General features: G+C 44.8%; 4 protein-coding genes and 1 pseudogene across 7 annotated transcripts; 4 read left to right on the top strand and 1 right to left on the bottom strand.

The window, feature by feature from the left end:
* Window positions 1-12,562: 12,562 nt before the first annotated feature.
* Window positions 12,563-34,810, bottom strand: eci1 (enoyl-CoA delta isomerase 1). The gene is made up of 7 exons (XM_038820257.1): window positions 34,738-34,810; window positions 28,782-28,919; window positions 21,120-21,247; window positions 15,892-16,038; window positions 14,940-15,061; window positions 14,030-14,208; window positions 12,563-13,210 (listed from the first exon to the last, which is right to left on the bottom strand). Exons 1-7 carry the CDS (start codon window positions 34,775-34,777, stop codon window positions 13,044-13,046), a joined length of 921 nt encoding a protein of 306 aa, XP_038676185.1. The 5' UTR covers window positions 34,778-34,810; the 3' UTR covers window positions 12,563-13,043.
* A 15,634-nt stretch (window positions 34,811-50,444) lies between these two features.
* Window positions 50,445-58,700, top strand: LOC119978112 (pentraxin-4). Its single transcript, XM_038819509.1, has 3 exons — window positions 50,445-50,638; window positions 51,796-52,387; window positions 57,097-58,700. Exons 1-3 carry the CDS (start codon window positions 50,501-50,503, stop codon window positions 57,732-57,734), a joined length of 1,368 nt encoding a protein of 455 aa, XP_038675437.1. The 5' UTR covers window positions 50,445-50,500; the 3' UTR covers window positions 57,735-58,700.
* A 15,591-nt stretch (window positions 58,701-74,291) lies between these two features.
* LOC119979153 lies at window positions 74,292-74,385 on the top strand (annotated as a pseudogene).
* An 8,868-nt stretch (window positions 74,386-83,253) lies between these two features.
* Window positions 83,254-160,905, top strand: clcn7 (chloride channel 7). Its single transcript, XM_038819508.1, has 25 exons — window positions 83,254-83,460; window positions 92,111-92,185; window positions 92,809-92,880; window positions 94,649-94,714; window positions 96,603-96,735; window positions 97,352-97,461; window positions 101,294-101,374; window positions 105,561-105,623; window positions 108,435-108,518; window positions 109,543-109,636; window positions 110,373-110,437; window positions 113,338-113,454; window positions 114,370-114,424; window positions 116,755-116,815; window positions 121,343-121,487; window positions 126,005-126,098; window positions 136,663-136,832; window positions 138,080-138,131; window positions 140,212-140,339; window positions 144,668-144,753; window positions 146,693-146,816; window positions 148,524-148,598; window positions 149,368-149,544; window positions 152,010-152,090; window positions 159,643-160,905. Exons 1-25 carry the CDS (start codon window positions 83,338-83,340, stop codon window positions 159,727-159,729), a joined length of 2,418 nt encoding a protein of 805 aa, XP_038675436.1. The 5' UTR covers window positions 83,254-83,337; the 3' UTR covers window positions 159,730-160,905.
* Window positions 160,906-172,205: 11,300 nt separating this feature from the next.
* LOC119977997 (coiled-coil domain-containing protein 154-like) lies at window positions 172,206-272,296 on the top strand. 4 transcript variants are annotated; one of them, XM_038819280.1, is made up of 14 exons: window positions 172,206-172,254; window positions 176,345-176,863; window positions 183,848-184,040; window positions 188,131-188,213; window positions 192,091-192,186; window positions 193,253-193,370; window positions 207,717-207,818; window positions 210,375-210,500; window positions 211,858-211,979; window positions 216,260-216,383; window positions 226,218-226,294; window positions 232,829-232,943; window positions 266,787-266,953; window positions 272,011-272,296. In XM_038819280.1, the coding sequence occupies exons 1-14, from the start codon at window positions 172,241-172,243 to the stop codon at window positions 272,114-272,116; spliced, it is 1,962 nt and encodes a 653-aa protein (XP_038675208.1). In that variant the 5' UTR covers window positions 172,206-172,240; the 3' UTR covers window positions 272,117-272,296. The 4 variants fall into 4 exon arrangements, with proteins under 4 accessions (XP_038675208.1, XP_038675209.1, XP_038675207.1 ...); XM_038819281.1 differs by having other exon boundaries at window positions 183,830-184,019; XM_038819279.1 differs by having other exon boundaries at window positions 183,830-184,040.
* Window positions 272,297-281,927: the final 9,631 nt, after the last annotated feature.

The following is a 281,927-nucleotide window of genomic DNA, read 5'->3' as shown; positions in this document are numbered from 1 at the left end:
TGATTTGCCATACAAACTTTTGTAACAGTCACGGTTTTGAGACCAAACTTACAAAATACATGGGGTCAACTTATTGAAGAGTAATATTTTTGAGGGGTTGAAATCCATGCATGTTCTTGAGTAGAGTCACCATAGTCCCAGGTGACCATAGGCTGCTTTCCCTTTTGAGGGCGGAGAGCTGACTGGTGGTGGGTGATCTGAGCATCACCACACCTCAGACAAGGGACAAGGTTGAGAACCTCAGCCAGTAGAGAAATTGAACCCGAGCTGTTGGCCTCACTCTGTCCAGCCAACTGAGTTAAATCCATGTTCCATTTCCTTGTCATTCTGCATCCAAGGTTTTATTTTTGTATTACTATTCCAGTTCTGTACATTCCATTTCCATTGATGTACTTCAATCTGAATTCCCAAATCAACAGTTAGTTATATTATTACCAAATCATAATTAATCTCAATTTCAACCCCCTTCCATTTGCCCGCAGTTGTAATTTATCATTTTGATTCTCATCTTGACCACCAATCCCACAAATAGTTTCTATCTATAGACTTAATTTATCTCTAGTATCACTTAAAAGCTAGGGTCAACTCATACGCAAGATCGACTATTACTCGCTTATACATAGTTCGGAAAAGGGACTTCAATTCTAGGAATCCGGTAATTTTGAAGAACATCACTTTACGTGAATCTCATGGCTTTAATGCCTCGTTGATTATTTTAAAAGTATTGAAACAGTTTTTCACATATTTAATCAGCGTCAGATTTCTGTGATGGTGTAATCTTTCTTTTTCATTGTTAATTATTCATTTAAATGCGATTTTTAATGAACAAGCCATGTACCCACAATGAATTTCCAAATGGCCAATAAAATTTGAATCAAATTGAATGCGTTGCTGCTTGAAACTTGGCAGTGAAATCCTTCTCGAAATGGCAGATAATAGAAAGTAATTGCCATAACTCTGGTTAGAATAAGGATTTCCCCAGGGTTAGAGGTTGTTGCGCTTAAATGTAAAGCATAATTAACAATGCCTTTCTAGCCCATCTTTGTCCCAGACCACAAACAGTTTATCTGCTCATAAACAGTAGCTCATCTATTTTAATCTCCTGAAAAATTATTTAAGAATCCTTTGATCCAATCAGATAAGTAAACAAAACCCCAAGATATCCATCCATCTTTATTTCCCCGTTAATCAAAGCAGACTCCACAGGCATTCACCTCAACTCCAGCAGCAATGAGCCATTGTATTCCCTTAAGTATCTTATCATCTGAGCTTCAATGATCATTTATAATCTTTGATGACATTCTCCAAAAAGTTTATTCAGCTACCTTTTAAAGAAGCGAATTCATTATCGTACTAATTGGTGTTACCGGCAATGGGTTTTGGGTATTGAATACTCTGAAGAAAGTAATTCATCTGGTTTATTAACTTTTTTGAGCATTTGAAATCTGTGCCTCTAATTTTGGAAATACCAAATCAAATAGCTGGTTAACATGTATATAACAAGACCTGAATCATGCCATTTTTCGCTCAAATATCAGCTCCCCAAATTTGTGTCACTATTTATAGCCTTATACAGAATCATCCATGTCGCCCAATTCTGGTGTCCCTCAAACTCTTTACCGAGTATAGTCATCAAAACTGCATGATATTCTCAATGTGGTCCCTCCAGCAGTCAATGCAAGGCGAGATGCCTCAAATACCATTGAGATACATAAATTATTATATATCTGAGGGGATGCTGTAGTGTTATTGCCACTGGACCTGTAATCTAGAGACTCAGGTAATGCTCTTGGGGCCCAGGTTTGAATCCCACCATGGCAGATGGTGAAATTTGAAGTCCATAAAAATCTGGGCTTCAAACCCATCTGGTTCACTAATGTCCTTATGGGAATGACATTTGCCACACTTACCAGGCCTGGCTTATATGTGACTCCAAACCTATAGCAATGCAATTGAGTCTTAAATGGTCTAGCAAATCACTCAGTTAAATTAGGGATGATCAATAATTGCTGGCGCAGCCAATCCATGAATGATTTATTTAGCTTCGTCAGTTGAACTCTCAGCAAACAGTTGTGCACGGTGTTACTGGCTATTCTACCATCCTAAGCTCTCAAAACTTAATAAAGCACAAAAGCAAGGAAGTTATGACAAACCTTGGTTCAGCCTCAACTACGATATTGTGTTGAATTCTGGGCACCACACTCTGGGAAGAATGTGAAAGCATTTGAGAGGGTGTTGAAGATTTGTGAGAATAGTATCAGCAACTTCAGTTATGTGGAGAGATTGGAGAAGTTGGGTGCGTTCTCCTTAAAGAAGAATGGGAGGAGATGTGGTATAGGTTTTCAACATCGAGGGGGTCTGGACAGAGTAGATAAGGAGATACTGGTTCCATATGATGGAAGGGTCGAGAAACAGACGACATGGATTTAAAGTGATAAGAACCAAAAGTGACACGAGAGAAAAACTTTTTTTGAGCAGCAAGTGGCAAGGATCTGGACTGCATCACCTACGAGTATTTAGAGATGCAGATGCAATTGCTGATTTCAAAAGGGAATTAGATAATTATTTGAATTGTTAAAAAGTTTCTAAGTGGAAAAGGCAGGGGTTTCGGTGATTTGTTCTTGGGAGATTTGCCATCTGGGACGCAGTCCTCAATCCTTGAGGACAAGATCTTGGCCAACAATTTGCCGTCTACATTTAGTCGGGAGATCGGTCTGTAGGACCCGCATAACTCTGGGTCCTTATCCCGCTTCAGGATCAATGAAATAGTGGCCTGTGACATCGTCGGAGGGAGCCCCCCACTCTCCCTTGCCTCATTAAATGTCCTCATCACCAGTTGCCCCAGCATCCCAGAGAAATCTTTGTAAAACTCCACGGGGTACCCATCCGGTCCCGGGGCTTTACCCGACTGCATGGCCTTCAGCCCATCCACTATCTCTTCCAACCCGATCAGGGCCCCGAGCCCTTCTATCAAATCTTCATCAACCTTCGGGAACTTCAGCCCCCCTAAGAATTGCCTCATCCCCTCCGGCCCAGCTGGTGGTTCCGAATGATAGAGCCTGCCTTATTGACCCCAGCTGAATCTCCGGCCCGGTTCCCATCTCTGTCCCTTACTTTCCCAATCTCCCTGGCTGCCTCCCGCTTTCTAAGCTGCTGCGCAAGCCTTTGCCCCATATCTTAGATCGCCCCACTCGCCTTCCTCAGCTGCTCTACCGCCTTCCCTGTAGTTAACAAGCCAAACTCTGCCTGTAACCTCCGTTGTTCCCTTAGACGCCCTGCCTCTGGGATCTCCGCATACCTCCTGTCGACCTGTAGTATCTCCTTTATCAGTCGGTCCGTCTCTCCTCTATCTGTCTTCTCCCTGTGCGTCTGTATTGAGATCAGCTCCCCTCTAACCACCGTCTTCAGCGCCTCCCAGACCACCACAGCCGAAACTACCCGTGTCGTTGACTTCCAGACAGATACATTTCGTCAGCTGCCGACACACCTCCTCATCAATTAAAAGTCCCACGTCCAGCCTCCAGTGCGGGCGCTGGCTACTCTCCTTGCTCACCTGCAGGTCAACTCAGTGCGGGGCATGATCCGAGATCATGATCGCTGAGTACTCAGTGTCCACTACCCCCGTCAGTAAAGCCTGTTCAGAATAAAAAAGTCAATCCAGGAGTACACTTTATGCACATGTGAGTGTAAGGAAAGCTCCTTCACTCTCGGCCGCCCAAATCCCCATGGGTCCACCCCTCCCTGTCTGCTCCATAAACCCCTTTAGCTCCTTTGCCATTGTCGGCACCCTGCCTGTCTTTTAGCTAGATCGGTCTAGCCCTGGGTTAATGACTGTGTTGAAGTCTCCCCCCCCCCCCCCCCCCCCCCCCACATAACCAGCTTATGCAAATCCAGGTCTGGGATCTTCACCAACATCCACATCATCCCAATTAGGCACGTACACATTCACGAGTACCACCGGCAGCCCCTCCAGCTTTCCACTGACCATTATGTACCGGCCCCCCATGTTCGCAACTATTCTTCCCGCTTCAAATGACACTCGCTTATTAATCAGGAGCGCGACCCCTCTAGTCTTAAGAGTCCAGCCCCGAGTGAAAAACCTGTCCGACCCATCCCATCCTGAATCTAATCTGGTCAGTTACTCTGAGGTGCGTCTCCTGCAACATTGCCACACCCGCCTTCAGTCCCCTCAAATGTGCGAACATCGTGCCCTCTTAACCGGCCCATTTAGCCCTCTTACATTCCCTGTGATCAGCCTGGTTGGGGGGCTTCTTGCCCCCACCCCCTCCGCCGATCAGCCATCTCCTTTCTTGGGCCAGTCTCCAGCCCACTCCCCACGCATCCTCAGGCCCGCCCCTAGGCAGCCTCCGCCTCTGACCTCCCTACTGTCCCACAGCAAAAGTCCCTCCCCCATCAGCAGAACATTTCCCCCCCCTCCCCTCCCAGTAACAGCACCATACACACAGCCCCCTCCAACAAGCATACCATCTGCTCACACCCCACTATGCTTCCGTGAGCTAGCCCGCCCATGGTGCCAGATATTCTCCCACCTATTGTCCCCCCCCCCCCCTCTCTCGGACACACATATGCAAACGTGAACAATCCCAACCCAATTGCCCAAAGGAAACACGCAAAGAAAATCAAAAAGATCAAACATCTAACATTCACTCCTCCATCCCCCATCAAATGCAAATTTTAATTCTAGCAGCTCGTCCACAGACCCCAGCTCAATACAAAAGGCATTACAGCATTACAAGTAACATCCAAAGACAAAAGCTTTTCTTTTTTTATAAAAAATAACTGAAGAGAACAAAAAAAAACACATAAGCACTGCAGCAAAGTTCAGTCCAAACACCTCAGTCCAATACCAGCCCTTTCCTTCTTGCAAAGTCCATCACTTCCTCAGGTGACTCGAAATAGAAATGTTGCTCTTCATGCGTAACCCAACGGTAGGCCAGGTACAGTAGTCCAAACTTTACCTTCTTCTTAAAAAGGGTTGATTTTATCTGGTTGAACCCTGTTCTTCTCCTCGCCACATCCACACTCAGATCCTGATATATACACAGGACACTGTTCTCCCATTTGCAGCTCTGCGTTTGCCTGGCCCACTGTAGGATGCACTCCTTGACCAGGTACATGTGGAATCTCACCACCATTGCTCTCGGGGGGTCACCCACACGCGGCTTCCTTGCTAGCGCTCTGTGCACCCTGTCCACCTCCAAGGGTCAGGAGAACGTTTCCTCCCCCAGTTGCTTCTCAAACATAGCCGCTATGTATGCCCCTGCGTCCGTTGCTTCGGATCCCTCCGGGAGACCCACGATTCTCAGGTTCTGCCGGCAGGACCTTTTCCCTGGATCCACCCTTCCCCTGGAGCCTTTTCTGTGGGTCTCTCAACATTTTCACCAACTCCACTGCAGCTTGGTGCTCCTCCTGCTCAGTCAGTGCCTTCTTCACTCTCTGGATCACCTGATCTTGAGCATCCAGTCTGAGTTCCAGTCGTGCAATCGACTCCTTAATCGGGTCCAAGCATTCCTGTTTCTACTTGGCATAGCCCTCCTGTATAAACTGCATCAACTGCTCCGTCAACCACTGGGTCGTCAAGGCAGAACGCCGGTCCTCCACCATGCTTTCTCCTGTTGCAGCCTCAGCCCAAGCCTTCTCCGTTCATTTATTTCTTCCTTTGCGAGCACTCCTGGTCCACTTCTCCATGCACTGATGTAGGATTTCCCTTCATATTTGCATCCAACAACAATTGTCCACTTCAGATCCGCCAAACAATCGGGGAAAGCGGTCCAAAGTTGCGACCCGAGCGGGAGCCACCAACTGTACGACCTACTCCTTCATAGCTGCCACTGGAAGTTGGATGGAAAATATTTAAGCAACATATAAAATAGGGCAATCAAGGAGAAATATAAAAATTGGGAAAAATGAAGAAGTTGAAGATAAGCTAATTTTGATTGTTGATGTGTTTCGAGGTGTCCATGTTCTGCCTCTCCGTGATCACCCAACACCGCAGTGGATTTCCACTTTGTTACCATAGTAACTAGCCCATACAGTAAGCGAGTTCTCTTCTCAGTGGCATCTGTTCAACTGAAGAGTTTGAAGAGATTTATGGTTGGGGATGAGATTATTCTTGGAGCAGAGGAGGTTGGGGGGAAGATTTGATGGTGGTGTGTGAGATTGGATGTGGTGGACATAGGAAGATTCTTCCCATTGGCTAATGGTGCAGGGAGCAGGGACACACAGATTTGGAACTGTGGGCAGGAGAGTGTGAAGAAGACCACCACAAAGTTGGAGACAGTCAGTGCTTTCAGAGGGAGGTTGGATGGGCACTTGGGGGGAGGTGAACTTGCAGGGCTGTGACGGAGGGTGGCGGGCAGCATGGGTAAGACTGACATTCTGCTGGCTGCTGGTTTTGATTCTCCACTAGGTTGTGGACTTACCACTGGAATAAGGTTTGGAACAAATATCTGAAAAAAAAACTATGGTCAAACTAAGCCCTTGAATCCTCTGTATCTGAAAGTTTTGCAATCATGGATTCCAGTCTCCAATAGAATGTATGTAAGAAGGTTTGGTCCTGGATTACATGGTGCATTCCAGGTATATCGCTGTGAACCAAGGAAGCAAACTATAGCTTGCAACATACACCTGTACCAACTACTTCCAGAGAATTCTTACAACTCACGAAAAAACAGAATGTGGCAGGCTTTGGTGCTTGTAAATCATTGTAAAATCATGGCTGAAGAAACCTTTTTGGGGAGCGGAGGTGGGACAGGGGGCAGCACGATGGTTAGCAGGGCTGCCTCACAGCGCCAGAGACCCACGTTCAATTGCAACCTTGGGTGACTGTGTGTGGAGTTTACACTTCCTCTCTGTGTCTGCGTGGGTTTCCTCCGGGTGCTCCGGTTTCCTCCTACAGTCCAAAGATGTGCAGGTTAGGTGGATTGGCCATGATAAATTGCCCTTAGTGTCCAAAATTGCCTTTAGTGTTGGGTGGGGTTACTGCGTTATGGTGGAGGTGTTGACCTTGGGTAGGGTGCTCTTTCAAAGAGCCGGTGTAGACTCGATGGGCCGAATGGCCTCCTTCTGCACTGTAAATTCTATGAAAAGAGAACAGAGGGAATGAGAGATACATAACTGGTGGAAGTTAAATGCCATTGCTATAATTATAGAAGAAAAGTGAACAAAACGTTAAAACCTTAAAAAAACACAGCGGTACACAAAACTCAAACTAACATATATTCATGAAATACTTGGGATATTTAAGATGTACAGGTTAGGTGGGGTTATGGGAATTGGGCAGAGAGTCGGCCTAGGTAGAATGTTATTTCAGAGGACGGTGCAGACTCGATGGGCTGAATAGCCTCCTTCTACACTGTAGGAATTCTATGGTTCTAAAATATTTTTCGGATTACCAGGGAAGGGGGCTGAACTTCCATAAGGGCTCTTTAGTACTAACCTCATCAAGGAAATAACAGACAAACCCAAGAATTCCAAAAATCCTGCACAAAGCACACATCAGTCATATTTTCAACATTGTTTATTCTCATCAAAACGATCAAAACGGGAAATTTACATGAGCATGCTGATCCGCAAACATCCTTCACCAAGCACATTTAACCTTGAACTAAGTTGGCAATTTACACCAAGCAACATACCACATTAAACACAACTGCACCACAGAATCAGCATAATATTTTATTGATTACTTGAAATTAATTGCAGAGCCATCATAAAACAATGTACAATATTGAGATAATATTACAAGTGATGGCGCAGAAGATTTCAACAACTAGCCAATTTGGGACTAACACCATTGGTGTTGCTGTTTAATGTGTGTCTAATTCCATGATATTTGATATCTAATAAAGGCCAATATCTGGAACTTTATCGAATGCCTTCTGGAAATCCAAATAAATTATCAACTAGATTGCTTTATCCATTAGTTTAAACACTTTCCAACAATTTCTAATCAGTTACATGGCAGGGTTTATTTTAAATGCACTTTGCTACTCCGCATTGTGTCTGATGCCAGATGAGCATTGACAATAATTGCATTTAAACAGCAACTTTAACATAGTAAAACATCCCAACAGCATTTCACAACAGATTTATTATATCAAGGCATGTAAGGTGATATTGGAATAGGTGACCAAAATCTTGGTTAAAGAGGTAGGTTTTAGAGTATGTTAAATGATGCGTGGAGGAAAATAAGAGGTTTAGGGAGGGAATTTCAGAGCTTTATGATCTGAGTAGCTGTGGCCACAACCACAATCAAAACAGGGGATAGGCAAGAGATCAGAATTGCAGCATCGCAGATATTTGGGAGCCTTGTGGGGCTGGAGGAGATTCCTGAGACAGGGAAGAGTGAGACCATGGAGGAATTTAAAAACAAGGATAAGAATATTAAAATCGAAGTAAGGTCAGCAAGCACAGGGGTGATCGGGTGAACAGGGTTTCATATGAGTTAGGAGATGGGCAGCAACGTTTTGGATGAATTCAAGTTTATGGAGGGTGGAAGAGGCTGGCCAGGAGGGCAGTGGCATAGACAAGACGACAGGTAATATAGGCATAGGTGAGGCCTCATTTAACACTCAAACATTTCCACCACTAATTACCTCAAAATGAATCACACTACTTAACAATTCACCACAGGGTACAAGAATGGCAATAATGTTTGCAATACAATTTGCTCATATATTAATATTCTGGACTTTTAAAATGTCTTTCACTTTGTAGTGAAAGGGTTCTATAAGAGATAGCTGAGGAGATTGTGGCGGCATTGATGGTGATCTTTCAGGAATCACTGGAGGCAGGAAGAGTCCCAAAGGACTGGAGAGTGGCTAATGTAACACTGCTGTTTAAGAAGGGAGGGAGGCAGAAGATGGGAAATTATAGGCCGATTAGCCTGATTTTGGTCATTGGTAAAACTTTAGAGTCCATTCTTAAAGATGAGATTGTGGAGTACTTGAAACTGCATGATAAAATAGGACTTAGTCAGTAGGGCTTCGTCAAGGGGAGGTCATGTCTGAGAAATCTTGTTAGTTCTTTGAAGAAGTAACAAGGAAGTTAGACAAAGGAGAACCAGTGAACATGATTTATTTAGATTTCCAGAAGACCTTTGATAAGGTGCCACATAGGAGACTGTTAAATAAGTTAAGAGCACAGAAGATTGGCTGACTGGCAGAAGGCAGAGAGTGAGGATAAAGAGGTATTTTTCAGAATAGGAGCCGGTGACTAGTGGTGTGCCTCAAGGATTGGTGCTGGGACCAGAACCTTTCATAATATACATTAATGATCTGACTGAAGGCACTGTTGCTAAGTTTGCAGATGCTACACAGATCTGTAGAGGGACAGGTAGTATTGAGGAAGCAGGCGGGCTGCAGAAGGACCTGGACAGGCTAGGAGAGTGTGCAAATAAGTGGCAGATGGAATACAATGTGGAAAGGTGTGAGGTTATGCACTTTGGAAGGATAAATGGAGGCATAAACTACTTTCTAAATGGGAACATGCTTAGGAAATCAGAAGCACAAAGGGACTTGGGAGTCTTGTTCACGGTTCTCTTAAGGTTAACGTGCAGGTTCAGTCGGCAGTTAGGAAGGGAAATGCAATGTTAGCATTCATGTCAAGAGGGCTAGAATACAAGACCAGGGATGTACTTCGGAGGCTGTATAAGGGTCTGGCCAGACCCCATTTGTACTATTGTGAGCAATTTTGGGCCCTGTATCTAAGGAAGGATGTGCTGGCCTTGGAAAGGCTCCAGATGAGGTTCACAAGAATGATCCCGGGAATGAAGAGCTTATTGTATGAGAAACAGTTGAAGACTCTGGGTCTATACTCGTTGAAGTTTAGAAGGATGAGGGGGGATCTTATTGAAACTTCCAGGCTACTGAGATGCCTGGACAGAGTGGACGTGAAGAGGATGTTTCAACATGTAGGAAAAACTAGAAGCAGAGGACACAATCTCAGACTAAAGGGACGATCCGTTAAAACAGAGATGAGGTACAATTTCTTCAGCCAGAGGGTGGTGAATCTGTGGAACTCTTTGCCACAGAAGTCTGTGGAGGCAAAATCACTGAGTGCCTTTAAGACAGAGAAAGATAGGTTCTTGATTAATAAGTGGATCAGGGGTTATGGGAAGAAGGCAGGAAATGGGGATGAGAAAATTATCAGCCATGATTGAATGGTGGAGCAGACACGATGGGCCGAGTGGCCTAATTGTGCTCCTAAATCTTATGTATTGCACAAACGTCTACTCAGCAGATCTTTTTGGTTTGGTGAGCAGAATTTGGGCTGAATTAGGAAAATGGTTTAATTCTGTAAGAAGGTGGTTATTATTAGTAAAGATTGTGCATGGAGCCGGACACTAGAACTCCATTGGGATTGAGTTGTCTTTCCTGCGACACCCACATTCCATAAATTAATCTTTTTTTCCAAAAAAGGTCAGCTCGGCATCAAATAGAACCTCAAGGTTATGAATGATTCATGGAGAGGGATGAAATAGTTTGTGACAGTGGCTCAAGGCAGCAGCTTTGGTCATCCCAATGCTTAGTTGGCGGAAAGCAGCGAATCTGAGACAGTGGAGAGGCCAACGAAGGAGGCGATGGTGAGGCAGAGCTGGGTGTTGTCAATGTATATGGGCCTCACGGTAGCATGGTGGTTAGCATCAATGCTTCACAGCTCCAGGGTCCTAGGTTCGATTCCCGGCTGGGTCACTGTCTGTGTGGAGTCTGCACGTCCTCCCCGTGTGTGCGTGGGTTTCCTCCGGGTGCTCCGGTTTCCTCCCACAGTCCAAAGATGTGTTGGTTAGGTGGATTGGCCATGCTAAATTGCCAGTAGTGTCCTGAAAAGTAAGGTTAAGGGGGGGTTGTTGGGTTACGGGTATAGGGTGGGATACGTGGGTTTGAGTAGGGTGATCATTGCTCGGCACAACATCGAGGGCCGAAGGGCCTGTTCTGTACTGTACTGTTCTATGTTCTATGTTCTATGTTCTATATGCAAACGTGTTTTCGGTTGATGTTGCCAAAAAGAAGCATGTGGATGAGAAATGGAAAGTGGGTCAAGATCTGATCCCTGGGAGCAGGGGAGAGATTATTGCAAATGATTCTGAACATCTCTGTCTAGAATTGATCATGAATAAATATAGTAAACATTAACAGCCCAAACACAAATACCTTTGGAACACAATTTGTGATCAATTTTCAAGTAGATTCGAGCTCATATCCAACTACGATCTGAATCCAACATAGTAGATTACCACTAAAACCTGACACGTTGATCTTGTGTACTTGTTTATCAGGTTATATCCTTTATTTATATCGTGTGTGAGTGGTGCGCCTATCTCTGGGCCAGTAGCTCGAGACTCAAGCCCCACTGCAGGACTTAATGGCCTCAGAAAGTGCATTCATAATCTGATCAAACTGGTTAATTATCAGTCTGTAAATTTCCAATACGCCTGCTAGCAGGTGTTAAGAGTGGGAGAATTTCCTAGTCAGCTATACTGTAAAAGGCAATGGTAAACCACTGGAGTACTTTGCCAAACATAGCTATGGACCAATCCAATGGAAATCCATAGCCGCCAACTCCCCCTTAAGTGCATGATACCTGGAGGGGGGGGGGGGGGGGGAAGGAGAGGGAGAGAGAGAGAGAGAGAGAGAGAGAGAGAGGGGTTCTTAATATTGGTGTATTTCTCATGAGAAATTTTCTTTCCATGTTTATTAAAATTTTAACTTTGTCTTGCTTGCTACTACTTATTTTAAATGAACACACCTTACAGTTCTTTGCTTTAAAATTTCCCACCCTAAAGTTACCTTTCAGCCGAATGTGAAATTACACGTGGTCTCAACTCTTTGCTACCAGGTTAACATTTAACCTGAGCGTTACTGACTTGCTCGACGGAAGATTTAATCTTTTTCCTCGTGCTTCTCATTGTCCCTACTTATGTCATCACAGATTATCACATTATAAATTTCCTGTTTAAATAATTCATACCTACATAGTTTGGGTTGTTTAAATACTTCCATGGCTTCACCCAATCACTATTTTCATTACCTTTCATGGTATTCTTCATTCTTCTAACACTAGCATTGTGCATCCTCTGTTCCTTTTTCCCCATCATAAACGGTTGCATTTTCAGTCATCCAGCCCTCATGCTGTACAATTATCTCTTTAAAGCTCTTCACATCACCGCCACCCACCCCACCTTTTCTTTACAACCCCTCTCTTTTGACCAAAAGCATGGTTTCTTTGTCTGGGTGTTCCTCCATGTGTCCTTGCAAGTTAACTTGAGATTGCTTTTACATTGGAATTACAACATAAATGTAAATGAAAGCAATATCTGTGTATCATTTTGTCATTTTAGTCACTTCTACTCTAATGCTTCAGCAATCTCCGTTTCTGTTGTTAAATCCATTTACTGAACAGTTGCTATATCATCTGGTCAATCCACCATTTGATTAGCAGAACTCAAAAAGATAACTATTAGTATAAAAATTTTAAGTAGCCCGTATTATATTTCGTATTGTAGAATTGCTTCTGAATATAGGCCTAGATCACAGCCTGAAATGAATTAACCAATTTATTTGAAATACTTTCTTAAAAAACGTTCTCCATAAAATAGAAAGAAATGTAATCGATATTTAGCTTTTCAACAAAATAATAAAAGTGAACAGCCAAGTATATGAAACTCATGATCTAAATTCAACTAAAAAAGTACATTTTGAAGATGTGTTTACTTACTTTAAAAAAAAATCATACTCCCAACAAGCAATTTATTATCCCAGATTAAATTAAACAATCAACTCTGTCAAGACATTGACGGCAGAATTAGCAATGTCACAAATTGTTAGGATATAAATTGCATGCGCTTTGCAAAGTTATTTTGGAAAAGGATGAAAAAATTCAGTGAATTAAAGAAACAATACTCTCATTTTTTTTTTACACTATTCAACTGAAAGAAGAATTGTTCAAAGATTCCTAGGACCAATTGTCCATTATATCATGTGTATATTGTACTCTGGAACCCTGTTTAAGAGTACATTTACTCAGCTTTTTCTTTGCCTCAACATCTCCAAGTACAGCTGGAGTGACTTCTGAATGGAATCTTTACTGATGAAATTAACAAAATTTTGTATATCTGATTCCCTGTTGGTCAAAAGTCGATCAAGTGTGGGCTTCCTCATCATGGATTTGGTAATTTGCCGAGCATGATCTGTGAAATAAATTATATGGTAATAGAAATGGAAGACATAATCCTAACTACAATTAATATATTAATATAGTCATTTCTGTATTCAAAATTGGCAATTCAAAACAAAATTGCCATTCCAACTTGCTAAGTCATGTTGAGTCAAATATTACACCTTGGTATTTTTCTTTAAGAATTGTATTCGAGTTGGGTACATCCAGCGAATTGACCCCATTTTAAGCACAGAGTAGATCCTACTAACAACATGCTGCCTGACAATGAAACTGACAGCAGGTTACAAAGTTATACATAAAACAATTTAGTTATCAAACCGCCTGCCACTCATAAAAAGACAATAAAATTATAAAATTCAAGCCGCTATGTGGACTTATTGGAATACAAATTAATGATGGCACGGAAGTTACACAACTTAAATCTGTCATGTTGCTCAGTTGCTGATCTCGGGTGGCTTACTCTGGAGAGGTGTCAAGAAGCAAATTCAATTATTAATTGGGCATGCAAAATATATTTTATCCATAAAGAACATCGAGCCTGAATTACACGGTTATTATGACATGCTGGACATTTTAACAGGGCCATCGTTGTAAAGAGGAACCATTTACATGAAACCCATGATTAAATTTGCAAAAAGCTTCTGCTGTACTGTAATTCTACTTTATGTAAAACAGTTCCCAAGTACATTCAGCTGATTTTCATCAAAAATTATTATTTTATGGAAATACTTTAAAATTTATTTTTATTCAGGAATAACAAATAATTTCCCAAAAAGATTAATCAGAACTATTGTACATTTTACCACTTTCAAATTCAAAACAGCTTTACCTGGAATAGCCAACCATTCTGACATTACACTCAAAGCTGTTGGCATAATTTTATCTTGAACTACCAGTTGATCAACAAGTCCATTTTGCAAGGCCTCTGAAGCGCTGTACATGATACCAAGCTGGAGGGAACGCTCCGTGGCTCTCTTTCCAATGATATTCATCATGGTGTCCTTGAACCTTTGATGATGAGATAAAAAATAAGCAACAACTTGGAGCCAAAAGCAATAATAAAAGTTCAGCTACTTGATCAAACAGTTATTGAAAAGTAATTGTGTGAGAATATGACACAGAGGACATTAAGGCATAACCCAATCATCATCAGTTACTTTGAAAAAGTGTTTTTGCCTCCCACACAATTAGTTGGCATCCCACTCACCTTCTCTTTGCTCCCAGACCTAACCTCTTCCACTACCTTCCCAATGCAAGGTGCGATTGAGACCAGCAGTCGGAACATTAGTGATTGGAGTGCATCAATTTCCTGACCAGATTTGTCAGGGCAGCAAATCAGCTGGTGCAACTGAAACTGGTCCTGCAACTGAGCTTTTGCTCTCATGATTAAATGGTGCATAAATTGCACATGCTTTACAATGCCAGAAAGATGAATGAAGTGTTCGCCAGTCAAGGAAATATGCATACACAAAGACTGATCAAAAATACAGAGAAGTTAAAACACAAAGAGGGATATGGAGGAGACATCAAACTTACTGAGAAATGGAGACAGACGTTGTTAGAAATACTCAAGACAGATTTGGAGATGACAGCAAGAGAAAGAAGCAGAGAGAAAAATAATGAATTACAAATAAATGATTTACTGAGATAAACATTGTGATAAGAAATATATTTTTTTCTCTCATTGCAAATCAACTAATGCAAGTAAAATCCAACTGCTGCCGTTTATGAGGACATACCAGAATGGTGCCACAATTCCAAGCTTGGTCTCATTTAGGCCTATTGCATATTTTGGATTATCTGCCATAATTCGGTAGTCACATGCCATGGCCAAGAGGCACCCTCCAGCAGGGCTGGCTCCCTGGAATAATAATGGAACGGCAAATCTCAAAAGATGGACAGAAATCAACAGCATCAACTGTGTTACTTCAAAATCAAGATATCTAACCATGTTTTTCTTTAAAACAATTGTTGGAATAAAATGGCCATGATACGATAAGCATCTGTGACTAGGAAACACAGTGAAATAAATACACATACTGAAGAAGAACTGGTGTTGAAAGCAATGTGTGCCGGGCAGGTCATTTGTGCAAGGCACTCTATTGTTTCAAAGAACAGGAAGCTTTGCTTGAATCAAGTAAAGTGAAGAGGTAAAAGCACCTTCTGGAGATGCTGGAAATATGAACTAAAAACAGAAAATGCTGGAAAAGCCCAGCAGGTCTGGCAGCATCTGTAGAGGGGGAAAAACAGAGCTAACGTTTCAAGTCCATATGACTCTTCTTGGGAACTAAGAGGGGTAGGCAGCAACAGGGATACAGATACAGGCTATGGGTTTAAAAAAGACCTGCTACCTCATGTGACCTCTTCCAGTCTAAACTTTTATCTATTTTTTATTTTCTCTCATCTCTTTGTGCTTCAATTTTAAATATTTTTGCTGCAACAGCGAATGATAATCATTCATGATGTTTATTATTACTTCACAACGTTGGAAGTATTGTTGGGAGTCACACCTTCAAAAGGTTTTTTGATATCACGAATTGACATTGAAAATCAGTCTGAACTGACTGGATCAATATTTTTCCATGTTCCAGTTTACTATTGTTTTTAACAGGTATTTTGAATACAGTCTCAGTGCTAGGCAACAATCTACGCAATTTGAAAAACGTACAGACCATTTGTTGTGTCACTTACATTGATTGCAGCTATTGTCACCAGATTGGATCCGTATAATTTCAACCATATTTCCTGAACCGCTCTCCAGAACTCCCCAGTGTGCTCTGGTGTCTTCCCATACATCTCATTGATGTCCAAACCAGCAGAAAAGATCCGAGGAATAGACTAAAATTAAAGTATTATAATTAAATTTCTTCCTCACAAAACAAAAAAAAAATCTATATTGGGGATGAGCTAGGTTAATATTGTAAATTTTAGATTGTAGTCTTTTAAGATGAAATTTCTCATTCTACTTCATGCTCATTGCTGTTGGCACTTCAGTGAAGACACCTAGGGCGGGATTCTTCAGCTCCACCTGCCCAGTGACCGGAAATTCCCACCTGAGGTCAATGGACCTTTACATGGTTTGCGTTTCATCCATGGTGATTTTGCGGTGGCCGCAGCTGAAGAAGCCAGCTCCTAATGGTCACATGCAGCATTGTTTTAGTCGGTGACTGCATAAACAATGCTGTATAATTATGCAGAATCCTAATTTTGTCTGACAGTTACGGGCAAAACGCGGCATCAATAGATTTACACGGGCTTTCTCTTTTGCTTAACAAAATCACAATATTTCACTTGCACTTTTTCCTCTATTTTCCAATGGAAACAGTTTCTCTATTTACCTTTATTAAAACAAATTTAGAGTACTCAATTAATTTTTTCCAATTAAGGGGCCAATCCACCTACCCTGCCCACGAAACCCACGTAAACACGGGGAGAATATGCAATCTCCACACAGACAGTGACCCAGAGCCGGGATCGAACCTGGGACCTCGACGCCGTGAGGCAGCATTGTTAACCTTCTCTCTTAACTATTCCCATTAGTATCTTGAAAACACAGATCAAATCACCCCTTAGCTTCTAAATTCCAGGGAATACAACTCTGGTTTGTATTATCGCTCCTTGCAACTTAACCCTGGAGTTCAGGTATCATCCCGGTAGATCTACACTGCACTCCCTCCAAAGCTAATACATTCTTCCTATGTTTTGTCGTCTAAAATGTCTCACAGTACACCAGGTGTGGTCTAACTGGGGCTTTGCACAACTGCAGCATAACTTTTACTCTCTTGTAATGTAATCCTCTAGGTGTAAAGGACAGCATTCCCTGAGCCATTTTTGATTATTTTCAATACCGGTTCATGACATTTTTTTTAAATATAATTTTTATTGGAATTTTTTACAGAAAATATAAAACATAACGACAAACAATGAAATGCAACAAAATAACCCATAATAACTGTAACATCCCCAGACCGTATCGACGCATGTATCCCATCCCCCACCCCCCTAACCCCAATAAACAAAAGAACTTAAAAATAAATTTAAATTAAATAAACAAACATAGTCATCGTCCGCCCCCCCCTCACATTTTCCCTCCCCCTTCCCCCCCTCCCCCTTGGGTTGCTGCTGCTACTGTCCCCGTACCCTATCGTTGAGCCAGAAAGTCGAGAAAAGGTTGCCACCGCCTAAAGAACCCTTGTACCGACCCTCTCAGGGCGAATTTGATCTTCTCTAGCTTAATGAAACCCGCCATGTCATTGATCCAGGTCTCAACGCTTGGGGGTCTCGCATCCTTCCATTGTAGCAAGATCCTTCGCCGGGCTACTAGGGACGCAAAGGCCAGCACACCGGCCTCTTTTGCCTCCTGCACTCCCGGCTCCACCCCAACCCCAAAAATCGCGAGTCCCCATCCTGGCTTGACACTGGATCCCACCACCCTCGACACCGTCCTCGCCACCCCCTTCCAGAACTCCTCCAGTGCCGGGCATGCCCAGGACATATGGGCATGGTTCGCTGGATTCCCCGAGCACCTGACACACCTGTCTTCACCCCCAAAGAACCTACTCATCCTCGTCCCAGTCATGTGGGCCCGGTGCAGCACCTTGAATTGGATGAGGCTAAGCCGCGCACACGAGGAGGAAGAATTAACCCTCTCCAGGGCATCAGCCCATGTTCCGTCTTCGATCTGTTCTCCCAGTTCTCCCTCCCACTTAGCTTTCAGCTCCTCTACTGACGCCTCCTCCGCCTCCTGCATAACCTTGTAGATATCAGATATCTTCCCCTCCCCGAAAGCACCCTGTCACTCATCCCCCTCGTGGGAAGCGAAGGGAATCCCTCCACCAGCCGCCTAGCAAATGCCTTTACCTGCAGATACCTGAACATGTTCCCCGGGGGGAGACCAAATTTCTCCTCCAACTCCCCCAGGCTCGCAAACCTCCCATCAATAAACAGGTCCCTCAGCTGTCTGATGCCCGCTCTGTGCCAACCCTGAAATCCCCCATCAATGTTCCCGGGACGAACCTATGGTTCCCCCTTAACGGAGCCTCCATTGAGTCCCCCACTTCTCCCCTATGTCGCCTCCACTGCCCCCAAATCTTGAGGGTAGCCGCCACCACCGGACTCGTGGTATACCTCGTAGGAGGGAGCGGCCACGGCGCCGTTACCAGGGCCCCCAGGCTTGTATCTCCACAGGACGCCCTCTCCATCCATTTCCATGCTGCCCCCTCCCCCTCCATTACCCACTTGCGCACCATCGACACATTGGCCGCCCAATAATACCCCGAGAGATTGGGTAACGCCAGCCCCCCCCCATCTCTACCCCGCTCCAAGAAGACCCTCTTCACCCTCGGGGTCCCATGCGCCCAAACAAAGCTCATGATGCTGCTAGTCACCCTTCTAAAAAAGGCCCTAGGGATAAAGATGGGCAAACACTGAAAAAGGAACAAGAACCTCGGGAGAACTGTCATTTTGACGGACTGCACTCTACCCGCCAACGATAGCGGCACCATGTCCCACCTTTTAAATTCCTCCTCCATCTGTTCCACCAGCCTGGTCAAGTTAAGCTTATGGAGAGTCCCCCAACTCCTGGCCACCTGCACCCCCAGGTATCTGAAACTCTTCACTGCCCTCTTAAATGGGAGTCTCCCAATTCCCTCCTCCTGATCATCCGGGTTTACTACAAATACCTCACTCTTGCCTAAATTTAACTTATAGCCCGAGAAGCCCCCAAATTCCGCTAACAGCTCCATCACCCCCGGCATTCCCCCTTCTGGATCCGCCACATACAACAGCAGGTCGTCCGCATACAGCGATACGCGATGTTCCTCCCCACCCCGCACCAGACCCCTCCATCTCCCTGACTCCCTCAACGCCATAGCCAAAGGTTCAATCGCCAGTGCAAAGAGCAAGGGGGACAGGGGGCACCCCTGCCTGGTCCCACGGTAGAGCCTAAAGTACTCCGATCTCCTTCCTTTGGTAACTACACTTGCCATCGGAGCCGCATAGAGCAGCCTCACCCGTTTGATGAATCCCTCCCCGAACCATTTGATGAATCCCTCCCCGAACGGTTCATGACATTTTAATGGTCTATGTACCTGGACCTCCAAGTCTCTTTGGACCTTTACTGTTTCCAGCTTTTTACCTTTAGAAAGTAGCCGGTTCTAATATTTTTAGGTTCAAAGTGGATCTACTAACATTGAAAATCATTTGCTGCAGTTTTGCCCGTATCTCTATAATGTCATACTTTCATCTACACTCCTTCCATTGTGGTCTATCTTTGCATCAACAAATTTGGATACATGGTTTTCTTTCCTTCATCTAAGTTGTTAATAAATACCCGCCAGATCCTGCCAACTAGAGTACCTGGTGCACAGGGCAAATTTCAACATTTGTGAATGATGCAAAACTTGGAAGTATTGTGAGTAGGTTAGTGGGGAACTTCAAAAGGCACAAACAGCTTAGTGGACTGGGCAGACATGTAGCAGAAGAAATTTTGGTATGAAGAACATGGAAAGACGATATAAAATAAAGTGTACAATTCTACAAGTGTTGACTTTGAGCTTTGGCATAGAATCACCCAGACTCGAAATGCTAGCTACCTTCTCTCTCCACAGATGTTGTCAAACCTGCTGCGATTGTTCAGTATTTTCTGTTTTGTTACAATTCTGAGGTGGGTGCAGGAGCAGAGGGACCTGGGTGTATAGGGACATAAATCCGAAGGTGACAAGACCGGTTGAAAGAGCGGTCAATAAAGCATACAGTATCCTAGGCTTTACTAATAGGGATGTAGAGTACAAAAGCAAGGAAGTCATGTATAGAAACTAGTTCAGCCTCAGATGCAGAATTGCAACCAGTTCTGGCACCACATTTTAGGAAGGATGTGAGGGCATTAGGGAAAGTGCAAAATAGAATCACGCAAATGGTTTGAGGAACAAATTTAAGTTGCCTAGGTGGATTGAAGAGGTTGAGACTGCTTTGCCAGGAGAAGAGAAGGTCGAGAGGAGATTTGACGAAGGTATTCAAAATCATGAGTGATCTGAAGAGATGTTGATAGGGAATAACTGTTCCCATTGGCAGAAGGTTCGAGAACTAGATGGCAAAAGAAGCAATGGAGATATGAGGAAAAACATTTTGACACAGTGAGTGGTTAGGATCTGGAATTCATTGCCTGAGAGTATGGTGGGGGCAGGGTCAATTGAGGCATCCAAAAAGATTTGGGTTATTAGCTGAAAAATAAGAATGTGCAGGGCCAAGTGGAGAAGGCAGGGGGGTGGCACGAGGTGAATTATTTCTCTGGAAAGTCTGCACGGGCTGAATGGCCTCCTTCTATGCCATAACTATTTTGTGATTCTGCCAAAAGCAAGGAAGTTATGCTAAACCTTAATAACCCATTAGTGAGGCTTAAGCAGGAGTGTTATGTCCTATTCTGGGCAACACACATTTGCAAGGATTCAAAGACCTTGGAGAAGCTGCAGAAGAGATTTATTAGAATGGTACTAGGATTGAGGAATGTAATGTGGAGAGACTAAAGAAGGTGCAGTTCTCTTTAGAGTAGAGACAATTAAAGAGAAAATTTGATAGAGGTGTTCAAAATCATGAATGTTTATGAAAGAGTAAATAAGGAGAAACTGTTTCCAGTAGCAAAAGACTTGGTAACCAGAGGGCACAGACGTAAGGTCATTAGTAAAATAACACGAGTATTTTTCCAGGGAGTGGTTTTGATCTGGAATACACTGTCTGAAAGGATGATGGAGGCAGAGTCACAGTAACATTCAAAAGAGAATTGAATAAATACTTATAGGAAAGAAAACTACAAGCTGTGGGGGCTAATTAGACAGTTTACTGAAGAACAGGCACAGTCCTCCTTTATTGTATCATTCTATGATTCCACCAACCAGAACTATCGATCAGATTTCCATACATACAGAAGTGATAACTACACCCCGACACTCTCGGTCCATCTCAAGTTTCTCCATACTAATGGAAAATTCTGTGAGGAATTCCAGGCTTAGACTGTTAACTGGAGGCTTCTTCATCTGAATTACCGCAACACCTAATAAAAAGTTACAGAAAAGATTTTTGGTCACCAAAGCAAATAAAAGATTATTAGTCCTTTTAAATAATAAAAAGTGTAATATGACCACCGCAATATAATATTTCACAAACAAAAATGTCACAAGTCGAATTCAAAGTGATAAAATAGACACTGGAAGTACTGAATAATTTTGCTCAGAGGGAATGGATCCTTTGTACATTCAATTGTTAACATTTTTAATTGCACTGATGACTGATCCACTACTGCTCGAATAGTTCACTGCCCACTCTGGGACCACTATCAGCGGAGATGCTTCAAAATACGTTGTCAGCTTCACTCAGTTAGAAGCACTTTGCCCTCTGTGTGAGAAGATTTAAACCCCCATCCCAGAACTTTGGCATATAATCTAGCTTGCCATTTCAGTGCAGCACTTGGGGAGTGGTACATGATGCCAAATTGCTAGTTTGTCACATTTCGCTTTTAACATTCCAACACATAGTTGCAGAAACTGTTATAAATAATTCTTAAAATTCACATATTTTAGAACATTACAGCACAATTAAGGTAGCATTAATTTAAAATATCTGTCATTGTACAATTAATAATAATTCACACTCTCATACATGAAGTATGTAGTTACTGTGCAACCCAGTTACATAGCTGCCCGTCACTGAAAAGTATCAGTGACCAGCTTGCTTGCACTTGATGCAACGAAAATTTGCTTACCCCGGGTTCCCAAGATACTGATGTTATAGGACAACAGGGAGTGTCCTGTGGATTGAAGTGGTTGGGTTTGTGCTCCCGTGGCCAGTTGCTTCCTTAAAGGGTTACATTGTGCTGGGTGAGCTTTCACAAACGGGGCTCAGACTGGTGTTTCCCAGTTTCAGGTGGACACACACTTAATGAGCAGATATTCCACCTGTTTCAGCTACATTGGCTGTAGATGGGCCTGACTCCACCAGGGAAAGGTTGTGCATCCTCCTGCAACTGTTATCGAGTTGTACTACCTGTTGGTGATTGAGGGGTTTCCTTTCTCTCCAGGAGACAGACGGGAAAGTACTCTGCTAGGCCTTCTAGAATCATGAGATCTGTCTTATTTCTGATGATCTCCCAAAGTGCTGTTCAGAGTGGCCAGATGTGGCAAAATGACCAAAATATGGGTAGGGAGTTCCCCTCTGTCCAAATCCTTCTAGCAGTGATCTCTTGTGTGGAGGAGTGGAACTGTGGAGTATGTGCAACATACGGTAGATGCAGGGTTTCATTCTGAAATTAACTTTGTGAATTTTGCTGTACATGGTGGGAAGAGACTGACTGCATTTCCTTTGCCATTTTTCCTAACAGTCAACCTCGCTCATGATTCCAAGGAGTCCTTCAGGGTTTCAGTCCCGCCATTGATTATAGACGAGTTTGGAGTTGCTTTAGCAAGGGTATGTTGGGTAACTAGAGGAAGAGTTGCAAGGAGTTGGTTCACACTGACATTTGCAAACTTGTGTAGGTTCTGTAGGGGCTGGAGATAATGATACCGGTTATGTTGGGTGACATGAAATTTATCAAGAACTGGAGGAAGTGCATAGTCCGGTGAGCCCTTTCTCAGGTCAAACACTGCATTCAAAAAAGGCAATCTTTTCTGAGAATTACCCATTACTTTACATTGGGGAGAAGGCTGGCCTAGCCTCTATGATATTGAAGGAGGTAACAAATTTGTCTCCAAGTCTGAAGTAGCAATAGTAAGTTATTTCCAGCTCTCTACTGGTCTATTTTAAAGGCTTATGAACAATGTGCTGCATAAAGAAGTTCCGAATTCCATTCCCAACCACAGTGGTGTTCTGGGGTGGAGATTGGAAACCAGGTCACCAAAATAAGGCAAGTTGCCCAGCGATAAGGGAAAATTAGTCTTTCCTCTTGTTTTGGGAGCTAGGGGTATTTGAGAAGCATTCATGATCTTTTGTCCACCAAGAGGAACTTGGAAATACAACTATTTGGGTAGCTGGGTGAGTGCCTTGACAGGCAGCATTTGAAAAAAAGTAGAGCAAGTTGGAAGATTGCTGCATAAAGTAAAAAAACGACTTGACCCTTAAAAAATGTTTGTGATGGAGAAAGTTGAAAGATTACTACATAAAGTAAAGGCTTGTCCCTGCAAAAATGTTTGCAATGTTTGGTAGGCTCTATCCTGGTGATATTCATACATAATTTTGCATTATAAATTCGAAGAAAATGCAATAGTTGTGAAAAAAACAAGTATTTCCAATAAACTTTCCCTGATGAATTTCCTTTGACTGAGATAAGTTTAGCCATCCAAAGTCTCCATTCAGTTAGGGTCTCAACTTTGCCTTCAGCCCTTTTTCCATAAATTACTGCATTCATATTGGCTTTGGATCTGAACATTGTTCTTCCTTTTAATAATTGATAACCTGACTTCCTTCAGTTATCCTTCTGAATTGTGTGCTCACGGGTTGTGTGTGCCATTAATGCCAGCCACCCTACTGATTAAGAAACTGCAATGGTTATCAGGTATGACACTCGTATAATTTCTGAAGAGAGGACAACTCTTGTTCACCATACACAAAAGCAACATCCTGAATTACCCCCATAATGGCTTATTACCCAACCACTGACATGTACCATTCCTGAGCAATGGATGTGGACAACATAATGAGTGCATACAACTTTCTGCAAATTGAGCCACCTCATTGGGCTGTTTGAGTCTAAAGCTGTCAATTCAATTAGAAAATTTTAAAAATACAAAGGTTGGTTGTTGTTCTATGTCTAAGAGGGTGGTGTCCTATGGCTGTCCAGAGAGCAGATAACACTCGCAAGTTCAGCTGAGGCATCCAAGAGGGAATTGGATTATTATCTGAAAAGGAAGGATGTGCAGCACTACAGGAAGAGAATTGGGGGACTGAATTGCTGCTGCAGAACTGTAACATTCTATGTTTCTGCCCTGAAATAACCACTCCTTGAACCTTAATATGTACAGATGATTCTATGGTTCTATGAGGAGGATCATTCAGCCCAAATATCCCAGGGCTTACTTCCGTAGGTCTCTTTTGCAATTACTCCATGATAGAAAGGAAAGTATGAGAGTCTGAGCTTCAGTTTATGATATGCATGCGGATTGAACTGCTACATTCCATAGATATTATACATCTAGAATTCTATACTGGAAAATAAATGACATAATTGATGTTCCTGTGGTAAACCATGTTATTGTATTATATTCACTGTGCTGTATTGTACATGCCTGGGCTTGTCCAGGCTGGCTCCGCCTGTGGTCCTCCCCTCAGGCCTCTGTATAAAAGTGACAAGTCTCCGCCTCCGGACCCAGTTCGGGTCCAGAGGTAGGAGACTTGCTGTTTAGTGTATTAAAGCCTCAGTTATGGTTATCACTCGTCGTCTATTATTGATGGTGTATCAATTTAATACACTAAACTTCTAAAGATGGACTCTTCACTCAAAATGAACTCCTTACTCAAGCCTGATCGCTTGCAACTGGACCCACAAGCAGCTGACGCTACAGAGACTTTCGAACACTGGCTAAGCTGTTTCGAGTCGCTCGCGTCCTTCAACGAAGACTTCACAGACCTCCAGAAGAAGCAAGTCCTCCATGCACGGGTGAGCCCAAGAGTCTTTAACCTCATCAGGGACACCCCGTCGTACGCGGAGGCAATAACGCTGCTAAAAGGACATTACGTGAAATCCGTTAACCAGGTCACGAGACGCCAACGCCCTGGGGAATCACTCACGGAAGTCCTGTGCGCTTTGCGCATCTTCTGTCGGAACTGTGACTGCCTGGCGATATCGGCTACCCAGCATGTGGTGCTGCTGATCAGGGACGCCTATGTCGCGGGCATGCCCTCGAACTATGTACGTCAGCAATTATTAGAAGGGGGGACACTTGGCCTCCCAGAGACAGTACAACTCTCCAACTCACTGGAGGTAGCCTCCCAGAACATGGTGGGCTACACCTCCGACCGCGCGGCACCCTTGTGGGCGCAGCCATCAACCGACCCGGGTGCGACACAAGCCTGAGCCGCGCAGAAGCCCACCAACGCCGGAGTCCCGAAGTGCTACTTCTGTGGAGAGAGTAATCACCCCCGACAACCCTGCCAGGCACGGAACGCGACCTGTAACAGCTGTGGGAAGAAGGGCCACTTCGCAAAAGCCTGCCAGGCCCGATTCCCCCCCCCCCCCCACTAAATCTTCTAGGCCCAGCAGCGCTGCCTGTCGGGGCCACCCCCAGCTGCTGCGCTACCCGCCATGTGCGACCTGTGGGTGCTGCCATCTTGGACGCCGTCTTACACCTCACCCGCCACGTGCGACTCATGGGGGCCGCCATCTTGGGACCACTCCGCGGCCTCCTGGGAGCCCTGCTCACCTGACCGTACACTGGCCGCCGCCATTTCCAGCCGGCCTACCGACCGCCTTCCGACACTCGCCTCTGTCATGCTCGACCAGTCCCGGCCGCACCACCTCGCAAAGTCCACGATGAGCGTCCGGATCAGCGGGCACAAGACGGCCTGCCTTTTCGACTCAGAGACCACGGACAGCTTCATCCACCCAGACACGGTAAGGCACTGCTCCCTCCCCATCCTACCCGCGACCGGATCCCACGCAGTTGAAATCCGGGGGTACTGTGTTGCGACCCTCATTGTGCATGACGTAGAGTACACCAACTTTTGGCTCTACGTCCTACCCCACCTCTGAGCTGCCCTATTACTGGGGCTCGACTTCCAGTGCCATCTCCAGAGCCTTACTCTAAAGTTCAACGGACCCCTGCCCCCCCTCACCGTCTGTAGCCTCGTGACCCTTAAGGTCGCCCCACCCTCCCTCTTCGCAAACCTCACCCCGAGCTGTAAGCCCGTCGCTACCAGAAGCAGACGTTACAGGACAGGGCCTTCATCAGGTCATAGGTCCAGCGACTCCTGCGAGAAGAGATCATTGAGGTTAGTAACAACCCCTGGAGAGCCCATGTGGTTGTCGTCAAGACTGGGAGAAGCACCGGATGGTCATCGATTATAGCCAGACCATCAACCGGTACACGCAGCTCGATGCGTACCCCCCGTCCCCCGCATATCTGACATGGGTCAATCAGATTACGCAGTTTCGAGTCTTCTCTACAGTCGACTTGAAGTCTACGTACCACCAGCTCCCTATCCGCCCAGAGGACCGCCAAAACACTGCCTTCGAAGCAGACGGCCGCCTCCATCACTTCCTCAGGGTTCTCTTAGGCATCACCAACGGTGTATCGGTCTTCCAAAGGGAAATGGACCGAATGGTTGACAAGTACGGGCTGCGGGCCACGTTCCCGTACCTAGACAACATCACCATCTGCGGCCGTGACCAGCAGGACCATGACGAGAACCTCTGGCGCTTCCTCCACACTGAAAAACTCCTGAACCTAACTTATAATAGAGAAATGCGTCTTTCGCACAACCCGCCTGGCCATCCTCGGCTACGTCGTGCAACACGGAGCCCTAGGGCCCGACCCCGACCGCATGCGCCCCCTCCTGGAACTCCCCCTCCCCCACTGCCCCAAGGCCCTGAAGAGATGCCTGGGGTTCTTCTCTTACTATGCCCAATGAGTCCCCAACTATGCGGACAAGGTCTGCCCACTGATCAAGTCCACCACGTCTCCCCTGATGACTGAGGCCCGACTGGCCTTCGATCGCATCAAAGCAGACATCGCCAAAGCCGCGATGCACACTGTGGATGAGTCCATCCCTTTCCAAGTGGAGAGCGATGCGTCGGACTTTGCCCTGGCCGCTACACTCAACCAGGCGGGCAGGCCCGTGGCTCTTCTTCTTCTGTACCGCCATGCCTCCGAAATTCGACAGTCCTCCGTCGAAAAGGAGGCTCAGGCCATTGTAGAAGCTGTGAGACATTGGAGGCATTACCTGGCCGGCAGGCGATTCACTTCATGTTCAATAACACACAGCGGGGCAAGATTAAGAATGACAAGATTCTGAGGTGGAGGATCGAGCTCTCCACCTACAGCTATGATATCTTGTATCGACCCGGGAAGCTCAATGAGCCCCCAGATGCCCTATCCGGCGGTACATGTGCCAGCACACAAGTAGCCCACTCCGGGCCCTCCACAACTACCTCTGTCACCCGGGGGTCACCCGCTTTTTCCACTTTATCAAGGCTCGCAACCTGCCTACTCCATGGGACTGCCAGGTCTGCGCGGAGTGCAAACCGCACTTCTGTTGGCCAGACAGAGCACATCTGGTAAAGCTCCCGCCCTATTGAACGCCTCAGCATGGACTTCAAAGGGCCCTCCCCTCCACTGACCGTAAATTGTACTTCCTCAACATTGTTGGCGAGCACTCTAGATTCCCCTTCGCCACCCCCTGCTCTGACATGACCTCTGCCTCCGTTATCAAGGCCCTGCACAGCCTTTTCATCCTGTTCGGGTTCCTCGCCTACATCCACAGTGATCGGGGCTCCTCCTTTATGAGCGACGAGTTGCGTCAGTTCCTGCTCAGCAAAGGCATTGCCTCCAGCAGGACGACCAGCTATAACCCCTGGGGAAACGGACAGGTGGAGAGGGAGAACGCGAGGGTCTGGAAGGCCGTCTTCCTGGCCCTACGGTCGAAAAGTCTCCCAGTCTCCTGCTGGCAGGAGGTCCTCTCCAATGCGCTCCACTCCGTCCGGTCGCTTCTATGTACGGCCACTAACGAGGCTCCTCATGTTTGCCTTCCCAGGAAGTCCACTTCCTGGGTCTCGTTTCCGACCTGGCTGACAGTCCCGGGGCCCGTCCTTCTCCGCAAGCATGCAAGGAGCTGGAAAACTGACCCCCTCGTCGAGAAGGTCCTGCTGCTCCATGCAAACCCCCAATATGCCTATGTGACACACCAGGATGGTCGGCAGGGCACGGTCTCCTTTGTGATTTGGCTCCTGCAGGCTCCCCGGCGACCATCACCACCACACCCCACCCTACACCATCTTCCCCAACCTCCCTCACGAACTGACTCCCGCAGGCCCACCGAGGACAAGCACAACCACCTCTGCCCATTCACCACGCCCCCCCCCCCCCCTTCGCCAACTCAACATCTGGCTGAAGAAGTCAACACGGTCCCAGAGGCACAGGTCTCAACGCCGGCGCCCACACCACAGCCGGGACTGAGGCGGTCACAGCAGAAGGTCAAAGCCCCCAACAGACTTGACCTTTAAAACACTTCACCCCGCCGGACTATTTTTTTTAAACAGGGGGTGAATGTGGTAAACCACATTATTGTATTATATTTACTGTGCTGTATTGTACATGCCTGGGCTTGTCCAGGCTGGCTCCGCCTGTGGCTCCTCCCCTCAGGCTTCTGTATAAAAGTGGCAAGTCTCCGCCTCCGGACCCAGTTCAGGTCCAGAGGCAGGTTTGCTGTTTAGTGTATTACCTCAGTTACGTTTATCACTCGTCGTCTATTATTGATGGTGTATCAGTTCCCAAATGTAGAATGATCTCACAACTAACTGGATATCATGTACCATTTTTACACATTACCTGTTTTAAACTGCAACGCATTAGAGACATACATACATGTACTTCTGAAATTACCTGTGTTGCTGTCCAGTTCCACTGTCATATTCTTATTTGCGAACAGTCTTCTCTGGTATGATGAATTGCATGGCAACTGGGACAAAATCCTTGTTGGTTTACATTGTAAACTTTTAATACCATAATATGACAAGTGTCCTGAAACACAAAAAAAAATTCACAGCGACTAAACGATCAGGGAATAAGGGCATCTGATCCCAGTCGCTTCTCGTCATTGCAAATCAGTGTAGGTGTTTTCAACTCTCAGATAAAAGCAAATTACTGCAGATGCTGGAATCTGAAACAAAAAGAGAAAATGCTGGACAATCTCAGCAGGTCTGACAGCTTCTGTGGAGAGAGAAGCCGAAGGAGATAGAGCTAACGTTTTGAGTCGGGATGACTCTTGACCTGCTTTTTGTCCAGCATTTTGTCTTTTTTGTTTACAACGCTTATAAGGTTAAAATCTTGCAGTAGCAAGCCCAAAATCAGCTTCCAGATGAGAACAAGTGACAGACTGTGCTGACAGATACACCACAGAACTATTCCCAATTATAAACCAAATAACAGTTCCCACGAAACAAAAAACTCCATGTTAAATTCAAGAAGAAACCAGCAAAGAGAAAGTCCCCATGACTATCAATAACAAGTCTCAGAAACAAATCCTTGATAATAAACCCGAACAATAAATTCTAAAGTACCTGATCTCTCCTGGAAGCAATATACTGGTGAGAGGATAAATAGAACAGTAGGGTGGTTTTAAAATAGACTGGTCACGAGAAGAGCAAGAAACAAGGAGTATAGAGGTGTACCCAACAGCAGGCATACTGAAAGGCAGCACTTTGCAGCAGAATTAAAAAGGACGATAATAAGGAGTAAGAGTTTAAAGGTGGGCTGTACTCAGGAGTGGAAATAAGCATCTTAAAATAGAAACTCAAGAAACACTCAGAATAATCTAGGTGATCTACAGATCCAAAGTGGCAGAATTACATTACATTGTAAAACGTGTGCTTAAATAAGGACACAGGAGGGTGGCAATCTCACAGGGCATAAATTAGTGCTAAGGGACAGAGGCAACATTGCATGTTATATAAAACAATTGGAGGTAGGACGGCACGGTGGCGCAGAGGTTAGCACTGCTGTCTCATGGTGCCGAGGACCCGGGTTCGATCCCGGCCCTGGGTCAGTCCATGTGAAGTTTGCACATTTTCCCGAAGTCTGTGTGTGTGTCTCCCCCCCCCCCCCCCCAAACCCGAAGATGTGCAGGGTAGGTGTATAGGCCACGCTAAATTGCGCCTTAACTGGAAACATTTTTAAAAAACAAATGGAAGTAAGGTCAATCTTGTTGTAACGGTGTTGTGGACTGAGATAAGAGATGAAAAGACGTTAGCTGCTGGAATCCATGCCAGATCACCAAGTCATGTTGAGATTACAGATGTGAAACAATTCAAAAAGGATTCCGGAGGTCAGTTTGATCATCAATATGACTTTCTGGGATTTTAAACTAACAGAAATTAAGGAGCTGAATGGGGAGGGTAAGCAGAAACAAAAAGATTTATTTGGGGGAGGTTGGGAAGACATCCTGCATGAGGGAACTGTCAGAAAGCCTGATAATTTTAAGGGCAAGCTGTAGAAATACATGGAGGAGAAAGAAATAGAAGGTTTTCCCAATAGGGTTAGATGCAGGGGGTTGGGAGAACACTTGTGTCACACAGGAAGTCAGACTGAATGGCTGGTTCCAATGCTGTACATTCTGCGTATTTCTATGAGCCAACTGAGCTTGTGGATAAAGGGAATGGAGTAAACATTGGTTATTTAGATTTCAGTGAGGCTTTTGTTACAGGGCTGTTTGTGAAGTTGGTCTATAAAGTAGAAGCGGACTGGTAAAGATGCAATGAGTCGGGGAAACATGAATTGCAGGAAGTAATTAGAGCATCTGCTAGGATCCTTTAATATTCAGATTCTATATCAATTCCTTTAGACAGACGGGGCAAAACTTCAAACTTTACTGATGACACCAAAGTGGACATTGGTGGGGGTTAGACAAGAGCAAGTTGATTGTGTGAAAAGAACTTGAAGCAGATTGACAGACTGGCTGAGAAATGACAAAGAATTCAATGGTGATAAATGTATAGTGGAAGGGGTTAGTGAAGAAAACCCTAAAAAGGCTAAAAGCAGAGACTTACAGACACACTGTAAACACCAGCAGTAAATGAAGCTAACACAGGTCAGGCAATGTACCGACAGTGAATTATCACTATGTAGTGGTTGCAGTATTGGTAATGAGCAGTGACTGTGGTAGGGTGCTATGTGGTGTGCACTGGCAGTAAGTGAATTACATGGCTGGCAGTGAGCAGTGCACAGGCACCAGGCTGGGGCAGAGCAGGGTTAAGGCGCTGAAAGTGGCAGATTATGGGGTACAGACACGAGTGAGCAGGGTACAGGCCCTGGACTTGCCATAAACAGAGTGCAGAAACTGGACTGGCAATGAGCAGGGTACAGGTAAGACGGGTGTACAGGTGCTAGACTGACAAGACACAGATAGAGGAGCTGGACTAGTGATGAACAAGTACAGGCACTGGACCAGCTGTCAGTGGGATACAGGCGTCGGAATGGCTGTCAGTGGGGTACAGGTGCGATACATGGGAGTCAGTGGGATACAGGCGCTGGACTGTCAGTCAGCAGGGTACAGGAGCCAGACCAGATGTCAATGGGGTACAGGCACCGGAATGGTTGTTAATGGGGTACAGATGCTGGACTGGCTGTCAGCGGGGTATAGGTGCCAGACTGGCAGTCAGCGGAGTACAGGAGCCAGACTGACAGTTAGCAAGGTACAGGAGCAAGACCAGCAGTCAGCTGGTTACAGCCGGACTGGCTGTCAGCAGAGTGGAGGTGCCGGAATGACAGTCAGCAGAGTACAGGTGCCGGACTGGCAGTCAGTGAGGTACAAGCACTGGACTGGCAGAGTCGGATGCAGGTGCTGGACTGGCAATCAGCAGTGTACAGGTACTGGACTGCAGTAAGTGGGGTACAGATACTGGACTGGCAGAGTCGGATGCAGGTGCTGGACTGGCAATCAGCAGTGTACAGGTACTGGACTGCAGTAAGTGGGGTACAGACACTGGACTGGCAGAGTGAGGTACAGGAACTGGACTGCAGTAGGTGGGGTACAGGTGCTGGACTGGCAGAGTGAGGTACAGGTGCTGGACTGGCAGAGTGAGGTACAGGTGCTGGACTGGCAGAGTGAGGTACAGGCGCTAGACTGGCAGTAAGCAGGGTACAGGCACTGGACTTGCAGTAAGTCGGGTACAGGAGCTAGACTGGAAGTCGGTGGCGTACAGTTACTGGACTGGCGGACAGTGGGGTACAACCACTGCACATGGCAGTAAGTGCAGTACACGCACAGGACTGGCAGTTCATGGGGTAGTCACTAGACTGGCAGCCAGGTGCAGGCGCACGACACGGCAGTAAGTGGAGTACAGACACTTGACTGGCAGTGAGCAGGGTACAGACTCTGGACTGGCAGTGAGCAGGGTACAGACTCTGGACTGGCAGTCAGTGGGGCACAACTCTGGACTGACAGTGAGCAGGGTACAGACTCTGGACTGGCAGTGAGCAGGGTACAGACTCTGGACTGACAGTGAGTGGGGTTCAGGCACCAGACTGGCAGTCAGTGCGGCACAGACACGGGACTGACAATGAGCAGGACGCAGTCTCGGGATTGGCAGTGAGTGGAGTACAGGCACCAGACTAGAAGTCAGCAGGGTACAGGTGCCGGAACAGTTGTCAGCACCAGACCAGCTATCAGCGGGGTACATGTACCAGACTGGCTGTCAGTGGGGTACAGGCACCAAACTGGCAGTCAGTGGGGTACAGGCACCCAACTGGCAGTCAGTGGGGTACAGGCACCAGACTGGCAGTCAGCATGGTACAGGCACCGGACTGGCAGTCAGCGTGGTACAGGCACCGTACTGGCAGTCAGCAGGGTACAGAAGCCGTACTGACAGCCAGTAGAATAAAGAAGTCGGCCTGGCAGTCAGCGGGGCACAGGAGCCGGACTAACAGTCAGGGGTGACAGCACCGGACTGACAGGCAGCGGGGTACAGCACTGAACTGAGAGGCAGCGGGATATAGGCTCTGGGCTGACAGGCAGCAGGGTACAGGCGCACAACTGACAGTTAGCAGGTACAGGAGCTAGACCGGCAGTCAGCTGGTTACTGGAGTCGGACTGGCTGTCAGCAGAGTAGAGGTCCCAGAAAGGCAGTCAGCGAGGTACAGGCGCTGGACTGGCAGTCAATGAGGTACAGACGATAGACTGGCAGTCAGTGGGGTACAGGCGCTGGACTGGCAGTCAGTGAGGTACAGGCGCTGGACTGGCAGAGTTGGATACAGGTGCTGGACTGGCAGTCAGCAGGGTACAGGTACTGGACTAGCAGAGTAGGATACAGGCACTGGACTGGCAGTGAGCAGGGTACAGGCACTGGACTGGCAGTGAGCAGGGTACAGGCACTGGACTGGCAGTGAGCAGGGTACAGGCACTGGACTGGCAGTGAGCAGGGTACAGGCACTGGACTGGCAGTGAGCAGGGTACATGCACTGGACTGGCAGTGAGCAGGGTACAGGCACTGGACTGGCAGTGAGCAGGGTACAGGCACTGGACTGGCAGTCAGTAGAGTACAGTTACGTGACTGGCAGACAGTGGGGTACGATAGCACATGGTAGTAAGTCTAGGACAAGCACTGGACAGGCAGTTCATGGGATAGTCACTAGACTGGTAGGCAGGTCTGATGCTCGACATGGCAGTAAGTGGAGTACAGGCACTTGACTTGCAGTCCATGGAGCACAGACACCGGACTGGCAGTGAGTGGGGTTCAGGCACCAGACTGGCAGTCAGTGTGGCACAGACACTGGGCTGACAATGAGCAGGATACAGTCTCTGGATTAGCAGTGAGTAGGGTACAAGCACCAGACTAGAAGTCAGCAGGCTACATGTACCAGACTGGCTGTCAGTGGGGTACATGAGCGTGACTAGCAGTCAGTAGGGCACAGGCAGCAGACTGGCAGTCAGCAGGGCACTAGGCACTGGACTGACAAGCAGCTGGGTATAGGAGCCGGACTGACAGACAGTAGGGTACAGAAGCCAGACTGACAGTTAGCGAGTAACAGGCGCTGGACTGACAGGCAGCGGGGTACAGGCTCTACACTGACAGGCAGGCAGCGGGGTAGAGGCTCTGGACTGACAGGCAGGCAGCGGGCTACAGGCTCTGGACTGACAGGCAGGCAGCGGGGTAGAGGCTCTGGACTGACAGGCAGGCAGCGGGGTACAGGCTCTGGACTGACAGGCAAGCAGCGGGGTACAGGCTGTGGACTGACAGGCAGGCAGCGGGGTAGAGGCTCTGGACTGACAGGCAGGCAGCAGGGTACAGGCTCTGGACTGACAGGGAGGCAGCGGGGTACAGGCTCTGGACTGACAGGCAGGCTGCGGGGTACAGGCTCTGGACTGACAGGCAGGCTGCGGGGTACAGGCTCTGGACTGACAGGCAGGCTGCGGGGTACAGGCTCTGGACTGACAGGCAGGCTGCGGGGTACAGGCTGTGGACTGACAGGCAGGCAGCGGGGTACAGGCTCTGGACTGACAGGCAGGCAGCGGGGTACAGGCTCTGGACTGACAGGCAGGCAGCGGGGTACAGGCTGTGGACTGACAGGCAGGCAGCGGGGTACAGGCTGTGGACTGACAGGCAGGCAGCGGGGTACAGGCTCTGGACTGACAGGCAGGCAGCGGGGTACAGGCGCTCTGTGGGTGTAATGAATCTGAATTTCCAGATGATTTCCCTAATTCTCTGCGTTGAGTCTCCCAAACTCCGCCCTGGGGCCACATGTTTGCCCCGGGGTGTATAAACACCGTCTTATTCTATGCACTGAACTCCAAACCAGCAGCCGAAGTTCCCTCCTCCCCTTTGGGGTTTTTGCTGTGACACACCTGAGCAAAGCGTCTGCAACCCCTTGAGCAGAGCCGCCATTCTCCACCGGAAACCGGAAACCGGAAATAGAGAGCCGCCTTTAGCGCCACCAGCCGGGAATACCGGTATTGCAGCCAGGAGACCACAGGCAGTTTATTATAGTGCTGTCGTCTTGTACTGCCAATGGCTATGCAGTCCTGTACAATAGACTTTCACTGCTAATGGTAGTATTCTCCATATGCAATTCACATAATCACCCAGTGCCTCTAGAGAGTTCCTAGGGAATGCAAATCCGCAGCACTGCCTTTTTTCAAACATTATTTTACTGTTCATCTTTTGGTGAGATTAAGGGAAGGCAACGTCGCCATGGTCCCAGATTATCATAGGTTGCTTTCCCCTTTGAGGAGGAGAGCTGACTGGTGGTGATTTAACCTGAGGATCACCACACCGCAGGCAAGGGGTAAGGTTGAGAAGGCAGGGCCTTTATGGTTATAAAGAGCCTCACTGCTTTCTGATTGATTGATTAGCGACCAATTAAGTTACATATTTTGAGGAGAAAATTGCTCCCGTTTTGAGCAGGTGTAACAGACGATATTAGGGACGATGTTCATCTGGGATCTTGCAGCAGGACTAGGACAATCACCTGGTGTAAAGAAAATCTAAGTGAAAGGATAATGTTGATTATCCCAACATGCTTCAGATTACCAATAAACAGGACGTGAAGCAGCAAAAGTGGTTATCTCACAATATTAATTGTGATCTATTGTACTCATTACAGAGGAAAACAAAAAGGGGGAAAATGGAGAGAGTTCGGATGGGAGGGATCAAAGCTTTGGTTAAGAGCAACTTTGTGGAGACTTTCGAAAGCAGGGAAATTGGTTGTGCGTATAGCGGCAAAGACTTGAATTAGTGTTGCTTGAAGGTGATGTAAGAGGGAAGACTGGATAACAAACCATTCGAGACAATTGAGATGTTGATTGTGTAGTTTAGGGGGTTCATAGGTCAAGAGGTACTCCAGCCAATGTTATAGAAGTGGAAGAAAAAATGTGAGCGACAGACCAGATGTGATAAGAAAACTGAGCCGAGCAGTGGGCACATGACACAATTCCACTGCTATGACCCGCCACAACCGTCTCCCCTGCCCAAATTCTGTTTGTGACCACAAGGAAAGTCATGAAAAGGAAACAGAATATCAGTAAATGTACTGTAACAGCAACCAGCTGCCTCAGGGACAGTTAATTTAGTGTAGGTACATCCACAGTGCTGTTAGGGAGGATGTTCCAGAGTTTTAACCAGTCACAGTAAAGGAATGGCAATATTGTTCTAAGATGATCTGTAACTTGGAGGGGAACTGGTGGTGTTCCCATACTTCTTCTGACCTTGTCCTTTTAGGTGATAAATGTTGTGGGGTTGGAAAGTGCTGCCAAAGGAACCTTGGCAAGTTGCTGCAGTGCATCTTGTAAATGGTACACCCTGCTGCCACTGTGCTCATTTGGTGGAGGAAGTGAATGATTCATGTGATTGATGCATGCTAATCAAGCTTCTAGAGTGTGATTGGAACTGCTTTCATCCAGGCAAGTGCAGAGTATTCCATCACATACCTGATTTGTGCCTTGTGTTGATATTAGACAGGCCTTGGGGAACCAGGACTTAAATTTCTCACTGCAGAATTCCCAGCTTCTGACCGGCTCTTGTAGCCACAGTATTTATCTGGTTAGTCTAGGTACGTTTCTGACTAATGGTAACCCTCAGCACCAATATCAGTTCTTCAAACCTCTTAGAATGCACTCAAATTGGCTCAAATTGTTTCTGACCCCTGAACCACCAAACTATTTCCAGATGCCAAACCTTCAAAGCCGCCAGATCGCAGGGTCTCTCTTGTGAACCAGGGAGGTTCTCAGAGCCTCTATTTTCAGCATAACTGGATCTCAGTGTTTCCAAAGCTTGAGGCTCCTCTGAGTACTTCTGCATTTTGAACCCATCAGAGTACTGTCAGATCCCAGCACTCTCAAATCCTAGAGCCACCCCAATGTTGTTCAATCAGTGTGTCTGGTAATTCTCCTTCATTCTTAGAAAATACCTGAATCTTGGTAAACTAGATCACAAATAATATGCTGGGAATTAGTATTATGTTCTGTCATTCAGTTATTGGCCCGTTTGTAAATATGATGTAATTTATGTTGAAATGATTCTATACCTGTCAGAAAATATCACTGTTACTTGTGTGGAATTAATTGAGATAAAAATGTTTCATTGATCTTTTCTGCTGCTTGAAAAGCGGCTTGGACATGATAGGTCACCTTCTGCGCTGTTCTAACCATTCTGCAATCCCATCCTTCTAAACTTGGTAGTAACATGATTCAATAAAGTAAAGGTGACTCTTTCTAAGATTCCACACATTGCATAACCTTAGCTCAGTGGTAACACTCTTGCCTCTAAATCAGAAGGTTGTGGTTTTAATTGCCATCCAAGAAACTTGAGTATGTGCTCCCAGAAGTGCTGTCTATTGGATGAGGCACCTTTCATCACTTTTAGGGTGAGGGTAAAATTTTCCTTGGTCCTATTTGAAAAGAGATATCCTAGCCAACATTTATCACTCAACCAACAACTCTCAAACAGATTAGTTGGTATTGTTTATGAAAGTGCTGTTGCAAATTCATTGCTGCATTTTCCTGCATTAGTGATTGTAATTAAAAAGTACTTCATTAACTAGTCTGACAACGTGAAAGGCACCATATAAATGCGACTTCTGTCTTTCTTATACAGTCAGTTCTTTCAGAATGTTTGATTACGTTTTTACACTATTACACACAACAATGCAGTGACATATAATTTAAAGAACCTAGCTGATGTTTAATGCTAGGGTATTCCAAATCTCAGAAGGGAAGCTTGGAATGGCAATTTCTAACTATATATTTTGAATTTTGTCTTATGTGAGGAAAGATGTGAAGACCAGTGAGGAATGCTCCAGTCTTGTGGAATTAAAAAGTAAGATAAATGTTTATTAGACACAGAACAAGAAAGCTAACTAAAGAAAACAAACACTTAACTACATTAATGGCTAAACACAATATAATTAAATGGAGCCAGTTCCAAACCTTTCCATTTTCCTAAACTCAGAGCTGAGCCTCCCAAAACAACAACCCATAGGTTTTAACACAATAAGCAAACGCTAGCAATAGTTACCACAATCTATCATCAAGGAGGAAATAGCAAAACATCTGGATATAAATTGTCCCATTGGGCAGATGCAGCATGGGTTCATGAAAGGCAGATCATGTTTAACTAATTTATTGATTAATTTATTACGAGTACTGTGGACAACGGGTAACCGGTGGATGTGGTGTATCTGGATTCCAGAAGGCATTCGGCAAGGTGCTGCACAAAAGGATGTTGCATAAGATAAGGGTGCATGGAGTTACAGGTAATGTATTAGCAGATAGAGGATTGGTTAACTAATAGAAAGCAAAGAGTGAGGCTAAATGGCCATTTTTCTTGTTGGGGATCAGTGGCTAATGGTGTGCGTCAGAGATCAGCTTTGGGATCGCAATTATTTACAATTTACATAGATGATTTGGAGCTGGGGACCAAACATAATGCGTTGAAGTTTGCAAATGACACTCAGATGAATGGTAGAGGACATTGAAAGTCTGCACAAGGATCTAGATAGTTTAAGTGAGTGGATACGGGTCTTGCAGATGGAGAACAATGTTGGTAAATGTGAGGTCATCCATTTTGGTAGGAATAACAGCAAAATGGACTATTATTTAAATGGTAAAAAATTGCTGCATGCTGCTATGCAGAGGGACCTGGGTGTCCTTGTGCATAAATTGCAAAATGTTGGTTTGCAGGTGCAGCAGGTCATAAAGAAGATTTGTCCTTCATTGCTAGAGGGATGGAGTATAAAAACAGGGAAGGTATGTTGTCGCTGTATAGGCTACTGGTGAGGCCACACCTGGAGTACTGTGTACTGTTTTGGTCTCCTTACTTGAGAAAGGGTGTACTGCCACTGGAGGAGGTGCAGAGGAGATTCACTCGGTTGATTCTGGAGTTGAGATGATTAGCTTATGAGGAGAGACTGAGTAGACTGGACTATGCTTATGGGAATTTAGAAGAATGGGGAGCGATCTTATATAAAATTATGAAGGGAATAGTTAAGATAGAAGCAGGGAGGTTTCCACTGGTGGGTGAAACTAGAACTAGGGGGCATCGCCTCAAAACAAGGGGGAGCAGATTTAGGACCGAGTTGAGGAGGAACCTCTTCACCAAGAAGGTTGTAAATCTGTGGAATTCCCCGCTCAGTGAAGCAATTGAGGTTACCTCATTGAATGTTTATAAGGCAAAGATAGATAGATTTTTGAACAGTAAAGAAATTAAGGGTTATGGTGTGCGGGTGGGTAAGTGGAGCTGAGTCCACAAAAGATTCACCTGAGGAAGGAACAGTGCTCCGAAAGCTCGTGTTTGAAACAAACCTGTTGGACTTTAACCTGGTGTTGTAAGACTTCTTACTGTGCACAAAAAGATCAGCAATAATCTGACTGAATGGCGGAATAGGCTCAAGGCGCCAGATGGCCTACTCCTCCTAGTTCTTATGTTCTTAATAAGTGGGTAGAGATACTGAGAGAGAAATTAGTCAATGCAACTGCTTCTATGTTGATTCGCTGGTGATAATAAGCACCTGCATGGCAATCTTCAATGATAGTGTCAATCTACCAACTGCTTAAGTGCATCTATGTTATTGGTCTCAGCTACTCCTTGTGATAGCATATTCTGCATTCTTACCAAGTTTATGCAAATAAATTTCTACCAAATTCCCCATTGAATTTATTGTGACTATCCCATATTTAAATTTGGACTCCCTCAAATGTCCTTTCTGTCTGTCCTATCAAAAAAGCACTCTAAATATGAACAAAGAACGATACAAATGCAAAGTAACTTCAATGCTTTTCTGTTCTATTCCTTTTGATGTTAACCAAAGTGCTTACTTTTTATGCCCCTATTAGTCTGCATCAGTATCTTTTGTGTGTATTTGTACCTCTAGATACCTGTGTTTATCTAACCCAGTCAGACTCTTGTTATTCAAGCATATGTGATCTCAGCACCAATCCCTAGGAAACACTACTTCCCATATTTTGCCTTAGTAGTTACATTGAACCTTCACTCTCTGTTTCCTTTCTTGTAATCAGATTGCAGGGTGTCCCTTGACTCCACATACTGTGACCTTAGTTATGAGTCTAACATGCTAAAGGCCTTTTGAAAATCCAAATTTATTACATTTACTCCATTATACTTTTGTACATTTTTTTTCTTCTTCAAACTATTTAGTAAGATTGATTAAGCACAAATTTTCCCTTTGAAATCTGTGCTTACTACGCTTTATTTTATTTTCAGTTTCTAGATATTTTTCTATAAGGCCTTGGATGTTAAGCTAACTGACCTGAACTTTGGGCTTATTCTAGTTCCCTTTAGAAATTCAGTTGTAACATTAGATATTCATAGTCTTCCGATATTATTTCATTTTAGAATTATTTATTTTCTGTATATATGTCGTGTGCATAGAGTGCCTCTGCTTTCATTTTCCTAATATTGTTATTAAGCACGAATGTAATCCAACTGGAGTAGAGGTCTAATATTTTTAAAATTTAATTAGTTCATCAATTATTTCACCTCTTTTGTAGGAAATAGAGAAGGGTTCAAGTAAGTTATAATTGTATTTATGTGCATTGGGTATAATTTATAGCTTTAAGTTTAAGTTTAATTTGTATATTCATATTTTGTGTGTTAAAAAGGTGAAGGACTTCATTTTTAGTCTCACTTAAAAGGATGCCTGCATTTAATGAGGTGTTTGTGACTCTAAAACAAACACAGGGTATAAAAACTGGACAGTTGCCTAGTAATCAGGAGTCCAGAGATTGCAAAAGCAATATAGAGTGAGAATGAAAGATGAGTCATAGCCACAGAAACCCAGGGAAATGGGGTGCCAATAGCCACAGAAAGCAAGGGGAAAGAGTGCTAGAGGCAGTCCCCAGAGAGAAAAAAGGTGTGAAAGACCAAACTGCAGAGAAACAAACATCAAGAGGGTAAACTGTGACAGGTGGAGAAGTGGGGGGAGGGGAAGCAAAGGGGAGAAAGAGTAACAAAACGTGGATAAGATGGGAGCGTGAATATATATAAAGAAAGACAAGAGAGAAAGAAATGGTAAAAAACAGTTAAAATAAAATGGGATGAAAACAAATGGGTCGATTTGGGGTAGAGCTAATCATCTGAAATTGTTGAGACCGGAAGGCTGTGTAGCGTGCCTAACCAGAAGATGAGATGTTGTTCCTCCAGTTTGCGTTGACTTTCACTGGAACATTGTAGCAGGCCAAGGACTGACATGTGGCAAGCAACGGGAAGGTAAGGGTCCTGAATGCGCACAGACCGAAGGTGCTGATGTACCATCAATTGGACTCGAGTCGTGAAGAAGTTCCATATATCAGGCTTTAATCAACTAGCTGTGTGCCCGGCAGTCGACTTACAGAGAAAGGCCGACTGCCGGGTCCTACGGGTTCTTATACCCCGCCTCGTAGGCGGGACTACTTGCCTCTCGGCCAATGGATGAACAGTCACATGACTAGCCTCAACCAATCAGCAGAGAGACACATGACCGACCTGAGCCAATGGGCAGCGAGTGCTCTGCACCAATGGCAAATAGGTACCGTAAACCTAGTTATACCACCACAGGTGCTCAGCACAGTGATCACCCAGTCTGCGTTTGGTCTCTCCGATATAGAGGAGACCACATTGGGAGCAGCGAATGCAATAGACCAAATTGGAAGAGATGCAATTGAAACACTGCTTAACCTGGAATGTGTGTTTTGGGCCTGGGATGTTAAGCATGGAAGAGGTAAGGGGGCAGGTGTTACACCTTCTGCAATTGCATGGGAAGCTCCCCTGGGTGTTTCATAGAATTTACAATGCAGAAGGAGGCCATTCGGCCCATCGAGTCTGCACCGGCTCTTGGAAAGAGTACCCTACCCAAGCCCATACCTCCACCCTATCCCCATAACCCAGTAACCCCACCTAACACCAAGGGCAATTTGGACCCTGAGGGCAATTTAGCCTGGCCAATTCACCTAACCTGCACATCTTTGGACTGTGGGAGGAAACCCACGCACACACGGGGAGAACGTGCAGACTCCACACAGACAGTGACCCAAGCCGGGATTCGAACCTGGGACCCTGGAGCCGTGAAGCATTTTTGCTAACCACTATGCTACCGTGCTGCCCTAGAGAGGTGGGAGAGGTGTTGGGTATGGTGGAGGAGTGGACGAGATTATCCCGGAGGGAACGGTCTCTGCAGAATGCTGACATGAGGAGTGAAGGGAAGATGTGTTTATTGGCAGCATCACGCTGGAGTTGGCGAAAATGGTGGAGGATTATGCTTTGCATACGGAGGCTGGTGGGGTGAAATGTGAGAATGAGGGGGACTCTATCCTTGTTCTGGGAGGGAGGGGAGGGGGCGAGGGTAGTGCGCGGGGGATGGGCCGCACATTTTAAAAATAAATTTAGAGTACCCAATTTATTTTTTCCAATTAAGAGGCAATTTAGCGTGGCCAATCCACCTAACCTGCACAACATTGGGTTGTTGGGGCGAAAACACGCAAACGCTGGGAGAATGTGCAAACTCCACACGGACAGTGACCCAGACCCTGGATCAAACCTGGGACCTCAGCGCCGTGAGACAACAGGGCTAACCCACTGTGCCACCGTGCTGCCCCGGGCCACACACTGTTAAGGGCCCTGTCAACAATTGTAGGTGGGAAATCACTGTTGAGGAAGAAGGAACACATTCTCGAAGCACCATTTTGGAAAGTGGCATCATCGGAACAAACGCAACGGAGGCGAAGGAGCTGTGGGAAACGGGTGGAGTCTGTACAGGGTGTTTCTTTTTGGTTCCAGTATAACCAACTGGCTCAGCGTGACAAGTGCCTGGGGGCAATTTATTAGAAATCCATAGAGGTTGTTTGGGTGGTATCTGGTTTGAAAGAGTGGGGTGTCTGACCACAGGTCGTCTATTGGACAACATGGACTGTGTACTTACTGTGAACATTAGAATGTAAGATAGACTTTGTAAGGTGTGTTATCCTTACAAAGCTATACATATGTGGAAAGACATAGTTGGGGAAGGAATTGTGTAAAATAGTTCATCATATCTTGTTTAATAAATGTTTTTTTCTTTTGCTGACTCAGCTGACTCCTATGACTATGTTCAGAATTTGCCTTCCATATATCTAAACAAAAAATAAATGTTAGGATCTATCAGCCGGGCTCCACCCTGGGATCTGACTTCTGGTCGTGTGGTGACCAGAATTGTGCGCAATAGTCATAACATCAGCTGGGATCATAACAATTTGCATCTTAAATGTCTTTCCATCTTACTGATCCTTCTTTGTAATATGTGCCCACCTTGCTAAATTCATGTCTCCCTGCTAAATTTTGAAGCAATGCAATTATTCAATAATTGGATGATCAGCCATGATTGTGATGAATGGCGGAGCAGGCTCGAAGGGCTGAAAGACCTCCTCCTGCTCCTACTATATATCTATGTATGTATGTAATATTTCTGCTATTTACCATCATTACCTATGAGATTATCTCATGTCTCAGTTTGTATTCAGATTTTTGTTATTTATGTGGCTGTGAAATACGTTACCATTTAAAAACATATTTGTCCATAACTTGATGATAGTTCCTTTGTTGATTTCCGAAGAGCTTTGTATTTCCTTTTGTCATCCTGTCTTTAAATGTCCACATATTTAGTTTGTGCAATTTTTTTAGTTCCAATTTTATCCTCATCTCTTTATTAACTCGTGGTATTTCATTATTATCTCGTATGCTCTCAGTTCTAGTGGATTATATTTCTGCTGGACCCTATTAATGATAATTTTATATATTTCCCTCTGCAGTCCTATTTTTCTTCAAGACATCTATTTCCATTATCATCCCTTCAAAATGAACTGGTTCAAATCTATTAGTTTAGACTTGGCTAATCATTCTAACAAACTGTATTATGTTTTGACTACTATGGGCTCGATGTTTCCCTGTACTTTGATCATAGAATACAATCATAGAATCCTTACAGTAGAGAAGGAGGTCATTTGGCCCATCACGTCTGCACTGACCCTCTGAAGAAGCACTGTACCCAGGTCCACTTCCCGCTCACCCCACCCTATCTCTGTAACCCCACCTGCACACCCTTGGACACTAAGGGGCACTTTATCATGGCTACTCCCCCTAACTTGAACACCTTTGGACTGTGGGAGGAAACCAGAGCACCCAGAGGAAACCCACGGAGGCACGGGGAGAATGTGCAGACTCCACACAGTCACCCAAGGCCGGAATTGAACCCGCATCCCTGGCACAGTGAGGTCGCAGTGTTAACCATGGTTCCATTGTGCCGCCCTGGCTCTGGCTCATTTCCCATTGCTGGACTCAGCAGTGATTCCTCTCTTGTTGGGCTGTTCAACATACTGGGTCAGAAATGAATCCTGAACACAATGTAAGAACTCCTGTGGTGAATGTACTTCATGTAATTCACACTGTATAGTATTGTGTCCTTGTGGGCTCTGTCTGTGAGCAGTTGCGTGGCTCTGCCCACAGGGGGAGATGAGGAGCTTGTACAGGGCTCCACCCTCAGCTCCGCCCATGGCCCCTCCCACTACCGGAAGTATAAAGTGCTGCAGCCTTGTGAGCCTGCCCTCAGTTCTTCTGGTCGCAGGCAAGCTCAGTTGTAAGTCTATTAAAACCACAGTTTACTTCCAGTCGGGTCTCGAGTGAATTGATGGTCACATCAATTTAATAGACTTAAGAAAACTACTATGGAATCAGCCCTCAAACCTGATTGACTAGAACTCGACCCGCAGGCTGCAGAGGCAAAGGAAATCTTTCTACACTGGCTTTGGTGTTTCAAGGCCTACCTGGTTGCATCGACCACCTCCGAGACTACAGAGGCACACAAACACAGCCTATTGCACACACGGGTGAGCCATCGCATCCCTACGCAACTCAACTGTACCGACTCGTATATCGAGGCCCTCGCTATGCTCAACCGATTATACGTGCGGCCGGTAAACGGGGTCTACGCGCGGCACATTTTCGCTACCCGCCGCCAGCGCCCCGCAGAGTCGCTAGAGGACTTCCTGCGCAACTTAAAAGCTCTTGCTCGGGACTGCAACTTTCAGGCTGTAACTACCTCCCAGCATATGGAACTCGCTGTCCGTGATGTGTACGTTGCGGGGGTCCAGTCTAACTATGTACGCCAGCGACTACTCTTAAAAGGGGCCCAGAACTTGGAGGACACGGTAGCGCTAGCTACCACTATGGAGGTCGCGTTTCAAAGTCTCAACTCATTTCCCACAGACCAAGCGACCCCATCGTGGACCCCCGACCAGCGAAAGCCCCAGGCCTGCACCGCGCAGCCGCCCACCCACTATGGAGCACCGGCGTGCCATTTTTGTGGCCAGCCCCAACACCCATGGCAGCACTGCCCGGCCCGCAACGCAACCTGCAGCAGCTGTGGTCGAAAAGAACATTATGCCAAAGTATGCCTGTCGAAATCAAAACCCTCTAACTCCCCCACAGTCCAGAGCAATCACTCCCCCAACTCGCAGGCCCCGCAACGTTGCAGCGTGTCTGCCGACTCTGCCTCCGCCCGACATGTGCGACTCATGGGGGCTGCCATCTTGGCAATCCTCCCCCACGCGGCCGGCCATGTGCGAGTCATGGGGGCCGCGATCTTGGGCGCCATCTTCCTCGCCGTCCGCCACATGCGACCGATGGGGCCGGCCATCTTGGACACCATCTTCTTAATCGCCCGCCACATGCGATCAACGGGGGCCACCATCTTGGCCATCACCCGATGTTCACCTCAATGACTACAACCTCCACAGACAGTCATCACGGGGCCACTCCAGCAGTGCTGATCGAGCCGCCGACTACCCGCAACTCAACGCAGTCACGTTGGACCATTCGCGTCCGAAGCACCTCAGGAGCTCGATGATGTCCGTTCAAATCAACGGATACAAGACACCGTGCCTCTTCGACTCCAGGAGCACCGAGAGCTTCGTACATCCTGACCTGGTAAGATGCTGTTCGCTCCCTATCTTCCCTGCATGGCAAACTATCTCCCTCGCCTCGGGCTCGCACTCGGTCCAAATACAAGGGCGCACCATTGCGATCCTAACGATTCAGGGCGCCAGCTACTCTAATTTCCAGCTGTACTTACTCCCCGACCTCTGAGCCCCACTCTTACTCGGGCTCGACTTTCAATGCAACCTCAAGAGCCTCACACTCAGCTTCGGCGGACCCCTACCTCCTCTCACTATATGCAGCTTAGCGACTCTAAAAGTCGACCCCCCTCCACTCTTCGCTAACCTAACGGCTAATTGTAAACCTGTAGCCACTCGCAGCAGGCGGTACAGCCTGCAGGACAGAGTATTCGTCAGAGCCGAAGTCCAGCGGCTCCTACGTGAGGGAGTCATAGAGGCCAGTAACAGCCCCTGGAGAGCTCAGGTGGTGGTCGTCAAGACCGGAGAAAAGTTCCGGATGGTGGTTGATTACAGCCAAACCATTAACCGGTTCACGCACCTCGATGCGTACCCCCTCCCCAGAATTTCAGACATGGTCAACCAGATCGCCTACTACCGCATATTCTCCACGGTGGATCTGAAGTCTGCATACCACCAGCTCCCAATCCGCCCGGAGGACCGCCACTACACGGCGTTCGAGGCAGATGGCTGCCTCTTCCATTTCCTCCGGGTCCCCTTTGGCATCACGAATGGGGTCTCAGTGTTCCAACGAGCAATGGACCGAATGGTGGACCAGTACGGGCTGCGGGCCACGTTTCCGTACTTGGACAATGTCGCCATCTGCGGCCATGATCAGCAGGACCACGACGCCAACCTCCACTGATTTCTCCAAACCGCCCAGAAACTCAATCTCACCTACAAGAAGGAGAAATGCGTTTTCCACACTACCAGACTAGCCATCCTTGGCTATGTCGTGGAAAACGGAGTCCTGGGCCTGACCTGGACCGTATGCAGAGTACTCTTACAACTCCCTCTCCCTCATTGTCCCAGGGCCCTCAAGAGGTGCCTGGGATTTTTCTCTTATTATGCCCAGTGGGTCCCCCAGTATGCGGACAAAGCCCGCCCACTATTTAAGACCACACTCTTCCCACTGTCAGCAGAGGCCCTCCAGGCCTTCAACTACATCACGAAGGACATCGCCAAAGCCGCCATGCGGGCGGTGGATGAATCCATCCCCTTTCAGGTGGAGAGCGACGCCTCAGAGGTCGCTCTCGCGCCTCTCTGAATCAGGCAGGGAAACCAGTAACCTTCTTCTCCCGAACCCTCTCTGCTCCGGAACTTCGACTCTCTTCAGTCGAAAAAGAAGATCAAGCCATTGTGGAAGCCGTACGGCGCTGGATGCAGTACCTCGCAGGTAGGAGGTTTACCCTCTTCACCGACCAAAGATCGGTTGCCTTCATGTTCGACAACTCGCAAAGGGGCAAAATAAAAAACGATAAAATCTTGCAGTGGAGGATCGAACTCTCCACCTATAATTATGACATAATATATCGACCGGGGAAGCTCAATGAGCCCCCAGATGCCCTGTCCCGCGGCACATTCACCAGCGTGCAAGACGACTGCCTAAAGACTATCCACAACGACCTCTGCCACCCGGGGGTCACCCGGCTCGCCCCCTACGTCAAAGCCCGAAATCTGCCTTTCTCCACCGAGGAAGTAAAAGCCATCACCAGGGATTGCCCGATCTGCGCGGAGTGCAAACCGCACTTCTAAAGACCAGGCAAGGCCCACCTGGTAAGGGCTTCCCGGCCCTTTGAACGCCTGAGCATCGATTTCAAAGGGCCCCTCCCCTCGACCAATCGAAATGTGTACTTCCTCAACGTCATAGACGAATTCTCCCGCTTCCCCTTTGCCATCCCATGCCTCGATATGACCTCCCACACAGTCATCAGAGTCCTGCACAGTGTCTTCACCCTGTTAGGCTTCCCCAGATACGTACACAGCGACAGGGGTTCGTCCTTCATGAGCGACAAGCTGCGTCAGTATCTGCTCGACAAGGGCATCGCCTCGAGCAGGACTACCAGCTATAACCCCAGGGGGAACGGGCAGGTGGAGAGGGAGAACGCGACGGTCATCCTACTGACCCTCCAGTCCAGGAATCTCCCGACCTCCCACTGGCAGGAGGTCCTCCCCGACGCGCTCCATGCAATTAGGTCCCTCCTGTGCACTGCCACTAACCAGACCCCTCACGAGCGATTATTTGTTTTCCCTAGGGGCACTACCACGGGGGCTTCGCTCCCATCTTGGTTGAGGACACCGGGCCCGGTTCTCCTCCGGAAGCACGTCCGGACACACAAAACGGACCCACTAGTAGAGAGGGTACTACTGCTACACTCGAACCCACACTACGCCTTTATTGAATACCCCGACGGCCGTCAGGAGACCATTTCCCTCCGGGACCTGGTGCCTGCAGGATCCACCACGACCACCACCACCGCTGAGATACCCCTCACACTACACCCCACCCAACCCCCGACGCCCTGCGCCCCCGCGCCTATATGTTTCCTGCACCCCCCTTCGCCCGTTGCACCAGTCAGGAACGGAGCTCAAACCGAAACACCCCTGGAGTCCACCCTCATATCTACACCGACCGTCACCACCCAGCCACACGAAGAGGCTGCAACCCCGGTGCTCCGCCGATCCCAAAAGACGACTCGGCCACCGGACCGGCTCAACCTGTAGGCCCGTCACCCCCGCCGGACTTTATTTTTTTTACAGGGGGTGAATGTGGTGATTGTACTTCATGTAATTCACACTGTATAGTATTGTGTCCTTGTGGGCTCTTTCTATGAGCCGTTGCGCGGCTCCTCCCACAGGGGGAGATGAAGAGCTTGTACAGGGCTCCACCCTCGGCTCCGCCCATGGCTCCACCCATGGCCCCTCCCACTACCGTAAGTATAAAGTGCTGCAGCCTTGTGAGCTTGCCCTCAGTTCTTCTGGTCGCAGGCAGGCTCAGTTGTAAGTCTATTAAAACCACAGTTTACTTCCAATCGTGTCTCGAGTGAATTGATGGTCACATCAACTCCATGCCCTTTTCCTCTTTTCCAACCTTTCCTTGCAAGCTTATTTGGCGGTAGTCAATATCTTCCATGATTGTTAGACTATGTTTTTTACTCACTTCACAGAGGTACCTCTCTGCACCATAGGCAATGACAAGCTGCCATTGAAAAAGAAAACTACCAAGAAAACAGCTCAGGATGAAGCATCAGGAGACAATAGCCCAGAAGCTGCACATATAAATTAATAATGTGGTTATTAAGTGGTTTGTACCCTATCAATGATATCAATGATATCAACCCCTTTATACTTTCTCAATTCATATTTATTCTGCTATTTTAATGAGACATGCATTAGGAGCACTATTAGGCCCATATACCTCAACTCCACTTTCCCACCAGTTGATCATAACCCCTGTCTCTCCGACATTTCAAAAATCTGCTTATCTCAGCCTTGAATGCATTCAATGATTTCGCTTCTGCAACTCTCTGGACTGGAGAATTCCAAAGATCCACCACCTTCCAAGAGAAGAAATTCCTCCTTATTACCCTTTTAATTGGGCGATTGAGCTATGTTTGGGTTGTCACTGCTACATCTGGCTCCTCACTATGAATAACCTATTGCCTCTCGCCCCACTACTTTATTCAGATGTTGTCGAATTAATTTAATTTGAATTTCTTTAGGTTTAGTTATTTCATTCGACTCCCCACCACATGACTCATCCCCAGTTCTAACAACAACCCTATTTTATTCATTGGACCAGGACATTGGTAATGCTCGTAGTTATTGTTCTTGGCGAAAATGTGGGACATTGTAGGTGTAAGAGCAAAGACCTGGAGAGGAAGTCTGAGCATTGGAATAAGTACAGATAACAACTGTTCTATTCTATTCACAGAACCGGTTTAAGTGAATGTCTCGCCAAGCAGTTCATTGAACGAAAACTATCGTTTTTCCAGACTCGATATCCATCTGGAAAAGGCAATTGGATAGGATCAAGTGCAGGAGAGCTCAATTGCAAAAAGAAACTAGTTTTCCACGCGTTGACTTCCAGATGCTATAGGTTTCTAATGTGAAAATATTGTTTCAACAATTGCTCAGCTAGGGGTCTGTTTACAATATGTAAACAATTCAATATCATTCTGATTCAAATGAGCTGGAGAATGTAGAAACGAACAAAAACCTCAAAAATGCGGGAAGTCCCTGATCAGAACTGCCTCCCCTCAAAAAACGAATCCCACCCTGCTTTCCTCCTCACGGATACTGACCTCTGTGTATTTCCAGTTATGCTCTGGTTTTATTTTCCAACCTTCAACGGGTCCAACTGAGAAACACTGGAGGGACTGCAGAAGAAGCTGAAGAACTTCAAAAGACATCTGATCTCATGACCGGAATACGATGTAAACTGTTGGAAACTATTTCAACGCGCGTTTGGGGAAGAGAGTCTGCAAATCACATATTTTGAACTGACTGCCTTTATTTCCATTTCATCCCGTGTAACCGAACCCGGGGGAGATGGAAGCCTCATCAATCATGTAAACGATCTGGCTGCCAAATATAAAGCATCTCCCACATCAGCCACACGCGGCTCATTTTCAGGGTTGGTCACCAGCTTTCACTGACGGGACTGCAGAGAGAGCTGCTGTACGACTCGTGAGGAATGGCTTTCAGCAAAAAGTTCAATTGGATTTTCCTCACGTGGATTTGCAGCAACCTGTGTGTGAGCCGCTCACAGCATGCTGACAGTGTGAAGCAGAGGAAACCGTTTTTTGAACGGCTCAGGCGGCTGGAGGAGCAGGTGGGTCCAGCGAACATACCTGGCTGCAGCCTCTGCGGACATAGTAGGCTGTTCGGCCCCTCGAGCCTGTTCCGCCATTCAATAGAATCATGGCTGATCCCACGCTCCTCCAGTCCACTTTCCTGCCCTTTCCCGTAACTGCTGAACAATATATCAGCATTAAATATACACAAGGACTCTGCCCCCACAGCTCTCTCGTGGAGCTGGCTTTGGCCTCTGGTGGAGCTCCTTGGGTCTCTCTGGTGGAGCTGCTTTGGTCTCTCTGGTGGAGCTGGATTTGGTCTCTTGGGTGGAGCTGGCTTTGGTCTTTCTGGTGGAGCTGGATTTGGTCTCTCTGATGGAGCTGGATTTGGTCTCGGAGCTGGCTTTCGTCTCTTGGGTGGAGGTGGCTTTGGTCTCTCAGGTGGAGCAGGCTTTGGTCTCTCTGATGGAGCTGGCTTTGGTCTCTCTGGTGGAGCTTTAGTCTCTGATGGAGCTTTGGTCTCTCTGGTGGAGCTTTGGTCTCTCTGGTGGAGCATTGGTCTCTCTGGTGGAGCTGGCTTTGGTCTCTTCGGTGGAGCTCTGGTCTCTCTGGTGGATCAAGTTTTGGTTTCCCAGATGGAGCTGGCTTTGGTCTCTCTGGTGGAGCTAGTTTTGGTCTCCGTGGTGGAGCTGGCTTTGGTAGCGTGCTTGTAGAGAGAGTTCCTCTGGGGGAAGAATTGCTCAGGTCACTCTACAGGTGGGCAATGGTAAGCTATTTCAGATTTGCTGCTGTCTGTCAACTGCTAATTGCTGGGATGATATAGAAAGGAAATTACTTTCATATGGCCTGAGTTTAAAGGGATTTCAGCTGACACAGTGGTCAGCACTACTGCCTCCAGGGAGCCGGGTTCAATTCTGATCTTGGACGTCTGTGTGGTGTTTGCACATTCTCCCCATGCCGGTTAGGTGGGGTTGCAGAGAAGTGGGTCTGGGTGAGGTGGCTTTTCGGACCTGGGTGGGATGCCTTTTAGGAGGGTCATGCAGAAGCGTTGGGCCGAATGGCCTCCTCTGCACTGTAGGGATTATATGATGATACTTCTGATCAATAGGTCAAAAACAATATTTTCTGTGTTTTTAACGTGTATGTTGTGTGAAACATTATTTTAACGCTCATCCCTAAAATTCTATTACCACAGTTCCGTCGATTTCAAGAACTTAGCTTGACCCGGTTACAGGTCATTTCCGAGAACTTCAATATTTCTTCCAGTGTGGACACTCGACTGCAGTTGCTGACGGAGCAGTCCAGTAACATCACGGCCACAATAAACACCTTCCACGGCGTGGCAGAAAGTGACATCCGGAGCTTAAAATCCTGGATGAAGAAACTGCAGAAGAAAGTGAAGAAAATTGAGCTGAAGATGTCGACATTGGAGCAGGTCCTCAGCGAGCGTAGCAAACAACTGTCCAAAGACCAGACAGAGCAGAGGTCGATGGTGTCCAACCTGACCACGGTGGTCGGGAATCAGAGGAAGGAACTCAGCTTCCTGGCCGCGGGCAGGAGCAAACTGCAAAAGGAAATGGAGAGCATTCGCGACCAGGTTAAGGGCCAGGGCGTGAAGCTGGCCAGCTTTGAGGAGCAGGTGGCAAGCGCCTTGCAGAACGATGCTCTCTGGGCCAAGCCGAGCTCGGTGCTGACAACAGAGGCGACAGCACCCCGGGAGTACCGGGCAAAGCCCCTCAGACAGACGACCTCTCCCAAGCAGCCCGTCTCCAAAAAGGAAGGGTCAAGTATGTCTGTATTCCAACATCAATCTGACAGGGCTAGGGGAAGACGAGAAGGCAATTCCAAATGTACAAGGCACCAGTTGATTTAAGTAAAAGTTAACCACCCTGCATTAAAACTTCGGCCTCCCCGTTCCCTCTTCCATATCATTCCTGAGCATTTGTTCAAATGTACTTGTCCGCCTGGGATAGTTTAATATAGTTCCGTCCCCATAACTTCAAAAGGTAACAAGAAATCTAAATGTAATTTTGGCCCTGCTCGCTGGAACACTTAAAAAAAATTTACATCAGCATTTGAAAGAATGCAATGGGAAATGTGAACACAAAAATGAAGGACTTTAATTTTAGAAATACCAACATAATTCTCATTTGCAAAGGCAAAGTGATTTTGGACGGGAAGCATTGCATGTGCAGTGTGTATTCCGGGTATTTTGTATAGGCAGCATTCTAGTGATTGGGTGTTTCATTAAAACTCCTACTTTTTTGCTGACTCTTCGGTATTTCCTAATCCCAACAATAGACCCCAACCCAGAATAGCAGCTCTCTACAGAAACCAGAGCCTGCAGAAATGTCAGAGGTCCAGAGCATGTGGCTGCTTCCATGGAGAGTCGAAATTAACTTTCTCTAAATGCAGCTGAGGGATGTATATTCATATCATTCACCTATTTATGATCAATGTCAGCCGGCAGAGATGAGGAAAGTTCAGCGTGAGTTCCCGTACCAGCCTCCCCGGACATGCGCCGGAATGTGGCGACTAGGGGCTTTTCACAGTAACTTCATTGAAGCCTACTCGTGACAATAAGCTATTTTCATTTCATTCATTTCAATAAGTGTCTAGTCGTAGAATTTGACTTGCTTGTTAAATGAACAGGAAAGGACTGGAGATTTTGGTGAATGCGTTGTTAAATAAATCGCAACGTGCACAGGCGGTGAAAAACAAAGCGCATAAAATTTTGAAATATTTGAAGGTCTGTGACTTTTTAAAAATAACAATAATAATCGCTTATTGTCACGAGTAGGCTTCAATGAAGTTACTGTGAAACGCCCCTAGTCGTCACATTCCGGCGTCTGTTCGGGGAGGCCGGTACGGGAATTGAACCCGCACTGCTGGCCTTGTTCTGCATTACAAGCCAGCTGTTTAGTCCACTGTGCTCAATGTGGGCGCTGCTGGCTGGGCCAGCATTTATTGCCCATCCCCAAGAGCATTTAAGAGTCAACCACATTGCTGTCACATGTAGGCCAGACCAGGTAAAGATGACAAATTATTTTCCCTAAAGGACATTAGTGAACCAGATGGGTTTTTATGACAATCAACATGGTTTCATGGTTATTATTAGACTTTTAATTCCAGATTTTTTAATTGAATTCAAATTTCACCATCTGCCATGACAGGTTTCAAACCCCAGTCCCCAGAGCATGACCCTGGGTCTCTAGTTTGCTAGACCAATGTTAATATCACTATGCCACTGCCTCCTCATATGACTTATAAGTCAAAAGTGATGTGCAGCCTAGTGATGTCACATCTGTAAATGTGGTGCTCAATGCTATTCTCTATATGACAGATTATAGGTTTAACTCAGTTGGCTGGACAGGTGGTTCATGATGCAGAGTAAGGCCAGCAGCGTGGGTTCAATTCCCATACCAGTTAAGGTTATTCATGAAGGTCCCGCCTTCTCAACCTTGCCCCTCGCCTGAGATATGCTGATCCTCAGGTTAAATCACTGCCAGTCAGCCCTCTCCCTCAAAGGGGAAAAAAGCCTATGGTCATCTTGGATTTTAACAGACTATTGCAACGAGTCTAAACAAGGACTCCAAATGCAAATTCATGAATTCAGAGGGTGGAATGATGAGGGAAAAAGCAAACCGAGAGTTCTCTGGTTGAGATCAGTTAGAGTTTAAAAAGATCTGTAGAGTTTGGATTCACAGAACTTGGACGATCAGGGGACCATTTAAATAAAGTGTGCCAATGGAAAATGAATGCAAACTTTTTAGCAAGTGACTGGTGAGGTAGTTGAACAGAAAATGCTGGTGGGTTTTAAAAAAAAGGAATTATATAGAAATTATAACAAAGACATTTTTCACTTGATTCAATCAATATGCAATGATGTTGAGCGATCCTAATTCCATCTATTTGCTCTATTCTGACCGCTCTTTATTTCTCTTCAACCACCAATCAAAACTGTCCCCAGTCTATTAACATGGCTGCTGCTTAAGTTGTTAATTCCATTAGTGCAGTCCACAGCCTTAAAAGTTCAAACACTTGGCCATTAAGTTACTCAAAGGTCAGCACAAAGAAATACAGGTTTCTAATGGTGGGTGTAGAAGTCAAATGACTTGGAATGCACACCGCACAACAATGTATACAAAGAACTCTTGTTCCTAGAACCCTAGAGTGATTACAGCATAGATGGCGGCCATTCGACCTCTCCTGTCTAAGCCAGTTCTCTGAAAGAGTTAGCCAGCTGTTCCCACTCACCTGCCTTTACCCCGTAGCTCTGAAAATGTGTTTTCCTCCAGATGTTTGTCCAGTTCCCTGTATAATTTCATATCCATAATCGGCACACACATCTAGAGACGATGCTCTAAAAGAGTAGATGCAAGAATTTACACATATCTAACTCCTTTAGCACAGACAAAATGCCCCAAGGCACTTTATAAAAACTTCATAAATCTGCTAGTTTTTATTTCTTCAAAGGGAGTTTTTTTGGACTTTTTAACAGAAGTACAAGGCAGTTTTGGGTGTGCATTGATACTTCAATGGCACTACATCTTGCTGTCAAAGCCTGTTAGGAGGAAACTTTATACAAGTCTCAATTTTGTAGCTTTAGCCTGATGAAAAGCAAAGTAGACAATCCATAGTCCGGGAACGGTTGAATGTTTGTATGATTTTTTTCTGTTATGGGAGTTTGGATACTCCCACCATGTTTTACTAATGTTAGATATAAGCCACCCAGTAAACAGGGCTCTCTCTATGTGGCAAACTTGTGTGCATGTACAGTCCCTTTGCCCATGACAACCTAGACAGAAAATAAACTAGTACGAGAACTTGAATCAACTGACCATATATGACACCCTGCAAGATACTGGTCTGAGACTGGTAGCTTCAGCGCAGTTGTAGTGTAAGTTGAGTTCAGAATCTTCAGTGAAGTTATAGCACCTTATACTGAGTATCTTGTAGCAGATTATTGGATGATTAACATTTTACAATAGTGTAAACAGATAGGCACTGAAACTGAAATAAACAATTAAACCAAAATCTCATACATAATGAATACAGTTTACAAAGAAAAAAATTATATTGTTAAAAAAGCAAACAAAAATAGCCCACTTCCTTAACATTAGACTTTATTTCAAAAACACCAGTTTTTACAGGATGATGAATGCATATAGATGGGTTGGATTTAATTGATCTTTATTTCTAAGAGTGAATATAATAAAAGAGAAAATGAATGGTTGCATCTATACTGATGTAGATGATGTTTTTTCTAAATACAGATCTTTCAGGCAATTAAGAGTCTCTAAAATTGTTTACAAAATTAAGATTAAACAAGCTGGCTATATTGTGTAGGTATTCTGCTGATTTATTAGAAGACCATAAAAGCAAAACGTATGGTCCAATTTGGCTTCAGGCTATGACAGCTCTTCAGCCAGAGCTATCTATCCAAATCGCATTTCCCTGTCCTTTCCCCATATGTCTTTATATTCTTCCTCCTTAAACATTTATCCAGTCTTTCAAAAGTTATATTCTTGGGGCAGCATGGTGGCGCAGTGATTAGCATTGCTGCCTACGGCGCTGAGGACCCCGGGTCACTGTCCGTGTGGAGTTTGCACATTCTACCCGTGTCTGCGTGGGTTTCATCTCCACAAGCCAAAGATGTGCAGCAGAGGTGGATTGGCCACGCTAATTTGCCCCTTAATTGGAAAAAATAATTGGGTACTCTAAATGTATTTTTAAAAAAGTTATATTCTTGTCTCTGTGCCAAACATTCATTGTATAATAAACTTCTGTCTGAAACCTCAATGTGCCCATAAATTCTTAATTTATTTTTCCCTGCTCTATAGTGTACTCACAATATGGTAAAAGATCCTTTATTATTTATTAACATAGACAAGGCAGACTCTCCTTGAGCACCGAAACACTAATAAATAATGTCTTCACCTTTGATGGTTGTGATTGTGCTCTTAATTAATAAAGCCACCTTTTTTTCCTTCTGTATCGATTCTGCAAATATAAATGTCTATTTATATTAAATGTATGTTTAGTTTCAAGTTTGACCTATATTTGGCAGGATTCATGTGTAATTGATTAAGTTAAGGGATTCAATATGTACTGTTTCTGTATCTTTACAGAAAACAGGTTTTAGTTAACTTTATTCAAAAACTGTAAAATCTGCACACAAAACAAGGTAAAACTGTAAAATAATGCATGGAAATAAATTCATTAAATCTTTTTCTTTAAAAAAATCCTACAGAGGAAACGTGCATTCCACATCTGGTTTACACTTAAAATTTGCCTATATCATAGATTATATAAATACTTCCATTACATCACAATGGGTGATAATATTTGGTGTCATGTGCAACAAAAGCTGGCATACCTGATACCACAAAGGTGGTCTGAAAAGTAAGGACCAATTAATATTTAGCACTTAGGATGTGAAAATGCATTACTTTAATACTCACATATGATTATTCATGTGTTTCTCTTGTTGCAGTCTGCAATGTGAATTCAGTGATGCACTTTCCCAATTCTTCCACTGAGAATTATGCAACCTTCAGCAAAGGCTTTTCAACTGGGCTATTTGAAATGACCACCTGCACTTGGCTCAGAACCAAATCAAACTATTTGGGAACTATGTTGTCGTATGCAACTGAGGATAATGATAACAAATTGGTACTGTATGGTAGAAATACAAGCAAACAAACTACCATCCATTTTGTAATTGGAGATCCATCATTCAGGGAACTTCCTGTGATTCCACTCTTAGATGGTCGGTGGCATCATATTTGCATCATCTGGTCTTCCTTTGAGGGTAAGTACTGGTACTATATAGACAGACGTCTGGCAGCAGCTGGTTCCAAATTCCAAAAAGGCTATGAGATTCCAGCTGGTGGAACACTTATAATAGGCCAGGAACAGGATAATGTGGGAGGAGGATTTGATTATACTGAGTCCTTTGTAGGGCATTTGGCTGGATTCACAATTTGGAACCGTGCTTTGACTCCAGGAGAAATCTCAAGCATTACTACAGGAAAGTCATTACCTGGAGGCAGAGTTTTAACTTTCAGTGATGTTTCTACACTTAATGGTGCAGTTCAACATCGTAATTGTACATGCCTGGAATACTGTTAATAAAAAAACATATTGGAAAGGGAGGACACACATTAAACTCTAATTTGTACTGAGTATTCCGGTCACTTTTGCAATTGCTACATTTGCTTTATAGCAATTCAGAGCTGTCATATCCATGCCTCAACAATCTACTTTAAAACTCAAGCTCACTTTCATGCTTTGTGAAATCAACCAATAATATTTGGCAAATCATCTTGGTTATACCTAGATTTTAATCAAGTAATCGAAAGAAAATCTTTGGGGAGATTTAATGGTTACATCTGAATAAGGCCAAAGCATTTTGAATAAGCTTTACAGAATATAATACAGAAGTATTTACAAATCCAAGTACAGGATACTGCAATGTTAAAGACTCAAATAGCCTTGCAGAATCCATTTTTTTTATAACAAACTTAATTCACTCCCTTCACCAATGGCGCACCATGGATGCACTTTGTATCATCTACAAGATACAAGGCAGCAACTCACCAAGACTATTTCAAAAGAACTTCCAAACCCATGAACTTCACCACCTAAAAGGCCAAGGTAGCAAGTGAATAGGAACGCCACTAGTGGCAAATCACACAACATCCTGACCTGGAAATTAATCATCATTCCTTCTTTGTCGCTGTGTCAATATCTGGAACTCCTTAACTAACAGAACAGTGGATGTACCTATGGTGCATAGACTGCAGCGATTTAAGTTGGCACCTCACCACCACCTTCTCAAGCGCAATTAGGGATAGGTAATAAATGCTGGCCTTGTCAGTGACGCCTACATCCGGTAAACGATTTAAAAATAATAAACGTCAGTGTATCTTACGAATTTGAATACTGATAATAAAATTTACTTGTGTACTTTAGGGTTTTCATATTATGACCTATAGTTTCCTATGAAGCAAATTCTTACTGAAATGATGTATTAATCTTGTTTGTGCTTTCTATTTTTGTAGAATGGTTTACTCATAAAATGATTTGATATCAAACAACTGCTAATTGTGTCAAAGTTTATTATTAGTGGGAGTATTCTGACCAAGTTAAAATGCTTGATATTGGGTTGTGCCTCAATGGCAGCTGAGTCAAAGAGCCCCTAACAGTAATAGTCCAGGAATCACTGAAGGACGATGACTGCCATCCTGAGGCCATTTTAAAAGCACATGATGGATAAGATCCTTACCTTATGCAATGTCTTGGTCCAGCCACAGCCACAATATGGTTTCCGACTTTGGCCCATTCACAAGGTATCAAGGCCCTGGGAAAGGCTTGATTGAAGGCTGTTTTTGTTATCAGCACAGGCATCGATTGTTGGACATTTACTGTTAAAAGATTGTAAGTGTCAAGTGGTTATGATTTTGTTCTCTCAAATTGTGAAGGGATTAGATTTTATCCATGTGGATGGGTTATTCAAGCTATTTGGGCAGGAAAGAGTAAAGTGAAACAACAACAGAAAATGCTGGAAATAATCAGCAAATCTAATATCAGCTGTGGAGATGCATGCAGATTTAACATTTAAGGTCCATAAGACATAGGAGCAGAATTAGGACACTCGGCCCATCAAGTCTGCTCCGTCATTCAGTCATGGCTGATATTTTTCTCATCCCCATTCTCCTGCCTGCTCCCCATAACCCCTGATCCCCTTATTAATCAAGGTTAAGGTCGATGACCTTTCATCAGTTCTGGCAGAATGATGGAACATGCTTGAAGGGTTGAATGGCCCACTCCTGTTCCCATGTTCCAATTCCCTACCCACATTAGTACAAAAGTAGAAATTAGGAGCAAATGTTGACCATTTGGTTCTTCAAGCCTGCTTTGCAATTCAATACAATCATGCCTGATTTTCTACTTCAGTTCCACTTTCTGAAGCTATGGCCATATTCCTTAATTCCCTCACTATCCAACAATCTCTGTCTTGAATATAATATGTTCTGAATTCTCTAATTTTTCTTAAAATAATGTATGTTTTTGTTGAATGCCTCCAGGAAGGCTATATAAATAACATCCATTGACACTCCTTTATCTAGCACATTAGTTACCTCCTCAAAACATTCCAATAAGGCGATAGTTAATCAACCGACTGTTTCTGCTAGTTTGATTAATTTTTAGTATATCTACCTGCAAAGGTACAAACAAAACACCCATTGCTGAACCTTTGAAATATTTATATATAAGTTTTTAAAATTGTATATAAATTGTATAGAATACAAGAGTAGGAATGATTCTAAGGATGTATCAGGCTTTGGTCAGATCACATTTGGAGTATTATGAGCAGTTTTGCACCCCGTATCTAAGGAAGGATTTGCTAGCCTTGGAAAGGGTCCAGAGGAGGTTCACAAGAATGATCCCTGGAATGAAGAGCTTGTCATATGAGAAATGGTTGAGGACTCTGGGTCTGTACTCATTGGAGTTTAGAACAATGAGGGGTGATCATATTGAAACATACAGGATACTGCGAGGTCTGGATAGAGTGGATGTGGAGAGCATGTTTTCACTTGTCGGAAAAACTAGAAGCAGAGGACACAATCTCAGACTAAAGGGACGATCCTTTAAAACAGGGATGAAGACAAATTTCTTCAGCCAGAGGGTGGTGAATCTGTGAAACTCTTGGCAGCAGAAGGCTGTGGAGGCCAAATCACTGAGTGTCTTTAAGACAGAGATAGATAGGTTCTTGATTAATAAGGGGATCAGGGGTTATGGAGAGCAGGCAGGATAATGGGGATGAGAAAAATATCAGCCGTGATTAAATGGCGGAGCAGGACTAATTCTGCTCCTATATCTTATGGTTTTATGTGAGCAACCTATGAATAATCAGATCAATAAAAATATTAAATGTGATTCCGTTTGAATGAAAGAGAAACTAAATGAAAGTTGGTGAATAAATTACAATGCTGTAAAAAATAATAATAATCTTTATTAGTTTCACAAGTAGACTTACATTAACACTGCAAAAAAGTTACTGTGAAAATCCCCTGGTCACCACACTCCAGCGCCTGTTCGGGTACACTGAGGCAGCATTTAGAATGTTCAATTCACCTAACGAGCACATCATTCAGGACTTGTGAGAGGAAACTGGAGCACCCGGAGGAAATGCACGCAGACACAGGGAGAAATTGCACACTCCACACAGACACTGACCCAAGCTGGAAATTGAACCCAGGTCCCTGGCTCTGCGAAGCAACAGTGCTAACCACTGTGCTACCGTGCCACCCATATTGTGCTGACATGAGCCAAATTTGATTCAGACATTGAATACCAAACTTATTCTATTCACCAGTGATAAATGAGTTGCAGGCATATTGACAGAGGGAAAAGATGCAAGTTAGCGATGGATTTGCTGGAACCAGTTTACATTACCTGTATATCAAACAAAACATGACACTTATATTCCCTGGGACTGTATCAGAAATCTTCTCTGTATTGCCGGAAAAATGTACAAAACTGCTCAGAAACATTATTGGTACCTGATGTTTCTATTGCCAGTTATTGCACATATAAATACTATTTTCAATAGGATAAACAGGTCTGGCGTAACATTGAAGAAGTACTGCACCAAACGAGGTGGACAAAGCAATCTAACTCATAAGTCTTAGCAAAGCAGCTGGTGAAGTTATTGAATTGTTGTGTATGTTTATTTTTAACATAGAATAGATTTATTTTATTTTGACGGACCAGGCAGGGAATCTTATTTAGATATTTGCAGATGGTTCTAAAATTTCATCAGGGGCTGTAGAACTCTGGTACATGTGAAGAAAGAACAGCAGATATGGCTCAATTTTTCCACTTAAATGTTGTAATATGTTTTCTTCACTCGATTAATTGTCTTACATTTTAAAAATAAATTTAAGAGTACCAATTCTTTTTTTCCTATTAAGGGGCAATTTAGCGTGGCCAATCCACCTACCCTGTACATCTTTGGGTTGTGGGCGTGAGACCCATGTAGACACGGGGAGAACGTGCAAACTCCACACAGACGTGGTCGAACCCGGGTCCTCGATACTGTGAGCAGCAGTGCTAACCGTGCCACCCTTTAATTTTCTTACTTATGCCACAAAATAAACTTACATTTACTTTTAATATATCAAACATCCAACGTGCCTTCACTAAGGGATAATCGGACACAAATGGATGCCGAAGAACAGAAACAGGAGATGAGACCAAAATCTTGCTCAAAGAAGTAGGTTTTAATAATAAGAATAATAATAATCACTGATTGTCACAAGTAGGCTTCAATGAAGTTACTGTGAAAAGCCGCTAGGCGCCACATTCCGGCACCTGTTCAGGGAGGCCGGTGCGGGAATTGAACCCGCGCTGCTGGTCTTGTTTTACATTACAAACCAGCTGTTTTAGCCCACTGTGCTGAGGAGGATCTTAAAGGCTTAGAAAGGTGAATCAAGTTTAGAGGGTATTCCACATATTCAAAGGTATGGCTGCCAAAGACAAGCAGGGTGCGGTGAGAATGGGGTGAAGGCAGTGTCAGAGGAACAGAGAGTTGGTGGAAAGTTGTAGGGCTGCAGAACACTATGTAGGCCATGTAGGGAGGGGGTGAGATCATGAAACAATTTGAACATGAGGATTAACTGGGGCAGTTCTGTCATTGTGTTAATGACAGTAAGGATAGGGATAATGGGTGAGAAGCCTTGGTAGGAGATGGTTACTGAGAGCAGCGTTCTGGATGAGCTGACGTTTACATATAATGGAGATCGCAAGGTCAGCCAGAAAAAAAAACCATGGGAACTATTGAGTCTTTTGGTCATAAGAGGCATGGATTTAGGTTTCAGTGACAGGTGAGCTCAGTCAGGGCTGGAGGCAGGCAATCTTTCTGATGGAGAGGATGAGGTGTCAGAGGCTGATTTCATGTTTGAAGAAGATAAAGATTATTAACAGTATGATGAAGCAATGGTTAAGTAAGTACTGCACTGTCAGATACTGCCTATTGAACAAGACATCAAACTGAGGCTCCATATGCTGTATCAGATGAGCACTGAAGATACCATGTAAGAATTCAAGGAAGAACTAATATCAACCGATATCACTAAAACAGATTGGGGGCGATTCTCCGATATGGCGGCCAAGTGTTTGCGCTGTCGTGAACGCCATCGCGTTTCATGACGGCGCGAACAGTGTCCGGGCACGACCTATTCTGGCCCCCACGGTTCATGCCGCTCCAGCCTCTAACCTCAAAAACATTGAAACTTGATAACAGTAAGAGTCCTGCCCTAATCTTGAAAAAAATAGAATAATAAAGATTTCTTTATGTGACTATTTGTTCAGCTTGTCATACTGATATATTTCCCATGGACTATATGAAAAGACCTACCCCCTCGGCATTTTGTGGAAAACCTGCATATTTTCACACATTCTCAGAATTAGATTCAGTCTATGTGATTATATTTATGGTTAAATAATGTTAATTAATTTCAATCAAAGCGCACACCATTCACAATATATGATCAAATTAATGTTCATGTTCAATATGCTCACATTTATGTATTTGGCAAAGAATCTTTAATTAATTCTGTTCTTATACATTAGTAACACATATCTCAATGCAGTGTATAAAAGCTGCCATGGACAGAGCTTATGTGTTTATTATTGTCTGTGAGTAAAGCTTTTATACGTGAGGTTAATGTGTGTTCTTACCCGGAACGTGGGTCGTCCCTATTTAAATAATTTCCAGCAATAAGCTTTTGTGCATTTGATAATAAAGTAGGTTATTTATTATCACAATCTTGCTCTGGAGGATTAACGCGACATCTCATGTATTATCTTGCATGCACAAAAGCCTGCAACTTCACAGCTCTGGGGCATAATAACGAGAGATGCCCCAAAGGTGCACTGAGGAACCATTGCTTACCCTGCACCCCCCCCCCCCTTCCTTCCCGCAGAAGTCCCCAGGTTCAAACTTGTGTTGGGCAATAATTGTCTTGCAGTTGGAATCACCCGAAAGTACAATGTACAAACTTCAGATGGTTCCCACTGTCTTGTCAGAATAATTAGCAGGAGAGTTGAATCAAAACCACTCCTATCCGGGCAAACTATAGCACTGATGCCCTCTCTGACCGCCGACAGCAGTCCACCCTGACTACCCCCGACTCCACCGACCACTTCATGACTACAACCCCTGACCACCCCACGAGACCCCTTGACCATTTGACTCCCCAAAAGATCACTCACTAACTGACCGCATGACCCTTTGACACCCGATCATCACCCTCCCCCATTGACCACCCGTCTCCCACCCCTTAAAATATTGAATGCTCCCAACCCCCGAACACCTGCAGTGATCATTTGACCTCCACACCCCAACTGATCACCCAACACCCACCTTCGCTCTTGTTCTCCCAACCGTCCAATCCCCCTGATCAACAAACCCTTCCCAATCAATAGACCTCCATACCCCCAGCCCCAATTCTGCCCTAATATTTCATTCAGCTCGGCTGGCAAACTCACCTTCTTCCTGACTTTTCAAACTGGCTGGACATTTAAACTTATGCTGTAGAAAAAGGGGGCATGATGACCTTACCTTCAACTCTGCTGCCTTCGACACGCAGCCTTGGAACCTTCTGCACAGTTCTTGCCCAGCCTGAGTCGGAAAGTCAGGAGAGAAAGGAGTGGCTGGATTTTACTAGGAGGGGAGTGGCAATCTGACTCCAATTGCCACTCCATGGGAGTTCAGGGCCATAGAATAGACACAAATGTGGAAAAACACATCATTATTAGTTGAAATGATTTCAGTCTCTTTCATAGCAGGCCTATACTTTCTTGGCTGAACTAAAGCTGCAGATGGAATAGAAGTCAGGTAACAGCAAAAGGATTCTCAGTAAGCTGTATGGTTGCTTGCAGTTGAATTGGCAGGAGGACAGCTGTCAAGTGAACTTGTTGGTGAACAGATTGGCTAGATTAATTGTATACTCCTGTGAGAGCCCATTAGCTTGCTGAATCACCTGCACCCAGGGAAAAGATTGGTTGATTGCCAGGTCTGACTCTCTGGTCTGTGTTGTCAATTTCACAATGTTTATCTATACAATATAAAGTGTTTGCAAGTGCTTATAGTTTCTGCTATTGATACTTTAAATGGTCTGAGTGATTGACATTTCTATTGTCCTGTAGTAAAAGGTACTTTATTTTTAAGAAATTTGAAACGTATCAATGAATGACTTTTTAAAAGCAGTTTTCTTGAGAAGAGGAGTGCCATGACTTGGCATGGAGGGGATGAGGGACTACAGGATTTATTTTGTGGCTGTACCTTGGCACAGGGAAAGTGAGGCACCACAGGGGCTGTTTGGGGCCTATATTGTGGCATGAGATAGCATGGGGAGTATGTAGGGGCTGAGGGGGTGTGAGGAGTGAAAAGCTTTCTGTTTTTTCTAAAACTGGGATAAAGTCTAGCAGGACTGGCGTGGGCTATTTGAACAGTCTAGCTACGCTCTAGGCAGCCCTTATTACTGCCTCCATGCAATTTCCTAAGTTGTCTGACCCAACTGCAGCCCACGATGTCCCCCATGATGAAAATCTCATCTTTGGCAGCGCTTTCTTCCGACACGAGTGGACTGAGCCGGGAATTTTCTTGACTCTCAGTACCCGCCTTGAAGATGATAATCCAGTCCTTTGCACTTTTTTGGGTGCTGATCGCCTTCACCTCCCAGCCCTCCTGCTTGTAGCTCTCCTTTGTGTCTGCCTGTCACATGGTGTGTGCATCTTCACTTCCCATTGCACTGCTTCCAGGTCACGGGTCATCAGGTCACATGGACTAACATTTGTTATCCAAGCATATTAAATTACAATTGATCCCTATAGGATTGATACAAATGCTTAAAAGTCCTCTGAAACATATTTTAAAAAATAGATATTCACAGACTTTTAATGATTTTCCTCATCTTATTGTTTCTGTGTCAAAGGCCAACATACTTCCACCTTGGAAATAAGAAAGCTTTACCACAGTGCATGAATTACAGAAAGTTCTTTTCATCATAAACACTTTAGCAACTAACATATTATGTTACACAACTAACAACAAAGAAATATTACATTCGCAAAACAAGCTTCATTCCAAACTTGCAGTATTTTATAATCTTATAAAGCCCAATATGTTTACCTGTCTTGAAGATTGTTACCATCCCTTATTCCTTAAATCCTCAACAGGGCATTTGCAATCACATTATTTTGACTGGCAACATGCACAATTTTTAGTGTAAGCTCCATCAAAATAATCTTATAGGTTCTTGGTTTTGATTTTTCTGGAAACAATGACTGGAACCTTTTCTAACTCTTCATGTTGCTTTTTTGAAACCTTGTACAGCCAGGACCATGGATTGGCATTTGTGAGGGGACCAACGATTTTTCAGTTTGTTTAAGGTCTGGTTATCTTCGTCGAGAACAACATTGTCAGCAATCAACAATCTGGATATTGGCAGCTGTGAATAGAAATCCGAGGTTAAGTTCCCTTCATAAAACATCTTACTCCCTGTCAGACATTGAATAGTCATCAGCAAAGCTTTCTTTCCATTGTCCAGGTTTTGAAAAATAACTTTCAGCTAGCCAAACATCCCAATGGTTCTTTGCAACAATTGAATTCCTTCCATCCTGCTTAAATTCAGCATTATTTTTGACTTTAAGTTCTTCTCCGTGATCTAACTCTTCAACTTCCTTTTATCAGGAGACTAAACACAATCTCTTTTGTGCAAACTGTTTCAGTCGGGTAAAATCCTCTTTAGCTGCATTTAAAATTTTTTTTTTTTTTTTTTCACATTTTCATCAAATTTACACCCACCAACAAATAATCAACAGTAACAAGTACAATGGCAATCCCCTGGCCAACAATTCCTTTGTCCCACCCACCCCCAATCAACCCTCAACATTTTAAATACAAAATATCAAAGAAAAAGAATCAGGAATCCATCATCAACCCATACATAATCACCAATAACTTATACATTCCACCCCCCCCCCCCACCCCAATGTTCGATGTCATCCAATTCTTGAAAATGCATAATAAACAAGGCCCATGAGTTGTAGAACCCTTCCATCCTTCCCCTCAACTTGAACTTCACTTTCTCGAGTGTCAAGAACTCCAGCAGGTCTCCCCGCTACGCCGAGGTATAGGGCGGAGAAGGTGACCTCCACTCCAAAAGGATCTGCCTTTGGGCAATCAGCGAGGCGAACGCTAAGACATCTGCTTCCACACCCGCTTCCAACCTCGGTTGATCCGACACCCCGAAATGACTTCTAGGGGTTCTGGTTCAAGTCTCACGTGCACCACCTTCGAGATTATCCTGAAGACTTCCCTCCAGTACCCCTCCAGTTTGGACAGGACCAAAACATGTGAACATGATTTGCGCCCCCACCCCACAGCATTCACAGACATCCTCTACTATCCACCTCCTCAAAGAGTCAGCTCATCCTCACCCTTGTGAGGTGCGCCCTATACACATCAGTCCCAAACTCGCGCACAAATTGAAGCATCCAACCTCCGGAGCATCTCACACCACAACCCCTCCTCCATACCCTCCCCCAGCTCTTCCCCACTTTGCCTTATTCCCCTCCAGCGATACCTTATCTTCTGCCAGAACCACCCAATAAATCGCCGACACCACCTCCTTCTCCACTCCCCCTGTTGTCAGTGTGTCTTCCAACAGTGTGGGGGCCGCCGCCACCGGAAAGCTCTGTACCTCCTTCCTAGCGTAATCTCGCACCTGCATATATCTAAACATTTCCCCCTGTCCCAACCCATATCTCTCCTCCAGCCTCACAAACTGGTGCCTCAGAAACAAATTCTTTAATACCCTAACTCCCCTCTCCTCCCATCGTCGAAAACTCCCATTCCACTTCCCTGGCTCAAATCTATGATTCCCCCGAATCGGCATTTCCCTTGGCCCCGCCCACAACCTAAATTGCTGGCGCAACTGTCTCCAGATCTTCAATGTCGCCACTACCAGCGGACTTCTTGAATATTTCCCCGAGGCCATTAGGAGAGGTGCTGTTGCCAATCTCTTTTCAAGATTTTAAAAAACTGTTCCCATCAGCAGATTGTAAAAGGATTACGGGACACAGACTTAAGATTGTGAGCAAGATCTACAGGGGAGATAGGAGATAGTCATTTTATACAGATCTGGAACTCAATGCTTACACACAAAGGTTGATAATCTCCAGATCCTGGTAACTCAAACGGTGGTGTCAGAATTTCACGTGAGGATTGGTTGTGAGTTTGCTGTCTGCGAATCCCTTTCTAATCAAGTCAAAAGACTGGATGGAAGAAGAAAAATCTACTGACACCATCAGCAAACTACCCCCCTCCCCTCTCCCAACGCCCTTGAATACAACCACACCCAATTACAAATACAAATAGGAGTGAGGCAAAAAAAATCGTAAAATCGACAACTAACAACTTGATCCAAATAAAACAAGAATTCTAAGCTCGTTATCTAAAAAAAACTTTCAAAATCGCTCGGGTTAGCTAACTCTTAAATTCGCAGGTAGGCTCTGCACTGGAGATAAAGGAAAATAGTTATAAACTATGGCCATTTCAGTCATACACGATCCTTATTCCACTAATTCTGTGCATTTATGAGAGTAAACACTCTGTAGTACTAAGAAAAGGAGCAAACAATACAGTACTCCAGTGGGAACCACCTTGTGTGCGTCTTTCCCCTATGCCATTGGAAGTCCAGATGGTTTGATCTTATGGGATCATGAATTCCCAACCAGGGAACCCCTCTTACAGGAGCTGCATAATACCCACCCAAGCTTTAATTTAAACACAGAATTAACCACATTATCAAATAAATAGCTTTACATTTATCAAACAGTCCATAAACAAAGGGAACAAAACTTACATGTACTACCTACCCCTGCCACTAGTTCCAGTTCAGAACAAAACAGGTCACCAGCCCCCTGTAGTCCATTATTTTCCACTGTACCAGCCTCTTATAGTCGATTGAACAATTCATTTAAATGTTCCAAATGCTCTTTCCACATTGGACTGAACACCACCAGATCGTCTATTAGCACTGTATAATTATTTAGTCCAGAAATGACCATGTTGGTTAGCCTTTAAAATCCTGCTGCCACATTATTCACTTCAAATAGCATAACTGTATACTGAGATACAGAACATTTCACATTACAAGAGTCAAAACTCCAATCATCCTTTCTGATAAAGGTACTTGCCACTATCCCTTTAGTAAGTCAATATTTGTAATAAACCTTGCTTGTCCCACCTTTTCAACAGTCTTCCAAATGAGAAATAGAATACAAATCTGTCTTCGTAGCTGCATTGACTTTCTTATTGTCCACACACAATCAATTTGTTCCGTCTGGTTTTGGTACCATCACAATAGGTGACCTCCAATCGTTGCAACTTAGTTCAATGATATTATCCTTAAGCATTCTTTCGATCTCCTGTGCCAAGGTCAGTGGATTGAGTCTATATGGATGTTGCTTAATTGGAATAGAATTTCTCCATTTCATGTATAATCACCTTTGTACTTCTTAGTTTGTTCCCATGTATAGCTCTATGTGACTAATAATTCTTTCAGGTCATTCTGATTTTCCTCTGGAAGGGAACTTAGTAATTTATCCAAATTTCTTATTACTTCCTCATTGTCCAATCTAATTTGAGAAATGTCAAAGTCAGAATCATCTGGATTTATATCTTCCCTCTGAGAAGAACTACAAACACATCCTCTGTCTTCCCTTCCTTATCAAAGTACTTTTTGAGCATATTAACATGGCACGCTGTACGATCTTTCCTTCTATCTGGCATTCTTATAAAATAAATCATCTCACTTAATTTCCCTTTTTTTTGATAAGGCCCACTAAATCTTGCTTTTAATGGTTCACCTACCACTGGTACTAATACTTTCTCCCCACCAACAAAACTGAGTTTTTGCTCACTTATCCACCTCTGTTTTCATCACTTGCTGTTGCAATTTTAAATGCTTTCTAGCCAATCACCATTTAAACTTTCCCTAAAATTTAACACATAGTCCAACAAGGTAGTCTCAGAATGCTGACTCACCAATTTCTCCTCAATTAATTTAAGTGGTCCTCTTACCTCATGACCAAAAACCAATTCGAACAGGCTGAATTTAGTTGATTCAGTAGGTGCATCCTTCATTGCAAATAGTACAAACGGAATTCCTTTATCCCAATTCTCTGGCTAATCCTGACTATCCCTCCGCATGTTCTTTAAAGTTTGATGCCAACTTTCTAATGTTCCCTGTGATTCTGGATGGTACACAGTTGATTTAAATTGCTTTACTCCTATGCTATGCATAACTTAAGCAATATTACAGCTAACAGGGTTGCAGAGGAGTAATTCATAACTTCCCTGAATAACTTTGACATACAAATTGGATCCATGATCTGATTGGATTTCTTTGGTAGTCTGTATCTGGTAAAAAAAAGTTAACTCCTCTGCAACCCTTGTTAGCTGTAATATTTATTAATGGAATGGCATCTGGAAATCTAGTAGGCACATCCATTATGGCCAACAAATACTGATTCACACTTTCCGTCTCAGGAAGGGGTCCCACACAATTGAATTAGGACCCTAGTTAAATGTTCCTCAAATGTCAGAACCGGTATTAAGAGAGCTGGTTTGATTACCACTTGAGGTTTTCCTATTACGTGACAGGTACAGCAAAATTCCACTACATCATTATGCAGTCCTGGCCAATAAAAATGTTTTTATGCTTTGCTGCTGTTTCCCTTACTCCTAAATGACCCCTACTGGAACTTTATGCACTACCTGCAAAACCTCCTTTCTATAACCCGCCGGTAATACCACTTGATGAACGTTTGCCCATTTCTCATCTGCCTGAATTTGTAAAGGTCTCCACTTCCTCATTATTTCTAATATAACAACATTCTGGTATATACTCAAATTCTACTTCTGTTTATGCTTCTGATACAACTGCATTAGCTCTGAATCATTCTATTGTAATTCAATCAATTTTCCTGTACTAAAGATATCAACTTCACTCCACCTGCTCTTGTTCTTTATCATGGTTAAAGGTTGTCTCTGATAACTGAACCTCAGCCTCCCCATCTGAAGGAAATCAGTTATTTTTGATAGGTAAAAGGTCATTTTAATGTAAATATTAAAGTCCAGTCTTTAATACCCATTTTAAAATAAGGATTTCAGTATTCATAACCTTAGGTCATGACAAAACACATAACTTAAACAGAGGTACAAAGCTTGACACATTTACAAACCAGTTGAAAATAAAAGCAACATTTCTACTGACAATATGAACTGACTATCATTCTAATGAACAGATTTCATATTAAGAAGTATGCTGTACCAGTAATCAGATCAAGGCCAAATTAAGCACCATAGCAATATGAAGCCACCATTGTTCAGAATATGGATAAAATGAGAGTCAGCAGAAAAACCAGTAAGAACCAGACTCGATTACAGCACAAAATCACATTCCATAACACACACAAATATTCAAACATGAAACATTTAAAATTTATGTTGCACATAAATTTGGGCAGCACGGTAGCATGGTGGTTAGCATAAATGCTTCACAGCTCCAGGGTCCCAGGTTCGATTCCCGGCTGGGTCACTGTCTGTGTAGAGTCTGCACGTCCTCCCCGTGTGTGCGTGGGTTTCCTCCGGGTGCTCCGGTTTCCTCCCACAGTCCAAAGATTGGCCATGCTAAATTACCCGTAGTGTCCTAAAAAGTAAGGTTAAGGGGGGTTGTTGGGTTACGGGTATAGGGTGGATATGTGGGTTTGAGTAGGGTGATCATTGCTCGGCACAACATCGAGGGCCGAAGGGCCTGTTCTGTGCTGTACTGTTCTATTGAGGATTGACAGTTAACCATCAAATCAAATGTTCTCACCCAAACCAATTAGGACGACATAGAGGTATGGACAGATAGCCTCAAACTGATAACATTTTCCTTAAACATGAGAATTCAGACAGCCATTTTCTATCCAGGATCACTCTGTTCTTTAATCTAACTACTTGCTGTCTTGATTTTCGCATTTTCACTTTTCCACTCTAACTCTTGAAGTTCGCGCAAGCTGTTTTGCTTTAAGCAAGAAACCATTTCTGTATTATTTTTGAACGTTGAAATTGTTTTATAAATGACTTCCCTTTAAGTCTTTTGCTGACAAGGCTTTATTGAGAATAGATTTAAGTTTCTCTCAATTGTAATCAGTCGAGGCAATAAAAGATTCTTACTTGCATCCAAGAAGTGTAACTCAAATTTCTACCGAGTTTTAAAGTGTAAGCGAGACTGCATTTGAACCACATAGTAGATCTCTACACCATCTTTACACCTCGATTTCTCCTGTTCGCTCAACCTGTGGCTTTGTGATCTTGTCACCATACAATCTAGAAACACCCCAGTTGTTTGAATTTCCACCAGCTTTTCAACCACAGTAGGCATCACCCCACATATGATGCAGCTATATTATTACCCAGGATAAACTGTACCACTGAAAAAGGTAATTTCCCTATAACTCTGACCACCTCTTCCCCAGTTTTCACTGGACTCTCTAACCTTACATCATGGAATACTATTCACTTCACCAATAATCCCATATACTACCACCTTTTCTGGCAATACTCCTGAATTACATATCTCCTTAACTACCACCATCAAAGATTGCCTTTCTCCTGTATACTGTAAGATCCGTAAATGAATAAACCTTTCCCTCATGAACGATCTGACACCTTATCAATCAACTTCTGAATTGGTTGTACACTCTTTTGCACCTCTTCCACTGTAACCATAGTTTATTTTGCCACCTTACCAAACCCCACTGGCTAATACTGTTTTAAAGAGTCTGTCTTCCCAGTACTTTTCTTAAGTACCAACACTGTGACTTTGTGGGTGTTGCACCCAAAAAGCAGCGCGACGAGGCCAGTACATCCCAATTCCGGGATTTACCCGGCTTGCCACTCTTCGGGAGATCTAAAGAGATCTCCCGAGACATTGTGATGTGAATCCTTCCCATTGTGGGTGTGATCACTTTCTGGAAAATCTGCATATTAGGATGAGACAGCTAGTTTCACTCTAATATGTGTACCTGAGATCTGACCAAGGCGTGGAATCAAACTGCCTCGCCTTGTAGACGAGCGCCGTTCTGTGCTGGTCCACACAAATGGGGACTAGATGGAATGGCACTCGTGCTGGTCTCTTATGGATTGGAGGCCTCCAGGTGCTTGCCCTCTGGGCAAGCCAGCACCCTGGCACTGCCTGCATGGCACCTTGGCAGTGCCACATGAGTGCCAGTCTGGCACTGTCAAGGTGCCAAGCTGGGATATTTTGCGTGGTGGAGATGGGGTTGGGGGTGCCCTGCATGGGATTAGGTTGGATGTGGGGGGGGGGCAAAAAAGCCCTTGTATATGAGTTTGGGTTTGTGGGGGGGGGGGGTTCAGAGGTCGCATTAAGGGTTTGACTAATGGTATCTTGATCTCTCCCTGCACTGCGGGGTTCCAACGAGCGGAGTTCCTCAGTTCAAGGAATGGGCTAATGTGGCCTCAACTATGCATTTGCCGCAGAGACCCTCGATCTACCCAGATAGGCGTTGGAAAGCATGGTGTTTTGGTTGCTCCGCGCGCCGAGAAACATTCGCTTAATCGCATGTGCTACGGGACTCTGTCCCCATTTGGGTAGATCACACCCTATGTCTCCAACCCCTGATTACAATGAAAACATTTAAGCTTTATCATCTCTCGTCTACCCTCATTAGTTTCCTTTTAACCCTGAGGTAAAATTTATTTAATATCAACTAAACCTCTTTCTTGACCACTTGTGGATTCCTTATTTCCTCAGTTTCTATTCTTCACAGATTTAAATTGATGTCAAAAACCAAACCTTGATTTATGAAATAATTTTAAATCATCTGCCATTTCTGCTGCCAACCTAGCAGTTTTAACCCTTTGCTCTTCCACATGGGTTCTCACTACTGCGGGAAGCGTATCTTTAAATTCCTCCAGAATAATAGTTTGCTGAAGAGCTTCATATGTGTTTAATTCTTTCATTATCTATTTCTGTTTGACCTGGTTCTTTCCTTAGATTTCTAAACTTCTGTCTCTAGACTTCTGGCACGGGTTCATATGCATTTAATATGGCTTTTCTCACCTCATCATAATCTCTAGATATCTCCTGTGATGGTGATGCAAACATTTCATTCGCTCTACCTACCAACTTTGTTTGAACCAACAATGCCCACATGGTCTTTGGCCAATTCAGTTGTTTAACCACTTTCTCAAAGGAGATGAAAAAGGCTTCCACATCCTTCTCATCAAACCGTGGCAGTTTATATTAAACATATCCTTACAAGGCTTTTGACTAAGAGGGCTCACTCCTTCCTCAAGACTTTCCTTAACACCTGCAATTATCTGCAACCTTTTAAGATGATAATCTCTCTGCAGTTCCATTCTCAACATTTCAAAATCTCTCCACCTGTCTTTTTCCTCCACCATAGCCACCCTTTCCTGATCTTTCTCATTCGCTTTTAATTACAATTCAAGCTGTCTCAGTTCTATTTCTTTCTCTTTATCTTTTTCCTCATTTCTAATTGTTTCATTTGTAATTGAATTTGAGCTGTGCTCGCTTCAGCAACACATATACTAAAAAGAAAAATTGGAACGATGCAGAGAAGATTAGCACGGTCCCTGCATAATTGAATTTGAGCTAATTTCAATAATTCAGATGGTGTGTCTCTGGCAAATTTAAATGCTGTCCTATCACTTTTATTATCTCCTCACCCCTTCAGGTAGAGTCACCTTGAAGAGTGGTCAAGTTGCAACTTGGCCACCAAATCCAAAAGCTTTGTTTTAACCACCCTTTGTAAACCAATCAGATTGACCTCTTCCACACCCAGGAAACATTTAGCCACTGAAAGACCCATTTTACCAGACACTCCCTCTTTAAACTGACACCTGAAAGGTAGCACCAGTTCCCCAGACAGACACACTGGCCGGGATTTGCCGGGCCTCTGCGCTGCAATCGCGCTTGGCGCGGGGGCAATGAATGGGGCGTCAGACCCGCGAACGGGTCCGACGCCGCGCCCGTGATTCTCCGCTGACAACTGGCCGAGTTTCAACCGGCTTGGTTAACTCATGGTTCCACCTTGCGGGAGCTCAGAGTGGTGGCTGCAGACTCAGTCTGCGGCCGCCCCAGTGGGGGATGGGGAGATCCGTCACCGGGGGGGGGGGGGGGGGGGGGAGGTCGTCCAGGACGGCCAGGCGCGCGATCGGGGGCCACCGATTGGCGGGTGCGCACGGTCTGGGGTGGGGGGCCTAGACTGTCGGGGCCGGCCCGCTGTCTGGGTCCGCATGTTGCGCGGAGCTGCCATAGGCGGCTGCCACGCACATGCGTGGACCAGCGGCCAGAAGTGCAGGGCCCCATATCAGCACCTGGAGCCGATAGGACTACTCCAGGGCCCTGATAGCCCCCTTCAAAATGGAGAATCACTCTGGACTTCCTCGTTTTCTTGCGGGTGTGGGGACATAGCCCCATTATCAGAAAATTCCGCCCACTGTCTATAAATTCAATAATCCCAAGCCAAACCAGGAATTATACTTCTAAATCCTGGTAAAGAGGCCCCAATTTTGTTAGGATACCTGACGAGAACCCCAAACAATTTATCTATTTGCAAAACTGTGAGGAACATATACTTAATTCCAGGAGCAATGGCCGTGATTCTCCGCTGCCCACGATGGGTCGGAGAATAGCGGGAGGGCATCCCCGACATTTTTACCGCCCTCCCGCTATTCTCCCCCCCCCCCCCCAACGGCCGCCCCACGACACGAATCGCAGCTCGCCGTTTTTTACGGCGAACAGCGATTCTCCCCAGGCCAATGGGCCGAATTCCCAGGCCTTTACGGCCGTTTTTATGGCCGCAAACACACCTGCTTGCTGCCGTCGTAAAAACGGCCGTAACATGCCCGTTCTGGGCATCCAGGGCCCCGTTTGGCACGGCAGTACCACGGCCGTGCCAAGGGGGGCATGGGCCCGCGATCGGTGCCCACCGATCGCGGGCAGTGCGTCCATAACGGACGCACTCTTTCTCTCTCTGCCGCCCCGCAGGATCAGTCCGCGGGGCAGCCGAGGGAGATGACAGCCCCGCGCATGCGCGGGTTGGAGCCGTCCAATCCGCGCATGCACGGCTGACGTCATCGTGCGCGTCAGCCGGCGTGACGCTTGGTGCGCGGACTTAGCGACGGTCGCTAAGGCCGCGATGTCGTGCTTCACGGGGACCCGCTGCTAGCCCTGCCCGGGGGGGAGAATCGGGTCCTGGGAGGGGGCGCGGAGGCGGCCATGAAACACGGCCAGTTTCACGGCAGCCTTTACAACTCGCCGCATTTGCGGAGAATCGCGTCCAATGGCTTTGACCAATAGGGATATTTTATGTTAACATAAACATTAATTTAAACACAGAATTAACCACATTAACATCCAGTAAATAACTTTTCAATTATCAGTGAAACAGTTCTTAAACAAAAGGAACAAAAAACTTGAACGCACTATCTACACTTGCCACTAATTCCAGTTAAGCAGCCCAATACAGTTAAACTGCCACTTATAAATACTGTTAACAAAACAGGTGATTTGCTCAGCTGTACAGACCTTTGGAGAGAGTTCCTTTCAAGAGCAGATCCAGTACATTTCTGCTCAACCTAACAGCATTTGGCAAAATCTGCTTTTCACCTTAAAATCCTATAAACAGATTGCAAATCTACAGACAGATCTGGCTCATCCCATTCATTACATCATCTGTCTCCCACTACGATCCATGACCTGCTTAGCTAGGATAAAACACAATCCATCTTAAATTATCTAAACTCCAGGGAACCATTCAAAATATAAACTATCCCTTTATCTGTCACCAAGTAAGGTTGGAATGAATGATTTCCTCACATGTTACAACTTCTTAATTACCGTTTTAGTAGACACTGCCTGTATGTATTTTAAACCAGAGTTTTTAATAACATTACTGCAACAAAATATAAAATATGATGTATAACAATGTCTATATTCACCAGGATTATCATAAAGCACATCAACCACTTTAGGAGTCAAGTGGTGACGACCCTCAATTCGGAGCCGACAAGTTCCTCCAGTGTTACAGACACTCCTGTAAATGTTTCGTTGGCAAGGCCAGTTCTGCCGTTGAGGTGGTGTCTCATGAAGTGGCGCCAGTTTCTGACAACTTGACTGTCTCAAAGGATGCCGAGCCTGTGGGTGGGCTGCGAAGGTCTTGGAGGATTTAGAGGTCTCCGGACCGATTGACCTTTTGATAGACCATCTTTCCCGTGTTATCCTTTGATATGTTTATAAACTCTGTACATCGTTTTTTTGTATAGTAGCTTCAGTGGCGAGGGACATAGTAGGACAGCCCCTTTAAGTTACTTACCTGCCTCTGCTGTCATCAATATAGCCCTTTGTTAACAACTAGAAGCCTTTAGTCCATATCTCGAGTCACCATAATTTCCAAGATTCACAATCTATTTTTTACCACTCTCTAACATCATGTTGCAAGCATTAGGACAATTGTACTTCTTAAATGTGTTTTATTGAACTGATCTTAGGATGACTGCACCCAGAGACAGACTCATGCTATGGCCACATGACTATGGAAAGATGGAGGTGTCAGTTAGACTGATTACATTTCAAAACCCAAACAAAAGCCACTCCAGATATTTAAGGCTGGGAGGTAAGAGCTAAGGAACATGATAATACTTAGTTATTGCAATCAATCTCTCAATCTCTCTCGCACTGAAAATGAACTATTACTAATGTTAAGTCTCATCGATTCTGGCTTCGAAAGTTTTAGCAAGATTTTAAAAATGTCACATTTTCTATTTATTTTTCTACCTTTCCTTTCTGTCTCTTTTCTCCCCCTTTCTCTCTTAATCCAATCTTTCTTACCCTCTCTTTATGTAGCTGGGATTGACTTTGTAAGCACATTCCAAGCACCTCTAAAGATGAGCAGGGATGCATTAAAGCCATAGAACCATTGAATCCCTACAATACAAAAGGAAGCCATGCAACCCATCAAGTCTGCACCAACCCTCTGAACGAGCAACCTACGTGGGCCCACTCCCCTGCCCTATCCCCATTACCCCACATAACCTGCACATCTTTTGACACAAAGGGCAATTTTAGCATGGGCAACTCATTTAACCTGCACATCTTTGGACTGTGGGAGGAAACTGGAGCGCCAGGAGGAAACCCACACAGTCAAGGGGAGAACATGCAAACTCTACACAGTCACCCAAGGTTGGAATTGAACCTGTGTTCCTGCCACTGTGAGGCAGCAGCGTGAACCACTGTGCCACCATGCTGCAGTGCAAAAGGACCATGCAATTCTACAGCAGTGTAACTGAACTGTCAGGGATATTTAGCATTTATCTAGCACTGAAAATAATGTTTTGAGTTGGTAGGAAAGCCTTGGAAATATAGTTCAGCTGATACTCTTTTTATCTCTAATGTTACATTGCAGCACGGTAGCATGGTGGTTAGCATAAATGCTTCACAGCTCCAGGGTCCCAGGTTCGATTCCCGGCTGGGTCACTGTCTGTGCGGAGTCTGCACGTCCTCCCCGTGTGTGCGTGGGTTTCCTCCGGGTGCTCCGGTTTCCTCCCACAGTCCAAAGATGTGCGGGTTAGGTTGATTGGCCATGCTAAATTGCCCGTAGTGTCCTAACAGTATGGTTAAGGGGGGAGTTGTTGGGTTACGGGTATAGGGTGGATACGAGGGTATGAGTAGGGTGATCATTGCTCGGCACAACATCGAGGGCCGAAGGGCCTGTTCTGTGCTGTACTGTTCTATGTTCTATTGTCTTATGTAACAATAGAAAAATGCTTCCAGTAAAATGAATTTCCTATAAGCACAATTATCTACATGATCATTTAAAAATTGAATTAGATAGCATTGCAATGTTCATAATAATACATGTTAATAACGCTGCTGATGTTACCTGTGAGAGTGTCTTAAAACCCCAAAGGAAAACTTGAAATACTGGTTCTTAGTGGCTGTATTTTTATTTGGAAAAATGTGAGGAAGCAAATGCAACCCAGTGAGAAACCAATCCAGTTGTTCTTGTAAACAACAAATAAAGAATATTTATTAAAGTAAAAGAAAAGAAAAAAACAGGACAAAGACTAATATACACTATGACATTTAAGTATATGAATAACTAAACACACTGTTTTATCTGAAGTTACCGCTTGTCCCTAAAATATACCCATGTTCCCACAACTCACTTGACACACCATTTTCCCAAGCCACATCCAATTTTAGTAACTCTGTCGGTCAAATCCAGTTAACAGTTTCCACACAATCCCGCTTAGGTGACCAAGTCTGGGGAAATGTCTCTCTCTCTTCTTGATTCAATGAAGGCACAAACTGCATTTTTTTTAGAGAAAGATATCTGCAATCTGCCATGGCTCTAAATGTAGCTGGATCAGGCGCATGTGGCTCGGATCACAGATGGAACTGGCTTCTATTGTTGTACGATGAAGAACTAGCCTGTTTCCCAATGAGGGTGCCAGCAGTTATACTATTCAATCCCTTTGATACTCACCAATTCTTTGCCTTGAGAAGTTACATTTGTGTAGCACCACTGATCTCTGGTTAACAATGTTTATATGGCTATTCACACCTCAATGTCCCTAGATGTCTGCTGATCTTGTTACTGGGAACTCACATCTCATTATTCTTCTAGGTGCCTACTAATGTTGTTACTTTTCTGTTATTTTCTTTTCTTCCCAAGTTCACTTAATCTTGTTAACTTTCCACATTCCCGACATACATTTGTCTGGATTTGGGTATATTTGGATGTTTAGTCACATGGTTAAACAATAAGAGGTTTGTACTCATACATGACTCAGCAATGGGGTCAATAAAGATTTGTTATACAACCACTTAGGGAAAAAGGAACACTTTGTTTTGGGAGGAATGAATGATCAGACCACATGATGCTGCAAAGTATTAAGACCACTTTCAAGTGATAACTATTTCACATTTACGTTTGCGTATAATTATATCATTCAATAACAACCAGTGTGTTGTAAGATAATGTATGTTTGAGTTTCTGGTAAAGTTCTAAATTGCGGTGCATTTTAGACTATTATAATTACTGATAAGATATAATTCCTCCCTTCTTCACTTTGTCTGTTTTTTCTTGACAAGGGATTGAAAAAATAACCCCACTGTAGTATCGGTGACTTCCAACACTCACCTTGGAACTAAGCATGTAAAAGTCATGAATGCTTTTCAATGCATAGTACAATACAAATTCAGAATCACTGATTCACAGGGATTAAATCAAATACTGTTTTATTACTGATGTAGGAGTATCATTTTCAGGCTTAAGATTGTACAGAAACTAGAAATCAGTGCCTAAATTGTTATTAAAAGTTACTTCAACTGTGAATGTAATTCTATCTCAACGTTTTACAAGCATGGCTTGCAGAGGAATATGTTGCAGGTTGCCAATGGATGGGGAGTAAGTTAAAAGACATGGGCATAGCAGAAATTGGGTGGGCAACAGGAAGACCCTACCATACACCCAAACCCAGCCTAAACACCCCTCAAAACAGTGAAGACCCCACACGAGGATCCGAACATGCAGAAAGGTAGACCCGTCCTCGCGGAACCCCGGGGCCCAATCGGATCGGGGACATGCCCCCCCCTCCCTCCCCTGGTGATCCAAAAACCGGGAACAGAGCCCAGGACCCCTTCAGAAGCAACCACTTACCTTCCACAAAGTCAGACTTCTCCTACTGGATCTGGGCACCATCCAGAAGCAGCCACCAACTTAGGAAAGGAGGGAAATGCGCCGGTCTGCAGGTGACACTAAAACAACGTGATTACAAGACTCCACTCCCCAGCATACTCCTGGCAAACGTTAAAGCAACCGAAAACAAGCTGGACAAGCTTAAACTAGACTTACCGTTCAGAAGGAAGTGAGACACTAATGAGTGTTCTGTTTTACAGAGAGATGGCTCACACCTCCTCACTGGACTGTGCCTTACAGCCTAAAGGCTTCTCAATACACTGAATGGACGGCATCATTGAGCAAGGTGAAGGGTGGAGGGGTCTGCCTCCTCATCAACTCCTCCTGGTGCTCAGACGTAGCAATCCTGGTGAACTACTGCTCCCCGGACCTGGACTATCTGACTGTGAAGTGCATCCCGTACTACCTTCCACGGGAGTTCATTTCTGCTATTGTCACAGCGGTCCATCCCACCCCAGGCAGAAGTGAAGAAGGTCCTTGGTGAATTGTACACCATTATAAATAACTTTGAAACAGAATTCCCAGAGGCTTTGTTCATTGTGGCCGGAGACTTCAGCCAGGTCAACCTCAAGAGCGTCTTGCCAAAATTACACCAACACATCTTCTGCCCCACCAGGGGCTACAACACAAACATAAATGGTGCCTACCCATTCATCTCCCGATCGCACTTCAGAAAATCGGACCACAAAACGGTGTTCCTTTCCCCAGCATATAAGCAGAAACTTAAGCAGGAGAATCCGGTTAACAAGGTTGTGAAGTGTTCCTCCCTGGAGTACTGGTTAATGCTTCCGCTCAGCAACCCTGCAGCTCCCTGGTTCGAATTTTGCTTCTGGCAGATGTTGGTCCATTAACCCTCCATCTCTGTCTCACCAGTGCAACGTGTGTCAAGTTTGTCAAGACAAATGTGTGTGCCGAGTATTAGCTTTCTTTCCTGCACAGTGAAAGCCAAGCTCTCTGTTGTAACACCAAAAAGGTTGTGCTATGCTGGTCCAAGGCAACAGAAGAACTTCTACGCAACTGCTTGGAGTCAGTGGACTGGTCCATATTCAAGGACTGAGCGGCCAACCTCCACAAGTATGCCACCGTCCTCACAGACTTCATCAGTAAGTGTGTCGAAGATTGCATGCTAAAGAAGGTAGTATGTGCGTTCCCCAACCGGAAACCATGGTTTAACAGGGAGATCCCCTCCCTACTGAAGTCCAGGTCTGAGGGGTTCAAGACAGGTGATCCTGACCTATACAAGAAACCTAGATACAACCTCCACAAAGTCATTAAGGATGCCAGGAGACAATACCAGATGAAGCTAGTCACAGACTAATGACACAAACTTTCGTCAGTTGTGGCAAGGCTTAAACAATATAATGGGCTTAAAAGCAAAGCCGAGTAGAATCTATGGCAAGCGAGCAGCCCTCCCCGATAAACTCAACGCATTCTATGCTCGTTTCAAGCAGGAAGATAACAAGTCGTTGTCAACTTCCCCAACAGCCTCGGTCATACCCATACCTACCGTCACAGCCTCAGAAGTCAAATTGGCCTTCTTGAAAGTGAACCTACGGAAAGCAACAGGTCCTGATGGAGTCCCTGGTCATGCACTCAGATCTGGCGCGGTCCAACTGGCGGGTGTGCGCATAGACATTTTTTACCTCTCCCAACTCCGTTCCCAGGTTCCCACCTGCTTCAAGAAGACCACTATGATACCGGTGCCAAAGAAGAACCAGGCAACATGCCTCAAGACTACCATCCAGTGGCCTTGACATCTCTAATTATGAAGTGTTATTCATAATTCGGGTGGTTGGTCATGAGACACATCAACTCCATACTTCTAGACTGCCTTGATCCACTGCAATTTGCATACCGCCACAACAGCTCCACATCAGATGCTCTCTCCCTGGCCCTACACTCATCCCTGGAGCATCTCGACTCCTACGTCAGAATCCTATTCATTGACCACAGCTCCACCTTTAACACCATAATCCCAGCCAAGCTCATATCCAAAAGTGGGCAGCGTAATCAAAGGCCCCTCCCACCTGGGTTATTCTCTCTTCCATAGGGCAGGAGGTGCAAAAGGCTGAGAATACGCACTAACAGATTCAAAAATAGCTTCTTTCTCGCTGTTACCAGACTCCTGAATGACCCTTGTATGGACTGAACTGATCTCTCCACACATGTCCTCTACTGTGTGGCACTCCACTCCGTATGCTTCACCCGTTATCTCCCGGGCAGCATGGTAGTACATTGGTTATCACTGTTGCTTCACAGCGCCAGGGTCCCAGGTTCGATTCCCGGTTTGTGTCACTGTCTGTGCAGAGTCTGCACGTTCTCTCGGTGTCTGCACGGGTTTCCTTCGGGTGCTCCGGTTTCCTGCCACAAGTCCCGAAAGACGTGCTCGTTAGGTAATTTGGACATTCTGAATTCTCCCTCAGTGTACCCAAACAGGCGCCAGAATGTAGTGACTAGGGACTTTTCACAGTAACATAATTGCAATGTTAATGTATGCCTACTTGTGACAATAAAGATTATTATTATATCTACAAAGCGTATTTGTGGTATGTCCTGTGTTTTTCATGTATGGAGAAACGATCTGTCTGGACTGTAGGCAGAATACTTTTGACTGTACCTCGGTACACGTGACAATAAATCAAATCTAAGCTAAGAGTGGTTGCCGGCGCATCCCACCAGCGCTCGTACCAGCCGGGGTGAGGGAGGCTGAGCGATGGGCGGGAGGACAGGGAAGCGGTTTCGACTTACAGAGAGGGAAATGCAAAGGGCGGGGGCGCGCTGAACCTGCGGACTCGCCGTAGTCCGGGGGGGAGGGGAGACCCGGTCTCTTGGCAGCGAAGCGGCCGCGGACGGCAAGATGGCGAACGTGGTCAACAAAGTTTCCTGGTCCAGTAAGGATGGCGAAGCCCAGCCCGGAGAGCACACCCCGTTACTGAACGGCTCTCCCAGCGCCTCCCAGAGCCCGGCGTTGCCCCGGCAGGTAAGCCCCAGGGCCGCTCTCTCAGTGTTTACACCCGACACACGGCGCTCCTTATCTCCAACGGGCTGGTGTTTAGGCAACCGCCGCCGCTTCAAGGCTCAATCGCTCAGCTGTTTGCAGTGAACACACATAACACAAAGGTTGCTCACCCTGAGCGCCCGATCAGCTTACGTTTAAAGCCACCCTGCCTTCTGTCCTCTTTAACCAGCCGATCATTGACAAAAACAAGAGGAGGATTTCGGTGATGGGTCTGTATCTGTGATGGGGGGAAAAGTTGGTATTGTTGGGTTAGTTAGTGGATTTCATTTTTGTTTAATCATTCAGATGACGTTTCAAACTAGAAAGTCGCTTCAGGTTCTTCTCAGCATTTCATTATATTGAAATATTGAAATTATATTGAAATGAAAGTCCTCACAGTCCCAGAGGACCATAGGATGCTGCTCTCTTGATCTTTTTGAGAGAGAGAGAGAGCTGACTGGGGGATTTAACCAGAGGTTCGCCGCAATTTAGGCGAGGGGCAAGGTTCAGAAGACATGGATAACTTCAGTGAATTGACCTGCAGCGTTGGCTTCACTCTGTGTCATGAACCAACCATCCAGCCAACTGAGCTAACCGACCTCCGACATATTATGTTCTGAGTGATGATTATTTGTAACATATCATTTTATTTTAAAATTTAGATTATATTATATGATGTGATAACTGTGAATGGAACTTAAATTTGTGCTCAGATTCCAACTCTGAAATCATCTTAAATTTTGATTATCTTGCTCTTGTATGACATAAACCATTTTATGGATGTTGTGGATGTGTTGGTATTGGAAGCCTCAAGTCAGTGTTCAGAACATTTACACACTACTGGCCCAGGACAGTGGTCTGTCTTTGAGTAAGGCACTTTTACATCTCCCTGTGTCCACTTGCTTTCACAAACGCTATGACACATGTTAAATTTAAAATTCTTCAGTAACACTGCATGGAAGAGTTGGGTTCCTGCAAACCAAAACCATCCCAAAAAGACCTGCATGTCATAGGTGTCTACTTGTTGGCAGCTTTGGATGTTGTTACATCTGGACTGCTTCAGATTGGTACAGTTGAAGTGTCTTTCGTTCGTTGAATGAAGGGCATTTAAGCAAATTCTAGATTCTGGGGTCGATGGCAATATTTGATGAGGAATTGTAAATGCCACTGTTGCAACTGAACTTTAGTTTGTGAACTGTGTGGTCTGGTGTGCCTGCACTGGTTCTTTGACACCAATAGTAACTGGATCCCAAATTTGGTGTTCACTGTAAGTTTTAAAAATTGTACCTGTGATTTGAAATTGCAAGTCTAAATTTTTATGTAAATCGTGAACTACAGTTGTCCAAGCACGGATCCCTATGAAACACTGCTTCCCCACCTTTTGTCAGTCTGGGTAATTACCCTTGAGTCCTATTGTCAGCACTCGTTCAGCAGTTGGATCAGAAAATACATTTTAGCTGAAAGAGTGCTGACAGTAGGACTTAAGGGTAAGGGTGTGTGGACCCAAGGTTCAAGGAAGAACCTGGAAGCCCTTTGAACTGCTAAGTAACTCTGGATAGCATTGCTAACAATGTGAAGTAAATGTGATCACTCAGACTTTGGATTCCTATCTAGATGTCAACAAGATTGGTTTAATGTGAATGCCGAATGCAGCTGACTTCTGCATGATAGGAACAGGAGAGTGCATCAAACTCCCCTTGTTGAATGACTTTAGATAGTTGCTCATATAGATCTTTGCCTCGAAGTATATCAAATGCAGAGTTCCTCAGAATACTGTCCTAGCTCCAACCATCTTCAGCTGCTTCACCAATAATCTTCCTTCCATCATAAGATCAGATGTGGAAATGTTGCACAATATTCAGCATCATTTGCGACTCCTCAGATACTGAAGTAGTCCACGTACAAATGGAGCAAGACCTGGACAATATTCAAGCTTGGGCTGACAAGTGGCAAGGGCTGACAAGTGACAAGTAACGCTCATGCCACACAAGTGCCAGGCAATGACCATCTCCCAATTAGAGAGAAACAAACCATCGCCCCTTGACATTCAATGGCATTACCATCACTGAATCCACCACTATCAACATCCTGGTCGTTACCACTGACCAGAAACTGAACTGGACTAGCCATATAAATACTGTAGCTAAAAGAGTAGGTCAGAGGCTAGGAATCCTGCGGCGAGTAAATCACCTCTTGACTCCCCAAAGCATATCCACCACCTACAAGGCATAAATCAGGAGTGTGGTGGAATACTCCCCTTGTCTGGATGAATCAAGCTCCAGCAACATTCTAGAAGCTTGACACCACCCTGGACAAAGTAGCCCATTTGATTGGCACCCCTTCCATAAACATTCACTCCCTCCATCATCGATGCACAGTGGCAGCTGTGTGTACCATCTACAAGATACGCTCCAGGTACTCACCAAGGCCCCTTGGGCAGCACCTTCCAAACCAACGACAAATACCATCTGGAAGGATGAGGGCAGCCGATACCTGGGAACCCCACCACCTGGTAGTTTTCCTCCAAGTCATTCACCATCTGACTTGGAAATATATCATAATAATCTTTATTAGTGTCATACGTAGGTTTACATTAACACTGCAATGAAGTTACTGTGAAAATTCCCTGGTCGCCACACTATGGTGCCTGTTCGGGTCCACTGAGGTAGAATTCAGAATGCCCAATTCACCTAACAAGGTTGTCTTTCGGGACTTGTGGAAGGGAGCTGGAGCATCCAGAGGAAACCCATGCAGACACGGAGAGACCATGCAGACTCCGCACAGTGACCTAAGCCTGGTATCGAATCTGGGTCCCTGGCGCTGTGAAGCAACAGTCGCTAGGTCAAAATCCTGGAACTGCCTCCGTAAGAGTGGCACGGTAAAACATTTGAAGATGCTATTAAATTTAACATGAGCATAGTGTTTTCCATTCCACTGAACTGTTATTGGTTCAGTTAGTATGGCGAGTCATTTATCTTTTGTGCTTCTGAGGTTGGAGTACCAGCGCTGCTAATGTGAGGGAGAAGAATATAAATACTGGACCCACTTCTAAATAGTCCAGGTGTTCATGTGGGGAAGAATTCTTTCAGTTAACAACAAATAAGCTGGAAGGTTCAAATGCGTTCTTATTTCAAATCCGCCACAGAATACACTGTCTTCGACAACGAGCACAATCTGTTCTGCGCCTCTATTTATAACTATTCATAGCCCTAAATCTGTGTGCCAACTTCTCTCTGCAGATGAGACATTCAGGTAAGGGGCAAGCAGCATCTCTTGTCCATGAAACTCCAAAGGTTAGAGAGCTCTAATACACAGTCTCTGAACATTACTTCCTTTTTTTCCCTTAGGATTCAGATGATTCATCAGTGATTGAATAAGTGAGGAATCAAACTTATCCATTTTTTCTTAAATCAGGGGGTATAAAATAGGTCTGTCAAAGAAATGTGGATATGGTCAATTTCGCGGTATCCACCATCTTGTCCCGTCGCGGCCACAGTTACTTGTTTTCTATGGTGACTAGTTAAAAACTATCATGCCATTCAGCCTTTGGCCACCTGTGTTTAGAATGTCCACGTTTTAGAATTGAAAGACCGATACCTCACTTTTAAAATAGTTGATTAATTTTCATGGGTTTTATGAATTGTAATGAATTGTAATTTTGGTTGGATTGAATATTGTTTAAGATGAAACAATATGTTTGTTTTACCTTGATTTTCATTAACTTTATAAAATATTTCACGGCACACTTGGACAGTTTTCACAACAACACTGGTGTGCTGCGGCATACTGGTTAAGGACCACTCTTGATCCCTTCCCTTCTCCTTTCACAAAGTTCCAGGTTACAGAATGTACTGAGGAGCCTGAATAGGAATTTTAACTGAAGTACCCTGACCTAGCTTTTTGAAGGACTTGGCCGGGGGGATTACTGAAATGTAAACATATGTTTGAAAAATGAAATGTTCATTTGAAGAACAGATTACTCACAAATCTATTGTGTAGTTAAGTGCCTGAGGAGATGTACATCTAAGCTTTGCTTGAAGAGGAAATTGCTAAGAAAATTACTGTTTGATTGCGAGAAGCGTCTGCTGGTTGTATTAATTAAGTTCATTTTGGCTGGCCGAGCAGTAGGTGCACCACTACATTTGATACAGTTTTCCTCCATCCTCTCTCGATTTCCCCTAACATTCATTAAAAACTTATTCCAGTTTGTCTTCAATGGATTTCCATATTAATCGGCATCTGTCACAATGTCTCCCAATTGCTTATTGGCCTGGGTTCTGCAGTTGGAATAACAGTGAGGCTCTCTGTACCATTATTATTGAAGAGTAAATTGTACTGCAACTTCCAGCCCACCTATGCTTAGTTAAATGGGAATCAGGACCTTGTTGGAGTTGCCTTGCTCCTCCTCCATGAAGAGACTTATGGCACATAACCACTAGATACCCAGTAAACACACCAGAAAACGCTGGGGCATGCCCATTCACACATCAATGGATTTTTTTTTTGAGGGTAGTTATTTATTTAATTTTTAAAACAATATTTCTTTATTCTCCTTTTCCACATTTTCTCCCCAATTTACACCCAACAATAAACAATAATCAGTAACAAATATGCCAATCCCCATATCGATAACAACGATCCCATCCACCCACCAAACCCAAAACATTCACCCACATTTCCACATAAACAACTGACAGAAATGAATCAGGGGTCCCCCATAGCCCCCATTGACACCCATCGCCCTCCCATCCACCCTCCCCCAACTAATGTTCGATGTTATCCTGTTCTTGAAAGTGCATAATGAATAAGGCCCATGAATTGTCGAACCCCTCTGTCCTTCCCTTCAGTTCAAACTTAACCTTCTCAAGAGTCAAGAATTCCAACAGGTCCCCTGCCATGCCAGGGCACAGGGTGGAGAGGCTGCTCTCCAACCAATCGGCTCATCTTCGCCCTCGTGAGGCGTGCTCTGTAGATCACCTTCAGCTGTATCAGCCGCAACCTTGCGCACGAGGTGGAGGCATTTACTCTCCGGCGCACCTCACAACAGAACCCCTCCTCCATATCCTCTCCCAACTCTTCCTCCCACTTTGCTTTGATCCCTTCCAGTGGTGCCCTCTCCTCCTCCAAAATAGCTCTGTAGACCGCTGACACAACCCCCTTCTCCAGTCCCCCTGTCATCAGATCTGTGGTTCGCCCAAATCGGCATTTCCCTTGACCCTGCCCCCAACCCGAAGTGTTGGCGGAACTGCCTCCAAATTTTCAATGAAGCTATAATTACCGGACTCACTGAGTACTTTCCCGGGGCTATCGGGAGCGGGGCCGTTATCAATGGATTTTTACAGTTTGTGAGCTGCCTCTATGGTAAATTAATGATTACTCGTGGCCACACGTGCCAATAGCATTAGTTAATAAAAATGTATCAATTTCAATTTTGGAAATTTCAATAGTCCCAGCATCAACAGCCTTTGGGAATGTTTTCCAGATTTTCACCATCAGTTGTGTGAAAGTCCAAGTTCTAATATTGTGATTGTGCCCGATTATTCATGGTACCCCACCAGAGGAAATCTGCATCTATCCTATTAAACTCCATGACATTTTAAAGACCTCACTTAGATCATTACAAACTTTCTAAACACAAGGCAAATCATGTTTGTGGAACATGTTCTCATTAACATTTTAAACCTCAGTATTATTCTGGTCAATCTCCTGTGCAGCTGTTTATGGCCACTATCATCTTTGCTGATATTAAGCGCCCAAAACTGAACCCAGTACTCCAGACAAAAGCAAAATACAGCAGTTGCAGGAAATCCGAAATAAAGCCAGAAATTGTTAGAATTACTCAAAGTCTGGCAGTGTCTGTGGAGAGAGAAACATGTTTTGGGTCCAGATGTAGTCTATTCAAAGTTTTATACAACAATTACATAACTTCAACACCCTGTATATTTCAACCTTTTTAAAGGAAAGCCAACATTCCATTTCCTCGGTTCCCTCCATTTCTCCTTATTTCTGTGCATGATTTTACTTTTGATTACAATTCTAATTAACTCTACGTGTTTCAGTGAACATTCTGCAATCTGGTTAAAGAGAAGTTCCTGTACAAAAGCTCGTGCTGTTATAAGTAAGCACCTTTTGTCACAGAATCTTGGCCAATTTGTCACTTTGTAACTTTCTGCACAAAAATATACAACGTACTATGTCTTCTATGATGGATTTTAACACCGGCAAGTGTGAGGTCATGCATTTAGGGAGGACAACCCATTATGGTGTGTATGCAATAAATGGGAATATGTTAAGAGGAGTAGATGAAGTGAGAGATCTTGATGTACAAGTATACAGGTGTCTAAAGGCAGCAGTTCAAGTAAACAAGGTTGTATAGAAGGCATACGCAATGCTCTCCTTCACTGGCAGAGGTACAGGATATAAAAGTAAGAATATAATGTTGGAATTGTATAAAATACTGCTGAGGCTACAACTGGAGTATTGTGTGCAGTTCTGGTCATCATATTACAGGAAGGACGTAATTGCTCTGGAGAGAATGAGGAGGTTCACAAGAATGTTGCCAGGGCTAGAAAAGTAGCTCCGAGAAGAGATTGGCCAGTTTGGGGTTATTTTCATTGGAACAAAGAAGGCCCAGGGGATGTCTTGATTGAGGTATACAAAATCATGAGGGGAAGAGATGGTGGACAGGATAAAATTGTTTAACTTGATGGAGAATTCTAGAACTAGGAGACATAAATTCAAGATAAGTGGCAGAAGGTGTAGAGGGGATATGATAAAGAACTTTTTTTACACAGAGCACTGGGTGTCTGGATTTCACTGCCCGAATTGGTGATGGAGGCAGAGACCCTAAAATCTTTAAAAAAGAATCTGGATCTGCACCTTAAGTGCAGTAATCTACAGGGCTATGGACTGGGTGCAGGAAGGTGGGATTAGAAAGGGCACCTGGATGCCCTCAGACTGGCATGGACAAGATGGGCCGAATGGCCTTGTTCTGTGCTGTAACTTTTCTTTTTTTTAAAATAATTTTTATTAGAATTTTTTGAAAAATATATATCAACAAAACAATAATAGTAATAAACACCCCCCCGGCACCCGTAACAACGCATATAACAACCCCCCCCCCCCAACCCCAATAAACAACAGAATAAATTAACAATAAGCCAATTAATTTAAACACTATCCCCCTAAACACCCCCCCCCCCCAAAACCCGGCTTGCTGCTGCTGACCTAGTACCTTATCGTTGAGCCAGAAAGTCAAGGAAAGGCTGCCACCTCCTAAAGAACCCTTGTACCGACCCCCTCAGGGCGAATTTGACCCTCTTCAGCCGAATGAATCCTGCCATGTCGTTAATCCAGGTCTCCACGCTCGGAGGTCTTGCATCTTTCCACTGCAGCAAGATCCTCCGCCGGGCTACTAGGGACGCAAAGGCCAAGACGTCGGCCTCTTTCGCCTCCTGCACTCCCGGCTCCACCCTAACCCCAAATATCACGAGTCCCCAGCCTGGTTTGACCCTGGATCCCACCACCCTCGACACCGTCCTCGCCACCCCGTTCCAGAACTCCTCCAGTGCCGGGCGTGCCCAGAACATATGGGCATGGTTCGCTGGACTCCCTAAACACCTGACACACCTGTCTTCGCCCTCAAAGAACCTACTCATCATAGATCCGGACATGTGGGCCCGGTGCAGCACCATGAACTGGATGAGACTAAGCCTCGCACATGACGAGGAGGAGTTCACCCTCTCCAGGGCGTCCGCCCATGTCCCCTCTTCAATCTGCTCCCCCAGTTCCACCTCCCACTTAGCCTTCAGCTCCTCTACCGACGCCTCCCCCACCTCCTGCAATACCGGGTAGATGTCAGACACATTCCCATCCCCGACCCACACCCCCGAAAACACCCTATCCCTTACCCCCCGCGGGGGCAACAAAGGGAACCCCTCCACCTGCCGCCTAGCAAACGCCTTGGCCTGAAGGTACCTGAACATATTCCCCGGGGTGCTGTAACTTTTCTATGGTTCTATATCAATATCAGATTCAAAGTTGGCTATTCAACTTTCTATTGCTTTCATCCAATATCTTGAAAAGCAGTGACATTGGTGCAGTTTAAAATAAAATAAATAATATTTGAAAAGTCTAATATTTTTCTGAAGAGATGAATTTGCATTGCCATGCAGATGTATGTATAGAATTTAGTACAAATGCATTTTGAAAGCAGTTGATGAAGTGAATCGCAGGTTGCTTGCTCCAAGATTTCAATTATATGAATAAGAATGGTAGAGTAATATGGAGCAAAATTAATCTGGTGGGTGGGGCAGAAAGCATGATGCCCAGTTAACCATCCAGAGGAAGAGAAGCAAAGGGTGTGGTTGGGTACCGAAATACGATCCATACTCTTGAATTTTTGTTAAAGGATGGATAATTGGGCACATATTCAGATAAGAGTTCTATAATAGGATTTACAATCATGCATGAGAGCTAGTAGAAGGAACTGTACATTTATGGAGCTGCAAGTTTGTATTAATGTCAAAAAATCTGCTTTTCATTGAGTTTTGCAGTTGCGTCTTCTGTTAATCTAATTAGCCATTCTTTGTGCTTCCCTCATAATGCTATTCATCTTTTTTTGATGTTACAGCCTTCCCAACCCAATTTTTTCCGTATCGACCGGCTGACCACAGTGAATCTAGATGATGATACCGCACAGGACCAGGTAATTGCGTTATACACTTTTTGTGTGCATCTAAGAACTGTTTCAACTTGACAAATCTTACACTGCATCTATGTTGTGAATTTTTAATGCTGCATATTATACAATGAATTAAGGGATTTTCATGGTTCCTAGTTTTCTGATTACACTTTTCATTTTAAATCTTTTCAGCTTAAGTTTCCACTCAGGTGATTGGAAATCTGCATAAGGTTGCTCTGATTGCTCTTGCACAGACCACTTTATTTCTAATGCTCTGGCTGACTTCTGATCACTGGACACCAGATGTTGATCTGTGTGTCCAGTGTTTGAAGAGTGGAAATTGCGGGCAACATGGTTTGGGCCATGTTTTCTTCATTTGCACAGAATCACTGTTCATTCATTCACATGTGGATAGAGTTTGTTTGCCTCAACGGACTTAGCCACTGAACATTGGCAGAGTGGGCAGGAACACGTTCCTGAATAGCTTTCCACGGCATCCCCGACGCCCATTGAAAAATTGGCTGAGAGCTGTGACTAACCTCGTTTATAGTGACTGCAGTTGATCCTCTTGTAATTTAGGTGGTAAATTTTTAAATGGGAAAAAAAATCACATGCTATTTACTGAGACATGTGCTTTCCTCATTTAGGATGGCGATCCTTCCACTCATGTTTCCAAGGAAATTCTGCACAATGAAAATCTTCTTTCACTTAAGTATGAGGTAATTGACGCTATTTATCTTTTTCTGTAATTCCACTCATAGTATATATTAAATTAGATTTTTGTCAGTTAGTTCAATGACTAATAAAGAGGTTAATTCTTACACTGGCATACCTCCAATTACGCAGGATTAAACCAAATTCATGAAAGGACTTGAACCCTTTCAGATATTTTGATGATGTTGATCTGCTATTCTCACAACACTGCCTGCTTGGACTATAGAATGTTCCCCCCCCCCCCCCCCCCCCCCCCCCCGGGATAATGCAAAAATGGTGTTGAACAATTAATAGCTTTGTATCGGTATTCAAGACAGTTTGAGGCTCCTGGGAGGGGTGTGGTTGGAGTTGAGCAATAACATATTAAGACATTTTTGTAGCAGGAATAATTCTTCGGTGATATGAAAAAGAAACATAATGTAACTTTAAAGAACTGTGTTGTGATTTTAAATATCACCGAGGGCTTATCTGCTGTGCTAGATTGCTGAAGTTTCCCTTCAAAGAATGGAGAAAATTTAGTCGGTATTAGATTGGGTTTTAATGATCACAAATTATTGGAGCACATGTCTGATAAGCTCTTTGAATTACAAGTTCCAGTTATCTGTTCTTGATTCTGCATTTTAATACATTGCAGGAGTAACTCTCAGCTGTTTCTGCTCTGAAAAATGTACTTTCCACAGTCTGCACATTCCCTAACATGGGTTTCTGCAGCCTGATTAATTGCGGCTGTGACCTCCAAGGTAGCAATGATGATAGTGAAGGGAGGGGCCCACAACAGATCGCGCATGTTTTCTTTCCCTCCCCACAGGTTCAATGGGCATGTCCAAAGGTGCATGAGCTCTGAGGCTCTAAAACCTGGCTCCATCTGAGCCTGTGAAATGATCAAGGAACAAACCATCGGCCCCTTCCGATCCAAATATTCTCCCTCACGGCACTCTTCCGCCCCCCCCCCCCCCCCCCCCCCCCCCCCGGCCCCACATCACCCAACCCTTGCGCTACTTCCCATCTCCCCTGCCCTCGCGGCACTTCCACCCCCTGCTCCACTCCATCTCCCCTGCTGTCAGAACTTTTTCCCTGCTCTTGTTACTTACCCCCTCCCCCACCCATTTCCCCGGTCCCGCAAATGTTTTGAACATTCCCTTGCTCTTGCAACTTTTCCCCTGACCCCGCAACACTATTCCTCCTCTTCTGCTCTTGGAACTTAGTTCTCCGTTCCCTCCCACCCGCCCTGCTCTTTCATGCTCTCACTCTGGGTCACACCGATTCTGCAGTGTTAAAATGTGGTCACAATCAAAAAGATTTTGCCTTAACACCAAACAACCATGCCAAACTAATACATAGTTGGGAAAGAGACACACTTGTCTATAAACTGTAATAGCTTTAAAGGAATTATCTGCCACAGCCTAATATAGACAACAATGTTTGACGAATTTGTGGCATTTACTTAATTTAGTAACCTTGCGGATGCTAATTCTAATTAGAAAGATGCCCAGTAAGAACCAATTGCTTTTTGTTCTTCCAGCGATATAGGGTGGCTTCCAGCATGCATTTGGCTGCACAATTCAATATGGAGATCCCACCAAGTAGATTATCTTTATTACGAGGGTCTGAAGATCTTGTGTCAGAAAGTATTTTCTGAATTTAAGATTTATAAGCCTTTGGTGACATTTTTCAGAGAATAAAAAAATAAATGTCCACTGTGCTTTGTCCTGTCCAATTCCTGTCAATGTCCCACATCATGAATTTTGATTTGTTCTTGAATATTTTTTTTAGAGCCTTGACTATGATAATAGTGAGAATCAGCTGTTCATGGAGGAAGAAAGGAGAATTAGCAAAATAGTAAGTACGTTAATGTAATCTGTCCATTTGTTTTAGTAATATATTAACTTCCAGTAGTGTTGTCAGACAAAGAAATAAGCTGCCTTTCTCTCTACTTCTTTTTGTCTCACGATATTATTTGTGCTTTTCTTGCATCTGTTAGTCTCTCTCATCATTTCTCACCGTTGAAATCTTCCTTTCTTAGTTTCGCTATTCTGTATAACTGCCCAATTCTTACTATGATGTCCTCGACTGCAGTGTCTCATGCAGCACTGTGCCAGCCAACATGTACCTGGTTGGGGTAGGATCAAGCTGTGTAAAAAGCTAGGCAAGTGAGAGTGAAATTAGGGAATTGAGACTGCGGCTGAGAAGTTACATTTCTGCTTTCATTGTCTGGTTCTTGTCACTGATTATTTGCTTGGGTTTTGAAATGAAGTTGCATGTTTCAAGTCATTTATCTTGACGGTTTACATACTGAATTAACTGTTTTTTTTCTCATGGCAATGTGTAATACAAGGATATGAACTGCTGTCTGTATCACTGAATAGTTTATACAGGCAGTCGGGCTGCATTCAGCAGAGCCGAGAGAGGGAGGTTTGGGATTGAGTTTGTTTGTTCAACTAGATGTAAGGCAAAGCCGTAAGTCTTTGACTGAGTGATTTGAACATTAGCCGAAGGAATGTGACTGGGGCTCAACTCCATTGTGGCTGCACCAGACTCTGTCTACTTGGAACTCTGAGGTACTCATCCAAATGTAGAGGCTGGAGTTTATATTTTTAAAGGCTCTTAGCGTGGACAGAACAATTGTACAAATAAATATTGATGAGCTTTGAGCCATGTTTCTGATGTTGGAGATTCGGTATAAGACTTTCATGAGCTTTTTCATCATTTAGTTAGCTCATTTACCAATCTGTTGCCGACATGCCAAATGGCATGTACATTTGCTGTGGACTATGTGGAAATTGTGATCCTGGAGATAAGTGCATTGTTATGGATGGATGAGAGATGGTGGGATAAGTATTCCCTTTTCTCTTCACCGCTTGGTTGTCTGCAATAAGATGTGTGTTTCTGAGGGAGTACTTCAAACCTTTTGAGTGTTGTGATTTTATAGACAAGTAGGCTTTCATGTAAGTTTAAATCAGAAGAGCGGATCAAGTTTATTCATGTGAGACCCCAATATGTAATTAACATCGAAAAACACTTGCTCCCTCACGCTTAGTGGGAGCACTTCAGCTCCCTGCAGTTGGAGCCTGTACAGGACGTCAGCCATCATAGCTCACACTTGGGTCCCACCTGACTTTTAAAACGGCAAGGACCAATTGCTAGTCAATCGTAGCTCATGCGTATGGACTACCCGACCTTGCTTATACCAGGAATTGTTTAACTGAGTGGAATTTAGCGGAGACAGATTCATTCCCTCTCACTCAGTGCCACACTGAATCGGTGTTCGCAGTCAATAGGAGCAACTAATGTGACTCGGGGCCCAACTTGAGGGAAAAGCTTGATGCAACAAAGATGCTTCCACTGTATTTTGGTAGCTGCCAATCAATATCTCGTGTATAATTGAAGTATATAAGCACAGAAAAAGGTTTACCAGCCTGTGCCATGATGTCACTTCTGCTGGCTTTGCTTGACATCTCTTCTGTCAATGTGTTCCGGAATATGTCTTGCCAGAGTTGGCAACTCTAGCACTCCCCCCATTAGTTAAATATATATGCCCACGCACGCACAAGCACCTTGTGTGAATGAGGGGTTTGTAGTCTACATTTTGATGTGATGTATTGCTGCTGTTGGATTACACTGTTTAATTTCAATGCTGTGAATTATAGAAGCTTTTTTTCAGAGTCATAATAGCTTGAACATATCTGATGACTTATTTACAGTATTTTCTCTTTTGTTTCCCATATAGGGCTTTCATGTCCTTGAAATCAAACGATGGGTTGTCTGTTGCCTCATAGGAATCTTTACTGGCCTTATTGCCTGTTTTATAGATATTGTCGTGGAACTTCTTGCTGATGTAAAGTACAAAGTAATTAAACAAAGTATCCTTTCCATGTTATTTTTTTAATGGATAAAATATCTTTTCTTGGAAGCACCTTTAAAGCTCATAAACTCTACCATCTGGAGGGACAAGGGCAGCAGTTACAAGAGAACACTACAACCTGAAAGCCCCCTCCAAACCACACACCATTCTGACTTGGGAAATATATCGCCATTCTTTAACTGTCACTGAGTCAAAATCCTGGAACTCCTTTGCAGTACTGTGGGTGTACCTACACCAGATGGACTGCAGCGGTTCAAGAAGTCGACTCACCACCACTGCCTCAAGGGCAGTTAGGGATGGGTGACAAATGCTGGCCTAGATAGTAGTAATAATAATAATAATCGCTATTGTCACAAGTAGGCTTCAATTAAGTTACTGTGAAAAGCCCCTAGTCGCCACATTCCGGCACCTGTCCAGGGAGGTTGGAACGGGAATTGAACCCACGCTGCTGGTCTTATTCTGCATTACAAGCCAGCTATCTTAGCCCACTGTGCTAATAACCCATAAACAAATAAATAAAGAAAAGTATCACTGACACTGGTTTGCCTACTTGCGTTTGCATAATCTTTCTCTTCAACTAGTCTATGAATGATCTTTCCTTAATTAATATGTAGATATCGACAAGTCTATTGAAGGAGGTGGATTATCCATTTCGCTTGTCCTTTGGGCATCACTGAATGCTGGTTTTGTGGTAATTGGATCTTTTTTGGTGGCATTTATAGAGGTAATGAGATTTCCTGTTACTCTGCATATTTTTTCAACCTAATTTTATAAACATGTTAAATCAGTGAACTGCTGAGTAAACAAGGCTGAAATTGGATTTTAAAATGTAATTTTATGACTGTGTTTATAATTTTGTGACAATACTTTTCAATATTTTCAAACAGTATCCTATATTTAATATTCCTTTAGGTAATTACATTTATTTAGATAGTGTAGCTTTCATAATAGTGAATATCAAAATGTACCTACTGAGTTTTTTCAGCACTTTGTTTTATTTCAGATTTCCATCATTCATAGCATTTTTCTTCTTTTAAAACATTTCCGCTGTTGCCTTATGAAAGACATTTTTTTACCTGTGCCGTTTAATCCAATATAAAACTTATTAATCTGCTCTGGTATTACCTGATGGTTAAGATCTTCTACTCTAATTGCTTTTCCTAGTTCCTTGCCAACCTGTGAAATTGCTTGAATATGTTAGAGATGAAGCCTAAAAGGTGGCTTTGTGTATCATTCAGATATTTTCAGCAGCACAATTTATGCCTTACAGATTGATATTGCATGCTATTAGTCACTGTGATCTTTTTCAATGGTTTGAGTATCATGAACATTATTGAAACATGTAATAACCAGTGCATATTATCAGGAATGAGTGAAGAACCACTGCTGGCTTTACTTCCATCAGATTTTTTCCCTTACAAAACCAGAGAAATGTACAGTACAAATGGGCTCTTTAGCACATTATATACTGATGGATATTTTACTGAAGCAATCCAAGACTCGCTCCACAGCCTAGCTATCTTTTCCATTGCTTTATCTTACTCTGCTTCACATGTTTATTCACTTTCCCAAGATATATTGTGGTCTCTGCCTCAGTCCATGCCCCTGGCATCAAGAGAGAAGTTGAACCATGGAGTGGGATGTTAAACTAATATACCCTTGGATGAGTTCAGCTCCAGCACTCAAAAAAAACAACTCAATACCATCCAGGATAAAGGAGTTCACTATCAATCCGTAGTTGCAGAGTGTGTACCATCTAAAAGATGCACTGCAGCAATTCATCACAGCTCTGTGAGCAACATCTTTCAGACCCCTACAACCCAGAGGAACAAGGGCAGCAGACTCAGGGGTATACCACCACCTGTAGGATCTCCTCTAAATCAAAAACCATCACTATCTTCTCGAGGACAGTTAGAGATGGGTAATAAATGCATGCCATGAAGGAATAATTTAAAAAGTCCTAAAGTTGTTCAAATATAATTTAATATGTAGGTGAATGCAGCAGCCTATTTTCACAAAACTGTTAGATACAAAGGCTGCCAAATTCAACTATATAAGTAATACAATCAGGGACTGCTGCATTGCCAGAGACACTGTTCGGAAAATGAGATATTAAACTAGCGCTATCATAGGGTCTTTAATGCGCTCTTAAATAGATAGATAGGACCTTGGCTTGACATTACATTTACAGAACGGTGTCTTTGACAGTGCAGCGTCCCAATAGCTATACTGAACTGGTTGCCTAGGTTGTGTGCTCAGGTTGTTTGTATTATGACTTCAGCATAAAATGTAATCTATAGGGTAAGGTTACTATACGTTGGTTGAAAACCAAAATATCACAGATGCTGCATAACTGAACTAAAAACCAAAAATGCTGGAAGTCATCAGGCAGCATCTGTGGAGAGGGAAACAGGTCAATGAAGGATCATCAAACAGAAATTTTAACTTTATTGTGAGCTCCGCAGATGTTTTTCCAGTACTTTCTGTCCTTCTGCAACACATGCTCAGTTGGATAGTACAGCATATGTATACTATATATATCTATATATTATATGGAAATTCAAGTGGAAACACATCATCAGCTCTTGGAATTAGTGTCATTGGTAGCTCCATAATTAGAGCCATTTGTTCTGATTCCATTTCTTTTCCTTTCAATTAATGTCAAGTTTCCTTTTTAAATGGTAGTTAATGCTTCACTAGTCTCTTGAAGTGAAACATTCCTTGTGCCATTTATTCTAAAGTAAACCCATTTATTCTAAAGTTTCATGAGCATTGATCCACAATTTGTCTTCTACAAATTTGTGAACCAGTATCAATAATCTTTCTTTCATGATAGACTATCACAAACCTTCCAGAATTTTGTACAACTCGTTGATTTCTCCCAGGACCTGCCACAACATTCCAGTTTCAAATAAATGTGGGGTGGGATTCTCCGACACTGCACTGGGTCGGAGAATCGCCGGTGGACTGCGCGAATTGCGTCCTGATGCAATTAGCGGAGAATCAGCACCATTGGGGCCAGCGTGGTTGGCGCACACTGGTCAGGAGCCGCTCTGCCACGATCGGGACCCACCGATCGACGGGCCGGCCTCTCTGTCTCCCGGCCTCCTTTCTTCCACGCCGGTGCCTGTACTCCTGCACCATGTTGGGTCGGGGCTGGCACGGACAAGGGAGACACCGCGCATGCGCGGAAATTGCATCGTTGGGACTGCGCATGTGCAGGTTCGCGCCACACCAACTGTGCATGCGCGCATCTCCCAGTACCCATTCCATGGCCGGATCAGCAGCTGGAGCAGCATGAGCTGTAGGGGCAGCAGTGTAGGGGCAGCAGGGTAGCATGGTGGTTAGCATAAATGCTTCACAGCTCCAGGGTCCCAGGTTCGATTCCCGGCTGGGTCACTGTCTGTGTGGAGTCTGCACGTCCTCCCCCTGTGTGCGTGGGTTTCCTCCGGGTCCTCCAGTTTCCTCCCACAGTCCAAAGATGTGCGGGTTAGGTGGATTGGCCATGCTAAATTGCCCGTAGTGTCCTAATGAAAGTAAGGTTAAGGGGGATGTTGTTGTGTTACGGGTATAGGGTGGATACGTGGGTTTGAGTAGGGTGATCATGGCTCGGCACAACATTGAGGGCCGAAGGGCCTGTTCTGTGCTGTACTGTTCTATGTTCTATGGCCCTCTGTAGGGGCCAGAATTGCTGATCCTTGGGCTGTGTTGACGCCGTTGAGAAACACAACGGCGTTTCCGACAGCGTCAACACTTAGCCGCAGGATCAGAGAATCCTGCCCGTGATTTCTGCATTTAATTACATTGTCACACGCTAGTATCCTGTCTCTACCCTCTTGTCATCACTTCCATTTCTGACACTATTATGTCTCATTATTAATATCGTAACTAATTCTTATTTAACTCAATGATCTACTGCAGGGGTGGGCATCTACGGCCTGCGGGCCGCATGCGGCCCGCCAAAGGTCTTTATGCGGCCCACCAAGATCAAGTCATAAAAAAAAAATTTAAAAAAAAAAAAAAATTTTTTTTTAAATTTAAAAAAAAAATTTTTTTTTTTATAAGGTTAATGGGGGGGGGGGGTCTGTTGGGTTACTGGTATAGGGTGGATACGTTGACTTGAGTAGGGTGATCATTGCTCGGCACAACATTGAGGGCCGAAGGGCCTGTTCTGTGCTGTACTGTTCTATGTTCTATATGAGGCGCCAAGAATCATAACCGGGTGAAGCGCCATTTTTGAAAAGTAGAGAAAAAGAGTGCTAAAGGCAGGATGCCGCCGGGGGAAGCGCTGAGGTATATGCCGCACGCTAATTGGTTACAACCGGGACTATTAATTAATATACTATGCGGCCCTTTAAAATTGTGAATTTCTGAATGTGGCCCTTGCACGGAAAAGTTTGCCCACCCCTGATCTACTGGCTTGCTTGCAGTTGTTGAGTTTGTTCTATGCGACAAAAATGGTTTGCGACTAAACAAAGACTTTAAAATTTGAACATATCAAAGGGCAGAGTTGGATTATCTTTATGTGACTTCTTTTATCTAATGTTTTTCTTTAGCCTGTCGCAGCTGGCAGTGGAATTCCTCAGATCAAATGTTACCTTAATGGAGTTAAAGTCCCACACGTGGTTCGACTTAAGGTAGGCAGAGCATTTTATTTAATGAACTGAGTGGAGCTTACTCTTAACCTCTGGCATGGCACTTGAAAATTGGAATTTTGGAAAGTACTGGTATGTAGCATCATGTTTGTGCTTGACAAACAAATTGATTTAGGTTGTGAAATGTCCTCCACAGATGGCAGGATGATTCAAAAATACTTTCCACTGACAATACTTTTTGAAGGGAAATCAGGACGCACAGCAAACTCCCACAAACAGCAATGGGTAAAAGACCACCTGGTTGAAGTACTTGCCATGGCTTAGTTGGTAGCACTCTTGCTCCAAGTCACAATGTTGTAGGGTAAAGTCCAGGACTTGAGCACAAAATTCAAGGCTGGTACACCCGTGCAGTACCGAGAGTGCAAAGTACTGTTGGTGGTGCTGTCCACCAGGTGAGAAGTTTAAATCGAGGCTCTGTCTCTCCTGAGGCGGATGTAAACAACTCAATTGCACTACTTTGAAGAAAAGCTGTTCTAGGTGTCCTGGGAAATATTTATCCCACAAACAACATACAAAAGCAGACTATCTGGTCATATTGCTGTTTGTGGCAGCTTGATTATGTACAATATTGGCTGCCCAGTTTCTTCTTGCATTGATTAGACATCAACGGTACACCATTGGCTGTAAAGCACTTTGGGATGTCCTGTGGCCTCGAATGATGCTAGATAAATACAAAAAGGGCAGCACGGTAGCATGGCGGTTAGCATAAATGCTTCACAGCTCCAGGGTCCCAGGTTCAGTTCCCGGCTGGGTCACTGTCTGTGCGGAGTCTGCACGTCCTCCCTGTGTGTGCGTGGGTTTCCTCCGGGTGCTCCGGTTTCCTCCCACAGTCCAAAGATGTGCGGGTTAGGTGGATTGGCCATGCTAAATTGCCCGTAGTGTCCTAAAAAGTAAGGTTAAGAGGGGGGTTGTTGGGTTACGGGTATAGGGTGGATACGTGGGTTTGAGTAGGGTGATCATTGCTCGGCACAATATCGAGGGCCGAAGGGCCTGTTCTGTGCTGTACTGTTCTATGTTCTATGTTCTAAATGTTCCTTTTTAAAAAATTGTTGTTGATTGAAGGATAAATATTGGCCGCAATACCAGAGAGAACTCCCCTGCTTTCTTCAAAATAGTGCGGTAGGATGTTTTATGTGCATCTGAATATGAAAATGAAAATTGCTTATTGTCACGAGTAGGCTTCAATGAAGTTACTGTGAAAAGCCCCTAGTCGCCACATTCCGGCGCCTGTCCGGGAGGCTGGTACGGGAATCGAACAGTGCTGCTGGCCTGCTTGGTCTGCTTTAAAAGCCAGCGATTTAGCCGAGTGAACTAAACCAGCCCCTGCACTCTGGGAGTGCAGACAAGACCTCAATGTCTGATCTGAAGATGAAATTTGCTACAATGCAGCATTTCCTCAGTACACTGGAGCGCTGCTAAGGTTTTTATGGAGTATGACCCATGACCTTTTGAAATAATTGATTTAGTTTAAAGCATTCAAAGGAAAACTTGAACTCTTTCACATCTATAATGCTTGAGGTTAACACTTCAATTCGTAACTGAAACTCAGGCTTTAAATTGATAGCTGTATTGGAACAGATTACATAAACATGTGTTTAGAGATTTGAGTGGTGATCAAATTGAGTGTCTACAATTCAAAAAGGATTCTGCAGATTGTAGTTTCATTCGCTCTGCTGGAGAAATCTGGAATAAGTGGCTACAATCTTGAATTTAAAACAAGGACATTTGAGGACTAAAATCAGGAAGCTTCCTTTCACAAAATATTGTGAAAACAAATAATTATTTTCCCCAAAGGGCTGTGACTGTTGAGTCAATTGAAATTGTCAAGAATCTGGGCGGCACGATGGGGCAGTGGTTAGCACTGCTGCCTGCAACACTGAGGAGCCGGGTTCCATCCCGGCTCCGGCTCCCTGTCTGTGTGGAGTTTGCACATTCTCCCCGTGTCTGCGTGGGCTTCACCCACACAACCCAAAGATGTGCAGGTTAGGTGGATTGGCCACGCTTAATTGCCCCTGAATTGGAAAAAGAAGAATTGGGTACTCTAAATCTTTAATAACATTTTTAAAAATTGGATAGGGATATCGAGGGATGGAGATCAATGGTGGGGAAATAGAGCTGAGATACAGTTTGAATGGCAGAACAAGCTCCCTTTACCAGGGTAAAACATTGCTGATGCATACTATGGTGTTGCTGTAGAAAATGTTTTCTATTTTGGGGTGACTTAAAGGAGAAGGTAAATCAACAAAAATTATACTGATGTTGAGTGAGTGTAGAAATCCCGTGTTAATGTTGTAATATTGGGTATTATTGATTGCAAGGAGCTCAATTTTCATTGCCCGATGGTCTCAGTTCCTGCTTTGTCACTGATACTTGCACCCATACAAAAAAGCTCAGCAATGTAATGTAATCAAACATCTCTAAATTACCTGATGGCTGAGAAACATTTATAACGTCAATTGGAGCAGTAACACCTCTGATTTAGTCCTGTTTTTTTTAATAGCTTAGATGACTGCTAAAATTGGCATAGAATGTTAATTCCAATAATAGGATAGGGTGAAAGAATTAGTCTATAGCTAGTCTTTCACTTTGTGCAGGTTTGTTCACAAGGCAGTGCACTGTTCCAGCTGTGCCTATTTGTAGGTGAGCCGATACTTATCACCCTTTAACAATTCAATTGGCTTAACAATGTAAGGAGTTCACAGAAATCGATGTTGAGCAGTGTTTCTTTTTGTGTGGTAATCTAAATTGGGTAGAATATAAATATTCACTGTCTGGCTCAGAAGTGAACAATCACCATTTAGTTTAGAATTGAAAAATGATTATTCTTTCTGGGACCATATCTCCGACAGGTAGAGAGAAAACTGGGAAGGGGTAAAGAGACTACTTGACTGCTTACTGAAGTAAAGTTTATCTCCGTTTGTATTTTACTACGACTACAGTTGCTCATTAGATATTGCATGTTGCTTTTGACTCAGTGAGGAAAAGCAAAATAAGTACAGTCTAGCTGTTGGTCCTCCTTTCACCATGCTACTTCTGCAATGATCTTTGATATTCCTAATCCCCAATAAAATGCTTGCCATCTCCCACCCTGTTTTTTTTCTTTGGTATGGTCCCCATCCTCAGTCCCTTAAGTCCATGCTTCTTCATTATTTACTCTCGGTACAACTTGGGTAATAATTAGGGACAGTTCACATCGGAATTCAAGTTGGGGCCTTTTTTTAAAGCTTAAGATAAGGGAATGATGAACCGTGTATGTTCAGCTTAATAGATATTCTTGAAACATTGAGAGTCCTATCATAGCACGATATACAAACACAAGTAATTACAGAAATATGGAACCTTGCTTGCAATGTGTTTTTGCCATTGGAATGAGCTTTCAAAAAAAGAGTTTTCAATAAAATTCATGCCCAGTTATTAATCGGTTTTAAAAATGCACATGGGATCCTCAGCTCTATAAGCAGAAGTGGAGAGTACAAAAGTAAGGATGTGATGGGTCAGCCTTTCTAAATCGATAGTTAAATTTCAAAAGGAAGAAAGAAATAGGCTTGCGTAATTATGGGGAAGTCAGCTCAACCTCAACATGGGAGGGAGAATTGTAAAAATAATAAATCTTCCTTTAGAAAGACACCGATTAATTAAAGACGGTTTGGATTTATTGAGGCAAGGTCTGGCTAGCATGTATTCTTTTGAGGAGTTAACAAGGAGGGTAGGTAAGTGTAGTACATATGTAGTATATGGATTTTAGCATGGCTGCTGATGAGATCCCACGTGGCAGACTGGTCAAAAGGGTAAAAGCACATATGATCCAAGGCCAAGTGACAAGTTGGATCCAAAGTTAGCTGAGAGATAGAAAACAAAGGTTAATGGTTGATAATTTTTGTGATCTGGAAGGCTGTTTCTAATGAAGTTCTGCAAGTACTTGGTCACTTAGTTTTTGCATCAATGATTTGGATTTGAATATAAGGGGTGTGATTAAGAAATTTGTAGATTACACACAGATTCACTGTGTAGTTGATAATGAAGAAACCTATAGACTGCAGGATGATATCAATGAACAATTGGGGGTCTGAATGGTGGGAGATTCCTCTCCAACCTTGTAGTCAGCCCCCCCCCCCCCCCCCACCCGGGAATGTTACTCTTTAGATTTATTGTTGTGCTTATTTTGCAGACCCTGTTGGTGAAAGTATTAGGTGTGATTTCCTCTGTAGTTGGTGGACTGGCAGTTGGGAAGGTAATGTACAACAGAGATAACCAGCTACGTATATTTTGCCCAATTTCTGCTGACAATTATCCTGTATGAACTGCATCACACCATTTCCCCTTATAATCAAGAAATGCTTTCCAGAAAACAATGTATTCATCTAGTAATTAAGATTAATCCACAGCAAGGCGAATAAATGGTGCAAAGTATAATAAAATTTAACATGCCTTTCTTATATCTACTAAAATGTTGCATTTAGCAATTGGCAACATTTTGTACCAAAATAAATTAATATTAAAAAGTTTCATGTATGTTCTAAAATAAGTCATTGTTTAACTGTGATATTAGTTGTGATCCAGTCAGAAGTGTTTGTAGGCTTCTGTTATAGATACAAATAGATCTGTATTCAGACCTAAAATGTACGCTGCCACCGAGGACATTGTCATTCTGTCGTGTGGTGTATGCAGACTGTTCAGTATTTCCTGTTTGCACATTTTTTAACTGGATTTATAAAGTTCTGTGGTTTAAATTAAGGAACTGCAGTTATGGAGCAGAAGTTGTAAGTTAGTTTCACAAAAGTGTTTAGCAATTTGACAGAATGTAGGGACTTGCAGAACTCAACAAGACCATTGTGATCAATCTAGTAGGTCTGCACTCCTCCTTTGCAATTTGTGTGTGCAAAGAACTACACTTGACTTGATGGAGTTGCGATCATTACAAAACACAAAGTGAAAACAGGAAATGGAAGGAGCCTAAATTATACATGTTCCTATTTCTGAAAATGTCTCATTCATACAATTTTGAACCATTGTTTGGAAATTTGTTCATAGCTCACCGGGAATAATTGGAATCTACCATCTTGGTGAACGATGAACTGCCCTGCTGTTGGGGCGGCTAGGTAGCACAGTGGTTAGCACTGTCACCTGACAGCGCCAGGGACCCAGGCTCAATTCCAGCCTTGGATGACTGTGTGGAGTGGAGTTTTCACTTTCACCCTTTGTCTACACGAGTTTTCTCCGGGTGCTGCAGTTTTCTCTTTCAGTCCAAAGATGTGCAGGTTAGATGAATTGCCCATTAATGTCCAGGGATGTGTAGGTTAGGTGGAGTTACAGGGATAGGACAGGGGAGTGGACCTAGGTGGGGTGCTCTTTCAGAGGGTTGGTGCAGACCTGATGGGCTGAATGGCCTCCTTCAGCACTGTAAGGGTTCTATGGTTCCCTGTCTTTCCAATACTAAAATAGTGCTCTTCCCCTTCCCACCCCCTCAAACACCACCTTCATTCTTCAACCCCATGCCTTTGATATAATCTAGAATGTCAAAACGTGATCACAAGATCTGCTGAACCCTGTCATCACAGCCAATTTCTACCCCACAATCCTTGTGATCTGAAGTTTTCTACCAGGTCAATGCTCCTATTTATTTTATTTGTACGAATGGGTAATTTATTGTACTTGTATTACAAAAATATCATTTAGTAGATTTGTTTTATTCAAAACTTTATTTCGTACCAAAGTTCTTTCTTGGCTGCAGAAATGCGTCTGCACTCAGTTTCTGGATTTTTATGTTGGTTTCCTGAAAATCTGAGATTGCTCAAGCATAGCCTAAATTTGTGATTTCTGATAACATGAGACTGACTGGCAAAGGGAATTAATTTTCTCACTTCCCTTTCCATTCATTCTACATATTTGCTGCATGTATACTTTACTGAAATATTGTTCACCATGATTGAATGGCGGAGCAGACTCGATGGGTCGAGTGGCCTAATTCTGCTCCTATGTCTTATGGTCTTTCAATAGCATTACTATCGCAAAATCCACAATATTCAACACCTTGCGGGTCACCAATGACCAGAATCTTAACTGGAGCAGCAATATAATTACTGTGTTACAGGAGCAAGATCGGAAGCTATGCATTCTGTGGCAAGTAATTCACCTCTTCGCTCCCCAAAACCTTTATATCCTCTACAAGAACAAGTCAGGAATGTAATAGCATATGCTATGCTCCACCTGCCTTGATGAGTGCAACTCCTAACGCTGAAAAATCTCAGTACTATCCAGGACAAGGTCCTCTTGATTGGCATCCTATCCATTATGTCAAACACTCCTTCCATCTCCAGTACACCATATCTGTAGTCTGCACCATCTACAAACTGCACTGCAGCAACTCACCAAGGTTTATTCAATATCATCTCCAAAATCTGCAAACCGTACCATCTAGAAAGACAAGCAAGTGGTGCATGGGGACACCATGGCCTGCAAGTTCCCTTCTGGTTCACAAACTGTCCTAACTTGGTAGTAAATTGCCCTGCCTTCTTCTTCATTATGTCAAAATCTGGTACGTCCACCTAACGCTGTGGAAGTAGCTTTTCCACGGTCTACAGTGTCATAGATAGAGACATAGATGTTTACAGCATGGAAACAGACCCATCGACCCAGGTGGTCCATGCCGCCCAGTTATCACTAAGCTAGTCCCACTTGCCTGCATTAAGCCCATATCCCTCTATACCCACCTTGCCCATGTAACTGTCTAAGTGCTTTATAGAGTGGTTCAAGATGACGGTTCGCCACCGCTTCGGCAAAGGCAATTGGTGATGGGCAATGAATACTGACCTTGCCAGCAGTGCTGGAGCAAAATGGCTCGGAGAACCAGCTATTGTGATGGCATTAAAACTACCATGGTTCATAAACAATTCTGCTGCATATGTCGAAGGTAGATTTTGTTAAAAAAAGTGTTCCAAGCCTTGAAATTGATTAAATTGAAGAAGAATCAGTAATCCCAATTGAACACACTTAATTACTTTTCAAATTTTAACACAGTTGTGTGTTCATTTCTGATTTCTAGGAAGGTCCTATGATTCATTCTGGTGCTGTAATTGCAGCTGGCATTTCACAGGGGAGATCTTCAACTTTAAAGAAAGATTTCAAGGTTAGTTTTGACATTGGCAAGCAATGTAAAATCTCAATGTTATTGTTCTTAACTGGGTATTGACTGGAACACAACCAATGTGGCCTCAATATGACGGAATTTAAACTACAAATTTGTTCAAGTAATTGTCGCAACTGAACAAGCAGGCCAGTTGGTAACTTCATATGATTGCTGGCCACAGGTCTGGTGTATCAAGGGCAGATAATTGACCAAATGTGAACTAAATTAAAGATATTTAAAATGGCTGTAAAGTCGGCATGAGGAACAAATCTGAGTGAAGGTTTGGATGACTCCTGGTGATTTAAGCCGCACACCATTATTAATATGATCGCAAACACCATGTATCCGAAATCCTGATGTGATGTGATGCATACTTCCGGCAGCTGGAAGCTCATCATTTTGCCCTGGGGACATGTCCTGTGTGTTTGGTGGGGATTTCTTCAGGTGAATGATCTTGTGAACCAGCATAAACGATAGCAGAAATTCCAGTATAAAATGGATATGTTTGCAACCCACCTATGTTTAAAGTTCTGTGATCTTTTATGCATTTTGATTTAATTCTGTCCGGATGGTCCTGTGTGCTGAGTGGAAATCATGCATAAACTCTGGGCCAATATGTTTTAATGAACTGTAGATATCCGCAAACCTCTGTTCATTATTCACGTATGGGGAGTAAACTTGATTTGAAAAATGAATGAAGATGACTTTTTCTTTAGAAAACTTGCTTATTGACAGCTGGAATATTGCTAGATGAGAAAGGGGAGGGGGAATTAATTGTCAAAGATTTTACTAGACTGTTTGAAGTTGAGTATAAAGTTCACCTATTCATATGCATGTAATTTGTGTTGGCTTTGAACAAGGAACTTATGGAAACTTATTACTGCAATTGTGGACAAGGGCAGTTTTTGGATTTTCAGTATCCATCAAACTGCAGTTTTTGGATTTTCAGTATCCATCAAACTAAGTCTATAGCCTTGAAGAAATTGACAGAAAGTGAACATTGTCTTGCTGCTCTTTGTTTCAGATATTTGAGTATTTTCGCAGAGATACTGAGAAAAGAGATTTTGTGTCAGCTGGTGCTGCTGCAGGGGTTTCTGCTGCTTTTGGTGCTCCAGTAGGTAAGGAGCAATATGATAACCGGCGTGCCATGTTTATGTTGAGTATCCGCCCAGAAAAGTCTGGAAATATTCAGGGATCAGTGGAGGGAGAAAGAATTGACGTTTCAGGTTAATTACCTTTCATCAAAACAATTAGTAGTTTAAGTTTCCCCATGTCAAAAAATGTTTGTGCCATATGTTATTAATATGTTATATATTACATGTTGCATGCAGGTGAACCTCTGATCTTTAAAACAGCAACACAAAAGAACAGATAGTATTTGTTTAAAACGAGGGGGAGATTTAACCTGGATTTTCACTAAATCGTCAGCCTTATCATGAAATACCTCTAGAGGGAACTGTCATGGGAGTTGATCAGCATGCTACATTTTTGTCACTTGGATTTGGGCTTGAATCCAACTCGGTCTGATGGAATGATAATTTTCTCTTCCTGGTACAGATCTTCTGTGAAATATGTTTGGGCAGTAAGAACTGTTTATAGATAGTGCACAAAAACACACAACTGTCCTCAATTATCAATAATTGACATAATATTTGCAGTTTCACTGGTGTGGCAACTATAATACAATTAACCATTACTTTTAATGAAAAGACCACTAATCATATTATGTTGTGTATTATGTAGTATGCCAAGTAACATTCTGTATCAAAAACAACTGTGAAAACCTAGTCCTGATTGCCTTTTAATTAGTGATTTTCAAGTGGAACTTCTCTGTAATATAAATTTATTTTGCAGGTGGTGTTCTTTTCAGCTTGGAAGAGGGGGCTTCCTTCTGGAATCAAATGCTGACTTGGCGTATTGTAAGTGTTGGAGGTTTACAAAATAGAATACCGAATAGTTATACAGGCTGTTGCATCGCAAACCTTTTTTCAAAGTCTCAATCAAACCCTTTTTGACCATGCTTTCAGTTACTCGTACCTGCGTGGGTTTCCTCCGGGTGCTCCGGTTTCCTCCCACAGTCCAAAGATGTGCAGGTTAGGTTGATTGGCTATGCTAAATTGCCCCTAGGTGGGGTTACGGGGATAGGGTGGGGTGCGGGCCTGGGTGGGGTACTCCTTCGGAGGGTCGGTGCAGACTTGGTGTGCCGAATGGTCTCCTTCTGCACTGTGGGAATTCAGTGATTCTATCCACCTTTCTCCATATCTGTATTCTCCATATTGCTTTGTTTGGCCCCTTGTTCCGCACTGTAACCAATCACTGTTTGTCGATGTACCATTTGTCAATGTTCTCTGTTGATTATTCTTTTGTCTACTATGTAAGTACTGTGTACGTTCCCTCGGCCGCAGAAAAATACTTTTCACTGTACTTCGATACATGTGACAATAAGTCAAATCAAATATCCCTTTCTCATTCAAAGTGCTCTGGAACACATACTCTGTGACACATTTCCTGGCGATGATGGCGTCTGGGACATTGATATTATTCTGTAAGCATGACTACGTCAGACTATTGCTTGTCGAGTCTGGGGTACAGCTTTCCCCCTGTGGCGTAGTGGTCGGAAATTATAACTTCATAGATTTCATAGAATTTACAGGGCAGACGGAAGCCATTCGGCCCATTGAGTTTTTTACATCTGCCCTTGGAAAGGGCACCCTACCTAAGCCCACACCTTCACCCTATCACGATAACCCAGAACCCCACCTAACCCTTTTGGGACACTAAGGGCAATTTAGCATGGTCAATCCACCTAACCTGCACGTTGTTGGACTGTGGGAGGAAAACAGAGCACCCGGAGGAAACCCACGTAGACACGGGGGGAACATGCAGACTCCACACAGACAGTGACCCAAACGGGAATCTAACCTGGGACCATGGCATTGTGAAGCAACAGTACTAACCACTGTGCAACCGTGCCGTCTGCCGCCAATGTCTGTAGCAGAATCCAATTAAATTGAGCTTCTGTCAATGTTCTAGTCAAAGTGCTGGTTTCCTCATCACATACATATGAACTCAGATACTTCCACAGGTCTGTATTGTTAAAAAAACTTCCCAGTTTATAGGGGGTGGCCCCACCCAGGCCCAAACGGGCAATGAATAGTTTGTTAATTCAAATCTCCTATTTCTTCACTGTCTCAAGGACAATTAGGGATTTATAAAAAAACTTCTAATGTTTCAAATATATCTATAACTTCATTTCTTCCCATCTCTGATTTTGTCCAGCCTCCCAGTCCCTAGAGCTGTCTATACCTGCCTCTTCAGCATTTCTGGTTTAATTGCCGTAAACCCCAAGCTTTGGAACAACTTTCCTAAATCTCTCCAACTCTCTTTACTCATTTAAGGTCTCTCTCAAATCTACCTTGTACTCATTTAAGGTCTCTCTCTCAAATCTATCTTTGTGTCAAATTTTGTTTGGTAATGCTTGTAAAATGCTTTGGAACATATAAGAACATAAGAACTAGGAGCAGGAGTAGGCCATCTGGCCCCTCGAGCCTGCTCCGCCATTCAATGAGATCATGACTGATCTTTTGTGGACTCAGCTCCACTTTCCGGCCCAAACACCATAACCCTTAATCCCTTTTTTCTTCAAAAAACTATCTATCTTTACCTTAAAAACATTTAATGAAGGAGCCTCAACTGCTTCACTGGGCAAGGAATTCCATAGATTCACAACCCTTTGGGTGAAGAAGTTCCTCCTAAACTCAGTCCTAAATCTACTTCCCCTTATTTTGAGGCTATGCCCCCTAGTTCTGCTTTCACCCACAAGTGGAAACAACCTGCCCGCATCTATCCTATCTATTCCCTTCATAATTTTAAATGTTTCGATAAGATCCCCCCTCATCCTTCTAAATTCCAACGAGTACAGTCCCAGTCTAATCAACCTCTCCTCGTAATCCAACCCCTTCAGATCTGGGATTAACCTCGTGAATCTCCTCTGCACACCCTCCAGTGCCAGTACGTCCTTTCTCAAGTAAGGAGACCAAAACTGAACACAATACTCCAGGTGTGGCCTCACTAACACCTTATACAATTGCAGCATAACCTCCCTAGTCTTAAACTCCATCCCTCTAGCAATGAAGGACAACATTCCATTTGCCTTCTTAATCACCTGTTGCACCTGTAAACCAACTTTCTGTGACTCATGCACTAGCACACCCAGGTCTCTCTGCACAGCAGCATGCTTTAATATTTTATTGTTATAAATGTTAGTTGTTCATGCAAGATCACTGTTTTGGATGTTTTAGAGTAAAATGAGAACGGAGCTTTCATGAATTTAGAGATGGGTGGGATAGATTCAGAAGGCTGGACACTGTCCATTTCCTGGAACACGAGCAGCGTTACAGCAACTTTCTGCACAACAAATTGAGAGGAATAGTTGCCTGTTTAATAATAATAATAATAATAATAATCACTTATTGTCACATTTAGGGTTCAATGAAGTTACTGTGAAAAGCCCCATGATCTGTCTGGAGTCTCTAGTTTGTCTGGAGATCAAGTTCTGGCACCTGGATGATGCCACCCTGCTCCCAGGTCAGGGCACACTGCTTAGCCATTGATGTTGTCTGAAATTTGAAAGGACCTCGACTGCCATGGCTGCAGCCTATTTGCTGCTGGGACCAGCAAATAATTATCCAACCTTTCATGCAGATGTGAAACAAAAACTTCCTGGGCAGATATTTGTTTATGGATAATGCCATCATTATTTATTAATTCCTTATTTTAACATTAAACATAATGACGGGACTCTTTCATTTTCTTCCAGTTCTTTGCATCAATGATTTCAACATTTACTTTGAACTTTGTCCTGAGTATCTACCATGGCAAAGCAGGTGATCTGTCAAGCCCAGGTCTGATTAATTTTGGGCAATTTGAAAGTGAGGTAAGGAAAGGTGAAATGACGACTGATCTTATTGTTTTGTAATCAGAGTCCCATTGTCTCATTAGCAATTTGTTGCATCAGGGCAAAAGTGTGATGTGAAATTCCTTACTGACTTTCTACTACCCTTCATGCTTTTTAAACATGTTTATTATTTTCAAAAGATCTGTGCACTTGGACTCGCAATTTCTTCTCTGCAGTTCCTAGATTTTTACCATTCAAAACATAAAAATGATTTATCTTCCTTGGGTCAAAATAGGATGACCCCGCACTTTTTCACATTAAACTCCATCTTCCCACTTAATTAGTATTTGACCCCTTACAACTCCCTCCTCCTATCTTCCTTCCCAGTTTAGTGTTGTCTACAAATTTTGATATATGTCTCTATTCTTTCATCCAAGTAATAAGAAATCTGGGGCTGGATTCTCCATTGCGCCAGCAGCGCATTTACGCCTGCAGGTTTCCTGGCGGCATGGGATGGCCACGATGGGAAATCCAATTGGCAGTTGGTGGGAACGAAGAATCCTGCTGCCAGCGGGTCTGTGCCACCCAGGAAAATGCGGTGGATGGACTGGAGATTCCAGCCCCTGGTGTTTCTTAATTGAGTTGGTCTTTATCCTGTCAGTCTCTATGCTGCAATTTCTTTTGTGTCTCCATTTTATCAATACTGCGATGGATAGTGTTTCTCCATAGCGCCATAATATTTGATTTACCTCAACTCTCCTTATCATAGTGCCCTTCAGAATAATTTATGCTCCTTTCTTTCTTGACCATCTTTAGTATTGCTGAATATTGTAGGATAAATCTTGGGTATTGTGTTCACTAACCCAGAAAGTGATAAATGAGTTTGGATCTGTGACAATATTACTCATTTGTTTTTTGTTGTTTTCAACTTAAACTCTCCTATTTCCTTTACAGGCTGTCCAGTATAATTTGTATGAAATTCCTATATTTATATGTGTAGGTGCAATTGGTACGTATAATCTTGTTTACTAATGCATTAGTGGAGGCAAGCTAACATACACAAAGTGCTATTTTTCTTGACATTTTGCAGCAAATTTACAAAATTGCCGAAAATCTGAGATTAACTGCTGTTCGTGTTCATTGAAGCAAACTGACAAGTTTAATAATTCATACATAAAACCTTGATTAGTATTATTATTTTTCTAAAAATTAAATTGTTGTATGTTTAATATTGTAATCCCAGGATATACAAGTTGGCTATTGTAATAAACTAGCAGTTATTACTGCAAATGCATTCTGATTGAACCATGCATCAATGAGGGGTGGTACAGTGGTTAGCACTGCTGCCTCATAGTTCCAGGGACCCGGGCTCAATTCTGGCCTTGGGTGACTATGTGTGGAGTTTGCACTTTCTCCCTGTGTCTGCGTGTGTTTCCTCCGGGTGCTTCGGTTTCCTCCCACAGTCCAAAGATGTGAGGTTAGGTGGATTGGCCATGCTAAATTGTCCCTTAGTGTCCAAAAGGTTAGGTGAGGTTACTGGGTTACGGGCATAAGGTGGAGGGTTGGGTTTAAGTAGGGTGCTATTTCCAAGGGCCGGTGCAGACTCGATGGGCCGAATGGTCTCCTTCTGCACTGTAAATTCTATGTTGCGAGAGCCTGAGTAATGTGGTTCATCTGTAATGTCAAAAGAATCCAAAACTAAATACCCTCCACAAGCTTTGTTCCATGTGATTATGGAGAGGTGAAGGAGCTTTCACATGATGAGTTTTGTGAACTACTTGAGCTTCACTTTTTGTGGTTTGTGATGTTAACTAAGTGGCCTCAATGAGGTTATTGTGATGTTATCACTTTCAGTAGATTCTCTTTCTTTAAATGTGTTTCATGTAGCAGCAATTTTTTTGATTTCTGCTTGTGAAACTAAATTATTGTTTTCAGTTTATATTCGTATTTGCAATTTTTCTTTCACCTGCCCTTTAAAACCTCTCCGTCTGCCGTACTCTGCTTTTATTTATATCTGGATATAGTTTTCTCTCTGCCTATGAAAATCTGGCAAGGTGGTATGAGTTTCTGCTCATCACAGGATATCAACTGAATCCCATCCAAGAAACAGTTAAGGAGCCTATCTGGTTTGAGTAGTAGGCAATATTACTATTCAGATTTACCAATATTATGCTTAAAAAGTAACCATAATACCAGCTGCATTAATTGCTTGTTTGGCACCCCATCCACAAACATTCAATTCCTCCACCACTGACAGTGTCAGCAGTGTATACCATCTGTAAGATGCACTGCAGGAACTCACCAAGCCTCCTTAGACAGCACCTTCCACACGAAGACCGCTACCATCTAGAAGGACAAGGGCAGTGACCAGCTGGAAATTCCCCTCCAAGCCATTCACCACCCTGACTTGGAAATTTGGGGTAATAGACGTTCAGTTCAGTCTAAATAACAAATCTTGTTGCTGTTTCTGTTGTTGCATGTAGGTATAATAATATTAGTGTCACAAAGTAGGCCTACATTAACACTGCAATGAAGTTACTGTCAAAATGCCCTAGTCACCACACTCCAGCCCCTGTTCGGATACATTGAGGGAGAATTCAGACTGTCCAATTCACCTAACCTGCCCATCTTTGGACTGTGGGGGGAAACCGGAGGAAACCCATGCAAACACGGGGAGAACGTGCAGACTCCGCACAGACAGTGACCCAAGCCAGGAATAGAACCTGGGTCCCTGGCGCTGTGAAGCAACAGTACTAACCACTGTGCTACCGTCCCGCCCATAAGGATCATCCTCAAGGTGTATTTTTTATACTCTTGCCCTTTTGACTTTTCCCTAGGACCCAAATCTAGTTCTGCACAAGCTTTCCAGTAACCTTGTTAGTTTATGGTGCTACATTCATATGAATGCCCAGAAAAAGTAATTTGCCAACATTTAGAGTGAATCCTTTCCTACATTTCCCTTTAGTACCTTTTGATTCAGTCATCTAATAGATCTGCCATCCAGCTGACAAGCATTCTTGAAATACATTTTTCAGTTAATTAGTAAGGTAGCAACCTGTGGCACTTTCATCAAACAATATTTTGGAAAGCATTTTCAGATTATTTATTCATGTATATTTTGCACAGAAACATGAAATGTTAAAGGAATGTTGTTGACATCTAGCCCACTACTTTTACGGTTCATTTGACATCTCCTATGAAGTGTGCATGATACCTATTCTCGAAAAAGTGAAGATTGGTGATCTGTCTCCGTCTGTTGCTGTGGTGACATGTATTTAGCAGACTTATTTGATCATTTTTGATATCCTATTAACATGTTAAATTTTCTTTGTACTGCAGGAGGCATATTGGGTGCGGTGTTTAATCGATTGAATTACTGCCTTACAATGTTTAGAATCAGGTAAATTGTACAAAAGTAATACATTTGGTTTTTAACTGTAGAATTGTTGATATGGGAGACACTGAAGAATTGGAATAATCCACCTAGCTTTTCGGGTTTTTTGGTAATGTTTTGATGAGGTATTTCATTTAGACTAAAATAAATAAGTTGAATGTTTTCTTGAAGCTGATGAGCTAGTGATTCAGGATATTTGCTGTGCCACTGATATCCAAGTAACTCAGTATGTTCCTGAATATGGAAATATACTGTACTTTGAATAGAAAGGTTGCAACTTGTATGATGTAAGAGTATGAAAGCTATGAAAATTTTGTTGCCAATCGCTTTTGGCAACCTTTTCTTTCTTCCTGAATTTCTCTTTCATTCGTGGTCTAACTTTGTGGGGTTGTAAATCATTTTATTAGGATGCCAGTCAATTGCTTTCTTTCAAAATCTTATTGGTGGTGCTGGACATTATTATTATTATTTTTGATTATTTTGAAGAGCCAACCGATAGTTGCCCTCTAGCTATTTTGCATTTTTGACCCAAAGTCATCCGATTATGTTCCTTGGATACCAGTAAGAAGTCTTACAACACCAGGTTAAAGTCCAACAAGTTTGTTTCAAACACTAGCTTTCAGAGCACTGCTCCTTCCTCGGGTGAAGTGCTCCGAAAGCTAGTGTTTGAAACAAACATGTTGGACTTTAACCTGGTGTTGTAAGACTTCTCACTGTGCTCACCCCAGTCCAACGCCGACATCCCCACACCCTGGATACCAGACTGAGTTAGAATACACTTAAAAAAAAAAAAATTTTTTAGAGTATCCAATTATTTTATTCCAGTTAAGGTGCAAATTAATTTAGCGTGGCCAATTCACCTACATTGCACATGTTTCTGGGTTGTGGGGGTAACCCACACAGACACTGGGAGAATGTGCAAACTCCACACGGACAGTGACCCGGGGCCAGGATCGAACTTGGGTCCTCGGCGCCGTGAGACAGCAGTGCTAACCACTGCGCCACCATGCTGCCCCCGAGTTGGAATACACTTGAAGCTTCCAGAACAGTGGATTAAAGTGACTGGGAAGTTATGTTAATAAAGGTCAACAAGACCTGAAGTGAAAGTGGGAAGAAGAATTGGGCAGGGAATTAGAGGCGGGGTTGTGGAAAGATGCTCTGAGCAGAGTCAATTGGTCCTCTTAGTGTGTGCCAGGCTTAGCCTAATGCAATTTAAGGTGGTGCACAGAGCGCATATGACTGTGGCCCGAATGAGCAGGTTCTTTGAAAGGGTGGAGGATAGGTGTTGGCGATGTGCGGGAGGGCCCGCAAATCATGTCTGCATGTCCGAGGCTTAGGGGTTTTGGCAGGGATTTGCCGGTGTCATGTCAAAGGTATTGAAGGTACAGGTGGTTCTGAGTCCAGAGGTGACGATTTTTGGTATGTCGGAAGAACCGTGAGTCCAGGGGTGACAGGCTGATGTTGTGACCTTTGCCTCCCTGGTAGCCCGGAGACGGATCCTATTGATGCGGAGGGACGCAGAGCCCCAGAAATCAGGGTATGGGTTAATGGCATGGCTGGGTTTTTCAGGCTCGAGAAGATCAGGTTCGCCATGAGAGGTTTGATGCTAGGGTTCGCCCGGAGGCAGCATCCGTTTATTGACTTCTTAAAATTAAGCTATCAGCAAAATAGTTAATGGGAAAGGGGGATTGAGGAATTGTGTACGCAAGCCATGTTGGCTGGGTTTGGTTGTTGTTGGGTGGGTGTTATTTGCTTTGTTATCTTTCCTCTTGAAAATTGTTAAAATTATGTATGCTTTAATAAAATATTTTTCTAAAAAAAGGTCAACAAGACCAAGCATTAAGATATGTTCTGTAAATGATAATCCTTTCATATATAGACTGGTGATGTAGTACTGTCACATTTTGAACATTCTGCCTTCTAAGGATAGGAGTTTCATTAATTCTATTCCTATCTAGTAGAACGGTTTACCACAAGTTAAGTTTTATTGCTTCTATCAAGCTTACATTGATGGCTTGACTTCATTATACAGAATTTATTTTCTCTCTTTCTCCCTCTTGCGCATCTCTACCATCTCCCCTTCATCTTGCATTAGCATGTGTCTCCTTCTTTTATTCCACAGTAATCTGGTTGGCATAATAAACCGGGAAGTGATTGTTAGCTATCTATTCACTAACTTACTGAATTGAAGACCAATGTACGATTTAGTTCAAGAACCCAAAATACCTGAAGAGCAAGTTATGGTCATTTGTAGATTTAGAGCAGTTTATTAAGAGGCACCATTTGGATACAATACACAAGTTAAGTGGGCAGAGAAGACACACAACCCTTGATAAGTAGTGAGTGCTGGTTCCGGTTGGGAAAGGTGGATAGCATGCACAAACAGTTTTTTCTTCCTCCTTTTCCCTCTTTTCTTGCCTTTTCTTCTTGGTGCCTCATGCCTTCACAACTTCAAATTACTTGCATGTTAAACTGTAGTCATCCTTGAAAACTCTCCTCCACTGTCTACCTGCCCGGAGATCTCCTTTTGTATCCCTTTTTCCAGGGGTGGACCTGGAACGATTATTTACAGGGGGTTATTGCCCTATACAGATTTGCTTCATTACAAGATGCCCAATAAATAGTTGAAATCCTGTCTAAACTATGGAATGTATATCCATCCCCAGATGTACAGGCCATTAGATTCTTGAGCCTTTATGCACACCTTTTGTCTCTGATCTGTTCGACCTTTACATCATCCTTCCCTTATCTCATGCTGCTTGCCCTGATAAATTCTATCCTCCTGAGAAACATTCCATCTCCAGTTGTCAGAGTAACTCTCAGAAGCTTCCAGCGTCCCTGATGACCATGTGTGCAGAAGGTGTGTCCAAATGCAGCATCTAGCTAACTGGATTTCGAAGCTGGAGCTGCAGGGTGGACACAACGTGGAGCAGTTATGATGCTGAGGAAGTTGTGGATAGTACATTTAGTGAGGTGGTCACACCGCAGGTGAAGATTGCACAGGTAGAAAGGGAATGGACAACCATCAGGAACAGTAAAAGACTCTAGAAGATAGTGCAGGACTCCCCTGTGGCCATCCCCCTCTCAAACAGATATACCGCTTTGGATTCTGTTGGGTGGGGAGGGGGAATGGCCTTTTAGGGGAAAGCAGCAGCAGCCAAGTTCATGGCATCGTGGGTGGCTCTGCTGCTCAGAGGGGCGGAAAGAAAACGTGTGGCAGGGCTGTAGCGATAGGCGATTCAATAGTTAAGGGCACAGACAGATGCTTCTGTGGCTGCAAATGTGAATCAAGGATGGTATGTTACCCCCCTGGATCCGGGATCTCATGGAGCGGCTGCAGGAAATTCTGGGGGGGGGGGGGGGGGGGGGGAGAAGGTGACCAACCAGCGGATATGGTACGCATTGGTAGCAATGATAATAGATAAACTAAGGGATCGGGACCTGTAATCTGAGTACAGGAGTTAGGAAATAAATTAAAGTGCAGGATCTCAATTAAGTAATCTCGGGATTACTCCCAGTTCGATGCGCTAGCGAGAGCAGGAATAAGAGGATAAACCAAATGAACATGTGGCTGGAGAGATGGTGTAGCTGAAAGGGCTTCAGATACTTAGGGCACTGAGACCGGTTCTGGGGAAGGTGGGACCTGAACAAATCGGACGGGTTACACACAGACAGAGTTGGAACCCATGTCCTTGCAGGGGCGTTTGCTAGTTCTGTTGGGGAGTATTTAACCTAGTATGGCAGGGGGATGGGATTTCAGGAGTAGGATCAGATAGGTCAGATTCAGATCAGGAATATGGAGGTAGAAACATTAGCTAGTGATGGAGCAGATGTTGTGATAGACTTGGAATTACAGACAAGGGAAATTGACATGTAGCTGTTCATATTTCAATGCAAGGCATATTACAAACAAGGTAGATGAGTTAAGGGCACAGGTAGACACGTGGCAGCAGGATGTCATTACTGTAACAGAAACCTGGCTCAAGAAGGGGTCAAAATTGGCAGCTTAATATCCCTGGTTATAGATATTTCTTTGATTATCATTCATTTACTGCCAAAGTTGTTCAAAAGTCCTGTTAATGAGCTGTCCATGAATGCAGTTGAACCGAAAGGCCATTATTTATTTTCAAATTATTGAACCATTGTGATTAGCTAAAGTAACACCCATTTTATTCTTACACAGCAATTAATTTTTACATTCCAGGAAACATCTTAATTAAGCAAGATTAACTAAAAATCCTAACACAACTTGTAAGTTATAAGTTTTTGTTTGTTTTAAGTATCTATCCAAATGCGCTCCCACGATTGCAGAGGTCTCATCAGACCATGGTTCCTTTTGGGGCTAGTTACAGCTTTCACCATTTAAAATAATAATTTTCACTAGAGAAGCAAAACCTTCAGCAGTTTCTACAGAAACAAAACTTGCAGCACTAACCTGTTCCTTTGCCTATTTCAAGCTGATTTTATATATTACATATGTTAAACATTTTTTTAAGGTTACAGTGTTAACTTGCTTTTGTTTTGTCAAAAAAGGTACATTCATCGCCCTTGCTTGCAAGTAATTGAAGCTGTGCTGGTTGGGGCAGTGACTGCTACAGTTTCTTTTATCATGATTTATGCCATAAAAACGTATGACTGCCAGCCTATTGGAGAAGATCCTATTAAATATCCACTCCAAGTAAGTAACCCTTTCATTTCAGCAGGTTTGTAGCTTTTAGTTTTAGATTTCTGCAATCACTTTTTTCCTTTAACTGCTTAATGTAGCATAGTGGGTAGAACTGTTGCTTCACAGCTCCAGGGTCCCAGGTTCGATTTCAGGCTTGGGTCACTGCCTGTGTGGAGTCTGCACGTTCCCCCTGTGTCTGCCTCGTTTTCCTCCTGGGAGCTCCAGCTTCCTCCCACAAGTCCCAACAGACGTACTGTTAGGTGAATTGGATATTCTGAATTCTCCCTCTGCGTACCCGAACAGGCAGAATGTGGCGACTATGGGTTTTTCATAGTAACTTCATTGCAGTGTTAATGTAGGTCTACTTGTGACAATAAAGAAAGATTATAACAGCAGCTCTGTCAGGTAGGGAGAAATTTGGCAAAAAAAAAATGCTATTGTAATAAAAAGATAGAAAGAAATGGGATAGGTTGTAACGTGACTTGAATTGCCTGTTAACTTAAGATAATTGGAGCAGTAGTGCAGCTGCTATAGCTTGCCATAGTTCCCATGGGTTAGGAAACAGTATAATTGGCTAAATTCTAACAGTTGATCAGTGATCTACTTCTGATCGTGGGTGAACATTGAGGGGGACAGGGTTGTGATGCCCTCCACAATCAAATAGCCTGCTCAAGGCTTTCATAGAAAAATAGGCATTGGCCGTTTTCAATACCAATAAATAGATTGAGGGTCACCAGCTTCTGGACAACCACATTCAACATATTCAACAGGAGAAAATTGCCTAGAAGCAGAAAAAATTTTTCAGGCATAATTGAGCGATAAATATTTGCTAACATGCTGAATACACTTTTTTAAATGACTTGATTATACATCTCAGTTCTGAATATTTAACTTTATTGTGGGAAGTAATTTGGGTATGTTATGGAGCCTTAGACAGAAGCTATGTGCAATCATTAAAAAAATTGTAGCTAATGCCTCACGGTAGCATGGTGGTTAGCATCAATGCTTCACAGCTCCAGGGTCCCAGGTTCGATTCCCGGCTGGGTCACTGTCTGTGTGGAGTCTGCACGTCCTTCCCGTGTGTGCGTGGGTTTCCTCCGGGTGCTCCGGTTTCCTCCCACAGTCCAAAGATGTGCGGGTTAGGTGGATTGGCCATGCTAAATTGCCCGTAGTGTAATGTTAATGGGGGGAATGTTGGGTTATGGGTATACGGGTTACGTGGGTTTAAGTGGGGTGATCATTGCTCGGCACAACATCGAGGGCCGAAGGGCCTGTTCTGTGCTGTACTGTTCTATGTTCTAATGTCTGCCTCATGCAAAAATTGTGACCTGTGTTAGACAGAAAATAACAGCAGTAATGTGAATAGAAATTAAAACTGTCAATGGTTCCTATAAATCTGTTCACATCCTGCTGCACAAATTAAGAGCAGCAAAACGTCTGCCCCAGTGGGTTTGCATTACATGTAGTTTGTGCCGAGTTAACTGATTTCAGTTAATGTGAAATATCTAATTGGGCTCCGTATCTCTGGGTTAGTGATGGGCTAATTAGCCATTGTTCATGATGACTATGCAATGAGTCCCAGCATGTGTGAATAAAGGTGGAGTCTGGCTTGACTATTATGTCTCCTTGTGATTGAATAATCTACTTCCTCTCAATGTGATTTCAGATGAATAAATACCACTTGGGTAAGGTGGAGGGTGTCATATGCTTTCCACGGAATTATAACTTTAAAAAAAAGTCAGTTTCTTGAGAAGAAAGATGGAAAACGTGCTAAAGGAATGAGAAATTTTTAAAAATCATAAGAAATAAGAGCATTTGGTCCATCAAGACTGCTCTGTCATTTAATAAGGTCAGAGTAATCTAGTTGTGGCCTTAACTCTACTTTCCTCCCCCATAACCCTCGAATCCATCATTGATCAAAAATCTGTTTAACTCGGCCTTAAATATATTCTGACCCAGTCTCCACTGCCCTCTGAAGAGAAATCCAAAATGAATGACCCTCTGAGAGAAGGAATTCCTCTTCATCTCCATCTTAAATGGCGCACCTCTTAAACGTTGAATCTGTGCCCCTTATTTCTAGATTTCCCTGGACGGGAAACCTCTTCTTGGCATTCAGCTTGGCAATCCCCTCAGAATCGTGTATAGGGCAGCACAGTGGTTAGCACTGTTGTCGCACGCCGGCGAGGACCTGGGTTCGGGCCCGACCCTGGGTCACTGGCCATGTGGAGTCTGCACATTCTCCCCATGCCTGCGTGGGTCTCACTCCCATGACTCAACAATGTGCAGGGTAGGTGGATTGGTCATGCTAAAATTTCCCCTTAATTGGAAAAAAAAAATTGAGTATTCTAAATATAAAAATAGAATCTTGTATGCTTCAATAAGATCACCTCTCATTCTTCTAAACTCCGATGGGTATCGGCCCAACCTTTCATAAGACGATCCTCGTCATCTCAGGAATCGGTCTAGTGAACTTCTGAATTGCTTCCAATGTGCGTATATTCTTTGCCCACTTACTTAACCTGTCTGCATCCCTTTGCAGACCCTTTACATTCTCCTCACAACTTGTTTTCCTATCTATCTTTGCATCATCTGCTACAATACAGTTAGTCCCTTCATCCAAATTATGAATATGAATTGTCAATAGTTGAGCCCCAGCACTGATCCCTGCACTGCTCCACTTGTTACAGTTTCCTGACCTAAAATGATTCTCTTATCCTGACTCTGTTCCATGATAGAATGCCAATTCTCTATCCAGTCAATATATCACTCCCAACACCATGAGCTCTTATTTTGTGCAGTAAACCTTTATGTGCCACCTTATCAAATGTCTTTTGGAAATCCAAATACACTGCACATCTACTGATTCCCTTTTATTCACTGTGTCCTTGTTATGTCCTCCAAGAACTGTAATAAAGTTGCCAAAGACAATTTCCCTTTGTGATTTAATGAAAGCCCTACAACTACCTCCCTACTAATGTGACACATATGCACTCTATTAACTCATCCTCCAATCTACCATTGCAAATTTGATTTGTCCAATTTGTACAAAGATTAAAATAGCCTATCATTATTGCAGCTCTTTCTTGCAAGCTTAAGTTATTTCTTGATTTATACTCTATCCTACAGAGTGATACTGTGGGGGGTTGATGCCTATTCCCATCAGTGACTTTTTTGCTATTTCTTATCTCCACTCAAACTGTACATCTTGTTCCTCTGAAACAAGATCATTTCTCACTACTATATTGATCACATCATTTATTAACAATGTAGCCCATCTCCTTTTAATTTCTTTCTGTCCTTCCAAAATTTAAAATATCCTTGAATGTTCATATCCTAGCCATGGGCACTTTGCAATCATGTCTCTACAATGGCTATCATATCATTCTCCTTTATTTCTACTTGTGTTATCAATTCATCCATCTTATGAATGCTGCATGTATTAAAATAAAGAGCATTACCAACGTCCCTGACTCTGACCTTGCTGGTGCACTCTTATGTTTGTAACATTTGCCCCCTCCTTTCACACTGTGGGTATCAGTACCCATATCTCTACCCTGTATATTGCTTTGCCCTTTCACTTTAACTTTCCAAATCTCCCTGCACATGAACCACCATCCCCTATTTTCGTTTATTCTCTTTTGGGATGCGGGTGTCGCTGACGAGGCCAGCATTATTGCCCATCCCTAATTGCCCCGGAACTGAGTGGCTTTCTCGGCCATTTCAGAGGGCAGTTAAGAGTCAACCACATTACTTTGAGTTGGGAGTCACATATAGGCCAGACCAAGTAAGGATGGTAGATTTCATTAAGGACATTCGTGAACCTGATGTGTTTTTACAATAATCAGTGTTAGTTTCATGATCATTAGTTTTCAGTTCCATATTTATTCATTTAAATTCCACTGGCGACCGTGGACATTTTGCACCTGGGTCTCCAGAATATTATCCTCTGCCCCTGGAATACGTCCAATGACATTACCACTCCCGTACCATCTCCCCTGGTGGCGTCACTCCCAGTGTTTCATTTAAATCCCTTTCTTTGGCTTAATTAGTTAAAGTCGAAGATGTTCAATTTTCAACCCAAGTTTCTGCTTTACTATGTTGTTTACATTTCTGTTGGATGATTAAAAAGAAACCACTTCAGACTGTTTGACACCGCAGTATTGAATCAAAGGGGGACTGGGTAACTTTTTGCCCAAATATTTCACAAATGAAAGTGCATTCAAAGAAAGTTGCCGTTAAATAGTTAGTTGTTCACTAACTGTTCAATAGATGTTTTCTATGAAATGTCACCCATTAATAGGAGTAATGTTATTTTAGTGACTGAATCCACAAAGCTACTGTTGGAATCATTTCCATCAAAACATTTGGGCGTCTGCTTGCTTTGGAGGAATTTGGCTAGTCCAGCCAGAACATTGTTTGCACTAGCTGTTGAAGCTACTGTGCAGATATCATTGAATTATCCAAAATATCAAATGCTGTCTTTTTAATTGAAATGCATTATCTTAATGACATCACATTTGTAATTGCAGTTATTTTGCCCTGATGGGGAGTACAATGCAATGGCCACAGCATTCTTTAACACCCCTGAAAAGAGTGTTCGTAGTCTGTTTCATGATTCTCCAGGTCAGTGTTTGTCAACTTGGAAATGCGACTCATCTGTTGAACTGGCATTTTGTTGTATTAGTACGATTTGAGATTAACTCTCAACTACAATGCCTCTTTATGAAACTGACATGTAATGTTAAACTCTGATTTAGAATTTTTTTGCATGTTGCACTTCCAAAATCATTTAGTCAGTTCACCAACTTATAAATTTTACCAGTATGTTTTTTTAAAAACATTTTATTGATGTACTGTTTTGGCATTATAACGACACAATAAACAATGTACATGCAACTATAAACATAGTGCAAAAACTGTCTCCCTCACAGGTCCCACCTTTATTAACCCCCTACTCTAAGCTAAACTAACCCCCTCCCCTTCTGCTGACGATTAATTTTCCGCGAAGAAGTCGACGAACGGTTGCCACCTCCGGGCGAACTCGAACAGTGACCCTCTCAAGGCGAACTTGATTTTCTCCAAACAGAGAAAGCTAGCCAGGTCTCCGACTTCGGGGGCTTTGAGTCCCTCCAAGCTAATAGTATCCATCTCCGGGCTACTAGGGAAGCAAAGGCCAGAACATCTGCCTCTTTCTCCTCCTGGATTCCCGGGTCTTCCAACACCCTGAAAATCGCCAACTCTGGACTCAGCACCATCCTTGTTTTTAACACCATGGACATGACATCTGCAAACCCCTGCCAAATCCCCTAAGCTTCGGACGTGCCCAGAACATGTGGACATGGTTCGCTGGTCCTCCCGCACATTTTGCACACTGGTCTTCCACCCCAAAGAATCTGCTCATCCGGGCCACTGTCATGTGAGCCTGGTGAACGACCTTAAATGCTGAGCCTGGCATATGTTGCGGACGCATTGACTCTACTCAACGCGTCCTCCCATAGACCATCCTCTATCTCTCCTCCAAGCTCCTCCTCCCACTTTTACGTCAGTTCCTCGATTTGCGTCTCCTCTGACCCCATAGGTTCCTTGTAAATGTCCGCGACGCTCCCTTCTCCTACCCACCCTCTGGAAACTACCCTGTCCTGAATCCCCCTTAGCGGTAGGAGCAGGAAGGTTGACACCTGTTTACGTAGGAAGTCCTGGACCTGCAGATACCTGAATTTGTTTCCCCTCGCCAACCCAAACTTCTCCTCCAGCGTCCTCATACTTGGAAAGCTCCCCTCTATAAACATATCCCCCATCCTCTCAATCCCTGCTCTTCGCCATATCCGGAACCCCACATCCATACTTCCCTCTGCTCCCACATGTCTCCTCCATTGCCCACAGACTCAGACCACCACGGGGCTGGTGGAGTACCGTGCAGGTGGGAACAGCAGAGGCGCAGTTACCAACGCCCCCAAACTGGTGCCCTTGCATGAAGCAGCCTCCAAAGGCTCCCCCACCGACCCCTCCCCTACCACCAACTTCCTGATCATGGCTATATTCGCCGCCCAGTAATGGTGACTAAAATTTGGCAGCGCCAGCCCACCCTCTCCCCGACTCCGCTTAAGCATTATCTTCCTTATGCCCGCCCAAACAAAACCAGAGATCATTTTGTTGACCCGCTTAAAAAAAGACCGCGGAATAAAGATGGGGAGACATTGAAACACGAACAGGAATCCAGGGAGGACCATCACCTTCACCGCCTGCACCCTTCCAGCTAATGACAAAGGGAGCACGTCCCATCTCTGAAAATCGTCCTTCATTTGGTCTACTAGCCGGGCCAGATTTAATTTATGCAGCCGGTCCCATTCCCGTGCCACTTGAATGCTAGGTACCTAACCCTACTAATCTAAACGGCAGCTCCCCCAATCGCCCCTCCTGTCCACTCGCCTGGACCACAAACATCTCACTTTTCCCCAAACTTGGCTTATACCCAGAAAACCAGCCAATTTCTCCCAGAATCCTCATGATTTCTTCCAACCCCTCTAATGGGTCCGATACATACAGAAGCAGGCCGTCTGCATAGAGCGAGACTCTGTACTCCCCCCGGCCAGTCCCTTGAGGCTCTCTGAGCAATTGCCAACGGCTCTACAGCTAGCGCGAACAACAGTGGGGAGAGGGGGCATCCCTGTCTCATCCCCCGGTTCAGTCTAATATAGTCCGATGTTGTCCTATTCGTCCATACACTTGCCACAGGAGCTTGATTCAGCAACCTGACCCAGTCAATAAAGCCCCGCTCAAATCTGAACCGTCCCAGTACCTCCCACAGATAATCCCATTCTACGCGATCAAAAGCCTTTTCTGCATGCATTGCGATCACTACCTCCACCTCCCTACCTTTGGGGGGCATCATGATCACATTTAACAACCATCTTATATTGACCACCAACTGTCTACCCTTAACAAACCCCGTCTGGTCCTCCCCAATAACTTCCGGAACATAATCCTCAATCCTGGAGGACAAAGTTTTGGCCAGCAGTTTGGTGTCCACATTCAACAGGGATATTGGCCTGTAGGACCCACACAGCTCTGGGTTCTTGTCCCGCTTCAGAATCAGCGAAATTGTGGCCTGTGACATCATCGGGGGCAGCACCCCTCTTTCCCTTGCCTCATTAAACATCCTCATCAACACCGGCCCCAATATCCCAGAGAACGTTTTATAAAACTCCATTGGGTACCCGTCCGGCCCCGGGGCTTTACCCGCCTGCTTGGCCTTCAGACCCCCCACTATTTCTTCCAACCATATCGGGGCCCCCAGCCCTTCTACCAGCTCCCCATCCACCTTTGGGAAATTCAGCCCCCCCCAAGAAGTGCCTCATCCCCTCCGGCCCCGTAGAGGGTTCCGACCTGTACAGCCTGCTGTAGAAATCCCTAAACGCCTGATTCACCCCTGCTGAATCTCCAACCAGGTTCCCATCACCGTCATTTACTTTCCCTATCTCCCTGGCTGCCTCCCTCTTTCTAAGCTGCTGTGCAAGCATTCTGCTGGCCTTCTCTCCATACTCATAGATCGCCCCCCTCGCTTTTCTCAGCTGCTCCTTCGCCCTGCCTGTGGTTAACAAGCCAAACTCCGCCTGTAGCCTCTGCCATTCCCTTAAAAGCCCTGCCTCGGGTCTCCGCATACCTCCTATCGATCTGTAGTATCTCCTTAACCAGTCGGTCTTTCTCTGCCCTGTCCACCTTCTCCCTATGGGCCCGTATTGAGACCAGCTCCCCTCTGACCACCACCTTCAGTGCTTCCCAGACCATCGTTGCTGAAATTTCTCTCGTGTTGTTGACCTGCAGGTAGTTCTGAGTACATTTCCTTAGCCGCTGGCACACCCCTTCGTCAGCCAAAAGTCCCACATCAGTGCGGGCGCTGGTTACTGTCTTTACTAACCTGCAGGTCAACCCAGTGCGGAGCATGGTCTGAGATTGTGATCGCCGAGTACCCCGTGTCCACCACCCCTGCCAGTAAGGCCCTGCTCAAAATGAAGAAATCGATCCGGGAGTACATTTTATGCACGTGTGAGTAGAAGGAGAACTCCTTCACCCTCGGCTGCCCAAATCTCCATGGATCCACCCCACCCATCTGCTCTATGAACCATTTTAGTTCCTTTGCCATTGCTGGCACCCTCCCGTCTTCGAGCTTGACCGGTCCAAGCCAGGGTCAATAACTGTGTTGAAGTCCCCTCCTATGACCAACCTGTATGAATCCAGGTCCGGTATCTTCCCCAGCATCCTCTTTATAAACTCCACATCATCCCAATGTGGTGCATACACGTTTACTAATACCACCTGCATCTCCTCCAGTTTCCCACTGACCATAATGTACCGACCTCCCACATACGAAACTATTCTACCCGCCTCAAACACCACCCACTTATTAATCAGGATTGCGACCCCTCTAGTCTTTGAGTCTAGTCCCGAGTGAAAGACTTGACTGACCCAGCCTTTCCTCAATCTGATCTGGTCAGTTACTCTAAGGTGCGTCTCCTGCAATATTACCACGTCGCCTTTAGTCCCCTAAGATGCGTGAACACACGTGCCCTCTTGACCGGCCCATTTAACCCTCTTGGTGATCAGCCTAGTTGGGGGGCTCATTGCGCGCCCCCCCCCCCCAACCCGGATCATCAGCCACCCCTTTTTTTGGGCCTGCCTCCAGCCTATGCTCCGCGCCTCCACCAGCCCGCCCCCAGGCAGCCTCCGCCCCCAATCTCCTCTGCCCCCAACCTCCTCTCTGTCCCTCCCTCGTCAGCAGAACATCCACCCCCCCCCCCCCCCCCCCCCCCCCCCCCCGGAACAACACTCTGTAATCCTTTGATAAACCGAATATATGCACACCCCCCACTGCGCTTCCGTGAGCTAGCCTGCCCAGCTGGCTTGGTGGCCCCCATCCCTGGCGCCAGACAGTCTCCCACCTATTGTGTGTCCCCCGCTCATACAAACATACTCCAACATCAAACAATCCCTACACAATTGCCCGACAGAAAATCACCAAAATCTAAACAAGCACACCTCCAACCCCCAACAGTGCAAATGAAAACCTTAACTCACTCAGTTCTGCCACTGGTCCCAAATGAAATGAAAATCGCTATTGTCACGAGTAGGCTTCAAATGAAGTAACTGTGAAAAGCCCCTAGTCGCCACATTCCGGCGCCTGTCCGGGGAGGCTGGTACAGGAATCGAACCGTGCTGCTGGCCTGCTTGTTCTGCTTTAAAAGCCAGTGATTTAGCTCAGTGAGCTAAACCAGCCCCTGGCTGGCATCAATACAGAAGGCATTACAAACAGCTTCTACAAAACGAAAAATGAGAAACATTTTTTTAAAAGAACAGAGAAACAAAAAAAACATGAGCATTGCAGCAAAGTTCAAAAGCTCTCAGTCCACCACCAATCCTTTCCTTTTCACAAAGTCCAGGGCATCCCCATGCGACTCGAAATAAAATTGCTGTTCCTCGTACATGACCCAGTGGCGGGCCGGATACAACAGTCCGAACTTCACCATTTTCTTAAAAAGAATCGACCTAATCTGGTTGAAGTCTGCTCTTCTCCTGGCCACCTCCACACTCTGGTCTTGGTAGACCCGCAGGATACTGTTGTCCCACTTCCAGATCCGTGTCTGCTTGGTCCACTGTAGAATGCGCTCCTTATCCAAGTACCTATGGAATCTCACCATCATTGCCCTCCGGGTGTCTCCCGTTCGCGGCTTCCTCGTGAGTGCTCTTTGAGCCCTGTCCACCTCCAAGGGTCAGGAGAATGCCCCATCCCCCAGCAGCTTCTCAAACATATCTGCAATGTATGCCCCAGCATCTGCTCCTTCGGATCCCTCCGGGAGCCCAACGATTCTCAAGTTCTCCAGCGGGACTTATTCTCTAGGTCCTCCCCTTCTCCAGGAGCTTCTTCTGCTGGTCTCTTAGCGTCCCCACCTCCAACTCCACCGCAGTTTGATGTTCCTCCTGCTCAGCCAGCGCCTTCTTCACCTTCTGGATCACCCGATCTTGTGCATCCAATCTGAGCTCCAGCCGCTCAATCGACTCTTATCGGGACCAAGCAGTCCCGTTTCAGCTTAGCAAAGTCTTCCTGAATAACTTGCATCAGCTGCTCCGTTGCCCGCTGGGTCGACAAACCAGAGATCCGGTCCTCCGTCATGCCGCCTCCCGCTGCAGCTTCAGCCCAAGCCTTCTCTGTCTTTCTATTTCTGCCTTTACGAGCACTTCTAGTCCTTCCCTCCATGCACCGATGTGGGAATTCAGTACACAATTGCCTCGGTCTTCAGTTTTACAGTTCAAATCCGGTAGAAAATTGGGGGAAAAGGTCCAAAAGTCCGACCCGAGTGGGAGCCACCAAATGTGCGACTTACTCCTTCATAGCCACCACCGGAAGTCCCTAGTATTTGTTTTTAACCACCAGAATTTACTAATTCCTAGCATTCATCTTTCTGAAGAAAAGCTAGTCAAAGAAAGTAGTTTTGTTTAGTTTGTTGATGGCTGTACCTTGAATGTGGTAGCAATATTAGGGAGATTTAAATATGCCTCAGCCCTACCGCAATAATTTTACTAGTTTACGGACCCTACCAAGTTTAATTTTCCTATTTTTTATGTTTTTATTATATCTGGAGTAGAAATTAAGGGGACATTGATTGTGGCCTGTGGGGAGATGTAATCTTATTTTCAAGAAAACGTTGTTGAAGGTTTTCACTCGTAAATAGCTGAAATAAAACAGTAACATACTGTAGAGAGCAAAAATATAAGGGTAAATTTGATCCCGTAAAATTTCTGTTGCAATTGTATATTGAGCACAATTTAGGATGTGTTACAGACCGAAGACCAGATCCCAACAGTGGCTACGATACTGGACCAGAACAGCAACACTTTAAAACATTTTTTTAACACTATGTGGAAAGATCGACTACACTCCAGGAATGATTGTATGAGAAATTGGTTATTTATACCAGCAAAACTTTAGAACAAAAGAAAAACAATTTTTAACTTTAAAATTTTGTACCTAACTCAAACAGCTTACATTTAACTCTTAATCCTAACACACAATTTCCCATTAAACAATACGTAAAATGATCACACCGCTCTCAACTCCACTTAGACAGCCAAAATGATACTTGCATTACAGAACATATTCCTGCTATTAGTGAGGCTCTTTCAGACCTTATCCGAAAACCTGTATATGTGGCAGTTTTTTTGATGGCCTCTCCTGATCGCTCTCCAAATCCTTCTGCCCCCACCTATTCGAACAGGATTCTTTTATCTCTCTGAGCTCCGCCCAGCCCCTCAAAGATGGTTGTCTCCAGACTTGAACTCATTATTGCTATCTGGACTTTTGATTACCCACTCCAATTAACACAAGAAACAGGGCTATGCTATGAATATGCAACTAACCTCCAATTTACAGACCAAAGAGACAATCAGACTCTGTAATAGGCTAATGACTGGTCAGACATGGGTGTCCCAAGGGACAATGAACCTTGTGTGAATCACCACGACTGAACAGGGGTATCCTGTTTATTCCCATTAATGAGTTTAAGTCTGAATGGAACAATGTAACTCAGGCCAGGTGTGGGTGTAAACTTCCGACTCAGTGCTAGCAGTTTTACCCTCTGGTTGTTAACCTCTAAGTTGCTCACTACATCTACGATCCAATTTCCTAACATTTACTGTGTCGTCACAGATGTAACAAAAAAGGACCAATCGTTTATCCTCCACATCATCTTTGCAAACTTCCATCCGAATAAGAATCACCAGTATCTAAATATTTTGTACCACACAACAGCCAGGAATCTTTCCCCCATCACCCGCAGCAGCAAGGTGTCATGGTGGTACAGTGGTTAGCACTGCTGCCTCACAGCATCAGGGACTTGGGTTCGATTCCGGCCTTGGGTGACCTGTCTGTGTGGAGTTTGCATGTTCTCCCCATATCTGCGTGGGTTTCCTCTGGGAACTCCGGTTTCCTCCCACAGTTCAAAAATATGTGCAGGGTAGATGGATTGGCCATGATCAACGTGAGGGGTTATGTGGACAGGGTGGGGGAGTGGGCCTTAGTAGGGTGCTCTTTCGGAGAATCGGTGCAGACTCGATGGGCCAAATGGCCTCCTTCTGCACTGTAGGGATTCTTTGGATTCTATCAATTTGTGCATGCTGTTGTCACCCATCAGGGAACCTATATTCTGCTGGTGGTTCATTCCAGGTTCAGGCATCTAGATGGGCACAATGTACTTCAAGAAATCATAATTTCACACATCAGAAAGCTGCTTACTGACATGAAACAATCTATGCTTCTGATCAAATAAAGAAATAAGCACTGATCTGTTTAGTCTGCAACAAAATACAATTTTGTTGTTTGCCGTTCTAGCAGAATCAAATTCTGTTGTTACTAGGAGCAACGTACTTTTATTTGGAGTACGTTGGTGATTGGTTTAATTGCGTGTCCTGTTTAAACTTTTTTGTGTGGCTGCACATGCATAGCAATTTGAAGGTTCTGCATAGGATCTTTCTGGTACCTGTGTGGCTGTGCAGTTTAGAGGGATCATTGGCTAGGGATGTAGTTTCCTTGTGCAATGAGGCCAGTGTTAGCAGCAGTGACTAGAGAAGCTACCTATCATCGCACATTTATAATGAACTTTAGGCTGCTTCTTGATTATGCCTGATTTTTCTAAAAGTAAAGAATTTTACCAGTGTGCGTTTTCCCTCCTTTTTACACTTCTTTCTTTCTCCCTCTTTTCCTCCCGCCCCCAAATCCCCTGTTGAGGATAATTTTGCATCCCTTTTGTTTATTTCCCCCAAGTGACAACTGTAGTGGTCCATTTATTAGCCAAAGAAAATTTGACTATGTATGGAAATCCAGTTGTAATTCCATACAAGTCAAACTGGATTCACAGAAACGAGGCTTGATCTTGTGCAATTTCTGAGCCTCTATGGAATGGCTTCTGTCTAAAAATCAGCAGTAATCACTCTAGTTTATTCATCACTACATAGTATTTAACCAAGCACCAGATAACCTCAGACCCCTTGAAGGGATTAGGCCATGTGATTGAATACAATCATGGTTTGTGATATTATATTCACTGTAGAAATGCCGTCCCATGGATGAAAATGTTTTTCCTCAATTCCCCACCAATCCTTCTACAAATCACCTTAAATATATGCCCCATGGTAATCGACTCCTCCGTTAGGGGATATAGGTCTTTCCTGTCTAGGACCCTTCTAATTGTGTATACCTCAAGTAAGTCACCAGTGGCTGGTTTAGCACAGTGGGCTAAACAGCTGGCTTGTAATGCAGAACAATGCCAGCAGCACGGGTTCAATTCCTGTACCAGCCTCCCTGAGCAGATGCCGGAATGAGGCGACTAGGGGCTTTTCACAGTAACTTCATTGAAGCCTACTTGTGACAATAAGCTATTATTATTATTATTATCTTGGCCTCCTCTGTTTGAAGGAAAACAACTAATGCCTACCCAATCTTTCCTCTTAGCTGCAGTTTTCAAGCCATGGCAACATTCTTGTAAATCTCCTCTACACTCTCTCGAGCAATTATGTCCTTCCTGTACTGTGGTGTTCAGAACTGTACACAGAACTCCAGCTGTGGCCTAACCAGCATTTTATATAGTTCCTGTAGTACATCTCTGCTTTTGTGTTCAATACTTCACCCATTAGCACAATTATATGAATAAGATTATAAATGAAATTGTGTTGAATACATAGAAACAATAATTAGTATGTCCTATTAAAGTGGTGAAACATTTTAAAATGGGCATCAACTACCTTGTAATGCTGTCCTGAGTCATCTTCGCATTATTGTTTTTGACATGCTTAGCTGTTAATTTATGCTATTCGAGCTCTCCTATGCTAAAGATATTTGAACATTGAATACTTCCACTATCAATGGATCACTTTTGGGCAATACTGTATATCTGAATCTACTTCAAATATATAAATTCACAGAATCACGGAGATGTAAATTAATTGTTTTCAACTTGCCTTCATTTTTTTTTTTGGAATATTTTTTATTCTCCTTTTTCACATTTTCTCCCAAATTTACACCCACCAACAATAAACAAATATGTCCATCCCCATATCAAGAACAACAATCCCATCCTCCCACCAAACCCCAAACATTAGCCTGCATGGTCACACAAACAAATGACAAAAAGGAATTGGGGATCACCCATAGTCGCCATTAACACACACAGCCCCCCCAATCCTCCCATCCACCCGCCCCAACTAATGTTCGATGTTATCCAGTTCTTAAAAGTGCAGAATGAATAATGCCCATGAATTGTAGAACCCCTCCATTCTTCCCCACAATTCAAACTTAATCTTCTCAAGAGTCAAGAATTCCAACAGGTCCCCCCGCCACGCCAGGGCACAGGATGAAGAGGTTGCTCTGCAATCTATCAGGATCTGCCTTTGGGATCAACTTGCCTTCATGATCCGAAACATCAGTCACTGGAAGGACACCAACATTTTAAAATCTCCATTTATATAGTGCCTTTTTAATGTAGAAAACACTCCATGGTGTAATTTATATAAAGAATGCTGAGGCAAACAAACAGATAAGAGAAAAGGTGACCAAAAACTTGGTTAAAGTGGTGGGTTGTAAGGAGGAACTTGAAGATATGGATCGGTTTTTGAACATAACGACTCAGTGTCTGAAACATACGGACATAATATCATCATAGAAGCAAGGTCCAGGCATGGTAATATATGGAACAAATTGCCATTAAATAATAAACAGAATCTGACAACTAAGTTGACAAGGCAACAGTACTTAGGCTTTCAACTACCCATTTCCTTCCTCTAGTTGTCTTCTTCGCTTACTCACCCGGTCTCTTTGTGCCCCCATATGTTAGATCATAAATCTTGATTTTTCCATCACCTTTTCGGATGGTGGAAGAAGCTGCAACTTCTCCTTTTCACAAATCGCTCAAAAGTGAATTAGTTAATTTTAGATGCTATTGTGTTTTTGCTTTATCTTCACTTATTATTTCTTACCATAACCATTTATGTGGGTGAGAGGGGGAAGTTTCCTGAGTTTAAAAGAAGCAGGTTAATTTGATGTTGAAAATGAAAAAGAAAACTGAATACTGCAACACACAATGTGATTTTCTGATGTTCAAGAACAGTATTTGCTTGATCAGTATGATCTGTTTTTTTGCAGGTTCATACAATCCTCTGACTCTTGGCTTGTTCACTTTAAGTTACTTTTTCCTTGCCTGTTGGACGTATGGTTTAACAGTGTCCAGTGGAATCTTCATTCCATCTTTACTGATTGGAGCTGCATGGGGAAGATTGTTTGGAATATTCCTTTCCAACATTACGCCAGTCTCTGTGAGTTTTTTTTCATAACCTTGAATGATAGTGTAATTTTTGGTGTTTTGGTATTTTCTGAAGGGTAGTTCAAATGGAAAACCCAACATGTTAAAATTTTAATTTCTTGTGCATATCCAATTTTTCCAACAAACAAATATCTAATACTTAATGCTTAGTCTTTCCAACATGAAATAAGATTTGTTATTGTTCATAATATGTTTATTCATTGATTTGTTATCTGGGTTTCTGGTGAAGAATAGTTCTTGCTTCCCCTTTATCAATAAGTTGAAGATATCCTTCACATAGGGCTAGATTTAATGCAGCCCATTACAGTGGGAGCCACTGCAGCCGGGCCCACTTAATCGCTTTGCCCCTTTGACAGGTGCTTGGTGTTCTCCTTATTAAATTGGAGAGCACCATTTCTAGCTTCTGGTGAGGGGATATCAATTAGGCTCATTTAATGGGCCAATTTGCAGCCATTATCCCTGAGGCCACCGCAATTTAGTGGTATCTCAGGGATTTAAACAGCGCTGCACGGCTTTCCCACCCCCTTGAAAGGCTACATAGCAAACTTTGTTGGGTTAGCCAGTGGCCTCCTGGGGGGATGAAGTGATACAATTTACAGTGCAGAAGGAGGCCATTTGGCACCAGCCCTTGGAGAGAGCATCCTACGCCCTACTTAAGCCCACACCTCCACCCTATCCCCGTAACCCAGTAACCCCACATAACTTTTTGGACACTAAGGGACAATCTAGCATGGCCAATCCACCTAACCTGCACATCTTTGGACTGTGGGAGAAAACGGGAGCACCCAGAGGAAACCCACGCAGATACGGGAAGAAAGTTCAAACTCCACACAGGCAGTCACCTGAGGCCGGAATCGAACCCAGGACCCTGGAGCTGTGAGGCAGCAGTACTAACCATTGTGCCACCGTGCCCACCCGGCTGGGTGGGCTTTCCTCGTTATAAGACATTCTAAGCCTGATCAGGGCACCCAGCATTGGGAAACCACTGAAAGTCACCCCTCTGCTTTTGCTTCCGACTGCCCTCCCATGACCATCCACTCTGACCCCTATTCCACCCTCATTCACCTTTAGCATGGGGTCCCAGAGATTCATGGGTCCCTGATGGGTGTACTGCTGTGTTGCATGTGCTCACTGATATTTTCAATCAGTAACAATAAGTTTCATAATTATAGCTAACTGCAGTTTATGTTGGACTTTTGTGCTTGTTTTAAAGTGTTTACTTTCTGTTGCATTCCACAGACTTGGGCTAATCCAGGCAAATACGCTCTAATGGGAGCAGCCGCTCAACTTGGTGAGTGTTACATGACCAGTAACCTACATACTGGAAAGTTAGAATTTCCAGACTAACAGTCTTGGGATATTAGATAATTTCCTGTTGTATTTCCTATGCTAGAAAGTAATTTCTATAACAGCACTGCAGTCTTCAAACAATTCCCTATTGCTGTGATCTGGGTAGGAATATTGGCAACAAATTCATTGTGGAGGAATTTTCTATGATCCCAAACTACCACATTTTATGTAACCTGCTACTATAAAGAAAGCCAAGAGCTTGCACTAGATGGAGGAAATGATTTTGATGCTTTTGTTCCCTACATATCTTTGAACATAAAGCTAATTGTTGCAGCTAACTTTAAATGATTTAGATCGGCTTCAATTCTGTAAATACGATTTAACTATATAACACGGAAACAAGCCAGTTAGCCCTACAGGTTTATGTCAGCTTTTATGCTCTATATAAGGAGGTCACGGGATATGCGGGGGGCCAGGCAGGAAAGTGGAGTTGAGGCCACGTTTAGATTAGCCAGGATTTTATTGAATAGTGGAGCAAGTGAAAGGGACTGAATGGCCTCCTCTTTATTTCTTAACTACATGCCCCCTCCCACCAATTTTCATCTAACCCCATCAACATATCCTTGTATTTCTCTCTCTCTCTCTGATGTGATAATCCAGTTCCTCTTTAAAATGCATCTTTGCTATTTGCCTCAATTCTTCCTTGTGATGTTGAGTTCCACATTCTAACTGTTCTCTTGTAAAGAGATTTTTCTTCAATCCCTACTTGGTTTATTTGCAACTATCTTATATTTCTGGCTCCAAATTCTGACTTTGCCCAAAGTGGAAATATCTATTCTACTACTACCCTATCAAACATTTTCCTAACCTTTAAAGACTTCGATCAGGTCACCTTTTTCCAGAAGATCTTCCCTGATAGATGCAACCTCTCTGTTCTTGTATCATTCTACTTTTTTTATTTTTTCACCTTCTCCACTCCCAATCTCCTTTTATAATATGATGACCAGAACAGTTCATAGCACTTTAGTGATTTAACATAAATCCTCTGCTTTTTGGTTCCAACCTTCTAGAAATGAACCCGCGTGTTCAGTTTGCTTTTTAACCCCCGTCATTAATTTTAGCGATTTGTGTATGTGACTTAGATTTAGTTGTGGGAATATTGACGAAGAAAGTCAAATAAATACACTAAGAAGCTGGGAACTCTTTGCCCTCCTATTTAGTCGACATTTTCTATGGCTCAGAAGTAGTTGTCGTGGTGCATGCACTTTCTTTTGATGGTCTTTAAATTCAATTGCAATATGCCATTTCCTTCCGCCGTGGGCGAGCTCCCAATCCGAGACAATCCTGATGCCTGCAATTGGCAGAAAATGATGCCGATCCAGGAAATTATGGTTGGGACCATGTTAGTCATGTGAAAACAATCCGGATTGACCCAATCAGAAAATCTAAACTTGGGGGATTCAGTTGAATTGTATTAGTTTTCCAGCACTTCATTTTATGTATCTTGTTTATTTTTAAAAAAAATATTTTTTATTGGCATTTTCCAGTTTTAACAGTTTAACATGTAAATATTTACAAGGTACATAATATTTACAAGGTACGATGTTTCTTATGTACACATTTTACACATATCCCTTCTCTCCTCTGTTACCATCCCCCCCAACCCCCCTCTCCTTGTATCGTGTTTCTAAGTTGGAATAGCAACCACCACCTACACTTGTTTTGATTGAAAGGAGCAAGCAATTGTTAATATGATAAGAATTTAGCACTGTTGTAGAAACTAATCAGATTCCTAATTAGTTATGATGGGGGAAGAAATTAAACAGTTAAAAGTTGAACTGTTTAACTCTGAGGAAGTTTCTTGCATTATGTGCGACTTGGGTCTTATTACATTTGTTTCAACAAAACATTTGACTACGATGTAAATGAAAAATCCAGATTCCATGATATATTGATCTGGCATATGAGCGAGTTGGGAGCCAAGCAAGGTAGTTTGTGTATTTCAAGTATCTACATGCACATTAACTGTCATCTTCTATCAGATGTAGCTGAACTTGTGGTCTATTACATTCCATTTGCAGGAGGTATTGTACGGATGACACTGAGCCTGACGGTCATTATCGTGGAGGCGACTGGAAATGTGACATATGGTCTTCCCGTCATGGTGGTGCTGATGACTGCCAAAATAGTTGGGGACTTCTGCATTGAGGTGCCTGTTAAATGGTGAAAACGTAGCCATTTTTGAAAAAGAAATCTGGATTAACCTTTTCTTCAGATGCTATGCTACTACCTCAATTATTTCTGTTTCCTAGCCCTTGCTAATTTTTCTGCTAGTGCAATTAACCCAGCCTTGGTTAATTGCCGCAAGTCACTCAGGAATGAGTCTTCCTGGGCAGCACGGTGGCGCAGTGGGTTAGCCGTGATGCCTCACGGCGCCGAGGTCCCAGGTTCGATCCCGGCTCTGGGTCACTGTCCGTGTGGAGTTTGCACATTCTCCCCGTGTTTGCGTGGGTTTCGCCCCCACAACCCAAAGATGTGCAGGGTAGGTGGATTGGCCACGCTAAATTGCCCCTTAATTGGAAAAATTAATCGGGTATTCTAAAATTATAAAAATAAATTTTTAAAAAAGAATGAGTCTTCCATTTCCAGAAAATGTTTAGGCATTGTCACAGCCATTCTGTTTTTCAATCAGTATAGTAAAATTCACCAATCAAAGCTCATCAAGCTTAATCTCAGTAAGTATCAGAACTTTCATTTGTCTCTGGATTCAAAATCCCAGATGAGCTCCCTTTTTAAAAAAAAAATAATAATTTACAGGATGTGGGCATCGCTGGTTAGGCCAGCATTTATTGCCCATCCCTAGTTGCCCTTCAGAAGGATCATTGGATAGACTATACTCACCCCCCTAAAAGGAAGATGGTTGGTAAGACTGTCTGTGTGGAGTTTGCACTTTCTCCCCATATCGGCGTGGGTTTTCTCCAGGTGCTCCGGTTTCCTCCCACAATCCAAGGATGTGCAGGTTAGGTAGATTGGCCAAGCTAAATTGCCCCTTTGTGTCCAAAGGTTTAGGTGGGTTTACTGGGTTACGGGTAAAAGGTGGAGGCTTGAGCTTAAGTAGGGTGCTCTTTCCAAGGGCCAGTGCAGACTCGATGGGCTGAGTGGCCTTCTGCCGCGTTAAAAAAAAATCTATAAATCTCTCCTTGTAATTCTCCCCACTCAGACAGCTTCAACAGTGACCCACCTCACATGGTTTCAATTTCACCTTCCGAGATTCCTTTCCCCTGTTCTCTGAGTACCTCGAATTTCGCCATTCAAGCACACTTTCAGGTTTTCGGCTGTGCCAAGCAGAATACCACAGCTCCAAAAGGGTACCTTTGCCCCAACAGCTCTCTTTACTTAAAGTCTGCTTCCCATAATTTTTTTTTAACTTAACTGGGACTTCTGCCTGTGCCTATCTCTGTCACGCTTGCTGGTTAACCCCCTGAAATTGAATGCCTCTGTGGTTCACTGATCCGTAGACTGGTCTGATGACCTATCACAATACTCCAAGAGGGTCCCACCTTTGTTACTAGATAGGAACAAATGTAACAAGCATGGGAACATTCTGTACATTAAATGTCACAATCTTCACAGACTGCCAATTTAGCACACAGAGACATGGAGGTAAAAATGAAATTTGTGACAACGTAAGTTGTTTTAATTGCTAACACAGTCGTTGAATTTCCCAGTTTCCCTAAATTGTGAATTTGGGAACACAGCAAATTAACCAGTTGGATATGTTGTTTCATCATACTCTTGCAGTTTGGATTTGCTATCAACACATCGCAAAGAAAAAACAACCCTTGACCCCCATCTCCTTTGCAACTGCTACCCCATCTCCAACCTCCCTTTCCACTCCATTGTCCTTGAACATATTTTTGCTTTCCAAATCTGTGCCCCTCTTTTCCCAGAAACAATGTTTGAATCCCTCAAATCACAAATCTGCTGCTGACCCAGTGTCAAAACAGTTGGTCATAAATGACATGCTGGGTGATTATGACAAAGGTAAACTAGCTCTCCTCACCTTCTTGAATTCTCTTCAGTCTGTGACATGGTTGACCACATTATCCTCTCCCACTGCCTCTCCACTTCCATCCAGCTCCCTTGTGGTTCTATTATCTATTTAATCATATCCAGAGAATCACTTGCAATATCTTCTCTTTCTGCACCCTCACTGTTATCTCTGGTCCCAAGGATCTATCCCTGTACTCCTTCTATTTCTGACCTCTATACTGCCCCTTAGCAACGTCATTCAAAAGTGCAGCATAAGTTTTCTCTTATGCTGCCGACACCCGGCTCTACCTCACCGCCATTGTTGCTAATTGTTAGACTGCTTATCAGACATGCAATACTGGATGAGAAGAAACTTCCTCCATTTAAATATTGGAAAGACAGAAGCTATAGTTTTTAATTCCTGCCCCAAATCCTGTTCCTTAGCTACCAACTCCATCCCTCTCCCGGCCAGTGGTCTGAAACCAAATTAGTCTGTTCACAGCTTTGGTGTCATATTTGATTCAGACCAGCGTCTGGCCACATTTGTTGCCATCACCAAGGCTCCCTTTCTCCAACTCTATATCATTGCCAACTTTTCGCTTCCCATCTTATCTGCTGCTGAAATCCTCACTCATGGCCCTTTGTTACCTTTTTAAAAAATCCTTACCAACGTAAAGATTCTCTCAACAGAGGCAGCTGAGTCACGTACAAGATATGACCGCAAAATCGGACTAAATTAGAATTGGTCTTGACTTTCACCCTGCTGAATAAATATGGTGCTGTGTATATGGCCACAAATAAAATGTCTATTTCTATCCTGCTTCGTTGTGTTTACCATTTAAGGATTGGGACATGAACATTTAAAAATTAATGTGTGGTTTATTTTTAAACTGTGAACAGACCAATGGAAAAGAGTTTCTGTTCTGCACTTTAATCTGAGAACAATGTTTTTTATTGGTTCAATCTGCCAAGTGTTTAGAATCATAGAATTTACAGTGCAGAAGGAGGCCATTCAGCCCATCGAGTCTGAACCGGCTCTTGGAAAGAGCACCCTACCCAAGGTCAACAACTCCACCCTATCCCCATAACCCAGTAACCCCACCCAACACTTAAGGGCAAATTTGGAAACTAAGGGCAATTTATCATGGCCAATCCACCTAACCTGCACATCTTTGGACTGTGGGAGGAAACCGGAGCACCCGGAGGAAACCCACGCACACACGGGGAGGATGTGCAGACTCCGCACAGACAGTGACCCAAGCCGAAATCGAACCTGGGACCCTGGAGCTGTGAAGCGATTGTGCTATCCACAATGCTACCGTGCTGCCCCTCGAGGATTAATATGGATTCGATTCTTAACCCAATATTAACAAGTGTATGAAAATGAATATCATATTTGAAAATACCATACATATCTTAAATTAGTGTCTGTCTTGAGAACATTAATCTCTTTCTATTAAGGGAATGCACAACTTTAAGTGCTTGATAAATCATAGCTGTTTAGCTCAGTTTTTAGTATAGTTTGCCATTGTAACAATATGTTTAGCAACTTGGGCTGCATTACTTAGCTTGTGGCCTTTATCTTCATTCATGTGTGGGCATAACAGAACATGTTTGCTATTTTAACTTATAACCATATTTATTTAATTTAGAAAATCAGTTGTACATTTTTTAACATAACGCTTTGCTTTAAATGAGCATGCTATGTTGGCTAATTAATTCACACTTTCTGGCTGTTAGAGCTAGGCTGATTTTTTTCCACATTACTTTGGCCAAGATATTCGAGTCTCCAGTTGTTTGTATCTTGGAAGATGCGCTGGGGAAGCCCTCGAAAATACCAAATTGTGACTTGCCCATTGGAAATTGAAATTTCCCAGGCAATTATCCTGTGTCAGAACCCTCTGGGAAAAAGTTTCCAACTCTGAGGCGTCAGAGGGCTTTGACTTAATTACATGGATAGTTACCCAGGAAATGTTAGACGGGAAAGACATCACGTTTAACTCGTGGGTAACTATATAACTCATCCCTTTCCAATCCCCGCTGATTCTCCAACTCCATCCTGACCAACTTGACCTTTTTCCCCTCCCCACCTGACCCTCCAAATCTCCTGTCCTGACCTCACCACCTTGCCCCCTGCCACCTTGTCCACGTTCCTCATTCACGAACAGAGTGAAAAACTACTTAAATATCCCAAAATTTCACTGAAGATGTTTTGAATTAGTAACAACAATTAAAATCTGAGTGAACATAAAAATTAGATTTTTATTGTCCGTACTGGCCTTGGTGCTCGAGGGCTTCAAAAGTTCACCTTTGGAAGAATGTGTTAGGGATTCATGGCAAACTCTACTGGTCCAATGATCTATCACGTAGTAAGATATTTCAATATGTTATTAACTTACTTACATTTCAACTATATCAATGTAATGCAGAAATTGGAGTCTGCATTCTTAAAGTCTTAAGAACTGAAGTCTTAAATGTTACTGGTTAAATTATTTTTGCTTTTAGGGACTGTATGATATTCACATTAAGCTGCAGAGTGTACCTTTCCTTGGTTGGGAGCCCCCGGAAAAATCTCATGCTTTAACTGCACGGTAAGAATAATCATTTTGTCCAGTACAGTAAGAATTGCTCCTATGTCATGAATTGAGAAACTTGTACCAGTTGATCATGGTTTTATAATGACACACATCCTTGCTGTTCTTCATTCCAAGACCTACCCCTCTTCCCTGTTGTTTTAAATTACATTACGGTTGTGTTTGTTGCCAATGCCGTGCATGTACAGTTCTGGTGTGCACTGAGCTAAACCAATTACCATCAAATATAATAAAAACATTGATGAACTGTTTGGGTGCTTTTGATCAGCATCAACCTAAAATACAACTGATCAAAGAGATTTCTCAAGGATGAAGGATTTCTCTGTCAGGATTTCATTTTTTTAAATCCCATTTTATATAAAACTCAACAGATTTTGACTCCCTTATTAAATAAGCATCAACAAGTAGATGTTGGTGCCTGTGAGAAACTGTAGTTAGCACTTTTTTAATATTGTAGAAAATAACAAGATCCCACTCCACAATTGTCTTGGGTTAGTTCAGATATTGTGGATCTGAATAACAAATTCAGATTACCTAACTTCGCAGTTCATAACACGCTTTCGCAGTTTTTTGTATTCTGTCATGTTGTCAGAAACTGCAGACTTAGCCACTTATTATAGGCAAAACCCACAAAGTTTAACAGTAAACCTGTTGCTTAGGGCATAAATTAATGCTGCTTAACAAGCTAAGTAGCATGCATTTTGCAATCCAAAATGCTGCAGAAAATGTATTCGCTGGCTCCATGCATGAAATGTTTCTTGTCCCTAATTGCTTTTCAAAGAATGGCTGTGAGCTGCCTTCTTGAACCGTTGCACTTTCATATATTGCTAACCACATTTATTTTGCTTTAAAATTCTGTTTCACTCAGATGCTTGACATTTGTCATTAGGATGTGTGAGTACAATTCCCCAACACACCAATAAGACTCTTGGAATTCCATGTAATAAAAGCAGAATTTAATTTATTCAGGCCACTTTGAAAAACACATGCTATTTTGCCTTATTGAAAGCACGCAAGTGAAGAAATTGTACTATCTTCACAAATTCCACTCAAAAGTTTGATCTTTGCCGAATTGGATTGGATTAGATTGGATTTGTTTATTGTCACGTGTACCGAGGTACAGTGAAAAGTATTTTTCTGCAAGCAGCTCAACAGATCATTCAGTACATGGAAGAAAAGGGAATTAAACAATTCAAGAAAATACATGAGAATACATAATAGGGCAACGCAAGATATACAGTGTAACTTATATAAGCATTGGCATCGGTTGAAGCATACAGGATGTAGTGTTAATGAGGTCAGTCAATAATGAGAATCATGAATTGGCTGCTCGGATCATAAAATAGCGCTTGCACAAAAGGGTCCTCCTGGGCTCTCTGGCAAAGCTGCTTATTTAGTATAATTTCTCAGTTCTTTCCCAATATCCCTGCATTTTGTCCCTTCCAAGTATTTATGCCAACTCTTTGGATGGCTACTACTGAATCTGTATCTACCAGTTTGTCAGGCAGTACATTCCAAACTCTAACCATGGAGTGTAAACAGATTTTTCCTCAGAAGGTCTCTTTTTCTCTTTCCAATCACTTTAAATCTGTACCCTCTGGTTATTGACTCTTCAATTATTGGAAAAAGTTTACTTTATTTACCCTATTTAAACCCTTCATGAATAGATTGACTGTTCAATCCCTCAAGCCATTTTTGACCCAAAATTAAGAGATTTAGTGAATTTTTAAAAATTATGAACTTTTAACATTTAATTTGTTTTGAAATCCATTTTTGGCTGCTTAAAATCTTATACCAGTTTAGAGTATCGTAAAATTGTGACATAATTTCTGATACAGGAGAGAAAATATTTTGTTGCATTATTATCCATGTTGCATACGTTAAGAGAATATGGTCAAAAGATACTTTAAAAGTAAATTATTTCATTTGATTTTAGTGAGGTAATGAGTTACCCAGTAACTTGCTTCAAACAACTAGAGAAGGTTGGACGCGTAGTGGACATCCTTAGTGATACATCAACTAATCATAATGGATTTCCAGTGGTGGATGAGAATCATGAGGTACATGGATATGGTTTTAAATATAGATTTTGGTGGTTAATTCCCACCAAGTAAAATTGATGATGGTGAAGATGGTTTTGGAATTGATCAACTAACCACTTTATTTAGCCATGCTCCATTAGCTGTGATCTGTTAAATCGAGATTTGTTTTATGAGAATGTTCAAGTCTTGCAGTAAAAGAGAAAATGCTGTATTATTTTCTGCTGACGTTCAATTCCGAGACATCAGGCTGCTCTCTCTAACCCCCAGAGCCTCATCCAGAAATCATTGTAAGCGCTGGCGAATGACAAAAGCCCTGACAAAAGCTGGTTAGGCTTTTTAATTTGGGGCCGTCATTGAAGGTTTTGATACATTTTAACTAAATTAGACCTCTGCGATGGGGTATTCTTTTCTGCTGCTTTTTCTTTTGATTGTTATTATTTATTGTCATTAATTTTTTTAATGAACATGCAAAATGAAGTTCAATATTGATGAAAAAGATCATTTGAATTGAACCATTGAGCTGGATTTCTGCGCTCATGGATCATACATGCACATGGGCAAAAACTTCTGTTTTGGATTCCTGCTTTTCCTTAACCTTTGGATGCTGAGGCAGATTGTGTACTTTCACTGCCACTTGGCTAAGATTATCTAACTCGGCAAAGGCTGGTGCACAAGCCTAGTTCCATCCTGCAGTTTTATGCCTCTGATGCTGAACATTTGACCCATGGGGAGAGTTTTTCGTTAAATTGTTTGATTAGTATGCATTGTCTCAGGTGTAACTTGACCCATACTGACAAGAGTATAACTCCTCTTAATTTATATTAAGGCCTTAAAAAATATTTAAGACCGACTGCTGCACTTTCTCCCTCATCTGCTTTGTATTCCAAACCTTTTGCATTATTCTGCTGTTAGAACTCGGACCACCTAACATTGTGAGAGAGAATCTAGGACAGTGATTGGATCTCTTCTCTTCTCTCCCCCCCCCCCCCCCCCCCCAAAATGACAGGATATTTGTTTGGTTTGGTGTCTGAGCTAAAAATAGGAACTCCGTTCTTGGGAAATCATTGGTGTAAAATCAGCTATTCCACACTAGCTTGTTGATATACCAAATGTCATTGAATCATCTGGGGTTTTCTGTGTTCTATTAAGTTTTTTTTGCAATTCACATGACATCTGGATATTCAATCCAGAGAAGTTAAAATATTTGGATTGGAAAATCTTGTGCACCCCAGAGACTAGTTGCTGTTTGCTATGAAAATGTTGTTTCCACTCCTCTCTTTCTCATTTTACTTCATTATTTCTACATTCAGCCAGCATAGCACAGTTATTTTTATCAAGTACATTATCTACTCTAAAAAGATTCCAGATGCAGATCTGGCAGTATCCATGGAGAGAGAGCCAGTTCATGTTTCAAGTTTAATATGACTCTCCTTTGGAATTTCTTCTGACCTGCTGAATTTTTCCAGCACTTTCTATTTTTGTTATTGTCTACCAATTTTACAACAATATTTTCTGAAAAACCTTTCATTTTACCAAATGGGAATGTGCCAATACCTAATCTGGAATTGTTTTTGGTCAAGTTTATTCTTTTTGTTTCTCATTACTGTAAAGAAAGGGAGAGCGAACTTAAAAAGTCTGTTATGAGAGTTTATTATTTCTGTTTTTGGTGCAGTAATTCTAATTTCCATTCATAACTATATGGTTATATGCTTTCATTTATTTCAGCCTGATGGTGATAATGTTGGAAGACTATGTGGGTTAATATTGCGGTCACAGTTAATTGTCCTCCTGAAACATAAGGTGATCTTACAAATAGAATCTGAATTTAATACGAAGCCAAATGTGATTTCTGCAATGCTTGGATAGCTCTGATTCCAATGATAGGATAATTTTTATACAGGGAGAGGGGGAATGGAGTTGTATTCATGTTCCGTGGGATGTACATGTTCTCCTAGCCTTTTAGATGGAGCAGTGTTCATATGATATAGCATGCATTGCACTGATCTTTGAAACTAAACCATAATTAATCTTTTATTTTGGAATTAATTTTAAATGTTGAGGTGGAAAGAAGGAATAGCCATATGCCACTCACTCTGAAGCCATAAAAATGCTCAACTAATTAATTTTCCAAGAGTATGGACCAGTTGGTCTATTCTAAGAATTAAAATGGAATATCTTAAAATTTCACTCAAATGTTTCAAATTGTTTTATTTTCAAATGTTGCGCATTTAACTGAGAGAATTTTATATTTATGTAATATCATCACACTTCAGAATGCTCAAAAGTACTCTATATAATAAAGGATTGAACACATTTGTAAATAATGGTGCTTTAGCATAAAACCAGCTTAAAATATCTGCGCAAAATTTCCTCAAAGTTAAACAAATCCACTCTTAAGTCATAGTTACACAGATTCTCTGAGAAATTCAGGGCCTCTGTTAACCAGCTTAAAATTATTTTCTGTTAAAAGCTTTCTTAATTCTGAAAATGACAATTGAGTGACATAAATGTATTAGCTCATGTTTCTTTGTCTTTTCTCTTGGTTTTAATTATGTTTTTATGATTTTAGGTGTTTGTGGAAAGGGCAAACTCAAACCTTACACAGAGGAAACTTCAACTGAAGGACTTCAGAGATGCTTATCCACGATTCCCTCCAATTCAGTCTATTCATGTTTCACAAGATGAGCGAAACTGTACAATGGACTTGACAGAATTCATGAACCCAACTCCATATAGTGTCCCTGGGGTAATGAAATTTAACTGCTGTCTTAGTGTTGTCTGACTGATCGTTCAAAACATTCCGTTCAAATAATGTTTTTATATTTAAATTTTCTTGAGTGAAGTTATTTTAGAATTGAAATGCTCACAATTCTGTCGACATTGATTTGAGCTATTTCACCACAGCAAATAAATGTCTGATCTGAAGTGTTTCTCACTTGAGAAGAGCATAAGCAAAGATCATGGGCGCGATTCTCTGGGCTCCGATGTCGAAATTACGGGATGTGGAAATTCCCGTATCAGCCTCCCCGGACAGGCGCCGGAATGTGGCGACTAGGGGCTTTTCACAGTAACTTCATTGAAGCCTACTCGTGACAATAAGCGATTTTCATTTTCAAATTCGGCAATTGGCTGGAGAATCCCTGTTTGCGACAAAATCGGGGGTGGCACCTCTTTCGCTATGCTCCGTCCCTCCAAAGCGGCGTACTCTAGGATTATGCTACACGCCATATCGATGGCCTCGGGGCGTTATCCGAGGCCAACCCCCTGATGCTCCGCTTCCGACAGGCCAAGTTCCTGACGGCATGCGTCTCTCATGCTATTTTTTGTCGGGCCTCGGCATGGCAGCTGCGGCTCAGCCCACCACCGCCACAGTCGGGGGAGAGCCAGTCCGCGAGCAAGGGGGGACTTTGGCAGGGGCTGGGGCCACTGCGGCCGGCCCGTGCGCATGCGCAGCCATGAACCTGACAATTCTCTGGTCGTATAGGCAGCTACTGCCGGGTGCTCTACGCTGCCTACCTGCTAGCCCCCTGCCAGACGGGGGGAATCGGTGGCCGTTTTGCGCCGATTTTTCAGTCAGTTCCCACACCGGCGTCAGGACATAGTCTGAAAATCGGAGAATCCAGCCCCAGAAATCTCGTTCATGCTCATTGTTCTAGTACTTTAATTTTTGCACCTTGGTGTTTTAAACAGCTCTAATAATTTCATTGTACACTTCTGCTTTTCTATTCATTCCAAAACAAGTTTGAATTCTTAATTATATGAGCTAGAAGTTTTTTACTCTTTGTTTACCATTCATTTCATAGAATTTCTACAGTGTAGAAGGAGGCCATTCAGCCCATCGAATCTGCAGTGACCCATGGAAAGAGCACCTTATTTAAGCCCAAGCTTCCACCCTATCCCCGTAACCCAGCAACCCAACCTGACCTTTTGGACGCCAAGGGGCCATTTAGCATGGCCAATCCACCCGGAATAAATCCTGTTGGTCTCTGTGCTTCTCAATGCCACTCTACCTCTTGTGTTATAGTGGCAAGAACATTTTTTTTAAAATTCCAATTAAGGTACAATTTAGTGTGGCCAATCCACCTACCCTGCACATCTTTGGGTTGTGGGGATGAGACCCACACAGACACTGGGAGAATGTGCAAACTCCACACAGACAGTGACCCGGGATCGAACTTGAGTCCTCAAGCTTGAGTCCTCAAGCAGGAATCCTGGGAGTGGGACAAAATTAAAGAAACCAATAGTTAAGTAAACTCTGCTGCTTAGCTCATGCCCATTGACTAAATCAGAAACCAGTTTCAGACAGATGGGAAAGCTTTTTGTCAGCAACAGACAAACAGCATCCAACTAAATTACAATTTTATTTTAAACCTGGCATCTATCAGAAATGAACCAAATAACTTAAATGTCTCCACGTTTTTCTCAGCCAACATTTTCCTTCACTCAGATGAAATTATTATCTACTAAAATTCTGAAAACAAAATAGCCTATTTTCCATGAAATTGGTCTTTAATGGATGAAGCACCGGCAAGATCTTTCCCTGCACTAGTCTGTGTTTATGTCTGGAGGTGGGGCTTGAATTGGATGTTTCATGTGAGTCTTGATTCCTGGAGATTTCTAACTGCAGTGAACCAAGTGTGTTTGTTCACAGGATCAGATGAGTAAGGTAGGTGGAGGATTTTGCAATGAATAGATACCGGCATAAATGTATTGGGCCAAATCAACTTCTTCTGTTTATCTAAAATATTCAGATGCAGCACACAAATTGTCAAATGATAACCGCATAGAAAATATCCAGGGTGTTATAGCTGTTATTGGCAAATTGGATGCGAGATGCATCATGGAAGTTGTAAAACTCAAAATATTAAAATACAAGAATACTTCAGATTTTATTGTATGACTACCAAATAATTGAGGCATGAACAGTGGTTTTTAAAAATTATTTATTTTTACACAATTTCTCTACAGTAGTTAATGTGTTTATTTGGTCAGAAATTGTTCATTTCAAGGACAGAAAGGAGAACGGTGCAGTCTAATTCTGTCTACGTTTCTGGAAAGTACACGTGGCTAATTGGGTAGAACCAGAATGGAGGTGTATGTCAATCACCTTGGCTTGTTTACCATTTCAATGTGATATTGTTTGAGCTGGGCTAGGCAAGCACAAATTCATGTTTGAACAAATTTTCAAATCTACCAATTGTTTTTTTACAGGAGGCATCTCTTTCTCGAGTCTTTAGGTTGTTCCGTGCTCTTGGATTGAGACATTTGGTGATATGTGATGGATCTAATGGGGTGAGTAGTCAGGTTGTAGTAGAAAATATGTTATGAAAGTGTATATTTTGAATGTTTTGTTTAGAGCATTTTCTGCAGAAAATGTGAAAAATATGAACATACGAAATAGGAGCAGAAATAGGCCATTTGGCCCCTTCAGCCAGCTCTGTCATTCATTTTTTAAAAAAATAATTTTTATTCAAATTTTCAACAAATTTTAACCAACAAAACGGAAGAAAAGAGAAAAAACAGTAACCCCCCCCCCCCCCCCCCCCCAATACAGAAGCAATAAATTAACAAAAATAATTAAATACCATGGAAACAAATGCACGTACCCAGTAAAGAACAACCCCTTGGTTTGCTGCTGAAACTGACCACCCACTAATGCTCCGCCAGGTAGTCTAGAAACGGCTGCCACCGCCGGAAGATCCCTTACACTGACCCCCTTAGGGCAAACTTGACCCTCTCCAGTTTGATAAACCTAGCCATATCGTTGATCCAGGATTCCACGCTCGGGGGCCTCGCATCCTTCCACTGCAAAAGAATCCTGCAAAAGGGACACAAAGGTCAGAATACCGGCCTCTTTCACCTCCTGCACTCTCGGCTTAGCTGCCACCCCAGAAATTGCGAGCCCCCAATCCGGCTCAACCCTGGAGCCAACCACCCTTGACAACATCTCCGCGACGTCCCTCCAAAAGCCGTCCAGCGCAGGGCACACCCAAAAACTGTGGGTGTGGTTTGCCGGGCTCCCCGAACACCTGACACACCTGTCCTCTCCCCCAAAGAACCGGCTCAGCCTTGTCCCAGTCATGTGCGCCCTATGCAGCACCTTTAGTTGAATCAAACTAAGCCTCGCGCAGGAGGAGGAGGAATTCACCCTCCAGGGCATCCGCCCATGTTCCCTCATCAATCTCCTCTCCCAGCTCCTCCTCCCACTTATCCTTCAGCTCCTCCACCGAGGCCTCCTCCCCCTCCTGCATCACTTGGTAAACTGCCGAGGTCCTCCCCTCACCGACCCACGTCCCCGAGAGCACCCTGTCCTAAACCCCCCCTTGACGGCAACAGTGGAAACTCTGCCACCTGCCGCCTAACAAACGCCCTAATCTGCATGTATCTAAAGGTGTTCCCTGGGGGAGGCCCAACCATCCCTCCAACTCCTCCAAGGTCGCAAACTTCCCGTCGAGCAAGAGGTCCCCCATCCCCCTGATACCTGCCCTGTGCCAGCTCAAAAACCCTCCATCCATCCTCCCAGGTATAAACCGGTGGTTCCCCCATATCGGGGACCAAATTGAAGCCTTCACCTCCCCCCTATGCTGCCTCCACTGCCCCCAAATCTTGAGGGTAGCCGCCACCACCAGACTCGTAGTATACCTTGTTGGGGGGAATCGGCAACGGCGCCATCACCAGTGCCTCCAGGCTCGTGCCCACACAGGACGCCACCTCCATCCTTTTCCAAGCTGCCCCCTCCCCCTCCATCACCCACCTACGTATCATCGCCACATTGGCGGCCCAGTAGTACCCACATAGGTTGGGCAACGGCAACCCCCCTACATCCCTACCCCGCTCCAGGAACACCCTCCTCACCCTCGGTCTTCTGCACCCACACAAATCCCATAATACTCCTATTGACCCTCCTGAGGAAAGCCTTCAGAATCATGATAGGGAGGCACTGGAAGAGGAACAAGAACCTCGGGAGCACTGTCATTTTGACAGACTGGACCCTGCCCACTCGGGAGAATGGCAACACATCCGACCTCCTAAACTCCTCCTCCATCTGCTCCCCCAGCTCCTGGCTATCTGGACCCCCAGGTACCTGAAACTCCTCTTTGCCCTTTTCAGCGGGAGCTCTCCAATCCCTCTCTCCTGGTCCCCTGGATGCACCACGAACAGCTCACTCTTCCCCACGTTGAGCTTATACCTGGAGAAGCCCCCGAACTCCTCAAGCGTCCTCATCACCTCTGGCATCCCTCCCATAGAGTCTGCCACGTACAACAATAAATCATCCGCGTATAACGACAGCCGATGCCCACCCCCCCCCCCCCCGCACTATCCCTCTCCAGTTCCTCGACTCCCTCAGTGCCATGGCCAGGGGCTCGAACGCCAGCGCGAACAGCAGGGGATCAGGGGACACCCCTGCCTCGTCCCCCGGTACAGTCGAAAATTCTCCGACCTCCTCCCATTCGTAACAACACTCGCCACCGGGGCATCATACAGCAGCCTCACCCACCTAATAAATCCCTCTCCAAACCCGAACCTTTCAGAACCTCCCAAAGATATCCCCACTCCACCCTATCGAAGGCCTTCTCCGTGTCCATCGACGCCACTATCTCCGCCTCCCCATCCACCGCCAGCATCATTATGACATTGAGAAGCCTCCGTACATTGACGTTCAACTGGCTCCCCTCACAAAACCCGTTTGTTCCTCGTGTATGACCTGCGGCACCACGTCCTCCACCCTCCTGGCCAAGACCTTTGCTAGCAGTTTCGCGTCCACGTTGAGGAGCGAAATCGGTCTATAGGACCCGCACTGAAGGGGTTCCTTCTCCTGCTTCAGAATCAATGAGATCAACGCCTTAGACATCGTCAGGGGCAAAGCCCCCCCTTCCCTCTCCTCATTAAAGGTCCTTACTAGTAGCGGGCCCAGCAGGTCTGAAAAGTTCTTATAGAATTCAACCGGGAACCCATTGGGTCCCGGTGCCTTCCCCGACTGCATGTTCCCCATCGCGTTAACCAGCTCCTCCAGCCCAACTGGTGCCCCCCCCCCCCCCCCCCCCCCCCCCCCGCTCCTCCCCCACTCTCGGAAACCTTAGCTTGCCCAGAAAGCAGTCCATTCCTCCCTCCTCCACTGGGGGCACTGACCTGTATAGTTCCTCATAAAAGGCCCTGAACACTCCATTAATGCCCCTCGCACTCCGCACCAGACTTCCTCCTCCATCCCTAATACCCCCTATCTCCCTAGCCGCCTCCCGCTACCGGAGCTGGTGCGCCAGCATCCGACTTGCCTTTTCTCCGTATTCGTATACCACCCCCTGTGCCCTCCTCCACTGCGCCTCCGCCTTCCTGGTGGTAAATATATCAAACTCCGCTTGAAGGCTACGACGCTTCCTCAACAGCCCTTCCTCCAGGACCTCTGCGCACCTCCTGTCCACCCTCACCATTTCTTCCACCAGCCTCTCCCTCTCCCTTTTCTCCCCCCTCTCCCAATGCGCCCTGATGGAAATCAGCTCCCCCCTAACCACCGCCTTCAGCGCCTCCCAGACCACCCCCACCTGCACCTCCCCGTTATCATTAATTTCTAGGTACTCCTCTATACACCGCTGGACCCGCCCACACACCTCCTCGTCCGACAGCAGCCCCACCTCCGGGGAGTCAAAGTAATACTGGCGGTCTTTATAGGTGACCCAAAGGTGCGCCGGCTGCAACAGGCCAAACTTCACCCCTCTCCTGTGCAGCACTGCTTTCGACCGGTTGTAACCGGCCCTTTTCTTCGCCACCTCCGCCCTCCAGTCCTGGTAAATTCGGACCTCTGCATTCTCCCATCTGCTGCTCCGCTCCTTCTTGGCCCACCTGAGCACACATTCTCGATCGACGAACCGGTGAAACCGCACCAGCACCGCACTTGGCGGCTCGTTGGGCTTGGGCTTCCTTACCAACACTCGGTGGGCCCCCTCCAGTTCCAAGGTCCCCTGGAAGGACCCCGCTCCCATTAGCAAATTCAGCATAGTGACCACATAGGCCCACAGGTCCGATCCTTCCAGCCCCTCTGGGAAGCCCAGGATCCACAAATTCTTCCGCCGCGAGCGGTTCTCCATTTCCTCATGCCTCGCCTGCCATTTCTTGTGGAGCGCCTCGTGCGCCTCCATCTTCACCGCCAGGCCTAGGATTTCATCCTCGTTCTCCAAGGCCTTTTGCCGCACCTCGCGGATCTCCGCCCCCTGGGCTGTCTGGGTGGCCAGGAGCTTGTCGAAAGAGGCCGTTAGCGGTTCCAGCAGCTCAGCCTTCAGCTCCCTAAAGCAGTGATGGAGCAGCTCCTGCTGCTCCTCCGCCCACTGCGTCCACGCTGCCGGTTCCCCGCCCGCCGCCATCTTGTTCTCCCTCCCTCGCAACCTTCTCTGCTCCAGTGCCGATTTTTTTATCGCCCCGCTCCTGGTGCAGTCCATCCACTGGCAGGGAAGCGTTACTGAAGCCTTCCCACACCGGGAAAAGTCCGTCAAGCGCCGTTACGGGCCCTAAAAAGAGCCCAAAAGTCCGAAAATAGCGGGAGCCACCGAACGTGCGGCTTAGCTCCGCAGCGTCGCAACTGGAAGTTCCCCAGCTCTGCCATTCATTAAGATCAAAACAGTGCCTCTAGTGCTGGACTTAGCCATAAGAGGAAACGCCTTTTCAACGTTCACCTTGTCGATACCATTCAGGATCTTGTATACTTCAATCAAGTCACTCCACGCTCTTCTAAATGTTAGTAGAAACGAGCCCAGCCTTTCAATCCTATGTTCATAAGATAACCCGCTCGTTCCATGTATCAATCTAATAAACCTCCCTCTGTACTGCCTCCAATGCATTGGCATCCTTTCTTAAATAAGGAGACCAATAGTACACATAGTATTTCAGATGTGGGGTACAAATTAAGTGAAATGGAACAGAGTCCCATTTAGGCGGGTCTAGCGGGATGGTTCCCAGCACTTGCAGCGCCGTTAATGACCCCACTATTTATTGGAACTCTGCCTTATTTCTGGGCCTCGGCAAGGAAGGTCCTGTCGAGGCCACACTTAGGCTCATTTCCTGCAGTAATGAACTCAGCTTGCCAGTGCAGGAAGAGATCGAGGCACAATTTATAAATGCCGCCCTGATCTCTGGACCCCCCACCACGGCCTGCGGATCATCCCAACGCCCCAACTTGTCCATTAGGGAATTGTTGAGCCTCATAAGGATAGGGTCCTCTGGGCCCGATCCCTGGCAAATACAAGCTGCCACTTTGGCACTGCCAGCCTGGCCTCTGCCAGGGTGCCCAGGTGGCACTGCTGTGGTGCCTGGATGGCATCCGGGCTGTCCAGAGCCCGACCTCCCAGGGGCCCCAAGTTGCCTGGGGGATCTTTGCAAGTGCCAGTACGCTTGGTCCACATTTGTGGAAACCAGTGCTAAATGGCACCCACTCGGGGTCTCCAAGATGAGGCCATTACATCATACGCCTTGGATAACTCTGACGCAGATATATTCAAGTGAGACCCAACTACTCGTTTGAATATGCAAATCTGGATCCTGCCCTCAATGGGAGGAAACCAGAGCACCCGGAGGAAACCCATGCAGACACGGGGAAAACCTGCAGACTCCGCACAGACAGTGACCCAAGCCGGGAATCGAACCTGGAACCATGGAGCTGTGGAGCCACTGTGCTACCGTGCTGCCCTAATTTTCATGTACTGTTTGAGCTGCACACAGAAAAATACCTCGGTACTTGTGACAATAAACAAATTTGATCCAATCCCTACTTCCTTATCTCAACCCAAACCGATTCCACATTCTGATCTGAACCAAGGTCATCTCTAACTATTGCACAAATGTCATCCTTGATTAACAATGCACCTTTACCTAGCTTTCTATTCTTATTGGGCGTCATACACCCCTCGATATTCAGGACCCAATCCTTGTACTCCTGAAGCCAGATCTCTGTAATTGCTATCAGATCATATTTATTTACTTAATTGTGTGTAATGAATTTGTTTACTTTGAGTGCTATACACATTTGGATACAGGGCCTTCAGTTTAGTCTTTTTGCTATCATTTTGACATCTAGTCTTGATTCTTTTTTCGTACTTAGGATTTTTCTCCCTATTCCTTCCTGCCATTCTCCAACCCTTGTTTCCCATACTACTATTTTCATCTCTTCCCTCTACTCTTGGACATGGCACATCCTTCCACATTCGATCCCTTTCCCTCTCCAGTTTAAACCCTTTCTACTTCCCTAGTTACGTACTTTGCAAAAACACTTATCCCAGCATAGGCCGTCTTGGTGGTACAGTCCCAACTTTCCCTTTTACGATGCCAGTGCCCCAAAAACCGGGTCCCACTTCTGCCACACTACCCCATTAATTTTATGTATCCTATGCCAATTTCTATGAGGCTCCGGTAATAATCCAGTGATTATAGCCTTTTGAGGTTCTGCTTTTCAATTTGGTGCCTAGCTCTTCATATTCTCTATGCAGAATCTCTTTCCCAGTTCTGCCTATGTCATTAGTACCTGCATGGACCACGACCACTGGATCCTTCCCCTCACACTGCAAGTTCTCTCCACACTGAGCGGATGTTCTGAACCCTGGCACTGGGCAGGCAGCACAAGACTCTGGCTCTTTGCTGCAGAGAACAGTGCAAATTCCCCTCACTATACTGTTCCCGACTACCTCAAGTTACTTTTTGCTCCCACAATTTGAATATATTAAAATGTGTGATTTTTAGATAAAGATATTAATACAGGTCAACTGAAGAATAAAGTACCTAGCTTAAAGATGATCGTTCCATTGTGTGCTTGTTTTCCCAAAGATTGACCAATAATTAGTTAGCTTGTCTCACATCTATTGTAATGGAAATTCTCTGGTCCTATGCACACAGCAGCCAGACTTTGCCAAGACTTCCTTTTATGGCTGTGAACAGGAGGAGATATACAAAGAACACAAACAGTCAGGTGCAGAAAAAGCTATGAAAGCAATAATATATTCTTAAATGGAAAGCTCCGAGCACATGCATTCTCCAAACTGAAGAGATGAATGTAGGAGTATTGTTGAATTATTGTATTTGCATTTAGTATCATTATTTGAATACGAGTACCAATTGAGTGAAGTGAATTTGATCTACATGCAAATTTCCATAGGGTCCTTAAAGCACAGAAGAAGACCATTCAATCCTTCGAGTTCATGCCGGCTCTCTATAAAGCAATCCAATCAATCCCAATCCCCATGCTTTCTCCTAATAGCTGAGCAAGCTTATTTCTCTCAAGTGCCAAACCATTATCTCAGCTTCATTGTGGACATCAAATTCCAGGTCATTACCACTCGCTGCGTCAAAAAGTTCTTTCTCAGATTTCCCACCCTCCCCTGTATCTTGCCCCAAAATGCCAAGAATTAAAGCAACTTATCAATGAGCTTCTCCTCACCATATGTTTTCTCAGGCTGCCTTCAAAAAATGAAGAAGCACATGGGTGCAAGACACCAGTATGGCTCACAAGCCAATACTGTTGTTACATCTTGCATTATATATAATTGTTCAGTTAGATATTGGAAACTAGGGGAATTCCCCTGAACACAAGATGCTCAGAAAGCAAATGAGGGAGACGATATATCTAAAGCACGACCTGAAATTTTAGGGAAAATAAACAATGTTTGGCTTTGGAGATGGAAGTTGTAAACACAATTTTCCAAAATATCTTCAAAAATGTAAAAATCTGGGATTATATCTAATTAAATGTAGTTGAAGGGCTTGAGTTAAGTTTTATGATGTAAGTCCAGCCAGATCACTTCAGTTAATTGAAGCTCCGTGTAAAGTAATTGTGATTTAATGCTAACATTGTTTATTTTGCACGTAGGTAATTGGAATTGTTACCAGAAAAGACCTTGCCAGATATCGTTTGCATAAAGGTCAGCTGGAAGAACTTGAAATGGCACATACATGATTGCATCTTGTGCCTTTGTTCAGAAATGGCAATGCACTGGTGTTTTAACTGTTTTCTAATACTAGTTAAAACATTTTATTTACTCAGCATTTTCTTGCACTTCACATGAATGGAGCCTTGTGCACCAGGATATTTTCTGGAAGGGTGACCATATTGTGCCAGAATTGACTTGTTTGCACTGCAATTTGTTAAAACTTAAAATTGTACAGTCTTATATTAATATATTTTTTAAGTTCAATGGACATATGCCTTGCACATTTTTCTGCTATTCCTTCTGTGTCATGGTAAACTTTGGCACTTGGAAATCATGAATGCAAAAGCATTTATAAAGTTGCTCCTATATGATTAGTTGGGCTACTCTAAACTTGTGGAGATTCTACCATGTTTTGAGAAATTCTGCTATTCTCATTGTGATGTTTGGGGTGTGGGGGGCTTGTGGAGGAATACAGGCTGATTTTTAAATATTAAAGAACAAGTTGATCAGTTCAATAACAATTGACTATGCCTGTGAGCAGTTGTAAAAATGGCTGTACTTGTACTGTGACTGCCAGCCTTCGTATAGTATCTGAGAGACCAACAGGTGCTGGCTCCACCTTGCTCGCTATCAGCTGCAGGGGAGCTCTAGACATGCAGATTGCATTCTTCTGCAGACCTCTGCTGATTTCTAAGGTTCAAGCGCAGGCAAGCAACCTGCTTTTCCTGTACGTGAAGATATAAAATTGGCATTTTTTCAACACAGTTCAACAGTTTGATATGGATCCTTAAACTGTGCCTTTGCACTACAGTGGGGTTTTACTGCAACAAGTGTAAAACTACCCGTTGACAGAGGTCTGGTGGTGCTTACCTATAGGTGGGAACAGATCGTGACCTTATTCCTGAGGAATACTACCCTCTTTGATGTTGATACGCGCCTGAAATTGCTTTGCATTCACACAGGTGATTGTATAACCCTACTCTTGAAACTGAGCACAATGCGATTTCTGCAGATTTTTTGTTAGTTAGGTAGTATTAGCATTTGAATAATTAGAGCATACATTCTGTAATCTAATTTATACTTTTTGAATCTATTAAATCAGGAGATTTTTTAAATGACGGAAGTGACAGGTGTGCTTTCCAGGGAGCACAATTTTTAAAAATAGAATTTTGACTTCTGTAGCAGAAGGTAAAATTGGAAAATAATAAATGGTGAGATTTGATTGTGGAGGGTTTTAGTACATCAGTATTGTATTGTTCTTCCATAAATTCTGATGTAAAATGCTGATATATGTACACCTTGCATTTAATTTTAGATTATGTTTATCCTCCTATCTTACACTAAAATAATATGAATAAATGTTGAGCTGATTTCAAACAAAACACGACAGCAACACCTTGGGAACAACTAAAACTCCACACTTTACAAGGTTTAACAAAAATGGCATTTGGATAGCTAATCAGTGTTCTTATTACTTCAACTGTGACTTGCATTTCAGTATAGATTTAAGTCTCATTCTGCTTTATTGATGTCTGAACCGTTAATATAATGGTAAATATATGAATGAATATAAAGATCAAACTGTAAAATAGGTAAACGTTTTGGACTAAGTATGATTCAAGTTTTACGGTATCTTTGTGCTTATGCATTTTATTAAATGTCGTGACTTTTATTTCCTGTAGAAAGAAATGTTTGCGCTTAGGTAGCTTGAATGTTTTTCTCTTAGAAATTTCTTGTTCATGAAGGTGAATGATTTTAATGTTAGAAAATATTCCTTTTGGTTTCCAAGTCAGAGTTGGTGCAGTCAGCTGTCATGCTCATATGTCTTCATCCCACCCCCAGAAGAGCATTTCTTTCCTCCACCCCATCTTAATAATGTGACATCCTATCTTCCAAACCAGCCAGCCTTATGACCTCTGAGTGAAATTGCCAAACCTGCTCAGGTTACAGCTTCTGAATTTGGACTGCCCAGAGTCCATTTATAGCCGGAACACCACTTCAGATCAGAGACATTGATAATACAGGATGGTTTCAAACTCTGATCCTAAAAGAGAAAGGTGATGATCAAATTCCTCTTTAATCCACAAGGACGTCTTTAATGCCCTCAAATTTGTCAGGTGGTTCATCATTACTTAACTAAGAAAGTTCTTTCAAAATTATTATGTCAATGTTTTTTGATAAAATGTACAATTGTGACTGTTACATCTGAAAATGCATGGTGATGTAATGCAAATTTTAGCTGCATCTTATTAAAGCATATTGAACGTTTTACATAAGGATAGAACAGAGGTTGGAACACTTGCTTTTTATATGTGGTAAAACAGGTAACAAATCTTTATTGCCAGTCAATACTGGGGATTATGAATCTGTCCATGAATGTTCTATAGTTTGTTGAAGTGAAGTACTTGTATGAACAAATACATTTGAGATAAAAATGTTGATTCCTAAGATTCAAACCATTTGTTCAGCTGTCTCTGCTGTCACTTACTCCGCCTCCTCCACGAAGCTCAACATCCACCTGTGTTCAATTTAGCATCCATATCTCCCCATGCTAAGTTTTGTAGAGAAATATTTTTATCCTGCAGGTTTCAGCTTAAATTAATTTTCATATTGTCCAATGCAAACTCTGCCGAAAGTCAATGTCATCAGGCAGCATTTTAGAACATAATCTTGCAAAATGTTAGCTTAAAACAAATTGCAATATATTTAAAAGTGGTAACTTGATGCAGTGTGACTAAGGCAGCTAAGTCAAAAATGAACATTTCTATCATTGTCTAGTCACTCCATGTGAGCAACCCAATTTTATACAACAGCAAATTACTTTAACAAAACTTTCAGAACCATTTGCTAGTTACACTGGTCAAGTGACTTTCTTTTTTAAATAAATTTAAAACAATTAATATTAAGCTTCAAAACATACTCATTATTGTACTTGTACCGAAAAGAACTATTTTAATTTTCCAAGAGCTGGCCCAAATGCCCACAAGTGAAACAATTACTGTAAGTTTGCAACGCTGATTAATTCAATGTGGGGTGTGGCCATTTGTGTGTGTGGGGCCAACATCGACAGTGATTGTTTTTGAACTGGTGCAAAAGAATGCATTTTTGTGATGTTTTGCACTGTTTTATTCAATGTTGGGCTCTTTACTGATAAAGTCAAAAAATCGAGTGGAAATGCCATTCACTTTTCCTTTCTATGACCTTTCTCCTCCATCTTTAAGCCATTTAAAAAATATTCCATACATTTATTGCCTCAGTGCAGAAACCCTTCCTCTCCCCTGGCCCACACCAGTCAGCCTGTCTCTTGTTATTAATGTTGCAGTATCTTGTTGCAATTTTTCACAGCTACTGTTTAATTTCAAACACATTCTCCCCCTCATTAGTTCTGATGAAGAGTCAAATTGTCTCGAAACTCTGTTTTCTCTCCCTGCAGTTGCTGCCAGACCGGCTGGGTTTTTCCAGCATTCTCTGTTTTTGTTTCAGATTCCAACATCCACAATATCTTGCTGACTCTTATCTGAAGCCCAGCCAATGATTTTATAAAGGTTTAGCGTAACTTCTTTTCTTTGTGCTCTATGCTTCTATTTATAAAATAAGATTTACATAAGACTTTCCACAACCTTAAGGCAGCTCAAAGAACTTACAGCCAATTTCTTATGCATCGCCACTGGTGTCATTCAGGATATGAGGCAGGCAATTTGTTCTTGATAAGATCCCACACAGCAAGGTGATACTTGCCAGACAATCTTGTTTATTATGATTATACATAATGCTTATCATTGGCCGAGACAATGGGAAGAACTGATCTGTTCCCTTCGAAATATTGTGAAAAGTGGCCTCCATTTTAATTGAAGTCTATTAAATGGCATTCAGACTGAACCAGACTGTTCATAACCCCAGTGTTCCTGTTTAACCATAAACCTGAACTTCTGATCCCTTATTCCTTATATCACAAAGATAGCATCCTTCCAGTTCCATGACGTCGCTGGTTTCGATACCAACCTTGATCGATCTGCTGTTTGGGCTGAATTAATCCAGTTCTCCTGTCCTTAACCTATTCCACACCCAGTCCCAGTGGCTCATCACATTGTCCTCACTGACCTACATTGGCCATATTGCTCAGTTGAAACTTTCGTCTTTGTAACTGCCCTTCCCTATCTATGCAACATCCGTCAGAGCTGCATTCTCCTCCACTACTAGCTCAAACATTCCTCTCTATGCAATCTCTTGTGCATTTGTTTTCCTTGGCACAATCTTTAACGACCATGTCTGCAGTAGCCGATAAGCTATGCCATGGATTTTCTACCCAAACATCACCACCTATCCTCTCATGTCAGGATTCTCCTTGAAACCCACCCGCCAGAATCATCCCATTTCTCTCCCCCCCCCCCCCCCCCCCCCCCCCCCCCCCACACTGTGGAAAAATCCATCCACGTCGGTGTGTCTGCAGAATGGCGTGAAGCCCAACTGGTCTCCAAAGGCATGCATCTGGTGAGCACATTTCCCAGGGGAGTTCAGACGATTGCAGCGCTAAGAGGGTAGAGTGCCGTACCCAGATTAAGCCCGGGCAGTGCCGGGGGAGGGGGTGGATCCAGGGTTAACTGAGTTTTGTTGGGTGCTGGGGTGACCTTTCAAAATGGTTGCTGGTGTGTTGGGCAAATCAGAGATCACTCCACCAGCGATATGTCGCGGGACCCGTCCCTGCCTGTGGTAGTCACCACTAGTAGTATATTACATGTATTACTGCACTGCCCGTATATTAAGAGGTACAAAGGTAAATCCCTGCCTGCTGGCTCCACCCAGTAGGCGGCGTATAAATATGTGTGGAGCTCCTGTGCTGCAGCCATTCTGGTTTCAGCTACAGGAGGCACATTTTTTTGCTCAATAAAGCCTTGATTATTCCACTATTCGTCTTTGTGGTAATTGATAGTTCATCACTGCCCAAAGCATTTACTGATATTGCAGCATTCTTTTAATGAGTCATGTATATGTGCGAGTTTCTGTGAAGGCAACTCAAAGCTCTTTTTGGGTATTTATGTCCAATATTTGAATGGTAAGTCATATGAAAAGATGTACAGTTTCTGGGGTTAAATAAAGTAACAGATGTGTAAACATTAGAAAGTCATCAAAGAATCCCTACAGTGCAGAAGGAGGTCATTTGGCCCATTGAGTCTGCACTGTCCATCTGAAAGAGCACCCTACTGAGGCCCAATCTCCCACCCTATCCCCATAACCCCAACTAGGGGCAATTTAGCATGGCCAGTCCACCTAACCTGCACATCTTTGGACTGTGGGAGGATACCGGAGCACCCAGAGGAAACACACGCAGACACAAGAAGAATGTGCAAACTCCCCACAGACTGTCACCTGAGGTCGGAAACGAACCCATGTCTCGTGCTGTAAGGCAGTAGTGCTAACCAATGTGAAGCCCTACTGTAGCTGAATGGAGGAATGTAGCACAGTGTTGCTTCATTCACATACCAAGGATATTGAGTAAATGAAAGAAGCAATTGTTATGTAAATGAAAATAAGTAAGAGATGATCATGCCAATATGGCCATGTGAGACTTGGGCACATAATCATCCCAATGTGTGCAAATCAGCCATGGGAGGGGCAAAGTTTGGAAAACAAATACTTCCTCTCCGATCCCTAAAGGTAATTATACAAGTTTCAGGAAATCCTGGTGACTAGAAGACTCATCCCTCATATCCAAACACCTTTGCATAGTTATAGCAGAATCATTCCTCGTTTAGCTCCGCATCCATTTATATTTGATTACACCCCTGTGAAGCACTTTTCTTCCTACATTCAAAAATGATGAGTTATTGTAACAATATTTTGTTATTTTTTCTTCTACCACGATGTGAAGATATGAAAGAAGAAAATGTTACTCAAATTTTTTAATTGTGAATTTTGGAAATAAATATTCCAATTGTACTTTTATGCCATATTAGATTATCTCTGAATTTTCATGTTGATTTTAATAGGAAATATAATAGTCTGTGGAACCTTTCTGTCAACATAATCCATAGCAAATTGCTCTACCTGGTGGTAAACATTGTCACAGAATGACTAGAAAAAACATCCTGGGCTGGATTCTCTGATTTTGAGGCTATGTCCAGAGTATGTATATGGTTTTAGGATGAAAAGGCTGATGCTGCCCCGCACCGATGCCCCAATTGGTGAGGGGCTAACAGCCATGCCACGTAAAACGCACGACCTTCCCGATATAAACGGCTGGAGAATTGCCACCACAGGGAACCCCCCCCTGGCAGCAGCACAGCTACCCACCCCCTGATGTGGCGATGCTGGATACAGCCAACAGCCACCACACCTGGTTCTTGAAAACTGAGAGCACATGTCCCTTGCGCCGCCGGGAACTCGGCCCATCGGGGAGGGCCTTCAGGTAACGTCCAAAGGACGTCCCAATGGTGTGCGACGTACTCCTCGATGATGCCGTTTTGGAGCGGGCGGAGCATTCAAAAACAGGCGCCGCCCTTGGTCATAAACAGGGATTCTCCGCCCGATTACGATTTCGGGCAATGGAGAATCCACCCCCTTTACTTTCAGATGCCTATGCATTTAATGTGTATTTCCAGCCCTTGTTTTTGTTCTTTGCCGGTAACATGCAACAGTTTTTTGTTACAGTCGATTTATGGATTAATGAAATAAAACTGAATTTGATTGAAGCTTTCAAATGTCAAAATTCAATGGTTAGAAAATCATGGACTTATTTTATCCCTGTTTTGATATTAAAAGTTAGTAGGCCCTTTATATTGACCGTGATGGCAGGACGGGTTGTAGATTTTCTTTTTTTTTAAAAGTCCGAATCATTTGGTAATGGATCTGAAAGAAAAAGTAATTGTATGCTTATCTATTTGTTGCTTGATCTACTTTTCATGATCCTGCTGTCCATCTGAATATATAATTTCAGTGATTAATTTGGAGCTGCTGTGAATCAGAGTTTGTCTACATGTGGGCCAGATTTCTCTGATCTGAATTCACTTCCCCCACCACTGCTTGCGAAAATTTACTGCAGCAGGAATGGAGAATCCCACTCGTGGTCAATCGTCACCTAAGGTGCTGAGGAAATCCGCTATTTTGAAAACTGAGGAACACTTTTGTCTATGAAACTACTAATTTACTTACTCATTCACTTATACCTGGTGATATACACAACAGTGACAGATAAGTTGACTCCTGAAAAATGACTGCTGTGGCTACAAATATGCCCACATTTAATGTGAAAATGCATCGTAGTAATAAGGAATTAGCCCATATATTACGATGGGAAGAATCATTCACTAAATTTTCCAAGAGCTTAATCAAATATTTATCTTGGATATTGTTGGGCTCCTATGAAAGAGACCCAATACTGTATGCTATTAAAAATTTTCCTTGTTCTCATTTTATTTTAAACTGACTTTTTTTTGCTTAACCAAGAACATTAAGACAGCTGCTACAAGACGTGATCACAAGGTTAAGTTTCTGTTACAGTGTTATCCCCAAGAGTTTCAAAGATAAAATTATTTTTCTCAGTTTCTGGAATGTCGCCCCTCGTTATGCCCAGAAAGTTGCCAACAAATTCATCGCACCTAGGACTGGTCAGGCCAATTTCAAAGTGAAGGATAGGATGGCATTTACATTTGATAAGCCAACCTTGCTAGCAGAGTCATTGGGTGTGTTTGAGACAATGGCTTCCCCGAACGACAGGCCTTCAACAGTGATGACAACCCTTTCAACAATCAATGACTGAGAAATTATCAGTCCTGAAACCAAAGATAATTCCAGGTGCTGGATAAACAACCCTTTTGAAGTCATCGTGGAGAAGGAAAGTCACATAACCCAGCCTATGGTCTTTCAGTCTTTTTAATATTACATCTCTGGTCTTCACAGTCAGACCACTGTTTTATGCAGCCCAAATTCTTCAAAGTCCATTTGATTTTTATAAGTCTCTGACCAACCTCTGCCAAGCGGTCCTCACAGAAAAGTTATTGGAGTAGCAGAATCATTTATTTTGAGGATTATCGTATAGTTTGACCATCCAGAAACTCATCAGAATGGAACCCCACCATGAATGAAACACCCTTGACTCTGACTTTGGATTCAGGAACTCACTTGGAACTAGGGGCAGCAGGGTAGCATGGTGGTTAGCATAAATGCTTCACAGCTCCAGGGTCCCAGGTTCGATTCCCGGCTGGGTCACTGTCTGTGTGGAGTCTGCACGTCCTCCCCCTGTGTGCGTGGGTTTCCTCCGGGTGCTCCGGTTTCCTCCCACAGTCCAAAGATGTGCAGGTTAGGTGGATTGGCCATACTAAATTGCCCGTAGTGTCCTAATTAAAGTAAGGTTAAGAGGGGGTTGTTGGGTTACGGGTATAGGGTGGATACGTGGGTTTGAGTAGGGTGATCATGGCTCGGCACAACATTGAGGGCCGAAGGGCCTGTTCTGTGCTGTACTGTTCTATGTTCTATGTTCTAATATTCATGTGTTTGTGGTCTTTATACTGTAAAACTCCTCCTCCCCCCCCCCCTTTTCTTACTGTGTGTGGAGTGTGAAGCGACGAACACTGTGTTTTGAATGTAAACTAAACCTAAATTAACCCTGATTAGTTTGTTGTGGATTATGAAAAAAAGTTAATCACAAAAATGGAGCAATTGGGAAAACATGCCATGGCTTTTTAATAACAAATTTAAATCATCATCCGCCTATGGTGTAAGGGTCCTTCCTTTTTATTCCCTTACTTTCCTTTTCTTTTGTTCTTGCCATTACATTTTTGATCCATGGGTGATTTATGGACATGTGCCTTTAAGGAAGGTGGCCAGTACCCTTAATTCAAGCAGAAGCCTGTGTTGGTTTGGACTGGCGTGGTGGACTGACCGGCACCAATGACTGAGATTGGTTGAGTTTTGGTTTGATTGATTTAGCTGATGACCAATGAATTAGCCCTAAAGGCTGTGTTCTGCCCAGTAACAGGTGGTGATTGAATCTGTTCCCACTGAAATGTTTCAGAGATCGAAGGAGCTTTCAGTTACGTATCTGGCAGTTTCGAAAGAGAGCCCACTCTTTCCACTCAGTTTTCCTCCAGAAAGACTGTTTCTGAACTGGCAGAAAACCTGGATGAACCTGTGTACAGGAGAATCATTACAAGTGGTGCAGGAAAGGTTTAGAATCTGATAAATCTCTCCAGAAAAGGCAGAGGAAATGAACCACGAACTGAGAGCAAGGTTTAATGAACAAGGGACTCTGTCTATGCAGGCAAATTGTGAGTACAGGCTGCAAAACAAGGACAGATTCCCAAGCTTACTGTGGAGAAAGTCTGCAAGAAGCATCATCTAAAGAAGGGTTTTTCAGAGTCGCAAGCCAGTGGACCTTGGATGGGTGTCAGGAAGGTTGTGGGAGTGGTAGGTTCCGCCATTCCTACGGTGCTGATTGGGGGAGAAGTGCCGAACAGCCACTATCGGCTTTTACATGGAGAATTGCGGCTGCTGCTATCTTTTAAAAAATAAAATAAATTTAGAGTACCCAATTCATTTTTTCCAATTAAGGGGCAATTTAGCGTGGCCAATCCACCTATCCTGCACATCTTTTGGGTTGTGGGGGTGAAACTCACGCAGACATGGGGAGAATGTGCAAACTCCACACGGACAGTGACCCTGAGCCGGGATTGAACCTGGCGCCATGAGGCAACCGTGCTAACCACTTGTGCCACCGTGCTGTCTTTTGAATGGAGATACAGATTAGGCTGCATGGGGTCCTCTGGCCAGAAGCAGTAGCGGGTGCTCTGCATATAGAATTGACAAGAAACATTGTCCAGTGTTGTGCTTTTGGCACCATAGCAGAGAGCAGAGTTGCTTTGATTTCGCAGCTGCTGGCAAGCAAGACAAGTGAACTGTGAAGATTGATGTTTTTTTTTAATAAAAGCCAGAGACTCAGTCAGTTTATCGAAAGGAGAAGATCTTGCAACAAAATCTGCTGGAGAGAGCTGTACAGGAGAGTCCAGAGCAGGACACAGCAGTGGTAGCATTAAGAACCCCAGGGACTCTGATTACCGGCCCTGAAAAAAGAAACATAATTCGGAACAAAGAGGTATAAAAATGATTTCTTGAGGTATGGTTTTGTCAATTGTGACAAGGCAAATAAGGAGGCAAAGCCCATGTGTGTTACATGCAGGGAAGTACTGGAAAATGAGAGAAGTTTCAGAATTTGAAGAGAAGTGGTGTGTGAAAAATTCCTTTTCAGGTTGAGACCCCAAGTCAGTTATTAACTTAGAGCGGACTCCAAATTAAAAGACAACACTGCTGCAGCTTACCTGCAATATCACATTTAAAAACATGCCAAAAGAAGGCAGTCAGCATGCTGGTGTAGGATCTCACAGGAGTATCCAGTGCTGAGTAAAATGCACATTTCATTGCTATTGCCCTTCACAATGACCCATGTGTGAGGTTGGAATTTACATGTTCATAAAGATGAAGACAGTGCAAAGAAACTGGTTGAAGTTTACACCTGATATGCACATTGGCCTCTGCTCCTTTGATCCGGATTTAAGTGAGTGTGACGACAAAGCAGTCTCCCCTTTCTTATTAAAAGGTAAGTAAACATAGCATGGGTCGCAAAGGTCGCTTGGTGTGGGTCCCAAAGGTTTGCCAGTTGCCAAAAGTGGGTCCCGGGAAAAAGTTTGAAAAACATTAATCCAAAGCAAAGACCGGTTTCTCTATCATTTACATTTATTTCCTTTTTTCCCCTCCCCTCCCTGCACTTTCATGTCTTCTGTGTGTGTGTGTGTGTATGTATGTATAGAGGGTGGAGGAGGCAAGTTACAGTACTTAATATTAAGAGATTAAGTATTTAATATTTGACCAACTGTATCTGCTGTGTGCTTCAGCATTAATCTTGTTGTAAATAAACAGTAATTGTGTTTCAATTTACAAACCTGTTGACTAATTATTGAGCAGCCAAAGATTTCAGAATTTTTTATAAGTATTATTGGTTAATTCATTTGTGTTCTGACTCCGGGACATGTGGGGCTGGAATTGACCACACGTTTGCTTGGGGTGGCATGACAATGGACAGATGGGAAAGAGGAAATTGGGGCTGTTTTAACTATCCCTTCTCCATAACATTATTGACAAAAGCCATTCTTTTAACCCTGGGGATTAAGGATCTTAGAAATGTGCAGTGCTAACCATGAGATCAGTCCTGAAGTTTCTGTCCTGCAATTAATTTCCTTGTTATATGTTCATGTAAATTGTTCAATTTATACAACACAGTTCCCGCCACAGTTTCCAGGGGAGTTCATTTCACACCTTTGCCAATCTCTGTAAAGTAATTAATTCCAAATTGTTCACTTTCCTTCTCCTGAACTTCAGTCAGTGCTCCTGTGTGAAATTTCTCTAATTTAAGCAAAGCTATGAGCTAGCATGCTGAGAGGTGACCTCAGTTGATGGCTTCTGCAAGGGCATGTCCAAATATTTTGATGGAAAAAAATTAAACTAAAATAAACTGAAGGACAAAGTAAAAAGGTCAGCACCTTAAAATGATACTGCCTTAAACAAAAACAAAGAGCAAATGAAACTTTCAACATCAAACCAAAATGTGATTAAAAGGATCAATAAAGCTTATGATCGGATGGAATGTGAGTAGACGGCACAGAAATAGGACTGTCGCTAGTTGCAAAGAGAAACATATGCAACAGTTTAGTAAGTTAAGCAGTTACATATCAGATTAAATCCATTGGAGGGAAACGTAAAATCATGGATAATAATGGTAAATCTTTAAAAGTAGCTTTGACAAATAGTCACCCAGGCTCGAAACGTTAGCTCCCTTTTCTCTCCACCAATGCTGTCAGACATGCTGAGAGTGTCCAGTATTTTCTGTTTTTGTTTCCGGTTTCAGCATCTGCCGTAATTGGTTTTTATTTCAATAAGAAGTCTTACAACACTAGGTTAAAGTCCAACAGGTTTGTTTCAAATCACTAGCTTTCGGAGCACAGCTCCTTCCTCAGCCGAGGAAGACTTCTTACTGTGCTCACCCTAGTCCAACACCGGCATCGCCACATCATGGCTTTTATTTCAAAGTAGAGAGTTGGAGTTCAGGCATATAAATTTAATAAGCTGGGTATTGATAAATTGGGTTAGTGAGTCGGTAACATGACAATTCTAAACTCATTACAATAAACCCAAAGGTTGTCGAATTTTATCTCATACAGGGCGTTAAGATAAGACTGTGGAATGGTGAAAACAAAATTCATATCAGGGTTACAGGAAAAGGGCATTCGATGAATTGCTCATGGGCCCAGAGGCCTCCTTTCTGCTCTGTGACAATTGTGATTCTTTTCAGAAAGGGGAATTGAATGATTCTGTGAAAATATAAGAAAGGTCAAAGGGAGCAATAGGCTCCCTGCAAAGGCCATGAGAGCCAGTCTGGGTGGATTGTTACAAGGCGCTTGCACGTGATACTCATCTGCGCTCGCGCCGAACCTCGAGGAGCTGATTGTGACGTCAGCCCAGCACAGGTAACAGCTGCAAGAAGGGGGCGCCATGAATGTTCACAGGTGAGCGAGTGAGTGAGCGGCAGCCTTGTTTGCGCCTTGGTGGAAGGGAGTTGTCGGTTGCTGTGGCAATTTTGCGTTTCAGCCCTTTAGTAAATAGCACCCGTCTTTTCAATGAATGAAATTCCTTGTTTCGATCGCAGTGAATCCCGTTACCGACCCTCTCTGCAATACAGTAAGAGTGAGGCAGAATTATGGGTTCTTGTTCAGGGGGGACTTTATACTTGATTTTTGAAGTCACATTATGTCGAGTGCTTGTTAACCTTGTGCCATGAGAAGCACATTGGAAAATAGTGCCACTGACAATGAAACTTTGAACAAGTCGCCTTCTGAAGTGGCAATTAAGCTTTCAGTGAATTTCTGACACCCAAGAGGATTCAAAACCAGTTTAAAGAAGGGATTCGGAGGAAAGCCGTTTCATTTCTAAGCAATAGAGATAGTTGAGCAATCATCAAAAAGTAGTTCTAATTCAGATTATTTTCTAGTTTTAGGAAGATGAGAATTTAATTAATCCTCAGTTTTAAAAGTTAAGTACATTGCTTAGAGTGAAGCCTTTTTAATTTTTTTAGTTATACATATTGGGGTTTCTGTCCAGTAAACTAGCAACCATTGGGGTCTGGTCCAGAATTGTAATTCAGCTAATAAAGATGTGAGCAAGTTGCAAGATTATCAAGGTTTTGAGTGCAAAATTCAAAAATCTCAAACAACATATTAGATTTCATTCCCTCAAGCACGTATTAGATATTTAGAATAGATTCCATACAAAACAAGTTAATGATATGCTGGTTTAACGCCTTAACACATGATTGGTTGGTTTCTATTTACATAGATAGAATTTACATAGAATTTAGTGCAGAAGGAGGCCATTCGGCCCATCGAGTCTGCACCAGCTTTTGGAAAGAGCACCCTACCCAAGGTCAACATCTCCAACCTATCCCCATAACCCAGTAACCCCACCCAACACTAAGGGAAATTTTGGACACTCAGGGCAATTTATCATGGCCAATCCACCTAACCTGCACATCTTTGGACTGTGGGAGGAAACCGGAGCACCCGGAGGAAACCCACGCACACACGGGGAGGATGTGCAGACTCCGCACAGACAGTGACCCAAGCCGGAATCGAACCTGGGACCCTGGAGCTGTGCAGCAATTGCGCTATCCACAATGCTACCGTGCTGCCCTAAAGGGAAGAGAATTAAGTAGATTTAGATGATCAAATAGTATATAGACTACATTGAGCCAAATATTCCTAGAAAATAATAGCACGTCAATGAAAAATCAAACATGTGTAAATTGGCCCACAATTCCGAGGATTAAGACTTACTTCATGAAGTGCGCATCTTCAGAACTTGCTGGTTAATTTACACCATGCAGCCATCTGCCTTGCCCAAAACAGCATCTCACCTTAGACTTCACTATCTTTAATTGCCTATTAAACTTGGCACCAAGTTTAGGTGTACTTTTGTTTTTCAATTGTCATGCAATGCCAATCAATCTCTCTGACCCAAAAAGGAATGCTATGAACTGTTGAGCCTCATTCCTTCATGAGTAAATTGCTGTTAGAGATTTAAAAAATGTCACGTTTCAGATATTCTACTTTTTCTTTATTTCTCTCTTTCTGTTTAAATCACCTTTCTTCTCCATGATCCCCCTTTCTTTTCAATTCTTAAAATTCATACTGGTTAAGTGCATTAGTAGTTCCGTCATTCACTAAGATTTCATATTTCACTCCAAATTTTATTTTTTGTGGCATGTGAACTTATCATTTGTATAACTGTATGCAGATATTCTAAGCTAATTAGAGCATAAGGTGACAAAACATTTTCTACAAACAAAACACAGTGTGTAATCCATAAAATAATAATAATTTTTTTTTTAATAAACATTTTATTGAGTGTTTTTTTGGCATTGTAACAGCAGCAACATAAACAATGTACATGAGGCTATAAACATAGTGCAAAAACCACCTCCCTCCCTAACCGGTCCCACCATTAATTAACCCCCCCCCCCGCTGACGATTAATTTTCCGTGAAGACGTTGATGAATGGTTGCCACCTCCGGCTGAACGCCAACAGTGACTCTCTCAGGGCGAAATTGATTTTCTCCGAGCAGAGAAAGTTAGCCATGTCCGATAGCCAGGTCTCCACCTTTGGGGGCCTCGAGTCCCTCCAAGCTAATAGTAGCTTGTAGCTGTCTCCGAGCTACCAGGGAAACAAAGGCCAGAACGTCTGCCTCTTTCTCCTCCTGGATTCCCGGGTCTTGCGACACCCCAAAAATCCAACCTCTGGACTCAACGCCACCCTTGCTTTTAATACAATGGACATGACATCAGCAGATAGTGTAGGTCAGATAGGCTTCAGATGGTTTCACAGGTCGGCGCAACATCGAGGGCCGAAGGGCCCGTACTGCGCTGTAGTGTTCTATGTTCTATGTTCTATAAACCCCTGCCAAAATCCCCTAAGCTTTGGACATGCCCAGAACATGTGGACACGGGTCGCTGGTCCTCCCGCACACCTTGCGCATCTGTCTTCCACCCCAAAGAATCTGCTCATCCGGGCCACTGTCATGTGAGCCCGGTGAACGACCTTGAATTGAATCAGGCTGAGCCTGGCACAAGTTGTGGTCGCGTTGACTGTGCTCAACGCGTCCGTCCAAAGGCCCTCCTCTATCTCACCTTCCAGCTCCTCCTCCAAAATAATTATATTTCTTATATCTTGATGAAAAAAGTTAATTTATTACAGGTTCACTACCTTTGATTGAAACATATAAAATTCTGAATAGGCTGGACAGACTAGTTGCAGAGAGGATGTTTTCAATCATCGGGGAACCTAGAACCAGGGGATAGTCTCAGGATATGTTGTAGACCATTTAGGACTGAGATGAGGAATGTGTTGGGAACCTGTGGAATTCTCTACCATAGAAGGCTGCGGCAGCCAAGTCACTCAATATATTCAAGAAAGAGATAGATAATTTTTTAGATTTTAATGGCATCAATGGGAAGAAAGTGGGAATCATAGAATCACAGAATTTACAGTGCAGAAAGAGGCCATTCGGCCCATTGAGTCTGCACAGGTTCTTGAAAAGAGCACCCCACTTAAGCCCACATACCCCTATAGGCCAGTAAACCCACCTAACCTAAGGGCAATTCAGCATGGCCAATCCACCTAACCTGCACATCTTTGGACTGTGTGAAGAAACCCACGCAGACACAGGGAGAACGTGCAGATTCCGCACAGACAGTTACCCAAGCCGGGAATCGAACCTAGGACCCTGGAGCTGTGAAGCAACTGTGCTAACAACTGTGCCGCCCATGTGACATTGGCATAGAGGTTCAGATATGATCATATAGAATAGTGGAACAGGTTAGAAGGGCCGAATAGCCTACTCGTGCTCCTAGTTTCTATTACATTAGAAACTGTGTTTTGTTGTTTAGCTTTCACTCGCAGAAACTAATTATCTTCCTTGTTTCAACCTTAGCCTTTTAAGATTTTCAATGAATAATGATTCAGTTAATTTGCTGCTCGGAGCTTTAAATATTTTGTTTTTAAAATTTTTTATGATGGTCACTTAATGATTTGGAAGGAAGGATGTAGAGATACAAGATAACATAAATAGGTGAATTGGACATCCTGTATTCGCCCTCGGTATACCCGAACAGGCTGTAGTGTGGCGACTAGGGGATTTTCACAGTACCTTCATTGCAGTGTTAATGTAAGTCTACTTCTGACACTATTAAAGATTATTATTATTATTTATTATTATTCTTATAATAGCACCAGTAGAAAATAAGTTTAGCAAGTTCACTGAAAATATGCTTGGATAATCCATGATTCTGCACATTTAATTACTGCACAGGTACAAATTAGAATGTTTTGTAAATTAAAGCCTGCATCACGATACCTTATACCTACAAAACCAAAAGAATTCATTCTTGAGTATACATTAATTAAACTAATCTTAGAAAACCTATGGATCAACCAAAACCAGAAAGTTAGAAATACAATTTGTGAGTGATAAAGGTTCTTTGCGTGTTCAGAAAATTAAAAACCTTTTCTCAAAGATGATTCTGATTTTTAAATGACCTTTTTTAGATCAACTGGTAAAGCTAGCCCTCGGCGTGGCATCCTCCCGAATCTCTATATGCCAGATCCCGATAAAGAGAGACAATATGGTGCAGGTAGACGGGGCCAGCACTTACAGGACAGCGATTATAACAGAGAAAAGCTACCGTCCCTTGAGACTGAAACTCCAGACAATGTTGATGAAAGTTCAAAGATATCTTTGTTAGAATCCAGAGTGAAATCGGTAGAAGATGCAAATTATTCCTTACGCGAGGAGGTTATACAACTTCAAAATGAACTCAAACAAATTGGAACCAATGGTATTAATTTCCAAGACCAGCATAGCCCATGGTCAACTATTATGGACAGTATTGGAACCAGTAATAACATGATTGCAAAGATTGTGTCTCGTTTAAAGGAGGCAGAAGGGATGCTTTTCTTTGAGAAAAGGACAGTTGATACGATATTAGATCATATGAGTCAACTGGATCAAGTTATCAATGATCAGCAGGAAGATATGAAAAGACAAAAGAGTAATCTTGAGCACAGGTGAGAATAATTGCCATTGATGCAATTTGTCTTAAAGGTGCAATGCAGAATCCTACATTTGGATTGATTGTAATTGTATTCATTTGTTCACAGATCCTAGTGAGTTTTTAATAATGTTACGATCATGGTAGGGGAAGATAACTTTTAAAAGGAGAGTTGAATTCCCGGTGACCGACTCAAAGGACCACCCAATAAGATGTCCCATTTTAAGACTTTTACTGTAACAAACATACTTGAGAACAACATAGACTAAACATAACATTGACTAAACATTACTAAGTAGGCAACTAATACATTAAACTACAGAAAATATATTCTCCATAACTTCCCAACACAACAGAGTCCTATACAACATTTATACATGCCAATTCTTCAGAGAGTGTGATGTAAACCTTACAGGAATCTGTCCAAAGTTGCTCCCAGCTTCCAACATGTTTACTTCTTCCTATTTCCTGGAACCATAACATTCATTGTCTATCGAAAGTCGTTCACATAGAAACATACGTAGAAAATAGAAGCAGGACGAGGCCATTCGACCCTTCGAGCTTGCTCCACCATTCATTATGATCATGGCTGATCATCAAGTTCAATACCCTATTACCGCCTTGCCCCCATACCCCTTAATTCCTTTAGCCCCAAGGGCTATATCTAATTCCCTCTTGAAAATGCACAACGTTTTGGCCTCAACTAATTTCTGTGGTAGTGAATTCCGCAGATTCACTACTCTCTGGGTGAAGAAATTTGTCCTCCGCTAAAAGATTTCCCTTAGACATCTGAGACTTCCTCAACAAACTTCCAGCAGCAAGGTCCAGTCTGATGATTCTTTCTTCCAGTCACACCGAGGTGAAATTTCCAGTGTCCTTAAGTTTTCATGGATTTTGTCTCATTGACCAGAGCTCATACCCCCACTTGCATTCTGACTGGTGGTTAACAGAGAATAGCTTTTCCCCCTGCAGCTTGCAACAACTATTGTTCTCTATTTATCTCTCTTTTTGTGACCAGGGTTTCCATGTCAGTAAGTCTGGCACATTTTTAAAAAATCTTATAAATCTCTCACTCATAACAATAAAGGTTGTAAGTTTGATGTGATGTGCTTGTGGGTAATTGCAGATCTGTATCATTGTTTTTGATGCTTAATCACAGTCCCATTATTGTTGTGTAGAGAATATGCTGATACGAAATCAAGGTGATAATATTATACTTGTAACAGATATCACACTGTACACAGATACACTATTTGAAGCCGTATTTAATTAGAAAACTGACAGCAACATGTTTGTCCATTTCTCCCAAAGCATCTATATATTGGCCTGCAAATTCCTGGCTCCCCAGTGTCGGATTTGGGGGGTACCCTAAAGATGCACGGGGGATCCCTTTTGGAAGTCCCCAGGTAAGGGTTTATACAATTGTCCAGAAGCAGCAACTCCCCCTGGACAATTGCGCTGGGAACCATCCGAGAAAACAATTTAATTCACTAACTTCGGATGCCCTGCCAGTGTTACACTAATAATTACTCTGATGGAATGAGAAGAAATGAAAACACTACTAACTTCATTGTGACTATTTTAAAGACACAGACCGAATCTCCAGGGGCCACCCCCCACACTCCCAGGGAGCTTCCCCAATCTAAGCACACCAGCACCCCTCCACGATATTCCCCCACTCCCGATCACCCCCAACCACACTGGATCCACTCCCTGGCTCCACCGATCTGACCTGACTGGACCCTCCTACAACTCCATCCAAACCCCAACACACCCTGATCCCCGAATGCCCACTGCTGATTGCTACGTCAAGAAAGTTATGGATCATAATTTAGTTAGAATCATAGACTTTTACGGCACAAAAGGAGGCTATTCAGCCTATTGAGTCCATGTTGGCTTTCTGTGAAAGGTTTCTGTAACACCTTTCTTGTTATATTGATTCATCTTTTTTTTTTGCACTTAAAAAATATATAAATGCTTTATTTTTCCATTTTTCTTTTAAGAAAGTTGATTATCCTTCTCCCATGGTTTTCTGGTAGGGCATTTCACATTCTAACAATCCTGTGCAAAAGATTCTACTCACTTTTGCCTTTGTTACGTTAATGGTAGTATTCAACCTGACTCATCAACCAATGGGAATAATGTTTCCTAGTTTATCTGAAAAACCTTTCAATTTTAAACACCAGATTTCCTCATAATCATCTTTGTTTTGATTAGCAACTTTAATTGAAAAAAATTAGTGTGTCAGCCATGGCTCAGCTAGTAGCACACCAGCCTCCTAATCTTGAGGTTCCAAGTTTCAAGTCCCACTCCAGGGCTTGAGCACAAAAATTGAGGCTGATACTGCGGTGCAATACTGAGGGAGTGCCATACTGTTCGAGGTGCCATGATTTGGATGAGATGTTAAACCGACGCCCCAGTGCCAGCCTGGGTGGATGGAACAGATTCTATGACACTATTTTGAAGAAGAGTAGGGGAGCTATCCTCTGTGTCCTGGCCAATATTTATCTTTCAATCAACAGCACATAAGAAAGCCAGTTAATTATCTGTTGATTATCACCTGGCTGTTGGGAGATTGTTGTGAGCAGGTTGACTGCTATTTCTTCCAGTACAACAGTGACTACACTTCAAAAGTACTTTATTGTCTTGTGAAGTGCTTTGAGGCATCCGGTGGATGTGATAAGTGCTGTATAAATACAGTGTTTTAACACTCACCATCCCAATGCACTTCACAGGGGATTTCTAAAACAAAATATGACAACAAGCCACCTGAGGAGTTAGGTCAGATTATCTTCATCAAAGAGATAGTTTTAAGGAGTGTCTTAGAGCAGGGTTTTTCTCAGGGTCGTGACCCGTGGGTGGGTCGTGAGCGGGTGTTGGGAGGGTCGGGGTACAATCGGCCATGAACGGCTTTTAAGTTGAGAATGCCGGCCGCGTCCGGCCTTTAACTACAAACTATGGACCCTTCCCACCAGAAGTGGTGGTAGAGAGCAGGTCATGCGTCTGGCATGTAGACTGACGTCACGCGTCCTGTACGTCCGTGCTTTGACACAAAATCACAGAGGAGAAATTCCTCCATTTTATAGCTGCCAGCAAGTAAGTAACAGAACTGTGTGAAGAACTGAATATGGGTCATTCTTTAATAAAGAAGAGAGGGCCAGAGACACAAACAGGCCAGGATCTCACAACTGAATCTGCTGGAGAGAGCGTCACAGGAAGGTCCACAGCAGGACAAAGCAGTGTTGGTGTCCCTCAGGTGTCCCTCCGGGATCCGTGTTGGGCTAACAATTGTTCATAATTTACATAGATGATTTGGAGTTGGGGACCAAGGGCAATGTGTCCAAGTTTGCAGATGACACTAAGATGAGTGGTAAAGCGAAAAGTGCAGAGGATACTGGAAGTCTGCAGAGGGATTTGGATAGGTTAAGTAAATGGGCTAGGGTCTGGCAGATGGAATACAATGTTGACAAATGTGAGGTTATCCATTTTGGTAGGAATAACAGCAAATGGTATTATTATTTAAACGATAAAATATTAAAGCATGCCGCTGTGCAGAGAGACTTGGGTGTGCTAGTGCGTGAGTCACAGAAGGTTGGTTTACAGGTGCAACATGTGATTAAGAAGGCAAATGGAATTTTGTCCTTCATTGCTAGAGGGATGGAGTTTAAGACTAGGGAGGTTATGTTGCAATTGTATAAGGTGTTAGTGAGGACACACCTGGAGTATTGTGTTCAGTTTTGGTCTCCTTACTTGAGAAAGGACGTACTGGCACTGGAGGGTGTGCAGAGGAGATTCACTAGGTTAATCCCAGAGCTGAAGGGGTTGGATTATGAGGAGAGGTTGAGTAGACTGGGACTGTACTCGTTGGAATTTAGAAGGATGAGGGGGGATCTTATAGAAACATTTAAAATTATGAAGGGAATAGATAGGATAGATGCGGGCAGGTTGTTTCCACTGGCGGGTGAAAGCAGAACTAGGGGACATAGCCTCAAAATAAGGGGAAGTGGATTTAGGACTGAGTTTAGGAGGAACTTCTTCACCCAAAGGGTTGTGAATCTATGGAATTCCTTGCCCAGTGAAGCAGTTGAGGCTCCTTCATTCCATGTTTTTAAGGTAAAGATAGATAGTTTTTTGAAGAATAAAGGGATTAAGGGTTATGGTGTTCGGGCCGGAAAGTGGAGCTGAGTCCACAAAAGATCAGCCATGATCTAATTGAATGGCGGAGCAGGCTTGAGGGGCCAGATGGCCTACTCCTGCTCCTAGTTCTTATGTTCTTATGTATGCAGAGCGCCAGGGTCTCCGGTGAACAGTCCGGTGGTGCTGTGTGCATCCGGAAGGTGACCATCATTGAGAATGTTTTTTTGGATGAAGATCTCAGCTCTGTGGTGCAGGTCTTCAGTGCTCACTTTGAAGATTTGTGAGGTATCCTTGGAAGAATGATTGAGGCGCATGAGAGAGTTCTTTCATTTGGAAAAGCACTCTCCATGGTAATGGTCCACCTTCAAGACATTGATACCCTGCTGCATGGTGTGTTGTTTATCCTGACGGGTTCAGGAGGTAGGGGCCAGGAAAGGTAAGTCAGTGAGCTTGGTCCCTGGAGAGAAGTGGGGTCTAGTCCACCCCCCATCCCCACTCCCCCCATCCTTCAAAGTCGTGTCCTAGGTTGTGGGTTGCTTGGGCGCTGCAGTCGTTCATTGGAATCCTTGAGAGATCCTGAGGAGCGTTCATTGATCAGGTCTTGGCGTCAATCTTCTCGAGCAACAAAGATGTTGTCATTATCGTGAAAGTCTTCTATAATCCTGGATGTTACTCTTATGTTGCCGATTATTACTGTCTTTTCTCCTGCAGGGGCATGCGAGATGTGAGCATGAGGGCGATTGTTGTCTGTTATCTTGCTCTCGCAAAAATGCCACCCCCCCCCGCAACCGTATCAGGTTTTTATTTAGGTCTTTTGTCATTTTGAATTTAAGAATCCATGGCTTTCTCCTTCGATGGCCTGGCAGATTGTGTATCCTGGGAAGAACTGAGATGAGGGACTGGGTTCATTCTGACTCCTCCTCGAGGTTGGAATTTTCCCTCCGGGTCTTTTCTTTGTAGAGCTAATTAGAATGGGAGGGTATGAGTGGTGGCGGAGGTGGGTTTGGTTAATACTTGGCTGGCCTGTTAAAGAGAGAGATTATTCTTTGTGCCTGTGGTGGCACGAGGTCATACCAAGTAGATGATACCAATGAAGAATGAAGTGTTTATTGACAACTGACAAGGGTAACTTATGTATCGGCACAGAGTCTGTAATGTAGACGTTAACACTCTGGCTCCTGGGTTCACTTTGACCAGATTCCCGCTCAGTGGGACCCACACTGATCCCTCATTGGCCAGGGTTTGGGCACACCCGCACAATAGGCCCCAAGCCAGTCACATGGACTGTGAGGACATGCCCCTTAAAGGGGCCAGGCTACCACACCCACACCCCTTAAGTCCTTTATTGGCACATTGGCACAAACAGACTACATACAATATAAGACTGAGAAATAAAAGGAAACAGAGTCCAAAAATCCATCAGTGCATTAATTGATCAGGAGATTCCTGAGGCTCATGGACCATCTTAATCCCCAACTGGCTCCTCCAACTTGCAGGTCGGAATATAGGAATTGAGAGCAGAAGTAGGCAATTGAGCCCTTAGAGCCTGCTCCACCATTCAATCAGATCATGGCTGATCTCTTCCTGGTCTCAAATCCACCTCCCCACCTGTTCCCCCATACCCCTCTAACCCTTTTTTAAAATCAGAAATATATCTATCTATATCCTTCTTGAAACCATTTCATGACTCAGATTCCACAGCATTATGGAGCAGCGAGTTCAACAAATTCACCGCCCTCTGCCTCATCTCAGTTCTAAATCTTCCCCCTCTCAAACTATATCTGTGACCTCTAGATTGTTCTAGATTGCCTTACCAGTGGGAACATTTGGTCTGCGTTTAGGTTATGTTATTCATCGGGCAGTTTCCAAACATTCCTTGCAGCATGTTGTTAGCAGACTTCAGTTAAACAGTGGCTGACTTAACCTGGGCCAGAATTTGTGTATATACTTGAGCGTTTGCCCGATCTGAAAGCATCTAACATCAATCGTGCGAAAAGATGTCGGCCGTGCGGCCCAATGTCATCATGCGCTTTCAGCAGGCAGGTGTTCGCATGAGTCGGAAGCTAGTTCACCAACAATCAGGAAATCAATCTAAATTATTTAAACGGCAATTGACTGAGATTTTACACCTTAACAGTGAGCAGGTGGGAAGATTGGCCTAGCATTTTACATTTAAGCTGCAACCTCACTCCAGGGCCGGATGAAAGGTCAGGGCTCAAATAAAATTAACAAATATGTCTGGGGTCTAAAGATGATTTACTGCCTAGGCACCCATAGTTTTAACATTGATATTTATTTTTCCCGGGTCAGCAGCTCCCTGAGCCAGTTCTGCCCTGGCTGTTCCCCTGAGGGAGCACATTGGAAGCGCCAGCCCACATGTTGCCTTTGCTCGCCACCCTCCCTCTTCCTGCTTTCCCCGGCAGTGCTCAGCCTTTCACACAGCACATTTCACGCTGGGTGGCTGTTAATTGGAATAACACCCACCGTTGGGCCCACCGAGTGTACACTCCCGACTGTCGAAAAACCAGGCCTTGGTAAGATTTTACTATGTCCCAATAACAGTTTCTGTTTTATAGTATTTGCCAATTTTTTATTTCGCAACAGTTGCAGTAGCTTCAATATTTGCTGTGATACTTTTAGCCCCGCCGATTACTTTTTTGTTATCCTTTCAATTACATAAAATAGTTCGATATTAAGAGTTGCATTCCATTTTTTAAATTACAGGTGACAACACCTGTGACTTTACTGTGCCAACTCGATTACGTTTCACGATATTTGAACATATTAATATTGTATGCAATGCTACTTCCAAAGCCAAGACTTCTCTAAATTTTACCGTATAAAGTGAGTTGTGTTTTTGTAGGATGGGAGAACTACAGACTGTAGTGCGTGAGATTGAGGACCAGAGAAACCAGACCAAGCCAATGGTTTCAAACTTGCTCAATGGCCTCGGGCAGGAAAAGAATAAAATGGAATGGCAAAACTCTGAAATTAAACTAATCAGAGAAGAGATGGAAAAAGTTTCCAAAAGAATGGTAAATGATATCAACATTATTGTAAGTATTGTTGAAAATATATTTTAAATTTTAGGATTAGATTAAATACTTTAGACCAGTCAGTCCTTGTGATTTTCAAGGATGTATAAATTCATAGACTAAATATTTTTCAAAAAATCCAATGGTTCAGATTTTGCTTATCTCCCTTTCTCACGTGAAATTGGCTTGCCGAAGGTTTCCACAAGCAAATTATTTTCTTACCAGCTCAAATCTGCATATTTTGCTTCCTGCTGTACTGGTTTAGCATGGGTCTTAATGGGGAGACCTCCAATGCTATTGTACTCAAAGGACATCAAAGAGGTTAGATGACTCTGATGGAGGCTTGCAGCTCTCAGCTGTGCGGGTATCTAAAAACAGCCCTTGCCATCACCCATCAGGTGAGGAACTGGTGGAGAAAATGCAATAGCAATTTGGAAGAGGAAGGACAGCTACAATGTCCTCTTTTTGCCCTTGCTCTACATAATTAAATAATTAATGACTGATGCCAGTAACATCGGCCACACTTCCTCATTCACCAACAGTTCCACACTCTTTTTTTCCCCTTCCTTTATCAGCGACCATTTGATGGCCCTCTTTCATTCAACCTGAGAATAAAACCCACCAGAAAATGCACATTCCAATACATATTTATACATATGAGAGATGAAAGGTTGCCGACCTCCAATTGAGGAAGCTGCAGATTGTTTTGTACGTCAACTTTGAGCAACTCTGGGCCTATAAGGAGAGGTTCAGACTGCACTATGGCTGTCTGGGTTGGCCAGCTGATGGACAATAAGGTCCTTGACAGAGTGGCAGATGTGGGAACACAAATGCTGGCCTATTAAGAAAGGAAAGTGGTTTGACCTCCACAGACACTCTCCCAGGTGTGTGTTGGGAAGGTTGCAGCTGAGTAATCGTATTCGCAAATGCATGAACTGAACTGCATGCGTAAGCTTTGAAATGTTGTGAAATGAATGTGGGTAAAGTAAAGCATATAAACTGTAAGATTGAGTTCTGATTGTTTAATCTTCCAACAATTTCTATCAATGTGGCTGTAATGAATTGAGCAGTGAATTAAGCCATTGGTGCAGTTGGTAGGATAAGCCATTTGAAGATGAGGTCATGACCATGACAGCTCAAGATTGTTAGTTTCCTGTGCAGATTTCATATTTTTGTAGCACTGGTATTTTTGCCTTTGACCAACTGAGAATTTGTCTACAAGGTTTCCTTCCTCCCAGCCGACATATGTCCTCCATTCCAGCACTTCTACCAAGACCTCCTGTTACGAATCTGGGAATATATTCTTGCTGGTCCTGCATCATGTGATGTGTTGTGACATCAGCAGAGCGTTTGTGTGGGCTGTGAGCCAATCACCATCTTGATTGTATTGAGCAACACGTTTAGTAAACCTCGCATCCTGTTTTACAAGTATCCAGAGTGCAGGCACCTCCATACCTTTTCTCTTTGCGGCATCATCATAAAACATTGCAGTATGCTTTCTGTGCAAAAGCCCCCTCCACATCTTGCAGTCACAAGGAACTTCCTTCTTAAGAGGAGCAAGCTACCTTTAAATAGCACTAGCCACTCGCACTATACATGTCATTTTCACCAAATGTATTGTTATGCTTGTGTTACGGACAGGAGGATGGTTAAACTAAATAGCTCTAACTTCTCCGCCCACCACCCGCCTCCTAAACAAAAATGTATTTAAATTTGTTTCCCTCTACATGTTCACATAGTTCTCAAATCTTCTGTTTTGATGTAATCCCATTTTCTATTAATAACCCCAAAGGAAAATCAAGATTGATGCACTCCGAGTTAGTTTATTTGCATATGCATAAAGAAGGTTCACAATGCCCTCCTCACATTCAGATAGTAAAGAGAGGGAGAAAGAAAATAAATATTTACAGTAAAGGCCATAGAGAAAAGAAAAATTGTTACATGTGGTTCCAGAGACCAGAATCAACGTCCAATAAAGTACTCCTTTCTGGAGATTGGTGTGTTGAAAATCGATGCTGGATAATTCACTTTTCTGATGGTGTTGACTTCACATGATGTTCAACAAAGCAATATTATTGGTTCCACGAGCCAGAGACCCATGTCACATGGTTTCCATATCTCTGCTCATTGTTATTTCTAAAATATATATATATATATATTTGATGTATATTATAAAAACATACAGTGTGTGGTGTCAGCCCCTCACACATGCAAATTGTGATGAATGTAGGAATTTCAGATACATTGTATTATATGTATATTGTGTGACTGCTGCAGTGGTGTTTTTAAAAATCCTGGTTTTCAAGTCAACTTAGCTTTTTGGGAGCCAGAGGTGCAATTAAGGCATCACAAAAGCTTAGGCTAATGGATTTTTGTTTGGATTAAGGGGGTTTCCTGTGAAGTATTTAATTAGGGACATTGTGGTCAGATGATGTCGTTAATGAGAGGAGCCAAGGGCTGAAGCAGTCAGATGTTTTTTTCAAACTTTAGAGTACCCAACTTTTTTTTCCAATTAAGGGGCACTTTCGCATGGCTAATCCACCTACCTGCACATCTTTGGGTTTGTGGGGGTTAGACCCACGCAGGCACGGTGAAAATGTGCAAACTCCACATGGACAGTGACTCGGGGCCGGGATCAAACCCGGTTCCTCGATGCCATGAGGCAGTGCTAACCACTGCACCACCATGTTGCCCTGAAGCAGTCAGATGTTGAGGTTTCAGTTTAGGTTTTAGATTGTGATGTGAACAGAAGTCAACTATCTGCTCTCAATGCAGTTCAGTTAAAGATTTGTCTGTAGACAGACTAGCAGTTTCTTGCCAAACAGTTCAGAGTTTTAGTTGGGATATGCAAGTCGAGCCATGAAGACAGTTTCTGCATTGTTCTGACAGGATCACATCTCTTTCTTTAAAGCAGATGAAATATTTCCCTTTCTATCAATCACTCAAAAGATCTCGCTTTCTCAAAGTGGAGTATCCAGACATCTCTGTACAGCAAGTACATTAAAAATGGATTAGAATCTGAGATGGTTCTGCTGTTTAATGGAAATAAAGATAGCAGTTAAGGGTTATTCTGTCATTGTATTGATTAGCATTATGTAAGAGGTAAATGTAAGCTATTGTTGTGTGTGATGTTAAAGATATGTTAATACTATGTTAGTAAAAATGTTGGTTTAAATATGCCATATCCCTATTTTGCAAACGGAGTTTTGGCATTCATTGCTACTAGAGTAGAGTATAAAAGTAGGGGGTGCTATTGCAACTATATAAGACATTGGTGAGACCGCATTTGGAGTATTGTGCACAGTTTTAGTCCCTTTACTTGAGGAAGGATGTAAATGTATTAGAGGCGGCTCAGAGAAGGTTCACTAGATTGGTTCCAGGGATGAAGGACTTGTCTTATGAAGGGAAATTGAGCAGTTTAGGCCAATACTCACTGGAGTTAAGACAAATGAGAGGAGTTATAGTGGAGGTAAACAAGATACTAAAGGAGATTGACAGGATGGACATAGAGCAGATGTTTTCCCTTGCTGGACAATCTTGAATGAGAGGCCGTAGTTTTAGGCTAAGGTGTGGCAGATTTAAAACCAAAATGAGGGGGAATTACTTCACTCAAAGGGTTGAGCATCTGTGAAATTCTCTACCCAGAGTGCAGTGAATGTCGGAATACTAAACAAATTTAAGGAGGAGATAGCTAGGCTTTTAATTAGTAGCGGGATGAAGGGTTATGGGGAGCAGGCAGGAAGGTGGACATGAGGCCGAGATGAGATCAGCCATGATCGTATTGAATGGGGGAGTGGGCTTGAGGAACTGAATTTCCTACTCCTGCTCTTAGTTCTTATGTTCTTATTGTATGCCTTGCTGTGGTCACTCATTTCCACTGAAATATTTATTATAAGTTCACCTTAAAATGTTATATTAGTGCTAATGCCTAGTATGGAAGTGACAAGAAAATATTTGTACTTTTCGTGGAACATGAGTGAAATGTTTATAATATATATAATTTGACCTTGTTTGTCACAAAATTATAAACCATGCCAGAAAAGATTACTTCTGAATTTTCATATGGACTTCCTCAGGCAGGAAATTAAGAATGTATTTGTATGTATTACAGCTGTCCAGTATAAAAAAACAAAATGAAATTCAAAGACAAGCTGAACTGTCAGTTATGCAAATAAAAACCACTTTCGAACAGAGGTACCTATATTATTGATGTATGATTATGTGGTTCATAGGTAAAAATGTTAGACAGAGCCTACAAAATCTGTGATACTGCCCAATTATTTATTTTGGCTTTGTGTTCCCCATGCCAAAATATTTGAAGTTTTTTCTTCTCCCAATATTGAACTTGCTTAGTTTTGAAAGGAACCCAGCAATCATTCCTTCTTGCTCATTTCCCTTGTTTCAAACTAGGTTTATTTTCTGGCTGATTTGTCTTTGTATTTGTGGCTATGATTGTAAAGTATCTATCCGTGTCCCTGAACACTATGCATTTTAGATTAATTCTCTTCAAGGTTTTCATTAACAAAATCAATGTCTCCACTCCTTTCATATCAGAGAAAAAATGACCTGAGCCACCATAGCCCAATGTTTGTGAGATCAGCTTGGTGTCCATTGGCTTCCAGTTGTATTACACCACCTCAGAATGTTGACTGGCCAGTCAAAACTCAAAGAAAATCTGGGCAGGTTCACCCAAAGTTGGAGATGCTCATGCCCAGGGCTGTGTTTATTTGCAGGCGGGTTGGGGGCAAGTGTTGAAGCGGGAGTGGGGGGCGCAGAATGGTAGTTGGTGGAGTATTTGAAAGATAGAATGATACTTTTTCCTAAGTAAAATCAGTTCCCAAAATATGATTAGATATTTGGTCCATTCTTACTGGGAAGAATGTGTTTTGCACAGTGTGTTTAAGAGGAACTTTTGCTGTATGGAGTAACAATATGAAATTAAATGAAAAATTAATGAAATGAAATGAAAATCGCTTATTGCCACAAGTAGGCTTCAAATGAAGTTACTGCGAAAAGTTCTTAGTCGCTGCATTCCGGCGCCTGTTTGGGGAGGCTGGTACGGGAAATTAGTGAGATTGAAATTAGTGAGATTGAAATTAGTGAGATTAGTATGATTAGTGAGATAAGTAAAGTGGAAAAGATTAACAAGTAAAAGACTTACTGCACATATGTATCGATTTTGGAAAACAAAAATTGGCATGGTGTTGCCAAACACTGAGCCCAAAGTGGCTATTACACATGATTTGGAGATGCCGGCGTTGGACTGGGGTGAGCAGAGTAAGAAGCCTTACAACACCAGGTTAAAGTCCAACAGGTTTGTTTCAAACACAAGCTTTCGGAGCGCAGCTCCTTCCTCAAGTCCTGAGGAAGGAGCTGCGCTCCGAAAGCTCGTGTTTGAAACAAACCTGTTGGACTTTAACCTGGTGTTGTAAGACTTCTTACTCTGCTATTACATATGTATAAGTATTAAATGGATGAAGGTTTTTCACATTAGTGTAGCACACTCTGTAGTTGTTAGAGGGTTAAAAATGAGAAAATAACAGATGATGTATGATTACTTCAGTACTTTTTTTTATTAATTTGGTTAGGCCAAATTATTCATTGAAAATAAATAGTGAAATAGTAGGAAATTGAATATTGGTGCAGTAAAATGATATAGTTATGCTTGATTTATATGCTGTCTTTTGGACAAAGCTCTTGATTAAATATGTACACTGAAGTTTAATGAATCGGTATACCATATACCCATATCTGATAATTTATCAGAATTAATTTAGTATCTTTAGTTTTGTGGTGCAGGATCTATATTAGCTGCTGACAATTCCTCTTGGATCTATAAAGAAAGTGGAGATTTTGTTTTGTATGAGAACTCTGACACAGAGTTGGGTGATCGGGGGGTTGTCTTATAGCGAGAGGCTGAGTAAATTGGGCCGAGATTCTCTGGAGTTTAGAAGAATGAGAGGCCGTCTGATTGAATCCTGCAGGATTCTGAGGGAGCTTGACAGACTTGTTTCCGCTGGTTGGGGAGTCTAAAACACGGGGGTACAGTCTCAAGATAAGAAGCCAATCATTTAGGATTGAGATGAGGAGAAATCACTTCACTCAAAGGGTAGTGAGTCTTTGGAATTCCGTACCCCAGAGGATTGTGGATGCTCCATTATTGAATACGTTTAAGGCTGGGAGAGAAAGATTTTTGTTCACCAAAGAATTAGGGAGACAGAAAGCAGGAGGAGAATGTTGAAGCCCAAGATTACCCATGATCGTATTGAATGACGAAGTAGACTCGACTGGTCTACTCATGCTCCACTGGTGTTTAACAACAAAATCACCAATCCCTCAAATTCTCCGCTGTGATAAAGGTTATGTTGCCTCTCCTACTACCTTTTTTGAAAAAAATAGTTGTACGAGTGTGAATATTCCTTGCCTTTACAAACATACAGATAATGTAGTATGAACTGTTTACAATGACTGAATTTTCACGTGTATCAAATGTATGTTATTTTTGCATCATCATACAGTATGGCACAGTGCATTGTCTGCTAAGATGGGCAGATACCTAATTAACTAACAATAGATTTATAGTAAACCCCAAAATAATGCTGTAGAGTTGAAAATACTATTTTTCAATATCTTTGAAATTAAAATGTATCATTAGTCTTTGTAGCAATTAAATAGCCGCTTATTATAATTGATATAGAATTTACAATGCAGAAGGAGGCCATTCGGCCCATCGAGGCTGCACCGCCTCTTGGAAACCCAAGAGCCACATCTCCACCCTATCCCCATAACCCAGTACCCCACCCAACAGTAAGGGCAATTTGGACACTAACATGACCAAGCCAGCTAACCTGCACATCTTTGGACTGTGGGAGGAAACCGGAGCACCCGGAGGAAACCCATGCACACACGGGGAGAACATGCAGACTCCACACAGTGACCCAAGCCAGGAATCGAACCTGGGACCCTGGAGCTGTGAAGCAACTGTGCTAACCACTATGCTACCGTGCTACCGGTATCTTACATGATTTTCTATTGGGACATCAATAAGACACCTGAGTTGGATTTTAAAATAAAAACCTCTTTTCGTATATTTCTATTATGAATTTGTCTGAACAATGATTGCATTTTTAAAAGTAGTTGTCAGTGAATTTTGTTGATTCAGTATGTTATAAATTAATCATAAAAACATTTCTAATGGACCATAACTTCATTGGACTGGAAATCAGCTTTGGATTGCCATTCTGTAGGGCCTGGTTTAGTACAATGGGCTCAATAGCTGGCTTGCAATCCAGAGCAATGCCTGCAGCACGGATTCAGTTCCCGTACCGGCCTCCCCGAACAGGTGCCAAAATGTGGCGACTAGGGGCTTTTCACAGTAACTTCATTGAAGCCTACTTGTGACATTAAGTTTATTATTATTATTACTTGCCAAATCTCGTCCGAGCCTGTCTCGCCTGACCCTGATTCAGGCCGGAGGAGATCCTAGCAGTGCAGCAGGCCAGCGGCTCCAGCACAGAATCTAAAAGAATCTGAGCAAAGTTGGCAATGCCCCCATTTTACAGCACTAGCTGGGATGGGAGAGAGGGTGCCTCGAACATGGCTGTGGTCAGACATCGGGGGGGGGGGGGAATTGTGGGGAGGGTTGAAAATTGGGGAGGTGGTCGGACATCAGGGGGGTGTTGGGTGTTCGGGTGCGAAATACCTTGGAGGGGATACTTAATAGGCGTCGGGATTGAGAGGTGAAGCCCCTTGTGGATGTCTCTCTGGGTATTGAAATTAGTTAGATTAGCTGAAGTTCAAAGTGGTTTTATTTCTTCTAACTTTTTCAGAGTAATATTACAGATATTAGTAATATCTGTCAGAAATATCCAATTAGCAATTGATTTCGCTTTGTCAGATGATTCCCAGTGCCGTGTAATTGTCCAGCGGATGTTAGCGCTTAAATTAAATATTTGGTCAAAATGTGACTGTATTTTGGTGTCCAGCAGTTATACTATTTTAATATTTAATTAATTGACTTAGATATCTTGATGTAACTCAAACTAATACTAAGATCTACTTAAAATTGTAGACTACTGCAAATTGAAGATGCATTCTCCTACATCATGAATAGGCAAACTGATCTTGAATCAGAAGGAAAAACTCTTCAACAAAAGATGAATGCGCGGTAACCTCGTTTCTATTTACCTATGACTGACTGAAATAATCTAATTGTATTTTTAAAAATGGGTTCCACATTCGTTTCAGAAAGCTCGTTAGGATTTTAGCGTGTAATCTTTCGACTCATAGATTGCCAAAATAGGTTTTGAATTAGTCGACTATATCAGCTTGTGTAGAACTACTAAGTAGTCAGAGAAAGAACTGATATAAAACCACCATGTGCTCAGAGAAAGGAACAAACATTTTGAATGAAAGTTTGAGACATACTACATCTCTTGAGGTCGAGTTATTCGAAGAGGCAACTGACTTTTACATGGAAGGTTTAAAACTCAACATTTGAGTCTGGAAAGAAATGTTTTATCAGAAGAAGGTATAATAACAGGAGTGGACCATTTGGCCCCTTGAGCCTCCTCTGCCACCCAAGGTGCCTGGGTGTCATGGCAAAGCTGGCAGGAGCACTGCCAAGGTGCCAGGATGGCAGTGCCATGGTGCCTGAGTTCAAGGATGGCGCTGCCAATGGTCAGGGCCGGGGAGCCTTGCCCATAAAAGGAGAGTGGAGGGGGGTTGTGATGTGTGTGTGTGTGTGTGTGTGTGTGTGGGGGGGGGGGGGGGGGGGGGGGGATGTACAGGGCAAAAGTATGAAGGTGCTTCTGGAAGGTTGGGGGGTGGGGGGGGGGTGGAAAAGTGGGTATGGGATGGCAATTAAAGGGGGGCCCTCAGTGATCCCATAGCAGGGTGCCATCACTTGGGGATGTGCGAGGTAATGTCCATAATGTGTGGGGAGTGACATTGCCCATGGATGGGGGGTGTAAGTCCTTTCGGGTCACCCTTTCAAAGTGGTGGCCCGATCTCTGAGGAGCTGGTCTGGCCGGCGAGTTCAGCTCTCCAGTGATGAAAGTAAGTGTGGGCATGAATGGGTAGAAACTCCCCAGGGCCCAAAAATGTGACACTTGATCTTATGTTCATTGGTTTGCATGAGCCCAATTTCACCTCATCCAGACAGGTGCAGTGCCACATGTATTTTGGATGTAATTTACTGATTGTACCTTTGAAGGAAACCCTTTTTGTTCAAGGCTTAATGAGTTGACAGCTACAGTAGCTCAGCAAGACCACAAGAGGGAGGACGATCTGTATAAATTGAACCAAAAGGAAATGGACAGGAGCTATTTCCCAGAAAGTATTTACTCCCAGGTAACTTGATCTGTGTTGTTTTCATATAATTTATAGTAATTTCTTGTGATTGCTTTTCCTGAAATTGTTGCTTTGTTTTTTGAAAACAGTGCATGTAGAGAAATAAATCAGTGGCCCTTAAAACTAAATATAGAGTCACAACACAGTACCCATTACTGGAATTTGAATGCATTTTCTGCAAATGAGCTGCTGTGCTTTGTGCAATATATTTTAAACAGCAACATACAACATCATATCATGTGGAGTGCAGTTCTTTGGAGAACTGACTTGTGCCAAAGAATGGTATTCTGATTTTGTTCCCAACTCTGTGCAGTAATATTGCTGTACAAATGGTGATTCCTCATAAGGGAACAAAGAAAACCAGGAAATTGTCTATTGTCTGCTATCATGCACCTCCATGCAGCACTGGTTCTGTGTAACATCGAAGGAGCTGTCTGTCTGCCCTCTTCCCCCACGGCAAGTGTATGACCCAAGAAGCCTAGCGTGAAATAATAAGCAACATTCACTTTTTTAAAACAAAAAGTAAAGAATAATATCAAAGTGCAGGTTATTAATTGCTAGGATAACTCAGCTACCAAGTATCAACGGTGTTTTTGTGTCATTAGCTGCATTTTTGTAATAAACTTGATAATTACTGATTGAGGGAAAGTGAAATGTAATCATATTTCAGTAGGTTTATTAGAAATAGCTGCTTAAATATATCTATTTTAAATCTTAAAGTAAATATAAAGGATCTATTTAGTCTTGGTTGCTACACAATAATTTAGTATTAATGGAAAATATAATTTTATGGGAGTTGTGGAAACACTTTTTTGTGTTCAATATGTTGGTGGACATTTCATTTTAAAATGTTGGTTTTATTGCGATAAACGTCATGCCAGTAAATGCACTAAAGAATGTTATTTTTAGATCCAAATATGTGATAGATGGAGGGCAAATAGATCAGAGAACCTCTTTGATCCTGCAAGAGATCAGTCTTATTCTTGGGACTTTATTTATCTTTTAGTAAATTGGATAGAAGGCATGACCTTAGTTTGCAGATTGCTCTGAAGTTGGTGACAGAACCATCAATATGAAAAATGCAACAGGATTGGAAAATTGAGCCATCAGCAGTTTAATGGGTTGAGGTAAAACAATTAGTTTGGAACAAGGAACCAATATGCTGACTATTGGTGAACCATAGTGGATAAGTGGTATACTAGACAAAGTAGGGTTTTCTATATCGCTGTGGTAGAACAGTTGGAACCATCAAATTGGTATGCAGTAGCAATACACAGCTAATAGTGCTGAACTGGTTAGCAACAAGAGAAGAGAGTAGAGAGGAGCCATAGAAAGATAAGGATGAAAAATACTTACTCTGCCTTGTGAACACCTGCAACTTATTTGATGTAGAAGTCTGAACCAGACAATGTTCAAATGAATGTAATGCCTTATCTACGTGACTTATAATGTAGAAGTATTGCCCGATTTCTCAACCAAGCAGAGTCGGCTCCAGAGATCCTACTCTGCGGTTGTATTCTCCCCACACATTGGCTAATAAACGATTGTTCTGTACCTGGGTCTCCTGAAATTATTTTGTATAATAACCTGCTCCACAGCACTAAGGATTCCCAAAAGAGTTGCATTTAAATGTTAGCGTTTTAAGGCAAAGCGTATGCACACCGTTTGTCTCTCTCAAAGAAAATGTTGACGGTAGTTTAAAATGCCCTGGAGTTGGTCATTGACGGTGTTTCTCCAAAGACTGAAAACAACAAATACTAAGACCATCTCAAGAATAGAGAAGCACCTTTCAACCTTTTACTAAGACCATCTCAAGAATAGAGAAGCACCTTTCAACCTTTTTTGGGGGGGAACCCTTTGCCATAGACTTTTTTCTGCTTGGGGGAGATAAAATACAGCCAAAACACAGATTAACATGATTGGATCCGAGAAATTGTGAGGACAGGCTTTGTCCCAGATTTCAAAGCATAAGAAGCAGGAGGATATGCAGAAGTTATGTTATTCCAAGTAAAGCAGGATGACCCATTGATTTCTTTATGAAATCAGGGTTCAAGAGTCCAAACTCGGGAGCAAGGCCAAGGAAGCTGGTCTTGTTTTCATTGGAAGAGATCACTCCAAAAGCAGTCTAATAGGGTTTTCAGAATTATAAAGGGGATTAATAAAGTTCACCTTGAATTATTCAAAGTAATGAATAGTTCAAATTGAGGTTGGGTAGGATTCTCCATTTGTTCTCCCAGCGGAGTTGAATCGCACTATATTTGTGCTCACACTGGGAGTGCAAATCAGGAAGAGTCCCAATCCTTTGACATGCAAATATTTGCATGGCAAGAATTACGAGGGATTCCCTAGAGAATACCGCTATTGGGCCGTCAATTTGAGTGGGTGATCCAATAAGGAGGTCTGACGGCTGAGCTCCCCCCCCCCCCCCCCCCCCCCCCCCCCCCCCTCCCACCCCCCAACCACCCCGCCGCAACAAAATCTCGCACCCCAGGAGTTTCTTGATTCCACCCTCCAAGTACAATGGTGACCTGACCCCCACCAGAGTCTCCCTAATTAGAAAGACCCCTACCAGAGATCCCTCAATTAGAGAGACCCCTACCACAGCCCCTCACAAGAGAGACTCCTACCGGGAAGACACCCAGCAGAGACCCCTGCCTGGAAGTTAGAGAGCAGTCCAAACCGAGGCAGTGAAAAAAAAAACACTGCTTTAAAACTTACCTGTACAATACACCTGCTGGCTCAGGCAGAGGAAGCCGCATCTGTCAATTACTGGAAAGGTAAAACTAGTCAGCTGGGTTTAAACCCCCTCAGATCTTTGATCTGCAAGGCCTTTACTTCTTTTCTCTGTGAAATTGTTTTCACTCGGCTGTGATTGACAGCTTACACACGCACCCATTTGTCTGCATGGTTTTACTCACTCCCTTCATGCTTGAGTAGTTTTGAAGTACCCAGCTGTGAAATTAACCAGTTTGGTTTTTTTTCTGCTTGAAACACTTCACTGTCTTTGAAATGGTCCAGGAGCTGTCAATCATAGCTATGGATTATGAAGCACCCAGCTGTGAAACTAACTGCAATGTCTACAAACATCTACAGGTATACCACCTGATTCCCGACCCAAAGGACGAAAGAAGCATGCAGGCCTGACTTGTATGGTGCTCGGCCCATTAATAGGATGCAAATGGGTCTTAATGACCTATTTTCATCCCCCCGCTGGCATGGGCCTGTACTTCAAGAAAAAATGGGACGAAGAGTTGGGGGAAGTAGGTTAAGGACTGTGGTGCAAGGCGATATGGTGGGTGAACTCAGCCTCCTGTGCGAGGATGAGCTTGATTTAGTTCAAGGAGGTACACAGGGTACGCATGACTCGGGCGAGGATGGGTGTATTCTTCCAGGGGATGGCTGTTGGGTGCGAGAAGTGTGGATGGGGAAGTGTGGACGGGGACTGGCGTATCATGCGCATGTTCTGGGGTTGCGAGAAGCTGGAGGGATACTGGAAAGCGGTGTTTGGGATGCTACCTATGGTGGCGATTTTTGGGGCAGCGGAAGTGCTGGAGCTTTTGGAGGGGAAGGGGGCTGATGTTGTGGCCTTCACCTCTCTAATTACCCAACGAAGGATCCTCTTAAATTAGAGTTTGGATATGTTGCTCGGAGTGGCAGCGTGGCTGGAGGATTTGTATTACTTTCTCCGGTTGGGGAAGATTAAGGTCAGGTTGAGGGGGTCAGTGGAGGACTTCAGGTTGTGGTGGGTTTTTTCATGATGCTATTTGAGGAATTATTCATCAAGGGCGATGGAGTGGGAGGGGAGGGGATGAAAGGGGAAAAATTGTACCAACTGTGGACTGTGGTTGTATGGAGTGTGTCTTTTATATTTTGCTGTTATATGTGTTTGGAATAATACCTTTTCTTAAAAACAAAATAATGTTTGATCAGAACCTTTGGCTATAAGTCCAAACAAATTGCTCTAACTCGATGTTACAACAGTGGTTGGCTCTGTTCGATTCTGACCACGAGTGACTGCCTGACTGGAGTTTGCACGTTCTCCCCTTGTCTGCGTGGGTTTCCTCCGGGTGCTCCGGTTTCCTCCCATAGTCCAAAGACGTGCAGGTTAGGTAGATTGGCTGTGCTAACTTGGTCCTAGGTGGGGTACGGGGATGCTGTGGTGTTTGGGCCTAGGTAGGGTGCTGTTTCAGAGGGCAGGGGCAGACTCGATGGGCCAAATGGTTTCCTTCTGCACTGTAGGGATTCTATGATTCTATTTTATGATTCTATGACGCTTCATCATTAATGGGGTCCTATTTGTAATAATCTAGGCAATTTTACTTTATATATAGGGTTTATGGACGCCAACATGGTTTAGAGCTGTAGGTGATAAAACTTGGAAGAGGTGGCTGTTTTTTTCATTGGAAAAAATAAAATAAAAGTGATATTGTGATCAAGTTTAATCTGGATTGTTTAGATTGGAGGCTACAGGGATGGGTGGAGAGTGAAATGGTTGGGATATTTTTAAGGTAATTGTTCCTATAATGCTGTACTTGATTAACCTGAGGATCAGGGAATTTTTCTCATCGCTGATCGAAGTCAAAGTTTAAATCAGATTCTTTTCATTCTATATTCATATCTTTATCTGAACTTATTGTTTAAAGACCTACGTCATTCTTCCCGTACTCTCCGAACATCAGACTCCATTTTACATGGGTAGGGGTTGGTTGGCTTGTACCCCATACCCCCCCCCCCCCCCCCCCCCCCCCCCCCCCCCCGAAGGTAACCCGACTTTGTGCAAGCCTGCCCCGCAACCATAACGCACTGAAAGTGGGATAACTTGGCTTACAGTGGGACATCTGTCCATCACTGCTGATGATATCCTGCCCTCGGGAGAGGCCAGCAATCTGATTGGCCGGCAGGTCCTAGAGCTCAGTGGAGGCTGCCTCCAGGACTGCAATGAGCCCCAAAAAGGCCAAATGGATCCAGGGGTGAGGTAAGCCAGGTGTGTTGGGCGGCGAGAGTTTGGCCACCTAAAGGAGGGGATTGAAGTGCAGGGTTTGGAGAGCTGGTGAGTTAGAAGGAAGATAGTACCTACTGTAGCGCTAACAATTATACTCAAAGACGAGAGAGGAGTTGAATAGAGGCTTTATTGCTGTGCGATGCTATTCCTCCATCTGCAACTGTAGATTAGGGTCTGAGTGACTCACACGCATATTTATACACAAGCTCCCTGTGGGCGGAGCTAGCCGGCAGGGGCTTACCGGAGGAACCTTTATTACAGGTACAGGCATACATCCCCCTACTGCAAGTACACATCACTACAGTGGTTATATCACCACATTCACCCCCTGTAAAAAAATGAGTCCGGCGGGGGTGACGTGTAACTATAAAACAAAGGATGAGCTATTTACAAGAGGGTCCAAACAAAGAAAACCAAGAGTCCATCCGGTCAGCAGGTTGAGCCGAACCGGTGGTCGAATGTTCCGCTGTGATCGGTGTAGCTGTGGTGGCGACGTCGGTGCAGGTGCTGGCGGTGTTGGTGCTGGCTCCTGGCGGGATGACTCCGAGAGCGAGCCAAAATCTTCCGAGAGCGAGCCGAAATCTTCCGTGTCCTCCAGTCTGGGCAGGGGAACGAGGGATGGACCTGGTGGGGACGAATAGGGGGACACCGGGGAAAAGGAGGGTGGCGCGGGGGGAAAAGGGGGCGTGGGCATGGGATCGGCACCTGAGGGAGCCAGGTCCCAGAGCGAGACTGTGTCCTGGCGGCCGTCGGGGAACTCCACGTAGGCATACTGAGGGTTGGCGTGGAGAAGGCGTACTTTGTCCACCAGGGGTTCCGCCTTGTGGTGCCGGACATGCCTACGGAAAAGGACTAGGCCCAGAGTCGTGAGCCACGTCTGGAGCGACACCCCGGATGTAGACATCCGAGGGAAGGCAAAATCACGTTCATGGGGTGTACTGTTAGTTGCGGTGCACAGTAGCGACCAAATGGAATGGAGCGCGTCAGGGAGTACCTGCTGCCAGCGAGCGGCTGGGTGGTTCCTGGACCGTAGGGCCAGCTGGACGGCCCTCCGTACCGTCCCGTTCTCCCTCTCTACCTGCCCGTTACCCCGGGGGTTGTAGCTGGTCGTCCTGCTGGAGGCGATACCTCTGCTGAGCAGGAAATGACGCAGCTCATTGCTCATGAACGAGGATCCCCTGTCACTGTGGATGTAGTAGGGGAGACCGAACAGGGCGATAATGGAATCCAGGGCCTTGATGACGGTGGCTGACGTCAGATCCGGGCATGGGATCATAGAATTTCATAGAATTTACAGTGCAGAAGGAGGCCATTCGGCCCATCGAGTCTGCACCGGCTCTTGAAAGAGCACCCTACCCAAGGTCAACACCTCCACCCTATCCCCATAACCCAGTAACCCCACCCAACACCAAGGGCAATTTTGGACACTAAGGGCAATTTATCATGGCCAATCCATTGGCCAAGCCGGAATCGAACCTGGGACCCTGGAGTTGTGAAGCGATTGTGCTATCCACAATGCTACCGTGCTGCCCGTGGCGAAGGGGAACCTAGAAAATTCATCGACCACACTAAGGATATAGGTGTTGCGGTCGGTGGAGGGGAGGGGCCCTTTGAAGTCCACGCTGAGGCGTTCAAAGGGGCGGGACGCTTTCACCAGGTGCGCGCGATCTGGCTGGTAGAAGTGCGCCTTGCACTCGGCACAGATCTGGCAGTTTCTGGTGACTGTCCGTACTTCCTCGACGGAGTAGGGCAGATTGCGGGCTTTGATTAGATGGTACAAGCGAGTGACCCCCTGATCGCAAAGGCTCTCGTCCAAGGCACGGTGCTGGTTCACTTGTGCGCTGGCACATGTACCTCAGGAGAGGGTGTCTGGGGGCTGGTTGAGCTTGCCGGGGTGTTACAAGATCTCATAGTTGAAGATGGAGAGCTCGATTCTCCACCGCAAGATTTTGTCATTCTTGATCTTGCCCCTTGCGTGTTGTTGAACATGAAGGCTACCGACCGTTGGTCAGTGAGGAGAGTGAATCTCCTGCTGGCCAGGTATGCCGCCAGTGCCGCACCGCTCCAACGATTGCCTGGGCCTCCTTTTCAACAGAGGAATGCCGAATTTCGGAGGCGTGGAGGGTGCGTGAAAAGAATGCCACGGGTCTGCCTGCCTGATTCAGCGTGGCGACAAGTGCGACATCTGAAGCATCGCTTTCTACTTGGAAAGGCAGTGTCTCATCTACTGCGTGCATCCCGGCCCTGGCTATGTCTTCTCTAATACGGGCGAATGCCTGTTGTGCCTCGGCCGAGAGGGGAAAATGTGTGGACTGGATAAGTGGGCGGGCCTTGTCTGCGTATTGTGGGACCCACTGGGCGTAATAAGAAAAGAACCCAAGGCAGCGTTTGAGGGCCTTGGGGCAGTGGGGGAGGGGATGCTCCATGAGGGGGCGCATGCGGTCGGGGTCGGGCCCCAGTAATCCGTTTTGGACTACGTAGCCGAGGATGGCTAAGCGGTCTGTTCGGAACACGCACTTCGCCTTGTTGTACGTGAGATTAAGGAGCGATGCGGTGTGGAGGAATTTAGAAAGGTTGGCATCATGGTCCTGTTGGTCATGGCCGCAGATGGTGACATTGTTGAGGTACGGGAAGGTGGCCTGCAGTCTGTACCGGTCAACCATTCGGTCCATTTCTCGTTGAAATACCGAGACTCCATTTGTGACGCCGAAGGGAACCCTAAGAAATTGGTACAGACGACCGTCTGCCTCGAAGGCAGTGTAGGGACGGTCCGATTTACGGATGGAGAGCTGGTGGTAGGCGGATTTCAGGTCAATAGTAGTGAAGACCCGGTACTGTGCAATCTGATTGACCATATCAGAAATGCGGGGGAGGGGGTACGCGTCGAGCTGCGTGTACCGGTTGATGGTGTGGCTGTAGTCCACGACCATCCTGTGCTTCTCCCCGGTCTTAACCACTACCACCTGGGCTCTCCAAGGGCTGTTGTTGGCCTCGATGATACCCTCCCAAAGCAGCCGCTGGACTTCGGACCTGATGAAGGCCTTGTCCTGGGTGCTGTACCGTCTGCTCCTGGTGGCGATGGGCTTGCAATCTGCGATCAGATTGGCAAAGAGTGAGGGAGGCTCGACCTTGATGGTCGCGAGGCCGCAAACGGTGAGGGGAGGTAGGGGTCCGCCGAATTTGAGGGTGAGGCTCAGAGATTGCACTGGAAATCCAGGCCTAGTAAGAGTGACGCGCAGAGGTTGGGGAGAATGTACAGACAGAAACGGTCGAATTCCACGCCCTGTACAGTAAGTTTAACCAGGCAGAAACCCTGGATCGGGACAGAGTGGGAACCAGAGGACAGGGAGATCTGCCGGTTGGCGGAGTGGACCGCAAGGGAGTATCGCCTTACCGTGTCCGGGTGGACGAAGCTCTCGCTGCTCCCGGAGTCGATGAGGCAGGAGGTCACGTGGCCGTTGACCAGCACCGATGTGGAAGAAGGTGCCAGGTTGCGAGGACGCGACTGGTCGAGCGTAACGGAGGCGAGTAGCGGTAGCGACCCGTGTCCCATGGCCCCGTCCCGGGAAGGACAAAATAGCGGCGTCTGGAGTACCTGTGGGTAAAATGGCGGCGCCCATGGAGCGAACGTTGTGGGGTCGGGACAAAATGGCGGCGCCCATGGAACGCACATGGCATTGGTGGATGAAGATGGCGGCGCCCATGGAGCGCACGTGGCGGGGCGGCAAAAGATGGCGGCGCCCACTGATCGCACGTGGGGCCAGGGGAAGTGGACGGCGGGGCCCATTGAGCGAGCGGCTGAGGCGAGGGGACCGGGGGCGCGATAGCGGCAGCTGTTCGGGACTGACACACCGCTGCAAAGTGGCCTTTCATGCTACAAGCTTTGCAGGTTGCAGTACGGGCCGGGCAGCGCTGGTGGGGGTGCTTCTGCTGACCGCAGAAGTAACAGTGGGGACCCCCAGGGAGCGCGATGCGGCGAGCAGCGCAGGCGTAGTGCGCGGGGGCGGCTGCTGGGGGGGCCATTTGCGGGGTCCACGAGGGCTAGGACGGGTGGGCCTGGGGGGCCGTTTGCAGGGTCCATGAGGGGTAGGACGGGTGGGCCGAGTGGCTAGCGGAGTAAGATCGCGCACTACGGGAGGCGGCCGCCATGGAAAGCGCCAGGGCCTTTGCGGCCGCGAGGTTGGGGGCGGCCCCTTCCAGCAGTCGTTGCCGGACGGTGTCCGATGCAATGCCTGTAACAAAGGCATCGCGCATGAGTAAGTCAGAGTGTTCCGTGGCTGTTAGGGCCCGGTAGTCGCAGTCTCGTACCAGAGGTATAAGGACCCTCCAGAAGTCCTCAATCGACTCACCCGGCTGCTGGACGCGAGTAGAGAGTTGATGCCTCGCAAACAGGGTGTTCGCCGACTGTGCATAGTTCTCCTTGATCAGTTCCATGATGTCCATGGTGAACGGAACATCACACAGCAATACATTGTAGCGCTAACAATTATACTCAAAGACGAGAGAGTAGTACAATAGAGGCTTTATTGCTCTGCGATGCTATTCCTCCATCTGCAACTGTAGACTAGGGTCTGAGTGACTCACACGCATATTTATACACAAGCTCCTTGTGGGCGGATCTAGCCGGCAGGGGCTTACCGGAGGAACCTGTATTACAGGTACAGGCATACATCCCCCTACTGCAAGTACACATCACTACAGTGGTTATATCACCACACCTACCCTTTCCACCCTTTTAAAAATCAAGCCTTTCACCAACAAAACATTGAACTCTGTCAGTCTCCCCATGTGGGTCAAACCTGATCAGAACCTTTCTCGCGCCAAGTACGTTTTATATGCAATGTAGGAAGAGAAATCTCCATTTGCCAAAAGTTAACCTTTTCCCAGTGATGCGACCATCAATTCACGATTTGGAGTAAACTGTGGCTTTAATAGGCTTACAACTGAGTCTGCCTGCGACTGTACGATACTGAGGGCGGTCTCGCAGGACCGCAGCACTTATACTCCGTACATCCTCCTCATCTCCCCCTGTGGGCAGAGCCGCACAGTGGCTCACAGATGGGGCCCACAGGGACAACAGTAAGGTACAGTGTGAATTACCAGTTACATATTCACCCCCTGTTAAAAAAATCAAGTCCGGCGGGGGTGACGGGTTTACAAGTTCAGTCGGTCCGGCGCTCGGATCGTGCGTTGCAACCGACGAAGCACTGGTGTTGCAGCTGTTTCGGATGGCTGTGGAAGGATGTTCGGTCCGGGTCCGGGGGTGGACTCCGGGGATGGCTCTTCCTGAGCTTCGTTCCTGCGGACTGGTGTGCCGGGTGGAAGGGAGCGCAGGAAGCAAATAGGTGCAGGGGAATAGGGCGTGGGAGGTTGAGTGGGGTGTAGTGTGGGGGGTGTATCAGCGGTAGTGGTGGTAGAGCCTGCGGGTGCCAAGTCCCGGAGGGAAACGGTGTCTTGCCGGCCATCGGGGTGTTCAACATACGTGTAGTGGGGGTTCGAGTGCAGGAGCTGGACCCTCTCTAACAGGGGGTCGGTCTTATGTGTCCGAACATGTTTCCGAAGGAGGACAGGGCCCGGTGTCCTCAACCAGGATGGAAGTGAGGCCCCCGTAGTAGATCCCCGAGGGAAGACAAATAAGCAATCATGAGGAGTCTGATTTATGGCCGTACAAAGGAGGGACCGAATAGCATGGAGCGCGTCGGGGAGGACCTCCTGCCAGTGGGAGATCGGGAGATTCCTGGACCGTAGGGTCAATAGGATGGTCTTCCAGACCATCACGTTCTCCCTCTTCACCTGCCCGTTTCCCCTGGGGTTATAACTGGTAGTCCTGCTCGAGGCCATGCCCTTGCTGAGCAGGTACTGATGCAGTTCGTCGCTCATCAAGGACGAACCCCTGTCGCTGTGGACATAGTTGGGGAAACCGAACAGGGTGAAGACGCTGTGCAGGGATCTGATAACCGTGGGGGTGGTCATATCTGGGCATGGGATGGCAAAAGGGAAACGGGAGAACACATCTATAATGTTGAGAAAGTAGGTGTTACGGTTGTTCGAAGGGAGGGGGCCTTTGAAATCAATACTCAGGCGTTCAAAGGGCCGGGATGCCTTTACCAGGTGGGCCTTGTCTGGTCTATAGAAGTGCGGTTTACACTTTGCGCAGATCGGGCAATCCCTGGTTACGGCTTTGACCTCCTCGGTGGAGAAGGGCAGGTTGCGGGCCTTGATGTAGTGGGTGAGCCGGGTGACCCCCGGATGGCAGAGGTCATTGTGGATAGCCTGTAGTCGGTCGTCTTGCGCGCTGGCACATGTGCCGTGGGACAGGGCATCTGGGGGCTCATTGAGCTTCCCAGGATGATATACTGTATCGTAATTGTAGGTGGAGAGTTCAATCCTCCACCGCAAGATTTTGTCATTCTTGATCTTGCCCCGCTGCGAGTTGTCAAACATAAAGGCAACCGATCTCTGGTCGGTGATGAGGGTAAACCTCCTACCTGCGAGGTAGTGCCTCCAGTGCCGCACGGCTTCCACAATGGCTTGGGCTTCCTTTGCGACTGAGGAGTGTCGAAGTTCCGAAGCGGAGTGGGTTCAGGAAAAGAACGCTACCAGCCTGCCTGTTTGGTTAAGGGTGGCAGCGAGAACAACCTCTGATGCGTCGCTCTCCACCTGGAATGGGACGGACTCGTCTACCGCACGCATGGCGGCTTTGGCGATGTCCTCCTTAATGCAGTTGAAGGCCTGGTGAGCCTCGGCTGGCAGTGGGAAGAGGGTGGCCTTAAATAGTGGGCGGGCTTTGTCCACATACTGGGGGACCCACTGGGCATAGTAGGAAAAAAACCTGAGACACCTCTTGATGGCCTTGGGACAGTGAGGGAGAGGGAGTTGTAAGAGGGGGCGCATACGGTCAGGGTCGGGTCCCAGGACCCCGTTTTACACCACGTAGCCGAGGATGGCTAGCCTGGTAGTGCGGAAAACGCATTTCTCCTTATTGTAGGTGAGATTGAGTTTTTGGGCGGTCTGGAGAAATCGGTGGAGGTTGCGTCGTAGTCCTGTTGGTCATGGCCGCAGATGGTGACGTTATCCAAGTACGGAAAAGTGGCTCACAGCCCGTACTGGTCCACCATTCGATCCATTGCTCGTTGGAACACCGAAACCCCGTTCGTGACGCCAAAGGGAACCCGGAGGAAATGGAAGAGGTGGCCGTCTGCCTCGAACGCCATGTAGTGGTGGTCCTCCGGGCGGATTGGGAGCTGATGGTATGCAGTCTTCAGATCCACCGTGGAGAACATGCGGTACTGTGCGATCTGATTTACCCTGTCTGCAATCCGGGGGAGGGGGTACGCATCAAGGTGCGTGAACTGGTTAATGGTTTGGCTGTAATCAGCCACCATCCGGAGCTTTTCCCTGGTTTTCACGACCACCACCTGAGCTCTCCAGGGGCTATTACTGGCCTCTATGACTCCTTCATGCAAAAGACGCTGGACTTTGGATCTGATAAATACCGTGTCCTGTCGACTATACCTCCTGCTGTGAGTGGCCACTGGTTTGCAGTTGGCAGTGAGATTAGCGAAGAGTGGAGGGGGATCGATTTTCAGAGTTGCTAGGCTGCATATAGTGAGTGGGAGCAGGGGTCTGCCAAAGCTGAATGTTAGGCTCCTGAGGTTGCACTGGAAATCCAGTCTTAGGTGGAGAGAGGTGCAGAGGTCTGGGAGCACATACAATTGGAAATTAGTGTAATCGCCGCCCTGCATGGTCAGAGTCGCAGTAGTGCGCCCCTGTATTTGGACTGAGTATGAGCCTGAGGCGAGGGAGATTGTTTGCTTTGTCGGGAATATCGGGAGCGAACAGCGCCTTACCAGATCTGGGTGAACGAAGCTCTCAGTGCTCCCGGAGTCAAACAGGCACGGTGTCTCATATCTGTTAATCCGGACGGACATCATGGAGCTCTTGAAGTGCTTGGGCCGCGACTGGTCCAAGGTGACTGCGCTGAGTTGAGGATAGTCGGTGGCGTGGTCGGCGGTGCTGGAGTGGCCCCGCGATGACTGTCCGCGAAGGTCGTAATCTTCGAGTGGCGTAGCGGGTGATGGCCAAGATGGCGGCCCCCATGGATCGCACATGGCCGGCCGCGTGGGGGAGGATGGCCAAGATGCCGGCCCCCGTGAGTCGCACATGTGTGGAGGCGGAGTCGGCAGACACGCTGCCACATTGCGGGGTCTGCGGGCCTGAGAGTTGGAGGAGCGAGTGTTCGAGTTAGGGTTTGGGTTTTTTGATTTGGCCAGGCAGACCTTAGCGAAGTGTCCTTTTCGCCCGCAGCTGCTGCAGTTCACGTTGCGGGCCGGGCATTGATGCCGTGTGTGTTGGGGCTGGCCGCAAAAATGGCACTATAGTCCTCCATGGTGGGCGGGTGGCCAGGGGCGCAGGCCTGGGGCAGCCTTTGATCGGGGTTAGGGTTAGGGTTATGGGGTCGCGTGAGCGGCCGGGAACGCAGTTAGGCTTTGGAAAGCGACCTCTGGTGAGGTCGTCAGTTTTACTGTGTCCTCCAGGTCCTGGGCCCCTTTCTCAAGGAGATACTGCCGCACATAATTTGATCGGACCCCCGCAACGTACACGTCTCGGACGGTGAGTTCCATGTGCTGAGTGGCTGTCATGGCCTGGTAGTTACAGTCTCGTGCTAGGGCTCATCTAGCGACTCCCCAGGGCACTGGCGACGAGTTGTGAAGATGTGTAGCGCGTAGACTTCGTTTACGGGCCGCACGTACAGGCGGTCAAGTATCGCGAGGGCCTCGTTGTAAGAGTTAGCTTCATCAAGCTGAGTAGAAATACGATGGCTCACCCGTGCGTGGAGAAGACTTAGTTTCTGTTCATCTGTAACGGAGGAAGTCGTCGATGCAGCCAGGTAGGCCTTGAAGCGCCGAAGCCAATGCAAAAAAATTTCCTTTGCCTCTGCGGCCTGTGGATCGAGTTCCAGTCGGTTAGGTTTGAGGGCTGATTCCATAGTAGTCCTTTAAGCCGATTAAATTGATACGGCCATCAATTCACTCTGAGACACGAGTTGGAGTAAACTGTGGCTTTAATTGGCTTCCAACTGAGCCTGACTGCGACTGCACGATACTGAGGGCGGTCTCGCAGGACCGCAGCACTTATACTCCCTAAAGGAGGCAGAGCCTAGGGCGGAGCCCTGTACATGCTCCTCATCCCCCCCTGTGGGCAGAGCCGCACAGTGGCTCACAGATGGGGCCAACAGGGACAACAGTAAGGTACAGTGTGAATTACCAGTTACACATTCACCACACCCAGTCTATGCCTTTTTTTTGTTATTGTTTTGTTGAGGATTTGGAATGTTGTTGCAGGGCAAAATGCATCAACTTCTGGAAGATCTCAGCAACAAACTATTTCAGAAGGAAATTAAGCTTCGTGAAGAGATGCAGAAGAAATTTTTAGATCTTGAAAAGGTAAGCCTTCAAGATGTACTGGTAAGATACTGATATCATTTGCACTTTTATTTTGGCTTTGCGTTTCTTAAAAAATATGTTCTGTGGTTGTGAGTGAAGGTAGCAAAGCCATATTTAATGGCCATTGCCAGTTGCCCAGACAAGATTATGGTGGGTCTGAATAGATCCTTGCAACAGGAAGTGCTACTAAGTATTTGCAACCTGGCCAAATTTTTCTTTGTCCTCTGTGGGATGTCAATGATATATAATGCGTACCCTCATCTCAGTGAGGTTGATTATCTCAGTAAGTAGCCAAGATGAAACTTGGCCCCTCCCTGGTCTGTATGAGTGCCACACTCTGCGAAATTAAAAGAACAAAATAATTTACACCTCGATAAGTAGGCCACAAACCTATTTTTTCCCATATTATGTCATGAAAAACATTTTGCTAAAGAAGTGTTCATTTTCAAAACTAAAGCAATGCCACACCATGGAGATGCTACTCTTTAAAACACGTAGAAGCCATATAAATGATTATAGTCACTGCCAATTCAAAATGTGTTTTTGCTATAACGAAAGCAAAAATACGCAATACTCAGCAGGTCAGACAACATTGATGGGGAGAGAAACCTTTCATCAGAACTAGGAAAAGTTACAGATGTAATGAGTTAAATGAAGAAGGGTGAAAAAGGGACAAAGGGCAGGTCTATGACGGGTGGAAAACAGGAGAGACTGAATGATAGAGCTGGTACTGCAGGACCAGAGGGAGTTAATGAGACAAGTAAAGGAAAATGGAAGTGACGAGAGGAAGCATGAATGGCAAAATGAACAACAGCCATTCCTAAAATGAAAGGAGAAAAAACGAAGAGCTTTGTAAGGGGCAATGGAAGGTGTCCACACCGAGTAGTCAAATAAACAAAACTTATTTAACAAAGTTAACTATATCCACAACTTCAGTAGTTCCTTACTGGGTCTTCTCTAGTCGGTGCCTGACTGGCCGACTCTACTTATACAAATGCACAGCACATTGGGGAACTCGTATTCTGTAAGTTCCATGAGGTAGTGAACCCTCCCTACCCCGTGAATCCCTTGTGGGTCATAACAGAGAGTAAACACAAAGTAAAGGTAAACAAAATGGGGCAGAGATTATTATCTGAAATTGTTGAGCTCCATGTCGAGTTTGCGCTATAAAGTGCCTCATCGAAAAATGAGGTGCTCTTCTTCAAACTCGTGTTGAGCTTCATTAGAACACTTCAGCAGACTGACGTTAGAGAGGTCGCCGTGAGAACAATTAAAATAACACGTGACTAGAAGTGAGGGGTCATGCTTGCCGACTGAATAGAGGTGTTCGGCAAAGTGCTGACCCAAACTGCATTTGCTCGCCTCAGTGTAGGGCAGACTGCGTAGTGAGCGACGAATATAATATATTAAATTGAAGGAAGTGCGTGCAAATATTGGAAGGAGTGTTTGGGGCTTTGGATGGTGAGGGGAGATGAGCTGAAAGGGCAGATATTGCAACTCGTACACTTGCAAAGTATTTTGCTGTTTAATGTAATTTTTAATATTAATGATGCTCACCTTGTTTGATCTCAGAAGCAATATTGCTTCTTTGCCTTTTTAGGAGCCAAACTTACAGATGTAGTCCAATAGTTTAGCAGTTATATCATTGGATCAGCAGTACAGAGGCCTGGACTAATAATCCAGAACATGAGTTGAAATCCCACCATTGGCGGTGTGAGAATTTGAACTCTGGAAATAAAAATCAGTATAAGTTATCACTGAACTGTTAGTGAACCAGTTTACACAAATCTAATGTCCCTTAGGGTGAGAAACTAACTGCTCTTACCTGGCCTCATCTGCAACTTCAGTCACACCCATATGGTTATTGCTTAAATGCCCTTTGAAGTGGCCTAGCAAGCCACTCAATTTTATCAAATTATGACAAGTTATGGGCTGCAGATGTTACACAGAAACATTTATAACACAGAAGGAGCCCATCAGTTTTATGCTGTTCGTGAAGAAGGCCCGCCAACATCTTCTCAACACATTACGCAAGGGCAAGAGAGATTCTGGCTTTGCCATTCAAGAATGAATAAAGCAAAAACTTTTTTTCGCCTCTGAAACACCCAAAACTGGCCCAGACAAATACCACATCACAAAAGAAATTATTGAACTCTACTTGTAGACTGAAGAACTGACGATCATCAAAATGTGTCCGACAGAGATCATCTGATGGTTGATAAATCACCTTAAATTTGCATTGTGATAAATTCTGGTTGCCTGCAACAGTCCACAATTTCCTTGCACTAACGTAAGGATGAGCAAGCAGTAAATATTGTTGTTAGATTTTTGGCCCTTGCCTAGTTCTCAGATGTGAGTATTTACCAGCTCCAGTAAATAGAAATATATGGTTTGAAAACTAGTGGTAGGCCAAATACTGCCTAAGTGCATAATGCAATGGCATAGCATTATATATTTGTGTTAATAGCATTGTCACGTGTTAAATTATGCTACACTTTTGCATTATTTAACAACATTCTTCTTAAAGGAAATGGTACTTTTTCTTTTGTTCTGAAGAATCTGCGCAGATTAGAGAATATGAGAGGTGAGCACGAAAAGGTCCTCAGGGCTGAAAATGAGAAAAATCTGTCTTCTCTTCAGCAGTTACATGTGGAAGAAATCGACGCACTCAAGGACAAGCAGGTATACATTATATTATAATTTATTATCTTTTTGTTTTATTGTTTTATTTGGGAACATATTGTCATTAATCTGGATTTGCATGATGAACAAGCCAAAATGTTACAAGACTGGGCTTTCCAGAATTCGTTTTCATTTTGTTTCATTTAACCCGCCTCCTTGCTTTTACATCTCGAGAGCCAGAAGACCGACCTTGCATCAAAAAGCTGAAGTCTACTTTATGGCATTGGAAAAATCCAGATTCCAGTAAGGCACTCGGGAATTGTCAGAAGCTTTCTTATTTGCTTGATACAGTCTGGTGATTCAGATAGATACTAAAGATTCCATGATGCTTCGTGAAGTGAGTCCCTCAATCAACAAAACACAAACAAAGTGACGGTCATTCATCTCATTGACATTTGCAGTGTCTTGCTGAGCAGGAAATAGCAGAATCAGTCACTGCATTTCTAAAGTAATTCATTTTACATTAAGTGATTGGGATAGTTCTGAAAATGGTGATGAGGTGCTAATTGGCAGGAAATCCAGAACTGATGCATTAATTTGTTTGAGCAACATTAATATGAGCAATATTACAATACTCTCCTGGCTGGCCTCCTACTTCTTCAAGTTTAGCTCGCTTAAATTCTGCTGGCTGTATGTATCCTCCTCTGCTGGCTACATGTAGTCTTTTCCTCCCACTGAGCACTTCTTGCTACACTAGAGTGGTTTCCAGTCCAACAATGCCTCCAATATCAAATTCTCTTTGTCAAGTTTGAGTTCTTTTGTTTTCTGCCTGATCCTGAACCCCCCTAACCTCCTCCAGCCTAACCACCTCCCTAAATTCTCTGTTCACTGGCCTTTTATGAAATCCTCTTCGATCCCACAATTGGCAGCCAGACTTTCACCTATTTAGGACACGTTCCAGAGACTACTCCTTAAATCTCTCCATCTCTCTTCAACCGCCTTAAAGCCAAACTGTTTGAAGCATTTGAAAATCCCTCTTAGTACCTCTTTTTCTGGCTCAGTGTCCATTTTTGAAACACGTTATGACATTCTTTTCTGTATGAATGCAAGCTGCTGCTGTTCATAGATTCTTGGCCACCTAGCATTTTAATAGTTTTAAAGCACATCAAAGACATGCTGTTAGGTAACTTGGACAGTTGGAATTCTCCCTCTGTGTACCCGAACAGGCGCCGGAATGTGGCAATTAGGGGCTTTTCACTGTAACTTCATTGCAGTGTTAATGTAAGCCTAATTCTGACAATAAAGATTGTTATTATTATATTCTCTTTGATTCTAATAAAACATATAGTTGCCATATTAGATTTATTTGCATCTATTAAAAAGCTGACCGTTTAGTCTAAAAAAAATTTCTTTGAAGTCAAGACACAGACCGTCGGAACACTACGTGAAGACAGATGAGGATGTTAACAAGTTAGCCGATACGTGTACCTATGATTTGAGTTGGATACAACGAGTCCTCAAAGCAGAAATACAGGAACGGTTAGGAAGCATGTTTTTTTTCCAAATTGCATGTTTTAAAAAAAGATTTCTGTATATTTTCTTGTAAATTCTCTCAATAAAACATGGACTAAAGTACATAATTACAGTTATAATGAATGACTCATTTTAGGGTAACGTGCAGGCTGAAATATTTTTGTTTTAGTCACATTAACTTACCAATGTATTTTTGTTACGTTAGAATACAGAAACATATGCCAGAGAAGGAAGCCATTCAGTCCATCGTTCTGTGCTAACTCTCTGGGGGGTGGGGGGGGGGGGGCTAACAATTAATCCCACACCCCCTAATAGCCCTGTAAATGTTCACTTTTTTAAGCATGGGTGCGACCCTCTGGCCACGCTGCGCCGGCAAAGCAGCTCGCCACAGCGCAGCATGGCCGTTCAAAGCCGGGAGACCTGCTTCTGTGATCTACCAGGCTCGCAACGCCTCGCAAGATTCAACGTAATCGCACGAGACATTGCAAGGTGAATCCCACCTATAATGGACGGGATCATCTTTTGGCAAATCTGCATATTAGAGCGAGGCAGTAAGCCTATATCTCAAATTCCCTTTGAAGGTTATGATTTAACCTGCTTCGCTACTCTTTCAGGCAGTGCATTCGAACTTGTAACAGCGCACCCAGTAAAAGATTTCTTCTCCCAGCCCCCAGCTCCCGGCTTTTTACAATTATTTTAAATCTGTGTCCTCCTGGTTATTAAACCTTCTGACAGTGGAAACCAATTCTCTCTGTCTACTCTATTAAAACATCTTTTACTTTTGAATACCTTTATTAACCTGTCCTTTAACCAACTTTTCTCTAATGGGAGCTATCCCAACTACAATTATTGCGCCAGATATCTGCAACCCCCCATTCCTGGTACAACTCTACATCCTCTCCAAGACCTTGGGCGCGATTCTCCGCTCCCCCCGCTGGGTGGGAGAATCGCGGGAGGGCCGGGCGACTCACGACACGCCGCCCTGGCATCCTCCACGATTCTCCCACCCCCCGCTCGGATGAATCGGCGCCTGCCGTTTTTCACGGCGACCGGCGATTCTCCGGCCCGGATGGGCCAAGCGGCCTGACGTTCGCGACCGGTTCACAACGGCGGCAACCACACCTGGTCGCTGCTGTCGTGAACATGGCACCAAAGTTTCTTTTGTGGCTTGTGGGGGGCAGAGATGGTAGTGAGCATCACGGCCATGCTCGGGAGGGGACTGGCCCGCGATCGGTGCCCACCAATCGTCGGGCCGGCATCTCCAAGAGGCGCACTCTTTCCCCTCCGCTGCCCCTCAGATCAAGCCGCCACGTCATGCGGGGCAGTGGAGGGGAAGACAACAACCGCGCATGCACAGGTTGGAGCCGGCCAACCTGCGCATGCGCGCCTGACGTCACTTAGGCTCTGCCGTCGCGTCATTCTCGGCGCGCCGCCTTGACGCAAGCGTCAAGGCCCGGCGGCCGAGATTTACGGAGCGCCGCTCCTAGCCCCCTGCGGGGGGGGGGGGGGGGGGTGAATAGGGTGCGAGGAGCGGCCTCCGAGGCCGTCGTGAAACTCGGCTGAGTTCATGACGGCCTTCCCAATTCCGTACGGGAGCGGAGAATTCCGCCCCTTGAATTTCATTTGAACATGTAACACAATGATGATTAAAGCTTTAAAAGGCAGTTTTCGCATGCAGATATCTAATATTTTGCTTGTGGTTTGGTTTTCATGGGTTGATTTTGATTGAAATCTATTTTTTGTGAACATTCCAATTACTGAAAGCTAATTTGTTGCTGAAGCAAAAAGCTTTGGTGGGAAGGGCTTCAGAGCTTAGTTAAATCACAAAGGTTTGATACTGTGATAGAGGTGAACCAGGATACATGCAATTAGATTTCACACAAACAAGATGGTACATGGGCTTCATGATGTTAAAAAGTGATGTAGTCACATGAAAGTCTCAAACAAGATAATTAAATTCAATATATTGCAGGATCTGTTAGTACCATTGCTGGAAAAGAGTGATAATGTAAAAGTGACAGAAATTTGGCCTGAGAAACCTGTGGTGCCACAATCAATTTTGGGGTGTTAAGCTGGCACTAAAGCATGCAATAGAATGGCTGGCATGTACGTTCCAAGCTGTGTGTAGCCATTTCAGACAGCAAGGATCCTTAAAGAGTGAATTTTAAAGAGTTCATCCACTGCTTTCAAGCTAGTTGCTGGTTTAACCGTGTGGGTTGCTGGTTTATCCGTGTGGGTTTCTGGTTTATCCGTGTGGGTTGCTGGTTTATCCGTGTGGGTTGCTGGTTTATCCGTGTGTGTTGCTGGTTTATCCGTGTGGGGTGCTGGTTTATCCGTGTGGGGTGCTGGTTTATCCGTGTGGGTTGCTGGTTTATCCGTGTGGGTTGCTGGTTTATCTGTGTGGGTTGCTGGTTAACTCTTGGCATGTTTTCTCACTTCTATTACTGAATTCTGATTTCTGGGACAAGGTTTTAGAGGGCTCTATGTTGCCCTTGTCTACCCTGGAAACTTTTTTGTTGTAGTTATGGGTGATCTGTCTTGGGTTGGAGGACCCAGGGGGAATAAAAGATGGAAGAGAACAGGACCTCACCCCAGCATTCAATTCAGACCCCCAATGGGTTTTGCAATCTTCAGCCTTTTCTTTTCCTGTCTCCGTACTGCCGACAAAGGGAAAGGTTATTATGCAGTAGAATTAATGTGCTATCCATCCAAATCATTTCTCCCTCATGCTTTCCCTCATGCCTTGAAGGAGGGGAGAAGACAGTGGGTCTGGGGGATGGAGAAGGGGATTGGGTGATGAAAGAGGGGGAACATTCTTCTGTCTCATTCCTTGGTTTTAGGATCTTTATAATGTTCTTTCATTTGGAGCCAGCTCTCTGCATTCTTCCTTTATGTCGCTGCCATTTTCAGCAGTTTCTGTGGATTGGTGTTTTCATCTAGGTCATCTTGTTACAACTGAACTCAAAATCTACCTTTGCCATCTCTGTGGACCTCTGGTTGCTAGGCAGCAGTATATTTTTTCCTACCTTGTGTTTGTTTTAAAGTTCTAAAATCCTCATTAAAATGCAGGCATTTTTGAAGTGAAACGCAAACTGAAGTTCTTCCCCTTTCTTAACCCACAAATTCAGAAACACAAATTAAACTTAAAACTATACCTTATTCCTAACACATGCAAATACAAATATAAATTACTTAAACTATTTATATTCCCTAACACACTGCTTTAAAAGGTACAGGGCTCCAGAAAGATGAAGTTGACTTTTGCCAAATTGAACAAGGATGTACAGTCAGTGGTAGGTATGGGTTGTATGGGTTATGGGCTACTTTTGTTCACAAGAATTCTTATTCATCCTGTCATGGGAGTGTTCCTTTAAGAAAGGGTTTTGTCTTATCACGTAGCTTCAGTGATGTAATTTTTGTGGGTGGAGCTGAGCTGTGGCTGTGAGCTGTCTTTGGTTTCATTTTCAGATTTGACTGCTGTGGACTCAGACAGAGAACAGGCCTGTGTCTCTCATTTTAAATATCTGTTCCAGTAAAAATCACCTGGTGGCTTTTAAGATACAGTTTGCTCTCCGGAAGGGTTTAAACCTGCTGGTGAGACAGGGTCAGAATCTCAGGAAAAGCCAGTCTTATTCAAGTGAGAATGCAGAGTGCTGGGCTACGCCCTTGAAAAGGGATTTTAGTTAATGGGATTTTGTTTTTGAATTGGAACAGTTAAGGGGGAATTCATTATGTGTTATACATATATTACTGTAGCTGTGGGGTATCTGTATGTTTGTAATTGATAAAAATTCTTGCTGTTTGGTTATATATAAATGTTATCTAAGTTCTTAGAATAAAACTTATTTTGATTAAAATCATGATGTGGAGATGCTGGCGTTGATCTGGGGTAAGCACAGTAAGAAGTCCTACAACACCAGGTTAAAGTCCAACAGGTTTGTTTTGAATCACTAGCTTTCGGAACACTGCTCCTTCCTCAGGTGAATTCACCCTCCGGCGGGGGGGTGGTTGGAGTATCCCGCCCCCCTGTTGCTTACAATGACGTCACCCGAGTATAACAGTAACCGTGCCTGCACGGTGTTGACAGAAAATGCAGCTATTCAATTAATTGTCTGTGTAATTAGTATTTGGGAGTACTTAATTCTGTAAGTTTCAGTCTGCCATATTTATGTTACTGGTGATCTTCAAATAAGAAGTTAACCATTCTGCTGAAGATATAGTGACTGTATAGCTTTAACAGCTGCTTCTGAATGCAAAATGGATTTAATGCAACTTTCCCACAACAGAATGAAACAAGGGACCCAACTGGGAAAGAAAATCGATGATTTAAATGAACGTTTGAGCCTTGCCTTAGTAACTCTTCAGAAAGCAGTAGACATCTTGCAAGAAGACCTTAATAAGATAAAAAAGGTAAAGGTTTTTGAACAGACCTGCTTGCAGTTATTCTACTATGAACCCATTCGGGAAACATTTCGAACTCTCTTACATTAATTTTGGCTAAACGTTCACCGATCGATTACTTTGTGATGATAAGGCTCTGCTGGTCGACTCGGGGTACTCCGCGACTGTGGTTTCTGACCACGCACCGCACTAGGTGGACTTGCAAGTGGATCGGGGCGGGGTTGGGGGTGCCGATCACCCGCACCTGCACTGGAGATTAGACGTGAGATTGTTAGCAGACGAGGAGATCTGCATGCAGATGAGGGCTGCCAATCGGGGTATGTGGAGCTGAATGACACACGGGAGGTATCGGCTGCCATGCTACGGGAGGCGCTTAAGGCAGTGGTCAGGGGGAGCTGATATCGATTTGGGCGTACAGGGACAGGATGAAGCGGGCAGAGATAGCAAGGCTGGTGGAGAAGATTCTGCGGGTAGAGAGGAGATATTTGGAGGCCCCGGAGGCTGGGTTGTTGAAGGATCAGCAGAATCTCCAGATGGAGTTTGGGTTGGTGTCCAAGGGGAAGGCAGTGGGGCAGCTGCGGAGGGCCAAGGGGGCAGTGTTTGAATATGGGGAAAAGGAAAGCAGGATGTTGGCTCACCAATTTAGGAAGCTGGATGTGGCGAGAGAGATCGGAAAGTTGAAGGATGGGAGGGGAAGGGTGGTCCTCGACCTGGTGGAGGTGAATGGGGAACGAAAGGGAAAATGCTGGAAAATCTCAGCAAGTTTGGCAGCATCTGTAGGGAGAGAAAAGAGGTAACTTTTCAGTCCGATGACTCTTTGTCAAAGCTAGATGTATAAGCTCCATGTAGCTTTGACAAAGAGTCATCGGACTCGAAACATTAGCTCTTTTCTCTCCCTACAGATGCTGCCAGACTTGCTGAGATTTTCCAGCATTTTCGCTTTTGTTTCAGATTTCAGCATCCGCAGTAATTTGCTTTTATTAGGAGGTGAATGGGACGTTTGAGGAATTTTATAGGAGGCTATCTAAATCGGAGCCTCCGGTGGGGGGGAGAGGGAATGCGATGCTTTTTGAATGGGCTGGAATTCCCCAAAGTGGAGGAGGATTTGGTACAGGGGTTGGGACACCCAGTAGACTGGTGGAGGTGCTGGAGGGTATGGGAACGATGCAGGCAGGGAAGGCCCCGGGTCCAGATGGGTTCCCGTTGGAATTGTATAAGAAGTTATCAGGGGACCTGGGGCCCCTGCTGGGAAGCACATATGATGAGGCGAGAGAGAAGGAGGAGCTTCTCCCTATGCTATCACAGGCCTCGATATACTTTATTCTAAAGAAGGATAAGGACCCGGAGTACTGTGGGTCTTATCACCCGATCTTGCTGCTGAATGTGCATGGCAAACTGCTAGCAAAGATCTTGGCCTCGCTGATCAAGGACTGTGCCGGGGCTGATAGGGGAGGATCAGTTGGCATTTGTTGGCGAAAGTCAGGCACTTATTGAGTGTGATAATGATGTCACCGGTGGGACAGGAGGTGGAGGTGGCAGTCGTTATAGATGTGGAGAAAGCCACCTGTGGGTCGAGTTCCAGTCGATCAGGCTTCAGGGCTGATTCCATAGTCGTTTCTTACTGTTTCTTAAGACAATTAAATTGATGAGACCATCAATTCACGCGACATGTGGTTAGAAGTGAACAGTGGTTTTAATCATCTTACAACAGAGCCTGCCTGTGACGAGATGAACTCTAGATGAACTGGCAGGCAGGCTCCGACTGCCAAGCTTTATACAACCAGTGGGGGGGGAGGAGTCATGGGCGGAGCCAAGGGTGGAGCCCAGTACAACCTTTCGTACATTCCCAATACACCTCCCCCTAGGGGCAGAGCCGCGCAACTGCTCGTGTGCCGAACTTACAGAGGCATGGTACAACATGTGTGATAACAGTGTGAATTATGCTATTATGATTCACCACAATCTGGTAGAATGGGAATATTTGGGAAGTTCTGGGATGGTTTGGGTTTGGGCAGGGGTTTGTGGATTCAGTCTGGTTGCTATATCGGGCACCGGTAGCAGGTGTAAGGACAAAGCGGGTGAGTTCGGGGTATTTTGGATCACATCGTGGGGCAAGGCAGGGATGCCCACTCTCCCTATTACTTTTTGACCTGATGATAGAGCCATTGGCAATGGCACTTAGAGCATTGAGAAGTTCGAAAGGGATAGTGCAGGAATAGGTTGGAGCATAGTTTTGTTATATGCAGACGGCTTGCTACTTTACATTTCAGACCCGTTGGGTGGCATTAGGGGGACTACGAACACTTTGGAGGAGTTTGACTGGTTTTCCGGGTATAAATTGAACATGGGGAAGAGTGAGGTTTTCCCTATTAAAGCAAGGGGACAGGAGGGGAGGCTGGGAAACTGACGTTTAACTGACTTTAGATACTTGGGTATTCAGGTGGCGTGGGGATGGGAACATTTGCACAAACTGAACCTGGCGCAGCTGGTTGAGCAGATGAAGGGGGGATTTTAAGAGGTGGGATATGCTCCCATTGTCACTTGCGGGCAGGTACAAACCGTGAAAACGACGGTGCTCCCGAGGTTCCTATTCGTTTTTCAGAACCTCCCGATTTTTATCCCAAAGGCCTTTTTTTCGGAACGTTAATGCCCTGATTTGACATTTTTTTGGGTGGGCGAGTCCCTTCCGGGTAAGGAAGGTGCTGCTGGAGCGGGAATGTTGGGGTGGGGGAGGGGGGTGGGGTGTGCTGGCCCTGCCAAATTTAAAGAACTACTACTAGACAGCAAATATAGCCATGGTTAGGAAGTGGGCATTGGGGGAGGGGTCGACGTGGGAGTGCACAGAGGCAGCTTCTTGTAAGGGCAGTAGCCTAGAGGCACTATTGACGGCATCTCTGCTGTTCTCGCTGGCCAGGTACTCCATGAGCCCGCTGGTAGTGGCTGCCTAAGGGTGTGGGGACAGTGGTGGCAGCACCTGGGGTTGGAGCGCGCCTCGGTTTGGGCACTGATTTGTGGGAACCACAGGTTTGCCCCAAGAGGGGCTGGATGCGGGTTTCTGGGGGTGGTGGGGATTGAACGGTTTTGGGACCTAATTTGTGGGGGGGCAGCTTTCCAAACTTAAAGCAACTGGAAGAGGAGTATGAGCTGCCTAACGGGAAAGGGTTCCGGTACTTGCAGGTACGGAATTATGTTAGGAAGCAGGTGTTGTCCTTTCCTGATCGGCCACCTCCATGGCTGCAGGACAAGGTGGTGTCAAAAATAGGTTGGCGAGGGTTAGGGTGTCGAAGATTTATAAGGAATTGATGGACTGGTGTGGTTCCCCAATAGGGGAGGTTAAGCGGAAGTGAGAGGAAGAGTTTGGGGGGGGGGGGGGGGGGGGGGGTGGAGATGGAGGTGTGGGATATGGGAGGAGGCTCTGAGGTGAGTGAACACATCCTCTTCGTGTGTTAGGCTTAGCCTCATTCAATTTAAAGTAGTCCATAGGGCGCATATGGCGGTGGCCAGAATGAGCAGGTTCTTTGAGAGAGTGGAGGATAGATGTGGGCGGTGCGCCCATGAACCATGCCCACATGTTCTGGGCTTGTCCGAAACTGGAGGGATTCTTGCGGGGGTTTGCTGACATTATGTCTCAGGTCCCGAGTGCAGAAGTGTTGATTTTCGGAGTGTCGGAAGACCCTGGAGTCTAGGGGGTGATACAGGTCAACGTCTTAACCTTTGCCTCGCTGATATCCCGGAGACGGATCTTGTTGGAATGGAGGGACTCAGGGCCACCAAAACCGGAGGTGTGGATAAGTGACCTCGCGGAATTCCTGAAGCTGGAAAATATTATGTTTGCCTTGAGAGGGTCTGTAGAGGGGTTTGTCCGGAGATGGAAGCCGTTTGTTGATTTCTTCAAGGATAGTTAAGAAGTCAGCAGTGGATGGGGCGGGGGGGGGGGGTGGATGGGAATGACAGGGAGTGTGAGATGGTGGAGTGTTATTTATTGGCTATGTGATTTCCTGTTTGTTCTCTTTTTCTTGGTTTTGGTTTGTGTTTTATGTATATAATTATAAATGCCTTAATAAAAATATTTTAAAAAATTTACAAAAGATGTGGATAAAATTAAATTGTTCTAATTAAAGGGGAACTAAAGTAAAGGAAAATATATGAATCAATGTTTTGATGGAGCCTCACTCGGCAATTACAATAATCATAAAACAAAACTTTGATTTAGAGTGGTCACATGTTAACCGTATTGCTACCATTTATGTCCCTCATGATGCAACGTGCTAATATTGATATAGTAATTTTGCAACTATAGGTAGATATCACTAATGGGTAACTAGCACTGTTTACAGAAATTAACAAAGCCTGTCTTTCATTCGGGTACTATATATATTTTTTAAAACACGCAGAAGGAGAGTTTCACATTCACCACCTGTAATCTGACAAAGTTGATTTCCCCCCCTCCCCCACCACTTTATGGAACCAGTCAGTTTTCTTCCATGGGGTTCCAGGTGAATAAATGGCTCGTTAAAACTGAAAGCTGGCACATCTCTGCTGTACAGACGTGATTCAGTGAAAACATGTCAGCCTCTATGGCGATGGGGTGACGATTCACTCCAGGGATTTCAGTGGGACCTGTGTACAAATTTCAGAGATTTTTTTTACAGTGAAGAAGGAGGCCATTCGGCCTGTCAAGTCTGCACAGCCCTTGGAAAGAGCCTCCTACTTAAGCCTACACCTTCACACCAGCCCCGTGACCCAGTATCCCCACCTAACCATTTGGACACTAAGGGCCACGTTAGCATGGCCATTACTCCTAACCTGCACATCTTTGGAATGTGGGAAGAAACCGGAGCACCTGGAGGAAACCCACGCAGACATGGGGAGGAAGTGCAAACTCCACATCGACAGTCACCCGAGGACGGAATTGAACCCGGGTCCGTGGAACTGTGAGGCAGCAATGCTAACCATTGTGCCACCATGCCACCCCAATTGGCTGCTGCTTTCTCTACATTTAAAAACGCTTGCCTTTTTCATCATCTTTTGCTTCCTGAAGAGTCACTAAAACTAGACTCTCGCATTCCTGTAAATCGTCCATTTTGTGTTTTAGCTGGGTCCCTTGTTCGACTCTTATGAGGGAGTTGCAAAATGTCCTTTTTGTATTAGGAAGCAGCTTTTTAAAGCGATATAGTTGCCGTATCTTCCGTGCATGGTACAACTTCAAAATTATTTAATACTCTTATAGACCTCCTGAGGTTGTAATAGGTGCTATATAAGTGCAAGTTTGTTCTTTTTTTCTTTGCTGCTGCTTTTGACACTCCAATGAAGAAGGTCCAGACCACTTGATGCACTATCAATTACCACAAAGACGAGAGTAGTGGAATCATTGAGGCTTTATTGAACAAAGATGTAGTGCCTCCTGTAGCTGGAACCAGAATGGCTGCAGCACCGGCGAGCACACACATTTATACTACTGGGCGGAGCCAGCAGGCAGGGATTTACCCATGTACCTCTACTATACGGGCCTTACCGTAATACATGTAATACTACTAGTGGTGCCCACCACACCACTTCAGTTTGAAAATATTTAAGCATGACACTCATAATTAAATTTGTGTGTTTAAGTCCCTGCTTGTGAGGGAATACTTAGATGCTACCATTAGCATGGGCAGAGTTTACTGGACCAATTGTACCTTTGTCAGTTCTTTGAAAGAGCTATTCAATTTGTGCCTCTTCTCTGCTCTTTCTGCAGGGCCCAGCAAATCTTTCCTTTCCAAGGGCGTATTATACTTAAGACAACGGCCACACCAACAGATTGCGTGGGGTGGGGGGGGGGAGATTTTGTGGAGAAGAGAATGGAACTAGAGAAAATAAATTGAAAACTAAAGCAAAAGGCTGATGCTAAGTAAAACGACCATGGGCTGGATTCTTAGGCCGCACCCGCCACAAAATCGCAACGGACGGGAAGGGGACCTTGTAAAAGCCCGTTGACCTCGGGCGGGAATATCATGTCAACGGGCAGGCATGGATGAAGAATCCCACCCTATGAAGGAGAAGATGTCAAAAGGCAAAATGAAGAGGTTGGGAAAGAAGTCAGAAAAACAATTAGAAAGGCAAAGAAGAGCTGCAACATTAGCATATCGAGAAATATCAAAAGAAACAACAATGTGATCTTCTGGCTCCTCCTTCAGATACCATGCCCTAAGAGAGCATTTGCCACCATAGATGTCCATTGGATTGGTCCATGATTATACTTGGCAACGTACTGCATTGTCATTGCCTTCTGCAGTATTGCTGACCAGGAAACTCTCTCCTGTTTGCTATGCCTTTTAGAAGGATTTAGAGGCTGAAAATCAATCTTTCTGTCGTATAATGAACACACTTTGCATGGCCATCAAGCCTTGAAGTGGGACCTGATATGGAGCTTCTGGCCCAGAGATGGGGGTGCTACCCACTGTGGCACAAAACCTTCAAAGTGTTCTACAGACACCTAAATAACAAAAAGGAAAATCAGAATAGGGTAGAGCATCAAGGAATGTAGAAGATAAACCAGTAGGTGACGACTGTGAAACGGCAGAAATATTCATAGAATCAAAGAATCCCGACAGTGTCATTCGGCCTATCGAGTCTGCACCGGCCCTCTGAAAGAGCACCCCACCAAGGTTCACTCCCCCACAAAGTCGTAACCATACATAACCATACATAAGCTAATGGGCAATTTAACATGGCCAATTCACCTAACCTGCACATCTTTGAACAATGACTTTGCCTCATTATTTACCAGAGAGACTAACAGAGTGGATAATTACATGAGGAGAAAAGATTAAAAGAAGAGATAAAGTCATCTAATTAATTTAACATCAGTGGTATGAAAAATAATAGAATTTTTATTGAAAGTTACTTAATATTGCGGCATAGTGGTGCATGGTTAGCCCTGCTGCCTCATGGTGCCGTGGACCTGAGTTTGATCCCGGCTCCGGGTCACTGTACGTGAGTAGTTTGTACATTCTCGCTTTGTCTGCGTGGGTCTCGCCCCACAACCAAAAGGTGTGCAGGGTAGGTGAATTGGCCACGCTAAATTGCCCCTTAATTGGAAAAGAAGGAATTGGGAACTCTAAATTTCTAAAAAAAAAGAAGAAAAAATATATTTTTAGTTCCAACATGTTTTTTTTAATGAAGAATAGTCAGAACTGATTTCAAAAAGATCCTGTTTCACCAAACTTATTGAAATCTTTGAAGGAAAAACAGAAGAGTAATATAGTGAATGTAATATATATGGATTTTCAAATAGCCTTTGGTAAGGTACCACTTAGTTGGCTCATGATTACAATTAGAGTATGTGGGTTACAAGCTGACACTAAAACTGGAAAGCTCAAGTAGGGGTTAAGGGCATCTACCTGAACTAGTAAAAGATGGAAGTGGTGTTCTAAAAGCTGTGGTTGGACTACAGTTTGTAATTCGCATAAACAATATGGACCTGAGAATTAGAAGCACAATTTCTAACTTTGTCAGAAACCTGCCTCTGATGGGAAACTGATAAAAGTTTGGATTTCATTGGGGGTGAGCTCTTAATTGATATGGATATAGGTTTCCTATTTGCTTAGAGACGGTGAGGCCAGAAATTGAATCCTGTGAGTCTCGTTTAGCAATTCCATGGCAGCCATCAATGAGATTGCTGTTTGTCCAGAGGGAGAGATCTATGGTTGGTGCCAATGTCCTCCATGGGACCAGAGAGAAGTGCAGCCTGACAGCTGTAGGAGGCTAGACTCTTGGTTCATCTCTGTCAGCCTGGATCTAATGCTGGAGGCCTTGAAGGTCAGAAGTGGGTGGTAAATGGAGCATTTTGCAGCATGGACAGCACTCTGGTGAACATTATCGCTCTACCTCCAATTATTCTTCCTCTATTACCTTCTGATTTTATTCGTGCTATCTCCTTCAAGGGTTCACCCATCCTGCAGGTTCACACCTCTCTGGAGAGCCATGTTATGCAAAGCACAGCAGACCATCATAATGACTAAGACATTTGCAGGAGTGTATTGGAGGATACCACCAGACTGGCACTGGAATCCTATCTTTAGATGCCTTATGGTCCGCTCAATGGTTGTCCTGCTGAACAGGTGGCATTGGTTTTATTACCTCTGTGCCTCTGCCTGGCGCACCCATAAGAGGGTCAGTAGCTATCTCTTCAAGGGACCTACTTTGCCCTCTTGGATCTATCCATCCATTTTGGGGTTGGAGTGAATCTAAGACAACTTGAATTGGCAGAGGATGAAAGAGCCATGTCAGCTTCAAGAAAGTGAATGCATACATGGAAGAATCTCTTGTTGTGGAAGACCATCAGACATTGAAAAAGTGGAAACCCTGCTGATGGATCTCACTGGGCAGTTGTTTGGTGTCTTCGGTGACCACATGGGTGCAATCGGCAATGCCCTGCATCTGGGGGAATTAGGTAATGGAGGTGAAATTCAGTGCCCTCCAATCCTACAAGGTCACATTGTCGTTTGCTGCCCAGTTCTGAAAAAGAGGGCATTAGTAACCACCAAAATACAGTGATGTGCAACTGTTTTTGAGATGGCGCTGAGGTTTCCAGCTGATCCTTGGAAGAAACCAGAAGCAAAGATGTTCAAGGCCACAATTTATTTGATGGTCACATGGCGACCAGTGCTGTGAGATATTTGGTGACGAGGCCGCAGATGTTTTTAGCCATCTGCCTGGAGATTTGCAGTCTCCTGCACCACTGGTTCTTAGTTATCTCCAGGTACTTTGATCTTCTGTAGCTGATCCTGTGTTGTGGGTTTGATTTCTGTTGCTTTCTTGCCCTTCTTTCCTCTCGTGTGGCCTCCTAATGCATTGGGTTCTGCCCTTCCTGCAGAGGCTTTTGCCACTGGGCCCAAAATCTGACAGTCATGCCCTAATTGTCAGCTGAAACCTTCCTTCTGGCAAAATGGCTGCCCAGTTGTCCTTGGCAACCCTGACATTGTTCATCTGTCATCATGTTGCCATTCAGATGTCAACTCCATTCAAAGCTTGAGCACCCTCTTACCAAGTCATTTCCCTGCTAACCCTGTTATGGAAGCAGTGTGATCCTCTAGGACTGCCATAACTGGCTCCCCACTCTTAATCTGCCAGTCTTCAGCTGGTCCGTTTCTGAAGGCACGGGTAACCTGCCCATCCCTTTAAAAATGTAATTACAAATCACCCCACTTTATACAGAGATTGAATTCTGATTACCAAACTAATGGACCTGTAAAAGTCCAAAGTACCTCAACATAACCTAATGATTCGATTTTTTTCTTAAAGTAGCATATATAAGGAATAGAGTCATGGCAAAAGCTGTTCTGTGGCAAATAATACCTTTCCTACAAAAAAAGCTGTATTAATTTCTGTTTAAGAATGGAATTGATGAGGAAGAATTAGGTTTTCGATGATCTCATATTCACTGGGTGAAATTCTTTATGTAAAGCTTCCTCCTCCTAGGCCTCACTCATATTGGGTAGGAGAAACACTTTTGAATTTTAAAGATCAAAATGAAATGGTGAAGTGATTATCCATTGAGCATTCATGTGTACTATTGCATTTCGATCTCTTCCCTGTGAAACTCCCTCCATTCCTTCTGGAAATAGGGAAATGCCTATTGCAAACTGTAATTGATATAGGAATCAATTATTTGGTTGTCATCCAGATAAGTGGCTAAAGAAGAGGAATAAAATGTTAAAGTAAAACAAGTTGAATGAAAAAGGTATCCACGAATATTTGTGCTCTTTAAAGTTCGAAAATTACAAGATTTGCAAGTGACATAGAAGGAAATTAAAATATGCCTTGTTCAGTGAGGATTAATTCTTAACTTTTGCACAGTAGCCTGAAGCAATGCCATCAAAATATGCTGAGTCAAAGGCTGAACCAAATGCTAAGACAAAGGAAGATTTTCAAGACAGGTAATCAGATTAGATATGTTTTGGTAATCTTTTAAAAGGGATTTTTAAAAATCTAGATTGTTAAATAAATGCTATAAACTTCCGTGTTGAGACATTAATCTGAATCTAGAAAGAAAGAACAAATGTCAAACTCTTAACTTCAGCTCACAAGGTTTCAAGTTTGAAATGTTAGGTTGTCAGCAGCCACCACTATCAATTTTCATAGTTCATCAGTTACATAGTACATTGTATTTAGAGATTGCTCTCGGAATATTGTGGACAGTTGGTCTCCAAATTATGAAAAGGATACGGAGTCACCGAGAAGGTACAAGAATGATTTGCTTGGAGATACCTCGCAGAAGCAGACAACCAGATCATGTTGGTATTTACATCCCTCTCTCTTACTCTTCATCTAATCTCATCAACATGTCTTGCCCTTCCTCATGTATTCATCTAGTTTCACCTTAAATGCATCTGAGCCTGAATTGATACTAAGTTCCAGATTCTAACCACTCTGAGTAAAGAAGATCCTTCCGAATTTCCTACTGGATTTATTAATGTCTATCTTGTATTTATGGTTCCCAATTCTTGTCTCATCGTAAGTAGAAACATAATTTTTAAGCCTACATTATCAAACCCTTTAAAACCTGACAGCCATCTATTTGGCTATCCCGAATATTTTTTCCAATTCAGTCTTTCATGCTAGGTATAACCTTTCAGCTCTGGTATCTCCTAGCGATCAGTCTTGTACCTTCCATAGTGCCTCCATATCCTGTTCGTAATCTTTCTTAGAAAATATTTTATTTAGGCATTTATAATTTTAACAATTTTCAACATCAAAATGTCAACAAAAACAAAAACACAACAAAAAACAAAAACACAACAATATAACCAACAAATCCCAGCCAACATGGCTTACACAAACAGTGCCACCTTCCCCAGCCACCCCTCCATTGGTTCTCCTGTCCTCACTCACCTCTCCCATGCCTCCCCTTTCCCCCCTCCCCCCCCCCATGACAGCTTAATTTCCCCCCCCCCTCTGACAGCTTAATTTTTCTCAAAGAAGTCGATGAATGGCTGCCACCTCTGAGCAAGCCCCTGCAATGATCCCATCAAGGCAAATTTAATTTTCTCAAGTCTGAAAAACCCGACATGTCACTAACCCATACCCCTGACTTCGGGGGGTTCCGAGTCCCTCCATCCTAGTAAGATCCATCTCCGGGCCACCAGGGAGGCAAAGACCAGGGCATCGGCCTCTCTCACCCTCTGGGCTCCCGGGTCTTCCAACGCACCACAGATCGCTACCTCTGGACTCGGCACCACCCGAACTTATAAGACCTCTGACATGACATCAGCAAACCCCTGCCAGAAACCTCTCAGTCTCGGACACACCCAAAACATATGGACATGATTCGCAGGACTCCCCGCACAGCGTCTACACCTAGCCTCCACCTCTTCAAAGAACCTGCTCATCCGGGCCACAGTCATGTGTGCCCTGTGGACCACCTTAAACTGTATCAGGCTGAGCCTGGCACGCGGCGAGGATGCTTTAACTCTCCTCAGAGCCTCCTCCCACAACCCGGCTTCCAACTCCCCATCTGTCCATGCTATTCTGAGAGAAATCTAACCAAGGTTCTATACAATTTAACATAACTTCTTTTCAATTCTATCCCTCTAGAAATGAACACCATTGTTTCATTTGGGGTTTTTTCACAGCCTTTTTTACCTCCTTTGCTACTTTAGTAATTTATGTATCTCTACCCTTGTCCCTTCAAATCCTCTACTCCATGACGACACTTAATTTCCAAGGACTGGGTGACCTCCTTATTGATCATATTTCAGCTATTTACAGTGAATTAAATTTGTCAATAACATGCCCATTCTTGATTCCAAATTAAAAACATCGAAAATAGGAGCAGGAGTAGTCCGTTCGGTCCTTCGAGCCTGGTCTGCCATTCAATATGATCATTGCTGATCCTGCTATCCCAGGTATCAGTCTGGTGAACCTTCACTGCACTCCCTCTATGGCAAGAATATCCTTTCTTAGATAAGGAAACCCAAACTGCACACAATAATCCAGGTGTGGTCTCACCACGGCCCTGTACAGCTGCAGTAAGACAGCCTTGTCCTTGTATTTAAATTGCCTTGCAATGAAAGCCAGCATACCATTTGCCTTCCCAGCTGATTGCTATACCTGCATGCTTGCTTTCAATGACTGGTGTACAAAAACACCAATGTCCCTTTGTACATCAACATTTCCCGATCTATCACCATTTAAATAGTACTCTGCCATTCTGTTTCGCCGTCCGAAGTGGATAACTTCACATTTATCCACATTACACTGCATTTTCCCAATCACTCAATTATCCAAATCATCTTAAAGCCTGTTCACATCCTCCTCACTACTCACCTTCCCATCAAACTTTGTGTCGTCAGCAAACTTAGAAATATTGCATTTGGTTCCCTCATCCAAATCATTGATGTATGAAAAATGAAATGAAAATCGCTTATTGTCACGAGTAGGCTTCAATGAAGTTACTGTGAAAAGCCCCTAGTCGCCACATTCCGTCACCTGTCCGGGGAGGCTGGTACGGGAATCGAACTGTGCTGCAGGCCTGCTTGGTCTGCTTTAAAAGCCAGCGATTTAGCCCAGTGAGCTAAGCCAGTCCCTTAATGTTGTTGTAAATAATGTTGTTGTTAATGTATGTTGTAAATACTGGGGCCCAAGCACTTACCGTGGCCAGTTCTCCACCCCCCCCCATTAGTTAGTGAACCTGGAGGTGATCAGAGCGCCCCGTGTGCGTTAGCCCTGGAGCGCACATCATGCGGCCTCCCTTGCCTGCCTGGGCCCCATGTCCTACCCATCCTCCCCCGCATTCTCCTCATCAGAGTGGGCTTGGTGTTCCGCCTCCTCCTCAAGTGCATCACCCCTCTGCTGCACAACGACGTGGAGGACGCAGTAAGCCACTACAATGCGGGCTTCCCTCAGCATCATACCGGAGGGCCCCTCCAGAGTGGTCCAGGCACATGAACCGCATCTTCAGGAGGCCCAGGTATCGCTCAAACACACAATTGGTTGTTGTATGGGCGTCTGTGGCCTCCGAACCATCAGCCATGTCATCAGCCGTGACCGCAGTGGATAACCCGTCACCCAGGAGCCAACCCCCCCCCCCCCCCAGCCGGCAGGGTGGGGGTGTCTCAAACATGTGCGGAACCACCGAGTGTGCCAGAATGAAGGCGCTGTGCACAGTGCCCGGTTATTGGGTGCAGAGGTGAATGATGTGCAACTGATGGTGATATATCAGCTGCACATTCATTGAGTGGCACCCCTTTCGGTTTGTATAGAGTGACTGTCATCTGCAGGTGCTGGGCGGGGGACATGCATCCTGTTGATCACTCACTGAACCTGGGGCATGTCGGTGATAATGGTGTACCCTGCTGCCCGGGCATCTGGTGGGCTCGGTCCACATTGAAATGGATGATTGAGCCACCTGGGCATATAGGGCCTCTGTGACGGCACAGATGCACCCGTGCACCGGGGTCTGTGAGATCCCGGACAGGTTCCACTCTTTGCCTGGAAGGACCCCGTTGCATAAAAGTTCAGGGTGACCGTCACCTCTAAGGCCACCGGGACCAGGTGTCCTCCCCCATACCCTTGTGGTGCCAGGTGTGTCATCATCTGGCAGATATGTCGCTAAGCTGGAGTCTTCGGCATGCCATGTCCGGCAGGTCCTCCTGTTCCTCTGTGGCACACTCTGCTGCTGCAGCTTCCTCCTCCTCCTCAGGCAGCGCCAGTTCGTACAACCGCAAGGCATCCCCCAGGGTTGCGGTGACTAGCAGAAAGGCCACCATTGCTGGTTGTATTCAAATAGCCACTGTCTGCAGGGGCTGAAAGGCCATCATGTTAGCATGGTGCGTACCCCCTGGGCTACATGGTGGCCCTGGTTGGCACTGTGGGCTCTGGCCCCACATGTCCATTGCCCAACCCTGTACCTCTGACCCTGTCAGCGGCTGGCACAGTGGGCGCCTTTGGCCCTGGCGCCTGTCCCTGATGCCAGGGGCAACATTGGCTGGCACTGCCCTTGCCAGCGGTAGCAGTATGCTCCGTATCCCCCCGCCCGACGCCCCCTAGGGACTATTGTGGGCATTGCCCTAGGTGGGCCGTCAGCCGGTATGGGTGGGGGGGGGGGGGGGGGGGGGGGTGGTGAGGAGGTGGCACCCATATGGCCGGTGTCACTCTGCAGAACCAGGGGCCAAGGTTAGTGGGCGGTCAGCAAGGTGGCTGCCTTACATGCCACAGTAATAGCGGTCCGTGGTCGGACACCGCCCAGTCCCAAGGGGGTTTACCTGGCCACTTGGACTGTTCTCCCCCCCCCCCCCCCCCCTCCCCCCCCTGCCCTGGCAGAGCCCCACCCAGCCCAGCAGTATCCGGCCTAGGCCCAGAGGAGTGCACTCCTCTCTGTAACCTAACTCCTCTCCATCTCCCTCATCAGCCACAATGCCAGTTTCACGATTTTTAAAGGCACAAGTGAACTGCGCCTTCAGGAACTCGGCCTATTGGAGGCGGAGAATCGCGGAGGCCCCGGATATTACTGGGTCGGGCCCACTGATGATATGCAAATGTTTACTGTACGCGCGTTCTGGAACACATTGATGCCGCTGTCGAGGTGATGGAGAATTGCGATTTGGCATCAAATTGACAACCACTAAGATTTTGCCGTCAGAACCTGTTCTCCACCCAGAATCCCGTCCACTGTCTCTAATTATCTATTCCCAGGAATCATTAAAAATATCCATTAGGCTTGTCCTTTTACTCATGAGCATGGTTGAAATATGGATGATAGGTTTTTACAATGCCTTACTTAATCCTTCTCTAACCACAGTGTCCGCCTGTCTTTTAAACCAGGATTTAAAAAAAACCATCACTGCAGCAAATGCATACATACACACTAACCCAGGCTTTCTAACCATTACTGCACCAGATATAAATAATACAATATATATAAGAAATTCCCACATTCATCACATTAGGTTTTTGGAAGTGTGGAGGACAATGGGTAGCATGGTAGCGTAATGATTAGCACAATTGCTTGTCAGCTCCAAGGTCCCAGGTTCGATTCCCGGTTGGGTCACTGTCTGTGCGGAGTCTGCACGTTCTCCCTGTGTCTGCGTGGGTTTCCTCCAGGTGCTCCGGTTTCCTCCCACAGTCCAAAGATGTGCAGATTAGGTGGATTGGCCATGCTAAATTGCCCTTGGTGTCCAAAAAATGTTAAGTGGGGGTTATTGGGCTACAGGGATAGGGTAGACACGTGGGCTTCAGTAGGGTGCTCTTTGTAAGGGCCAGTGTAGACTCGATGGGCTGAATGGCCTCATTCTGCACTATCAATTCTATGATTCTATGATAATGGTCCCAACACAATTATGCTTAAATACTTCCCACCTTTTTATCTTCAGCACTACCTCTAAATTGGCTACAAAAGCAAAAAATGAAGTCTGTCTTATGAAAGTTGTTATTCCTGATTTGGGAAAATACTTTTGCTGACATAATCTTAATTTAATCTAAATTCAATTTGTAGTTACGTTAATTAAATGAAAGAGTATGGACCTTAACTTTTGCTTTTTTTTGTTTGCTTCCTTTAAGAGAGATTAAATTCCCTCCAAGTGTTTGTTATCTTAATTCGTTATTAATATAAATGCCGAATATTACTTTCACTAATCCTTCAAATTTTTGCAGTATATTAATTTTGCTGAAAGTGGGCAAGTTATTTTGCTGAGTAAAGTCTGTGCACCTACTTAATAATGCTTAACACACATTCTTGTTTCTTTTGTGTTTTCATGAGATTCTTTTTGCACTATTTATATAGGGTTAATTGTAGCAATATTATGTAGAATGAGTATAAAAGTAGTCATGTTTTCCTGCCAATTTTGGAAAAATAAAGTTTGTGGAATTATATGTTCAGAATCTATTTAACACTCTAAAGGTTCATTGGGCAGGGCAGAATTGAGATAAAAGTATTTGTAGTAGGTTCTCAGTGACAGATTTCTTGTAAATATAGGAAAGGTCAAACTTCCCCTTGATCAACTCAGCCACAGTTATCTTGAAGCAGATGTCAATACTGTTTATATAAGGAGTTTAGCATGATTACTTCCCTACATTTTTCTCATTGTCTGTTTCAATCTTTGTCTTCTTTGTCTAAGCCACTTTTTAGCTTACATCGAGACATTCAAATTTTCATTCTCCATGCATGAAGACTTTTAAATCTTTGATTTAACTTTTCTTATATAAGTACAGGTCAATGAAAATTAAATCATATGCAAATATTTTATATCTTATAAACAATGTGAAAACATAACCACATTTCTATTTAGATGACTGCTATCTTTCTATTTATCTTTTTCTCATAGATTGTTAAGGATTTTTAAGGTTTTGCTTATTAACTTTGATAATTTTGTGCACTTTATTGGACAGTATAAAATGCTTTACTGGACAGATGAATCCAGTAACTTTAATGCATAAATGGAATAAAAAGTATTAATGCAGACCTGTATACTTAGGGTGTGGGATGTTGAGTCAATGAGCCGGACCATGGGAACATTGTTGGCTGATATCTATCGAGTTATAGAGGAAACACCAGGAGAAATTGCAAAGATCAAAGCAAATTTGATGGTTGTAAGTTCAACATCTAATTATATGTACTTTGCTTAACCATAAGTTTATAAGTTCATAAGATATAGGAGCAGAATTAGTCCATTCGGCACATTGAGTCTGCTCTGCCATTCTATCATGGCTGATATGTTCCTCATCAGTTATCTCCAATGCTACAGACCAGGAGCTGGATTGCAAAATCAGCCAGAGCATCTCCTCCCTGGAACACATGACCTAGGAGTTGGCAATTTAGCCTTCCGAGCCTAAACACCTTCAATGTGATCATGGATGATTCCATCCTGGCCTCAGCTCTACTGTCCTGCCCGTTCTTCATAACCCTTCAAACCATTACCAATTAAAAATCTGTCTAACTCCTCCTTAAATTTACTCACTGTCCCTGCATCCACTGCCCTCTGGAGTAGCAAATTGCACAGATTCACAATCCTTTGGGAGAAGTAGTTTTTCCTCAAATCTGTTTTTAAATTTGGTACATCTTATTCCAAGATGTTGACCTCTCATTTTAGAATTCCCCACAAGATTAAGCATCTGCTCCATGCTTACTTTATCCATACCTTTTAGAATCTTGTATATATTGATTTGATCTCCCCCCAATTCTTCTAAACTCTAGAGAGTATTGGCCTAAACTGTTCAATCTCTCCTCATACGACAAACCCTCATCTCTGGAATCAATCTAGTGAACCTCCTCTGAACTGCCTCCAATGCCACTACGTCTTTCCTCAAATAAGGGGAACAAAGCTGTGCACAATACTCCAGGTGCAGTATTAGCAATGCCTTGTATAGTATTCAACAACACTTCCTTACCTTTATACTCAATTACTTTAGCTATGAATGGCAATATTCCATTTGCTTTCCTTATTATCTGCTGCACCTGCATGCTCATTTTCTGTGACTCATGCACGAGGACACCCAGATCCCTCTGCATTGGAGCACCCCAAAGTCTCTCCCCATTTAGATAATAAGTTGCCTTTCCATTTTTTTGACCAAAATGCATGACCTCACACTTATTGTCTACCACAGTTAGAGTCAATTTTGTAACTGATTTTTGTATGCACTTAAGTTGTTTTAATGCATCAGACTAATAACGACATTATTAAGCATATTTTTCACTATGGCAGTTAGTGAATTTGTTACTTTCTGTGACAGAAATAGTTTGGAGAAGGTATGTGATATAAGTATGGTTATATTGGTAAGTTCAGGATCTTGGCATGTAGATGAGACCACGTGAAGGAGGTCTTTTTCACAATGCTTTCGTTTCTCACTGTACAACAGTGCAAAGTCTAAGCTTTAAAAGATTGTACGTAGCTTCCTAAATGGCACTTACACTTTAACAACTGGATTTGTACTAACAGTAAAAATGTCATGAGTCTCAGATTCAAGCAGTACCTCTGAAACAGCTTATCTGTAATTTTGCTTTTCTCTATGGTGGGAGCAAATAGTATTACTGCCTAAACATAACACCCTCATGCTGTACTGATATAAAACTTAATTTGTAGCTATGATGTGCCTATAATGGTTCTACAATTCAGCAAGAATTCTTTGTAGGAGGTTTGTGGAACTTCCATGAAGTTTAGTCAAAGTACCTTCAGAGCCGGCTGGCGCGTCGCCAACCCCTCCGGCGCAGGCCTAGCCCCCGGAAGTGCGGAGAATTCCGGAAGTTCGGCCCGACACCGGAGTGGTTTACGCCGTTTTTTACACCACATCGGGCCATTGCGCCGGAATGGGAGAATCCTGCCTTAATCTTCCAACTTAGTCGACTTAACATATATAGTTAACTATCCTGTCCACAGTCAGTGTTTTGTTCAAGCACGAAGAATGAATGTTTAGGTTGGGTATTGCAAAGTTCCAAACATCGATGGAATTGCACCCCAGATGATAAATTCTGACCATCATTAAAGAGTGCTTTTAAAATGAATGTGTGAAAGGACTCGATTCTCCCCAAAATGTTAATTTGTGGCGGGTTTTTCAGGGGGTTCCCATCGACTCTGCTGGCGAATTCCCCACTGATGACACTTAGTCACATTTCTGGGCCTTGGGGAGTTTCTCACTGGTTTAGCCCACATTTAGAATTGATTTTAGCACTAGGGAGCTGAACTTAAAGATTGCGCTGCCATTTTGAAAGGGTGCCCCGATCTCAAAGTGAACTGTGGGTCCCCCACACCCTGCACCCATGGGCAGTGTCACCCCCCCCCCCCCGCCCCACACACATGGATGCAACCCACACCCTCCACGTGAGAACACCACGCTAAGGGTCCCTTGGGGGATCCCCCCTCTTCAGGCCCCCCCAAGAGCCCTTACAGCATCCCTTCCCTTCTAGGACTCCCATCCACATCCCACTCAGCTTTCCGAAGGCCCCTTCTTACCTGCCCTGCCCTTACCCCACCCTCATTTCATGAGCATGGCCCTCTCATCCCCTGGCCCTTGGCAGTGCCACCCTGGCACTTGGACACCCATGCATTGCACCCTGGCACCCAGGTAGTGCTCCTGCTGGCTTGGCAGTGCCATTTGGGCACTTTGGCAGTGCCAAGGTGTGAGCTTGGCAGTGCCAGGTTTCCCACATTCCGGGGGAGGGCCAGGGACCCATCCTGCACTTAACCTGACCACCTTGGGGTCTCTGGTGGCCCAGGAGACCCCCAGGTGCCGTTCTGCCTGGTCCACGTTTGTGTGCACCAGCACTGATCGGCACTGAGAGTACAATGCGGTCAGAGAATCAAAAATTCTAGTTTAATTAGTTGTTTGGTTTTCAGATAATTTTTATTTTCCAGGAATATATTTTATTCGTAAAATATCTGAAAGAACATTACTAACATTTCAGAATGGCCATCGCAGAAAGTGCAATAATATTCAGGTTTTCTACATTGATCCTGTTGTAAGCTTGAGGTTCTTTAACATAGTCAAAGGAACATTACAGACATTTTTAAATGATCATTTCAAATGGTGCAAAGGTATTTAAGTTGTCTGCATAGATCATGATGCACTCTGATATACTTCCATACAATTGTGATACATGTAAAATTCACTGTGAGTCATATGGCCCGAGGGGGTTCTATATAATTCTGCTTTCCTCAGTTCACTGTGGCTGAAAGGTCTTAGACAGCAACCATCCCCCATTGCAGCAGCTGTCCCAAGCTTAGTGCATCCCTCAGCATCTAGTTCTGGGCTGTGGAATGTGCCAGTCCATATCACTTGGCTGGGGACAATACTTTGCAATGGAGCCAGTTTTGGGCAGAACAACAAACGCCTTTCATTGAGTTGACGATCCTCCAGCCGCAGTTGATGTTTGTCTTGGTGTGCATCCCTGAGAACAGCCGATTGCGCAAAGAGTTCTACACCCTGGAGCTTTTCGGGATGAACCTTCCCAAAATCACCTAATCTCTCTCCAGACCATCTTTTCAAAAGCACATTCTACAAGGAGGTGGATAACGGTCACTTCCCCACCACAGTCACCACGAGAGCAAAATGCGGATGGGGTGGAACTCCAAGTGAGTAGGAAGAATCTGATGGGGTGGGTCTTTCTCACCACCAGCCAAGTTAGGTAGGTCTTGGTGTTTTTTGAAAGTTCTGGTGATGAGACATTCTGATAAATGACATTGACAGTTTGATCAGGGAACCATCTGACATGATCTACCATTTCCTTTTATTGTAGAAGGGGGAAATGGTGGAGCATGTGCAGTTAGCGTCAGCACCATCTTTGTTGGAGGAAATAGTGGCTGAACCTCTCCTCTGCTGGTACGCAATCCTCGATCAGGAACTCAGGTAGCATCTCCCCGTGGGGTGGCTGTTGCCACCTCCTCCACCGGCACCGAATCCTCGATTGGGAAATCGGGGAGCATCTCCCAGTGGAATGGGCACCACCACCCCTCCTCCGGCACCTAATCAAAATGGCCACCGTTACCTCCCGATTTCGGCCTCGACGTCTAACGTCACGCTGCCGGTGACGCGCTCCCGACCACCAATCCGAGACAACTTCAACCCCAGTCCCAGTGAAGACCAATCAGAGCCTGGCAGTGCAATTTAAATGCACCAATAAGGTTAAGATCAGTGATGTCACGGGTATATAAACTAAGCGCGCGAACAGCTCTTTTTTTTGTTGCTTCGGGAACAGCTAAATAAGTGTAACTGTGTCGCACCTTTGGATGATGAATAAAGCCATTGAAACTTAACAGCCAGACTCAACACTCTGTGGAAACGATGGATCTTTCTGGCATAGCCATCACAAAGGAGAAGGTGCTAGAGAAACTAAAAGGTCTGAAAATTGATAAATCTCCGGGCCCAGATGGGCTACATCCTAGAGTTCTAAAGGAGATAGCTGAAGAAATAGTGGAGGCGTTAGTTATGATCTTTCAAAAGTCACTGGAATCAGGGAAAGTCCCAGAGGATTGGAAAATCGCTGTTGTAACCCCCCTGTTCAAGAAGGGAACAAGAAAAAAGATGGAAAATTATAGGCCAATTAGCCTAACCTCGGTTGTTGGCAAAATTCTAGAATCCATCGTTAAGGATGAGATTTCTAAATTCTTGGAAGTGCAGGGTCGGATTAGGACAAGTCAGCATGGATTTAGTAAGGGGAGGTCGTGCCTGACAAACCTGTTAGAGTTCTTTGAAGAGATAACAAATAGGTTAGACCAAGGAGAGCCAATGGATGTTATCTATCTTGACTTCCAAAAGGCCTTTGACAAGGTGCCTCACGGGAGACTGCTGAGTAAAATAAGGGCCCATGGTATTCGAGGCAAGGTACTAACATGGATTGACGATTGGCTGTCAGACAGAAGGCAGAGAGTTGGGATAAAAGGTTCTTTTTCGGAATGGCAACCGGTGACAAGCGGTGTCCCGCAGGGTTCAGTGTTGGGGCCACAGCTGTTCTCTTTATATATTAACGATCTAGATGACGGGACTGGGGGCATTCTGGCCAAGTTTGCCGATGATACAAAGATAGGTGGAGGGGCAGGTAGTATTGAGGAGGTGGGGAGGCTGCAGAAAGATTTAGACAGTTTAGGAGAATGGTCCAAGAAGTGGCTGATGAAATTCAACGTGGGCAAGTGCGAGGTCTTGCACTTTGGAAAAAAGAATAGAGGCATGGACTATTTTCTAAACGGTGACAAAATTCATAATGCTAAAGTGCAAAGGGACTTGGGAGTCCTAGTCCAGGATTCTCTAAAGGTAAACTTGCAGGTTGAGTCCGTAATTAAAAAAGCAAATGTAATGTTGTCATTTATCTCAAGAGGCTTGGAATATAAAAGCAGGGATGTACTTCTGAGGCTTTATAAAGCACTAGTTAGGCCCCATTTAGAATACTGTGAGCAATTTTGGGCCCCATACCTCAGGAAGGACATACTGGCACTGGAGCGGGTCCAGCGAAGATTCACACGGATGATCCCAGGAATGGTAGGCCTAACATACGATGAACGTCTGAGGATCGTGGGATTATATTCGTTGGAGTTTAGGAGGTTGAGGGGAGATCTAATAGAAACGTACAAGATAATGAATGGCTTGGATAGGATGGACGTAGGGAAGTTGTTTCCATTAGCAGGGGAGACTAGGACGCGGGGGCACAGCCTTAGAATAAAAGGGAGTCACTTTAGAACAGAGATGAGGAGAAATTTCTTCAGCCAGAGAGTGGTAGGTCTGTGGAATTCATTGCCACAGAGGGCGGTGGAGGCCGGGACATTGAGTGTCTTTAAGACAGAAATTGATAAATTCTTGATTTCTCGAGGAATTAAGGGCTATGGGGAGAGAGCGGGTAAATGGAGTTGAAATCAACCATGATTGAATGGTGGAGTGGACTCGATGGGCCGAATGGCCTTACTTCCACTCCTATGTCTTATGGTCTTATGGTCTTATAGTTGGCAAGATCACAGAGTACCACTTCGGCTCAGACAAAAGACTCCATCTCGGCCCTATCTACTTAAAAGTCCTCGGCCCCTTGAAATAGTCTGTGTAACCCTCTCGCAATCCAAAGAACAGTCCTGCTGTTAAACGGTCACAACCCCATTAATTGAACTCATCGGCAATTCAGCATAATTGACCCGGCAATAGTATCTACGGCGATAGTGCCTATGGTCGCATATCCCACCGATAAATGGCAGAAGACAAGAGAAAGACACTTCCAACGACAGTTAAGGGCGGGCTGGCATTCCCCCTAACGTCAGTGGAGAGTTGATGATATGAAGAGAATCTGGGGAAAATCAATGCGTGTAAAGGCCCCAGACCGATTAAAATGATCTTTGATAGTGATGGGACAAATCCGACAGAGACAACAGAGCCATAAGCAAACGCGTGATAATGAAAATGCGAAAACCATGGAGCAATGAAGTGCGATGGCTGAACAATTGAATAAGAAAAAGAGTGAGATAGACAGAAAAGGTGCAGAAATCGCTAAACGTAAAAAAAGGATCGACAAATTAGAAGAAATGCTTTCAAATATTGTCCAAACCCTAGTGATGCCAACCGCACTGCCCAATAACCACAATCTGACACTCCCAACATAGCCGCTTCCCCCATACCCGGGTGTATGTACAATTGAGACATTGCAATATATAACGGATGAGGAGGGCAACTCCTCCACTGAAACGTCAAGCAAGGAAGACGAAAAGGGAACCAACTGTGGTCCCCTGTTGGCCCCATTAAAAAGGAAAAGAGTTGAGGTCAAAATGAAACAAAGAACAGATGCAGCCAGTGGGATAACAACTAGGAGACTTGATAAACAGTCCAAAATCCTATCACATCCAAGAAAGGGGAGGGGGTCTCAAAACCTGGGAAGAGTTGAATCGACCCCAACATATCTATAGCTTGCACCCCCAAGACAGCGTCCAAATTCTGACCATGATGGTAACAGGCAGTAAGTCACGTAAACTGCAGCGGGTCGTGAACATGATACTTACACGGCATGAGGGACCGGTAACTCCAACCCTACTGACCGAAGCCTGGGAGGCAATTCGGCTCTGGCTAGTGCAAATTGCATCAGCCAAGACAGATTGGTCAAAGGTCACTGCCTGCCAGCAGAGGGCGACAGCAGAGGTCCCAGAATATGAGGAGAGATTCAAAACAGTCTGGCTAGAACATTCCGGCCTTTATCCCCAGGCAGACCCGGACGATCTCAATGAGGAAGTAAGAGGACCTCTTAAACCTGCCTTTGTGGCTGGATTAAAATCTGAACTCAGTAAATTGGTGAAATTAATGATGCCAGAGTGGGAGGCGGAGTCGTCCTGTTTTCAGCTCTGATCCGGAAATGCAGTCAGGTAGACAGGGACTGGGAGGTGAAGATCTGAGCCCTACGGGGAGGGTGGAAGTCACAAAATTCAGACAGGGCATCAGATAGGAATCCAGGAGCCAGCCACCACTATGGAAAAGAGGAACACTGGGTGAAGACATGCAGAGCTAAACAGGCAGGTGGCCATGGCAGGGGATGGGGACGGCAACGCCCCAACCACAACCAGGGTAACGATGGCTCGGGGGGGGGGGGGGGGGGGGCAGTTTGATAGACCAATTTAAAACTCTGTTGACTGAGCAACAAGAGGAACTCCTTAAAGTTGCAAAAGCCCAGATGAGCCCACCCTCACCCCCACAACGCCCCGCCTGGCATTAAGCCAGCAAAAAGGTGATGGATTGCACATTGCCATGAGGATGGGCGATCAAAATGTAGACTGTCTTTTGGATACTGGAGCGGAGTTAACCTGTTTACACATAAGTCATAAGAAGCTATTACCACTGGACGGCAAGGTGCAGACCGCCTATGGAGCCGGAGGACACGAAATGGTAATTAAACAAACCCAACCTGTACTCATAGGACTCAGTCCCATGAGCTGACAGTGGCAGTCTGGGTAGGGCATTACCGACCTGGCTGATCACATTAAAAAAGAGATAGGACAGTTAAAATAACCCCTCGTGTCCACCCTGTGGGGATGGGCAACTCGTTGACTGGGCTCCTTGGGAAGCTTTCTCGTACAAAGATTGATTTTGTTCTTTGTTATTATTTTTATTTTGTATCTTACCATTGCATTAATCAAATGTCTCGCGACGTATGCAATGTCATACAACAATGGCCCCCAGGTGAGGAGACTGGACGGGGAACCAGATAATCTCTACCTTTTGTGATTCTATTTGTGAAAAGAATCAAAAGGGGGAATGATAGGGCAGCACAGTGGCGCAGTGAGTAGCATCGCTGCCTCATGGCGCAGAGGTCCCAGGTTCGATCCCGGCTCTGGGTCACTGTCCGTGTGGAGTTTGCACATTCTCCCCGTGTTTGCGTGGGTTTCGCCCCCACAACCCAAAGACCACGCTAAATTGACACTTCATTGGAAAAAATTAATTGGGTACTCTAAATTTGTAAAAAAAAGAGCGAATGATGGAGCATGCGTAGTTAGCGTCGACGCCCGAATGCGCAGTTAGCATCAGCGCCCACAAGTGCATTTAGTGCTGGCACCCGCACACGCAGTTAGTGCTCGTACCCGTAGGCATAGATAGCGCCAGCGCCTGAATGCACAGTTAGCGCCGGAGCCCGTATGCGCAGTTAGCAGCGGTGCCATCTTTGTTGGGGGTAATAGTAGCTGACCTTCTCCTCCACCGGCTCCCGATTCTCGGTTGGGTAGTCGGGTAGCATCTCCCCTGGGGTGGCCACCACCTCCTCCTCTGCCGGTGTCCATCCTCCCACCCCCGTGGAATGGCCGCCGTCACCCCCTCCTCACGCACCCGATCAAAATGGCCTACACCAACATCCAATTTCAGCCCAGCAGCCCACGTGACATCGACGTCTGACATCATGCTGCCGGCAAGGTGCTCTTGACCACCAATCAGGGACAACCTTAGTATCAGTCCCAGTGAAGACCAAACAGGACCTGGCAGTGCAATTTAAATGCACCAATAAGGTTTAGACCAGTGACATCATGGGTATATAATTTAAGCATGTGAACAGCTCTCTCTTTTTTGCCTTGGGAGCAGCTAACTAAGTATAACTGTGTCGCATCTTTGGATGTTGAATAAGGCCATTGAAACTTAACAACCGGGCTTGACTCTCTGTGGAAACTAAGTGGTCCATTGCCATAGGGCCTCTAGGACATTACAAACCACTGCCTAATGGACTTGTGGTCAAAGGTGTTTCTCTGCCTAGATATTTCCATGAAGGCCAGGTGGCACAGTGTAGTCCAATTACTTGGAACATTCTGCAGCAGTGTGGATAGAACCATTCATCACAACACCAGGGACAGGAAGAACCTCATCACATAGTGACACTTGGTGTTTGCATACCGAGGGTTTATGCACAGCTTGATACAGCCACACACAATGGTGGCCATCAGGATTAGGACGATGTTGGGCCCATTTTTCTTGCCCCTTATCTAGAGGTTTATACATCATTTCTGTGCGAACATGGTCAATTTTTGACTTCCAGACAATGAGGAAGATGGCTCAAGTGATCGCCACTGAGCAGCAGTGAGGAATGGGCCAGACCTGTGCCATGTGCAGCAGCACCAAGAGTGCCTCACAACCGATAATCAGGTTCTTCCCCCCCAAAGAGGAGGGAGTGTCGCTCCCATTTGCCCAGTTTTTGTTTCACAATAGCTACTCACTCCTTCCAGTTCCTAACTATATCCCCAGCCCCTTCAGGCCATCTGACCTGATGATGTCGAGACAATGGGTAAGTCAGCCTAGTTCCCAAAGAACATGGCATCATTCTTGCTACGATTTACCTTGGCACCCGAGACCAGTTCTACGTACTCGCAGATGTTTATCAGTCTGTGCACCAAAAGCAGATTCGAGCAGAAGACGGTGATGTACTAGGAAGCTTTGACCCGATACTAGCTGCCATACTCTCCTTCTGCCCAAATCCTTCCTGATGGATTCAGCAAAGGGTTCTATGCAACATACAATCAAGACGGGAGAGAGCGGGCAGTCCTGCCTGACCTCAAATTTAATTGGAAAGCTTTCTGATTCTAACTCGTTCATTGGAACTATGCTACCAATGTTTGTGTAGAGTAGTTGAATCCAATTGCGGATTCCCTCCCTAAACCCCATTTTGGAGAGCATGACCATCATGTTGGTGTGTGATATTTCGTCAAAGGCGTTTTCGTGGTCCAGGCTGACAAGGCAGGTATCTATACCCCTGTCCTGCACAAGATTGCATATCAGAGATCCTCCTGCCGGGTGTAGCACAGATCTGGTCAGGGTGGATCACAGATTCCAAAGCAGACCTGAATAATAACTGAAAGTAACTTCATTAACTCAGTACAATTAGGGTTTTGACGTAAGTAACATCCCAGATAAACATTATAGAACCGCAGTACAAAAGCTTGTCACTTAGTCATCTTAAACCTGCATCATGTTTTTACAAGCAACGTTAATGGTGTAATTTGTCTGCTTATGGCTTTGAAAACTATTCTTCAGAAAATCACTCAAAATTTGAATTGTACATGGTAATCTTTCATTGGCCCTGAAACAGTGCATAAGAAAGTTGCTGGTGAGTAAATTCATGAGACAGTGCACTGTGGTTGAACCACAAAAATAACAGAATCAGGTTATCTTGTGTAAAAATGTTATCTTAAGCTTTAAAACAAACAGTTTAAATGGAAGTCAACATGATAATTGAAATGTGTACTGCACCTTATGAGATTTATAAAACTTAAAAAGACACCGACAAGAAACAACTGTAAATAGTCTCACAGGTAAATTTGCTCCAGTATTAAGCCAGTTGAAATGTAAAAGAAAACCCCAAGTGTGCATCTAATCTACTGTTCCAACTGAACAATTAAAAATTGCTGTAAGTGCAGACTTCAAGCAATATTGCGTAAAAGACAGCCAGCTGCTATATCATTGGTTTGTGTTTTCAAATTAAATAGCTAGGTCATGATTTATTACAAATCTTGATCTTTGGAATCTAAAATTATCATCGAAATTTCTTCATATGAAATGGTATAATTTAACTATATGCTGTAATGAATTTATAACTAAAAATTATTTGACGTAAAATGATTGTTGTGTTGTTGTGTTTAATGGATATAGTTTCCTTCAAAGCATTTTCATATGAAAACTGCACAACCTCTGTTCTAAAATCATTGATTAATTAATTTTAAAATATTTTATTGCTGAATGGAGCTCTAGATGGTTAGGAATGCGACTGATGTTTAAGAAGAGTTCAAACACGCGATGGCTCATTTGGTCCTGAAATTGTGATTGATGTTACCTTCAGAAGACATACGTGAGGTTAAATAATGGATGCTGTTATGGTAGAATTGCTTAAGATCAGGGAGATAGTTCATGTAGGTGATTGGTTCTGTTTGTTTCTATTTCTACTGGGTGCTTGACTAGTTTAGTTCATTTAGTTCACGAGATCAAGTTGTCAAAACTCAGATAGTCAGGTGGTGAAGGATAGAACACTGGAGCCCAATCTTTATTCATTTGTAGGCTTGTCTTCACAGAAAGCCACATTCCATTCCAAGCAACTCCAATGCAAAAACCCATTTTTTGCCAGCTCCTCTATGTATGTGCATACGTGAGTCTACAATTAATATCCTGGATACAATTAACATCTAATTGATATGCAATTGAACCAAATTAGTTGGACAAAGTCCATGGGAGTGAATTTCCTCAATTTCTCCTACTCCGCCACAGTAACTTTTGGAAAAAATAAATAAATTTAGAGTATCCAATCTTTATTTTGCAATTAATGTTGTGCACAATTGTGTTTTATTTGCAAATGTGTTGCATATGTTCTATGTTGCAGACAGGAAAGGGGGGGGGGCACGGTAAATTTAAATAATTTCTCCACTTGCCACCTATCTGTAAACAGAAAGGTATTTTGATTTGTTTACCTCTTTACAAATGATGCCGTATTTTCCAACCTGTATTTCTCAGACTCCTATTTATTGACTACAGCTCCGCCTCATACTCCTATTTACTGATGACAGTTCCGCCTTCAAAATATTAATCCCAGCCAAGCTCATATCAAAGCTCCAAAACCTAGGACTAGGCTCCACACTCTGCAACTGGATCCTCGACTTTCTGACCCACAGACCACAATCAGTAAGAATAAACAACAACAACACCTCCACAATAGTCCTCAATACCGGGGCCCCGCAAGGCTGTGTACTACTCTACTCCCTGTACACACACGTCAGCGTGGCAAAATTTGGTTCCAACTCAATCAAACAAGTTTGCTGACAATACGACCATAGTGGGCCGGATCTCGAATAACGATGAGTCAGAATAGAGGAGTTGATTGAGAACCTAGTGGAGTGGTGCAGCAAAAACAATTTATCCCTCAATGCCAGCAAAACTAAAGAGCTGGTCGTTGACTTCAGGAAGCAAAGTACTGTACGCACCCCTGTCAGCATCAACGGGGCCAAGGTGGAGATGGTTAACAGTTTAGTTCCATGGGGTACACATCTCCAAAAATCTGTCCTGGCCCACCCACGTCGAGGTACCACCAAGAAAGCACAACAGCACTCAGGAAACTAAGGAAATTTGGCATGTCCTCATTAATTCTTACCAACTTTTACAGGTGCACCATAGAAAGTATCCTATCTGGCTGCATCACATCCTGGTATGGCAACAGCTCGGCCCAAGACTGCAAAAAACGCCAGAGTCGTGAACACAGCCCAGTCCATCACACGAACCCGTCATCCATCCATTGACTCCATCTACACCTCCCGCTGCCTGGGGAAAGCGGGCAGCATAATCAAGGACCCCTCCCAACCGGCTTACTCACTCTTCCAACTTCTTCCATTGGGCAGGAGATGCAAAGGTCTGAGAACATGCACAAATAGACTCAAAAACAGCTTCTTCCCCGCTGTTACCAGACTGCTAAATGACCCTCTTATGGACTGACCTCATTAACACTACACCCCTGTATGCTTCACCCGTTGCCGGTGTTCATGTAGTTACATTGTCTACCTGTGTTGCCCTATTATGTATTTTATTTCTTTTCTTTTCATGTACTTAATTATCTGTTGAGCTGCTCGCAGAAACATACTTTTCACTGTACCTCGGTACACGTGACAATAAACAAAATTCAATCCAATCCAACCCCTAAATTTTCGTGTAATCCAATTTTCTATTAATAACTCCACAGCAAATTCGAGATAGGATGAACTCAAAGGGTTAGTTAATTTGCACTCGCAGAAAGTTTGAATGAGGGTTTGCAACTTCGCCCTCATATTCAGATAGTAAAGAGAGAGGGAGAGAAAATATATATTTACCGAGAAAAGAAGAATTGTTTAACGTGGGTTCCAGAAACCAAAGTCCAATGAGATAATCCTTCATGCAGTTTGCTAGGTTGAAAACCAATGCTGGATAAACTACTTTTCTGGTGGTGTTGACTTCACATGATGTGATAGGCATGCAGCGATGAATCAGTCTTGTGGGAGATGGTGCAGAAATTCCAGCAGAAGTAGTGTTAATGGAGGCAGGTATCCAACCTGGGCCAGATCTCCTTTGGTGTGGCGTTCTAGTTAGATGTTAAACAGCAGACTACCTTGTGGTACTGCCGAGATTAATATTACTGGTTCCACACACCAGAGCCTTGTGTCACATGGTTCTCACCTCTCTACACTGTCTTTGACAAAGGATGTGAATCTCTCGCCTGGGTTCCTGAGATTGTTAAATGTCTAAACCATTAAGAATCAAAAGGAAGGTTACAGAGCCCTTTGTCTTCGCAGACAAGCAGACTCCTGTTGACCAGCCTGGGTTATAAAATGCAGTTGGCCTTCGCATAGCATTTTTTGAATTTGGATTGTACAGCCCATAAGGGTGTCTTGTTGGCTCTATAGATAATGATATTGCTGTTTTGTTTCCCTCATAGTGCCGGGCAGTTCCTTCTGTTCCCGGGTCACGGACAGACACAGATTCAGTTATTTTAAGGATCCTCGTTCAGTTTTTTAAAAATTTAGAAATGGTCATGAGGCAACATATATCTATTTTATAAATATATATAGTGTGAGTCTTAGTACCTCACTGTGCTCGTGGTCTTGGAGAAAGAAAATTAATTCTATTTCATTTTTTTCTATCTGGCGTTATGATTATGTGACCTTCAAAGATCCAGACGTCTTTATGGGAAGTCTCATCGGGGTTGAAGTTCTGAACTTTCCTCCATCGGGATCAGGCCGAGGCAAAGCCATTAATTTCAGAACTACCCGTCCAACTCCCTATTAAGTGTCCTCTGAAGGATCTGGGGGTTTTACAGAGTGGTTAGCACATAGGGAGTGAGTAATGGTTAAGTTGCTCAGAGCAATATGCAGAAGAATGTCATATATCTCACTCTGTGAGTGCCAGGTCCTTTGATCATGTGGTTGAGTGGGTCTAGTCTAGTGTAGCTCCTCCCTGTCCACGTCCACCTTAATAACTCATGGATTTCAGCTGTTCAAACCCAGGGACTATGGTGAGGCTGGTTGTCAGGAGACTGGGGTGTTTCAATGGAACTTTGGCCTCTTCCAGGGATTCCAGTTGTTTTCTGGCTCAGGCGCTAACATCACATGGGTGTTCCAGTTACTGTTGCTAGATGCTATGGGGTTGGCCCAGCAACAGGCAGGCAATCTGGGTCAGCCTTTCTGGACCCAGATTACAAGAATACTGTCTTCAGTAAGGGATCTTTCCTTCATCCATGCAGGTTAGGTCTACAGTGCGGCAGCCTGGTAGGTTATTACAGTTCATTATAAATGCAGTCCAGTTGCCTTGCAATTCTGTACTAATGTGGATGGGATCCCAGGATCCAATCTGGGTGCAACCTCTCTGCTGGTCGGCTGCATGGTTAGCTCCAGGTCTATTGGAAGACTACTGCCTTTTGGTGGACGATCAGCCCTCACTGTAGCTCATGGTAACTTTTCAACTAAGTGAGGCATCACCCTCACTCTTCCTGGGCCAATTTTGGAAAATTCCTGGTCCCCATTTAGATTTGCCATAAAGCTGCCAGCCAGACCAATCAATGGCTTCTTTGCCAGGGCCATTGGATTGGGAGGGGACGTTCTTCTAACTTGCCCTATGTCCCCTGGAACACCACTTCCCTCAAGTGGGGGTGCAGCTCTGCCCACATTCTCTTGTGGCTTTTCGACTGGGGGAGTCTTCACATCATTGAAAGAGATCTCCGTTTGTCTCTATTTAATATCAGAAAGGAGGTTTCTACCAACCATACTTCCAGCAATTCCTTAACCTTTGTCTTTCCTGGTTTAATAGTTCCCCTTCCTCCAGACTCTTCAACTATGTGGAGCATTTCACTTACTATCCCTTTCCCTGCTCTTGGACTTCTCTAATCCCTGTCGAATTTGGGGATATTTTGTGGCGCTATTTTGTCTTTGAACTTTACTGGCCTGGCTTCGGCCTTGCTATATTTGGGCGGCTCTCACTCAGTGTTTATTGGTGCCAATTCACTCTCTAGGGTCTCTGGACCTTCCCCAGCTCCCTCCAGCCTCTTTTCTTTCACGAGCTAACACCTTGCTGCCAGCCAAATCCTTTCCAAGAAGGAAATTGATTCCAGCCACTGTGGTAGTTCAGGGGCAGTTCCTATCCTGACAGTCTAAGTGGGCCTTTATGGAGCGGTGTAAACACAGACCCTTCTCCCTTCTACTGCCCAGGACTTTGACTTTCAGGGATGGCTCGGGGACCACAGACCTGGTGACATCATTGGATATCACATCTTGACCTGGCATTTAACAGCCATTCACATTGAACTGATGTCACCACTAACTGTGATGTCATGAGATGCACAAAGTTAATTTCAACCCTTTTCCTATGTTAGCACCAATTTATACCGTTAATCTTCCAAAGGTCCCTCAAGGTTGACAAATGAACTTCCTGCCTCCAGCTTTGCTGAATTAAGCCACAGGGATTACACCACATAAGGTAATAAGGAACCGTTGCAAAATACTTTCTTTTGATCAGGAGGAGTCACTTGGGTTTGCATTGCAATGTTTATTGTGTTATGTTGATGATAATTTCAATGGGTCAAATCATTTATTTGAATCCACATTCTCCTGGCCTCTATTTTGTTGCATTTCTCATTTTCCCCAGACAGTTCCCATCACGTGAATGTTATGTTGGAATGGCTTTGATAAGGAGGAAAGAGAATGTGCTGATTGGATTATTGACTATTGGAATGAATTGTATTGGGCAAGGGGGTGTGGGGACCACAGGATTTCTGCCAGCACTGTTCCATTCCCTGAGACTGTATACAGTTATTATGGGGTTCTCTGGAAGCCAGGTAAGCACTGTGGCTACATCTGGTTCTTCTTCCTCCTTCTGGTCGGGCTGCATATTCCCCTTTCTGCAGCTCAACCTTTCTCTGCAGTGCTATGTTGTGAAGGGACAGCAGCCCACAACTATTCTGGACATCATTGATGGAAATTAATGAAGTGCAAGCTGGATCTTCGGAAGGACCTGAGGTGTATCTTGAGCAAAGCAATGGCTATCTCTGTCATGGCCTATGTGGTGATGTTGCTCCTGTTGTATCTCACCTCTGTTCACGGGTAGGGTTCCTTGCAGGAACCAGTTAGTAAGGTCATTTGACTTCAAGGAATCAGACACTGAGTCTGTGTGGAGAAGTGAAAATCTGCAGGAGGTGTGACTGCCAAAGAATAATTGAATCACAGCAGCTCCCAGGACACCTTGTTCAACCAGGTATGATAACCTTCTGCTGGTCACAAACTATCTGAAAATAGGAGTGGAATCCCCTGTGACTACTGAAGACTCCGATTGATCTGAGGGCATGGGAATCCAGTCAATGCAGCAAAACCGATACTCCTCTGTATTTGACTGACCTTAACCAAATTAATGTGGACATAAACGGTAACATGGCAATCATGGCATATGTCACAGGAAATCCACTTATGGCAACAGATTGTGCAATCAGGCAGATGTCACCATCTGATCCCTGGAAGAAGCCAGAGGCAAAGACATTTCGGGCTGTGGTTACCTTGATGGCCCTTTAGGAGGGGGCTTTGTTCCCAGGAGACTGCAAATGCCAAAGACACCCTGCCATGAAAGGCCGACTCTCCTGAGGCACTGTTACTCTGTCAAGTTGAGGAGGTCCAGCCTCTGTATACTCTGCTGGGTGGATTATCTCCTTTAAGTTGGAGCTGTGTCTAACCCCTCTGTCCTGCAGAGCAAAATGTGATTGAAACAAAGGTAGCTGCTGCTGCTGCTGGTGTTATTGACGCTGGAGCTTTGATGTGGCTCCTAATGCTGCAATTGTTGGTGTAGCTGCTCCTTTTGGACCTCGATTATTATAGTTCTGAGCTACTTCTGCAAAAATTGGCCCAATACTACAGCAAAGGCTGATATTAAGACCCAGGAAGCTGAGCGGTAAGGTGAATATTGCTTTATTACGGTCTCAGAAAGTCTGCCTATGGCAGCAAATATATTTAGAATTTAGTCCCGTTGGGACAACCAGCATGCTGGTCCCTGTCGGAGCAGACCTTTATACTGAGTTCTTATGAGCCCCATTCGCGGGGAAGCTCATATTCCACCGGTCCCATGGGGAGATAAATGCAGGTATCACTGTGGGCCTCCTGGGTGTTGTGACAGCTGACAATAGGGAAGTTGTGATTGGGATGAGTAAACTCCAACGTAGGTGAACCTACTTCCAGATAATTGGATATGATCTTCAAAGCAGTGAATCGAGGCTCTCTGAGCTAATCCTGTGAGCACAGCCCTTTCTCCAAGGCTTAGCCGCTACCTTTGCAATTTCATTTTAAAGCAAGCCTTTTGGCATCGGTGGGGCCATGTTTGCATATCTTCCACACTCAAGGGGCTGATGAGCAAATGTCAGAAAGATAAGGATTGGCACAACAATAAACTGAATTTTTAAAAAGTTGAAGTTTTAAGAAAAGCATCAATTGCTAAGCAAAAATATCATAGCAAGAACTGGTTATGTTTAAAAAATGTAATAAAAATAAGCAGCATGTGAGAAGGTCTGTCTGTGTATGTGAGTTTGAATGGGTGTGTATGTTTGAGTGGGTGCATATGTATGTGTTGGTGTGTGGTCGTACGAGTGAATGAGATACCTGAGACTGGGCTTAAGACAGACCCACACTCTCCACTCACTCATTCACTCAGCCAGTCCCCGTACACACACTCAGCTAATCGCACACAACCCCTCACTCAGCAACTCAGTCCCTGCACCCTCATTCACTCAGTTGCTTGTACAGAGTCCCCACACTCTCGCTCCCACCCACCCACACACACCCACTTTTGATCCAACTCTCTCTACCATCCACACTCGCTCCAAAGCACCTTCGTTCCCACCCACCTCACACACGCGTGCTCGCACCGACTCACGCTCGCACCCACCCGCGCTTGCATCCACTCTCACAGACCTACACTCACTCTCGCCCACATTTGACCCTTACTCATTCAATCAGCCACTCACATCGGGATCGGAGCTGACTGGGAGAAATCCAGAGTGCAGTCTGGAAAGGTAAGTGGTATGAAAACTTACCTGAGGGATCTGCGGCCTTCACATCGGGAGCAGAGCTGAGCGGGAGCAATCTGGAGTGCAATCTGGGATGGTAAGTGCTATAAAACAGCGGGAGAAATCCAAAGTGCAGTTTGGGAAGGTAAGTGGTACTCTGTGTCTCTCACTGCATTTTCAAATTTTGGGGGGGAAAATCTGGGAAGTCTGATTGGCTGGTGAGAATCTGACAAATTTGAAAATAAATATATTGGAAAAACTAATCTAAACAAATTGATTAACTATGTAGAGGAGTAACTCCTGAGGCTGGCGATTAGTATTTAGCATTTAATTTTAAGTAGAAATCTAGCGCCATGGACCATATAGTTAATTGTAACTTAATCTAAGAAGAATTTAATAAGTATTTATTTTAAATTAATTAACTAGTGCTTAAATGTCACTCAGCGGGATGCAGTGTTCTAACTGTGAGATATGGGAGATCCGTGATGCTTCCAGCGTTTCAGTCGACTATATCAGTCGACTATATGGCAGCTCCTTACAGACCACGTGGTTCGGTTGGAGCAGCAATTGGATGCACTTAGGAGCATGCAGGTGACGAAAAGCATTATGGTTAGGAGTTATAGAGACATGGTGACACCCAAGGTGCAGGCAGACAGATGGGTGACCGTTGGAAAGGGCAGGCAGTCAGTGGAGGAATCACCTGTGGCTGTCCCTCTCAATCAAGTATACCATTTCGGATACTGTTGTGGGGGAAGACTTATCAGGGGAAAACAACAGCGGCCAGAACAGTAGCACCACAACTGGCTCTGTTGCTCAGCAGGGAAGGACAAAGTGCAGGAGAGCGACAATTATAGGGGACTCCATAGTAAGGGGCACAGATAGGCGCTTCTGCGGACTTGAAAGAGACTCCAAGATGGTATGTTGCCTCCGTGGTGCCAGGGTCAAGGATGTCTCTGAACAAACACAGGACAGCCTGAAGGGGGAGGGTAAACAGCCAGAGGATATAGCACTCATAGACACTAACGACATAGACAGGAAGAGCGATGAGGTCTGGCAGAAGTAGTTCAGGCAGTAAGGTAAAAAGCAGGACCTCTGGGATTGTAATATTGGGATTACTCCCTGTGCCACATGCCAGTGAGGCTAAAAATAGGAGGATAGTGCAGCTAAATACGTGGCTATTGGGGAGCACGTGTAGGAGGGAGGGTTTCAGATTTCTGGACCATTGGGATCTCTTCCAGGGCAAATGGAACCTATACAAGAAGGAGGGGTTGCATCTAAACTGGAGGGGCACCAATATCCTTGGTGGGAGGTTTGCTAGAATCACTCGGGAAAATTTAAACTAGTATGGAAATGGGATGGGAACCAGAGCATTAGCTTAGAAGGTGTAATAATTGAAGGGGAAAGAGAGAACAAAAATAAGAGAACAACAACATCACCCTGTCTGCTCAAACACAGTGGTCTGAAGTGCATTTGTTTCAATGGCAGAAGTATAGCAGGTAACTGATGAACCATCAATTGAACGGGAGACGAGTTGCTGTACAAAGGTTAGGCTTTAATAAGCTAGATGTTAGCCCTGCGGTCGACTACAGTAAATGGACGACCGCCGGGCGTACTGGGTATTTATACCTCGCCCTGGAGGCTGGGTTAACTCAGCCTCTCAACAAATCGGGGAGCCGTCACATGACTGGCCTCAACCAATCAGTTGAGCGGCACATGACCGACCAGGGCCAATGGTAAGCCGGTGTTCTGCACCAATGGCAGGCAGTTATGTTAATCATACCACCACATTCACCCCTTGCGGAGAAAGAAGCCGGGGGGTGGGGGGGGGGGGAGAACTGGTGGTATGAGCAGTAGCCAGAGAAGGGAAAAAAAAGGGTTTGGTTTCCCACTGGCTCAGACATTTAACAATAGTACATATTGTCCATACAAGGTCCATGGTGTTGTTGAAAATTAAATAGACTCGATCAGCCTTTTCATTGCCCGTGACATCCTGGCAGACCGCCGCAGTGGAGTTGGTGATGTTGGTTCAACCGATGGTGGTGGTTCCGCTGATGTCCTGGTGTCCTGGAGCGATGGTCCTTGAACTGTCTCTGTCACCCGGGCTGGTGGTGGAGACGCCATGGATGGGGAAGGGGTGGCCTGGGTGGGGCGCTGGGGGAAAGAAAACGGGGGGGGGGGGGTCTGTGGTGAAGGGGGGGAAGGCCGCACGCCGGCAGGTGCCAGGTCCCGGAGGGAGACCGTGTCCTGCCGACCGTCGGGGTACTCCACGTACGCATACTGCGGGTTAACGTGGAGTAACTGGACTTGTTCCACCAACGGGTCGGACTTGTGCACCCGCACATGCTTCCGGAGCAAGATGGGTCCGGGGGCGGCCAGCCATGTCGGGAGAGGGGATCCGGAGGACGACTTCCTGGGGAAAACAAGAAGACGTTCATGAGGTGTCTGATTGGTTGTGGTACAGAGGAGTGAGCGGATAGAATGTAGGGCATCGGGGATAACCTCTTGCCATCGGGAAATAGGGAGATCTCTGGACCGGAGGGCCAGTAGTATGGTCTTCCAGTGGTACCATTCTCCCGCTCGAACTGTCCGTTACCCCGAGGGTTATAGCTGGTCATCCTGCTAGAGGCAATGCCCCTGTTCAGCAGGAATTGACGCAGCTCGTCGCTCATAAATGAGGACCCCCGATCGCTATGTATGTATGCTGGGTGGCCGAACAGGGAGAAGATGGAGAGGAGGGCCTTAATGACGGTCGATGTGGTCATGTCGGGGCAGGGAATGGCGAAGGGGAAGCGGCAGTATTCATCGATTACCGCCAGGAAGTAAATGTTGTGGTTGCTAGAGGGAAGGGGCCCCTTGAAGTCAATGCTGAGACGTTCGAAGGGGCAGGATGCTTTGATCAGATGTGCGCGCTCGGGGCGGTAGAATGCGGTTTGCACTCTGCGCAGATGTGGCAGTCACGGGTTACTGTCCTGACTTCCTCGATGGAGAAAAGCAGGTTGCGGGCCTTTATGAAATGGTAGAAACGGGTCACCCCTGGATGGCAGAGGTCCGCGTGGAGGGAGCGGAGGCGGTCTATCTGCGCGCTGGCGCATGTACCGCGGGACAGGGCATCAGGATGCTCATTGAGCTTCCCAGGACGATACAAGATCTCATAGTTGTACGTGGACAACTCGATCCGCCACCGTAAGATCTTGTCATTCTTAATCTTGCCCCTTTGTGCATTATCAAACATGAAGGCCACTGACCTGTGAGGAGGGTAAACTTCCTGCCAGCCAAATAGTGCCTCCAATGTCGCACAGCTTCGACTATGGCCTGGGCTTCCTTTTCCACAGAGGGGTGGCGGAGTTCGGAAGCCTGGAGGATTCTGGAGAGAAAGGCCACGGGTCTGCCCGCTTGGTTCAGGGTGGCCGCCAGAGCTACTTCTGATGCGTCGCTCTCGGCCTGGAAGGGGAGGGACTCGTTGATGGTGTGCATCGTGGCCTTTGCGATGTCCGCTTTGATGCGGCTAAAGGCCTGGCAGGCCTCTGTCGACGGCGGGAAGGTCGTGGTTTGAATGAGGGGACGGGCCTTGTCGGCGTAATTGGGAACCCATTGGGTGTAGTAAGCGAAGAAACCCAGGCAGCGTTTGAGGGTATTGGGGAGAGGGAGTTCCATCAAGGGGCGCATGCGTTCAGGGTTGGGGCCTATCACTCCGTTACGCACTATGTAGCCAAGGATGGCTAGACGGTCGGTGCTAAACACGGGCAGCACGGTAGCATTGTGAATAGTACAATCGCTTCACAGCTCCAGGGTCCCAGGTTTGATTCCGGCTTTGGTCACTGTCTGTGCGGAGTCTGCACATCCTCCCCGTGTGTGCGTGGGTTTCCTCCGGGTGTTCCGGTTTCCTCCCACAGTCCAAAGATGTGCAGGTTAGGTGGATTGGCCATGATAAATTGCCCTTAGTGTCCAAAATTGCCCTTAGTATTGGGTCGGGTTACTGGGTTATGGAGATAGGGTGGAGGTGTTGACCTTGGGTAGGGTGCTCTTTCCAAGAGCCGGTGCAGACTCGATGGGCTGAATGGCCTCCTTCTGCACTGTAAATTCTATGATTCTTAAGCACGCACTTATCCTTATTGTAAGTGAGGTTGAGTTTTGCGGTTTGGAGAAATTTCCGGAGGTTGGTGTCATGGTCCTGCTAGTCATGGCCGCAGATGGTGACATTATCGAGGTACGGGAAGGTAGCCCGTAATCCGTACTTGTCGACCATTCGGTCCATCTCCCGTTGGAAGACCTAGACCCCATTTGTGACACCGAATGGAACCCTAAGGAAGTGGTAGAGGCGCCCATCAGCCTCGAACGCAGTGTACTTGCGGTCACTCGCGCGGATGGGGAGCTGGTGATAGTCGGACTTGAGGTCCACAGTGGAGAAAACTTTGTATTTCGCGATATCGTTTACCATGGCGGAAGTATGGGGGAGAGGATACGCGTCCAGTTACGTAAACCGTTTGATGGTCTGGCTATAGTCGATGACCATCCGGTTTTTCTCACCAGTGTGGTGAGATAACCACTGTAGTTATGTGTACTGCAGTAGGGGGATGTATGCCTGTACCTGTAATACAGGTTCCTCCGGTAAGCCCCTGCCGGCTAGCTCCGCCCACAGGGAGCTAATGTATAAATGTATGAGAGCTGCTCAGACCCTTATTCTACTGTTGCAGATGGAGGGACAACATCGTACAACAATAAAGCCTCTATTGTACTAGTCTCTCGGCTTTGAGTATAATTGTTAGCGCTACAATTTATTGTTGTACGATTTCCCAGTCACCATGGACATCAGAATCAAGCCTGACCGTCTGCAGCTGGATCCGCATTCGCCTCACGCAAGAAAAGACTTTGATCACTGGCTCGCAGTCTTCGAGGCCTACATCTCTTCAGCAGATCCTCCCCCGACGGAGGCTCAGAAAAAGCAACTCCTGTACTCCAGACTTAGCTCCAGCGTCTTTCCGCTCATTCGAGATGCGACCGACTACACCACAGCTATGGAACTGCTCAAGGAGAACTATGCACCATCGGCGAACACCCTGTTTGCGCGGCATCAACTTTCTACTCGCGTCCAGCAGCCGGGTGAGTCGATTGAGGACTTCTGGAGGGCCCTTATACCTCTGGTACGAGACTGCGACTGCCGGGCCCTCACAGCCACGGAACATTCTGATTTACTCATGCGCGATGCCTTCGTTACAGGCATTGCTTCTGACCCCATCCGGCAACGACTGCTGGAAGGGGTCGCCCCCGACCTCGCGGCTGCAAAGGCCCTGGCGCTCTCCATGACGGCCGCCTCCCGTAGTGCACAAACTTACTCCGCTAGCCACTCGGCCCACCCGTCCTACCCCTCGTGGACCCCGCAAACGGCTCCCCAGGCCCATCCGTCCCACCCCTCGTGGAACCCGCAAACAGCCCCCCCCAGCAGCCGCCCCCGCGCACTATGCCTGCGCTGCCCGCCGCACCGCACCCCCTGGGGGTCCCCACTGTTACTTCTGCGGCCAGCAGAAGCACCCTCGCCAACGCTGCCTGGACCGCACAGCGACCTGCAAAGCTTGTGGCAAGAAAGGCCATTTCGCAGTGGTGTGTCAGTCCCGGACGGTCGCCGCTATCGCGCCGCCGGTCCCCACGCCTCAGCCGCTCCCTCAATGGGCCCCGCCGTCTGCTTCCCCCGACCCCACGTGCGATCAGTGGGCGCCGCCATCTTTTGCCGCCCCCGCCACGTGCACCCCATGGGCGCCGCCATCTTCATCCACCACAGCCATGTGCGTTCCATGGGTGCCGCCATTTTGTTCCGACCCCATAACGTGCGCTCCATGGACGCCGCCATTTTACCCACAGGTACTGCGGATGCCACCATCTCGTCTCCAGGGGCCGCCATCACGGGACACGGGTCGCTACCGCTCCTCGTCGGACTCATCTGACTCAACCGCCGACCAACCACTGCTCGCCTCCGTTACGCTCGACCAGTCCCGTCCTCGCAACCTGGCACCCTCTTCCACATCGGTGCTGGTCAACGGCCATGTGACCTCCTGCCTCATCGACTCCGGGAGCACCGAGAGCTTCGTCCACCCGGACACGGTAAGGCGCCATTCCCTTGCGGTCCATCCCGCCGCCCGGCAGATCTCCCTTGCCTCCGGTTCCCACTCTGTCCCGATCCGGGGTTTCTGCCTGGTTAAACTTACTGTACAGGGCGTGGAATTCGACCGTTTCCATCTGTACATTCTCCCCGACCTCTGCACTTCACTCTTGCTAGGCCTGGATTTCCAGTGCAATCTCCAGAGCCTCACCCTCAAATTCGGTGGACCCCTACCTCCCCTCACCGTTTGCGGCCTCGCGACCCTCAAGGTCGAGCCTCCCTCCCTCTTTGCCAATCTGACTGTGGATTGCAAGCCCGTCGCCACCAGAAGCAGACGGTACAGCACCCAGGACAAGGCCTTCATCAGGTCCGAAGTCCAGCGGCTGCTTTGGAGGGTATCATCGAGGCCAGCAACAGCCCTTGGAGAGCCCAGGTGGTAGTGGTTAAGACCGGGGAGAAGCACAGGATGGTCGTGGACTACAGCCAGACCATCAACCGGTACACGCAGCTCGACGCGTACCCCCTCCCCCGCATATCTGATATGGTCAATCAGATTGCACAGTACCGGGTCTTCTCTACTATTGACCTGAAATCCGCCTACCACCAGCTCCCCATCCGTAAATCGGACCGTCCCTATGTGGATTCCTGGTTAATTTGCTGTCAGTCTAGATTCAATAAAATCTGAGATGGATTTGCAGGTATCATATCATTTAATAATAACTAACTTGCAAGGCTGCATCAATCCATAGAGCTACAGGACACACATACTGTCTTCTGTAGACACCAGGACTAAAAAGAAAGTATACAAAGAAACTTCTGCTGATATATTCAAAATCACAGTAAGATTCACATATAAGCTTCCCATTGGTCATTCTATACACCTCCTGACCTGGCCCTATATCCTAATTGGTCACTTTGCATTGTAACCCCAGCATCCTTTTCACCTTGCTCACCATGAGGTTCCCATCCCCCGATAGCTTCAAACAGGCTTTGGCTAAATCTCTTTGTCCTTTATCACATTCATTTATTCATTTCCTCACCTACACTGCCTTCAAGGCAGACGGTCGTCTGTACCAATTTCTGAGGGTTCCCTTCGGCGTCACGAATGTGGTCTCGGTCTTTCAGCGAGAAATGGACAGAGTGGTTGACCGGTACGGACTGCAGGCCACCTTCCCGTACCTCGACAATGTCACCATCTGCGGCCATGACCAGCAGGACCATGATGCCAACCGTTATAAATTCCTCCACACCGCATCTCTCCTTAATCTCACGTACAAATGAGAAATGCGTGTTCCGCACAGACCGCTTAGCCATCCTTGGCTACGTAGTCCAAAACGGACTACTGGGGCCCGATCCCGACCGCATGCGCCCCCTCATGGAGCTCCCAATCCCCCACTGCCCCAAGGCCCTCAAACGCTGCCTTGGGTTTTTCTCTTATTACGCCCAGTGGGTCCCGCAATACGCAGACAAGGCCCGGCCACTTATCCAGTCCACACATTTTCCCCTCTCGGCCGAGGCACAACAGGCCTTCGCCCGCATTCGATCTGACATAGCCAGGGCGGGGATGCACGCAGTAGACGAGACTCTGCCTTTCCAAGTAGAGAGCGACGCTTCAGATGTCGCCCTTGCCGCCACGCTGAATCAGGCCGGCAGACCCGTGGCATTCTTTTCACGCACCCTCCACGCCTCCGAAATTCGGCATTCCTCTGTTGAAAAGGAGGCCCAGGCTATCGTTGAAGCGGTGCGGCACTGGAGGCATTACCTGGCCGGCAGGAGATTCACTCTCCTCACTGACCAACGGTCGGTAGCCTTCATGTTCAACAACATGCAGCGGGGCAAGATCAAGAATGACAAAATCTTGCGGTGGGGAATCGAGCTCTCCACCTTTAACTACGAGATCTTGTATCGCCCCGGCAAGCTCAACGAGCCCCCAGACGCCCTCTCCCGAGGTACATGTGCCAGTGCACAAGTGAACCAGCTCCGTGCCTTGCACGACAGCCTTTGCCATCCGGGGGTCACTCGCTTGTACCATCTGATCAAAGCCCGCAATCTGCCCTACTCCATCGAGGAAGTACGGACAGTCACCAGAGACTGCCAGATCTGTGCGGAGTGCAAGCCGCACTTCTACCGGCCAGATCGCGCGCGCCTGGTGAAAGCATCCCGCCCCTTTGAACGCCTCAGCGTGGACTTCAAAGGGCCCCTTCCCTCCACCGACCGCAACACCTACATCCTTAGTGTGGTCGATGAATTTTCTAGGTTCCCCTTTGCCATCCCATGCTCAGATATGACATCTGCCACCGTCATCAAGGCCCTGGATTCCATTTTTGCCCTGTTCGGTTTCCCCGACTATATCCACAGTGACAGGGGATCCTCATTCATGAGCGATGAGCTGCGTCAATTCCTGCTCAGCAGGGGTATCGCCTCCAGCAGGACGACCAGCTACAACCCCCGGGGAAACGGGCAGGTAGAGAGGGAGAACGGGATGGTATGGAGGGCCGTCCAGCTGGCCCTACGGTCCAGGAACCTCCCAGCCGCTCGCTGGCAGCAGGTCCTCCCTGATGCGCTCCATTCCATTCGGTCGCTACTGTGCACCACAACTAACAGTACACCCCATGAACGTGTTTTTGCCTTCCCTAGGAAGTCCACATCCGGAGTGTCGCTCCCGACTTGGCTCACGACTCCGGGCCCAGTCCTTCTCCGTAGGCATGTACGGCACCACAAGGCGGAACCCCTGGTGGACGAAGTACGCCTTCTCCACGCCAATCCTCAGTATGCCTACGTGGAGTTTCCGACGGCCGCCAGGACACAGTCTCGCTCCGGGACCTGGCTCCCTCAGGTGCCGATCCCATGCCCACACCCCTTCCCGCGCCAACCCCAGCGCCCCTCTATTCGTCCCCATCAGGTCCATCCCTCATCCCCCTGCCCACCCTGGAGGACACGGAAGATTTCGGCTTGCTCTCGGAGTCATCCCGCCAGCAGCCAGCACCAACACCGCCAACACCTGCACCATCGTTGCCACCACCGCCTGTGCCGACATCACCACCACAGCTACGCCGATCACAGCGGAACGTTCGACCACCGATTCGGCTCAACCTGTAACCTGCTAACCGGATGGATTTTCCTTGTTGGACCCTCTTGTAAATAGCATCCTTTGTATTAGAGTTACATGTCACCCCCGCCGGACTCATTTTTACACGGGGTGAATGTGGTGAGATAACCACTGTAGTTATGTGTACTGCAGTAGGGGGATGTATGCCTGTACCTGTAATACAGGTTCCTCCGGTAAGCCCCTGCCGGCTAGCTCCGCCCACAGGGAGCTTATGTATAAATGTATGAGAGCTGCTCAGACCCTTAGTCTACTGTTGCAGATGGAGGGACAACATCGTACAACAATAAAGCCTCTATTGTACTAGTCTCTCGGCTTTGAGTATAATTGTTAGCGCTACACCCAGTCCGGACTACCAGCACTTGGGTTCGCCAGGGACTGTTGCTGGCCTCGATGACCCCTTCCTTCAGCAACCTCTGGACCTCGGACCTGGTGAAGGTCCTGCCCTGTGCGCTGTACCGTCTGCTCTGTGTCGCGACGGGTTTGCAATCGGGGGTGAGATTAGCAAACAAGGAGGGGGGGTCCACTTTGAGGGACGCGATGCTGCAGACAGTGAGGGGGGTATATGGCCGCCGAATTGGAAGGTCAAGCTCTGCAGGTTGCACTGGAAGTCCAGTCCTAGGAGTGCCTGTGCGCAAAGGTCAGGGAGGACAAGGAGTTTGTAATTTTTAAAAGCCTTCCCTTGGACCGTGAGGTCCGCGATGCAGCAGCCGGTGATGCGGACGGAGTGCGAACCTGAGGCTAACCCGATTTTGTGTTTTACAGGAGCACGCAGCGTCTTACCGTGGCAGTGTGAGCGAAGCTTTCCGTGCTCCCGGAGTCCAGCAGGCAGCCCGTCTCGTGGCCGTTGAGGTGGATCAGCATTGTCGTTTTGGCGAGCATGCGTGGACGTGACTGGTCGAGCTGAATGGCCGCGAGCCGTGGAGAAGAACCATCGTCGTAGTCGTCGGCGGCCGTGTAGGTGCTGGCAGAACCTTGCGTGCCAGTCCAGAATGGTGGTGCCCAGGATCCGTACGTGGAGTCGTGGCTCCAAGGTGGCGGCGCCCAGGACCCGCACGTGGAGTAGGGGCCCCAAGATGGCGGCGCCCAGGACCCGCACGTGGCGTCCGGGGCCCAAGATGGCGGCGCCCGCGGGGCCCTCGTGGTTGTTGGGGACGGTGTTAGCGGTGCCGGCGGGCCGATCGGAGCGGATGAGAGCGGGGGCAGAGAGGCGCGCAGGCCGGGCGCACGGGGGCGGGGGGGAAGAGATTTGCGCGGTGCGCTGGAAGGGCCCGGAGGAGAGGGGGTGGCGCGCAGGCCGGGCGTAGGGGCCCGGGGGCGGGGGGGGAGAGATTGGCGCGGTGTGCTGGAAGGGCCTGCAAGAGCCCGAAGGGGGGGGATCCCCGGTCGCTGCGCGGTACAGCAGCAACCGATTTGGCCTGGCAGACCGTCTAAAAGTGGCCCTTCGTCCCGCAGCTCTTACAGAGGGCGGAGCGGGCCGGGCAGCGTGGGCGAGGGTGTTTAGCGAACCCACAGAAATAGCAGCGGGGCCCCGTGGACTTGTCGGGGTGTCCCGCAGCGCAGGCCTGAGGGGGGTCGGGAGCGCCGGATGGCGGCGGATGGCGGTGGGGAAGCGTGCCAAGAGGCCCAGGGTGCTGCAGTGTGGCTGGAGACATAGGCGCGGGCGTTTAAATCGGCGACCTCCAGGGAGGTGGAGAGAGTCCGTGCCTCAGTTAGGCTGAGGTCGTCTTTCTCCAGCATCGGCTGGCGGATAGCGGCAGACTGCATCCCAGCCACGTAAGCATCTCTAATCGGAAGTTCCATGTGCTCCGTGGCTGAAACTTGGAGGCAGGAGCAATTCCTCCCCAGGACAGCGAGGGCCTAGTAAAAATCGTCTAATGACTCACCGGGGAGCTGTTGTCTGGTAGCCAGCAGATGTCGGGCGAATACTCTGTTTACCGGTTTAAGAAACTGTCCTTTCAGCTTATCCATGGCCGCGTCATAATCTTTTTCCTCCGCAATCATCGCATAGGCCGCCATGCCCACGCTGGAGTGGAGGATATGAAGCTTCTGTGCCATGGTGGGGCGGCTGTTTGCGGACGCCAGATAACCATCGAAACATGCCAGCCAATGTTTAAAGATTTCTGTAGCGTTCTGAGTTTGCGGGCTGATGCGGAGGCATTCGGGTTTGATCCGGAGTTCCATCTTCAAAATTCTAGCTTATTAAATTGATGAACCATCAATTGAACACGAGACGAATTGCTGTACAAAAGTTAGGCTTTAATAAGCTAGATGTTAGCCCTGCGGTCGACTACAGTAAATGGACGACCACCGGGCGTACTGGGTATTTATACCTCGCCCTGGAGGTGGGGTTAACTCAGCCTCTCGACCAATCGGGGAGCCATCACATGACTGGTCTCAACCAATCGGTCGAGAGGCACATGACCGACCAGGGCCAATGGTAAGCCAGTGTTCTGCAGCAATAACAGGCAGCTATGTTAATCATACCACCACAGTAACGCAAATGAATTTAGAGCACTGATTAGTGCTTGGAGCTATGATGTTGTGGCTATCACAGAAACGTAGTTAAAGGAAGGGCAGGATTGGCAGCCGAAAGTTGGAGGATATAGAGAGAGATAAAGGAGCAGATAGAGAAATTTTGGACCGGTGCAAAAGTAACAGGGTTGTTGTGGTAGGGGATTTAAATTTCCCCTTTATTGACTCACTTAGTGCTAAGGGCTTGGATGGGGCAGAGTTTGTAAGGTGTGTTCAGGAAGGCTTCTTGATGCAATATGTAGATAGTCCAACTAGGAAAGGGGCTGTACTGGACCTGGTATTGGGGAATGAGCCTGGACAGGTAGTTGAGGTTTCATTAGGGGAACATTCTGGGAGTAGTGACCACAATTCTGTATGTTTTAGGGTACTTTTGGATAGGGATGAGGGTAACCCTCGGGTTCAGCCGCTAAACTGGGGAAAGGCGAATTAGGATAACATTAGACAGGAATTGAAGAATTTGGATTGCGTGCGACTGTTAGAGGGTAAATCATACTTCAGACATGTGGGATCTTTCAAGCAACAGTTGATTAGAATTCAGGAAAGTCACATTCCTGAGGAAATGAAGGATAAGTATGGGAAGTTTAGGGAGCTTTGGATAACTATTGTGAACCTCGTCAAAAAGAAAAAGGAGGCTTTGTACAGATTAGAAGGATGGGGCAGTCAAAACCCTTGAGGAGCATAAAGAAAGTAGGAAAGTACTTAAGTGGGAAATTAGGAGGGCTCAGAGGGGTCATGAAAAGACTTTGGCAAGTGGGATTAAGGTGAATCCCAAAGCTTTTTATTCATATGTAAAAAGCAAGAGTGTTTGCCAGGGAAAGGAATGGATTACTTAAGGACAGTGGGGATGATGAGTGGAGGGCGGTGGATATTGTTTACATGGACTTCAGTAAAGCATTGAAAAGGTGCCTCATGGCAGACTGGTACAAAAGATGAAGTCACACGGGATCAGAGGTGAGTTGGATACAGAACTCGCTCGGTCAGAGAAGGCAGAGGATAGCAGTAGAAGGGTGTTTTTCTGAATGGAAGGTTGTGACTAGTGGTGTTCCACAGGGATCAATGCTGGGGTCTCTTGTTTGTAGTATACATAAATGGACCATTGCTGGTCTAATACAATGGAAGCAGCTGGTCACATACTGATAGTTCTAACGCCCACACTAGCTCCCGGCCGCACCGTCACCCGCCCACACCGTCTCTCGCCCACACGGTCTCCCGGCCGCACCGTCTCCCGCCCACACCGTCTCCTGCCCACACCGTCTCCCGCCCGCACCGTCTCCCGCCCACACCGTCTCCCGCCCGCACCGTCTCCCGCCCACACCGTCTCTCGCCCACACCGTCTCCCGCCCACACCGTCTCCCGCCCACACCGTCTCCCGCCCGCACCGTCTCCCGCCCACACCGTCTCTCGCCCACACCGTCTCCCGCCCACACCGTCTCCCGCCCACACCGTCTCTCGCCCACACCGTCTCCCGCCCACACGGTCTCCCGCTCGCACCGTCTCCCGCCCGCACCATCTCCCGCCCACACGGTCTCCCGCCCACACCGTCTCCCGCCCGCACCGTCTCCCGCCCACACCGTCTCTCGCCCACACCGTCTCCCGCCCGCACCGTCTCTCGCCCACACAGTCTCCCGCCCGCACCGTCTCCCGCCCGCACCGTCTCCCGCCCGCACCGTCTCCCGCCCACACCGTCTCCTGCCCACACCGTCTCCCGCTCGCACCGTCTCCCGCCTGCACCGTTTCCCGCCCGCACAGTCTCCCGCCCACACCGTCTCCTGCCCACACAGTCGCCCGCCCACACTCTCCCGCCCACACTGTCTCCCGCCCACATTGTCTCCCGCCCGCACCATCTCCCGCCTGCACCGTCTTCCTCCCGCACCGTCTCCCGCCCGCACCGTCTCCCGCCAGCACCATCTCCCGCGAGCACCGTCTCCCGCCCACACCGTCTCCCGCCCACACCGTCTCCCGCCAGCACCGTCTCCCTCCCTCACCGTCTTCCGCCCACACCGTCTCCCGCCCACACCGTCTCCCGCTCACACCGTCCCCGCCAACACCGTCTCCCGCCCGCAGCGTCTCCCGCCCGCACCGTCTCCCGCCCGCACCGTCTCCCGCCCGCACCGTCTCCCGCCCGCACCGTCTCCCGCCAGCACCGTCTCCCGCCCGCACCGTCTCCCGCCAGCACCGTCTCCCGCCCGCACCGTCTCCCGCCCGCACCGTCTCCCGCCCGCACCGTCTCCCGCCCGCACCGTCTCCCGCCCGCACCGTCTCCCTCCCGCACCGTCTCCCGCCCGCACCGTCTCCCGCCCACACCTTCTCCCGCCCACACTGTCTCCCGCCCACACCGTCTCCCGCCCGCACCGTCTCCCGCCCACACCGTCTCCCGCCCACACCGTCTCCCGCCCGCACCGTCTCCCGCCCGCACCGTCTCCCGCCCACACCTTCTCCCGCCCACACCTTCTCCCGCCCACACCGTCTCCCGCCCGCACCGTCTCCCGCCCGCACCGTCTCCCGCCCGCACCGTCTCCCGCTCGCACCGTCTCCCGCCCGCACCGTCTCCCGCCCGCACCGTCTCCCGCCCGCACCGTCTCCCGCCCGCACCGTCTCCCGCCCGCACCGTCTCCCGCCCGCACCGTCTCCCGCCCGCACCGTCTCCCGCCCGCACCGTCTCCCGCCAGCACCGTCTCCCGCCAGCACCGTCTCCCGCACACACCGTCTCCCGGCCGCACCGTCTCCCGCCCGCACCGTCTCCCGCCCGCACCGTCTCCCGCCCGCTCCGTCTCCCGCCCGCACCGTGTCCCGTCCGCACACACTCGCTCCCAGTCTCACACACTCGCTCTCATCAACACACACTTACTCCTGCCTGACACACTCATTCTCACCCTCTCACACTCGCTCCCACCCACACACACTCACTCCCACCCACACACACTTACTCCCACCCACACACACTTACTCTCACCCACACACACTCACTCCCACCACACACACTCGCTCCCCCCCACACACACTCACTCTTACCCATACACGCTCACTCTTACCCATACTCACTCACTCTCACCCCCACACACTTACACTCACCAACACATACTCGCTCCCACCCATACAAACTCTCTATCACCAACATACCCATTCACTCCTGCCCACGTTAACCCTGCAAGTTAGCAGGATCTTATTGACACAAGGTTTTAGCCTTTAAATGATCCTAGTCCCTCCTCCCTGAATCTACCTCTCCTGCTGTTGAAATTCTGTCTGGTATTTCCATTTGTTTTAAATTTGTTTACCTGTTTACCTTTATATCTATAAAGTGAAAATTAAAGATCATAAAAGTTCGGTACAGTGAGACTGATGTAAACAGGTTCATAGGACCACAGTAGACTGGCCCCATCATACCAAGGAAAGCCACATGACTGTGACACATTGCGGTTACTCGAATTCTATGAAAGGTGAGGGATGAAATTGTCTGATGTTATTCCTAATTCAGTAAAAAGATTACCAACAATAGATAAGATTGGAAATTCTTTGTTGGCTTTAATGTACATGGGAATTCTTCTTTAAACATAAAAGGAGTTGATTTATCCTCAGATTCCAATGTTGTTTATCCTTTTACAGAATTTCTATCATCCCTTGCTTCTCGTCTGCTTCTTTTGATCATTTATATCCCCATCACCTTCCTCTCTTCCTTTCTCTCCTCCTTGCTTTTTTTTTGTTCTCTTTATTTTACCATTTATTCCTCAGTCTATTGAAGAAATTCAAAAGCTAAGGAGTGACTTAATCAAGCTGAAGACTGGAGCAAACCTGGAGCAGGAAAATGACACAGTTTCAAGAGATCACCTATTTATTAAAGAACACAATGGTAGTGACGACAAAGAGATTAACAGATGGGGCGTGTACCAAGCCACCAGGTACGAAGAGGTTGACAAAAATTGTAAATAAATATATGTTTTAGCAGACAAATGTAAAGATGTGTTCTAACATTATCTGTCCCTCTGCTAATGTATACTGCAAAATAGCAGTTGGTTGGCAGAGGCCTAAGTTATTGTAGCAGGAGAGCTGACTTGTTTATCTTTCAGGCTGAGTGCTGCCTATGGTTCAAAGTTCACCACAGTTGTTTCAGAGCACAGGAAATGCACTGAGATATTTTTGGATGTTGTTCTTATTAGGGAACAATTAATGTGTGTGTATGTATGTCTGTTTGTGTGGTTCGTGCAATAAGATTAGAGACAAATCTTTTACTGATGTTGCTTGCAGATGGCTGTGTTTTCAATATGTTTCACGAAACTAAGTAATATTGATTCTATATGGCATTACTTCATTGATTTTTTTTGTCTGCCAATACGTTACCTGTAGACGCCTGACAATTGTTATAAATCAGTGGACCATTCACTTCCTTTTCTCCTTCGTAGATGCACCTCTCCCACAACTTGACTTTGCCGTGTTTACTTTTACTTTGCATGAAACAGACATATAATTTATTTTAAGACCACCATCTTTCTTTTATAAGTTATATGCTGAACATAATTCCAATGGATCAGGTTTTTCAAAAGAAAAATACATAATAATGGTGTACTATGAATTCCCAGGGACATTTCGGTAGCCCAGATTTATAGCAAGCTCATTACAAAAGAAAACTAGCCAGAGCACTTTATAATATCTTTCTTTCAGAGCATTACAAGTCACAAGTGATATCCTATGTGACAGTGACAAAGATAAACAATCTCTCATCAACCAAACTGCAGCCTTTGACATGGTTGGTTGGTCACCAATTCTCCTCCAGTTGTCTCTCCACTGTGGGACTGCATTCATCTAGTTCCAGCTACAGTCAGAGAATCACTTTCAGTGGCTTCTCTTGCTGCTTCCACATCATTACCTCTTGCCTGTTGTATTTGGTCCTCTGTACTTGACGAAGGAACTCACCAAACACTTTGACTTGTCCAAATCTGAATCTTTTATTGAGTCTTGTGTGGTAAGATAGCAATTTGATGCAGTGCACATTATCATGGAGTCTGCTAACTACTCCTCTGGAACTTGCACCTAGCACTGACCATTCACATGTATGTCTTATTACCCTCTCAATCTTTTCCAGTGCTAGAGCAAATACTCCAATCAAAAGATACATACGCTGCCATTCGGTATATTTCACAATCACATTCAATTTCAAAAGTTAACTTCCTTACTTCCTCTCATAAAATTGAAGAAGTTATTGCAGTAAATTCACGTGAGTGGAGTGTCCAGAGAGTCCAAGTTCAATATCAGTGGCACCATCTACAGGATTTTGTTCTTTGACCTGAAGAGACTTTCTAAAGGCCTGCCTTGAATCAATGGTGGTTAGACCAGCTACATCCATTGTATTAGACCAGCAATGGTCCATTTTGAAAAACAGAATATGGAAGACTGACAGATTTTTAAGATTTTCTTACTTCACCCCTTGTTGACATGATAACTTAGTTAGCTTTTCTTTTATACCCTTTCTTCACAAAATCATCAATTGCATTATCATAGGTAAAATCTTGTAAAGACACACTTTCAATCGTAAATATTGCAAAACTTGTCAAATGTTTCTGACTCATCGTACTTTGCAAATAATTTCTCACTCTTTTCAATACCAAGAAAGAACTTTCACCGGAAACATTTATCACGTACAAATCGGCTGGTGATCTTGAAGAACAGAGCTCATCACTATCGATGAAATGAAAGAATTGTTTCGTTCAAAAGCATTTGTGTCTATGTCCTCCCAGTAGAATTCACTTAATCTCTTCCAGCAGTGGGTTTTAGCATTCTCACCCAAACGTCCGTCAAAAAACATGCAAAATAAATCAATGGTTTTCTTCAGAAATTCACTTCTACTCTGCAATTGCACCATTATCATGTCACAAATACCAGTCAACGATCTTCTCTTTCCCTTTTAAAATGATTTTATTGTCTCTAATTTCAGCGAAAAATAACTTCCTGTGTCTTGTACACCTCATCATTAGAGAAACCTGTATTCTTTGCTAATGTTAGCGCCTCTGCTTCCACCAAGCTACAGTCATTTTGAACTTCTATGACAAAACCTTTAACTGAGGCTCACAATTATGTAGCATAAAGGTGTATCAACATTTTGCAGCAATTTGCATTAATTCTTTGAAGTTAACAGTTCCGCAAAACAGTAAAAACAACAATATCATACTTTTCAAACCTCTGCTAAGGATTTTGCTTCAACTGTCACACGTGGTTTTTCTGAATTTCATGTGGCTATGTCTGATAAGGTTTCCTTTATATCAAAAAAGTTCAGTCTCAAACCAAAACAGCATTTGCATGAGCGGATCACCTGGTCTCTCAAATTCTTTTGACTGTCAAATGTTTTCCATTTGCCTGCTCCAAGCGTGATTGTAATATATTCCATTGATGTGTAGAAACTGAAAAAAAGGCATACACAAAGTAAAACAAATATACAGCTCCCTCACAGGATTCAACTGCAGCATTCCAGATTAAAATCAAGGAGTGACAGGAACATGGATGAATAATGCACAGAGGCTTGCAATATTTTCCTGCTATATATGTGGCATTACCAAAGCTCTGATCACAATTTTTAATGTCCAAGCCTAAATTTGCAATGATTTCCGAAACAGTTGGCTCCAGATTTTCAGAAGTATGGGATTGTAGCTGGACAAAACAAAGAGATCACTCTACAATTTCACCACCGATGACCACAATTCAAATTAATGTCAATTGATCCACAAGACTCAAATCTGGTGTTCAATCAACTATTATGGAATAGCATTTGGCATCTTTTACTTCATCAGTGAACTGGTTTCTGAGCCGCTCTGCTGTTATAGCGATGATGTAATCGTAGCTTCTGTATGTCATGAAATTGGTCTTCTCTCAGCTAATTTTTCAAATGCTCTTTGGGAAGCTTATCAAATTCACTGAGATATTCAAGGCTAAATAATTGCCTTTTCAAGTTGAAAATGAAGACTCATCATTTCCTCTGAGAGGTAGTCCCAGGGCAGACAGCAGTTTCACTGTGGCAACGACATGTCTCAGCACTTTGCTCCAATCTGAATATTCCTCTTCAAACTGAGCCGATACCACAGGATCAACTCTTCCAGATAATTTACACCTTTGAATGAACGCACACATAGCATTATTATGAGCTTTGGAAGCTTCATGATTAGCAGTATCTCTACCAACATTTCTCCAATTAGAGTACCCACTGATGAATACTTATTTCAATTTGGTCGGGTTAGGGAATAATAACAGTGGACTGCCTTGGAGGTTTCCAAAAAAATTAATCAATTTCCGTCATCCCATTTCTCTTCACTCTCAGAGAATGGGACTTATGAAGACTTCTAATCTGCTTTCGGCCTCCAAGCTCAAACTCTTCGCAAATTTTCCATATTGACTGTTTTCTGATTTATTTAGTGCAAAATATTCTATTATACCCAGTGGAACAGATTTTGTCCATTAGACAGTGTCTTCAGGGTAGGTTTCTTCCCTCACTTCAACAGAAGAAATATCTTGTAGATCCATTGCCATTTCAGATTCCACTTCTTGTTCAACTTTTTCAGGTGATAAGTCTAAGTAATCAGATAATTCACCCATAAATTTGGTGAATGAGGATGAATGTGCAGTTTAAGCATTGTTCAATACTTCATATACTTTGCCTAGCTTCATTCTTTTGCCTTGCCTTCAATCTTCTGTGTTTTTGACTGCCATATTTATTTTATTACTTCATGATTTTAATGAATATCAGTCTACTAAAAGGTACTGAGGGGGACTTATTTTTGGGTTGAGTCGCCTCTGCTCCCTTCGCTGCATGACAATGGCTACCTCGAGTCCTGACCAGCTGACTGGCTCGCTCACTGCCTTCCTCGTGGTTTTTGTTTGCCGATCGGCCCGGCCTCGGTGGCGCCTCGTACCTCACCTCGCCGGCCTCGCCTTGCTGCTGGCACAGCTGCCTGGCTATAGCCTGTCCAGCCTTCCTCATCCCTGGCCCTGGGGGGTCAAGTTCCCCCAACCCGTCTCGACGATGGCTTGCTTCCGAGTTCCGGCCAGCTGGCTGGTTCACCAACTCCCTCCCTTGTGGCTTTTATTGCCAATTTCCCCCAAAAGGTTAGTTAAATAAATAATAATATAGTAATAATAGCTTATTGTCACAAGTAGGCTTCAATGAAATTACTGTGAAAAGCCCCTAGTTGCCACATTCCGGCACCAATTCGGGGAGGCTGGTACGGGAATTGAACCTGCGCTGCTGCCTTGTTCTGCATTACAAGCCAGCTGTTTAGCCCACTGTGCTAAACCAGCCCCTCAGCTTCGCTTTGACTGCTGCATCTCTCCCTCCTGGTCACTTCAACGTTCATCGGCATTTTCCCGTCTAAGGCGACTTGACAAATCAGAGTCTGATGTTGTTCTGCATTGCCTGCTGATAAAAATGAACCTATCAGCAAATGCAGAGCCATCAGGCTGTGATTGGTACCCGGCTGACCCCCCACCCCCCCACCCCCCATCACACACACACACACACACACTTGTGCTTAGGCGTGTGTTTCATTGCAAGTCCACCTCTGATATTGCAGGCATTTTTAATTTTAATTATTGCATGGGGAACGGGAGAAAAAAATTAAGAAAGCGGAACTCACACGCTTCTGGTTTCTCTATTGGGAAGGGCGGTGCCGCGGATGAAATTACTCCGGCCTATGTCTTTCCCTAGCTGGTGTCTGATCTGCTGAGTACTTCCAGCATTTTCTATTTTTTATTTCCGATTACCAGCATCCACAGTGTGTTGCAGTTTAAAAAGTTATTTTCATTTTACAGTCTGGTGTTTCTCTGTTGTGACAATGGCTTGAGTAATGGCATTTTATTAATTGCAATTGATTCATATTGCTAATGTATTCAGTAGGGCAAAATAAATGGTAATAATATATCACAGGATTTATTTAAAATAATGTTGTTGAAGATATATTTATATCTGTGTTTTTAGATGGATGCAGTGGAAGAATGCTCTAAGAAATGTGATGCAGGCATCAAAGTTAAAGAATCAAAGGAATGAGTCACTTTCTGACAAAAAAGACAATGGAGAAATTTGAAAGAGGAAACATTAAGGAGCATAATTTGTCTGCAGGATACTCAGTTTTTCTTCCCCCACAGTGCCATAGGAATACTTCATAGATCAGGGTGATGGGCAGTACTTGATCGTGAATGAGTGACCAAATAACACTGGTGTCAAATAAGCCATTGTAGCTGTTTCTATAAACATGCTGCTGTTACAAAGCTGTGACTGATTTGCTTATTTTGAGTGAGCAGTGTATTTTAGGTATCAAAGGGGCATGAGACTTTATGCCAAAGGCCACCTTACGTCGTAACTGTTAATCTTTCCACAGTGAAAAATGCCTGTTTTATATACATATTTGCGTCCAGCGAATCAGGGGTCACTATGGCAATTAGAGGCAACCAAGCTGTTTCAATAATTAGAAAGAAGAATACAAGACAAAGCAACCTGAGCTAATAAATGCCTTTTGTTAATTTATGAATGTGCTAGATAGACAAAGATAACTTGCATATTTTCAATAGGCTAAATAGTCCTTGTAGTGATCTGCAGCACAGCATCAATTGCTGACCAAGTAGTGACTTGGATGATGCTCAATAGTTTTTAAACGTGACACAATAGGATTTATAATGTGCATTGACTTTTAAACATCCCACATTGTATACTATATTATAACCATTCTTATATTAAATCTCTCTTATCACCCACCCTTTTCCATGCAACTGAAATTTCTGCGTTTTAATGTAAATTTTATAACTAACATTGGTCCTAATTGAGAAAGGAATAGTAAAAATGCTCTGTGTTAGCATGATTAGATTAGAGTAGATTAGATTTATATTTATTGTCATGTGTACTGAGGTACAGTGAAAAGTGTTATTCTGCGTACAGTCCAGGCAGATCGCTCCACACATGAAAACATAGAGCATACAATAAATACATGAGAGTACATAATGAAAATACATAAAGATAGACAGCGGGTGAAATGTACGGTATAACAAGTGCTACAACTGTAAAGAAGATGATGGAAAGATAATTTCATCAGAAAGATCAGTCCATAAGATCCGGAGTCTGGTAACAGCGGGGAAGAAGGTGTTTTTAAATCTATTTGTGCGTGTTCTCAAACTTTTGTATCTTCTGCCCAATGGAAGAGATTGGAATAGCCCAGGTGGGAGGGGCCTTTGATTATGCTGCCCACTTTCCCAAGGCAGTGGGAGGTGTAGACAGAGTCAATGGGTGGGAGGTGGGATCGCGTGATGGACTGGTTGTGTTCACGATTCTCTATAATTCCTCACAATTTTGGGACAAGTAGTTGCCATACCAAGCTGTGACGTAGGCAGTTCAGTAAACTGTTGAGAAAGGGTAATGGGGCAATCATAGGACCGTTATTCTAGCAATGTAGGTGCAAAAGCTGTCTAGCCTGGGGAAGGTCCAAGGCTTTTGGAGGTAGATTTTAATTGACAGTCTACAAGGCCACCTGTGGTACAACGGATGGTCAATATAACCTCACTTTTCCTCTCTGCACTGGTGTTTCCTTTTGCAAAGGAAAGTATGACTATTAGCAGATAACATATGTGACATGTAAGAGTATCTTGCTTTGACTGAAGCTAATGAATAAAACAACAAAGCTTGTTTGACCCTAGCAATTTGATGTTTGAAATTGAATATCTATTTCACTACAGTTTTTTAAAAAAACCTGTTCTGTTGCATAATGTTGGCTCCTGTATTGTTAACACAGGATATAATGTAATAAAATGTGTCCTTTCAGTCAAGCCTCGTGCTGCATCTGGACCTGATAATGAGAAGTGAACCCAATTATACGTTGAGATTTGAGCAAAAAGATCACGCTCCCCCATTACAACAGTCATCTGAAATGGCTTGCATTTTAGAAATACATTCGAAATTGTAAAACAAATTTACAAATTACACAGATAATATTCAGTGGATCCACAAAATGTACACACATGATGTAGATAATGCAGGATATTTGTAATCAAGGGATTAAAAGATTATTTTTAATTGGTGATTATTTTCTCAGATGAGGCTCAATTAAGAACTGGACAAATCATGCCATATGGTTGAGATGGTGCTAGGAAGAGTAAATAATGGATGTTAAGGTAGTGCCGAAGCGTGACTGTGTGGGTCACACCCCCACAACGCAGATGTGCAGGGTAGGTGAATTGGCCACGCTAAATTGTCCCTTAATTGGAAATTGCTTTTCAAAAAACAAGATAGTGCAGAAGGCGGTACTTTCCAGCTCGTCTCCAAGAGCAAAAGCACAAATGAATTGTATCAAGGAATATGTTTTAATTCTGCAGTAAATGCTGCTTGCTAACACAAAGGATATAACCTTGTGACTTCTGATAATGTGTTCCCATATCTCTCTGGTAAACATGGTGCCGATTTTGCTGCATGCATAGATTGGAAGATAAATATGGATGAGGAAAGCTCTTCTTGATTAATCCAAGCAGAGAAATCCTAACCACCTCTGTAGAATTCAATTGTTTTTAAATGATTCTGGGGGTTTTGATCATGGCTCTATAGAAGTATATTCCAAATGCTGATCACACTGTGTCTGAAAATGAATTTTCTGATATCTGTCCGAAGGATAACCTTTTCTAGTTTGAACACGTGACCCTAATTAAACTACTGTCATTTAATTTAAATATGCCAGATAAGCATTTATCATACCTATACCAATCATGTACATTTCTCTAAGATCATCTTTTAGTTGCTACTTTTCCAGGCTTAAAAATCCATGTTTTGTGTGTGTTGCTTTTTTATATATAAATACTTTTATTTGTTTCATATCTTTTTACAGATAACCCAACACATTTTCAGAACAAAACTGGAACAGTACAGATCAAATATTTCAATAAACATAAAAATAGAGAAATACAGGATAAATCTAGAACAACAATCCTTGAGAACTAGCATTTCCATTTACAGAGCAAATCAATCAGAAAATTGGGGGATGCAGTGGGGGAGGGGGAGAGGATAAGGCTAAATAAACACGATAAGATAACATATCAAGGTGTACACCTTTATGTGTAGCAAGATTGTGACTTGCAATATGGCTCATGGGAAACCTTTCAGGAACAGGTCAGACAAAGCGGAGCCTAAAAATCTGAGATGGGGGTCACACACTTTACAGAATTGAAAGATCCAGAAAAAGTGACTACGAGGGAACGATGATGGATATGAACTCTATACACTCTCTACACCCCAAAGGGTCTCCCATGCCCTGCCCATTCTTGGGCTGGAGTATTTATCTCCCAGGGTACCCCAGGTTAAGGGTGAAACCCCGCCGCCCCCTCATCGGGGGATATCATACTCAGTTGAGGCCAAGGAGAAGCTGATGGTACAGACCCCGTGGCCTTGGGTCGGGTTATAACAGGACTGTATCAGACTTCAACCGGAGCACAGACGTCAGGAATTCCATAGGAATACAATCCATAACTATTTCATGCCAATTTTGAATTGAAGGATGCTCCTCACTCACCCAGGAGCAGTGGATATTTTTACAAGCTACAAAAATTGGTACATTATACAGTCTTTTTTAATTAATATCAATAATTCTCCTATTTGGAAGACCCAGAATTAGGAACAAAGGATTAAATTCTAAGGCCCTTCCAAATATCCTCTCAAGCTCCTTAACCAGTAAAGACCAAAATGATTGAATCTTGACACAGATCCATACACAATATATATAATCACCATCAACTACCAGGTACTTTAGGCACATCAAACCTGTGTCTCAAACTCGATGTGATGTACAAGTGGTGCAGAACCTTGAACTGAGTCTCCCTCATTCTTGCACACCAAAATTTTATTGCCATATTCCCATAGACTGTCCCACGTCTCCTCATCAATTATTAGTTGCCAAGTCTTTTTCCCAAGACTGCAAAGTATCCAATGAACTAACACAGGATCTAGAACACAAGGTATCATAAAACCTGCTGATTAACTGTCCAGGCTCTGCAGAAATCAGGATTTTTTCCAACAGGGAAACAGGAGTCAATCAAGATGCAAATTTGTCTCGTTAAGGATAAAGTCTCTAAGTTGCAGATGCTTAAAAAATTAGTGTCTCAGAATGTCAGATTGTTGGCATAGCTGCTTAAAGGAGCACCACTGAATATATCTCCCAGCCTCTATCTTCCAGATATCGAATCCATGGTCAATAAGACCCGGTGAGGTGCCGATTTTTCTGCCAAAGGCATTTTTTAGAGCGAGTGAAGGAACAATTACCTCGTTCATATGGCGAGGGAAGGTGGTCAGAGTTAGAAAAGTGCTGCTACAGAGGGGAAGGCAGGCAGGGTTTGGGTCTTCCGAATCTGATGTATTATTACTGGGTGGCGAATGTGGAGAAGGTGCGGAGCTGTGCAGGAGGGGTTGATTCCCAGTGGGTCAGAATGGGGGAGAGTTTGTGTAGGGGATCGGGATTGAAGGCGCGAGCAACAGCCCTGCTCCCGATGGCCCAGGGGAAATACTTGGAGTCTGGTAATAATAACTTCATTGAGAATTTGGAGGGAGTTTCACCAACACTTCAGGTTGGGTAGAGGGCCAAGGAAAATGCCGATTCGGGGGAACCACAAATTTGAGCCAGGGAAGTTGGACAGAAATTTTCGGAAATGTGAGGAGAAGGGGATTAAGGCACTAAAAGATTTGTTTCTTGGGGGTCGGTTTGCAGGATTGAAGGAGCTGGGAGCGAAGTATGGGCTGGATCACTGGGAAATGTTTAGATAAATGCAGGTTCGAGATTTTGCCAGGAAGGAGATACAGAGCTTCCCGGTGGAGCCGGCCTCCACATTGCTGGGGGAGGTGCTGACAACAGGGGGACTGGAGAAGGGTGTGGTGTCGGTGGTTTACGGGGCTATTTTGGAAGAGGAGGAGGCACCACTGGAAGGGATCAAAGCAAAGTGGGAGGAAGAGTTGGTAGAGGGTATGGAGGAGGGGTTCTGGTGTGAGGCGCTCCGGTGAGTGAACGCCTCCACCCCGTGCGTGAAGTTGGGGCTGATACAGCTGAAGGTGGTGTATAGAGCACACCTCACAAGGGCGAGGATGAGCCGGCTCTTTGAGGGGGTTGAAGATGTGTGTGAACTTTGCGGGGGGTGGGGGCGCAAACCACATTCATATCTTTTGGTCCTGTCCAAAGCTGGAGGATTACTGGAAGGACATTTTTAGGTTAATCTCTAAAGTGGTGCATGTGAAACTGGACCCAGACCCTCGGGAGGCCATATTCGGGGTGTCGGACCAACCGGGGGTGGAAACGGGTGCGGAGGCAGATATTGTAGCCTTAGCCTCGTTGATCGCCCGAAGGCGGATCCTGTTGGGATGGAGAGTAACCTCTCCACCCTGTGCTCTGGTGTGGCGGGGGGACCTGTTAGAATTCTTGACTCTTAAGGTTAAGTTTGAACTGAGGGGAAGGATGGAGGGGTTCTACAATTCATGGGCATTATTCATTAAGCACTTTCAAGAATCGGATAACATCGAACATTAGTGGGGAGGAGGTTGGGGGTAGGGGGATAGTATGTGTTAATGGTGACTATGGGTAATTCCTGATTCCTTTTTGTTGTTTGTTTATGTTAACAGGCAGGCTGCTGTTTGGGGGTTGGTGGGAGGATGGGATTGTTGTTGTTGATATGGGGATTGACATTATATTTGTTACTGCTTATTGTTTATTGTTGGTGGGTGTAAATTTGGAAGAAACTGTGAAAAAGGAGGAAAATAAAAATACTTTTTTAAAAACTAAGACCCAGTGGGAAGTCCTGGCTTCCCTGGAAGAGCGGAAGCCAGTTTAGATCTCCCTTCTAGTTGACAGGCCATCCTCAGAGAGTTAAGTGCATTCCAATCAAGCCACATCACACTTGAGTAATTTTGAAATGCTAAGCTGAAAATTGACAGCACCTAACACACTTTGATGTGGTTGAGGTTTGTAAACATTGTGGTTACAGCACTTAGAGTGGAGAAGATAAATGAAGCAAGGCTAACAGCTGTTTTGTGGAAGTTGTCAATCACAGCCCACAAGGAGAAATGAATGAATGGCTTGTGCAGCTAAAGGATCTCAGGGGTTTAAACACAGGTCACAGCTGTTCTCTTTCAAGGAATGGGCATGTGGTGCTTCCAGGTGCGTGTTACAATGGTAATTTTTGTCACTGTCCTGCCTGAACTGCTCTATAGTTTCCAGCCAGGGGTCTCTTTTCTGGGATGGGGGTTTGGGTCTGTGGGGGTTCGTTTTATTTTGGGGGTCACTTTAGTTTGGGGATCCATGTGGGTGGTCCTTTTAGTTAGGTGGGTTCTGTGGGGAGTCCTTTAGTTAGGGGGTCCCTGGGGTGGGTCCCTGTGGGGGATTCCTTTAGTTGGGAGGTCTTCAATTTTAAGGGTCTTTGGGTGTGGTGGAGGGTCTAGTAGCAGAAGGGTGGGCAGATAGTTTATTGTGGGAGAGAGAGTGGCACTTGAATGGATTTTAAGGGCATCTCCCTTAAGGAGTCACCCCCTTGGCTTAGCGTGAGGTCCACCATGTCAGGTTCATGTTTGGTGATACCTGCAGTGAATCCCACCCACATAATTCTCGGCCCAGAGGACTGGAGACTCTGGGGCCAGGCCTGCTAAGGATCAACATCTTCCTGCTGGTGCGTGTTGGTGAGAACTCCAACCCCCCTGTCAGCAGGGGGGGGGGGGGGGGCGGCGAAGCATAGCGGTTGGTTCGGCGTCTGACACAAACCTTGATTTCGGCCAAACACCAGGTTTTCGGCCCGATCACGATCCATGTTTCTGGCATTGCAGGGCAGAAATCCAAACGAGCATATTTTACCTTTTAATAGGATTATGAATTCCCTGTACATTCCAGGAACATAGTTTAAGATTAGCTACCTCCATTGCACAGACAATCAGAAGAAAAATCGGATCGGATCTCCATGCCACATTTGGGGTGCACCAAAACACTCCTCCACCATCTCAAGTTACACCAGAGGCACCAAAGCGTCCTTATAACATTCATTTCTTGGATAAGAGACCTGTTTGTACAATTGCAGGATTCTGTCAAAATCTTACAAACCCCCAACACAACAAAAATACAAAGGTATCGTGACCACAGCAGTTCTAAGGAGACATTCCTCAACACAAGTGAGGATCCCGCCTTATTATCATTACCATCAGGAGACATACTCCTCAACAAGGAGGAGAGGAAAAAAGCCAACAAAGGAATGGGAGCCAAATGTCCCTCCCACATTTTGGACCCACGAAGACCTAAACCTTCCACCCACATGACAATAGCACCACTCAATTCAATCATGATTAATGGAAGGATACTAAACAATCAGTATTACCATCATAAACATATGGATACAAAGATAAAAAGATGGATAATTAACATGCGACACAGCTACCACGAATAAAAGTTCCTGAGATTCTTAAGGATAAAATATTCAGTATAGTGCTCAAATGTTGACATCTCCCAATAAACAGGATATGGCTCAATGTAAAACCAAACAATAAACAATAAAGCAGAGAGAAAGTCCAAATTTCAACGAGCTGCAGATGGTCAGTCCAAGTCCTCACCTTCTGTGGACTTTACGAGGGCCAAGGCACCAGCCAGATTATCAAAAGACGCAATGGAGTCGTAGGCTATCACCCTCTGGGTCACAGGATAAAGCAAGCTATAATTCACTCCAGCTGCCTTGAGCTGTTTTCTAATTTCATGAAATCCTCCACGCTTCAGCCATGTCACCACTGAAAAGTGCTGAGAAAAGGAGATCCTGGCCCCACCAAGCCTCACTGCTTCCAGAACCTTCTGGCTCTTTGAAGTTATGAAATTGAATAATAACGGGTTGATTGTCCTTAAGCCTCAAAGACAGGATATGATGCATCCTTTCCAGCTTGAAATGCCCAGCCTTCGTATCCAGCTTAAAGAAACGTGATCGGCAGCTCTCAGAAAACTGCTTCTGATAGACCAACAACTTTGGCTCTCCAAATCTTCCATGATTTCTGACATAACACATCATTGGGTTTCCAAGGATTGAATGCGAGCTTCAGCTGAGGAAGCAACATTTTCGACATTCAAGATTCTCTCCTCCATTTCATCAAACCTTTTATTAGTATTCTGCGGCTCGGTCTCGTAAGCATTCAGATTCTGTGTCAACAAGCCAAGTTTGTCATCAAGTACCCTGATAATGTTTGCAGTCATCATTTCCAGTGCTTTAGCAAGCGCGCTCGAGGATTCGGTCACCACATTGAGAAGACGGCTCCACCCAAGATGCATCTGACTGCTCCCTTTTATCACCAATTTCTTAGAATTCCACGGCATATTTCCCCCAACATTCATCCAAAAATCTTCCAGGGACAGGTTATGGAGTATTAACTCCCAGAATTGGCAAGCATGTGCCGTGCAAACAGGATAAAAGAAGGATTGCAAAAAGAGTAACCCCAGAGTCCGCAAAAAAACTGCTATTCCGGTGTCTGCATCACATAGTTCCTCCCCCCAGTGTTTCTTTTTAACTTGAACCCTGACACTGAAAACACCCTCATGGGGCTGGATTCTCCGCCGGCGGGATGCTCCATTTTGGCGGCAGCCCGGGGGTTTCCCGATGGCATGGAACTGCCCACAATGGGCAACCCCACTGACCGGCCGGTGTAACAGAGTATCCCGCCAGCGGGTGAAGTAGAAATATGGTGCGTCGGAGCAGACAATCCAGCCCGATGGTTCTTTAGTGAATAAAATTCTCTCATGTTTCTAGGTGACCAAAGCTGGATGTAGAATTTGATGGTGGGATCTGACTATAGCGCAATCTTTACTTTCTCTGCTATTCTTTTCTTTTGGTTATGCAATGTCATGCAGCATGTTGACTACCCGGGCTGAGACCAAACATGTTCCATAGTCATCTCGTCATGATATTGCCACATTAGGCCCCGTTCACATTTGCACATTCATGACAATCACAGTCTTGTGCAATGTTCTGGTTTCCAATTTGAAATAGGCCTACAGGAAGAAAGATCAGCAGTAGAATGAATGATAATGATTGCAAAATATGGAAAATCCTGGAAATCTGAAACGAAAATAAAATGCTGGATAAACTCAGTGGGCTAGATTATCCGTTTCAGAGACTAAGTGCTGACACCGGGACTTTAACCATAAAATTGTTAACACGGCAGGTCTATACCACTCCCCAGCCTTTTCCCCAAACCCCGGAAAATCTTTCCTCTTCCGATATTATCCAGTTAATAATGGATACCTTCCCCTTATCTCAGACAGTAGTGCCTCTCATTTGTTATTGAATCCCCCTTCGTCATTGCTTTTCTCATCTTAAAAGTTCCAGAGTGGAGCGCCAATTTGGGGGCGTTGATAACAGCGTCTCTGCCGTTCCCGCCGGTGTTCTACGACCACGGAAGTGGCGCTGGTCCCGGAGCAATCCAGGATCTGTTAATGGGCTAGCACCAGCGCCACGTGGCACTAGAGCTATTCCAATGAAAAATGGTGTCCGATTTTCAGGGGTCGAGATTGGCACTCAAAAGGCTGACCAGCTGCAGCCGGATTTAAACACTCCACTCCCCACACGCACTCATTCCAGTCAACAACAAGATGGCAACCTGAAGAGCGTCACCCATTTTGCAGAGGCGGAGCTAGAGTTCCTGCCGGATGCCATAGAGGATAGGCGGGGCACCCTGTTCCCTGGGATGGGAAGACAGCTGCCACCCGCCGCCGTACATCGGGCCTGGTTGCAGGTGGCAGAAGCCATGAGCGCTGTGGGCCCTACCATCAGGACTGGCCTGCAGTGCCATAAAAAGCTGCACAACATCCTCAGGGCTGCCAGGGTGATTAGCCAGCACAATGCCCCTGGCACCAACGCCCATCTTCT

Source organism: Scyliorhinus canicula, chromosome 15, assembly GCF_902713615.1.
Source record: "Scyliorhinus canicula chromosome 15, sScyCan1.1, whole genome shotgun sequence".
Classification (NCBI taxonomy): Eukaryota; Metazoa; Chordata; class Chondrichthyes; order Carcharhiniformes; family Scyliorhinidae; genus Scyliorhinus; species Scyliorhinus canicula.
Note: the sequence above shows the minus strand (reverse complement) of the source record. Positions and strands in the feature narration are given on the sequence as shown.

Coding starts and splice junctions, on each gene's coding strand:
- LOC119978112 (XM_038819509.1), top strand. CDS start 50,501: ATGGCTTTCAGCAAAAAGTTCAATTGGATTTTCCTCACGTGGATTTGC. Junction 50,639..51,795: donor TCAGGCGGCTGGAGGAGCAG/GTGGGTCCAGCG, acceptor CTATTACCACAG/TTCCGTCGATTTCAAGAACT. Junction 52,388..57,096: donor CTCCAAAAAGGAAGGGTCAA/GTATGTCTGTAT, acceptor CTCTTGTTGCAG/TCTGCAATGTGAATTCAGTG.
- clcn7 (XM_038819508.1), top strand. CDS start 83,338: ATGGCGAACGTGGTCAACAAAGTTTCCTGGTCCAGTAAGGATGGCGAA. Junction 101,375..105,560: donor CACACGTGGTTCGACTTAAG/GTAGGCAGAGCA, acceptor CTTATTTTGCAG/ACCCTGTTGGTGAAAGTATT. Junction 108,519..109,542: donor CTTTAAAGAAAGATTTCAAG/GTTAGTTTTGAC, acceptor TCTTTGTTTCAG/ATATTTGAGTATTTTCGCAG.
- LOC119977997 (XM_038819279.1), top strand. Junction 188,214..192,090: donor AAAACCACTTTCGAACAGAG/GTACCTATATTA, acceptor TTAAAATTGTAG/ACTACTGCAAATTGAAGATG. Junction 192,187..193,252: donor CAACAAAAGATGAATGCGCG/GTAACCTCGTTT, acceptor TTTTTGTTCAAG/GCTTAATGAGTTGACAGCTA.
- eci1 (XM_038820257.1), bottom strand. CDS start 34,777: ATGGCGGCTCTGCTCAAGGGGTTGCAGACGCTTTGCTCAG. Junction 14,209..14,939: donor GGAATTGTGGCACCATTCTG/GTATGTCCTCAT, acceptor TCATCATCAAAG/GTTCAAGGACACCATGATGA. Junction 13,211..14,029: donor AGAATGGTTGGCTATTCCAG/GTAAAGCTGTTT, acceptor TTTATTTCACAG/ATCATGCTCGGCAAATTACC.